The sequence below is a fragment of the Grampus griseus genome (genome assembly GCF_964374135.1).
Source record: "Grampus griseus genome assembly, chromosome: X".
NCBI lineage: Eukaryota > Metazoa > Chordata > Mammalia > Artiodactyla > Delphinidae > Grampus > Grampus griseus.
In genome coordinates, this window is record NC_138999.1 from 110,838,628 (window position 1) to 111,124,732 (window position 286,105).

Consider the following 286,105-nt stretch of genomic DNA (forward strand, 5'->3'; position numbering starts at 1 on the left):
ATAAAGGGGATTGAAGGTAATGTGTGTGTGCTAAATGTCTGGCATATAGGAGAAACACAATCAATGTTGTATGTTCTAATGACGTCTGTGGTAACTGTCGTTTCCCACCTCCCTCCTTGACCTGCACTGCTGACTTGGGGGAGAAAGGTAAGAAGAAGGAGACCCATTCTTCACTCTGTCGAACCCTTGTCATCCATGTGCCGCATGTTTACAGACCCTCTAAATCCGTCACTGAAATTAATCCTTATCTGACTGGCCACTTAGTTTCTCAATCCCCGGGGAACCCTACTGCTGCTTGGGAAAAGCTTGGGCTGTAATCTTGGTCTAGTAGAATGGCTGTTACGTAGCACCATCACCTCAAGTGAATCCTCAATACGGCCTCCACATTATTTGTTTCAACAGGTGAGAGATCAACGGCATCTCTTTCATTACACAACTTCTGTGTTCACATCACTGTGCTGGGATTGTTGGCTCCTGTCAGAGACTGAGAAGCACCTTAAAGGCGCCACCGTGTGAAAGCCAAACATACAAGAAGTCCAATAAAAACTGCCTGGGGTGACAGGGAAGGTGCTATCACAATGCAACTAAATTGCTCAAACCCAGCCTCTGCTTCTGCCTCTGATGCCTGTCTGCTCTCGCTGGTTCTGAATTTTATTTCATCTCTAGATTGTGGATTTCTGACTCCACCAGGAATGATTTTAGATGCTGTGTCAGACCCCTCAACACTAGTCCTAAGACTACCCTCTCACTAAACAGGAGTCATAATAACATCAATAGAGACCATTTATTAAGGACCTCCTCCGAGCCAGGGATCGTGCTAGGTGCTCAAAGCTTAGGTTCCTAGATTATGGTCTAAACTTGATGTCTAAGTGAGAGCATCTGATACTGACCCAGCACAGCCCTAGCCTCCCACTCTGCCCAGCCTTCTCATTCCAGGAGCTGACCTCAAGGGATTGTGTAGCCCAAAACTATAAGCTGGTTTATCGGTCAGTTAAGTATGTGTCAAGCACCCACAGTTTGCCCAGCCTGTACTAGGCACTATGGGAAATACCAAAGAAGTAAATGACATGATCCCAGGCTCTAAGGAACTTCAAATATTCTAAGCAGAAAAAGACCAGCTCATGTGACGTCATTAAAGATAAACATGAAACAGGGCAATTGAGTCCAATTCTCAACCATGCACAGCAGAGTCTCCAACCTTTTAAGGAGAGCTTGCCTCAGAAGGGTGTACCCTCTCAAATACTGTTGATAGAAGAGGAAATTGGAAAAATCTTTCAGTAAGGCTGTTCAGTAGTATCTCTTAATATTTTTACATTATATAACCATTGACCCAACAATCCTACTTCTGTTGAGAAACACTAGCACATATGTTCAAAGATATATGTACAAAGATGTTCACTATAACATTGTTTGTCATTGCAAAAGTTAGCAAACAAAAAGTTCTTTAACTGTATACACAGGAAAGGGTAGACTATCACCTTCCTGTATGTATGTGTATATATTTCAATAAAGATTTTACATTAAAAAATTAAGTATCTATCTGCTGACATGTAAGTATGCCCAATATATACTAAGTTTAAAAACCAAGTAACTAAACTTTTATAAAATCCAAACTTTATAAAATTTAAAAAAACATTTTGTGTGTGTAAGTGTATGATTTTATGTACGTATATTTTATTTTAAAAGTCTGGAAGGATATTTACTGAACAGTGGTTACCTCTGAGGAGTGAGAGTGATGAACAAACTTTTAAGTTTTACTTTGTACACTTCTTTCATGTCTGAATTAGTTGTAAGGAGTATTATTAATTTTAGGACTTAGAAAGATTTTAAAAATTATTATAAGGCTGTATACCTCTCTTTCAATATGGCAGAATGACCACATGCATTTATATCCACTCTCTCCTAAGACATCATTAGAATTATAGTAAAGGGATTAAAAAGGCATAAGCTCATAACAAAGAAGAGAAGAGGGGCATTAGATGACAGTATATTTCACAAATGTCTGGAAGACAGAAATTGGAGGAAACGGTATTGACTGAACACACAAAAACTAAGGCTGATTCTGGAAACAACCAGGCCAGAAAAACACCGTACAGAACATAAAAAGAGTCATCCAGGAAAAAGGGAAGTTGGCAAAAGAGATAGTATGCTTAAGAGCTAGGAAAACTGAGGATACAATAAAGGCACAGAATGCAAGAAATAATCCAAAAAGAGGCAATGAAGAAACGTCAAGAAAAACAAAATCTGTACAAGAAGTCCATGGATCAAATGTGAAAATGCAAAGAATTGGATAGAATTAACACAGGAAGTGGGCTTCTAGACAAATAGAATTTATTCTGAGCACTAGACAAAATGAGAAAGCTGGGAAATAGCAGAGATATGGTAAAGACAGCATATGTTTAATCGACCCACAGCAAAAAAAAAAAAAAAGGCAATCAAAAACTCAAGGAAAATACAAAGCCTGCTGCATATTCACCTGCCAGCAACTGACACAAGAGGCATTTCCTCCCTGCAGCTACACTTGCTGTTTGTTCGTCTGATGGTTAAGAAATTGTATCTCATTTTAATTGCTCCAGGTATTGGTGAGGTAGAGCATCTTTTCATGTGTCTTTTGACCATTTTTATTTCCTGTTTTAAAAATTTCTTATATATATCTGTTTCTCATTTAAAATTTTTTTTACCTTTTGGTGTCATTTTTGCTGACTTATTGGAGTTTGCTGTAAATTTTGAATCAGTTCTTTGACACATATTGCATTTTTTTCTCCTATTTTATCACTTATCTTTAAGATATCTTGTGTAAAATTTTTTAATTTTGTTTTAGTCAAGTTTGCTAAATTTTTTTTATATTTGCAATTTCTTACTTTATATTTGCAATCTTTATTTAAGAAGGCCTTTCCTACCCCAAATCAACAACATTTTTCTTCTATAGTTTTACCTAATGATTTGGAGGTACTTTATTTTCCATTTTTAGCTCAAAAAAGACATTCATACACAATTCATCATTAAGGTAGTTTTCGATGGGACTGAAAACAAACAGCTTCTATTTATTTGGGAAGTTCTATTCAGCATTTGAAAAATCTGAAGTCTGACATGTTAAAAAACATAATTTTACTCATTAAATTCTACTTATCACGAATCATAATTGTTAAGGAAGGACCTACATAGGAAGTCAAATTTTAAATAAAGTTTTGTTCTAGGCTAAAAAAATATTCAAGGAAAATACAAAACTGTTCAAAAATGCCACTTTCCAATAATGAAGACAACTAGAACATGGAGTGATATGGAATAATTGATGGAAGTTGTAACATGAAAATGTAATCAAGGCCCATTTCTTGGCTTTACACTGAAAACTCTACAACTGTAATAAGACAAACACTATCTTTTTTGGTTTTTAACCTTTGGAATCCAACCTAGAGACAATCACCGGAAACTTAATTATGATTACAAAGTATAAAGTAAATGTTAACAAACAATGAAGCAACATAGAGTACAGAAATTGAAAGGTAGATGAAGTTAGGGGAGGTGGAAGGATGTGTAGAGGCACTAATATTCTAATTTTAGAAAGTATAGACTCAAGAGATTCGATCTATAGATGATGGAACAAGAAATAGAGATTTATGTGTCTTATATAAAGGCACGAAGATAACCAAAAAAGACATGCAAACAAAACGATACACATTAAAATGGTTGTCTGTTGGGAAGGGAATTAAATAGAGGAACTAAAAGGAGTGATGTATTAGGAGGAAGAGAGAAGTGGTTGCTGCAGTGTAAGTAAGCTAAATCTCCATTTATTAGAGCAGGAAGTCACTAGATGGACGATGTCTAGACCTGGTCAACCAAGGAAGGACGTATCATTTAGAGAAAATGGATTATTACAACACTCCCCTCACTGGTCTCTCTGCTTCCACGCTTGCCCCCTTTTGATCTATTATTAACACAGCAACTAGAGAGATTCTTTTAAAAGTTAACTCAGACCTTGCCACCCAATGGCTTCCCATCTGTGAAATTATAGAAAAAATTTTTATTGGTCTCTGCCCCCCAGTTTCTGGCAAAGAGCTCCTAAAACCCTTGTCATTTCCTGGGTGATAGGAGTGTCTTTTGTTCTAATGAGGCAGTGCTGGGTGGGCTCCTGGCTGGCTCCTGGATGAAAGCTGGTCACCAGAAAGACAGAACCATGATTAGTAGCTTGGAGCTTTCGGTCCCACCCCCCATTCTCTTGAGAAAGGAGAAGGGCTGGAAATGGAGTTAATAATCAATCATGCCTACGTGATGAGGCCTCCATAAAGCTCCCAAAAGTCTGGGTTCAGAGCTTCCAGGTTGGTGAACACATCCATATACTGGGAGGGTGATGCACCCCAACTCCAAGGGGGCAGAAGCTCCTGTGCTCAGGACCCTCCCAGACCTCGTCCTATGTATCTCTTCATCTGGCTGTTCATCTGTATCCTTTTATAATAAACTGGTAAACATAAGTAAGTGTTTCCCTGAGTTCTGTGAGCTGCTCCAGCAAATTAATTGAACCCGAGGAGGGGGTCATGGGAACCTCAGATTTACAGCCCATCAGTCGGAAGTAGAGGTGACAACCTGAACTCACCATTGGCATCTGAAGTTGGGGGGGAGGCAGTAGTCTTGTGGGACTGAGCCCTTAACCTGTGCAATCTGATGCTCTCTCCAGGTAGAAAGTATCAGAATTGAGTTAAAGTGTAGGACTCCCAGCTGGTGGCACCGAGTATTGCCTGTTTTAGGGAAACCCACATACACAACTGGCGTCAGAAGTGCTGTGAGTATGGCAGTTGTGTGAGAGTAAAGGAGAAACACAGGAAGGAAAAACAAGATGTTTCTAATTCACCATCTCATTCAGAACAAAAGCCAAAGTCATTACAATGGCTTACTAGACCTCAGCCAGTCATCTGCCTCAGCATCTCCCAAGCCCTGCATCTCCTGCTACTCCCCCTTGCTCACTCTGCGTCAGCCCCAGTGGCCTCCTTGCTGTTCCTTGAGCAAACTGAACATGTTCTATCACAGGACCATTTTGCACCAGCTGTTCTGTCTGCCTAGAATTCTCTTTCCCCCAGGTATTTGCATGGATTGCTCTATCACCTCCTTCAGGTCCTTACTCAGAATCTCCCCTTCTCAGAGAGATTTTCCTTGGCTACACTATTTGAAATTGCAGGCCCCCGCCCCCAAGAACTCCCTATCTCCTTCTTCTGCTTTTTCTCCATAGCACTTACTGTCTTTTAACATACTATATATTTTAATTATTTATCTTACTTATTGTTGCTCTCCCCCACCGGGATGTAAACTCAATAAGAGCACGGATTTTTGTGTTTTGTTCACTGCTCTATCCCCAGTGCTGAGAACAGTGACTAGCACACAGTAGGTGCTTGTTATGGGCTGAATTGCATGCTCCCAAAATTTATATGTTGAAGTCTCAACCTCCAGTACTTCAGAATGTAACGGTATTTGGAAATAAGGTCTTTAAAGACGTGATTAAATTAAAATGAGGCCGTTGGGAAGGGGTCATAATCCAGGATGACTGGTATCCTTATAAGAAGAGGAAGAGACACCAGGGGTGCACATGCACAGAGGAACAATCACGCGAAGACGCAGCAAGAGGGTGGCCATTTTTAAGCCAAGGAGAGAGAACTGGAACGGATCCTTCCCAAATGGCCCTCAGAGGAAACCAAGCTTTCTGGAACCTTGATCCTGGACCTCCAGGCTCCACAACTGTGAGAGAATAAATTTCTGCTGTTTAAGCCTCCCAACCTGTGGTATTTTGTTATGCCAGCCCTAGCAAACTAACACAGTGCTCAATAAATATGTGGTTTGAGTGAATGGATAAACAGGTTGATAGATACTACAGGAACATTAGAAAAACCCAAACCAGAAATAGTTAAAAGTGGTAACCCTCAGGGAATGGGACCACAGGTGGGGAGGAGTGGGGCAGGAGATAGTTGCTTTTTATTGTAAGGAAGCCCTTTGGCACTATTTCATTTTTAATCACATGAATGTATCACTTTGATAAACATTTATAAGTGTTCATTTTTAAAAGGGGGTTTTACAGAACAACAACAAAAAACTACGTAAGTTCACCTGGGGACGATTTTGCACCAGAGGACATTGGCAACGTCTGGACGTTTTTTGGTTGTCACAACTGGGGGTGGAGTGCTACTGACATCAAGTGGGCCGAGGCCTGGGACGTTGCTAAATACCTTACAATGCACAAGACAGTGCCTCACAAAAGAATTATTCGACCCAGAATGTCAAGAGTGGTCAGACTGAGAAACTGTTTTACATAAATGTGTGGATGATAGCTCCATAACAAGTTACTAAGGAAAGTTATGGCTGTTGAGTAAATAGAATTAACCTCTGAGAAGAACATCATGGAGGAGAAGTACCATACTATCCTACAATCCATTCTTTGGTGCCTCTGTTAGAGAAAAATTCTGGACTGATGGAAGTACTAGGAACATGGAAGGCATAGAGGGACTGACTGACCTCTGTCCATAGATCCTTATACAAAACTTCACTACACACAAACGCAAATGGCCATTCATCCCATATTACCTCACTTTCACTGCACTGCCTGTTCCTGCCAGTCCAATTCATCCCCTTGGCTCTTCACAAATCAACATTCGACACTCCCTTCTTTCTTTTATCCCAAACTCCAAATTGAAGATTTCCCCCAGACCACAACGCATGCTGGAATGCCTCTTCCGCACCTTCGAGGCCAAGGTTTCTCCCTTCTGTTATTTACACAACACCTTTCTGATGAAACCTTCTCCAACTCCTTGGAAAAGAGTGAACAATTGCTCACTGAGTCCATACTGCGTAAAAACAGAACCCCTTCCTGCTCAACAACTAGAAAAAGAATCTACTTTTTCACATACACAACTAAGTAAATATTTAATGTATGGATCTGTTAGGTGTTTCTGTTGCTGTGTATTCCTGATAAATGAATCTGTGTTAGTGTTATGTCCAGTTAGAAGTGGTTTAGACAAATGTCTTGTGATCTGCTTTGGGTATATGGTTTCCAAGGAGGGATGTGAGAACGAGCAAGGGCAGTCACTGTTCCTTGCTACTGCTTATAGCATTAGTTTTCACCTCAAAGAGCAGCATTTTCATGCTGCCAGGTACTGAGTGCCAACAAGGGAAGGGAAAGATCTAGTTCCACCATCAACGCACTGTGGAAGATCTGTAGAAGGAAACACAAGAGACTGGTAATAGTGCTTGCCTTCAGAGGTGGAAACTGGAGAACTTGGATATAAGGGTGGGAGAGAAAGCTAATTTTCAGTGTACACTCTTTTATAGCTTTGGAATTTTGCTCCATGTGCATATATTAGCTATACAGAAATTTTAATTAATTTCTATATCAATGTACTGTACAAAACTACAGTATTTGGATCTCAAGCCAAACCTCTACCCAGCTACAAATGGATACAAAATTATCCCATTTCTTATATTCAGAACTAAAGTATTAAATATATATTCAGACAATCTGTTGGACTGAATCCCACACCGAGAAAAAACTAAAGAGAAATTAATGTTTGTGAAGATATGTTCCTTGTTGATGTGATTTTCTTTGAATTGTGCTGAAATAGACAGGAGAAACTTGTCTATAGTAAACTATACTGTCCATCTACCTCACTAAAGCACTAATTTTAAGGACAGTTAGAGGTCTGAGAAAACGCAGTGACAAAATTTTAATTACATTTTAATATGATATATAATTGATTGACCAGGAGCTTTCAGCACTCTGTGTTATAGGTGACAAAAGAAGACCATTCTATCCAGGAATAAATAGTCTCTGCCTTGTTTTAATTTGGATGTAATGATGATAGAGACCAAATCCCTTGGCATGAGAGAATGCTTTATTGAGACCTTCATTTCCTGAAAATTTCCACGTTACCCAGTGACTGTAAAACCGAATGTCACAAGTTAAAAACAAACAAAACAACATAGAAATGTCCCTTGTCCAAACTAAGCCTCTCTTATGAAGATATACTCCTTTTTTATATGAACTTGAGAATGTCTACCAGATCTCTGGCTATCCAAGGTAAACGGTCATTAGTCTGATGTATCTTTCCCTGGAAACTCCACGAAATTGACTTTAATTCCCATTAAGGAACCTCACCCTACTGGCACCTCTCATCACATCTTGCTTCTAATCTCTGAATTCATTTGCATAGAAGGTAAGCTGAAGACTAATTTTCAAAAGGTGATATGAATATGTTAAAACAAAAAGAATGTGCTTCTTAACTTCTCTTCTAAATGCGGAAGGAAGCTGGCTAAGCTGAATCAGCTAAACCGGGCTATCTAACTACCTGGAGCTATTCAGTATATCTTTGCCCTTCTACTCTCCGTGTTTCTGTTCCGGGTTAAATAATATCCCATTAGTTATTATATTTCTCTGTAGAAATTTGATCACTGTTATTCTAAAATAAAAAAGGTATCTCTTCGCTCTTACAAAGTCTGCTCCTATCTGATAACAGCTTAATTGGTTGTGCATGTAACTCTGATATGTTCGTCTGCTCGCTCTGCCATAACAAAATACATAGACTGGGTCGTTTAAACACAGAAATTTATTTTCTCACAATTCTAGAGTCTAGAAGTCCCAGATCAAGGTACCAGCTTGATTAGGTTCCTGGTGAGAGCTCTCTTCCTGACTTGCAGACGGCTGTCTTCTTGCTGTGTCCTTACGTGGCCTTTTCCTCTCTGGCATGCAGAAAGAGAAAAAAATGGAGGTGGGGGTGAGGGAGAGAGGTCTGGTCTTTCTTCCTCTTCTTATAAGGACACCAGTCTTATTAGATTAGGGCCCCACCCTTATGACCTCACTTAACCTTTATTGCTTCCTTATAAGCTCTATCTCCAAATACAGTCATGTTGGGGGTTAAGGCTTCAATATGTGAATTGAGGGGGAGGGACACAATTCAGTCCTTAACAACTGGTTTAACACTAAAACAGATTGTTTTATATTTTAGTAAATTATCAGTTTATCAGAGATATATACAGGGAGTATGTAGCTACCTACCTATATACAAACAGAGAACATTAGAACCAGCCAAGAGGCAAAGTGAACAAATTGTTTTGAAATTGGTAGAGATGGTGCATAGAATGCATTTGGGGAAGGAAGAATAAGGATGTTAGGGAGGAATGGGAAAAATCAGCTGGTGGAATAAGAAAGGAGGAGCAGCAGCAACCTATACTGGCAGTCTTTAACCAGGAGAGTGTTGAGTTGCTAGCAAAGTCTTGCATCAAAGCAAACAAATTCCACAGGATTGAATAAGCTGCTTTGATTCCTTACTCCTCCCAATATTCACTGGGGCACAGCTCTGTCTGGCAGGCTGGACTATGAACATTGGCCTAACCTGTCCCATCCTGATTGCAGGCTCACAGGAGAACAGCAACTATGTCCTTTTAACTCAGTTTCTACAGTATTATTGGGCAAAAAAACACATTTAAATGTTTTCAATGGTGATGATTATAAGAAAAATGGAATATAAATGGCTACTGACATGTTTCATTGTAACAACTTTTATAACCCCATTATTAAGGAGATGAATATCTTCATATTCCTAAATAAGAAGTAATCACATGTCTAAAGCCTCTTCGCCCCTCACTTATTTTGTTAAAACGCTATTCTCATTTATTTTCCATCTTTTCCCCCGGGTGTGCATTAGTTACTATGGAAACATTGGGATACCATAGTTTGAGCATATCAACATTCCCAAGTTCTATTAGAGTATGAAGCCAATTTATATCAAGGTTATCCTCAGGAGAGGAGTTGCTGCTGAGGGTTATAAATGAATGCAAGACAAGATGAAATGTATGGCACTGCCAGGCAAACACGGGCTTCACTTAGCATCACAGAAGGGATGAGGCTCATCTCATCTGCCCACTCTGTGTACAGAATTCCGACTGTAGTTAACAGTGAGGTCGTGTTGGTCCATTGGTATTGCTATAACAAAATACCATAAACTGAGGGGCTTATAAACAACAAACACTTATTTCTCACAGTTCTGGAGGCTGGGAAGTCCAAGATAGGGAGGCAGCATATCTGGTGTCTGGTGAGAAACTGCTTCCTAGACAGCTGACGTCTTTTCACTGTGTTCTCACATGGTGGAAGGGGCAAGGGAGCTTTCTGGGGTGTCTTTCATAAGGGCACTAATACTTCTGTGGTTTTTTTTGGTCTCACCGTGCGGCTTGCGGGATCTTAGCTCCCTGACCAGCAGTCAAACAGGGATGGAACCCAGGCCATGACAGCGAAAGCACAAAGTCCTAACCACTGGACCGCCAGGGAATTCCCTAGGGCACTAATCTTATTCATGAGGGCTCCACCCTGATGACCTAAGCACCTCCCAAAGGTCCCATCTCCTAATATCATCACCTTGGGGGTTTGGTTTCAACATATGCATTTTTGGCAGACACGAACATTCAGTCTACAGCAGAGGTCTACAAAGCAAAGATATTTATCTATAACAACAGTAGCATGGGTTCTTCTCTTTTTTGCTTTATCATGTATTTATAAACAATTTGTAATTTGTTTCTTTTCCACTTTAACCCAAGAGTTTTTAGACAAAGTCATTTAAAATTTCTAAGTGGCCAGATATTTTTTTGCTATGGTTTTATTGTTAATTTATCTTTTTAAATTTTATTGTGGTAAGAACTTTTGCCCACGTGTGTATGTTTACCTACTATACATTCTCAACCACAATGCACCACATACGACTAAAACTGAGTTTATCATTTTCTCTCTTGAACTAGATACTCCTCTATTTTCTTTATCTCCATTGTAATGCCACATGCATCCAACCACTCAAGCTAGAAATCTGTAAATTACCTTTGCCTTCCCCCTCTCCCTTACTCACTAAATTAAATCAGTCACCAAGCCCTGAAAATTTTACCTCCTAAAAATTCTTCAAATTTGTCCCCTCCTCTTTCTTCTTTGACATTACCTATTAAATAATGTGATGAGAGACGAGGATTAAGCTCACTTCGAGCACTCGCACCTCCCATCCATCCCTTCCAATATAATTTTCACATTAGCATTATTTCCTCTAATGGTTATCTTTTTTACTTTAAATAGTATGCTTAAACTTATGTTTCCTGTTCAACCCAACCAGAGGTATTTCCCCCCTCTTTGTAAGATGAAGAGATAAGTCTCCTATATTTCTCTCTACTTCTCGCCCCTATCTCTCAACCTATGTCCATTTCCATACGCCTCTATTTTCACACTTGTCCAAGCCATCATCTTATCAAGCCTCCTACCTGGTACCCTTATTTCCATTCTTGCCCCCTCTTAACTCTCCACACAATAGCCAGAGTTATCTTTCGTGAGTCTAAAGCAATTTCTGCTTCTGTCAGTGGTGGACTAACTTGTTTCAGACTAACCATCCCACTGAGAACAACTATAATCGCTGATCAACACATGAAAAGACATATTTTGGTCACGTTGAAGGGTCCTCAAGGCAGCAAGGACTTGAGAGGCCAAGATTCTAGAGAATCTAGAAAGAGAGAGAGAGAAATGAGCCAGACATCTGGCTGAATTTTTGCTTTTAAGGCATTTGCCAGTCTGAAAGCTGTGAATTGAGAAGCTAAGAACCCAAGGAGAAAACACTGCAGAAAATAGTGGCTGGGAGTCTGAGAAGCTGAGCAGAGATTTCAGAAGTCTCATGGAGCTGAAAGTGGTAAAATGGAGTTGAGTGCCCATGAAGGAGGAGGAGCCCTGATAAACACCACAGAATTTCAGCTGAATCCACCAAACAGCCATTACCTAGGGTAAAAGGGAATGGGAAACAGATCAGCACTCATAAAGACTGAAGCCCAGTCTTAATCTCTGATCAGATTAAGATGATCTATCCCTACCTTGAGTGCTTGCCAGAGTGAAAAAATAAATCCCCTGTGTACAACATCAAGAGTGAAGCCCAGGGTAAACTATGGACTAACAGTGATTATGATGTGTCAATGTAGGTTCATCAACTGTGACAAATGGACCACTCTGGTGTGAGAGGTTAATAATGCAGGAGGCAGTGCATGTGTGGGAGCAGGAGTATATGGGAAATCTCTGTATGTTCCCCTCAATATCGCTATGAACCTAAAAGTCCCCTTAAAAAATAGAGTCTTACCAACAACAAAATTTTTTTAATAAAACTAAATAAATCCCCTCTGGAGTAAGATAGCATCAGCCATCCATCACCTCAAATTATCTCTTCAACCTTTTATGTTGTGTCCAACATTTAATCACTAATAATGAAGCATGTTAAAAAATCAAGAGACTGAAAAATCAAGAGAAAATAGGCAATAGATACAGACCCACAGAAGATCCAGATATTAGAGTTCTCAGACACAGGCTTGAAAATAATTATAATTAATATACTCATGAAATTAAATGACATATGGAGAATTATAGCTGCAGAAGATTGATTACATATAGGAGGATTATAATAAGAAAATAGGTACCATATTTCTCACTATTAATCCACTGAGAGGGCCTGGGAGCAACAACACCCTTATCTTAGTCAGGTTGCTATAACAAAATGCCATAGACTGAGTGGCTTAAGCAACAGAAATTAATTTCTTATAGGTCTGAAGGCTGTGAATCTGAGATCAGGGGGCCAGCAGGGTTGGGTTCTAGTGATGGGCCTCTTCCTGGTTTGCAGACCTCTTCCTAGTTCCCACCTTCTCACTGTATCCTCACATGGTGGAGAGAGCTCTGGTATCTTCCTCTTCTTGTAAGGGAACCAATCTCACCATGGGGGCCCCATCCTCATGACCTCATCTAAACCTAATTATCTCTCAAAGGCCTCATCTCCAAATACTATCACATTGGGGATTAGGGCTTTAACATATGAATTTTGTAGGGACACATTCAGTCCATAACAACCCTAACAAGAATGAAAAGGCCTAGCTCCTAGACCTTGGTTTCTAAATACCATTCTCCGTTAAAAAGGAACCAGGCTTCTTGGAGAAAAAGCTAATTCTATAACTGGGGCACAGAAAGAATGAGCAGCTTGAAACTTATTTTTGTCCCTAAAAGTAAAGAAGTGCTCAGAGAATGATGGGGAAATGTCAAAAGGACACAGGAGACAGCCTAAAAGGGCTCCCACAGGCTAATCTGAAAATCACAGTAAATAATGATAGTATTAGATTAAAACCCATTGAATAAAGTAAGAAGTCATGAGTCCATACTGATATGAATGAATGAATGAATAAGTAGTTTGATTAGGAACTGGGGAGATATATACGTATATAGCCTGGAAGATACCACCTTAATGTAATAAAAGATCAAAGCATCACTTCAGTGATATTCCTGCCAAAAAATTATAAACTGAATATGATCATGAGGAAACATGAGATAAACCCAAGTTGTGGGACATTTTATGAAATAACTGGGACATTTACAAAATAATAATCCTCAAGTGTCAAGGTCATGGAAGTCAAGGAAAGAGAGAGGAACCGTTGCAGATTGAAGAACACTAAATAGACATGCCAACCAAATGCAATGCTTGGTTCTGAATTGGATTCTTTGGCTATAAAGGATATTATTGGCAAAATTGGCAAAACTTGAATGGGATTTGAGTACTGGATAATAGTGATGTATCAGTGTTAATTTTCTTATTTGATGGTTATATTTAGTTTTGTAAGAGAATGGTCTTTGCTTTCTAGGAAATACACATGGAAATTTTTTTTTTTTTTTTTTTTTCTGTACGCAAGCCTCTCACTGTTGTGGCCTCTCCCGTTGTGGAGCACAGGCTCCGGATGCACAGGCTCAGCGGCCATGGCTCACGGGCCCAGCCGCTCCACGGCATGTCGGATCTTCCCGGACCAGGGCACGAACCCGTGTCCCCTGAATCGGCAGCCAGACTCTCAACCACTGCGCCACCAGGGAAGCCCCACGTGGAAATATTTTGAAGTGATAGAGCATCATGTCAGTGACTTACACATAAAAGGTTCGGAGAAAAACCTTTTTTGTAGTGTACTTAAAATTTTCTGTAGGTTTGAGATTGTTTCAAAGTTTTTTTTAAAAAAATGTCTTGTGGGTTAAAAAAAACCACGATGAATTAAAATTCATGACGTTAACAGCACATGACAACAACTCAAAAGGGAATAAAGTGAGTTAAAGTGTTGAAAGGTCCTTACATTAAGCAGTATTACAAGTACTAATTGCAGGTAGGTTTTAGTCAAGAATGCAGAAGGATCTCATTCAAATTCGATGGAGAAATCAAAAGCTTTACAGACAAGCAAAAGCTAAGAGAATTCAGCACCACCAAACCAGCTCTACAACAAATGCTAAAGGAACTTCTCTAAGTGGGAAACACAAGAGAAGAAAAGGACCTACAAAAACAAACCCAAAACAATTAAGAAAATGGTAATAGGAACATACATATCGATAATTGTCTTAAACGTGAATGGATGAAATGCTCCAACCAAAAGACACAGGCTTTCTGGATGGATACAAAAACAAGACCCATATATATGCTGTCTACAAGAGACCCACTTCAGACCTAGGGACACATACAGACTGCAAGTGAGGGGATGCAAAAAGGTATTCCATGCAAATGGAAATCAAAAGAAAGCTGGAGTAGCAATACTCATATCAGATAAAATAGACTTTAAAATAAAAAATGTTACAAGAGACAAGGAAGGACACTACATAATGATCAAGGGATCAATCCAAGAAGAAGATATAACAATTATAAATACATATACACCCAAGATAGGAGCCCCTCAATACATAAGACAACTGCTAACAGCTCCAAAAGAGGAAATCGACAGTAACACAATAATAGCGGGGGACTTTAATACCTCACTTACACCAATGGACAGATCATCCAGACAGAAAATTAATAAGGAAACACAAGCTTTAAATGACACAATAGACCCGAGAGATTTAATTGATATTTATAGGACATTCCATCCAAAAACAGCAGATAATACTTTCTTCTCAAGTGTGCACGGAACATTCTCCAGGACAGATCATATCTTGGGTCACAAATCAAGCCTCGATAAATTAAGAAAATTGAAATAATATCAAACATCTTTTCTGATGACAATGCTATGAGACTAGAAATCAATTTCAGGGGAAAAAACGTAAAAAACACAAACACATGGAGGCTAAACAACATGTTACTAAATAACAAAGAGATCATTGAAGAAATCACAGAGGAAATCAAAAAATACCTAGAGACAAATGACAATGAAAACACGATGATCCAAAACCTATGGGATGCAGCAAAACAGTTCTAAGAAGGAAGTTTATAGCTATACAAGCCTACATCAAGAAACAAGAAAAATCTCAAATAAGCAATCTAACGTTACACCTAAAGGAACTAGAGAAAGAAGAACAAAGTTAGCAGAAGGAAAGAAATCATCAAGATCAGAGCAGAAATAAATGAAATAGAAACAAAGAAAACAATAGCAAAGATCAATAAAACTAAAAGCTGGTTCTCTGAGAAGATAAACAAAATTGATAAACCATTAGCCAGACTCATCAAGAAAAAGAGGGAGAGGACTCAAATCAATAAAATTAGAAATGAAAAAGGAGAAGTTACAACAGACACCGCAGAAATACAAAGCATCCTAAGAGACTACTACAAGCAACTCTATGCCAATAAAATGGACAACCTGGAAGAAATGGACAAATTCTTAGAAAGGTATAACCTTCCAAGACTGATCCAGGAAGAAATAGAAAATATGAACAGGCCAATCACAAGTAACGAAATTGAAACTGTGATTAAAAATCTTCCAGCAAACAAAAGTCCAGGACCAGATGGCTTCAAAGGTGAATTCTATCAAACATTTAGAGAAGAGCTAACACCCATCCTTCTCAAACTCTTACAAAAAATTGCAGAGGAAGGAACACTCCCAAACTCATTCTATGAGGCCACCATCACCGTGATACCAAAACCAGACAAAGATCCTACAAAAAAAGAAAATTACAGACCAATATCACTGATGAATATAGATGCAAAAATCCTCAACAAAATACTAGCAAACAGAATCCAACAACACACTAAAAGGATCATATACCATGATCAAGTGGGATTTATCCCAGAGATGCAAGGATTCTTCAATATACACAAATCAATCAATATGATACACCATATTAACAACTGAAGGATAAAAACTATATGATCATCTCAATAGTCATATAGAGGGCATAGAGGGAAACTACTTCAACATAATAAAAGCCTTATATGACAAACCCACAGCAAACATTATTCTCAATGGTGAAAAACTGAAAGCATTTCCTCTAAGATCAGGAACAAGACAAGGATGTCCACTCTCACGACTATTATTCAACATAGTTTTGGAAGTCCTAGCTATGGGAATCAGAGAAGAAAAAGAAATAAAAGGAATACAAATTGGAAAAGAAGAAGTAAAACTGTCACTGTTTGCAGATGACATGATACTATACATAGAGAATCCTAAAGATGCCACCAGAAAACTACTAGAGCTAATCAATGAATTTGGTAAAGTTGCAGGATACAAAATTAATGCACATTCCTATACACTAATACACTAACTTGCATTCCTATACACTAATGATGAAAAATCTGAAATAGAAATTAAGGAAACACTCCCATTTACCACTGCAACAAAAAGAATAAAATACCCAGGAATAAACCTACCTAGGGAGACAAAAGACCGGTATGCAGAAAACTATAAGACACTGATGAAAGAAATTAAAGATGATACCAACAGATGGAGAGATATACCATGTTCTTGGATTGGAAGAATCAATACTGTGAAAATGACTATACTACCCAAAGCAATCTACAGATTCAATGCAGTCCCTATCAAATTACCAATGACATTTTTTACAGAACTAGAACAAAAAATCTTAAAATTTGTATGGAGACACAAAAGACCCTGAATAGCCAAAGCAGTCTTGAGGGAAAAAAAAGGAGCTGGAGGAATCAGACTCCCTGACTTCAGGCTATACTACAAAGCTACAGTAATCAAGACAATATGGTACTGGCACAAAAACAGAAATATAGATCAATGGAACAGGATAGAAAGCCCAGAGATAAACCCACGCACCTATGGTCAACTAATCTATGACAAAGGAGGCAAGGATATACAATGGAGAAAAGACAGTCTCTTCTATAAGTGGTGCTGGGAAAACTGGACAGCTACATGTAAAAGAATGAAATTAGAACACTCCCTAACACCATACACAAAAATAAACTCAAAATGGATTAAAAACCTAAATGTAAGACCAGGCACTATAAAACTCTTAGAGGAAAACATAGGAAGAACACTCTTGACATAAATCACAGCAAGATATTTTTTGATCCACCTCCTAGAGTAATGGAAATAAAAACAAAAATAAACAAATGGGACCTAATGAAACTTAAAAGCTTTTGCACAGAAAAGGAAACCATAAACAAGACGAAAATACAACCCTCAGAATGGGAGAAATATTTGCAAACGAAGCATCGGACAAAGGATTAATCTTCAAAATATATAAACAGCTCATGCAGCTCAATATTAAAGAAACAAACAACCCAATCCAAAAATGGGCTGAAGACCTAAATAGACATTTCTCCAAAGAAATACAGATGACGAAGAAGCACATGAAAATCTGCTCAACATCACTAATTATTAGAGAAATGCAAATCAAGACTACAATGAGGTATCACCTCACACCAGTTTGAATGGGCATCATCAGAAAATCTACCAACAAAAAATGCTAGAAAGAGTGTGGAGAAAAGGGTACCTTCTTGCACTGTTGGTGGGAATATAAATTGATACAGCCATTATGGAGAACAGTATGGAGGTTCCTTAAAAAACTAAAAATAGAATTACCATATGACCCAGCAATCCCACTCCTGGGCATATACCCAGAGAAAACCATAATTCAAAAAGACACATGCACCCCAATGTTTATTGCAGCTCTATTTACAATAGCCAGGTCATGGAAGCAACCTGAATGCCTATCGAGAGACGAATGGATAAAGAAGATGTGGTACATATATATACAATGGAATATTACTCAGCCATAAAAAGGAATGAAATTGGGTCATTTGTAGAGACGTGGATGCATCTAGAGACTGTCATACAGAGTCAAGTAAGTCAGAAAGAGAAAAACAAATATTGTATATTAATGCATATATGTGGAACCTAGAAAACGGTACAGATGAACCAGTGTGCAAGGCAGAAATAGAGATACAGAAGTAGAGAAAAAACGTATGGACACCAAGTGGGGAAAGCGGTGGGTGGGGTGTGTGTGATGAATTGGAAGATTGGGATTGACGTGTATACACTGATGTGTATAAAATGGATGACTAATAAGAACCTGCTGTATAAAAAAATTAATTAAATTAAATTTAAAAAAAAGAAATAAAAGGCCTACATGTAGGGCAAAAAAAACAACAGTGTGGTTGGTGCTGGCACAAAAACAGACACATAGATCAATGGAACAGAATAGAGCACCCAGAAAAGAACCCACACTTATATGGGCAACTAATCTACAACATAGGAGGCAAGAATATACAATGGGGGGGCTCCCCTGGTGGCACAGTGGTTGAGAGTCTGCCTGCCGATGCAGGGGACACGGGTTCGTGCCCTGGTCCGGGAAGATCCCACATGCCGTGGAGCGGCTGGGCCCGTGAGCCATGGCCGCTGAGCCTGCGCGTCCGGAACCTGTGCTCCGCAACGGGAGAGGCCATAGCAGTGAGAGGCCCGCATACCGCAAAAAAAAAAAAAAAAAGAAGACATGACAAGTAGATGCAATGTGGTAGTGATGATTGGATCCTGAAGCAGGATCCTGAAGAACATCAAAAGAAAAACTAGTGAAATTCAAACAAAATCTGAAGTTTAGTTAATAATCTATATTTTTTTATTTCAACAAATGATAACATTAGGGGAATCTGAAACTGAGTGAGGAGTATATAGGAACTTTCTGTATTATCTTTGCCACTTTTCTGTAAATCTAAAATTATTCCAAAATTTAAAGTTTATTTAAAACAAACTTCATAAATCCAAAAGTAGACAAGAAAGGGAAAAGAGGAAACAACAGATATGACAGATAGGAAACAAACAGAAGGATGGCAGACATAAACTTAAATGTGTCAAAAATTACATTAAATATAGTAATTGGATTAATATTCCAATTAAAGATACGGTCCAATTCTATGAAAAAATCAACCACATGCTGCTTGCAAGAAACACATTTTATTTTATTTTTATTTTATTTGCAAGAAACACATTTTTTAATGTTTGGATGTTCACAGTTTACACTTTTTATTTTTTAGTTATATAAGTATTTTTGGCCACGTGGCATGCAGGATATTAGTTCCTCTACCAGGGATTGAATCCATGTCCCCTGCAGTGGAAGCACGGAGTCTTTTTCTTTTTTTTTTAATATTTATTTATTTGGCTGCATCAGGTTGTTTTTTTTTTTTAACATCTTTACTGGAGTATAATTGCTTTACATTGTTGTGTTAGTTGCTGCTGTATAACAAAGTGAATCAGCAATACATATACATATATCCCCATATCCCCTCCCTCTTGCGTCTCCCTCCCACCCTCCCTATCCCACTCCTCTAGGTGGTCACAAAGCACCGAGCTGATCTCCCTGGAAGCACGGAGTCTAACCACTGGACCACCAGGGAAGTCCCAGGAAACACATTTTAAATGTCAGGATACAAAATGGTCAAAAATAAACAAATAGCAAAACAACATATCATGCAAGCACTGAATCAGGATAACTATATGAAAATCAGACAGAATAGACTTTAAAGGAACTGGCATTATAGAGATACAGAGGGTCTTTTCATAATGACAAAAGATTTGATTCAACAGGAAATGATAACAATCTTAAACTTGTATATACCTAATAACACAGTCAGAAAATATATAAAAAGTGACAGAACTAAGAGAAGAAATTTTTTAAATTCACAATCACATTAGGAGATTCATACACATCTCCCCCAGTAATTGGCAAAAAATGCAGATAAAAAACCATTAAGCATATAGAAGAGTTGAACAACATGATCAACCAACTTGACCTGACAAATACAAAACACTATACCCAACAACTAAAGAATACGTATTCTATTCAAGTGTAAATGAAACATTCATCAAAATTGACCATACTATGGGCCATAAAGCAAGTCTTAACAAATTTCAGGGACTTCCCTGGTGGTCCAGTGGTAAAGAATTCGCCTTCCAATTTAGGGGACGTGGGTTCAATCCCTGGTCAGGGAACTAAGATCCCACATGCCATGGGGCAACTAAGCTTGAGCGCCTCAACGAGAGAGCGCGCATGCAGCAAACTACAGAGCCCACGCGCTCTGGAGCCCGCGCACCACAACTAAAGAGAGAAAACCCGCACGCCACCGCTAGAGAGAAGCCTGTGCGCCAAAACGAAGAGCCTGCGTGCCACAATGAAGAGCCTGCACCACAACGGAAGATCCCACACGCCTCGATGAAGACCCCACGTGCCACAACTAAGACCCGATGCAGCCAAAAAATAATAGAGAAAATAAATATATTTTTTTTAATTTCAAAGGACTGAAATCATATAGAGTATTTTGTCTGACCACAGTAGAATTAAGCTAGGAATCAATAACAAAAATATAGGAAAATCTTTATTTGAAGATTATATAATACATTTCCAAATAACTCAGGGATCAAAGGAGAAATAAACAATAATGAAAAGGTAAGTCATACAAAAATTTATGGGATCCTCTTAAAACAGTGAGGAAATTTAAAACATGAAAGGCAAATACTAGAAAAGCAGTGTTTTAGCCACAGTTCCCCATGAAAGAACCTCACTTAAGACTTTGAATGCAGATAGTTTATTTTGGAAAGTGATATCAAGGAATAGGAGTGGGGGACTTGGATGGGTGGAAAAGGGAAGAAGGGAAAGCTAACCCAAGGGTACGAGGTTACCAATCTGATCACCACCATGGCCAAGTGGGGTTTGATCTCACCAGGGAACCTGTGAGGAAACATGTGGAACATAACAGAATTGTCCATGGAAGGAACAGAAGAGAGAAGAATTTATCCACAGACTCACCTCCAAGGGAGAGAGTTGTCCTATGGGGAGTTAATACCCTTCCACTTCCAAATTACATATGCATCATAACAGCTAAGTGAATTCTAGCAAGCATCCCAAAATGTGGCCCCAGAGTAACCCTAGAACCAAAAGCAAAAAATAAGTACTCCAGATGAGGTGAACTACTGTCATTTTACACCTGTACACAGCTGGATGCCTCAGCAACAACTGGAATAAAAAAGTGGGCAGACATATATGAAGAGAGGTGCAAGATATGTCCAATAGAAGGAAAAGAAAGGTTAAAGACATTTTCAGATTAAAGATAGGTGAGAGAATTCACCAGAAAGAGACCCATACTGTGAGAAATGCTAAAGTGAGTTCTTCAGGTGGAAAAGAAATAATACCAGATAGAAATTTAGATATTCAGAAAGAAAGACTACTGAAAATGAAAATACGTAAAGTAAATATTTTAAAAATCTATTTTTCTTTCCTTAATTCTTTAAAAGCCAACTAATTGTTTAAAGCAAAAAAAACCCATGAATTGTGAGGTTTATAATACAGGAAGAAGTCAGATATATGACAACAGTAACACAAAGGACAAGAAGAAGTGAAAATAGACTTATGTAGTTGTAACATTGTTATATAATATGTGCAATTGTACAAGTTTAATTCAGGTAATCTGTGATAAATTAAGGATACCTATTATAATCCCTACAGGAACCACTAAAAAAATTATACAAAGAGTTATAGCTAGAGCCAAATATTTATATTATATGTATTATATTATATTACTAGTTACAGCTAAAGCCAAGTATAATGGAATACTAAAATATATTAATCAATCCAAAAGAAGATAAGAAAGGAGGAAAAAAGAAATAAAAACAGAGGGGATAAATAGAAAACAAAGAACAAGATGCTAGTCTAAAAGTCAACTGTATCAATAATTATATTAACTATAAATACCAATTAAAAGGCAAAGATTGTCAGACTGTATCTGAAAAAAGTATGACTCAACTATATGACGCTTACAAGAAATATACTTTAAATAGAAAGGAAGATAGGTTGAAAGTAAAATGATGGGAAAAAATACCCCATGCAAACACTATGTATAACAAAGATGGGGGACTTCCCTGGTGGTGCAGTGGTTAAGAATCCACCTGCCAATACAGGGGACACGGGTTCGAGTCCTGGTCCGGGAAGATCCCACATGCCATGGGGCAACTAAGCCCGTGCGCCACATCTACTGAGCCTGAGCTCTAGATCCCGCGTGCCACAGCTAGTGAGCCCACACACCACAACTACTGAAGCCCATGCGCCTAGAGCCCATGCTCTGCAACAAGAGAAGCCACTGCAATGAGAAGCTTGCGCACCGCAACGAAGAGTAGCCCTCACTCACCGCAACTAGAGAAAGCTGGAATGCAGCAACGAAGACCCAACGCAGCCAAAAATAAATAAATAAATAAATTTATTAAAAACAAAAAAACAAAGATGCTACACCTCCATTAATATAAGGCAAGGCGCAATGCACTTCGAGACAACGAGTATTACCAGAGATCAGAAATAATGAGTATCATTTCATAATAACAGAAGAGTCAATTCATCAAGAAGACATAACAATCCAAAATATGAATGAAGTTAATAACAGAGCTTTAAAATACATGAGCAAAAATGGACAGAATTATGAAGATAGACAAATCCATAATCACAGGCAAAGATTTTAATATCCCTCCATGGGTATTGATACAGGTATACAAAAAAATCAGTAAAGCTATGGAAGATTTGAACATTATCAACTAATTTGACCTAACTGATTTATATTTCTAGAATGCTATACCCAGCACCTGCAGAATGCATACTCTTCTCTAGAACACATGGAACATTAACCAAGATAGACTATATGCTGGGCCATAAAATGTGTCAATAAAGTTAAAAGACTTAAAATCTTACAGAGTGTATATTCTCTAACAACAAAGTAATTAAATTAGAAATCAGTAATAAGATACCTAGAAAATCTCCCAAATGATTGTTTCTGCTTCTAGACAGGAAAGATTAACAGATACCGGATTTACCCTCCCATCTGAAACAACCAAAGAAACTAGACAATATATATGAAATGGTTGTCAAGACACTGGACATCAGATAACAAAGTACAATGATCTCTGATAGGTGGGGAACAAATGAGGGTAGCCTTACAATTTGTCCATCTTACTGCCTGGAGAGAGATTCTAGGCTGTGGCACACGAAGGAGGAAGCCAGGTTGATGGCAGCAGACTCCCAAAGTTGAGATGGAGCTGAGAGTCTACAGACAATATGGTGGCTAAAGTTGTCAGAATAGAGGATCAGAGAGAAGAAAGCTGCATAGAAAGAGAATTTCAGAAATCTTCAGAGGGTCCTCCTCAAGGATCCATCTGAGTACTGACCAGATGGACCAGCACATGTGTATGAGGAAACTACCCAAGGCTGGGGAAAGAACCATCCAAAAGGATTAGAGGTAACAGTGGCTGGCACTCTAACAAGACCAGGAAAGTTGCCTGTTCTCACCAGCTAGATTGAAGAGCTCGAGATTCATGGATCATTGGGTAGAGTACACAGAAGGGTCTTGCCTCATAGTAGGGAATAATTAGCACTAGACTAAGCACTACTCTGGTCCCACATAACAAATCCTAAATGCAAGACCCAAAAGGATCAACCTGTGTCCAAGTAATTTAACTGCATCCCAAAACATAATTTAAGAATATTTATAAGAATACAAAAATATATAGCACTCAACAAGGTAAAATGCACAATGTTTGGTATCCAATCAAAAATTACTAGGTGTGTTCTAAAATTAGATTGTGGTGATGATGGAACAATCTTATGAATATACTAAAAATATTGAATTGTACAGTTTAAATGAGTGGAATGTATGGTTTATGAATTACACCTCCAAAAGTTGTTTTAAAAAATGACTAGACATCGTGGGACTTCCAGAATGGCCCAGTGAGGACCTTTCCAAATCCTCTCGCCCCAAAATAATGATAAAACTGGACAAATTGTCAAAATCAACCATTTCAGAACCCTGGAAATGAACGAAAAGCATACAACACATTGAAAAGTGTTTGTACAAGAAAAGCTGCTGAACGGCAGCAAGAACAGCAGGATCTGTAGTATTTTGACTTGGGGCTGCTCCCATGTCCCTACTTCCAAGGTGCAGTGACCTTGAGGACCAGAGAACTGGCAGTCTCATGGTAGCTGAAAGGGCTGACCCAATCTGAAGCTCTACAGAAAAGCCTCATGCCCAATAATGATCTTAGGAGAAAATAATCAGGGAAGGTCAGTGTCACAGCTGCCTAAGGCTATGATACTGGTTAGAGCAAGCAACAGACCAGTCCGAAATTTTAAAAGGAGATCTGGAAAATGAGACCAACCATAAGGTGCTTTGATAAGCCCTCATTTATTCCAGGGGATCTGGAAGGTTATGTATCAATACACACACAGGGCTGCACACATGCTCAGGGGAGACCAGAGATGGCCCCAGTTATCTACTCACTCATGGCTGACTTTGAGGCCGTGTATAAGCAGAAAGTGAAAATCAGAGATTTTTTTAACTGCCTGAACTTAGAATGAGTGTACCAACACATAAATAGATTCCCTAGGAAAAAGGATGGAAAGCCTTACTGGCTAAAGTGTTTAAGCAAAATCTTGGACCAATAACTGGCTGACCACTAAACTATGATGACCCAGGGGTTAATTATAGGTAGCTAGGCTTAAAAATGAGAATGAGGGAAAAAAGAAAGAAAAAATAAGGGCAAGATCATTCTTTAACACCATACACAAAAATAAGATCAAAATGGATTAAAGACCTAAATGTGAGACCCGACACTATAAAACTCCTAGAGGAAAACATAGGCAGAACACTCTCTGACATAAATCACAGCAATATCTTTTTTGATCCGTCTCCCAGAATAATGAAAATAAAAACAAAATTAAACAAATGGGACCTAATTAAACTCAAAAGCTTTTGCACAGCAAAGGAAACCATAAATAAAACAAAAAGACAACCCACAAATTGGGAGAAAATATTTGCAAATGATGTGACTGACAAGGGGTTAGTCTCCAAAACTTACAAACAGCTCATGAGGCTTAATATCATCAAAACAAACAACCCAATCAAAGAATGGGAAGAAGACCTAAATAGACATTTCTCCAAAGAAGACATACAGATGGCCAAAAGGCACATGAAAAGATGTTCAACAGTGCTAATTATTAGAGAAATGCAAATCAAAACTACAATGAGGTATCACCTCACACCGGTCAGAATGGCCATAATCAAAAAAATCCACAAACGATAAATGCTGGAGAGGGTGTGGAGAGAAGGGAACCCTTCTACACTGTTGGTGGGAATGTAAATTGGTACAGTAACTATGGAGAACAGTATGGAGGTTCCTTTAAAAACTAAAGATAGAGCTACTATATGACCCTACAATCCCACTCCTGGGCATATATCTGGAGAAAAACATAATTTGAAAAGATACATGCACCCCAATGTTCATTGCAGCACTGTTTACAATAGCCAAGACATGGAAGCAACCTAAATGTCCATTGACAGAAGAATGAATAAAGAAGATGTGGTACCTATATACAATGGAATATTACTCAGCCATAAAAAAAGAATGAAAAAATGCCATTTGCAGCAACATGGATGGACCTAGAGATTGTCATACTAAGTGAAGTAAGTCAGAGAAAGAGAAAGTTCGTTCTCTAAGTCTGTGAGTCTGTTTCTGTTTTGCAAATAAGTTCATATGTATCATTTCTTTTTAGATTCCGCATATAAGGGATATCATACAATATTTCTCAAAACTACCTGACCGTGCCTTCCAGGAACTGGGCGCATTGGCAGGGCCATCTCAATAATCAAGGGTATGTAACTCCCTGGCATCCTGGGATCTCATGAATCCAGTCAAAGTTCCTACTGGGTCCTGTCTTCAGGTTCTGGAAGCTACAAGGAGAAAGTTCCTCCATCAGATTTACCAGTTGCTGGTGCTCTAAGGCAGCCCCTGTTCTACTGAGTGGAGACGCAGGGGTGAGCACAAGGAAATGCTGGATCGGGAGTGGGCTCCTCCCCCTCCCCCCATGCCAGGTCCCTCTGGTTCAGCCCCAGTGCCCTCTGCTCTTGCCTCCTCATGTTTCTGCCTCAGAGGCTTTATTGGTCCCTTCCAGGAAGCCCTTTCCTCCTGTCTGAACTAGAACCTCATCCCTATGGCTGAGAAAATTCTAGGCCCTAACCTTCTGTGATAAGACTGGGACCAGAGTCAGAGCTGAAAGTTAAACTAGCTCAAAAAATGTTTGGAGACAGTGGTTTCTGTCCACCCTGTAAACCATGAAGTGGTCCCCTGAGCCCAACCTTACCCTGAATTGTATGGTGTATATAATTATTTTGTTATTTTGAACTTCTTTTTAAACATGGAGAGAATAAATGAGCAATATATCTGCCGATCATAGGTAATAAATGTATTATTTTGTCAAAAAAAAAATAAAATGGATAACCAACAAGGACCTACTGTTCCTTTTCCTACAGGGAACTCTGCTCAATGTTATGTGGCAGCCTGGATGGGAGGGGAGTTTGGGAGAGAATGGATACATGTATATGTATGGCTGAGTCCCTTTGCTGTGTTCCTAAAACTATCACAACATTGTTAATCAGCTATACTCCAATATAAAATTAAAAGTTTTTTAAAAAGAATTTTAAAAAAACAACTGAGCAGAGATTCCAGTTCTCACACTCTACAGGGGAAATAGACACTACATAATTAGTCCAAGCACATCACTAAACAAAAATAAAAAATTAAAATTAAAAAACAAAGAAACAACGTGCAGCCCATACACAGAAAAAAAAAGCAGCTTATATAAATTGTCTCTGGGAGGGTCTAGGTGATAGATTTAATACATAAAGACTTCAAATAAGCTATTATAAATATGTTCAAAGAACTAAAAGAAGCCACGTTTGAAGAATTAAAGGAATATATGATGACAATGACTCTTCACATAGAGAATATAAATAAAGACATACAAATTATAAAAAAGAAATGAATGAAAATTCTGGAAATAAAAGGTACAACAACTGAAATGAACAATTCACTCAAGGGGCTCAACAGCAGATTTGAGTTGATAATAGAAAGTAGATCATCTGAAACATTGTAAATCAACTATACTTCAATTAAAAATGAAAATTTAAAAAAAGGTAGATCAATAGAGATTATCTAGTCTAAGGAACAGAACGTAAAAAGAACGAAGAAAACTGAAGAACCTCACAGGCCAGTGAGACACCATCAAACACATCACGTATGCATAATGGGAGTTCCAGAAGAGAAGTGGAGAAAAAAGGGACATAAAAAGTATTTGAAGAAATAGTGGGTGAAAACTTCTCAAATTTCATTTAAAAAAAGATTAATCTACACATCCAAGAAGCTCAATGAATTCTAAATAGCACAAACTCAAAGATATTCACAGCTAGAGAGATCATAGTCAAACTGTTGAAAGCCAAAGCCAAAGAGAGAAACTTGAAAATAGTGAGAAGAAAATTATGTGTCATATACAAAGGAACCACAATAAAATTAACATCTGACTTCTCATCAGAAACAGTGGAGACAAGAAGTCAGTATTATGACATATTCAAAGTGCTGGGGAAAGAAGCTCAACCAGGAATTCTGAGTCAGTTCACCATACCAACAGCTCATGACAGCACTTTCTCACCCCCAGCTTCTGGATGTCCCTTCAGGTCTTCTGCTCTAAGCTGTGCTGAGGGGAAGGGTGTGGGAGATCTCTGACCTGACACTATGGGGGGTGAAAGAAGTGACACCTTCTAAGGCATGAGCACTGACCTCCTTAAACTGGAGTTATTGGAAGAAATCCATATGAAAGACTTAGTACAAATCTCAATACTTGAAATAAGACAAAAGGTAGTGGAACTGGAAGCCAAACTAAGTACTGACAACAAAAACAGTGAGTGGAAAACCTGTTATGAGACACAACTTGAACAGAATGATCAACTAGAAAAGCAAATTGTTAGTCTCAGAGAGAAAATGGAAAAAATTCCGTGGAAATCCTTCACATAGACTATCTTCTATTCGTGTCTATGAGCGGATGCCAGTGGAATCTTTAAGTACATTACTTAAACAGCTAGCAAAAGAAAAAAGGAGCCTTGAAAATCAAGTGAAAGACTATGTACTTAGACTGGAAGGAGACTCAAAGGCTTACCACAAGATCAATGATGAACGTCGTATATACCTAGCTAAAATGTCTCAGGTCTCTGGCTCACACCAAGTTTCTAAAAGACAACCAATGAATCAACTGCATAGAATGAAAGAGAATCCGGTGAAAACAGAAAGATATAATCCAGCTAATCAGAAAATGGTAAATGCCAAGAGAGGACCAGCAAAAAAAATTACAAGATCAAATCATCTTCCAAAACTCAATCCATAATTCCAGAACTGGGTGGATTTCTATTTCTTCTCCTTTTTCATTTGTAATATTCAAATTGTGAACTTACTGCTCAACACATTTTTCAGGTGATGAGATAGATAGGAAAGAGCTATTAAACCTCTTTAGCTCCTCTTCCAGAAGTGTGTTCCTTTGTCACCTGAAAGTAATTTTCTTAGTAATTTAGTCTAGTTTCAAAAATTATTTTAGAAAGTAATTTTAGTGACCCTAAAATATGTACTAGCAGAACTTAATGATTCTTTTTTTTAACATCTTTATTGGGGTATAATTGCTTTACAATGGTGTGTTAGTTTCTGCTTTATAACAAAGTGAATCAGTTATACATATACATATGTTCCCATATCTCTTCCCTCTTGCGTCTCCCTCCCTCCCACCCTCCCTATCCCACCCCTCCAGGCGGTCACAAAGCACCGAGCTGATCTCCCTGTGCTATGCGGCTGCTTCCCACTAGCTATCTACCTTACGTTTGGTAGTGTATATATGTCCATGCCTCTCTCTCGCTTTGTCACAGCTCACCCTTCCCCCTCCCCATATCCTCAAGTCCGTTCTCTAGTAGGTCTGTGTCTTTATTCCTGTCTTACCCCTAGGTTCTTCATGACATTTTTTTCCTTAAATTCCATATATATGTGTTAGCATACGGTATTTGTCTTTCTCTTTCTGACTTACTTCACTCTGTATGACAGACTCTAGGTCTATCCACCTCATTACAAATAGCTCAATTTCGTTTCTTTTTATGGCTGAGTAGTATTCCATTGTATATATGTGCCACATCTTCTTTATCCATTCATCCGATGATGGGCACTTAGAGAACTTATGATTCTTAAAATAGCCTAGGAAACAGGAAGGTTGTCATCATTACACTTGCTTTTAATAATATATCCATTATCTACTCTGATATTAACATTGCTATTATATTTGGTTTCTAGTTGGCTGATAGCTAAAAATGTGAGTTCATCAAAACTGCTTGCTATTTTAGGCTATATCATGCTCATTTTTTTTAAAGGTTTAAACAAAGGGGCAAATCAAATGCATTTTAAACTTTGACTTAAAGCATCATGGTATTGCAGAAATAGCCTCCAATCAGGAATCAGCTTGGTTATAGTCCCTCTCTGCTGTAAATTTATGAGAACTTGAGAAAGTCTCTTCACCTCATCTTTATTTTCCACACCTGTAAGATAAATGAGGCAAACTATGCAACTTCTCAGCCTTCTTACCATTCTAGAAAACCAATACTCATTCAACTACTACAAGGACCTGCCACTTAGTACATGGTGATTTAAGTCATTTTGTGATGTTTATTAATTCACAGTGATGGCCTAGTTTTTTGGAGCAAACTTTGTAAGTGTTCACAATACTCAAGTCAAGTCTAGAAATGGACATTGAATGAGGGTAGGAGAAAGGTTCTTTTAAGGCATTTAGAAAATGTATCAAATTCTCTTATTCATGTTTAGACTGTTTTTGCAACTGTCACATTGGTCTACAATATACATATAATTTATTTCCCCAACTTAATAAGTGAAACTGTTAGCCTTTAAATTTCCAGAAACCATCCATTGGTTAGTATAGTTTCTAGGTAATGTTGTTCTCACCTTATATCCCAAAACCTAAATTCTTTTTATTCAGAATCACCAGTAATGAATACCAAATGCACTTCTGTATCTCTATAGACGTTCCTTTCTTTAAGGAAGAATGCATAAATTTCATATAGCCAAATAATTCTTTTATATGACTTTAAAATGTAATGCAGTGAGGGACTTCCCTGGTGGCACATGGTTAAGAATCCTCCTGCCAATGCAAGGGACACCGGTTCAGTCCCTGATCCAGGAAGATCCCACATGCCACAGAGCAACTAAGCCCGTGCGCCACAACTGCTGAGCTTGCGATCTAGAGCCCATGAGCCACAACTACTGAAGCCTGCACGCCTAGAACCTGTGCTCCGCAACAAGAGAAGCCACTGCAATGAGAAGCCCACAAACCACAACAAAAAGTAACCCCTGCCCACCACAACTAGAGAAAAGCCCGCGCACAGCAATGAAGACCCAGCACAGCCAAAAATATAAATAAATAATAATAATCAGAGGAAAAAATGAAGATTTGGGGTCCTTTTTTTGTTTAATACTGAACTATGCATTAACATTAGTATTTAAGTTGAGAATTCATAAAGCAAAACAGCAGTAAACAATATTTAACATATTTCAAATTTTAAAATGTATAAATGTATTACAAAATATCAAGAAATACCATTTATAAAACAAATGCTGCTATAATCAGAAAGACAGATAATAGCGAGTGTTGGTGAGGATGTGGAGAAATGGGAGCCCTCATACATTGCTGGTGGGGATGGAAAATGGTACAGCCTTTTTGGAAAACAGTCTGTCAGTTCTTCAAAACTGACAGAGAAACATCATATGACCCAGAAATTCCACTACTATATATGTAGCCAAGAAAAAACCTGTGACCACATAAAAACTTGTCCACAAACGTTTATAGCAGCATAATAGCCAAAAAGTGGAAACAACCAAATGTCTACCGACTAATGAATGGATAAACAGAATGTAGTATAGTCAAACAATGGAATAGTATTCAGCAACAAAAGGAAATGAAGCACTGGTATATGCTATGACATGGACAAACCTTGACAGTAATACCCTAAGTGAAAGAAGCCAGTCACAAAATACCACACGTTGCATAATTCCATTTATATAAAATGTCCAGAAGAGGCAAATCTATACAGACACAAAGGAGATTAGTAGAGGCCTAGGGATGATGGAAAAAGGTAGAGGATGGGGAGTGACTGCAAAGGGTACAGGGCTTTTATTTGGATGATGAAAATTTCTAAAATTGATTGTAGTGATGATTGCACAACTCTGTGTATATACTACTAAAAACCATTGAACTATATACTTTAAATGGGTTAATCATGTTATATGATTTATATCTCTAATTCTTTTATTAAAAAACTAATTCTAAAAAAATAAATAATAATTCTATATATAGAAAAATAACCCTTAAAAAATGAAAGCCCCACAAAGACAGTCTCAGAAAAAATAGCCTAAGAAAACAAATTGCTATCAGACCTGCTTTATACGAAATTTTAAAAAGGAAGTTCATCAGGCTGAAGAGAAATTGTAACTCAGATCCACACAAAGAAATAGAGCACCAGTGGGACTTCCCTGGTGGTGCAGTGGATAAGACTCCATGCTCCCAATGCAGGGGGCCTGGGTTTGAACCCTGGTCAGGGAACTAGATTCCACATACATGTCACAACTAAGAGTTCACATGCCACAACTAAGGAGTCTGTGTGCTGCAACTAAGGAGCTGGCGAGCCGCAACTAAGGAACGCACAAGCCACAACTAAGGAGCTGGCAAGCCTTAACTAAGGAGCCTGCGAGCCACAACTAAGATCTGGTGAAAAGAAAGAAAGGAAGGAAGGAAGGAAGGAAGAGAGAGAGAGAAAGAAAGAAAGAAAGAAAGAAAGAAAGAAAGAAAGAAAGAAAGAAAGAAAGAAAGAAAGAAAGAAAGAAAGAAAGAAAAAGAAAAAGTAGGTAGGTATGGAGGGAGGGAGGGAGGGAGGGAGGGCGGAAGGAAGGGAGCACCAATAATGTTAATTACATAGGAAAACATAAAATACAATATAAGTATATTTTTCTATCCTCACAACTGATTTAAAGGACATCTGCATAAAACAATATTATTAAAATATTGTTAAGTTTAGAATATATAAGATGTAGTATATATGATAATAATAGCACAACGGAGGGAGGAGGAAAGGGAGCAATATGAGAGCAAAGTTTCAATACACTATCATAAATAAATTAGCATTAAGGTGAAGTATATTGTTTTAAGTTAAGATATATATTTTAATCCTCAGAGCAATGACTAAAAGAATAATTCAACAAATAGAGTAAATAATGGGAACTAAACTGGCACACTAGAAAATATCTAATGAAAAAGAAGACAGTAAAGGAGAAATAGAGGGAAAAAATACATGAGACATATAGAAAATAGGAAAATGGCAGTTATAAATAATTATATTTATATCATAATCAATAATTATATTAAATGTAAATGAAATAAGCACTACAATAAAAATACATTATCAGACTAGATTAAAGAACAGGATCCAACTGCATGCTGTCTGGAAGAGACACACTTTAGATTTACAACGCAAATAAGTTGAAAGGATAAAAAATGATATACTATGCAATCAGCAACCATAAGAGAGCTGGAGTGGCTGTACCAATGCATTAGTTTTCTACTGCTTTGTAACAAATGACCACAAATTTAGCACCTTAAAACAATACCATGCAAGAGGGAAGAGATATGGGGATATACGTATATGTATAGCTGATTCACTTTGTTATAAAGCAGAAACTAACACACCATTGTAAAGCAATTATACTCCAATAAAGATGTTAAAAAAAGGAAAAAAAATAAGTAAAATTACATTAAAAAAATTAAATGCAAATACTTTTGAAGTTTACTGTATAAATATCTTAAAGTCCCTGATATCAGGTTATGTTGTGGGTGGATCAATATAATACATTTTGTTTTTAGTCATCTCTAGTTGTTCCAATTTATTTATCACGTATCTTGAGTTTTAAAAACTTTTATTTTTGTCTTCCTCAAATTTTACAACCTTTCATTAAACACATGAAGTATACAGAGAGATGTTAACATCTGGGAATATGTAACCCGTTGTGGATTATTTTATCTACTTGTTATTAAGGAAATTTATACTATCTAATAAAAATGTAGATTATTTGTTATTTTTCTTTAACAAAAAAAAAACAGACAAAAAAACAATACCAATTTATTAGCCCACAGTTCAGTAGGTCGTAAGACAAGGCACGTTCTCTGCTTTGTCTCAAGAAGCCAAAATCAAGGTGTGGACAGGCTGGCCTCTTATATGGAAGCTCTAGGAAAAAGTCTGCTTCCAACAAAAAAAGCATCTGCTTCCACATTCAAAGAATCTACTTCCAAGTTTGGGTTGTTGGCAGCAATTCAACAGCTATTCCTTGTAGCTGTGAAACTGAGGTCCCCATTTCCTTGATACATGGTCCCAACTACCTTCAAGCAAACAATAGAGCATCAAATCCTTCTTGTGCTTTGAATTTCTGATCACCTCTTCTAGCACCAGCTGATGAAAACTCTCTGTATTTAAAGGGCTCACCTGATTGGGTCAGGCCTACCAGATAATCTTTGTATAGTAAGGTTAACTGTCTTGGGACTTCATATCTGGAAAATTAATCACTTTGTGTTAATCACATAGTATTTGATTGAATAAGAAGGAAACAAGAATCTTGTGGAGCCATCTTTAGAATTCTGCCTACCACAACTAATATCAGCTAAAACACACTTTAACACAAAAAAAGTGTTATTAGAGGGAAAAAAGACATTTTATAGTGATAAAGTTTCAATTCATCAGGAAGACATAACAACTGTAAAAACACACCTAACAAAGGGGCCCCAAAAAAGTGATACAAAAACTGACAGAAGTGAAGGGAAAATAGTCTCCAATATCTTACTCTCAACAATTAATCGAACAACTAGAGAAGAAAATCAGCAAGGATAAAGAAGACCTGGACAACACTATCATACAATTTGACCTAAATTATTTCTATAGGACATTCCATCCAATAACAGCAGAATACACAGTCTTTTCAAGTGCACATGGAACATTCTATATTGTTCATGGTTATGGTTTATGCTAGGTCATAAAACAAGCCACAGTAAATTTTAAAAGATAGAAATTATACAATGTATATATCTGACCACAATGGTATTGAATTAGAAATCAGCAACAGGAAGAAATTTAGAAAATCCAGAAATATTTGCAAATTAAACAATCTATTTCTAATAACCTATAGGTAAAAGAAATCACAAGGGGAGTTGGAAAGAAATTTGAACTGGATGAAAACTAAAACACAACATGTTAAAATGTATAGGATTCAGCTAAAGCAGTGCTTAAAGGAAAAAATTATAGCTTGTAATGACTATGTGAGAAGAGAAGAAAGATCACAAATAAATAATCTAATTTTTCACCTTAAGAATCTAGAGAAAGTAGAGCAAACTAAACACAAGGCAAGCATAAGATAGAAATAATAAAATTACAGCAGAAATTAATAAAATAGAAAACAGAAAAACAATAGAGAAAAATTAATGAAAACAAAAGTTAGTTCTTTGAAAAGATCAACAAAATTGACAAACCTTTATCTAGACTGACAATGAAAAAAAAAGACTTAAATTACTAAAATCAAGAGTGGAAAACGGAGGCTTCCCTGGTGGTGCAGTGGTTAAGAATCCGCCTGCCAATGCAGGGGACATGGGTTTCATCCCTGGCCCACGAAGATTCCCACATGCCACGGAGCAACTAAGCCCGTGTGCCACAGCTACTGAGTCTGCACTCTAGAGCCCGTGGGCCACAACTACTGAGCCCGCACGCCTAGAGCCCGTGCTCCGCAACAAGAGAAGCCACCGCGATGAGAAGCCCATGCACCGCAATGAAGAGTAGCCCCCACTCGCCGCAACTAGAGAAAGCCCGTGTGCAGCAACGAAGACCCAACACAGCCAAAAATTAATTAATTAATTAATTAATTTACCAAAAAGGGGACAACACAACTGACTCTACAGTAATTAAACTGTTTATAAGAGAATGTTATTAACTACTTTATACCTGCAAATTAGATAACTTAGATGAAATGGACAAATTTCTAGAAAGACATAATTGACCAAAACTGACTCTAGAAGAAATAGAAAATCTGAAAGATTATAAGAGGTAAAGGAATTCAATTCATAATTTAAATTCTTTCCACACACAAAAAAACCCAGACCCAGATGAGTTCACTAGTGAATTCTATCAAACATTTAAAGAATAAATGATAACAATGTTCCAGAAAGTAAAGAAGGAAAGAACACTTCCCAACTCTCTCTACAAGGCCAATATTATGTGACACCAAAGCCAGACAAAGACATCATCAGAAAAGAAAACTACACATCAATATCCCTCGTGAATAGAGATGAAAACTCCTTTTAAAATTAATCAAACCAAATCTAGCAACATATAAGGACTATTTTACACCATGACTAAATGGGATTTTTCCCAGGAATGCCCAGTTGGTTTAACATTCAAATATCTTAAGGGTGGTCTTTAGTTGCCTGGTACGTGGCCCAGGGATGACTAAGGCATAGGAATATTGCCTCTTGGGGTACACTGGCCAGATGGAGGAGGTATGGCTCTGGATTGGTTAGTTTGCATATCAAAGGCTGAGTCCTTTGCTACTCTAAGAATTGGTTAGCTCTGGGAGGGGTAGTCTCTCCCCAGCCAGGAAGATTTTTTTTAGAATGTCAAAGCATCATAATATACAAAAACAAATTGAAAGCATGATTAATACAATTACTCCTTTGATTTTTTGACATCATATTAGGAAACTTTGGGGTGGTGATAATAAAGACCTTCAGTATTAGGGCTTAAGTTAATCCAAACAGCATAGAAACCTTTTATTATGAGACTATGAAAGGTCTTAGCGTCTGGGAGAAAGTTGTTTCCAGCACGGGGAATGAAGTCATCTCCAATGGTGAGGTCTTGGGCTGGGGTGATGTCATCAGAGGCGATGCCATCTCCAGCGGTAAGCTTCTGAGTCAAGATGATGTAATCTAGGATGTGGGACTAGGAGTATCATTTCTAAGGGGATACCCACTCGAGTTGCTGTGGGTCTTAGCATTTGTCATGTTTGGTTGAAACAGTGGCTTACTTGAAGGGTTGGGCCTCCAGATTGTAAACAATGAAAGCATCCAGACCAGTGGTAGTAAGACCATGGTCACCAGAATAGTGTGCAGTTGCACTTGACAGGTTTTTGGTGGAAGTTTAGTTTCAAATGGGTCCTGTATCAGATGAGCAGCTGCCTGGCCTATGGGACAATCTACGGTTAAGAGGTCCCAGGAGAATATGCACCATCGATCTGGCCTCCAGCCCTTATGGAATGGGACAAGATCGAAAATGTATAAAGATAGGTTAACACCTGGGGCAAGATAGAGAGTCATTTAGGGATTTGTTTAGACTGGAACTTGAAAAGGAATTGTTTAAGGAGACCATTGTGTCTCTTAGTTAAAAGGGCTATTTGAGACCTATTAGTGACATGAAAGTTCTATTGAGTGTTTTTTCCAAGAGCCCAGCATTGTGTATTTTGAGTAATGAAATGTGTGCCTTGGTTACTATTAATAGTGTTTATAATGAGTAATGAACCCTTGGCAAGGCCTTATATTGTGACCCTAATGTATAGAAAGACGTGTAATTTTATATTTTGGGTATCTGTGAGGCAAGAGTTTCCAGAGTTCTTTAACCTGGCAGAGATGATTTTTAGGCAATGCCCACCAGTTTATAATAAACGTGAAGATGTGACCATTTGTTGGTCAGGGCATCCAGTGTTAAGATAACTGCCTGAAGTTTGGCCAAGTGTGTGGTTTTTGGTGTCCTGTCGTTTATATTAGGGACATCCTAGCTAAGGGATGCAAAACAGCAACATTCCACTGAGCTCCATCATGTATGATGTTTAGCAGGGCCATTTGCATAATCTACTGCTGTTAGCACAGTTAATCCCAGGGGGTTTCCCAGGTAGCCAAGGGTCTGGGGGAGCGGTAACTTCCTCCAGCACCCTGGAATCTGGCAAGGGACTAAGGACAGGGGAAGCCATCCCCTCCTGCAAGTAGAACATGTCAGAAGGCCCAGGTTTGGTTGCGTGCTGATTAAGAAGGCCTCAGTTGGGCTTCCCTGGTGGCGCACTGGTTGAGAGTCTGCCTGCCGATGAAGGGGATGCAGATTCGTGCCCCGGTCCGGGAGGATCCCACATGCGTGCGGAGCGGCTGGGCCGTCCGGAGCCTGTGCTCCGCAATGGGAGAGGCCACAACAGGGAGAGGCCTGCGTACCGCAAAAAAAAAAAAAAAAAAAAAAGAAGGCCTCAGTAGCTGTGCCAAGTTGGTGGGGTGCTGTTTCTATGACTCAAAGCATAATGGGCAGCTGGCTATGAAGGGTCACAGGCTCAAGATCTGTGAGAACCTCTATCTTTAGGAAGGTCAAGTAGGTAGCCAGGCATTTTTTGTAAGGGCAGTTTATTGCACCAGAAACCCTTGGGCAACCTACGGCCATCAGGAGTGGTCCAGAGACGCTGGGAGGTATGAGAAGAGGTTGCCAAAGTCTCTTTAGTGAAGGAGTTTGGAGCAGGTATTAACAAGAGTGCCTGTTGATTTTCATTTGGGAGTCAAATTGGTAAATGAGAAATATGTTGTCATTAGAACCCAAGAAGAGCTAAATTTGTGTTTGGATTTGTATGTCCTTAATGAGTGTGTCTAATGAATTTCCTTGGAGGAGGATGTTATCAATGGAATGTCATACGTGTGCTCCTGGAGGAAGGTGGATGTAGTTAAGATCTTGTCTGTAAGGACTGAGTGCGATGGCAAAGCTGCTGAGGTGCCCCATGGGTAGGCTGGAGAAGATGTATTGTGTCCCTTCAGGGGTAAAGGCAAATTGCAGCTGAGAGGCTGTTGAAATGGGCACTGGACAGAAAACAGTAGCCAGATCTATAAAAGAAAAATATTTCCCAGTTGTTGACTGAATAGAATCATTGATTTTGATAATATTGGATATCTGGTATGGGGGCCTTGGTGAATGGGACCACAGCATAAAGGTAGTAATAATCCATCATGAGGAGTACCCTCACACACACCATTTTTCTTTTCATCCTTTTTTTTTTTTTAGATTTAAGAACAGGCAACATTGGGCTATCAAATGGAGAAGAAATGCAGATAATCACTCCTTTATTAATTAGGTTTTCTGTAATAAGTTTTAATCCTTGAGCTCCATGTTTTAACTTATACTGAACCAGGTTATTTTAACTGCAGGTCCATGGGGTCCCATTTTATTAAGCCAATTTGTAAGTCTCAAAGACTTACTTTAGTCTTAATTTATTATATTGTGTCAGAGCATCTATGCCCAATATAGAATAGTTTAGGGCAATAGGTATTATGTCTTTGGATATTTAGGCAAGGCTACAATTAGAGTGAGGTATACCCATTTTTTCTTCATTTTATATTTAGTTACCTTCTTTAGATTTTAGGGGACATGATGTTTAAATTTACTGGGATCCCCAGACACAACTGCAATTTAAGCCCCATCTTGATTAAGTCCATAAAGTTCTTGTCAAGTGATGTATTTTAGCAAGTATTAAAGTTAATTTAGAACCAAGCCTGTAGAGGCACAAAAGCCAATCAGCATTTTTTTTATCATTTTGTTATATAAATTCTTTAATATATAAATTCCAAATTTCCAATTGGATCAAATTGGGGGATTTTGTTTTAATTTAGCTATATATTTTATATATACTCACAATTCACCTATTATATATTTATATGAAAATATTATACATGTTTACATAATTTAATTACCTTCTATTTTCTCCTCCTGTATCTAGCTAGGGTTTGTTTCAAAATCAATAAGTAATCTAGGGCTAGCATTATGCTTGTTAGAACTGGCATTTGCTCAGTACATATGGTTTAAAGTTCCTCTTTATTTTCCCTTGGGCTTGTAGCCACCAAAAGTGGCAGTCTTTTATCTTTATCTTTTTTTTCCTTTTTCTTCTGTTTTTGGCTTGTAGCTACCTAACTAAAGCCACAGTCTAGTTTTTGTGTCCAGATGAGAAGAGGGAAAGAGGGGAGAAAAAAGGGACCTCTTGCCTCTAAGCAACCTCTCCCTGGGACCAACGCTGTCCCTATTAAACACGTTTCTAGAATGGTCTGTAATATTTATAGGCGGCTAAACTTCTCCCCCTCATTTTTTTTCTTTTGGGTGTTTACCTGATAAGCTCCTGGTGATCCCCAGTAGCCTCTGCTCTGAGCAGTGGCCTCTATTTCTAGGGTACCCCAATCAACCTCAGAGGGGTGACATCTAGGAGAGCAATGGTGGCCTCAGCTTTATCTTTTACATTTTTTGTTTTGTGATAATTTTGTTTTAAACATGAGACTTTAGCATATGCATAGGCAGCAGCATTTGAGAGTGCCCAAGCACAGGGACCTGGAGATTTATAATCTCAAGTGAGCTGAGAGACCTACTCAGGTGTTTTAGGGGGAGTGGGATTAAAGTTCCCCTTCTTCTCCACATTCTTTTTTTTATTTAAACATTGAGCCACGGGTCTCCAAGGATGGATCCCTTACATCCCACTTGATCAAAGGAAAATGTGACAGCAGTAAAGCAAGCAACAAAAGGATTTGCCTTTGAAACAAACTTTAGTGTTTGGGTTTGCTGTGAAAAGGCACCCTGAGTTGCATCACCAGCAGATCTGTAGAGCTCACCAGGGACCAACGCCAAGACTCTTCCCCAGGGACTCCCTCTAGAAGAGCAGGCCATGTCTTAATTGCTTATTGGGAGGGGAAACTCCAGCAGGAGCCTGAGTGTCCACTGCTAACTTCAGCCCTGTTGGGTCGATGGATCAGACTCACATCCAACATGCTCTCATCAGAGGAAGCCTCTCTTCACTCCCTTGGGCAGGGAGCTTTATCTTGTGAATTAGCCAGTGATCCTAATCACCTCCAGTGTCACTGCCCAGGATCTAGAGGTCACTGCCCGGAACCTAGGTGCATCAAACCAGGAAAATCAGGTTTGGCCCAGTTGACCCAGCTGTCCAAGGTAAGATGCCAACTATGGAATTACAGCAACCATGAATGGAGACTTTAGCACCTGAAACTAAATGAGGAGTACCATAGACGCAAGTGCCTTTGAGGGCCTCTTAGATTTAATTGGAGGACCATGGCAGTGTATAGCAGATACAGCATGAAGCAGTGCAGCCAGAGTGCCAGTGTGCCAATGGTCAGTCATGTCTTCCTGGGCAGTACTCGCTGTTTGGTAAGTCCAGTTAGTAGGCCAAGAGCAGTCTAGAGGCAAGCTCCCTCCATCAAAAGCTGAGTCACCTTGCACACTGCGCCTATTGTTCTATGCCCAGGTCTTAATTTATAAAGGTGACTGAGTGATGAGTGAGGGATAGACTCAGGCCAGAGACTTTAGTGGGATTGCCAATGGAAAGGCAAGACAGGGCAGGGTAAACAGTTTCGGATTGGCTAGTTTGAATAATTTCGGCAGGTTCTAAACTATAGGGGTGGTCTCTAGTTGCCTGGTACCTGGCCCTGGCATGATTAAGGCCAAGGAATATTGCCTCTTGTTTCTAGGGGAACTGTAAGTAATATTAAACTTTTCCTTCAATGGTATTTTTCTCTCCGTGTTGCCATTCAGTCACCTTTATAAATTAAGACCCAGGCACAGAACAATGTGATATTGATTGGGATGGGAAGGAAAGAAAGGAAAGAAAGGAAAGAAAGGAAAGAAAGAAAGAAAGAAAGAAAGAAAGAAAGAAAGAAAGAAAGAAAGAAAGAAAGAAAGAAAGAAAGAGGAAGGAAGAAAGAGAAAGAAAGGAAGGAAGGAAGGAAGAAAAAAAGAAAAAGAAAGAAAGGAAGGAAGAAAGAAAGAAAGGAAGGAAGGAAGGAGAGAAGAAGGAGGAGGAGGAGAAGGAGAAGAAGAAGAAGAAGAAGAAGAAGAAGAAGAAGAGGAAGAAGAGGAAGAAGAAGAAGAAGAAGAAGAAGAGGAGGAGGAGGAGGAGGAGGAAGAAGAAGAAGAAGAAGAAGAAGAAGAGGGAGAAGAAGAAGAAGAAGAAGAAGAAGAAGGAGGAGGAGGAGGAGGAGGAGGAGGAGGAGGAGGAGGAGGAGGAGGAGGAGGAGGAGGAGGAGGAGGAGGAGGAGGAGGAGGAGGAGGAGGAGGAGGAGGAGGAGGAGGAGGAGGAGGAGGAGGAGGAGGAGGAGGAGGAGGAGGAGGAGGAGGAGGAGGAGGAGGAGGAGAAGAAGAAGAAGAAGAAGGGGAGGAGGAGGAAGAAGAGGAAGAAGAAGAAAAGAAGAAGGAGAAGGAGAAGGAGGAGAGGGAGAAGGAGAAGGAGAGGAAGAGGAAGAGGAGGGAGAAGGAGAAGGAGGAGAAGGGGAGGGAGAAGAAGGGAAGGAAGGAAGGGAGGGAGGGAGGGAGGAAAAGAAAATAGAGTGTTGGCAAGGATGTGGAGAAATTGGAACCTGTGTGCATTGCTGCTGGGAATGTAAACTGGTGCAGCTGCTGTGGAAAATGATGGCAGTTCCTCAAAAAATTAGACATAGAATTACCATAAAGTCCAGCAATTCCACCTCTGTGTATATACCCAAATGAAATGAAAGCAGGGACTCCAGCAGATATTTGTACACCCATGTTCATAACAGCATTATTCACAATAGCCAAAAGGTGGTGCTATGGTCTGAATGTCTGTGCCGTTCCCCCCCAGCCCCCACCAATCACATCCATATGTTGAAATCCTAATTCCCAAAGGTGATGGGTCCCACCAATTTATTAGTAGGTGGGTCTTTGGGAGCTGATTAGTTCATGAGGGTGGAGCCCTCATGAATGGCATCAGTGCTTTTATAAAAGAGATCCAACAGTGCCCCTTAGCCCCTTCCACCATGTGAGGACCCAGAGAAAAGGTGTCGGCTATCAACCAGGAAGAGGGTCTTCACCTGAACATACTGGCCCCTTGATCTTGGCCCTCTAGCCTCCAAGAGGCCAGAAATAATTTTAGAGAATTTATGAGAAATAAATTTCTGTCGTTTATAAGCTACCTAGTCTGTGGTATGTTCTTATAGCAGCCTGAACGGACTGGCAGGGGGCAAGCAACCAAGTGTACATCAACAGATGAATGGATAAACAAAATGTGGTATATACACACAATGGAATATGATTCAATCTTATAAAGGAAGGAAATCCTGACACATGCTACAATACGGAGTAACCTTGAAGACATTATGCTAAGTGAACTAAGCCAGTCACAAAAGGACAAATATATGATTCCACTTACATGAGGGACCTAGAATAGTCAAAGTCATAGAGACAGAAACTAGAATAGTGGTTGTCAGGGGCTGGGGGAGGGGAAGTGGGGAGTTATTGTTTAAGGGGTACAGAGTTTCAGTTTGGGGAGAGGAAAAAGTCCTAGAGTTAGGTGGTGGTGATGATTGTACAACAATGTGAAGGGACTTAATGCCAGTGAACTATACACTTAAAAATGGTTAAAATGGTAAATTCTATCTTATGTATATTTTACCACAATTCTTTAAAATTCTCAAAAAGTCAGAATAGAAGGTAAATTTCTCAAACTGATAAAAGGCGTAAGAAAAGTCTATAGCTCACATCATGACATCATCACAGCATCAATGGTGAAAGAGTGAATGCTCTCCCCCTAAGATTAGAAACAAGTCAAGGAATCCACTCTTGTCACTTGTATTAAACACTGTACTGGAGATTCTAAGCCAGTACAATCAATAAAGGAAAAAGAAATAAAAAGCATTTAGATTGGGAAGGAGGAAGTAAAAGTGGCTTTTTTGGCAGATGAGAATCATTAATATAAAAAGTCAAATGAAGGCTTCCCTAGTGGCGCAGTGGTTGAGAGTCCGCCTGCCGATGCAGGGGACACAGGTTCGTGCCCCGGTCCGGGAAGATCCCACATGCCGCGGAGCAGCTAGGCCCCATGCCTGCGCATCCAGAGCCTGTGCTCCGCAACGGGAGAGGCCACAACAGTGAGAGGCCCGCGTACCGCAAAAAAAAAGTCGTCAAATGGAAAATTACAAAGAATTTTGAACTGAAAAAATTTTAAGCAGTATATGAAAATTTGTGAAAGGTTGAGAAAGCAATACTTGAAGGGGGATATATAGTACTAAATGCCTATATTAGAAAAGAAGAAAATTTTCCAATCAATGACCTTAGCTTCAACTTAAAGAAACTAGAAAAGTAAGAGAAAATTAAACCCAAAATAAGCACAAGAAATGAAATAAATCAGAAATCAACAAAATTGATAAAACTCTAGCCAGTCTTATTAGGAAAAAAAGGAGAGAAGACACAAATAACAATATTACCAATGAGATAGTTTACATCATTTCAGATTTTACAGATATTAAAAGAATAATAAGTAACTTTTATGAATAACATCATGCCAATAAAAATGAAATTTTATATTAAATGGACAAATCCCTTAAAAGACACAAACTACCAAAGCTCACTCAAGAAAAACAAAATAACCTGAATAGCCCTCTATCTATTAAAGAAAATTGAATTTGTAGTTAAAAATCATCCCACAAAGAAAACTCAGATGGCTTCACTGATAAATTCTACTAAATATTTAATGAAGAACTAATTCCAATTCTGCACAATCTCTTCCAGAAAAACTGAAGAGGAAGGAATACTTCCCAACTCATTCTATGAGGCATTATCCTGATATCAAAACCAGACAAAGAAATTACAAGATAAGAAAACCACAGACCAATATCCCTCATGAGTAGATGAAAAAAGATAAACAATCGACAGATGGTGCTGAGACAACTGGATATTCACATGCAGAATGTATTTGGACCCCTTCTCATGCCTTATGCAAATTTAACTCAGAATGGATCATAGAACTAAATGCAAGCACTGTAAAACTCCTAGAATAAAACAGAGGGGTGATTTGTGGCCTTGGTTCAGCAAGGTTTCTTAAATACAACACCAAAAACACAAGTGCCAAAAAAAAGATAAATTAGATTACATTAAAATTTAAAACTTTTGTGCTTCAAAGGACACCACCAAATAAAATGAAAAGAGAACCCACAGAATGGGAGAAAATATTTGCAAATCATGTATCTGATAAGGAATTTGTATCCAGAATATATAAAGAAATTTACAACTTAATAATAAAAAGACAATTAACCCAACTGAAAATTAGACAAAGGATCTGAATAGACATTTCTCCAAAGAAGGTAGGCAAGCGACCAATAAGCATGTGAAAAGATGCTCAACATCATTATTCATTAGGGAAATGCAAATCAAAACTACATTGAGATACTACTACTCCACACTCACCAGAATAGCTATAATCAAAAAGACAAACAACAGGGCTTCCCTGGTGGTGCAGTGGTTGAGAGTCCGCCTGCTGATGCAGGGGACACGGGTTCGTGCCCCTGTCTGGGAGGATCCCACATGCCGCGGAGCGGCTGGGCCCGTGAGCCATGGCCGCTGAGCCTGCGCGTCCGGAGCCCGCGTAGCGCAAAAAAAAAAAAAAAAGACAAACAACAACAAAGTTTTGACAAGGATGTGGAAAATCTGGAAGACTCATACATTGCTGGTGGGAATGTAGAATTGTGCAGTCACATTGTAATACAAGTTGGCAGTTCATTACTGTATGACCTAGGAATCTTATTCCTAGGTATATATCCAAGAGAAACGAAAATACCACACAAAAACCTGTACACAAATGTTCACCATGTATATAATATAAAAAATAATACCATCATGATACATCATGATAGTCAAAAGTGGAAACAATCCAAATATCCATCAACTGATTAATAATAGATAAGTGAAAAAAGAAACAAATAAAAAGAAACAAAAAAAGAAGAAAGTAAAAGAAAAAGAAAAAAATAATAGATAAGTAAAATGTGGTATATCTATACAATGGAACATTATTCTAAAATTAAAAAGGAAACAGGTACTGAGACATGCCGTAACAGGGATGAGCATTGAAAAATTATTCTAAGAAGCCAGTCACAAAATACCACATGTTGTATAGTTCCATCCATATGAAATGTCCAGAATAGACAAATCTATAGAGACAGAAAATAGATTAAGTGGATGCCTACAGCTGAGAGGGATTGGGATGGGGCTCCAAAATGTGTGTTCTTTTCCACACCACCAAGCAATTTTCCACTTCTCAGTGGATACTGACAGGGTGTCCCGCAAATTTAGCTCCATTCTGACACTATCTACATGGAGAGGGCGTCAGATCCCACAGGTTAAGGGCTCAGTCCCACAGGACTGTTCCCACCCCACTTCAGATGCCAATCCCAAGTCCAGATTGTTACCTGTGCTTCTGACCACTGACTATAAAGCGAAGGTTCCCACAACCCCCTCCTCAGGTTCGATTCATTTGCTAGAGTGACTCACAGAACTAAGAAAACTGGCTTACTTACTAGATTACTGGTTTATTATAAAAGGATGTAACTCAGGAAGAGCCAGATTGGAAGAGATGCAAAGGGCCAGGTACGTGAGAAGATGCACAGAGCTTCCATGCTCTCTGGGTGTGCCTCTCTGCCCACATCTCCATGTGTTCACCAGCCCAGGAGCTCTCTGAAACCCGACCTTTTGGGGTTTTACGGAGACTTCATTACATAGGTATAATTGATTAAATCATTGGCAAAAGGCACTCCTATCACTCAGAAAATTCCAAGGACTTTGGGAGCTTTGTGCCAGGATCCAGGGACAAAGATCAAATATAGTTCCTATTATACAACCATGGGATGGTGGCTAAAGAGTACAAGGTTTGTTTTGGGGGTGATGAACATGTTCTAAAATGTATTGCCATGGTGGCTGCACAACTGTGTAAATATACTAAAAACCATTGAATTATACACTTAAAAAACAACAACAACAAAAAGAAATGAATTACTGATATACAGAATAATCTGAGTGAATAGGCAGCGAAAAAATATAAACCCAAGAAGTTGCATCCTGTATGATTCTATTTATATAACATCCTTGAAATGACAAAATTATACCAATGGGGAGATTAGTGATTGACAGGCATTAAGGAGGAGGCAGGGGTGGGAGGAAGGTGGGTACGCTGTAAAAGGTCAACATGACTGGTCCTTGTGGTGATGAAATTTTTCTGTACCTTGACTATCTCAATATCAATATCCTGGCTGTAATATTGTATTAGAGTTTTGCAAGATGTTACCATTAGGGTAAACTGGGTAAAGGATACACGGGATCTCTGTATTATTTCTTACAATTGTATGTGAATCTATAGTTATCTCAAAATTAAAAGTTTAATTAAAAAAAAGAACAAAATGGCATAATGGATATAAAAGCACCGTCTTAATTTGCTCAGGCTGCTATAACAAAAGATCACAGACTAGGTGGCTTATTAAAAACTGAAATCTATTTCTGGTGGTTCTGAAAGCTGGTAGTCCAAGGTCAAGGTACCATCATGGTTAGGTGAGAGCCCTCTTCCTGGTTCATGGCCAGCACCTTATTGCTATGTCTTCACATTGTGGAAGGGGGCAAGGGAGCTCTCTGGGGTGTCTTTTATAAGGGCATTAATCCCATTCATGAGGGCTCCACCCTCATGACCTAATCACCTCCCAAAGGTCCCATCTCCAAATACCATAATATCGGGGATTAGGATTTCAACATATGAATTTGGGGGGGACACAAGCATTCAGACCATAGCAAGCACTCTGTAAATTCTAAAGTTATGTAAAATAATTATAATTATGCAGTTTTATGATTATGAATAGCATGGACTATCATGACTTCATTCACTAATTCAAAAAACACTTATTGGGCCCCTACTATATTCAAGGAGTAGGTTAGATGCTGCAGGGCATACATCATGAATTTATCATAAAATCACAATTGTTGCCATGTTGCAAGTTTTGGCTTGAGCCTAGGTCCTTTTTGTGAAATGTAAGCCAGTTGAAATATAAACATACTTGTGTGTGGGGGGGATATATTTTTATTTTACTGATAATCACTAATAGCTCTAATCAAGATCAAGAGTTCTTATGGGAGTTCCCTGGTGGTCTGGTGGTTGGGGTTCAGTGTTTTCACTGCCATGGCCCGGGTTCAATCCCTGGTTGGGGAACTGAGATCCCGCAAGCTGCATGGTGGTCCTTTGCCCAGAACATTCATCCCCAGTTCCCCCCAGTGCTGGCTCCTTCTCCTCCTTTAGGTCTCAGCTGTTCCATAATTCTGCATAAGAGGGAAATGGGGCAGCAATCTGGTTAGAGCTAGGAAGGGGGAGTACCTAGGGGACTTGTCTTAAAGCTGCATTTTCATAGCATACACACTGTCTTTACTTAGATTAAGTATAAATCAATAAAACACGTCAATGTTTTCTTAAAATGCTTTTATTCATACTTTACATAAGATTAAGAGAGCATCATCTGCCCATTAAAATATAATTAGAATTGCCGTGGGGGAAGGGGCAAGCAATTCCAACAGGTTGAAGAAGTAGACAGGACAAAAGAGTTTTTTCATTTTTTCTTGAAAGTCATTAGGGTCTATTTGCTTCATTAAGTAGGGGAATGACATGGTCCAACTTATGTGATTGGATGAAGAAAGACTAAAGACTGAAAACCCTAAAAAATAATTAGTAGAGCTAATATCTATTGAGTGAGCATTTTAATGTGACAGGTATTATACTAAGGGCTTGTCCTTTATTCTAGTGCTTTATGTATAGTAATTCATTTAGCCCTCACAACTATCCAATGTATTATTATAATTCCCATTTTAAAGATGAGGAAACAAAGGCATAGAGAGGTTAAGTAAAGAATTACAAAGCTAGGAACTTCCCTGGTGGCGCAGTGGTTAAGAATCCACCTGCCAGTGCAGGGGACACGGGTTCGAGCCCTGGTACAGGCAGATCCCACATGCCACGGAGGAACTAAGCGTATGCACCACAACTACTGAGCCTGCGCTCTAGAGGCCGTAAACCACAACTACTGAGCCTGAGTGCCACAACTACTGAAGTCCGCGCACCTAGAGCCCGTGCTCTGCAGCAAGAGAAGCCACCCGATGAGAAGCTCTGGAACCACAACGAAGAGTAGCCCCCGCTCACCACAACTAGAGAAAAGCCTGCGGGCAGCAATAAAGACCCAAGACAGCCAAAAATAAAAATAAATAAATTTTTTTAAAAAAGAATTACAAAGCTAGTAAGCAGCAGAGGTAAGATTCAAACCCAGAGAGTCTAGTTCAAAACCCATGCTCTTCATCAATATGCTTTTTAAAAAAATTATTTATTTTATTTATGGTTGCATTGGGTCTTCATTGCTGCACGCAGGCTTTCTCCAGTTGCTACTCTTCATTGCAGTGCGTGGGCTTCTCATTGAGGTGGCTTCTCTTTGTTGCAGAGCACGGGCACTAGGCGCCTGGGCTTCAGTAGTTGTGGCACGAGGGCTCAGTAGTTGTGGCTCGTGGGCTCTAGAGCGCAGGCTCAGTAGTTGTGGCACACGGGCTTTGTTGCTCTGCGGCATGTGGGATCTTCCTGGACCAGGGCTCGAACCCATGTCCCCTGCATCGGCAGGCAGATTCTTAACCACTGCACCACCAGGGAAGCCCCATCAATATGCTTTAATGCTCCCCTTTTCTATAATAGATTACAGCAATGCCATGGGCTTGAAATTGTAAGGGTCTGATACCACAGCAATAATGACAGAAAGGTAGGGAGGTACGTGAGAGAGATTTAGGAAGTAGAACCGACAATGTGAGGGAATCACTGTAAAGCATAAAGGAGAGAGGAATCTAAGATGACTCAGACTTCTGACTTGACTAACTGGGTAGTTGATGGTGCCAGTCCCAGAAATGGGAAATACAGAATTCTGATAGAAAAGATAGGAATCACTGACCACTTCACAGTTGATGTGCCAGTGGGATAAAAAGGAACACCGGAAGGCAATCCGAGATACTAGTCTGGAGTTCAAGAAAGAGATCTGGGCTAGAGATATAGATTTTTGGAATTCTGATACAAGTGTTAAAGGCTTAGGAAGAGCACATGGGATAAACAAAGAGCACTGAGTACAGAACCTAAAGAACATCATCATTTAGGGAGTAAGCACAAAAGTCTCCAGCAGTGAAGACGTCGGAAGATGGTCATAAAGCTAAGATACCAGGAGAGTGGTGTCATGGAAGCCCAGGATGGAGTTTCAACCACGACAAAATTGTCTTTAATCGCACTAGAAAGTAGACTATATAAGGCCATGGAACATGTCTGTTTCATTCACCAATGTATCCCCACTGCCGAGAGGCCTGGCACATAGTAGATGGTCAAAGACATTCCCTGAATATGACTAAGAAGACAAACCAACAGTATCGAATACCACAGAGTTCTTAGAAGAAAAAGACTGAGAAGTGTCCGTTTTATTTAGCAACCTTGGGTGTCACTGATGATCTTGTCCAGAGTAGTTTCAGTGGAATGGTGGGGTGAAAGCAAAATGGGAGTGGCTTCGAAGAATAAATGCCAAGAATGTTTTCGTGTGTTACTTTTCTACATTTTTTTAATTAAAGGAAAATTCATCTTTTTAAGCAGGAAAATAAAACATGGTTTATTGTTGCAGAATTTGAAAAATCAATGCTATGACTTTTAGATTGTCCAGTAATTTCCTTTGCAACTAGTAATTTTTCAAATATAGCTATAAAATAGTTTTGCTATTACCACCAAATGTTTAAATGGAGGCTGGCAAATCATTATCTTACCTCAACAGTTAAAGGGCATTTGTGTAAAAAATTCTTAAAAGTTGATGGGAGATGAGGAAGTTGCAGCCACTGACACAGTCCATTCTTGGATGAAACTCTGTTACGTAGGGAAGTAGGAACCCAGAGCTGCAATTACAAAAGGGCGCGGGGTGAAAGGGGATTTTCTCCATGGGCGGATCGCAAGGACCTAGCACGATGCTGGCCACTTCCCGGGCGGTCAATAAAGCCTCGAGCTGGCTGGCAGCAGGCTCGCAGGACGCTGTCGATCACGGACAGACGCAGGAAGCTCTGCCCGGTTGCCAACAGCGCAGCACCCTCCCGCTAAGCTCACCCACCTGCGCCGCGAGGGAACCCGGAGGGCCGGGAGGACGGACGCTGGCGCGCCAGAGGGCTGAGGGGCGGGTGGGGTAAGCAAAGCGTCGTCCGCTGACAAGCTTTTATCTCCAGTCTCCCGCTTCCCAGCGGAACCCTCCCGAAGCGGCTCCAGTTTCTCGCACGCCTCGGGGCGGGCCGGAAGTGACGCACCTTGTCGCGCGTGATTGGCGGAAGCAGAAATTGCTTTGCGGCCGGCACGGAAACTGCTTTCCTTTCGGCTTCCGCTCCGGGCCCATGTGAGATCCAGGCTGGTGAGATGAGCTCGAGTCGGGCTGCGGAGAGGTGAGGCGTAGCGGAGGGGAAGAGGGGTCTGGGTTTCGTTGTGGGTCGGGTTCCCGGGCTTTTGAGAAATGGAGTCCGCCTTTTAGGGGGCGTCGGTTGTTCCCCTCCCAAGACTTCGCCATTCGTTACTATTTCCATTATCCATCCTTTAAAGCCCTTTTAATTTAATTTAATTCGCTCCCTCCACTCCCCGGCTTTTTAGTCTCATCCCTGTTGGTCCTGATGCGGCCTGTCCCTCTCCAGCTAAGTTAACGTGTTGCACTTTCCTCATCACGTGACTCCTTTTTCTGCAGCTGCTGGGGAGCATTTCAACCCTCTGCGCAGACAGTGACTGCGTTATAAAGTCCTCTTATCTTGGAAACCTTTGCTCATTGGAGTCATCCACAACATTTTCTGTGGCGTTTCATGCCTGCCGCCGGGGGAACTAAATATAATCTGTTTAGTAATGGGTACCTAGCAGAGTTTGACATATACCATTAGATAATGGTAGACTCTATAATTTGTTTCTGGGTACCAGTCTCCTAAATTAAGCACCTACTTTGCCAAGCAAGCTCCAGCTGCTTTCTTCCAATTCCCCGTTTCCCTATTCCTGAGAACAAATGATCAAGATGTCACTTTTAAGTAAGCTTGCACCTTTACAGGTATCTTCCACGTGGAGGATTTAGAAATGTTGATTGTGATATTGCCTTGCCTCAAGGGCTAGCAACAGCGTCTTCTGCCACCTTACCTAGGGTCTGACATTTTTACAGCCTACCAGAGGTCAGTGGGAAATGGAGTGCCAATCAGTCACTGAAGAGTGTTAGATCTTTTTCATTTTCATGCAGTTCTGTATGGGTATTACTAACCAGTGCTCACCTCTTGCAGGTGATGCCTGCCTTATGCAGTCTAAATTTTACGTCTTGACAAATTTCCAAAGATGCTCACACTGCTTGGTTTGCACCTCTTCCAGGGGATAGGACTGTTCTGTACTAAGAACTGCAGTTATGTTTTAGAGATCATTTCAACATAAGAAAAATTGTTTCAAGTGATAATATTTCTCTTTTATCTCCTTTAGCAGCCTTCTGGCTTTAAACCAACAGGAAGAACTAGAGGATTTGCCAAGAGAGTACCCCTTGAGCACCAGTGAAGATGAGGTGGGTGACACCCACTAAACCGCCTTCTCCAATTTCCCTTCTGCCTCAAAATTAGGGTAGATGCCACATTTCCTGGAAAGAAAAGGGGTGACAACATTGTTTATACTTGCTCAGGTCTCACAAATAAATTAGTTACAGGTTTCCACCACTACCCAAATTAGAGTGTTCCTACGAAACTTTTCATGAGCTAAAATGGCATAAAGCAAAGAAGCTATTACCTTAGGACACATCTTGCTAATGGAAACACAAAATAAATCAAGATAAAGCATAGATGCTCATAGACAGTTCAAAGCTATGGCAGCTTGATGCTGAGATGCTAAGTGTAGTTTCCAGGGAAGGGGCTTGGTGGTGCCACTCTGAGTATGTGCTGCCTCTATAACAACTCACTGCAAAACAAATGCTAGACGCTATTTTCATTTTAAGGCTTTTTGTTTGTTTTTGTAAAAGCAAAAATCCTCTTCAGATTTTGTTCAGTTAGCAAAAGCAGGTACTAATGTAGGTCTTTTGTGAAAGTGAAGCGGCGTAAAGCAAAGCAAACTTTCAAAAAGCAGAGAATACCTGTATTTAGTGTTTCATGTATATGATATTGTATTAAGTGCTATGGGAATTCCAAGATCGTATATAAGATACACTGTCCTCAGGTTGCTTAAGTTGAGTATATAAGACCAAAACACATGGTATTATATGATTTCCCTATTTCCCAAGTTTGGATTTCCATAGAGGGTTATTTGATTATCCGACTGAAATATACATATGCATAATTAAGCTGGGTCTCCAACAGCTGCTATAGGAATTCCAGCTCTTTATTCTCTTGACAAAACTACTTAAATTGGTTTTATTATGTCAGTTTCTGTGTCAGATTACACTATATATTCTATACAGAAACATTTTTCTCATGGCACTTTTCTTCTCAAAACAAGTTAAGACAGAGGCATGGCATTAGCTCCTGGTTACTAAGGCTCTATGTTCCTTACAGTGAGGGAGTTTGGCTTATTGAAGCATTTCTTTCCATTTGAGCTGGAATGCCTGCACGCCAGACCTCATCTGATTCACCAGTTCTCCACTGACCAAAAGAATGAGAGATTTTACATGGGCCTCAATTGCCATACTGTCTTTTCCCTCCCCTCATCATTCTGATGGTTTTTCCTTTTCTGTTTCCAGGGGGACAGTGATGGAGAAAGAAAGCATCAAAAGCTTCTGGAAGCAATCAGTTCACTTGATGGAAAGAATAGGTAACATTCCCTTCGATTTGGACAGGTTATAACTAGCTGATTCCATGAGACTTATCTGCAGCTAACATTTATTGAGTGCCTAAGACAATGAAGATACAATTGTCAGAGCATGTACTTTGGAGACTGTAGGCAAGTTTTTTATCCTCTCTGCATGTCAGTTTCTTCAACTAGAAAATAAGATTGACATGTCCCAAAGTCACTCAGCTCATAAGTGACAGATCTAGTATTCAAATCCAGATATGTTTGAATTCAAGTCCAATACCTTTTTCATTATGCCTACCTTGCATTGCCTTGTGTTTTTGAGGGGCTGAGCCTACATTAAGAGATGGTTAGACTACCATGTCCAGCTTAGGAACAGATTTCCTGGTTGCTTTATGACAAAACCTGATTCTAGAATAGAAATGAAACCAAAGCATTGTTTGAAGAGAGAAGTGTTTGTTCCCCAGAAAAATGTATCCATTCTTTCTGTATTCTGTTTTGCTTAATTTCAGGCGGAAATTGGCTGAGAGATCTGAGGCTAGTCTGAAGGTGTCAGAGTTCAGTGTCAGTTCTGAAGGTAAGTTAACCAAAGGAAACTATCTGCATGGAACTTGTGGAGTTCCAAAAGCATAATGGTCACTTCCCAGCATTTGTTTTTTTTGTGTGTGTGTGGTATGCGGGCCTCTCACTGTTGTGGACTCTCCCGTTGCGGAGCACAGGCTCAGCGGCCATGGCTCATGGGCCCAGCCGCTCCACAGCATGTGGGACCCTCCCAGACCGGGGGCACGAACCCGTGTCCCCTGCATCGGCAGGTGGACTCTCAGCCACTACGCCACCAGGGAAGCCCCCAGCTGTTTTTGATGTGGTTAATGAATCATACCATAAACACTACCGTGCGAGGGGGTGAAGAAGGGTAGTCAGATGCTCTTGAATTTCTTCCATTTCTAGAAGAAAGCCAAAAGGCCACAGTCAGGATCTCCCACTGAGCTTGATGAGCTACTTCTAGGATAGAGGGATGTGAATGAAGACAGCTGCCTCTCACGAGCTTAGTCATGTCCCTGATTTCATTTTTATTTGAGTTCTCACAGTGCATTGAGTTCGGACAGGCAGATAATCTCTCCTCTACTGCTGGAGCTCAGAGAAGTCAAGTTACCTACTCAAGGACCTTCACCCAGTACAGTGTTTCTCAAACTTTTTTCTTTATTGCTCCCCTGAGGAGCCTTTTTAGGCATTTCTTTTCCTCACTTCCTCCCTCCCTCCTCGCCTACTCTGCCACCAGGAATAAGATTTTCTTAGGTAAGGCTGAGCTTTGGAGGGACACAAAACTAATACAGTCAGCCCTCTGTAACTGTGGGTTCTACATCTGTGGGTTCAACCAATGTGGATTGAAACTTTAAATTTCAAAATATTCCAAAAAGCAAAACTTGAGTTTATCCCGCATACCAGCAACTATTTATATCGATTTTACTTTGTATTAGGTATGATAAGTAATCTAGAGATGATTTAAAATATACGGGAAGATGTGTATGGGTTATGTGCAGATATCAGTGCTGTGCCATTTTATACAAAGGACTTGAGCATCCTTGGATTTCTGTATTCTTGGTGGGTCCTGGAACCAGTCCCCTGTACATGGATGCCAAGGGATGGCTGTATCTAAGTGTTTTTTTTTTTTTTTTTTACCCCTGCCCACCGAAGAACCAGTTTTTACCCCTGGGTGGGGGAATGATATCACCCTGATTGAGAATATATGATCTAGTAAGTGGCAGTGTTTTAACTTGATTTTATCTTGATAACAAGTCTAGATGCCAAACCTTTTCCACTATATTCACAGCTTATGCAGCTTGAATGACTTATGTGCTTCTAGTAACCATTAACATAACCTCCCAGAACTGGTAACAATATATTCTTCCAAGCTTATCCATTCAGCAAATACTTACCGTGCCTCTACCATATATCAGTTTCTGGGACTACAGTTAGGAATAAGTCGCAACTTCGTGGAGCTTACATTCTAGTGCAGGGAGACAATAAGCGAATTACAACAGGATGATGCAGTCAAGTGACGTAAGTGGCTGCTTTCGGTTGGCTGGGCATGAAAAGCCTCTGAAGAGGCAAAATTTAAGCTGAGATCTGAATAACAAGAAAAGTCACCATGCAAAGATAGGGAGCAGTATTCCAGGCGAGGGGGCAGCTAGCGCAAATGCGCTAAGGAAGATGTACGTTCAGCATGTTTGAAGAAGAGGAAGAAGGCCAGTGCGGCTGGAGCATTCTCCATCTGTGGATGACATGAGGTTGGAGAGACAGACAGGGACCAAAGTATAATGGGGAGCCATTGGAGGATTTTCAGCAGGATCATGACGTGCTACGATTTACATTTTCAAAACACTCTGGCTGCTGTGTGAAGAATGAATTGAAGTGGGGCAAGACTGGAAGCAGAAAGACCAGGAGAAAAGCAAATGACTGTTTTAAATAGTTTTCTGTCTTCCACCTTCCAACACGTTTGGGAATGTAGGAAGGCAGTGGCGTCACTCTGGCTAGTGACTGAAGTAAGAGGACTATTCCTGCTTCCCTGCACACCTGCCTGTCCGCCAGCATTTTCTACTGAGGTCTCTCCCTATGTGATGTTGAGGTTTTGCCTCACTTCTCAGTCTGACCAGAAAGTTTGTCCTTTCTGCAGGATCAGGAGAAAAGCTGGTCCTTTCAGATCTGCTTGAGCCTGTTAAAACTTCATCCTCATTGGCTGCTGTGAAAAAGCAGCTGAATAGAGTCAAATCGAAGAAGACTGTGGAGTTACCCCTTCACAGAGAAGAGATTGAGCGGGTGAGTCAAAGAAAATGTGGTCCATTAAGGGGGAGAAATTGAACTGACAAGGAAAAATAGCGTAAGAAGAGAAGGGGGGATGGCCTGAAAAATGGGAGGAAGGAAAGTTGTGGTTGCCTCACCCTGGAAAAGATTAAAACTGATCTCAGGGGAAGCTTAGTCCTGAGAAGTAAGCAAGAGCTAATCTCTAGCATCCTGATTTCTTTCTTAAACTAAGAAACATGGCCTCTTAGTTTCCTGCTGGTCCTTTGAGTTTGATGCTTAATTTCATGGCTCTTTCTTTCTGTGTGCTTTGCCTGTTTCAGATCCACAGAGAAGTGGCATTCAATAAAACCTCACAAGTCCTCTCCAAATGGGATCCCGTCGTGCAGAAGAACCGGCAAGCAGAGCAGCTGGTTTTTCCCCTGAGCAAGCAGCAGTCCATCTTTGCTCCCATCGAACATGTGGTCAGTGGCTGGAAGGTAAGTGCAACACGAGGATAGCACACCTTGGAAGGTGAGATTGCACCGCGTGGACATTGCAGAGCCTGCAGTTGGTCTTGTCGGACACCTTAAGCCGAAATGGTAGCTGCAGTCATTTTAGTTGAGCGGTCAAAATGGGAGGGGGCGAGGGAGCAAGATTCGTAGCCAGTTGCCATAGCTCTGTCATCGCCCTTCCTCAGCTTCCTCAGCTTGGATTGTCCACTGCATGGTTATTTGCATGTGTTTGTGTGACCACATCTGATTGCCAATAGAGAAGGAACATAATGATGTTTTCTTTTTTGCACACTGGATTTTTTTAAAAAAGCTTTTAAAGCCAACATTCTGACCTTGGGACGATCAGGAACCTGGCAGCATTAATGATGCCTTAGGAGGAATATATGAGCAGCAGAACCAAAGTTTGCTTGAAAAGGAATACCATATTAAAATATAGCAGATTGCTGATAATGACTAGAAGTCTAGAAAGTAACTCATTATGACTGAGCTGCAGAAAATAAAAAAGGTATTTTAGCACTGGGTTTCCCAAACAATGATCTCTGGCAGATGCTTCATCCGTCTGAAGTAAAAGGACAACTGTGAGTATGCTGGTGTAAGGTTGCCAGCTCTTTTTTATTATGAGGTTATTCTTTCCACTTTAATGGTGTTGAAATAGCTTTTCCTTTACAAAATGATGGTGGTAGTAAATGATGGGGTTGGGGGTGGAACGGTAGTTATGCCATTGGCAAAATTAAAAGTTAGTAATCCTGTGTCAGTCCCTAAAGTTTCAATTTTTAGTCTGAACAACTTCAGAACAGCTAGCCTTTCTTTTCCAATACACCATGGGTTATGCAGTCTATAATGTGGTGTTCTGTCTTTAGTAGAAAAATAGTCCAAAACATCAGTGCCCAAACCATGGATAGATGGCTTCTCTGCTTTCTATAAATCCGAAAATGGTGTCCTATGTGTCAGGAAGTTGAGGTAATTAAAGATCATCAAAGTAAACATGGCTTGCCGCCATAGCTAGAAATTGAGCAAGTCATTGCTCATTACAGGGATAAGCTCTGTTTCGGATACTGTTGTTGAAGTCACCACCATTTGCTTTCTAGGATGCTTCCTTTTCCACATGAAAAAGAGACCAGGTTTAAAGTGTGGCTGCAGGATGGAAGGGAGACTTTAGGGGGAAAAAATTGAGGTAATACAATTTGCAGGATTCAAAAATAAGTATAGAAAATACATAGAGAAAAGTCTGACCCCACCCTTGTCCCCCCATCTGTTCATTTTTACCTCCATACTCACCCAGAGATCACCACTTTTTTATACGTTTTTTGTTGTTGTTAACTTAAGAGTTTTATGGATATATTTATGTTTACCTCATTTTTTTAATCAGAAAAGTAGTAGTACTGCTACACGCTGTTCTGCACCTTGCTTTTTCCAGATGCTGGTATGACCTTAGAGATGGCAGGTCAAAGCCGAGTTGGTCATTAAAGATGAGAAGCGGGGGGGGGCGGGTTGCACTGAGAATGGCGTAGCCTCTGATCTCCAGGAACTCCCTGTGCGAGACAGAGTGGGGCCCAGATGCTGTACACAAACCTGCTGTACCATTCATTCTAAGGTTCATCTTTTTTTTTTTTTTTTTTTTTTTGCGGTACGCGGGCCTCTCACTGTTGTGGCCTCTCCCGTTGCGGAGCAACGTCTCCGGACGCGCAGGCTCAGCGGCCATGGCTCAGTGGCCATGGCTCACGGGCCCAGCCGCTCCACGGCATGTGGGGTCTTCCCGGACCGGGGCACGAACCCGTGTCCCCTGCATCGGCAGGCGGGCTCTCAACCACTGCACCACCAGGGAAGCCCTAAGGTTCATCTTTGAGAAATTACACCAACATGGCACAGAGAAGTCAGGGGGTCCTTTGTGGCTGGCAGTGCCTTAGAGGGCAAAGCCCAAGGACTAGCAATATACTAGTATTTCTGGAAATTAAGAATCCAAAATGTCTGCACTTGTAGTTTTGGTCCAGTTTCCTAAAATTCCGTTTGACTCTAGCTGAGAAGAATTAAAGGGGATAATGTGTGAGAAAGCATTTGTAAACTGTAAAGTGCTAGAAATGATGTGAGGTAACTTCCCACCACTCCCTCCTTCCCTCCACTGGCAACCGACACTAGCATTTCCCAAAGTGTTCTCCTCAAAACCTTCTTTTCTCAGTATGCCCTGGGAGTGGGACTGGGTGGGGTGTTTGGTAGGGTTCCGTTGCTAGAAAATGCCATATGCCCCTACTGGAGATTGGCGGTCCACGGTGTATGCTAGACTTTTTTTTAAAATAAATTTATTTATTTATTTTTATTTTTGGCTGTTGTGTGTCTTCGTTGCTGCGCACGAGCTTTCTCTAGTTGTGGCAAGCAGGGGCTACTCTTCGTTGCAGTGCACGGGCTTCTCATTGTGGTGGCCTCTCGTTGTGGAGCACGGGCTCTAGGCGCGCAGGCTTCAGTAGTTGTGTCATGCGGGCTCAGTAGTTGTGGCTCACGGACTCTAGAGCACATGCTCAGTAGTTGTGGCACACGGGCTTAGTTGCTCCGCGGCATGTGGGATCTTCCTGGGCCAGGGCTCGAACCCATGTCCCCTGCACTGGCTGGTAGATTCATAACCACTGCACCACCAGGGAAGCCCCTACGCTAGCCTTTTAAAGGCTATGAAAAGATAGTAAAGAAACCCCTATGATTTACTCTAACCCAGGTAGGACAGGCTGATTTTATTAAAAATCGAACACATTGAATTTTAAACTTTTAAAAAATGAAGTAAATCTTGTCAGCTGCTGAGGAACATGCTTTGGGAAGAGCTGGTCTCCATTCTCTCACCTTCTTCCCCTACTGCCTTCCTGAAACTTCTCTCAGAAGGTGTTAGCAAGGGGCCTCCCAGTTGCCAGATCCCAAGTCCTCTGCGTCTTCAGCCTATTTGACGCTATTAACACATCATGTGGTTAAAACTTCTCCCTTGGCTTCTGTGACGTAGTCCTGCTGTTGTTTTCTTGTCTGTTTGTTTTGCTTTTTATCTGACTCTCCTTAGTCCTTTTTATTCTTGCTCTGTAAACATGGTACAGATCACTCTCAACTCCTTCTGAGTTCCAGACCCATGTTCCATATGACTAGCAGGCCTCACCTGGCTCTCCCCTGTGCACCTAAACTTCTCAACAACAAAGAAAGCCTGGCATTTTCCTTCCCCAGACCCTGAAGCTCTATACCACGACCTTCATGCTATAACTCAGTCAATGGCATAACTCCTTCTCCCCTCAACTGCCAGCACCCCCAGCCCATGCAGGGGGTCTAGTCCTGTAGTTCTGTCTCTGTAATAACTCTCACATCCCTGGTTCCTCCTCATTTTCATTTGACACCTTCCGTAGAACCCCTTACACAATCACCAGGATTTTGTCTCCAAAACACAAAACCGATTATCACTTTCCTGCTTAAAATCCTTCAAAAGGCTCTCCACTTACCGAATGAGACAGAAGTGCCGGCATCTTAGCTACACTGGACAGTGCATTGTTCCCTGACATACCTTTGCTTTCCCTAGGTCTGTGTTTTTGCTTATACTCATCTCTCCATTTGGCTTTTTCCACCTCCTTGTAGAATTGTGCTTATGCCTCAAAGCCTAATTCAAAAAGTCTCTTCCTGGGGCTTCCCTGGTGGCGCAGTGGTTGAGAGTCCACCTGCCGATGCAGGGGACACGGGTTTGTGCCCCGGTCCGGGAAGATCCCACATGCCGCGGAGCCTGCGCGTCCGGAGCCTGTGGCTCCGCAACCGGAGAGGCCGCAACAGTGAGAGGCCCGCCTACCGCAAAAAAAAAAGTCTCTTCATTCCCCGAGCTGCCCCACCTCCTAATCAGAATTAATTGTTCCTTCCTCTGTGATTACTCCTGTGGTCTAATATTTAACCCATTATGTTGTTAGTGGTGCATATGTCTCTTTCCTCTGAAAGGCTATGAGCTCTATGAGGACAGGAACTATCTTAATTGTGTATTCGTAGCACCCTGCACAAGTGCCTGGAATGTAGCTGCAATCAATAAATGTTTGTAAATTGAATTGAATTGGAGGGAGATTACAACATTGTAATATAAATCACTTTGTAGCCTGTGATTGATTACTACTGCAAATACTAAAAATGGAAGAACATGCACCTTTACTATTCAGTAGGTTTATGGTTAGATCAATAGTGCCGTGTAACGTGTGATGATGTGTGTTTATGCATTTGTCCAGATACTTGTAAGTTTTAACACTGACTGTGATGTATATGGTCGTTGAAGAAAACCACATAAAATACGTGCATGAGGTTTGAAACTGGCTCTTGCCCCAGGCTGTCTTTGTGCCTTGCCAAAGTGGACCATGACACGATCAGCCTGATTATTTTAGCCATCCTCACAATATCAGTCAAGCAGCAGATGGGGTCTTTTGTTGACATGTAAAGTCACTGGTTCACAGTCCATTCATTTCATCAGCGTAGACACCACCTAGTATGCAAAGTTAACTGGCAACTGAGGAGTTGGAGCCAAAGTTAGAAACTGATGAGAGTTAAATTTGAACTGTCAGGAAGCAGGCTAATTACCTGAAGGTCTTATTGTTAAAGGCAGTGTCTTTTTGTGCTCATCTTAAGACCTAACCTCCCCTTTTCTCTAGAAGTATTCTTAAAAGGAGGCTGATATGGATCTGAGGTCCCTAACTTTATGTTAAGAGTATTGTGCTTCAAATATACATAACAATACAGGGCCGTTTTGTTTTGCAACTCTTAAGACTGACAATTTGGTACTGCTGTTCCTCTCTCCTGCCAGCATTGACCTTAAGGGCATCCTGCTTTGATTCTTAAGAGGATGGTATTGTTTTACATACATTGGTAATCTGAACACAGAGTGATCTCCCCCCCCCCCCCGGTAATATTAGAGAGTAGCCTCGGAGTCCCCTTGCTGAAGTTGTCTTAAATCAGAATAAAAGTTAAGGCTTTATCTACACAGCTGAACAGCGAGCCTGGAACCCCCTTCTCTTGCTGTAACAGTCAGTCCTATCCAGTTCGTGATTCCAATTATAATGTCATAGAGTATATGGCCATAGGATTGTAAAGAGGGAGACTCTAGGAGCATGATTTAAGACTTAGAGTGTTCTGTTACCTCCTTAAGGCAAGAACTCCCCTGGAGCAGGAGATTTTTAATCTCCTCCATAAGAACAAGCAGCCAGTGACGGACCCTTTACTGACTCCCATGGAAAAGGCCTCTCTCAAAGCCATGAGCCTGGAAGAGGTAAGTGTGCTAGGCCCTTTAATCCACCCAGACATGCTCTCTTTCTCCCAGCATTTGCCGTCAAACCCAGGGGTCACTGTAAATGTCATTCATTATAGGTGAAGATGCGCCGAGCAGAGCTTCAAAGGGCCCGGGCCCTGCAGTCCTACTATGAGGCCAGGGCTCGAAGAGAGAAGAAAATCAAAAGCAAAAAGTAAGGAGGCCCCTGTGTACTGGCCTTGGGTTCCATGGAAGAAAGTGACGAGGAAGAATCACGAGTCCTTAGGAGAGAACCTTGCCCATGGCGGCTGGGGTCATGTAGGAGAGGTCCCAAAGAGTAGTGACTAGCCTCTTTCTTTTTCAAACCAACCTCAGAGAGTTTTGCCTCCTTCAGTAGTACCTGCTCCTGTGGCTTTGGCTTTCCGTCTTGGTTTTGCTAAAAAGAGGACTGTTCAATTACTTTCTCTCCCTTCCAGGGCATCACAGAGTGGTTCTGCCGAATGAGCTCTTGAGTTCTACAGCTGTGGAGGCCAGTAGGGCTTCCTTCCTGCCTTTTTGCCTCTTTGGATCCTATTCTGCTCTTCCCTTGCGTTCTAGAAGCAGAGGGGACTCTTTGCTCTGCAGAGGTCTGCCCTTGGGGGCTGCAGGGACTGAGAGTCCCGCGGGGCGTCGCATGTCTCGAGCCGGCTCTCTGCAGCCAGCTAGCTCTGTGATGTCCTTTCCATTCCCCCACATAGGGAAACCCCTTGTGTGGCGGGGCACTCGTGTGTGGCGCCAGTGGTTCAGCTAAATCTCTTCCCCCATACCCCTCTCTCATCCTATAGGTATCACAAACTTCTGAAGAAAGGAAAGGCCAAGCAAGCCCTAAAAGAGTTCGAGAAGCTGCGGAAGGTCAATCCTGCTGCAGCACTGGAAGAACTGGAAAAACTCGAAAAGGCCAGAATGATGGTGAGGCTGCCTCTGGCCTCCAACCCTTGAACCAGCTTTCCCCGGAAAGCAATAAGGATCTCACTCTGCCCTTTCTTTCCAGGAGCGAATGAGCCTTAAGCACCAGAACAGTGGGAAATGGGCAAAGTCAAAGGCAGTTATGGCCAAATACGACCTGGAGGTAAGAGACCATCAGGGTGAGAGACCATCCAGGCTCGCTGTTCAGCTGTGTAGGTAAAGCCTTAACTTTTATTCTGATTTAAGACAACTTCAGCAAGGGGACTCTGAGGCTACTCTCTAATATTACCGGGGGGATCACTCTGTTCACATTACTGATATATGTAAAACAATACCATTCTCTTAAGAATCAGAGATGGAATTGGAGGAAAGAAAGGAAAATCCATAAGGATGCTAGCAGAAGCAGAGTTGGGAAAGAGCCATGAGGTTGCTTGGAAAACCAGGACTCTAAAAAGGCATCAGAAAATCTCTAAGGCAGAGAGGAAAATGACCGGGAACAAGGTGGAAAGGGAGAGATGAAAGGGAAGCAGCATTGAAGGCAAGTCCAGTTAAAGGGGAGAGGAGTTGTGTGTTTTTTTTTTTAAAACCTTGTTTCACATGTTGATTCCTTGAGGACAAAGAATTTGTCTTCTGTTTTATTCCATAGCTGTTAACACAGTGGTGTATGTGCAGTTTGAACAGTAGGTACCAGTAAGAAATACTTAAGTCAGATTGAGAGGAGGCAGCTCTAAGAAATGGACCAAGAAAGGTGTTACTGTGGTCACTAATGACAAGGTGCTCGTGCCGTGACCCTTTCCTCCAGGCTCGCCAGGCTATGCAGGAACAATTGGCCAGGAACAAAGAGCTGATGCAGAAGATCCAGGTGGCCTCCGAGAGTGCGGAAGAGGAGGGAGGTGCGGAGGAAGAGGGTGAACCCTTTGTCCCTGACGTGGTGAATGAGGTGCAGGTGAAGGCAGACAGACCGAACCCCTGGATGTTCAGGAATCACTCAGGTGACACAAAAGAGGCTGAGGTCCAGGGGGACCCTGAAGAACTTGCAGAGCCTGCAGCCCAGGAGGCTCCTGAAAGTGAGGAAGAAGGACCAGTGGTGGCGGAAGAAATTCTGTTGAAAGAATTTGAGGAAAGGCGATCACTTAGACAAAAGTCTGGGCTCAACCAGATCGCCAAGCCGGTGGGCAGTCAAGAAGCAAAAGGTGAGCAGTGGTGGACCAGAGGGGAGGAGTGCCTAGTGCTGGTGCTCTTGGCAGACTGAGAGGGAAGCCGGGTCCACCCACCTGTGTCACAGAGTGATTAGGCTCTAGGTACTTTCAAGAGAGTGCCCTGGGTCCCTGAAGAGAAAACAGATTTGTCATGACCATTCTCCTTCAAAGGCATTTAATAAGCAGGCATCTGCATGGCTCTAGAGTGTGTGTCCAGTCTTCAGAAAGACAGAAGTACACCATCCTTGAAGGAAGGGCAGGAGTTAACATCACTGGTACCCACAAGCCAGTGAGAAGTACATGTGGTGGACTGGCAAATCTGAAAGTTGTTCACACCCACAGACACAGAGGCGTATTTTGAGACATTATGAAGTGTCTTCAAATCATCGCTGCAGTTGTCTGTCGATATGTTGATATGGGGTGTGATTTTCTTGATAGGAATGAATGACTTCACAAGGTACAGGGTAAATTAGAATTGTTACACCATGCTCAGACTCGATTTGCATGTTATATATTAATTAGCAGCCTTAGCACCCTTGAGGCAGGTCAGAGTTCCCATTCTGGGGACAAAGCCTTATAAGCCTGCTTAGGAAACTAACTGCCTTCAGAAATCACCTGAATCTGGACAGATTCTTGGGTCCGGTTATATTTCCTAGAGGAATAATGAATGCATTTACACGACAGCAAGTGGCAAAAAAAAAAAAGTTTGTTTTTAGAGCTGTCATTTAGAATGTATTGGAGGACCTTTACTTAGGGTTTTCAGCTAAAGACTTCTGGGATTAATAATTGGCAAGCAGTCGCTTCCAAGAGGATTGTAGAAAGCAGCACCGCAGGCCGAGATGGTTCCTCCCAAGCCCCCTCAAAAGCTGCCCATCTAGTGAAACGTGTAGAACAGTTGGTTGCGGAATGAAAGGTGGATTTGGACTTCCTTGGATGGTAAATAGAATGATCCCAAACCTTTGGGGAAATAGTATCCTAAAATAGTGGGAAGGCGTGGCCCCAAACAGAATGAGCAAGGAAAGTTAGTCCTTGAGAATAAACATGCATGTCCTCAGGCCAGATCTAAGTAGCTTCTTCCAGTGGCTTCAAGCCAGAGCTAGAGAGCAGGATGAACTTGGGAATGGAGGCAACTTGAGTCAACGCAAGGGACAGTTTAAAAGCATGTCACGGCTGTGTTTCCCTCGGGGCTCTCAGAGACTAGCAGTATTTGCTCAGATGATGCTCGTGGCTGGAAAGTGTGAGCTACTTGACTCTGCCACAGCAGATTGTGAAATGCTGCTTTAAGGTAAAACAGTGCTGGATACAGTTTTTACAAGTAGGAAATTACAGTGTAAATTACAAATTAGAAATCACAGTTTTTTAGCAATTACAAATAATAAATGACAATGAAGTTAAATTTAGAGGCCACTGGCTAAAACAGCTCTTTTAATACAAATTTGGAATTTGGGGTGATCTTCCCAAGCAGAGTTTACGGGGAAATAAGCCACAGCTCCAGTTATACAGTGAGTCATTGGCAAAGCTGGGAATAGGACCCGGACATCTGCTTCCCAACATGCTGCTTTTAACTCCTAAACTCCATTGTCCACGACTTGACAGGTAATGATTAGTGAACTTGCCAGGAGATCCAGCGAATGGCATCTTCTCTTACCCATTTGTCCCCGTTAGCATGTCTCCCATGGTGCCCAGCGCCCAGCGAGAGGTCAGTAGACGCTTGTTGACAAGGCAGCTCCCACCCTACTTTTCCGACAGCTTTCATTTCTTCCCCCAGATCTTAGCAGCCAGGAGGTGCTGTCTGAATTGAGGGCACTGTCTCAGAAACTCAACAGGGAGAGCCATCAGTCCAGGAAGCAAGAACTGAGTTCAACGAGGACAGTTCTGGCGGTCCAGAGAGAGGAACCTGCCGGGGAGGAAGAGGAGCCTCTGTTGCTGCAGAGGCCGGAGAGAGCACGAACTCTGGATGAACTGGAGGAGCTGGGCAAAGAAGGATGTTTTCAAAACAAGGAGCTTCCCAGAGTTGCGGTAGAAGGGCAGCAGTTGGAGAGGAACCCAAGTAATCATCTTGGTGTCCCCAAGGAGAAGAAAAGGAAGGAGCAAATGATTGATCTCCAGAACCTCCTGACCACAAAATCTCCTTCCATGAAGTCCTTGGCAGTTCCCACGACAGTAGAGGAGTTGGTGAGCAGAGCCAGGGTCGTGGGCCATTGGGGGGTATCAGAGCTGGTGTGGAAAGTGTCCTTCCTCCGCGAGGAATAGAATCAGTGAAGTTCTGTGCTGGGGGCACATGGCGGCAGTTAAGAGGTCTGGAGTAGTATGGGCCCGGCTTGTCCCAGTGACAGTTTCGTAGATGCAAATTTGTGAGTGCCGCTGAGACTCCCTCGCCTTAAATTCTGAGCCACCGAATCCTCCCTGGGGTGACTCTAAAGCCCTCAGAGGAAAGAGGGAGTCACTCAGAGCTCTGACCAGATGCCAGGCAGGACAACTCAAAGGTGAGTCGGTGAGCTGTTGACAATATTTTGCTCTACTCGGTGGGATCTCGAATGATCCGGGGCGGGGGGGCTCCCCGATTAAGTCACTGAAACTGCTCAAGTGAGGAGCCGTGGTGCCTGTCTTTTCAGAGATATAAGCTGGAGGACCCCCACATTCTGGCCAGGCCCACTTGGAGCTCCCCCTCCTAACACAGGCCGTTCCTTCCTCTACCCTGCAGTGTCCTTATTGAAAGTTGAAAATTGTGTCATATGATAATGAGCTAGGGATATTTACCCTAGAGAGAAGATTGGAGCTTGATTGGCTGCCGATGGGTTTGTAGTGCAAGACCATCATTGTTCCGCACTTCCCCCTAGGGGGCGCTAAAATGTCACGACCCAGCAGTTGAGCGGTCTTGCCACGAACCTCGGCTCAGGAGACAAGCTGTAGCTGTTGTTCATTTCTTCCCAGGAAGATGAAGAGAGAGATCAAAGGCAGATGATAAAGGAAGCTTTTGCTGGGGATGATGTCATCAGAGACTTCTTGAAAGAGAAGAGGGAAGCCGTGGAGGCGAGTAAGCCGAAGGATGTGGACCTGACTCTGCCTGGCTGGGGCGAGTGGGGTGGTGTGGGCCTGAAGCCCAGTGCCAAGAAGAGACGCCGGTAAGAACAAGGAAGAAAGCCTGTTAGAAGGGCACCAGGTTCTCCCACTTGACCCTCATGTGTCCTCTCTGCCCTTTTGACTAAGTCCTTAATGCTCTTAGTCAGACGTCCTGCCGTTCTGCTTTCCAGGTTTCTCGTTAAAGCCCCTGAGGGTCCTCCAAGGAAAGACAAGAATTTGCCAAATGTGATTCTCAATGAGAAGCGGAACATCCGTGCAGTGGCTCATCAGGTGAGGGATAGAGAGCCCTTTGGCAACCTCCTCTTTGCTGCCTGGCTCTCCTGCTTGGGAGGAGCGTTCTGGTGCTCTGTGGTCAAGAGGGATGTGTGATCTTGGCCACAGAATCGGATCTATTTTTCTTTTCACTGGCTCTGAGATGAATAATTCCAAACTGACTCTGCTGTTTTAATTACTGGCTGGGAAAGTTAAAACTTAAAGGATAATCTTTGCAGCAATGGTGAGGCCCCCAAATCTGCATTTTCAGCTAGTACCCCCAGATAATGCTGATGCAAATGGGTCTCAGCAAACTAAGAATTGCCATTCTGCAGGCTTTTGTTTATAGTCCAGGTAATGTTCAGAGGCTATAGGTTTAAGCTGCATCTTAAGAAAAATGAAGATCAACCAGTACTTGTTCAGGTTAAAATTGTGTCATGTGATAATGAGCTAGGGATGTTTACCCAAGACAGGAGCAGATTTGAGCATGATCATGGTCTTCCAGTATAATGAAGGCTGTCGTGTGGAAGTCACATAAAGCAGAAGTTAGAGGAAAGGCAGAGTTCAAGGAAAAACTTTCTGCCGGTCAGAAGAGAGAAGGGGTTGCTCTGGGGTTGTGAGCATGTGTAAAAGGGACTTGGGAATGAGACTGGACTCGGTGACCTTTATGTTCCCTTCAGTTCTGAAAGTCTGTGGCCCTGTGATCTGTCCCCAGCCGGTTTAATATTGAAATGAGTTGTATTTTTCCTTCTGAAGTGGGGGAGGTCTATTTAATAGGTACAGAAGAGAGGAGAAAATATCATTTCAGTAATACTCTGTTGATCTTATTTTGCTGCATAAATTGAATTGTAATCCCAATTGAGGATATATAACCAGAAAATAGGCAATGAACAAGCAGTTATGGGATAAGAGGGAGAGAAAAGGGGTGCTTCACCGGGCCCGGATTCTAGGCGAAGGGCAGAGTACAGACCTCAATAAAGATCACTTTCCCTTCCAGGAATCTTAACTATTTGTTTTTTAATACAGTCACAGTAAATTGACAAATAACTTTCCAAGAATCTCCCTTGATTTTCTTCATCTTTTTAATAAGCTATATATACTTCAGGTCCCAGCATGCAATAGAATAAAGCACTTTGAGCCAAAGGGGGAAAAACCTCCCAAGACTGCATATTTTGTGCAGGTGTTTTTTTCTATTCTTTTGCTCTGGGTGACATGCACAGATCTAGCTGTCAACCCCACTAAGACCCTCCCTTAACCTAAAGAATCTGTGTCCTTCACCACCACCAGGACTGCCCGGCAGTACTCAGCTTCTCTTGAGTCTTCCATTGAGTATCTCTAGAGACTACTGATTGTAACTTACCCGTTTTTCTGCTTACATCTTTTTGCTCCTCTTTGGCCATTGGGGAGGTGTTTAAAGATTATTTATATGTCTGAAGGTAGCGCTTTGGTGGAGTGAAGAAGAATCCTGGGCAAGGAAATGAGACTTGGGAAGAGCATGAAGCTAAGTGTAATAGCCTGGTAGAGTTCAGGATTCAGGAGTAAATCTTTGGGTTCCGTAAAACATCAATCCTGTGAATCAAGGGGAGGAAAGGAAGGGATTAAGAGCATGAAGAGGGTAGGAGAGTCACAGAGATACACCAATACTCAGATGTGTCTTGCAGTCACAATGTTGTATAGGGAGACCCACTAGGGGCCAGCAACCTGCAGCTCCTGTAGTGTTCCTATAGCTGCAGGGGCCTTGTTGGGATGGTTTTTCAATCCCTAGATTGTTGTGTAAGCCTGGGGGAAGGGAGGTTCTAATCCAAATTAGGCCCCTCTACTCCCATATGCCATCAAGCAGATTGGCACTCCTAAGGTTGGATGGGGGCATGGGGATACCTTAGCCTCTCAGAAGCTTCACTCACTGCAACCATTGTGTAGAACTATGGCCTATGTGCTAAAACTACCTGACCAGGTGCCATTAGAGTTTACAGGCCTGGCTCATGCCACATCACTCTGCCTTCCTTTCTAGGTGCGGATGCTTCCATATCCATTCACACACCATCAGCAATTTGAAAGGACCATTCAGACCCCTATAGGATCTACATGGAACACCCAGAGGTCCTTCCAAAAGCTGACTATGCCCAAGGTTGTCACCAAGCCAGGCCATATCATTAAGCCTATAAAAGCAGAGGATGTGGGCTACCGGTCTTCCTCAAGGTCGGACCTCTCTGTCGTACAGAGAAATCCAAAACGACTCTCCATACGTCACAAAAAACAGCTGAAGAAAAACTCTGTAGATTGAGTTGCTGGAGTAGTGACACCTTGGTGCCTGTAACTGGGAGCCCTGACTGCTCCTCCATTGGTCCGGTTTTACTCCGAGCTGCAGGATCAGTTCCAAAACTGGCTTAGCACACCGTGGGTGTAGTTAAGCCACATTTTAGAAATAAAGGCGTTCTTTTAATCTATTTAACTGGAGTGTGTTCTGTGTTGTTTCCCATTTCCTTCAAGTTAGACAAGACACCTTTGGATGCTCCTCATTGCATTTCTCCAGTCGCACTTGTCAGGGGACCTTATTTTCTTACCAAGGACTGTGTTGTCCTAAATTGGACTGGAGGGAAGTTACCCTAGCCTACAACCTTAAATCCATCACGTCGGATATAACCATAAACAACCAGTTTAAAGAGTCAGGGATAGTAATTAAATACTGTATATTCTTAACCTCTGAACCTAGCAGCATTATGCACAAATCATTCAATTGGATTCTGCTCGAGGCTGGTCCTAGGATGGTGCTGAAGCTGGGTTCAGCTTTAAGTCTAACCACTATGGTTTTCTTTTCATGTGTGAGCCTCCCGGCTTACACAGGTTGCTATCTAGAGTAGTTAGCACTTTTACCCTTACTTTACAGATGAGGTAGATGAGCTTTCAGAAGTAAAGCTCTATTCCCTTTACTTCCTAAGCAGGGCCAACTCCTCACCATTGTTTATACTTTATTCAAGCATTACTTTGCTGCATGGCAGTTTACGTCAGCTTCTCGGCTCTGAGGAACCTGCCTTTCTCTGGATGACAATACGTATCGAGAGGGCCCCTGCAGCCAAGAGTCCTCACAAGGAATTGGAGAAACCCCTCCATTGATTCCGAAAGGACATAGCCACTACTGCACTTCACCTCCTGCCTTGGAGATGGGTCCCCCTACTCTTTTTAGACCAAGATGGGGGTTAATTTTTGTGTGTCACAGAACCCTCTGAGAATTTGAAGTTATGAACCCTCCCCAGAAAAATGCACAAACACCTACACCATTTTACATACAGTTTCAGGAGCTTTGCAGACATTTGGAATCCCTGGGCCAAAAGTTCTGCCACTCCACGAATATTCTTTTGCAATGGCCCCCACCAATATGGCCCTCTTTTCTGAGCCCATCACTCTCCAGTTCCCAAGTGCTTCCACCTCAAAGGTAACTAGTCCCAATGCCTTTATTTTAGAGGCTTAAGATTGCAGTTAGTGACTAAGCAGTGGGACCCTAGACTAACTCCGAAGCCGAAAGCCACGCCATAAATGTCTATAAAATTCCCAGTGGCAGCTGTGGGCCCGGACTACCACTGCTCATCCTCTCAAGAACCTGCCCGGTGCTGGGAAGGGAACTGAATATGTTGATAGTGTTCAGAGCTCAAGAGGTATTTTTAAGTTATCCATTGGTTTGAGATTATCCGCGATCCACTTGCTGGTTGTCACTTTAAGTCAGTAGCCAGTGAGGGGGAATGGTGGACCTCTGCCCACTCCTGCCTCCCTCGAAGAGACCATAACCTTCTATTTCACTCTTTTGAGCACAAAGCTGCCACCTCCGTCCCACCCACCCCACCCCCCCAAATCGAAGCACCCAATCAAGTGCCCCCTGTAAACGGCCAATCCCCGTCTACTTTCTCGGGACCCTCTTCAGCTCCGTGTGCTCCCCGCGGCCCAGGAGTGATGCAAACGACCCCATCCTTCAAAGGGGAGGGCAGGCGCTGGAACGTGCTGTAAACGACGCCCACTCCCAGCCTTCCAAGCCCCCAAACGGATTCGATTGTTGTTTCGTGGGGCTTTTTTTTTTTTCTTTTCTTCCTCCGAACCTCCGAAGTGTTCTCCCTTCCCATTGGCCGGAGCTGCCCCTTGACGCCACCCTGGCCTTGCTCGCTGATTGGTCCATTCTGGATGTGCCCAAGCCTTTTTCCCAGGGTGTGGCCCCCCCGCCCCCAACAGGGTTCTGACCCCTGGCTCCTCCCTTCCCCCCCAGCCCCCCTCTCTGTTCCGAATGGTACCGCCCTGGCTCGGCTCCCCCTCGGCCCAGGCCCCTGCCCTTAGGGCCCCCGGACGGGGCGGGGCACGCTGGGGACGGGCAGAGGGCGGTGGTGGCGCCTTCCTGCCGAGCCCGAGGCCGCCCCCGCCACCCTTCTGCAGCCCTCGTAGGTCCCACTTTCCCCTGGGCAGTTTTCGTCCTGCCTTGGTAGCCCCGTCCCGTCTGTGCGGCCCCCACCGTGGTCTTTCGGTCATCCGGATCGGCAGCGTTAAATCCCTGCCCTCAGCGCTCCACACACGCCCATCCGCCTCCACCCTCGGGTTCTTGCAGCACTCCCTCTCCCCGCGTCTGCTCACCCTTCCCCTCCCGAGCCCGCCGAAGCCCCGGCCCGCCTTCCTCGCGGACTGTCCATCCCCAGGATCCCCCTCCCTGTGTGTGGCCCTTCCTCCCAGCGGCCTCCCCTTCGCGGCTTCCCCTCCCCTTCGTGGCCAGCGTGGTGGAGCACTCCCGGCCCACCCCCCTTTCTCCGTACCCCCGCGCTCCCTTCTTATGTTGTCCCTTCACGTCCCTCTCTAAGTCCCTCCCACACCAGCCCCCCCACACCGTACACACATACCCTCCCTCCGAGGCGTCCCCCGGCGCCCCTCCCCTACCCCCGCTTGTCTACGCCCCTCCCACCCACCCCGTCCTTTTGTCTCCTCTTTGGTCTCTAAGTCCCCCGCCCCTCCCTCACTCCCGCCCTCGCTCCCCGCGAGCACGCTCTTATCTTCCCCAGGTCCCGGCGCCCCGCCCCCTGGCCGCGCCCCGCCGGCCCCCTCCCTCCCGCGGCCCCATCTCCGCCCTCGGCGCTCCGCCCTCCCTCCCCGCGGCTCCGGGCCCGCCAGCCCGGCCGACCTCCCTGGTTCCCGGCTCGCTCCTCCCGCCGCCGCCGCCGCCGCCGCCGCCGCCGCCGCCGCCGCCGCCGCCGCCGCCGCCGCCGCTCCCCGACCCACCCCTTCCTGGGTCGGCGGCTCGCTCTCCCGCGCAGTCCCGCCGCACAGACACAAACGCACACACACATGCCTCGCCCGCTCGCCCGCTCAGGCCCTGCGGCGGCCCGGCCCCGCGAGGCGCGCAGCCTGCCCTCGGGGGAGCCCCGGCGTCCCCCGGCCACCAGCACCTCGTGGGCGGGCGCACGGCCCGGGAGCGCGAACCTGGGCCGGGTCGCCCCCTCCCCCGCCTGGCCCTCGACGGCCGCCCGGGACGCAGGCGCCCGTCGGAAGTGTTTGGGGGACGGGCGGGCCACGGCGCCTCCCGCAACCCGGGCCTGGCCGGCGCGCCCTGGGGACACGCTGCGACCCTACCGCATGGGATGACTGTACCCAGAGCTTCCTCCCGGCTCCCGCCCCAAACCTGTGCCACCAGCGCGCAGTGCACAGCAGGGACTAGCGACTAGCGGGATGGGGTGGGAGGGGGACTGTCCCGAAAATACCCTGAGGAAACTTAGCTGCGGACCGTGAGGCCCAGAGAGGTGAGGGCCACTGACACGCCCCGACCACCCAAGGAGAAGGGGCGATCCCACGCGGATCGCCTCGGCCCCCGCCTCCCAGTCCCGGGCTGCCCACCTCCCGGGCGCAGAGCTACGTTGCCTCTAGCCCTTTGTATCCACCCCACGCGCGTGGAGGACTGGAATTAAACCTCAGTCCGGGGTGGCAGGCGCGGCTCAAGTGAACAGAAAACCCAGCCACAGGTCAATGGGCACTTTTTTCTAAAACAGTCTGTTCGGTGATGCCCAAATTGACCGCGTTTCCTCGCCTGAACCTCTTCCCCCAAGCCCTCACTCAGTCTTACCTATTTACCCACCAGATTGGAAGCTCTTTGAAGGGGGCCCTGTTTGTCTCTGTGGCTCCCTCAATGGATCCCTTGTGATTGGCGGACAAGTGGATTTATTTGTTAACTGCCCGCCTTTGGGATCTGTGTCATTATCGTGTGACTTAAGGTTGTAAACTCGGGAGGGCCAGGACCGGGTCGGGATTACTAGCTCGTGCCAGGCACAGCATGATGCCCAAAGGGATGGGCCGTCAATGTTTTTTGAGTCTGATGTAGCTAATTATGCAGGAGGCAGATGCCTACCTCCTCCTGGTCCTCAGAACTCCCAGTTCCAGAGCTGGATGTCCTGAGTAAGGAAGAAAATAAGGAGCTGCCTTAGTTCATTCCCAGTCCCAGGCCGACTTCATAGGGCCAGAACCGGCTGCACTCATCAGAACACACTGGGTGGTGTGACTTTCCAGTACTGGGAATGGGTTTGCAGGGAGCCGTAAACTCCCCACTTTAACTCCCATCAGTTTGCAACTGGAGCTGGGAGGAAGGAAGTAGCCAGTTTTTTTCTCCCTGTAAAGCAAACTGTCCCATATAAGGATCAAACCTGAAGCTCCTCATCCATTTACCCCAAGGTCAAGCTGAACCCCACTGTGTCAGAGTAAGGAGGCTACAAACAAACTGGACCCGATCAACAGCAATCAACCCCAGGGAAAGAGGGACAGTGGAAGTGCTCCTTCCTCCCATTTATGGATGCAAGATTGATCCCGTACTTTGCAGCGGTTTATTTGTAACCTGGTCACTTTAGGGTCAGTCCAGCTCCCTGCCCAACTCACACCCCCACCCCCAGTCGGACAGGTCCTCTCTGTCCTTCCTCAGCCCTACACTGTCTTTACCCAAGCCAGCCTGCTCTAAATGGACACGGTCAGTGATCCAAGCAGAAACTGAAACAGTAACAATCGGACAGTGTCAAGAGACTCGGGCAGAGATGCCTCGGAGCGCCCGGCCTCCTCCTCTGCCTTGGCACAGATGTTCTTATTGTCCTGGAAAGAAATACGAAATTCCCTCCCCAAGTGTGGAGGGGGGATGCTCCAGGGCTTAGCCTCCAAGGACAGAGTTGCTAGCCCAGCCCCAGTCTCTCTGCCCCCTAATTATTCAGAATGGGACAGTCACCATCCCTCTTCCCCATCCTAGCCAAGGCTGGTCCCCAAGCCATTTGTCCCCCTCACTAAGGAGATTAAGGGGAGTGGGACTGGAGCTACATGAGGAGATTACTAAACTGTTCCGATGTTCTCTTTAGGGACCGTTAGCACATCAAAATACATATTTGGAAAATACAATTAACACTGGGAGAAAAACAGTAAACACAGTGTCACTATGCCAGCCTCAACAGTTTTGTTTTGTTTTGTTTTGTTTAAATGCTAATGGCCTCAAATGGGGAGCAGCATCCATCAGTTAAATAAACAAGCCATTAGACTGAGACTAGAAGTGTCAACACATGACTAATCTACTAATTGGGAGAAGGCATCGCTAGTTAGGAGCAGGGCAGCAAAGCACGCTGGAGACTGTGGAGCGGGCTGCTGAAGCACATAGTATGTGGGTTTTGGAGACCCACATACTGAGTTTGAATCCTGCCTCTACCAGTTGTTCGCTATGTGGCCTTCAATGAGTCAAGTTGTTTCATTTCTCTGAACTTCTGTTTTCATTCTGTAACATGGGGACCAGCACAGTACCTCCATCACGGGGCTGTTGTGGGGATGAACTGAGATAATACAAGTCAAGTTCTGAGCCTGCCACGCTGTAAGTGTTCCACGCCTTTTAGCAATTATGGATGATAATAAAGTACCTAGCACATGGTATACACTCCAAAAATGGCAGCAATGAAGATGAAAAATAAATGACCTTTGGTTGCTAGATATTAGCCATAAAAGGTGAACATGGACCCCTGGTGTCCCCAGAACCTCCCAAATATAGCTGGCAAAGGGATGCTGTTGGTTGGTTAATTCCAACTTCTCAAGGCCATCCCTTTAACCTGGGATTAGCTCTAGCCCATAAGGATCACTGTCCTGTTCCAGGGTTGCTGGATTCTAGGGCCTTCTGTCCTGGCACCTGCCTAAGAAGCTTGAGTTAAGCTGGCTCTCCCAGGTGGAGACCAGCCTGGTAGTGGCCTGGGCATCCTTCCCCAGCTAACCAGACCCATCCTATAGAGAGTATTCTGGGTTGTTCTCAGTTGCCTTCTTCCTGTTGTGTGTGAAGACGGGTGGGGACCACAGTACTGAGAGGGGCCAAAGTGAGGAGGAAGGGGGCAGGGAGGGGCCCACAGGACGCTCAGGAGAAATAACTGTGACCTAGACAACGTTGTTGGCCTTTGCTTCTTGACCCATCCTCTCCTTTTGAAGCCCGCTCTCCTCCCTGTCACCTGCCAAGGAGGTCTGTCCTCAGCCAAATGGAGTGTCCCTCTTCACTCGCCAGCTCCACTGATGCCCCCTCTCCCTTTGTCCCTTCCTGTTTCAAGAGAGTGTTGCTCTCAGTCTGGAAGGTTGGTAAGTACTGGTTTAGAAAATTCTCTCTGCACAGGTAAGGAGTTAAGCTAGTACTGGCTTAACATGCCACCCCCTCCCCAGGTCTTGTGGTTGCATAGGAGCCTCTTTAACTTGGAAAAAAAATCCTCAAGGTGCCTAGGAAAGAATGCAAACAGATGGCAGGGGATTTCTGGGCCTTCAACAGGCTGAGGTGGCACGGGCAGGAGAGAACTTTCACCCTTCGTTGTCCGTGATGCTGCTCTGTTTTGCCTCCTTGAAAATTCTGCCTTGTACTCTGGGCCCTGAGCAGGCCCAGCCAACACCCCGCCCCCAGGCACTCACCCTCTCCCCTCCAGTTCTACACCCGGAGTAACCCCACACCCCAGGAACCAGTTCAGTGCTCAAGCTCCATGCTCCTTCATCCACACGTCCCAGCTGAGCTCTGAAATAGGCCCCCTCCTGGCTCTGCCCTTCACTAGCAAAGAACAGATTAACCTGATCAATTCAGCCTTCTCCACAACTGTTTATTGAGCACTCAGGGGTTAATGTGTTCTCCCTCCGGCCACACCCAACTGGACTGCAGTTCTCAAAGCACACCAGTCAGGTCTGTGCCAGAGTCTATGCAGTTGGCAACTGTTCTCTGAGCCTGGACCACTGTAACCAGGCCCCCAACCCTGTTCTCTGCAAATCAAAGTCTCTTGTTCAAAGGACCAGCTGAACTGCCCCTGCCTCTGGGAAGCTGCCCACAGTGCCCCAGGTGAAGTCATCTTCCCGCCCACCCGCCTGGGTTTGCAGCACTCAGTAGTCCCTCTTTGAGGGCCTCCTTGCACATTCTGCCTGGCATAAAAATTAGTTGCTGGCTTGCTGCTCTCCTGTGGGATAGATGTAACCTTTTTTGCAGCTGAGGAGGGCTTCTGCTTCACTTTATACTTTGGGTTTCAAACCCACACAAAGGACTAGATAACACAATGCACACCCATCACCTAGATTCCACAAATATCAAGATTTTGCCACATTTGTTTCTGCTTCATGTTTGTGTCCTGCATCCCACACAAACAGTGCCTAGCACTGCCTGGAACAGCTCTTTCAACAAAGGAGCTGAGGCTTGGTGGGAAACGGTGGGAATTCAGGCTTGCACAGCAGGTTCCCGGGGTGGGGGGGTGATGTGGGCCTGGGGGAGTTGGGTAATTAATATAAAAAGTTGTCCATGCTTGAGTATCTATTATGAGCCAGGTGGTTTCCTGTTGATCTCATTTCACCTTCACCTTATTGGGGGAGGTACTGTTATCCTGATTTTGCAGATGAGAAAACGAGACTCAGAGAGGTGAAGGGACTTACCTAGGTCCCCCAGATGGACAGTGGCAGAGCTGAGATTCAAATCTAAGTCCTGTGCTCTTCTGCTATGCTGTGCAGCCTGCCTCAAAGAGTGCCAAGCAGGTTGCCACCTGCTCTGCTTCAGTTTGACAAAATGCAAGACATGCTTTGTGTGTGTCCTTGCACTGTAGCGTGCATACACACGTGCACGCACACACGCATGCACACCCATGCAGCAACCTGCATGTTCACAGTAGGATTGTAAAATAATTACACTGATCTTTGTGGGGTCAGTATTCTTATTTTATAAATCACCCTTTAGCCCTGTAAGCATGGAAGGAAGATGGGGTGCAAGGGGTCAGAGGGCTGAGCGCTGTGTGTGTCCCAAGGGCTGGGGAAATTGTGGAAGCCTCTCCCACATCGCCTGGGACCAGTGTTCCCAAAAGGGAGACAAAGTCTCTCCCTGCTCCCAGTGTTCTCAAAAGGAAACAACATGTCTTTCCTTGACCCCCCGCAGTACAGTACATTCTCTTCAGATCTGCACAATGACCTTGCAACACAGCACCCTCCTCTTCAGCCATGCTGCCTCCCTGAACAAACCTTGCTCTCTGCAGCCTTTGTTCTTTGGCACCACCCCCCACCGCACATGGATTCAGATTCGTGGTGTCCCTCTAGTCTGATACCCTCTCTACCTCTTTCCATACCTGAATTTTCCAAGTCAAGGTTCAAGATTCACCTCCTCCCAGAAACCTTCCCTGATTCTGACCACCTCTCAACTTTTTCATCCTGTCTGATTTTTTTTTAACCTGAATCTTGATGCTCTGCTCTCTTGCCTTGTTCTCTAGTTTCTTATAATCTGTTTCCTTGCCCACACTGTAAGCCCCTTGAGCTCACAGTTTGGGCTATAGAGAAATAAAGGAAAGTTTTTCAAGAAAGACACGTGGTCAGCTTCCTTTTTCTTCCCATGGTCCTTGCTTCCTCCATGTTGTCACCTGGGTTTGTAGCTTTGCTGCCACTGGCATCTTTTCTATGAAGATCATGATGTAGGTAAAAAGGAGAGTCACATGTTTACCTTGGTCTCTTCTTTTTACTTTTTCATCCTTATCTTTAATTTGCTCAGGTGGGCAGAGGGCTAACTGGGGTCTGAAAAGCCTTAAACCACAGAAGATTCACCCTGAAGCTCCTCTCTGGCTTTGCGGATCTTTTTTTTTTTTCTAAGCATTTGTGGGAGGGGAAACAAAATCTATTGGGCAGGTTAATACCTGCAATACTACCTGTCATTTCCCTCCCCTTTACCTACTTCACCTCCCTCTCCCCCACAAACCGCCCCAACACACACACACACACACACACACACACACACACACACACACACAATTACAGCTAGAAAGAGACAGCTCATTTTCCAGATTTCAGGAACTCCAAACAGCGAAGTTTTGGACGACAGTGTTCCACAGACTCAGAGATGGGGCCACCTTATGCCCCCAAAGGAATTCTTTCCACTTGGCAAGATGCTGAACGTTGAGGGGTCGCCTTAATCTTTGAGCAGTGATGTTGGAATAGGTTTCCCCTGCTGGGCCAGGGAGGATGGAGAGGCAAGGGTTGAGTCCCCTCCCTTCCTCCCAATACCACCCCTGGAAATTTAAGGAGGGGGGGGCGAGGAGCTGTGGCGTAGCCCTTAAAAAGGCCTAAGCTAAATGCCCAGCCTTCCAGTGCCTGTCAATAAAGGCACCAAAATGGATTATAACTCTCTTAGTGTGCCGTGTACCTCCCTCCCAGCTGAGCCTGAAACCAGAGATGCTTCAACAACGTTGTACCCGATTCTTATGCATTTTCACTTATCTCCCCAAGGAAGAAGGGCCAGGAAGGCTATTGCTGCCCCATTGTACAGATAGGGGGAACTGAGGCACTGGTGCAATTATCTCGCAGGAAGAGAAATTCCTTTTCAACTTTGGCGAACTCCTTATCCCTGAGGGAGTCCCAGTCACCTCCGCTGGGGTTCCCAACACGACGGAGTTCTGACAGAGTTTCCGGGAATGAAGGTGAAGAGAGGATGGTCCATTCCTTCCTGTAGCTCCAATTCCTTTAACCAGGCGTCACGTGTCGCATCTTTTCCCTCGATCTTTTCTGGCGCCCCTCCAGCAGCTCTCAACTCTCCCCACCCCTGCGCCCCGCCCCTGTTTCCCAAAGGCCTTTCAAGAACCGCCCTACGCTGGGCCGCTCCCTTCCCTCAGCTAACTCGGGGACCCCGGGAAAGGCCTCCGGGCCTGATCTTTCTGATCCAGCAGGCTGAGGGCCCCAGAGAGCCACATGGACGGATAGGAGAGATGTTCTCAAGAGGAGCCAGACTCTCCCCAAGTTAGAACGCTGGCTCTTAGTATCCTCCGTTGGAGCCCTGGACTTGCCTTTGTCTTTCTAGTTAAGAGGTGCCTGCCTGCCTGCCTGCCTGCCTATGGGAAAGTGCTGCCCTTGACCCTTGAAGGGAGGAGGTTGTATCGATTCACCTATATTCTGCCCCTGTCAGCCTTTCCATCATACAGATTTGTATGATGGAGGGTGAGGGTGGAGAAAAGGCTCCCTGTGCAACACAGATCTGAATTCAGCCTCTGGCCAGGGCTGGGGAGATTGGTCTGCGTGTGGAGTTGAGGGGTCCATTGAGGCCTGGATTAATGGGGTTGGGTTCAGTCTGCAGCCAGGGTTAGGACCAGGATTAGAAGTCAGGGCAGGTGTCTTATCTTTGGGGCCTCCTATTCAAGAATGTCCAGTCACGCTCCCTGTCAGGAGCTGGGTTACCTGGGATCCCTTCCAGAAGGCAGTGAAACATCCCTAGAGTTGGCCTCAGGGGGCTTGACTTCTAGTCTTGACTCTGACACCCATTTTCTGTGTGGCTGGCCTTAAATAAGTCACTTCCCTTCTTTGATCTTCAGTTTCTTCATCTGAAAAATGGGATCAGTCTTAGTCTCTAAGGTTCCATCTAGTTTTGAGAATGTATTACTTTGGGTCTGTGGGAATGTAAAAAAAGCTGTTCTACTGATCTTGTAGAGTTAAAAATAAGACACTGTAAGGGAAGAGAGTTCAAAAGAATGCAAAAGACCAGAGGAAAAAGAAATACTATTTTTCTTTCATTAAAAACATTATAAAAGTATCACATGCTCGTTGTAGAAATTTTGAAAATACAGGAAACTGTGAAGATCATAAAAAACATTTGTAATCCTACCACATAGCTTACCATCATTAACATTCCAGTCTTTGTATTTTACTATATATTTTAAATAAAGTGGAATCATGCTGTATATAACTGGTCTGTAACCTACATTTCTTATATAAAATGTATATTGTAATTTTCAAGGTCATTAAATATTTTTTGAAAACATGATTTTTAAAGACTTCATAGTATTCTGTTCAATGAATGTGCTGTAATTTATTTACCCACTCTTTTGTTGGGTATTTAGATCGTTTAGCTTTTTCCATTATTATAAATATAATTTCTTATGGACGTCTTTTGTGCATATGTGATTTTACGAAAAACTGGATCAAGAGGTATGAGTATTAAAATGTTATGATTGGAACATACGCAAAGGTAAAATAGTTTAACAGACCCCCATGTACCCATCTCCTAGTTTCAATAATTATCAACTGATGGCTGATCTTTTTTCACCTACACCTTCACCTGTTTCTTCCTGCCAATGGATTATTTTGAAGCAAACCTTGTACATCATGTAATTTTGATAGGTGTACATCATGTAATTTTGATAGGTGTATTTTTAATATTTTGACACACAGAACCAAATTGACCTATTCAAATATTTTACTAGTTTACACTCTTACCAGAATGTTCATACCAGCTTTATTCACAATAACCCAGTCAGTGCAACCTGGAAACAACCCAAATAACTATCACCGGTTAAATAATTTTTTAATAGTATATTTATTACAATGAAATACCACTCAGAAATACAAAGGAATAAACTCCAATACAGGTAACAACGTGGATGAACCTCAAAAACATTTATGCTGAGTGAGAGAAACTAGACCAAAATACTATATACTGTATAATCTCATTATATGAAATTCTAGAAAATACAAACAAAACTATAGTGACAGAAAGCAGGTCCATGGTTACCTGGGGAGAGACATGGGGGAAGATATGGACTATTAAAAGCAAAGTTTTGGGGATGATGGATATGTTCTGTATCTTGATTGTGGCCGTGGTTTTACGGGTAGATATATATACCAAAACTCATTAAATTGCACCATTTAAATGGACATTAATTGTAGCTAAAGTATCCATCAATCAAGCTGATTTTTTAAACATGCTTCCCTAAACTCTTACCAACAGAGTATTATTTAAATAACTATTATTAAAATAAATTAAAATGTATACATATATGTTTGTGAACTTGATGGGTAAAAAATTGTATGTCAATATCTCAGTATTTGCACTTCTTTAGCAATATTGAATATTTTTCCTACTTTAATGGCCATTAGTGTTTCTTGTTTTGCAAATTGCCAATTCATGTCCTTTGCCTAGTTTTCTAATGAGATGTTTGTCTTTTTCATGTGGATTTGTAAGACTTCTTTATATATCAAAGATACTTAAACTTTGTCAAATATTGTAAATACTCCTTGCCATCTTATTTTGCTTGTGGTGCTATTATTTTTTAAATACAGAAGTTTTACATAGCCAAATCTGTATTTTCATGTCCTTTACTGTTTCTTTGTTTACCTTTATGTCTAGAAAGACTTCCCCTATTCTCAGGACCAGAGGAATATTCCCCTATTTTCTTCTAGGTTGCTTATGGTCTTATTGCTCGCTGTTCTTTTCCACTCTGGAGCAGAGTGTATAAGTGCAAGCATTAGCTCTGGAGTCAGATGGAGCTGGGACCAAAATCAGCTCCACCCCTTACTTACTAGCCCTGTGACCAAGGGCATATTCATCTTTCTCCACTATAAAGTGGGGATAATAATAGTTTCCAACTTACAGGGTGGTTTTCAGGATTAAATGAAATAATATATGTAAAGAATTTGTAGAGCAATGAGGATGCCATCTCTGGCTGGAAGGGTGGAAACGGGACTGGCATCCAGAGAGTCCTTAAGGAGCCCCCATCCCAGGCTTAGGGGGCAGGGTAGGGAGTGGGGCAAGGGGAATATGTATAGCGAATTGATAGTGCTCAGGAAGCATCAGCAACTGTATTTGGACATTTTTTATTTTGAGTTGCTCAGTATTCAAGCACTCTGATGATTTAAAGCAAATCCCAAGACACACGAAGGCAGATATTCCCTTTCTCTATCCACCAGCAGCTTGGTAGCAGGGATATGGCCCAGGGTGTGCCAGTCAGATGCCCTCTCTCCCTCTGGACTTTGGAACTTGAGTGGTACAGCACTGCAGGGGAGAAAAGCAATTATTCCTGGAGATCTCAGCAGCCAGACATGCAGAAGAGCAGCAGTTAAGTCTCTGGAGGGGACCATGCAGTCACAGCATCCCGGGCAAGCCCATCCTTGGCATGATCCTGACTGTGCCTGCCTCCCCTGCTTCCTACCCTTTTCCTGAGGCTGGTTCTTTAACATAGTCACGGTCACAGTGAGATCCCCAATAGCCTCCCAACAAACTCCTTTCCTGCTTCAGTTAGTTCGAATTAGATTCTGTGGTCTGCAACCAAGAACCTGACTCATCAGGCTACTAGGATTTAACTATGGAATTTACATTGGCAGATGGCATGAGGTGCTAACTTTTTTCCCAAAATAATCAGATATCCACAAACCATTTGTTAAATAATCCATTCTCTTCCCACCGACTTGAAATGCGTGACATTGTCCACCGAATGAGCTTTTGCTCTTGGGACTGTCCCATTGACTAGAATTCCTTGTCTCTCCTAGAACACCAGAGGGTTTTTCATTCTCCTCTCCCCAAGGGAAGTCTCCTGTTCTAGAACCCCAGACTACCTGCTTCACACTGAACACTCTGGGTATCTAAGGACTTCTCTCTCTTTAAGCTGGAGGACTGCATTAAGAAACATGTCTGCTGACTTTAGGTCTCCCCATAGCAAGACATCTATTTGACGATTCCAGCCCCCATTTGGAGAAACTCAGAGGGGTTAGAAGTGCTTACCTAATGAAAAAAGAAATGCCCCAAGACAAGCACCCACTCCCACTCCACCCACCTCACTGGTTCCTTATTCTGTGTAATTCTCACTGTCATCTGTGGCAACGCCCAGGAGAGAGGAGGACCTACTAAGCTTCCTCCAGACACAGAAGCTTGATCTATAGCCCTCCTGAGACCTGCCAGAGGCTACAGTGCTTGCCTCCTAGTCTATTTTCTTGGTGACATCAGAACAGGTTGTTGGGAGTTCCCTGGTGGCCTAGTGGTTGGGATTCTGGGCTTTCACTGCTGTGGCCCGGGTTCGATCCCTGGTCAGGGAACTGAGGTCCTGCAAGCCGTGAGGTGTGGCCACAAAAAACATAAACGAAAACAAAAAAACTGAAACTGAGGTTGTAGAGCAGTGGAGGTGCCATCTCTGGCTGGAAGGGTGGAAGTGGAGTTGGCATCCAGAGAGTCCTTAAGGAACTCGCAGCCCAAGCTTAAGGGGCAGGCTAGGGAGTGGGGAGAGGCAAAGGTGGTGAGGGGGAGGAGGAGAGGGTCCTCTGAGGCAGGCACTGTGTTGAGTTACAACATGGTACCACACGGCCTGAGAATGTCTGGCTGCCAATGAGTGTATGGAAGGGCAGACACTTGTGGAAACGCCCAGGTGAAAGGACCAATCCATGTCACAGAAAATAACTAGATCTGAACGTGGCGGGTGGGAAACAGGTGCTTCCATAATTGTCTTCAGCAAAGACATGGTATTGCCGGGCTGGTCATGGGTAAAGGATAAAGGAGACAGTAGGACTGGGAGCTTTCATTTATTTTATTTGTTTATTTTCTATTTCCCAGCTTTATTGAGAAATAATTGACATATAACCTGGGAGCTTTTAAAAAGCAACAGGAATCGACACAAGGGGCTATTACATGGTCACTAAAATGATGTTTACAAGGATCTTTTTAATAACATGAGGAAATTCTTATTATAATTTTAAGTAAAAATAAAAAAGGCAAGCTATAAAATGGTACATTGATGGTATATCACAAATTGTATGGAAAAACTATGCATTTTTGAAAAGACTGGAAGGAAATGCACCAAAATATTGACCGCAGTTGATTGTCTTTGGATGGTAGTTATTTAACAATACTAGGTACAGGCAAACTATCAAAGACCTATTAAGTATCAGGTCTGTGCTTGGCATTTTACTTAGATAAATTATCACATGTCTTTGCACAACAACCCTGTGAGGCAATTACTCCCACTTTACAGGTGAGAAAATTGAGTGTCCCAGAGGCTAACTAGCTAAAATCCACACAGCTCAGAAGTGACATAATTAAAAATTATTGATTAAAAATTATGTTTCTACTTTTTTCTATTTTCCAAATTTTTGACAATGAACATGTGCTTTCTACCTTTTCCCAACTGTCCCTTTCTTCAACTAATTAATCCTTCTTGGATTAGGAACAAAGGGAAGCATTCTCTCCCATTCCTCAGAATTTATGATCTCTTTCTCAGTAGAGCAGTAGTTCCTGGTGGGGAGGGACTCAGTCCCCAGTCCTGAACACAGACGGGCACACAGTGATGCTGAATAAATGTTTGTGGAATAACGGAAAGAATGAAGGAATAAATGAGTAACGGTCGTAAAAAGTTCATTGTGGTGATGTTGATACCGTGTGTCTACAAGGTGTTTGGGGAAGAGACGGCCCTTTCACCAGAATGTTGAGAAGGGTACCTTTAGGGCTATACACCTTCCTATGAGACTTGGGTCCCCTTGCCCTGAGCAACCCAGCTAGTCATATCTCAAGTGATATCCCTAATCTTGGGGACTCCATGTACTGGGCCTGCCACCCAAGGCTTGTAGCTACCATGTCCTTCCTTCCACTAAAATACCCCTGTGTTTGTCAGGCCCCAGCTCCTCGCGGGCTGGAGCTGGGAGGGGGTCTAACTAAGGTCAGGGAGACGCTGGAATTTCAGAGCATCCTGGAAGGCCCTGAGGATAACAGGGAGTTGACGGGTATCTTGCAAACTAAAAAAGATGAAAGATAAAGGAATTCACACGATTAATATGCCAATATGAAAGGCCTGGGATAGCCAAGGAACACCTGACCTGCTCACAGGGACCTGGAATCTGGATTCGGAATCCCTGCGCAGTGACCCCAATGGTGAGGCCAAGCAGGCAGTGAGAGGGGAGGGCAGGACCAAGGCAAACCTCTCTGTGCCCCTGGCCCAGACTCATCAGTGGGTGGTCACCTCCTAGCCCTGTGGGGCAGGGGGGACAGGGGACAGGATACTGACTTCATTTCCTTCTAGCCCGTGCTTCCCCAATGGAAAAAGTGGAAAAAGTGGGCTGAGGAAAGTTTTCATTGAACTGGTAGCACTTTGTAAAATTATAGCCAATTCCCAGTAATCAGCATGAACAAGGGGCCAGCAGTAGGGCCTGCAATTAGATCAAGAAAAATATCAATGTTTACAATCCAATTTGTTTTAAAACAGCAAATTTATCTTTATAATTATGAACCAGTGCAGGTTCCTGCTAGAAGGAGCTAGCCTGTGCTCCAGACCTTCTGCTCAGATTAATCCCTCCACCTGCACCTACATCCCCCAGACTCCAGAGCTCTCCTCAACCTTCAAGGCCATGCTCCTCCAAGAAGCCTTGCAGTTAGTTCCTCGGTCATTTCTCCTTCTTCCATACTCCCTCTAGCTCTTTCCGAGTGCTGGGTAGAGCCCTTTCACAGTCAACTCTGACTGTCCGACTGTGACCACCTCTCCTAGGGCGGAAGCTCCCAGAAGGGAGGTCACAGCCTTTCAGCTGTGCTGTCCATCTCAGCAGCCCCCGGACTCAGCACAGTGCCTGGCACAGTGGACTCCTCACCCAAACCTCATTTCTTGTTGCGCAATGGACAACAGTGTCTACCCCGCGGGGTCCCAATTCCCAGTGGACTTGCAGGGACGGGGGTAGCTCTAAGGTCTGGAAGATTCCGGATTCCCAGGGCCCTGGGGAAGCCCCCCTGCGGATAACAGGGAGTTGCCCTTATTCTGCAAGCTAGAAAGGAGTATTTACCAGGCCCAATTACAGCTGATTTTGTCGTTCCAGGAATGGGGAAGCGTCAAGCCTAGCTGCATGGGCAGAGTGAGACAGTGAGGGGAATAAAGGGCTCCTTCTGCGGGAGGACCGGGTCTCCGGCCCTCATTGGATCACTGGTCTCCCCAAGTGGGAGACCTGAGAGTTGAGGCTGGGGAGGAGAGGGAAAGGGAGGGGGAGGCCCGGGGCCGCGCTGCCCTCCCTCCGGCTCCTCCTTCTCTCGCGGGCCCCGCCGGCCTCCCTCTTGGGCTCTTTGTCTGTCGGTCGGTCTGTCTGTCGGCTCTCTCTCGCACTGGCTCTCTTGCTCTCGCTCTCTCTCGCTCTCTCTCCGCCCCCCCTCGGTTCACGTGACCGACTGCTCTCAACGGCTCCGATCACCTCTTCCTGAGGCAGCACCTTTCGGTTGGTAACAGGAGACACTCGGGTGTTGGGGGCAGGATGGGTTTCCTTCCTCCGTTTTTTCCTCCTCGCCTTCTCGGGCAGCTCCGGCCGCTCCTCTCGGCTCGGCCTCCGGCCCCTCCACCCCTCCAGCCTCTCCCAGCCCCCATAGTGCTCGCTCCCTCTCCTCTCCCTCCCTCCCCTCTCCCCCCCACCCCTTGCCCGGACCTCCCTCCTTCCCCGATGCCAGCCCTCTTTGGGGAGGGGGCTTCTGCGCGGGGGACAGACAAAAGGGCTCGGACGGACTCCGGGGGCACCCCTCTGCAGCTCCCCACCACGTGGCCCCTCCCTCCGCGGACGGCTTGCAGCTCCCCCGTCCCCTCCCCAGCCAGAGGTCTGGGGAGTTAGGGCCCCCGAGGCATCATCCTTTCCCCGTTCGCGCCAATCGCTCTGCCGCGGGTGCTGAGCCTCCGGGCGCCTCGAACATCAAGGAATGCACCGGGCGCCGGTGGGGGGAGACGCTCCGAGGACCGAGGCAACGCTCTCGGTTCCCAGGCTGGGGAACCGCCAGCCTAACTGGGGAGACTAGGACCCCGCCGTCGGAAGGCTCCTGGTCCTGTGAGGGTGGATGACAAGGACTCCAACCTCAGGGAGCCAGAGTCTGATGAGAGACACTCAGTCTCCCTCTCTTTTGCAGTACAAACTCAATGAAAAAAAGGATGAATCCGAAAGTGCCCTGCAAAAGCAGAGCTGGACCTACATATTCGTGAACTTCTGGCAGAACCAGATTGTGTTTCCCTGCCCATCTTGGCCAGCACTTAGCGAACTGCCACTCCCTGGCCTACCAACCCCCGCCTCCAAAATTTGGAATTAAAAGTGAACTCTCTCTCATTCCATACCAGGGTAAATTTTTAAACAAAGGCCATTTAGAGATGGAAGTTATCAAGTAAATCAGGCAAACCATTTTCAAAGCTGCCTCACTGTAAATGCACGCTTAGCTGGTGCCTAGAGCCATGGCACTAGCCTGGCCCCAGATACCATGGGCATGTGTTTTAGAGCTTACGGAGGGACAGTTTCCCTGAGCCCCGCCCCCGCCCCCCCCCCCCCGCGCTGACCACAACTTAAAACCATTTTAGTCAATAAAGCTAAATTCCCTCAAGGGATACTGCCTGTGGCCAAAGCCACCCTTGCCGCACCTTAGGCATATCCCGAGCCAATCCTGATAACAATTACCCAAATGCTGGGAGGGGAGGGGTGCCGGAAGGAATTCCATCTCTCCAGGATCTTAGGGAGGGACTTGAGCTGAGAAATGCCCCAGGTTTGATAGGTAACAGGTAACACAATACTTAACTTGCAGTTGTGAAGCAATTATACTCCAATAAAGATGTATAAAAATAAAACTTATTAAGAATGGTCACCACAGCTACAACTTATTGAGCACGTAAGCAAGTGCCAAGTGCATAGTACACATCATATTTAATCCAATAACAGTCTCATGTGGTAGGTACTATTATTATTCCCGGTTTAACAGATAAGGAAACTATGGCTCAGAGAAGGTAACTTGAAGAGGTCACACAGCTGGTTAGTGGCAGAGCTGGGTTTGGAATCCAGGTCTGGCCAACACCCAAGTCCAGGCCCTCAACCACTCACTATACTATCTCGCCTCTTTCCCACAGCGAGTGATTCTAAAACTCTCCCAGAAGGAATAGGGACAATCATGGGCCAGGGCACAATCTTGCTGGAAATTGGCTGGCTACCAAAATGTGGGGGGTCAACAGTGGCCCTGGCTTACCCCACTGGCATTGTAAATGCCACAGACTCCCAAATGAAAGTCCAGACTCCTAGATTCCGAACCTAGAATCCAAAGAACGCGTCCTGTCTGCCCATCCCCACAGAAATCATCCCACTTCCGGTTTCTGCTTTTCTGGTAGTGGGGAGATTTGCAGGCTACCAGGCCTTCAGTGAGCTTTTTGGAGGCAGTGTTATGGGGGGTGGGGGTGGGCATGATAATGGACCCCCACTGCCCTACCCCCAGTCCTCCCTGGAGGGAGGACAAATAGGCCCATTGATTTGAAACTCTCCCAGAGGGCATTAGAGTAATGACTCTGGACTGTGTGATGCCTACACCCCCTTTGACCTCCCTACTGACCCCTGCCCTGGGAGGTTCCAAAGGCCACAAATCTCGGTTGCTTGTGGGCCATGTGGTTTGTGGCTGTTTGTAGTTTTGGAAGGGAGGGGGAAACTACGGGGGTAGGGGACACTGCTTCTCACTGTGCCTGGCTTCCCGAGAGAACTAGCAAGGGGCGGGCAGGGCCCCTTCCAAACCCTGCCAAGACACACTGCAACTACTGATACGGGCTCCATCATTTATTTTTGAAAGCAGCAGGGCTCTTGACTCATTTGCATAAATGTTTGCACTGCCTGCTATATTTTGGTTCGGGAGAAGGGCACCAGAGTACAGAACATACATAACAGATTTGTAACTGGGCAGCTTGAGCCTGCCCCTGGCTAGGTGAGCTAGCCAGCCAGCCCAAGACGGCCCCTCCCCCCCCGTGTCTACTTTTGAAAGCCCCTCTAACTGCAGAGTCCAGCACCAGGGATATGTGGCAATAGAAAGATCTTGCGCCTAAAGGGGTACTTCTAAGCCGGGTGTGTAGGTGGATGGGTAGATAAGAGAGCATTTAAAAGAAAAATATTTATTTATTTATTTGGTTGTGCCGGGTCTTAGTTATGGGATAAGAGAGCATTTTGACTTGAAAAGGGCTGGGAGTCTGGACTCCTGATTTCCATTGTTCAAAAAAGAAACATTTATTGAATGACTTCTATGTGCCAGGCATTTTATTAGGTACTGAGATCACATAATAAATATCAAGACCCTGTCTCCATCATTGAGGCACTCACAGTCCAGCAGCGCATGGGTGACAGAAACGTGATTTAAAAAAAAACAAAACAAACCCTAAGTGCGTTGTGCCATCAGAGAGAGGATAAGAGAGGATTGCTAAGGTAGCACCCAGCTAGTGGGAGGCATGGAGTCTGGAGAGACTTGGTGGGGGGATGTGATTGCTTAATCTGAGTCTTAAACATCAACCCCTACCCCATCTCCAAGGTGTGTTTTAACCTCTATTACTAATTCCCTGTGTGAGCTCAGCAAACGTCCAAGCTCTCTGGGCTGCCTCAGTTTCTTCATCTTCAAAATAGGAGCAATAATCTGTGAAGTGGGCCCCTGTGTGCCGTACCTCCCACCCTGCTTGGTCCTATATCCAACCTCGACCCCAGGTCGAGAGCATAACTACCAGTTTCATCGAGATGCCACGCAAACACGTGGCGAAGCCAGAGAGTGGGGACTACTGAGAGGTGATGGGAGTGGGAGACGCGGTGGCGTTCAGGGGGTGTGGCCCCAAAGGAAGGTGCGGGTCGGGGGGTGGTTAATCTCGTTACGCAGTTAACTATCTTTCCCCGGCGACTTCTCTCCCCCGGCGTCTTGAAGCGGGAACTAAGTAGCAGCATCGGGGAGGAGAGTGGGGCTGCTGGGGAGAAGGCACCTCAGGATAGCAGTCGAGCGTCGTCTGCTTCAGGCCCCCCACACCATGCCGTCTATCTTGAGGACGGAAGCACTGAGGGAAGGGCTGTCCTTTCCTACCTTCACCCCCTCCGCGATTGGGATCACCTTAGTTTTTCTCTGGAGTCGGGTATTTGCCCACACTTTTTTTTTTTAATCCTAAATCTGGCCCATCTTTGGGGAGGGAGGGGGTCACCCGTTCCGTTAAGTTTCCTCCTCGCAGAGTAAAGAAGGGCTTCCTTTTACTCGCCCTAAACGACCCCCCTAGGGCTTCAGGGGGGCGCGAGAGCCGGGGGCCGGGCCGGGGCCGATCCGGCTGCGCTGCCCCTCCAGGATTTCCTGCACTTGGCGCGGCGAGGTCGGCTCGAACTTCGGCCTCCGAAGCAGACGACTCGGCTTCCCTTTAAAATGCAGAAACTCCCGGCCCACACCCCCGCCCCTTCGGCCACCTCCTCCCCTTCCCCCTCCGCCCCCGCCCCGGCTTAAGCTCCTCCCAGAGCCCTGGGCGCGGGGGCCTCCCTGCCACCTGCCCGCTGCCCATCCCACATGCAAAGCGTGACCGCCGGGGAAGGAAGGCGAGCGCGCGCCCACACCGGCCCTGCGCCGCGGCGACAGCGACAGCGAGCAGCTCGCCTACTCTGTCCGTCTGCGCTTACCCAGCATGCACTTCCAGGCCCCGAGCTATCTCGGAGCTGCAGCCCCAGGGTCAGAGCGGCCGGAAGAAACAGGAAGTTTGGGACGGTCCTAGTCGTGGGGCCGGGAGTCCTAAACGGCAGGCCCTTCGCTCGGCTCTGCCGCTCCCTTCCCCCGCCCCCTCCCTCTGGCGGACTTCCCTGGGGTCCGTTTCGGGGGCTGGCCCGAACTCCAAAAATCCAGATGTGTTTGGGGGGTCATTCAAGGCGCACTCCCAGGGTTCCCTTCGCCGTAGCATCTCCTGGCTTTAGGGATCGAGGGGTGGGAGGGGGAGGGAGTGCTCCCGCCCTGCGGGTGGGTGGGTGGTGGTAGGCCCCGAGGGTGGTTTGTCTTTTGCCCGCGGAGAGGGAGAAGGACGCTAGGTGGGGTGGAGGTTGAGGGCTGGAAGTTAGCCTCCCACAGCTATCTCTTGGGCAGGTAGGACAGAGGTTGGAACCTCTGGTGTCGAGTCCAGAGTTACTGTGTCCCCTCCCCTCCGCCAGTTAGCTTCGCTCTAATCTGCCCTCCGCACCGACTACGGCTACCCCATCAGCAACCATCGCAGTAACGTGCACTGCTGTTAACCAGGGCCGCCGGGGCAAGGGAGACAGGATGCCTAACGCAGCCACGTTCCTCGGGCAGAAAACTCAAAGGGCACGCCCTGTTGAAGGCGCTCTCCATCCACACACCCCTTTGGCCAGGCAAGAAGGACTGGAGTCTCAGTTCCCTTGGCCTCCCTCTCAGTCTCCATCCCTCCAACACCAGGCAACCTCACTCAACTATCTGCAACTATGGCTCTCCCTGGCCTAGAGCTGAGAGGGGTGGGGGTCACGGTGGATCCCAGTGGGTGGTGCTGATCCTAGCATGCCACTTGGCCAATCCTTTTACGGTTGTGCAGACAGGCCCTTTGTGTAGAGGTGCTGGTTCTCTTCTCATAGCCTTATACTCCCAGCCGGGAACTTCTCACTCCCAGCTCACTAGGAGTTTCTAGGTTCTCCTGGTTACCTAGACCTAGTGTGCATCTTCCTAGATTTCCTGAGAAGAAGGCTGGTTAGGAGAACAAGGATGAATATTTTGGAAGTAGGAAAGTGAAGGTGAAAGCTCATTGGCTGTAGAATGATTGTGAGACTGTCACTGTAGTTTCTGTCCCAGACACCTCCAGGCGGAATTAATTGGCCTTTCCTCTGGGCTCCCATAGCATAGGATTTATACCTCTATTATCACATTGTATTGTAATTGTTTGTTTACATGTTTCTCCCCCCTGCTAGAGGTGAGTTCCTGGAGGGCAGAAACTATGTCTTATTTATCTCTGCAGCTCCCCCGCACAGATCCGGGCTCACAAAAGGGCTGTTGAATAAATGAATCAGAAATGGAAGGGATTCAGTTAGATGACCTCCAGGATCTCGTTCAGCTCTAATATTCTGTGATGCAATTTAAACACGCACCCATAGTTGCACTTACATACATGTAAACACACAGCAAATAGACAAACACCATCATGCCACAGTCCGGGTGGAAAGCGAACAGATGTTACATGATGCCAAGTAACTGGCCTTTTGAAAGTTGAATCTTCAAACCTAAACATCTGAAGTGTCGACAACCAACGTCACAACTGGTTTGGCTCATTTTTTAAAAAAATAAATTTATTTATTTGATTTATTCATTTTTGGCTGCGTTGGGTCTTCATTGCTGCACGTGGGTTTTCTCTAGTTGCGGTGAGCGGGGGCTACTCTTCGTTGCAGCGTGCAGGCTTCTCATTGCGGTGGCTTCTCTTGTTGCAGAGCACGGGCTCTAGGCGTGCAGGCTTCAGTAGTTGTGGCTCACGGGCTCTAGAGCGCAGGCTCAGTGGTTGTGGTGCACGGGCTTAGTTGCTCCGCGGTATGTGGGATCTTCCTGGACCAGGACTCGAACCCGTGTCCCCTGCATTGGCAGGCGGATTCTTAACCACCGCACCACCAGGGAAGCCCTGGCTGATTTTTTTTTCCACTGCTCTGACTTTTTAAGTAGCCATAGCCCTACATGTGGAAACAGTGAACATTTGAGCTGAAAGGGCCCTCTGAGATGCTCTGGTACAAGTCTCTTCATTTTACAGAGGAGAAGGTCCAAAGTCAGACAGGAGCAGAAATGTCAATCCCGCATTCGTGCCACTTGGAGCGTGAACATGTATGACACGCTAGTATGCAGACACAGCTGCTGACATGCACAGACGTGGGTGCATCCCTGAAACATGTGCCACCACTACACCTGGGTACACCCTCCCCCCAACACCCACCTAGCAAACAAGGACGCCCCCACCCCCGTGTGGCTGCTGAGCAAGGAAGGGAGGGCAGGGGTCAGCCGGGCCTAGGCAGCCCTTGCCAGAGTTCGAAGGGGACCGATAAGCCTACAGGTTTGCAGCTGCCATTAACGTGCTTGGCTCGCCCAGCTCCCCTCGGCTCTCCTCGGTCTGCAGAGGGCGAGGAGAGGAGACATTCCGGGCTCATTCCAGCGAGCCGTGTGCACGCTGCAGGCGTGGTATGTGAGCAAGCGGCGGGCTTCCAGCTGCTGCCTTCGAGGGCTGACAGGCAACCCCCTCCCCCCAGACAAAACTCCTTACCCACCGCTGGCCTCTCTTCACATGGGCATGATTAAGGCAACCAGGACCATTGCAAGCCCTTCTCAAAAGGAGAGAAATTACGGCTTTTTCTCCACCTCGCCTGCCCACCTTTTCCTAGGGGAATCTCCTCTCTCAGACCCACCTCCAAGTGGAAGTCCAGGCAGACTTAAACGCCCCGACCCCCGCCAGCCCCGCTAGCCCTCTTACAGCATGCTCCTTTAACACTCCCGTGGATAGCTTGCACTCTAATCATTGGTGCCCATTCATTTCCCGCCATCAGGGTCCTCTCTCCCACCTCTACCCCACTTAACGTGAGCATCCCTTCCTTGCCTTTGTAGGGTGCTCTATAGCTTTCAAAGCGTGTTTTATTTTACCTTTACCACAACCCTATAAGGCAAGTATTAGCAGCTTCATCCTACACACCAGGAGACTGAAGCTGAGAAGATAAGCAAGCTGCCCAAAGTCACACAGCTAATACGTGAGGATGGGGCAGGGCCACAACCTCCATTTTTGACTATCAAGGGCATGTTTTGCCCACTCTGCCACCCTAATGCCCAGTTGATGTCCAGCTCCCCAAAGCGAGGGAGACGCCTTTCTGCTTCTTTTGTACCTCCAGGGTACCTGATGTAGCACGGGCTCTGCACACAATGGGCATTCCGAGGCCTGGGTAGACAACAGACCGATGATGCCACCAGCCAGAGAATCCTGGAAGCTCCAGGAAGGGAGAGGCACTTGCAGACCAAGGGTGTTGTGTACCACCAGAGTCTTTTCAGCAGCACCCCCCCCCCCCGCTTGTCTCAGTCCTAACTTGCTCAGGGAGAGCAGTGCCAAGGCCAGAGAGGGGAGCATCTCTAGGGTCTCCCCTCCCCCTCTCTACTGGGGCTTCGGAGTGCTCAGAGCTCATGAATAAAGCTAATATTGGAACTAGTCGTCTACTAGTTCGAGAGGGACTGTTGTCTGGATCGTTCTTTGCAGGGACAGATTGTGCCAATAGAATGCCCCAGGCCCCAGCTCTTTCTTGCGGCTGGCTCAAACCGAGGGCGTGCCCCCCGCCCGCCGCTCCACACCGCCTTTTTATGAGTCTCAGCTGATTTCCCTTGAGGGCCGCCCTCCTCGGCAGCCCCGCCCCTCACCAATCGGACTCCCTCACTGTACCTGGGCCCCGCCCCGACTGTCCTCAGGGGCGGGGCCAGCCCTAGGGCAAGCTGGGGCAGGAAGTGGTTGCAATTACACACTCCCGCTCCGCACAGGCTGCCACTGCTGGAGCGACAGTGCTAACTCGGCCGGCCCCAAACGTCAGGGTAGGAGCTGGAAGAGGGCTCGGCCGGGGGCTCCTGCGCTGGAGCGAAGCTCGTTTCCTGAAGGAAGGGAGCTTCCAAGGCTGGGCAACGCTGGAAGCCTCAGTTGGCTGCTGCTCACATCCAAGGATGAAGGGAGGAGATCGTGGGTCTCCGTCCCCATCCCAGCATGGCAGCCACTAGGCACAATCGTCCCTTTTAAACCTGGCCACTAGCTAAAAGCAGCTTTTCCCTGCTGTTTGGGCCCCCTGCTTGCGACTGCCAGGACTGACGGCCCTGACCCCTCCTACCAGGGGAGGACAAGCTTTGATCCTCTACTGCTGCAAATCACCAGAGCACAGTGGCTTTATACCCCCTACTCCTCTTTAGTTGCTTGGGCATTCCCATCTGGGGCCAGCTCTGGGCCAGGTGGAGGGTGTGGCTGGTATGGCCCAAGCCATGTGCTAAATACCACGTAGAGAGAGGGATGGGGGAGTTTGAGAACGTTTGGCTGTGATGGCTTCAGAACAATCTGGGGTGGACTTTCACTGAGAGCATTTTTAGCTCAGGAAATTGGGGCTGCATTAGAGGAACGGCGGGAGAAGAGGGCTCAGTGAAGAGACTGGAGAAATGAAGGGGATATGGGAGTACGGGAGGGAATGGGGATGAGTGAACTAGTTAGGGTTTTAAAAAAACGGCCTAAAAACCCGGTGGATGCAATGGGGGCTCCTCTTTGCCCTTCACTAACATCTTTTCCTGCAAGACCCAGGCTCCTTCAGTATGTCTGCACCCTGCAAAGCCCGCACTCAGCCGTTGCCTTCCCAGCTTCAAAGCCTCATTTCACATCCTACTAAAAGCTTCATCACACCCTCCTTTCCTTGTTCAACTGAAAGTGCTCCTCTTCTCCCAGGCCAGGCCTGCCCAATCCGCTGAGGTGGTTGAGGGCTCATTTGGGGGCTACCCAAAGAGGAGGGTCTCCCCTGCTCACCCCACCCATCCATCCTGGCAGGAGCCAAAGGCTTTGTGGCCCCGTTTGAGGGGCTACTGATCAACAGCCTTTTCCCATGGGCTTCCAGGCTCCCAAGAGACTGGGAAGCTGAGTCATAGGCAACTCCAGGCTCCACAGACAGCACAGCAAGAGGAAGAGGGAAGACAAAAAAGAAAAAGGTACAAAAAGACAAACGGGGGGGCAGGTTCATTACCTGGGGAGCGGACTCTTAGCCCTGGCTTAGTCTTGCTTCACTCATACGTGGAGATCACAATCAGAAGATTGCCTCTGAATATGAAAGATGATGACAGGACACAGGATCAAATAAAGAAATAAGGATGGAGGTGTTTTGTAAACTAGTAAGTTCTATACAGATGTGAGGGATTACTATTATTATTGCTATGCATTATGAATTTTCATTTTGCTCCCATGGGTCTGGTTTATTCAATACTCTCCTTAATAGAGGAGCATGACACAGCCAGGTTAGCCTTGAGGCTTTTGAGGCCCTGAGTGAAGCAGTGTGTGTGTGTGTGTGTGTGTGTGTGTGTGTCTGTGTGTGTATGTGTGTGTATGTGAGTGTGTGAGAGAGAAAGAGATCCAGAGACACAGAGGGAGGGAAATGGGAGGGAGCGACTGGGTGGAACCCCTTCCCTCAACATTTGCCCCTGGAAAGATAGGGTTATAATGAACAAGGAGCCATTTGAAGGGGAGAAGACCTCACAGATTACATGGCCAGGGAGAACTAGGAGACAAGTCTTGTTCGTCTCTGCACCCTCAACACCCAGAACAAGCTCCTTCTGAGCTCAAGTGCTCAATGTCTGCCCGTTGAATGACTGATGGAAAGGCTGCTGGAAGGAAAGAGCGATGGGTGTGCCCACGCTTCTGTCTCCTCTGCTGCCCTAGTGCTGACTGTGTGCAGATGACTCTCAGCTCCTCCCTTCAGCTGTAGGAGCCATGTGCACCAGCCCAGTCCCCCGAGAGCTGATATGTCCCTGCAAGTCTGTGACAGTCACTGTACACCTGATGTCTCTGCCACAACTAAGTGCCTGGTGTTCGGAGGCCCTGCACACAGCCAAGGCCACTTGCACCACACGTCATTGCTCTTTGAAGCTTCACAAGACCCTCCAGTCTCTTGCAAAGCCTCGGGACCATTCTGAACATCAATCAAAAAACAAATGGGGTCATGGATGGGGAAGCACTTTGTGACCAGCAAAGCCCCATACAAATGTAAGGGATTATTGCATTGCATCTCAAAAAGAGCATTCCGACTCTTTGAGGGTTGTAGTTATTTGGATTTTGGCAAACAGGAGTTTACCACATTATAAAATGTGTGTGTGTGTGTGTGTGTGTGTGTGTGTGTGTGTGTGTGTGTTGGGGGGGCGTCTGCACAAGTGCATGTTCAGTGATAAGACCCACAGATAGAAACCTACTTGGCCAAGTAACACAAAGAGTCATTTAGACCATGCAGAGCCATACTGGTAAGTTAACAAGAATTCGAATTCCCTGGCCTTCTATCTTTTTCAATATGCTTCTATATAGGTGCTCTCATCAGATTCTCCCCACAACACTATGCCACTGTTAAGTCTCTGTGACTTGAGTTCAGTAGAATAAAGCACACAGTGAGCTCCGAGGAATCTACTTTTGAGACTTGCAGGCTCTGAGAACTTTGCCTGGGAGAAATTTTCAGGCAGAGAAAAACATGGTCTGTGTAGGTCCTGGCAGGGCGCTCCAGACCCATGCCAACTTCCCTCCATTCTCTGTCCCCACAGAGCAGCTCTACAATGCCTCCATAACGACCTCCACACCAAGAAGAAGGCTCTCTTTCAGTCAGTCATTCAATCAACAAACATGTTTTGAGTGCTTTCCCATCAGTTCCAGGCCTTCTGCTAGACCCTGGGGCTACAAAAATGAAGAAGCTTCATTGCTCACCATTCACCTCTCGCCTCTCAAGCGACATGTTTTGTAGCATCTTTTCCCCTTCAAGGCTCTCCTTGATGTTCATTTTATTCTGCTGAGTGAAGCCAGGGCTAATGGTTTTGAATCCAGCCCTGGTTGTTCAGTCTCTGATTGGGCAACAAGGGGCCCCTTTGGAGAGGGCGGTGCTCAGAACATCAAATGGGGCTCTCAGACATGGGGCGCAAGTATCACAAACCTCCAGAGGAGATGCAAGCCTGACTCTTTTTTCTTTTTTTTGTCCACACCCTTGAAGAACCAGGAGAAAAATCATGCGATTAGCATTGTGTTGGAATAGCATTCTCACCTTGGGTTTTGTCAGAGCAGATGCTCTGCTCTGGGTCTGGAAATCCTCTCTGGTAAGTACAGCTTAGGCTGTCGCCTTTTGGTGGGGGTAGTTAAAGGGCTGTCTTATTGGTCCTCAGTACATGGCCATGTGCATCCTTGGTGGGGAAACTCTAATTAGTTAACTAGAACATTCAAACAGAATGCCTTCCTGGATTTTGGAATTTTCCAATTTAGTAACGGTTAACTTCCACCTCCTTTCTTGTTTAGCTTCTTGGTGTGGAAAACCTTTCTCACGTGCATGAGACCACTTTCTAGATTGTCAGTAGACTTTAATGAGCAACTCAATAGAACCTCTCTGTTGACTGGGTGTCTTGCAGGGATTTGCAACCAGTGGATCCCAAACTGGGGTCCCTGAACCCATAAAAGCCTGGGAGATAATCAACGAATTGCGCTGGTATTTCATAAAGTCTAGTGAAACGTACCAGCATGAGGTTGCAGAGGTTAACTACAAGGGCAAGTGTTTTTGGCTTTGGCTGGAATTAAATGACCTCAGTGTGACTATCTTGGGCTGATCTGAAGTTCTGGCCCAATTTTGTATGTATCTGATACATTATTCAATGGAAAATTATTACTTTAAAATATATCCTGTTTAAGTAGATAAATATTTTGAGTACAGAGGGTTAAGAACACAGACTCTGGAACCAGACTGCCTGGATTCAGATACCGAGTTCAAAACTTAGTAGCTGGGGGACTTCCTTGGTGGTGGAGTGGTTGGGAATCCGCCTGCCAATGCAGGGGACATGGGCTCGAGCCCTGGTCCGGGAAGATCCCACATGCCGCGGAGCAACTAAGCCCCTGAGCCACAACTACTGAGCCTGCGTTCTAGAGCCCACGTGCTGCAACTACTGAATCCCATGCGCCTAGAGCCTGTGCTCTGCAACAAGAGAAGCCACTGCAATGAGAAGCCCACGCACCGCAAAGAAGAGTAGCCCCTGCTCGCCATAACTAGAGAAAGCTCGCGCGCAGCAATGAAGACCCAATGCAGACCCCTCCCAAAAAAACCAAAACAAAAACAAAACTTAGTAGCTGGGAATGGATAAACAAATTACGGCACATCCATATAACGGAGTATTATTCGGCCATAAAAAGGAATGAAGATACGTGCTACAATGCAGAGGAACCTTGAAAACTTGATACTGACCAGAAACTAAAAGCCACATATTATATGGTTTCACTTAAATGAAATATTCAGAATAGTTAAATCTGTAGAAACAGAAAGCAGATAGGAGGTTGCCAGAGTCTGGAGAGTGAAAGGGGAGCAACTGTTTAACAGGTACAGAGTTTCATTTTGGGGTGATGAAAACATTTTGGAACTAGTTAGAGGTGGTGGTTGCACAATGTTGTGAATGTACTAAATGCCAGTGAATTGCACACTTTATTTTTTTTCAGTGTTGAATTTATTTTTAATGAAAACATTGATAAATATTTTCTAGATTTCTAATTTTTGAAATGGAATGTTTTTATAGAATATTTTGTTAGTTCAAAACACTTTAAAAATTTTTTAATTGAAGTATAGTCGATGTAGAATATTATATAAGTTACAGGTGTGCAATATAGTGATTCACAACTTTTAAAGGTTATACTACATTTATAGTTATAATAAAATATTGGCTATATTCTCTGTATTGTATAATATATCCTTGTAGCTTATTTTATACATAATAGTTTGTACATAATAGTTTTATAGAGCACTTGCTTATTCTTTTTACTGAAGTATAGTTAATTTACAATGTTTTGACAGTTTCAAGTGTACAGCAAGTGTATCTTCTATACACACACATATATATATTCTTTTCCATTATAGGTTATTACAAGATATTGAGTATATAGTTCCCTGTGCTATACAGTAGGTCCTTGCTGTTTACCTATTTTACATATAGTAGTGTGTATGTGTTAATCCCAAACTCTTATCTCTCCCCCCACCCAAAATTGCACTCTTTAAAATTGTTAATTTAGGGACTTCCCTGGTGGTCCAGTGGTTAAGACTCCGTGCTCCCACTGCAGAGGGTGTGGGTTCCATCCCTGGTTGGGGAACTAAGATCCCGCATGCTGTGTGGTGCGGCCAAAAAGTGAAATAAAATAAAATTATTACTTTATTTTATGTGAATTTGACCTCAGTTAAAAAAACCTACTAGCTGGGCGACTTTGGGCAAGTCACCGAACCTTTGTGGGCTTCAATTTCTTCATCTGTAAAAGGGGAAAAGAATAGTATTTACCTTATGGAGTTGTTAGGAGTATTTAAAGAGTAACTATTTGTAAAATCCTTTTTAAAAATATTTATTTATTTATTTTTATTTATTTGGCTGCATTTGGTCTTGGTTGTGGCACGCGGGATCTTCCATTGCAGCGCGTGGGCTTCTTTCTAGCTGTGGCGCACAGCTCAGTAGTTGTGGCACGCAGGCTTAGCTGTCCCACAGCATGTGGGATCTTAGTTCCCCGACCAGGGATCAAACCCGCATCCCCTGCATTGGAAGGCGGATTCTTAACCACTGGACCACCAGGGAAGTCCCTGTAAAATCCTAAAACAGTGTTTAGCACACACTAAGTGACATATAACTGTGTGTTTAAAATGGGGTCTATGAGGGGGAAAATAATGAAACCTTTGGTAGTGAAAAGTTTGGGGGTCCCTGGTGAAGATAAAAATAGAAAAAGTGCTCAATGTCTTTCAAAGGGTCATCTAAAAATCCTCTGGTTCCAACTTCCCGGTAGCGCTTGTTAGAAATTCAGAGTATGAGGCACCACCCCAGACCTATTCAATAAGACCCTGGGTTGGGAGGGTGTCTTGGAATCTGAATTCTGACAAGCTCCCCACTCCCCCCAAGTGATTATTGTGTATATTAAATTTGAGAAATTTTGGTGTGAGCAATTTTTTTTTTTCACGGTACGCGGGCCTCTCACTGTTGTGGCCTCTCCCGCTGCGGAGCACAGGCTCCAGAAGCACAGGCTCAGCGGCCATGGCTCACGGGTGCAGCCGCTCCACGGCATGTGGGATCTTCCCGGACCGGGGCACGACCCCGTGTCCCCTGCATCGGCAGGCGGACTCTCAACCACTGCGCCACCAGGGAAGCCCTGGTGTGAGCATTTAAAGTGAGTATGTACTGACGGCAGAATGCTGGCTTCCTGGATTTTAAAAAAAAGTCTAAATCCCAGGTCTCAACTTGTTTTTTTAATCATCTTGTGACGACTGTCTTCCCAAAATGGACAGTTCTTCCTCTGGAGCCCCTTGAAGTTTAATGAGCAAGAACAGACACACAAGAACACATATAAACACACAGGCCCAGAATAAGCACGGTATCTTTACCAAGTTATCTACAGCAGCAAAACCATGTGCTCACTCTAGGCTGTTAATGTTGGAAGTACTATGCTGGGCTGTGTGGAGGACACAGTAAAACATGGCCCTTGCCCTCCAGATACTTGCAAATTCTAAGAGAGAAGATGGCTACTGAAGAGGCTGGGTGGGGTGTCCTGGGAGTGGTTGATTTGAGGAGTGGCGGGGGGGGGGGTCGGGGGGTTGGGAGACAATAGTGTGGCCCGGACTTGAAGGGTCCCATGCCCCCACTGAACACCTACTGTCAAACAATCCCAAAGTATTCCTGGAGTTCTGCCTCCTTGAATGCTCCCAGAAACTGTGGGCGATACACCTTCTATGACTATGACAAGTCCCTCAGATGGGGAGGTAGAACTAAGGCACAGAGCACAGAAAAGAACTAAGTGCTAAGTAGTACGTGCCATGGGGCCAAGAGTTCAGAGGCAGAAGCATTCAGAGAAAGCTTCATGGCAGCGGGGCTTGAAGGATTTGGCCAGGTGAAGGGGCGCTCAAGTATAGGCACACAGATAGGGGTGAGAATAGTACGTGTAGCTTCAGCAGGGCACGTCAATCCTGTGCCAGCATCCTGAATCACCACCACAGCCAGAGGAATGCACCGCTCCAGGAACTGGAATTTGGTGAGCTCCCACTGAATGTGGGCCACTGGACTGAGTGCTATTCTCAATCTTCTTTAGCCTCTTTGGAGGAAGAGGGAATAGTTCGACTGACTCAAAGGTCTTTCTAAATTTTATTCCATTCTCCTCTTCAAAAATACACCTCTCTTTTTCTTTATGTTCAGGTTGTAGCTTTTATTCCCAGGCTTGAATTAAGCAGGTGCTCCGAAGTTCTGAACTCTTTAAAAACTCCTCACGTTTAAAAAAAAACAAACTACTATGGGGTGTCTACTAGGGGCCAGGCCCTTTTCTAAGCACTTAACATACAAGAACTCATCTGATCCTTAGAACATTTTCAGGAGGTATTTATTAGGTCTCATTTTATAAATGAGGAAACTGAAGCTCAGAAGGAAGTCGAGTGTCCAAGGTAATGTTGCTACGAAGTGGCGGAGCCAGGATTCAAATCATATCTGTCTAACTTCAGAGACTGCATGAATTAAATGGGAAGAGAAAGACTAAAAAGGACCAAGATTTAAAACTGAGTCTTTGGGAATTCCCTGGTGGCACAGCAGTTAAGAATCTGCCTGCCAATGCAGGGGACACAGGTTCAAGCCCTGGTCCAGGAAGATCCCACATGCCACGGAGCAACTAAGCCCGTGCGCCACAACTACTGAGCCTGCGCTCTAGAGCCCACGAGCCACAACTACTGAAGCCTGTGCGCCTAGACCCAGTGCTCCGTAACAAGAGAAGCCACCGCAATGAGAAGCCCGCGCACCGCAAAGAAGAGTAGCCCCTGCTTGCCGCAAGCCACAACTAGAGAAAGTGCGCGTGCAGCAACAAAGGCCCAACGCAACCAAAAATAAATTTAAAATAATAATAATAATAAATTTTAAAAAAACCCTGAGTCTTTAATAACTGGCTAGAAGGGAAGCCAGGTCTGGGCCTCAGTTTCCCCACTATAAAATAAGAGGGTTGGATTAGATGATCCATTCATTCATTCACTTAACAAACACTCATAGAGCGCCTACTCCGTGCCAGGGTGGGGGATGTTTGGAGGAGAGGACGGAGCTGTGACACACCGATGAGAAATACTGGGTTCCTTCATCCAAGAAAGGGAAAATCTGGTTGGAGAGCTAAATAGGCAGAGCATAGAAGTGCTAACTAAAGGGACAAGCTCAGTACTGTGGGGTACCACTAAGGAGGGAGTAGGGAGGTAGTGGGGGTCAGGGAGTGGGGAATCAGGGAAGGTGGCAGGAAAGAGCTGGCTTAAGTAATGGTTGAGTGGCATTTCAACATTGCTGAGAAGGGCATAAGACAAAGCTGAGGGAGCAGTCAAGGAAGCGCTCCTCTTGTCCAAGGAATGGCAAGAGGGCCAGTTTGGTGAGAACAGAAGCCCTGTGAGCGACATGGGAGGAAAGGAGGCTGGAATCGGATCGGGGAAGGCCCTGAAAGCTAGGTGAAGGCTCATGGACTTGATTTTGTTGGCAGCGTGCAGCCACAGCCAGTTTTTCAGGAGGGCAGATGATTTCTTAGAGTTCCTTCCACCTCTAACACTGTCTGTTTGATTAAGAACCTTGTTAAGTGCCTAGGAGTCTTAGGGAAGGGGGGAGGCTTGACCCGGAGAGACCTCTGGGGTGATTTTAGTCCCCTTCCTCATTTCCCCCCCTTTGGCTATAAAATCCAGAAAGGTTGTTGGTTGTTTACAGAGTTAAGTTTAACCAGACATACTGTCTCCCCATCTAGACCCCGGGCTCTGAGAGGGCAGAGACCAGGCCTTCCTTAGCTGCAGTGAGCCGCTGGCATGCTTCTCCAGCAACAACCTGCTGCAATAGGGTTTGTGCATTTGAGATTTACGTGAATAGGGGGCAATGAATTTTCCCCTGTGGCCCCTCCTAGAGCATAAAGTGAAACACTTGAGAGCACATAGTGTTTGTAACTCGTGGTCAGTCTTGCTGACCTAGTACCAGCCCCACTCTTTTCCCACGTTTGCAAGGTTCTTTCTGTACCCCGATCTCCCCTGGTCTGCTTTCAACTGGGGTGACTTAGAATGAGCCCTTCAGCAGTCTTGAGATCCTGGGTTCCAAACGTGACTTCACCTTCAACTGACTGGGGTGCAGGGGATGAAGGGATGACCAGAAGCTTCAAACGTGCTTCATTCTGACACTCTAAAGATCTAAACCACCGGGATTTTACTGTTGTTATTGTTGTCATAGGGCTGGGCTGCTTTACCAGAGAGACAAGGCCTGTGATTGCAGAACAAAGCAGAGAATTAAAGCAATTATCCTATGAATTTAGCCAGAGGTTGGTTTGGAGCTTAAATTATCCTGGGACCCCCCCCCCCAAATGCCCTGTTTTGTCTGGTAAGCTTCAGGAAGGTAGGCCCCAGGCCAGTGTCACCCCTAGGTCTCTGAGCTACACCTAGGGAGGCTGGTGGTGCCAACGCTGATAATAATAAGTCTTGCATGAGCCCAGTGGTTTACAGTGTACAAAATTCTTTCCCATCCATTATCTCATCTGATGCTCAGGGGTGTCCCTGTAAGGGAGTTATGACAGGTGCATTGATTTCCATATTTTAGAGCAGGGGGAAGACCCAAAATACAGTACCGGGCATCAGGCTGGCACTACTTAAATGTTAGGGCTTGCTTGAGGTCACACTGCTAGCTATCGACAAGACAGGACTGGGATCTGATTCTTAGAACTCTCCAAACAATCCTCTTTCCATTACACCAAGCTGCCTCTCTGAGTCCAGCTGTTAGCGATGGGAGAAACAATTAGAAAAACAACCCTGCCTGAAAATGAATATTTTGACATGAAATGGAGGTGCTATTCCATATTAAAAAGAGCTCCGGATGTGGAAACAGGACTACTGGGGTTGAATCCTGGCTCAGGCACTCACTAGCCATATGACCTTGAGCAAGCCACTCATAGCTGCTCATGGACTCAGTTTCCTCAATTACAACATCAAGAGTTGTAGTGAGAAACAAATGAAATAACACAAGCGAAAGGGCTTTGTAAACACTCTGATGTTGTACAAAGGTAAGGTATTATTATGATGATGTTGTGGTTCTAGCCTCAAATAAAAGAATCATTAAACTCTACATTCTTTACAAGGTTTCCCACAGCTCTCCCCACCCTGCTCCTTGGTTTCCCATCATCTCCTGTAGGGCAGGAAGTGTGGCCCCCCAACAGGAAAAGGCTCAGAAATGCTAGGGCTTCAGCCAGGAAATAGCCATCTTGCCCCTACCTTTATTTCGCCAGATAAATGATGCAGCCAAATGGTGAGACACAGACGAGTGGGAACGGAGGTGTCCAGAATCTGTTTCAGCCTCAAACCAAGGAGCAAAGTAGCCCTAAGGCCCTAAGGGCCTTAAGAGACGTGGAGATTTAGTAATTACCAGATTAATTAAAATCAGTGAAGACAGCCAATTTAAATCAAAGCAGAAGTGGTGGGGCCTGCATTATCAGGCCCGATAGAGGCAATTTCCCCCCTTAATAATGCATTTCGAGTTCATATGTTGATTAGCTTAAACAAATCATTTCCCAATCTCCACTTTCCCTTGGTGCAACTTAGGCCAAACACTTTTTAAGGTGTGTGTGGGGTGCATGGCAGGGCAGGAGTGGTCAAGTAAAACAGCTAGTGAAGAGGTTCCCAAAGCAAAGTAAAATGGCAAGCGGTATGTCCACACTGCTGGCAATAGATTTTGACGCTGGTGAGGACAAGCAAGAGGGGTCATAGAACACCAGGCCTCATCCAGCAGCAAAGCCACTGCAGCCTTAGAGGCTTGCCCTCCTCCGCAATACTCACACACATCCTTCAAACCAGGTGAGGGAGACATACCAGGCAAGTCTCAACTGCCATCTCTAAAGTCCTTCCAAAGGAGAGGAGAGAAGACACCCCACAGCTTAGAGATGGAACCTCTGGGCCTAGGACAAAGGAGGGGGGCGGGGAGGAGGGGGAGGAGGAAGACATTAATCCTGCAGGGCTTCCTTCCAGTCCACATCACCCTCTGGCTTCCTTAGTATAGATAAATATATAATAAATAATATCAATATATCTGCACATTAAAGATTTTTTTTCAAATTCCTGCTATTCATTTCACATTCCGTTTACAAAGCCCTGAACCCTCCAGGAACTGCAGGGCACCTCCCCTAATACCCTGTAGGTTGAGGCGATGCCTTTGAAGTCCCCACCACCAAGTCAGGGTTGGAGCTGCTAAGAAACACCCTAAGACTGAAAGTAAGTCCGCCCGGCAGCTTCAGCTCCATCGCAAGCTGCTCTCCTCAGAGTTAATGTAAAGTCATCAGAGTTCCAATGTGGACCGCAGGCTTCTCAGCCCTTCAGTGCCGGGGATAGCCTGGGATGTAAACACATACGAGGATTTATTCCTTTGGCCAGGAGAGGAGTCGTTAGGGTAAAGGGTAAGGGTCAAGGGGTTCAGTTTGGTGACTGAGGAGCCTTGCAAAGAGAGCCAGGTTTTCGGCCCGAGTCGTGCAGGCTCCCCCCTTTGCAGACCTTTCGTCCCCCTCCTCCTTCCTCCCTCGGGCCTCTCACTCCTACCCGCCCCCCCCAGATGCCTCCACGCCCAGGCCGGGGGCTGCCCTTTGAGTTCTGCCCACGGGGGCTGCAGACCCGGCCGTTGCCACGAAGGGTGGGCCGCCCCGGAGACGCGAGGCGAGACAGCGAGCCCCGGCATTTTCCCTTCCCCAGCACCTGTCCCACTTCGGCGCCGGGGCTGGGGCTGCACCCGCGGGCGGCCTCGGTGCCCGTGCCGGAGCCACGCACCGAGGTCGCCCGGGTTAGGGAAGTGGGGGGCCGGGGGAGGGGAGGGGCGGGGCGTCCGGTGGGGGCACCCCCCCGCAGGCAAGACCCCACCCCCCCGCATACACAGAGGCTAAACGGAGAAAGAGAGAGCCACACATAAAGCTCGAGCGAAAACGCTTGCTCTCCGACCCCAAGCGGCGTTGCTCGCCCCCCCTCCTTCCTGGAGCCACGGGCTGGCCGGGGAAGGTGGCTCCGTTCTTCCCCCGTGGCCAGTGCGGGGTCTGCGGCTGCCCGGCGAGGTTCCGGCTTCCCCGGGGCTGGCAGGGGGAGCCCCGAGAACTGCAGGCCTGCCCCCCCTTCCTCCTCCTCCTTCCCCTCCTCCCCCACGTGTCCTCCCGGAGCCCAGCGGCCTGATCCCAGCACCCCCCTCCACCTCCCTCCTCCTCCCGCTTCGCCCGCTTCCCCGGCAGCGTGGAGAAGAGCAAAGTTGCGACAGCGGCCGAGGGGCTCTGCCCAGGTGAAGGGGGCTCCGTGGGAGCGGGGAAGGGGGGGACGGCGCGGCCCTGCGGCGGGGGCGGAGAGAAGATAAAGAAACTTGCTTTCCTCGGCCCCCACCCCGCGCGGGTTCGGATCTTGCGTGGACCCAGCCCTCGTGGCGAGACGCGGCAACGCCGCCGGGACCGAGGCCGGCACCGGGACCGGGACCAGGACCGCGCGCCTGAGTCGGCTCGGCGGGCGCAGGCAGCGGGCCAGGCCGGCACCCAGGCAAGGGCGGGGTGGGTGGCCGTACACCGGACCGAACCGGGGACTCCGATGGCCTGGGCGCGGGCCGAACCCGGATCGGGCCGAGTTGGGTGGCGAAGTAGGACGTGGATTCGGGGGCGGGGCGCGGCGGGAGGGGGAAACCAGGCCCGGCCGGACTGGCCTGGGCGTGGGGGCGGGGGGCGAGTTCGGGGCACTTGCTGGGCTCGGGACCGAGCAGTAGGGCGGGGCGGCGCGGCGCTAGGGGCTGGGCCGGACCAGCGGGGAGAGGGCGAGGGGAGGGGGAGCCGGGGGTGGAGTAGGGGCGTGGAGTTGCGAGCGGGGTCTGGCCTCGGCCGGGGGCGAAGGTAGATCGGCGGGGCCGCCAGCGGAGAGAGGGAGGCCCGCGGCAGCGCGGCGGCGGCGAAGGCCAGCTTCCGCGGAGTTTGTGCCCGGGCTTCCCGGGCTCTGGCAGCCTCAAGCGCACAAATGGGGCTAGGGGATTGACTGGTAAGCAACTACGAGTGTTAGACGGTGTTCGGTGGCGATTCCGGGAAAAGCTAGGAGAGACACTGTCTGCAATTATGCCGCACCCCCCCCACCCACCTCTTTAGCATCTGGATTCTGCTCTCAGGGGGCCGCGGACCCTCCCCGCCGCAACCCTTTCACTCTCCAGCACTCCCACCGCCTCCCCCCGCCCCTTGCTCGGCCATCTGACTCTCCTAGGGTTGTGTGTTTGGGGGTGGACGACGGCAGGGGGGGTAATACTTTTCCTCTCGCGGCGGCAGCCTAGTTCCTATCTTATTCCTACATGTAGCGTTGCTTCGAGTAGCATGGACATTGGGGGTTAGATAATCTACCCCCAACTAACGCCCCCCCCCCAAGCGATTTGATGGCTTTTAAGAAAGGGGACGAATCCCTGGATTTCCACGCCTGGGATGAGGTTTGAGGATTGGGATTCACCCCCAGCTCACTTCCACTACCAACCCCTCTTTCCTTGTGAGCCATTTCCACGGGGATCCGAACTTGAGGGGGGGGGAACGGGAGAATTAATGTGCTTCTCTATCTCTACACAGGGTCGGCGTGGCCAAGGACGGCTAGTCTCGGAGGGAAAGTAGCCACCAGTCCAACTCGGGTCGCTCCCACTATTACTTCGGTGAGGGGGGCAACGCTAAGAAGGGGATACTGGTGGGTAAGGGCCCAGTATAAGGGAGGGGGCTGGGTAGTCGCCCCCGAGGGAGTCCCTTTCTTGGCTGGGAGGGAGACGCGAGCCCCGGCTTCAAGGGAGGGGTTCCGGGGAGGGAGATGGGGGGTGGCGATGAGGGGGGCGGGATGAAGGGGGGAGTCACGCCCTGCCAGCAAGGGGAGCCTCCCTCAGGCCCCTGGGAGAAGGGGACTGAATGTGTCTGCTCTGTGCTGCCGGGCAGGGGAGATCTGGGGTCTCCGGATTTGCACACTGGATCCAGCACCAGTGGCCTGAGAAAGTCAGGTCGGGGCATAAGGTGGAGAGCGTTGGAAGAAAGAGAGAAACCCCTGGCCGTGGTGCACTGATCATTTCCCTTCCTCAACCTCCCCCTTCGTGGGGCGTACGGGGGGGGGCGTGGAGCTCCTGCAGCCTCTCGAATTGAGCGCCTCCGCCTCTCCTGGGAGTCTAGCTTTTTGCCCGGCTTGCTGCAGCTACCGCTGCCTCCCTCTCCGGAATCCGCTCGGTCCTCGCAGCGATCCCCTCCTCCTCCCCTCCCCTCCCAGTGTCACCGGGGCTGCTTGGCTCTGCCCCCTTCGCCGCCGCTTGCTCCCTGCTTTCGTCCCTCCCTCTCTTGCTCTCTCCCTCCCTTCGCCTCCTCCTCCCCATTCCTCCCCCCGGACAGGCGGCATTCTGGGAGTTGTAGTCCCGCGGAGCGGTGGCTGGCGCCGCCCGCGAATCCGACCGGACTCCACTTCCCGTCGAGCCCTGCGACCGGCACCCACTCCACCAGGCTTCGCTCGCACACACAGACACACACACACACACACCGCTCTCCCCCTCACTCTTTCGCTCGCCGCGGCTGCTGCCAGTGTGTGGCTCTGTCTCTCCTCCGCTTTGCTGAGCCCTCCCTTCTTCCTCTCAGTTCCTAGAGTCCGACCGCCGCCGCCGCCGAGAGAGAGGAGAAGGAGGTCGGTGGCAATAAGGGGCGGAGGGGGCATCAGATCGGGGCAGTATTAGGCGGGTGGTGGCTCAGAGGGGGTAAGAGGGAGTCCGGGTGGCGGCCTGAGCCTCCCCGCGGAGCCGACTCGGGAACAGGTGCGTCTTTTTTTTCTCTCCTCCAACCCCTCCACCCCTTTTGACTCCCCGGCTTTCTCGTATCCTCCACCCGCTCCTTTCTACCTCAAGCCTTTCCCCAACCCTGTCCCTTCTTCGCCCCGCGGCCGCTCTGCTTGCCCCCCGGGGGCGCCGTCCTCTTCGTGTCCCCGGACGTAGCGCTCCCTGGAGCTCGCTCTGTCCTCGCCCCTCCCTTCGGGACAGCTCCCCTCCACTTCCACCTTCGTACCCCATTCTTGCCCTACCCTACCCCCTCCTCACCCCTTCTCCCTTAGCCAGGTGAGACTTGTTCGCCACGATCCGAGAGTCTTCATCCCGGCTGGGCGGGGGTCTCCATGGAAACGGGGGTCGGGTTGATCCTGGGGGGGAACCATTGGAATTACCCCACTCCTCGGAAAGGGAGGTGGAGGCTACGGTCTTGTTAACTACCTGGCCCCAACCCCCTGATCCAAGGATCCGACGATCCGAAGGGAGGCTGGCCAGCAGGGCAGGGCGAGAAAGGGCTTGTTTTTTGGGGGGGGGGGCTGTCCGTGATGAAGTCCTGAAGAGACCAGGAGAAAATACCCTCCAACCTCAGAGGGGAGGTGCGACGGGTGCTCTTAAGGGCTGCTTTCTCCCTGGTGTCGGGGTGCAGGAACCGTAGGGTAAGGGGTACCCCTAGGTGGCGGCGGGGCCTGGGTTCGGGAGTGGGAGTGCTATGATGGGGGCAGGGGCAATTATCCGAGTCCCTGGAAAAAAGGCGGGGGATGACTTCGGAGCGCCCTGGCTCCGCTGCCCTCGCTCTAGGGGCGGGGGCGCCGGGCCGGGCGCGGCGGGGAGGGGGCTTAAATTGAAGGAGGATGAGATCGGGGGCAATTCATACTAGCCCCGGCAAGCCAGGGGGGAGATCCGGCGTGCAAGCTCTCCACCCGCTTCGCGCCAGGCCTGGAGGCAAGGGGTCTGAGAGCGAAGCCGAGGGCTGCAAGGAGGGAGGCTCCGGTTACTGGGCCGGGTTTCGGGATCGGGGGCAATCCCCCAGCCCTTGGAGAAGGAGGGAGAGGGATGGCCGCGAACCCCAGGGCTCCCCCACCCCGGGTCCTAAGGGGCGTGAGGAACGGACAGCAGGCCTGGCGGAGCTGGATTCGAACGGATCGCGGCTGGGGACTGGGGGTGGGGGGGGGCTTAGTGGTGGGCTTTGGGGGGAGCAGTCCCGCGGCGGGGCGGGCGGGCGGGGCGTGGGGCTCCGGCGGGCGGCGGGGCGGGGCCGGGGCGGCGCTGCTGCCGCTGCCGCCGCCGCCGCTGCTGCTCCTGCTGGGGCCGCCGCAGCCGTTGCCGTCGCCGCCGCCGCCGCTTCTGGGTGGGGAACGGAGGCCAAAGGGAGTCCCGTGCCGGGGCAGAGGGCGCCGGCGGCGCGCGGTGGGGAGGGGGCCGTCCTGGGGGCGGGTGCAGGCGGGGGGTGGAGCCCCCGACGGGGGGCGGTACGAGCCGGGACGACGACGACGAAGAGCCCCGGGGGCCGGGTGCATGGAGGACGAGGTGCTGGGAGAAGGAAGCGGGGGGTGGGTCCCGCGACGGGCCTCGTGGGCTTGGCTCCTCGAGGTTCTGCTTCGGGACAGAGCCCTGCGGGGGTGCCCAGAGGCCCGGGAAGGGACCGGGAGGTGAGCTGGACGATGGAGGGGGCCCTCCTTGCTGGGGTCCCGCCGAGAGGGAGGCTGGGCCAGGGGGACGTCCGGGGCAAGGCTGGGAGGAGCCGGCCGCACCTCGGCTGGGGATTTCGAGTTATGGAGGTGCGGGAGATTGTTGTAGGCAAAGACGTGGTCGAGGGGAAAGGCGGGAGGGAACCACACTGCAAACCTGGGAGGCCGGTGGGGGTGCCCTTCTATTCCGCCCCCCCCCCCAGTGGAAGCACTCTGGTTTTGTTTTATTGTTTTGAAAAATTTCAGTGTTGGCTGTACGAAGCTGTCGATGCGGTGATACTTATTTATTCTTGGTGTCTTCTAGAGTAGACAGTAAGGACAGGCGTACCTTGGTGAGGACGCGTCTAGCCCACGGTTTAGGGGCTCTTTATGCGAGTGTGGGAAGGGGACCCTGTAACTTCTGCGGCAGCGGAATACTCTCAAGGCAGTTTGGAGACAGTCCCCGTGGCACAGAGGTGGAGTACAATTGCAGAAATGTTTGGTGAGACTTCTGGGGGTGCAACTGTAGGTTTGCATTGCCCTGGTTAGTCCGTGGTTCTTTCAACTTAGGCTATTTCTCAAAGTCACACTGCTGAAACGTTTTTCGGGGGAAATGAATGGGGTATGTATTCGGGGTTGGGATTAGATTAGGTCGATAATAAAATTACCAGGTTGGAAGGGACTTTAAAGGTCATCTAATTTTCTGTTTACCTGTCCTGTCCTTGAATGTTGGGAGAGAGGAAGCTTTATTTGGGGAGAGATGGTAGGCAGCACAGTGGAGCAGAGTTTAGGGGTACTTAGATTGGATGGGGATGTCACCACGTAGTACTGAAGAGGACAGTATGTAGGAAAGAAATTTGGAGGATTCCACCGGGGGATTAAATGGGGTAACCTAATCCCAAGAATCATCCAGAGGCTCCAAATAGAAGCAAAATGCAGAGGCAGGAACCTGTAAAATTTTGATGGAGAAGCAAAGTTAGTAGGAAAGACTGGGGGAGCTAGGAGGAGCAGGAGGCTTGGTGATGCAAGTTAAGAGAATCTGAAGGCTGATGGAGTTGAGGAGGGACATGGCCATCTGACCAAGCTATGTGGATATTGCTAGGCAGTCTCATCTTTTGATACGGCAACTGAGGCAGCTGCTCTTGGGGTGGATGTAGGGGACAAGAGGCACAGGCCATGGGGCACAGAGCCTTACTCAAATTGATGTTACGAGGGTTGACCCCGTTGCTAGCTTTGCAGCAAAGGTAGGTAGGTTTCTTTTTGTTATGGCCCTGAGAAGTTGCTGATGAAGGAAGGGGAGAGGACTCTGACGTCTCGGTTAAGGAGGACTAGTTCTTGAGGCCACAAGGAAGAGATGGCAAATTGTTGGGACAGGGCAGAGGAAAGCTAAGTCCCTGGGAAACTCTGCAGTTGGAGTCTGGATTGGGCAGAGTGGAGGGGGAGGGGATTTCCACAAGCAATGGTGGCTGTACCAAGGGCACTTGTAGAGTTGGTTGTTTTGATTTACCAGGAGAGGATAGGGAGGCAAGGAGGATCCCTTTCTTTCTCAGTGATGTAAACTTTCTTGGGAAGCAAAGGGGGTTCCTCCAGATGTCTCTTTGCTTTACTCATGCTACAATTCACTACATAGGAAAAAAAAGGTTAGTACAGGGGGCAGAGGATCTCAACATGATGAGTCTGGATTATGGGTTTTAGAGGGTATTCTTTTAGGGGAACAGAATTATGGGAGAAAAGGACTTGAATACTAGAAAGAAGGAAGGCAGAAAGAGAAGTCAGAAGTGGGTTGGTTGGACAGTGAAGAGGGAAGAAAGGTGATCACACTGGTTCCATGTTAGGGCTAAGTAGGAAAAAGTGGAACCTTGAAATCTCCAGGATAATGTTTTCCAAAGTAAAGTTTGAAGAATCTTTAAGGCTCTTTACACTTCCATGCTAGAATCAGTAAGGTTTGGGCAAGAGAGAAGGATGATCTTGGGTAAAAATAGGGCTACAGAGAAACTGATATGTAGGAAGAAATAGAAATATATTTACACATAAGGAAATAGGGAGTTTAGGGATACTGTACAGGCTGAAAAATGCAGAATAGAGAAAGAGGGTGGGATAACAAGCCAAAGAAGGAAGGTGTTTATTCAGATGTCATTGGGAGCTGGTGTGGGGAAGGTAAAAACTTGCCTTTGATAGCCGCTGCCCTGGGAGGGCCCAGGAAGCAGAAGTTAGCTGGGATCCAGGGCTTATAAGTCTAAGCATTAATTAGAAAATCTAGACTAAAGTAAGGATATTGAATGGGGGAAGGAATTAACCGTCCTAAATAGAATGGCCTTGAAAGAAGGAGAAAGTGGGAATACACCAGTTTTTCCAGTCTGCAAGTGGGAGGAATCCTAGATATATGGAGATGGATGATGGAAATTCCAGAAAGAAACAGGATAAAGAACAGTGGCCTGAGAGCCTTGGGCCAGAATTGGAGGGTGGGGTGGGGGCATAGAGGAGAGGCGCTAATCCGGGGTTGGACAGCTGGAGTGGTTCATTGCTTCTAGGCTGAGCTAAGTTTGAGATGGACTAGAATGGCCTCAGAGGGTAGAGAGCTGTTTTCCAGTGTCAACCAGCATCTGGGATTGAGAGAGGAGGAGTTCATGGTTGAGTTGGGTGGGAAAGTGAACACTAGAGTGGAAAGGAGAGAGCGCTGGGGAAAGTGGAAATTGTTGGGATAAAATAGACAGGGAAAAGGAGAAGCCACTGATGATTACATGAGGGAGGAAGGAAGGCCCTAGACCTTTGAGTTTTCCAAAAGAAAGGAAATTTCTTAATGCTGGAGTTCCAGTTGGGTGTGAGTCTCTGCTTGCCAGAAGGTTTAGCATCTGACCGGCCAAAGAGGGAGGTAATAAGAAGTAATCTACCTTTCGGCCACTAGGATGCTATACAGTATTTTATATAATTTCACATACAAACTAGGCTTTATTAACGCCAGTTTTTGAATGGTCATCCTTAAAATAACGTAGAAACTGTTCTCCTTCTAAATCATATGCTTTCCTACTGTTCATAACTTAAAAGCACTCTTTTATGATGAAAACTTTCTTTGGTGAACTAAAGTTGAATTCTGGTCAAGAGTAAAATTTAACTCTTTTTCTATCCCCATCATTCCAATATGCTGTTCTGGTTCCCTCTTTTTTTTTTTTTTTTTTAAAGCAGAAGCCACCCTTTCCCCATAAAACATTAAAAAGTGAATCATTGTTTAAAAAGTGGCTGCAGGCTGCATGTCAAGGTCATATTCTCCCTGCCCAATGGATTGTGATGAATTTGAAGAGAGATGATTTATTATTTGTAAAACGGGGTAATTTTTAGCTTATTCATGAGAGTACGTGACGCAGGATACATCTTCATTTGGATTTTAAGAAGACCTTAAGCTAAGTATCCGTGAAGAATCGAGAGTACTGAGGGGCAGGCAAAGTTTTGTGTTTTAGGCTTCTTTGACTGTCTGCTAAGAAACAAAATTTGGTTACCTCATTGCTAAGGTATGCCTAGAAATCTTAGTGTTAGTGCCATTTAAGGGTACAGTCGAGTTTTGTTATAATGCTGGTGTCCGGGGACAAGGAGAGCAAGCAGGTTTTCATTTTTCCAAGTTCTATAGAGAAGTGCACTACATGTGGCTCTGAGCCCCGGAGTGAGGGGAGGCACTCTATACCTAGACCTGAGAGGTGATTAGGTGTCTTACTATGACGAGGCTTTACTCAGCGTGACTTGGTGGTACCACGCACGGGGTAGTGTGGTCCAGTGGTTCTCAGACTTTAGCCTGCATCAGAATTATCTGGAGGCCTTTGGAGACATAACAGCCCTCGGTTGCAGTCCTCATTCTTCTACTTCCTAGTCGTGTGGAACTTTCTTGAGCCTCAGTTTTCTCATCTATAAAATGGAGATGATAATCCCAGTCTCACAGGGCTGTGAGGATTACACAAGATGATGCATCTATAGTGCCAGGTCCATAGCAGGTGCCCAATAAATGGCATCTATTATTATAGTATAATCTAGTTTTTCTTATTCAACTGTGTCCTATGACATTACCTTTTTATATTACACTATGGTAAACATGGTGGCAGAAAGAAAACTATCAATAGCTCCTGAGTGCTCCCCTTATATCTTGATTCTCTGTGCTCTTTCTCCATATTCCTGTTGTATTAGTACATATTTAGCATTTACGACGTGGTAGGAAGAAAGAGCTTGGCTCATCACTGCATTATTGCATCCACCTTTGAGGTGGAAGTGGCAGCTTCTTTAACAGCTGTGCTGTAACCGTGCTTAGTATTTCAGAACAGGAACTGAAGGGTGTATATCCAGTCGAAACTTCAGGGCACATTTTGGTCCGTCCTTTAGAAATGACCCAAACGTAGTTTACCAGGGTGACATTTTAAAAAGCCATTGCTTTCTGAAAAGGGCTGCTGTGTTTAATTATGACTGGTTGGGCTTTCCAGCTGTCTCTGACATCTGGAAGTTCTACAAGAGCTGGTAGATAGAGCCCAGGTCTGGTATGGCTCTATGACAAGGATGTTCTTCAGTGATTGGATGAGAGAGATTAACGTCTCAAATAGCTCGGGTATCCCCAAACCAAACTTTTGGGCAGAGAAAAACGATGGGCTGTAAAATATAGTCCCTCTCTGCAGCCAAAGTGAACTTTGATGCCAACAATCAGCTATGCCAATATAGGGAGAGTGTGATACCAGGCCAATTTAAAACTAGATCAGTGAACAAATTAATAATTTCTGTTTGACTTCAGAAATGCATTATTATTCTCTACCTGTCCCCCTCCCCAGCAGATCTACCTTCCTATTTATATTATGCTTAGGCAAATATTAAAGTGAGTTGTTCCCTGAGCACACATCTACTATAAGTGGCAGAAGGCAGTCCATAAGTCGGCTGGGTTTAAAAATTAGCTGCGGCTAAGCTACAGATAATTGGAAGTTGACTTTATTGTTTTGCCCCAGCCCAATTTTATTTTATTTCTGTGGTTTCTTTATCATGGAAGTAAGGAGAAGAAAGAAAGTTTATGAGAGATCATGGGAAGTAAAAGGAATTCAAAGACCCAATGCCTTTTTTAAAAAGTTAACTAATTATTTATTTTTGGTTGCGTTGGGTCTTCATTGCTGCACACGGGCTTTCTCTAGTTGCGGCGAGCAGGGGCTACTCTTCCTTGCAGTGCACGGGCTTCTCGTGGTGGCTTCTCGTTGTGGAGCACAGGCCCTAGGTGCGGGTGCTCAGTAGTTGTGGCTTGCAGGCTCTAGAGTACAGCCTCAGTAGTTGCGGTGCACGGGCTTAGTTGCTCCATGGCATGTGGGATCTTCCCAGACCAGGGCTTGAATCCGTGTCCCCTGCACTGGCAGGTGGATTCTTAAACACTGCGCCACCAGGGAAGCCCGACACAATGCTTTTTACTTGGGGTTGTTCTTGGTTTCTGTATTGGGTAGAGGGAATTTTAGTTTTTCCCTGTAGTTTAGCAAGTAATTATCTAGCGCATATTGTGTACTTTGTGTCATGCTAGACACTATTGGGAGGAACTATTAAAAGAAGTAGAAAATATTTTTTCTGGCCTTGAGAAACCTATAGACTGGTAGCAGGTTGAGCCAATGTTGAGAGTTTGAAATTCTGTGAGCTAATTTGTGTGTGTGTGTGTGTGTGTGTGTGTGTGTGTGTGTGTGTGTACCTTTGAATGAGTAAATGTACAAAATGAGTTAAGCCCATATTCTGGGGTGAGAGAATAGAAAAAAAATAGGCTGATAATGGCCTCTCCAAGTATTTGTGTAAGAGGTCCAGGAGAGTTTTTTTTTAAAAAGGCCAGGGCTTCCCTGGTGGCGCAGTGGTTGAGAGTCCGCCTGCCGTTGCAGGGGACACGGGGTCGTGCCCCGGTCCGGGAAGATCCCACATGCCACGTAGTGGCTGGGCCAGTGAGCCATGGCCGCTGAGCCTGCGTGTCCGGAGCCAGTGCTCCGCAACGGGAGAGGCCACAACAGTGAGAGGCCCGCGTACCGCAAAAAAAAAAAAAAAAAAAAAAAAAGGGCCAAAGTTTGGTGAGGAGGAATTCTCTTTAGGTGAAAAATTCCATATCATGCATGCTGTATACTGAAATGGAGGACCTGAGAGCCACTGTCACAGTTTATGGCAGGGAGGACACAGAAGCATCACAAAAGGGATTGAAGTCTCAGATTACAATGATTCAACTTTGGAGTGTGAAAGACACACCAAATATTCACATGGTCCTGCTGAAGACCAAATTGAGGAAAGCCAACTCATTTTTTTGATCTAGTAGAAATGAGAAGTGTTCAAAGGATGACCCTAGTTACTTAGGGTGACATTTTGAGGTGGCTTTGCATTTGGAAAAGGACTGATTAATTTCATGATGTTTAGGTTTTCTAGATATCTGTGACATCTAGAAGTTGCACAAAATCTTGTTCCTAGAGCCTAGGTCCAGTTTAAAGCTATGATGAGGTATTTTCCTTAGATGGAGTAAAATAATTTCCTTGCAGCAGGAAATGGAAGTGAGTACTATTTGAATAATAGGAAAAAAGTATCTTGGCAGTGGGTGGAAAAGCTAAAATGATCTGGTGGTATGAAAATATACGTGAGAGATTAAAACTTTTGTTTTTGCCTACTAAACTGCTGAAATCGATTACCTTTGGTCTGTTCAAGTGCTTTTGTGTTATTCTCAATTTTTGCAGATGACATAGTAACTGCATATAGTGAGATGTCTCAGATGGTTGAGAAGTGGGGGCTGAAAATGCCCTCCAAGTTTTGCCCCCCACAGTTTAGGCTTTGGGTACTATCGTACAGCCGTCCCTTGGTATCTGCGGGGTATTGGTTACAGGAACCCCCGTGGATATCAAAATGGATACGAAAATCCGTGGACGCTCAAGTCCCTGACAAAAAATAGCGGAGTAGAAGGAACACAGTCGGCCTTCCGCATTCGCGCGCGAGGTTTGCATCCCCGATTCAGCCAACCGCGGATGTGAAACCCACGGTTACCGCCGGTAAACTTTATATCATTCTTCAAGGGTATTGCCAGTTTTGTGATTAGATGATTCTGAATGGGTGTTGGCAGTTTTAAAACATCAAAATGACTCTGGATGGATTCAGCGCTTGTGAGGAGACTGAAAAGGCTGTGAGTTGGCTTGAGAAAGGTTTGGATGGTAATGCTCACCGGGAGAGCTCCAAAGAGATCACAAGCCTTGGTCACTGCTTTGAGATGAATGTCTAGCTTCCCAAAGTGACTACTTTGGAGGTAACGACATTTATTCATTTGAATGAATAAGCTCTCATGCGTTTAGCAGATAGTTAACATTCCTTTGTATCCAAGTCTCATAAATGTTTATAAGGCAGGGTTTTCAAACATGGAGGTACCCATGGAGTCTGTGAAGGTGTCTTTGCTAGAGCCGTGTGCAGACAGCTCCTTAGCCTTCTCGGTAAATACAGGAATGAATGCATCTGGGAACAGGATGCAGTGTGCCTTATAAGACTTATCCCTTGGAGTAGAACTCGTGGAACTATTTGGATGAAAAAAAAAAAAAAACTCAGGGTAACCAGGAAGTGCTAGAATAGAAGGTGGGGATGAACAGTGCAAAGGGCCCCTTCCTCCTTTCAATTGCCCAGCAGATTATTTTCAGTTGATTTTGTGTGTTTGTATGTTTGTGTGTGGTGGTGTATGGTGGTAGAGGAACCTGTTTTGCATAAAGGGAAGCAGAGTGATTGGGGCATGTATACAGGACTCTTGAGTTTCAAGGAATGGTATTTGGTTAATGGTAGGGAAAGAAGAGGGCATATTGATATTGAGGGGAGAGCCAGAGGAGAATATTAGAATATCCTTATATGGGAAATCATTAAATTAGACAATTTAAGTTGGAAGAACTTCCTCATTGGGGGGTGAGGTTTCGGATATGTAATTAAGTAGGAAAAATAGGAATGCTAGTCCTACACGTGGAAGAAGGCAGAGGGACAAGGAGGGTAAGACCTGTGGTGAGGGTTCTATATCTAAAGTCAGGTAAAGTTATCCTTGTTGGGTATGTGTAAACTTTCCTATTGAAAACAATGATTTTGAGACATTTTGACATCTCTCTAAAGGCACTCCAGTGACTGGGTGGAAGCCGTGGCCTTTTCATGTTCCCTAGGATCTCAATGCCAGTGATCACTTGGATCTCCTTGGGGGTGTCTTAGATGCTGCTTCTCCCAAAGTGGGGTAGTAGGGTGGCCTTTCCTTTGCTTCTGTGAAATCAGAATGTGAATACCTCTGTCTTACGGGAGCTTTCCCCAGGGCTCTGGACTTCTCTTGGAGCAGTAGGTCCCAAAGTTGGTTTTCTTTACTTATTAGTCATCACTGACCCAGCCCTCCTTCTTTAACTGTCTACTGGCCACGCCTATCCTCTTGAGGACAGACTCAGGGCCAGGCTTCAAGAGGAATATTTTCCAGCTCTTTCATTTTTTTAGAGTCATAATTGCTTCCAGGTCACAAGACAGTGTGAACCAAAAGAGCCCTGGGGGAGTACTACCAGATTTAGTTTAACTGAGGCCTTCTTAATCTTGAGTTTCTAATTTACTGTCTGGATGGCAGAGTCCAAGCTGGAGTAAATGGGCAGGTTTCATGCTATGTGTAGGGGTCCTAGTTGTATCCCATGCGTTGCCAGCACCAGTTGTTCTGCACGTAAGGGGTCTTTGGCCACAAAAGGAGCTACGTGATTCTGGGGAACTGGTCCACTAGACTAACAAACACCCTGTCTGGTCATTTTCTTTTCTTTCCTTTTATTTTTTAATAAATTTATTTATTTATTTTTGGCTGCATTGGGTCTTCGTTCCTGCATGTGAGCTTTCTCTAGCCCCACGGCGAGCGGGGGCCACTCTGTTGCAGTGCGCGGGCTTCTCATTGAGGTGGCTTCTCTTGTTGCGAGCACGGGCTCTAGGCACGCGGGCTTCGTAGTTGTGGCTCACGGACTCTGGAGTGCAGGCTCAGTAGTTGTTGCGCACGGGCTTAGTTGCTCCGCGGCATGTGGGATCTTCCCAGGCCAGGGATCGAACCTGTGTCCCCTGCATTGGCAGGTGGATTCTTTTTTTTTAAAATAAATTTATTAATTTTATTATTTTATTTTATTTATTTATCGTTTCTGGCTGCATTGGGTCTTCGTTGCTGCGCGTGGGCTTTTCTTTGGTTGCAGCGAGTGGGGGCTCCTGTTCGTTGTGGTTCACGGGCTTCTCATTGTGGTGGCTTCTCTTGTTGCGGAGCACAGGCTCTAGGTGTGTGGGCTTCAGTAGTTGCGGCACGCGGGCTTAATAGTTGTGGCTAATGGGCTCTAGAGCGGAGGCTCAGTAGTTGTGGCCCGTGGGCTTAGCTGCTCCGCGGCATGCGGGATCTTCCCAGACCAGGGATCGAACCCATGTCCCCTGCACTGGCAGGTGGATTCTCAACCACTGCGTGGCAGGCGGATTCTCAGCCACCGTACCACCAGGGAAATCCCCTGTCTGGTCATTTTCAAGGGTAAAAACTAAAAGTTTTTAACAATGTCTACTTTCGTAAAAAAAAAAAAAAAGTCAGATAGATACTCTGTTACCTCCTGTCATGCCCTCCTCTTCCTCACATGCTTTTGCTTGTCGTTGTTGTGAAATCTGCTTGTTTGGGCATCTTCCTTTCAAAACAGAACCAAAAAAGTCTACCCAATCTGTACAATCTCCTTTGAGATTTTAGTGCTGACTGTCCCTTACTACCAGCTCTCTCAACCCTAACTTGGGCTACAATTCGATGTTCTTCCCCTTTTGAGAACATATTCTCTCTAAACTTTTCTAAAATGTCTGTCTTCAGTGCTTCCCCCCAGTGTTTCAGTTTGGCCCACTATGGTGAAATATTTCAGGTTCCCCTATTTCATTTTTTTCTTTTTTGGTTGTTATATGCTATGGGCTTCTCTTTTATGCCTTTCACACCTGCACTTGTCTTCGAGCATTTTTTTTTTTCCGTTTGGATTTTTTGGGGAAAGAGTTCTACCTCATCATGGTTTTTCGTCTGCTACCTGCTCGCCCTCAGCTTAGCGGCGCTTTTCACCATTTTAAGGTTATTGCTCTCCTATTAGTCCATTTCTCTTTGGTCTCCCCCGTTTCATAGTGCGGTGATTGTGCCTGGCTACCTGCTTCTTGCCGCCCGCTTCTTGGATTCATTCCCTTGTGTCTTGGTCAGTCCTTCTACTTATGTGTACACGTGCCTTCTAAATCAAAAAGTTTTCTTTCTTTATATTTTCAGCCACACTTATCACTTTGGATTGGTGGAGCATGTGTTCTCCTTTGTTCTCACCACGAGTTGGATGTGTCTTTTGAGTTTTTCCCCCCAAAGTGGGGACAGCTCACAGTGGTCCTGCTGCCTTCCAGGCAGTGACCAGCATTCGATTCTGGGGCCGTGCAGCTGTTCATTTCTTAGCAATTACATGGTTGTGACATCTGGGAAAATCCTTTGCGGTATTTCGTATCCCTGTGCTTCCTGGGTCACTTGAGATTACCAGGTTTCTTCCAAGTTCCTTTTAGGAACTTCGCCTTTTGCCTTTGATGTGATGGTTCCCATCAGAGAGGGAGTGAGAGAGAGATGGAGAGTTGTACACCACACATGAGTGCAGGCACTACGAGCAAAAGCAAGCTGGGCCCCAAGTGTGTACACCAGTGAAACCTACCAAGTGTGGCGTGTCTGTAGGATTTTTCCTTTCTGCTCACCTCTCCTGAGGCGTAGTGTACAGCTGAGTGGTTATTAATTTGATTGGATATGATAATAACAAAACAAAACCCTGGGCCTACTGGATTAGAATCTCCAGGGCTGGGACCTATGAATCTGTATTTTGAACCAGCACCTCGGTGATTCTGACTCTTGGGAAATGTTGGTGTGCATTGTCCTTGACTCCTCCTGCCCTATGTGGGCATTGACGCCACCAGTGCCTCTTTAGAAGTTCCCTTTGCCTACTTTCTGGCTCAGGAGAACCGATCTTTGCTTCTTGTGTAGACCACTTAGCTCTGTGCTCTCCTGACTGTGCTTTCTACCCCTCTCCTCCCCTCCCTGCCTCCGCAAAGGCTACTATTAATTAGCAGCAGAGGACTTCACGTAAGAAGAGGTGTTGGTCTGACAAAATCATAGTGGAAGAGTGGGAGGTTGAGATTTAAGCAGATGCTCTATCTTCAGGATCTTGTGAAAGTGGGGCTGCCTAGGGTCAGGTTTGCTCTCTAGGTGGTCATAAAATGCACATTGTATGGTAATTATTTTGGTTTTTACTTGCTTTTCTTGTTGTTGTTATTGTTATTTGGGGATTTGGGGGGTCTAAAAACTCCCTTATCTAGGTAATGATGTTTTATACATTATTCTGTTTGCAAATGCCAGGATTCCCCCCTCTGATTTCTGTCCCAGGCTGGTCAGCCAACAGGCTGAGCTGTTGTTTCCTAAACTGGGATATTCCAAGATACTCTAAGAAACAGTCAAAACTTGATCAACCGGGATGTTTAGGGAGTGGGATCCTGGTGACCTGATGTGACGCAGACAGTCAACCCATTTGTCTTACCCCTTGTGGAAATCTCTCTAAAATTATGTGTGAGCCCACATAACTGTTTTAGGAATGTTAAAGATAACTTTCAGAAAAAGATAAAATCATGAGTCTCTTACAGATATAAAAATGAACACGTATTAAAGATTTTATTTTACTCGTTAATCAGCAAGAGAACCAGACAGATGTTATAGCCGGTTCAAAGAAAAAGTCCAAAAAGCACAAATTTATATGGAGTAAAGGAATTGAATTGCAAATGGAGGCAAAACTGGTTTTTCCACAGTGGGGAGGAAAGTCAATCCAAACTGCATGGGACAAGACAGAGTTTGCATATCCATCAGTTACCTGCAATTTACAAAGGTGCAAAATAACTCAAAGACAATGAACTGGGCTAGAATCAGGCAGCTTGGAAGGGTGTGCTATAGATAGTGCATAGCGTTTTCATTGCAATACATTTTTTTTTTAAACAGTAAGCATGGTGAATACTTTTTAGGGAGGTTTCTTTTGCTTCATGTAATTTCTCAGGGTCACCACCTCAATTCTCATCCAGGTTTCACTTCCATATAACACGTATATACTGAGTACTTACTACACGTAAGATATCGCAGAAGAACCAGAGACAGAAAAGACAGTATTTCTTACCGTAAGTAGCTGATTGTCTGGGGGTGGGGGCAAGACAGATGTGCCACATCCCCAACTAACCACACAGCAGAGGGACTAAGAATCTGTGCTGTGGTAGGGGTGGGAATGAAATGTTTGAGGAGAACCAGAGAGGGAGGAGTTAACCGACCAGGGGCTGGGGCTGGGGAGATGACATGATGACATTTAAGCTAGGCTTTGAGAGAGGACAGAAAGGAAGAGGGGACACAAGAGAGGCCACTTCAGGGACGGGTCAGGAGTTGGGGTGGCAAGGTTGCAGGGAAATAGGATGTGGCTGAAGAGGAGGCTAGACAGGAGGTTTGAGACCAGGTTGTGGAAGGCCCTGAATGCTGTGCTAAGAAATGTGGGCTTGATTCTGAAGACAGAGGAAAGCTATTGAAAGCTTTGGAGGAGGGAGGGGGTGATGTGATCGAACTGGTTCTTTAGAAGATGAATTGATTGTAGAATTAAGAGATTGGAGGCAGAGGGACCAGTTAAGAGGCTAGTGTAATATTCTGGTCGAGAGATGATGAGGGTCTGCATCAGGGCAGTCGTGAGAGGGGTAGAAGGAGAGGATGGAGATGGCATTATTAAGGCTTGACTCCTGATGGCATGTGGGTGGTGGGGGAGAGAAGGAGTTGAATGCTGAAATTTCCAGGCTAGGGGATAGTGGCGCTATTACCTAAGGTAGGAAACACGCTGGGTATGGGGGTGGGGAGCAGGTTTATGGTAACAGATAATGAGTTCGGTTTGAGACACTGAGTTTGAGGGGCTCGGTGGACATCCAATTAACAGCAAGTTGCTGCCAGCTGGAAATTCTGGTCTGGGCCTAAGGAGAGAGGTCAGGGCTAGAGATGCAGATTTGGGAGTCATCAGCGCACAAAGGGGTGAGTTGAAACTGTGGGAGCTCTTGAGCTAAGCGAAAAGGAGGGGCAGGACACACACACACACACACACACACACACACACACACAGAGGGTGGGGGTTTAGGGCAGAGGGAGGGGAGCGGAGGGGTTGGGGAGAGCCGGACTTGAGCTAGAGAGACAGGAAGAGGAGAGACAGAGGAAGACAGGACAAGAGAGGGAGACTGAAGGCTGAGGCCCGAGGACTAAGAGTGGGGGGGGCAGCGGGGAGGGAGGAAGGGAAGGAGGAGGAAAGGGAGGAGAGAGTGGAGCCTGAGGGGAAATAAGAAAGGTGAGATAAAGGAGGGAGAGGACAGGGGCAGGAGGGGTGGGAACGGGAAGAACATTGGAGGAGAGGGGACCATGGCAGGGGAGGAGAGAGAAGAGAAGCAGAGGAGAGGGGAAGACAGAGAAATCTGGGAGAATAATAGGGGGAAGGGGAATGATGAGGAGAAATAGAGAGAAATGGGAGAGAGAGATTGAGAGAGGAGGGGGAAGGGAAAGAGACAGAGAGATGGGTGGGGTAGGAAGAGAAAGAGGGAGGGAAGGGGAAGGGGGATAGGAGAGGGTGGCAGAGGTAAGGAGAGACCGAGGGCCAGGTTTCTGGGGTGGCAGGAGAGAAGGGCCCCAGATAGGCCAGCAGGCACTGGGTCTGAAAAGCCAGGAAAGGGGCAAGTACAAAGGAAGGGGCAAAGGCAGCGGTATCCTATGCGACAGGGACAGGAGTAGGATGAGGACCAAGGAGAGAATGGGGGATGTGGCCCTGCTGTCCTCTCACTGACTCTCTCCCTTGTCTGCTCCCTCTGTGCCAGCCACGCTGGCCTCCTGGCTCTTTTCTGATCTTAGCAGGCACCTCGTGCCTTAAGGACCTTTACAAGGTTGTTCCTTCTGCCTGGAATGCTCTTCCCCAGATATCCACATGGCTCGCCTCTTTGCTTCCTTCAGGATGTTTAAATGTCTCCTTCTCAGCAAAGCCTACTCGGTTCACGCACTTACACGTTGCAGCCCGTTCCACTCCCCACCCCCAACCATCACCCTTGCCCCTTCGCCTGTGTTATACCACCTTCTAACATACTGTAACACAGACTCATTTAACGTGTTTATTGTCCATCTCGTCCCACTAGAATATAAGCTCCATGAAGGCAGAGATTTCTGGTCTTTTTTGTTAATTGTTAAATCCCCAGTACCTAGGACAGTGCCAGCACATAGTAGGTGGTCAATACGTATTTGTTGAATGAGTAAGTGATATTGTGTTGAATATGGACAATCTCTGAAAATTGTATAAAGGATAAATGAAACAAATTCCTGAGGTGACTGTATTTTACTGTGGTTTACTTCTTTGGAAAGTGGAGAACAGCATAAAATTCTGATCACTGTAGGGTTTTGTTCAGTTGAGCTTTGATGAATAAGGCTTTTAGCTAATAAGTTAATTCGAGTTTGAGGGTCTCAAGACAACCTCATTGGATAAACCTCTTTCTCTTGATGCCTCATTTTCTCTGGAAGGTGAATTGGCTGTGCAGTGGTTGTCAACAGCGAGAACCCGACATTGGCTGGTGAAGGGGGCGGTAGGTCGTGGGGATGACAGACGGATAGGAAGGGCCAAGGGCAGACATGTGCGGTTCTTGATGGAGCATTGTTTTCTGTTTGTTTGTGGTCAGAGCACAAGGAGTATGGCATCTGATCTGAAGGGCACTTTAAACCAGGTTAGGTATATGCATTATATCTATATAACTCTTAACTTGAAATTAGAATGAGTATTTTTGAAGGGCTTATAAAGAAAGCATGTGCTTCCTCTGGAGAGCTTAAATTGGTTATGTCACTCAAATACTTCAGTACTCATGGATTGGAGAGTTGACGAGAAAAAGATTCCCCAGTAGTCTTTCGATGCCCTGTTCATATATGGGAATGACCCCCTAATTGTAGTTGGTTAGGCTAAAAGTGTGTAGAACAATATACTGGCATCTCACTTGTCTGAAATAGATTGAATTTCCTCGAATACTCATGCATATCTGTCTTTCAGATAATTTAATCACTCTAGGTGATTAACAGCATCCTCGTCTCCATCCTGAAACCTATGGATTCCTGGAAAGCTGGTGCCCCCTCATCCCCATTTGGACCTTAATTTTCCATAGCAGGCTGGCTTGTGAGAGACTGCTTTAACATTTTGGTGCTCTAATTACCTTTATTTATTTAAATGTTTCCGCATAAAAGGTGGTTAAAGCAGCTGTCCGTGTTACAAGTTTTGATTTTTGGGAGTTCTTTTTCCCCAGGGGGAGTGGCCACAGCAGGTCCTAGCTGGTGGTGAGTGGCTGTCATGATCTCTACAGCACCGCTCTACAGCGGCGTGCACAACTGGACCAGTTCTGACCGGATTCGCATGTGTGGCATCAACGAGGAGAGGTGAGAAGGCTGGGAAGGTGGCTGTTGCCGGCTTCCAGTGAGCGGTGCCTGCTCCCTAGCGAGGTAGCTGCAGCAGCGCCTGAGGGGGGACCCTGGGGAGGAGGCTGCTGGTTGTTTCTAATTTTCCTGAGATGGGCTGGGGCTGGGGCTGTGTGAGTGGCCTGCTCTGCCATGCCATCCCTGTTCAGATGAAAGTGAGGAGGCCAACAGATGACCTTTTGCCGACTAGTATTTGTCTGCTCATTAAGAACTGTCAGATTGTGGATTAAAGGGAAGCTTGGGCAATTGCAAGTTTTATTTGCTGCATCCATGTTCTGTGCTCAAGGATACGTGTAAGATATTTTTGGTCCTTGATCTAAGCCTGGAAGAAAGGCGATTTTGTCATTCAGCTTTATACTGGAAACTGTTAGTGGGTATTCTGGTGATCAGCACTTTCCTGCCTCACGAGGCTAATGATGATTCGCAGTGAGATCCTTATGAAGTATCAAAGGAGGATCAAACTGCTTAACGTAGTTTTCGTATGAAATTGAGAGTTGGTGATGCTTGCCTGATCTGCGTGTGTTTTCAGTTTTCTGTTCACCAAAATACTGGGTTGACCAGGCCTTTCCATTTCCTGATCATGCCCCATGTGAAGAGCACTCAAAATGGCCTTCAGATTCTACATTTGATTTTCATAACCCTTGGCCAAAGAGCTGTGTGTGATGGTTGCATTGCCTCTCCCATTTTTAGAGAAGGTATGACTCCCCCATGCTTGCTGGTTTCAATATATCGACTGTTGAAATCCAAATACATCAAGTCAGTCACCTAGAATACAGAACGATATGGCTTTTCCTGGGACTCAAGATCTGACATTTCCTTGGGGAAATCTTGGAAGTGTGTGCATGGGTGTGTGTGCATGTGGGAGAGTGTTGGTATTATTGAAGGGAAAAGGAATGGGCATCTTTGTGTGTATCTACTTTCTTCTGTTCTTAACTGGAGAAGTATGTACTTGTGTGAGGTTCAGGTTAGGAGAATAGACCTTTTTATTATTTTTTTAAAGCCATTAGCTCCTGATGGTTTAACGCTGTCTATACTGAGGAACAAGTTAGAGATGGACTTAAAAGGAATTTAATTTTAGAATATAAAAATCAAGATCAAGGAAAATAAGACAAAATTCTCAGATCTGCACGAGAAAGATATTTTCCTTTGCATATGACGTATGTCCTTAGATAATAACTAAGAGATGATCTGGGGAAGGCAGAGTGCTGGTATTGATTTGCGGGAGTATTCATTGACAGCTAGTTATAAGTAGTTGAGACTTTGATGTAGAGATCTGGACTAGAGCCTTCAAAAAATCAATGAACAAGTTACCTTAGTTTACTGTCTATTCTAAATCCCCTCTGAAAAAGGACCAGGAAGTGGGCCCGAACCTGATTTTCCCTCCTTATGGACCTTTCTTGGGACGTTAGATTACCAAATATGCCAAGTGGTTAAGATGACCTTTTTTAAGTGTTGTCACTCCTGATCTCATCTACCCGTTGCTGTCACCTTCCCGCTACAGCCCAGGCCATGCTATAGCTGATTTCTAAAATGTGATCTCACCTTATTTAAAAACCATCTTCCTTAGCCCTTGACCACCTGTAGAACTTCGACATTTTGGGTGTAAAGCTGCATCTGGGGGTTAACTCTTAAAGTTACGTTTGAGAAGCCTGCCTAGCACCATCAGATGTAGCTGAGGGCTGTAGAAACTGGGGACAGGGGCTTTATGCTGGCCTCAGGTGGCCGACTCTAGACAAGCCTCCAGCTAAATCCCTCTGCTTGCTTGCTGCTTCCTTTCTTGTACCCATTCATGCCTTCATTCACCAAACATTTATTAAACTCAATCAGAGCAAACCAGTAGTCATGGGATATTGGTGGTAAGTGCTGTTGAGTGGCGTGTACAGGTCCCGTGGGAGTCTAGAGGCCAGAATGAAAAACTTCTTGGGGGAATACAGGAGGGCTTCCCAGAGGCAGTGGCCTTTGCGCCGGGGCTTGGGGGATGAGTAGGTGTTTCAGGTGAGGGCTGGTATTTCTCACACGGTGTGTTTGGGGGAGACCTTGGCTGGAATGAAGGCAGTCTTGGGGTGCTATGGGAAGTCTGCAGGGACTGCGATCTAAGCGAGATGTGTGCCATGTAGTTAGGACCCAACAGGAAATGAAAAAGGTCTGGTTTGACAGTGGTGCTAGCCCTTAATAATTAGGAAAACAGCCCTGAAAGGTTATGGCTGTTTCTGGTTTAAGTTCAACAAAGCCTTGAGCATAACGGCCCAGGGTCATCTCTGTTGGGAAGAAAAGGTGGGATTGATTTTCAGACCTGACTGAAGACTGCTTTGACCCCTGCTCCCTTTTCCCCGCCACCCATGCCCTCCTAATCTTGCCCGGTTGACCCTCCTCTCCCCAGGCACCCCTGCCCTGCAAGCTGTCTCTGTCCCAGGCTCTTCTCTCAATGGAGCAATTTAACGTTTGCTTGGCTTTACACACCTCTCTCCTCAGAGGGTTTGAAACGTGGCCACAGGGCATTTTCTCAGAGCCTTGGGGGCTGGCACTCAGGTGTGGGTATGGCTGGAGTAGCCAGGACTGCTGTTGTCGCTGCCACCTCCAGAGTCTCTGGGCCGGTGGCTCTGCCGTTCTCTGGTGGCTGCCTTCGAAGGCAGGGTGTCTACTTTCAAGGTGACTTTATGCAGGGTGGGAGCCGAGCAAGGAGGGCCGAATATGCAGCTGAACTCCCCTTTGTATGGTCAGGACGGGGGAAATGGAAATAGTGTCTCCCCTCTGCGGTCCCTCATGTGGGGCTGGTGAAGGGGGTGGTTCCCTGCCGCTCCTTTTGCCTCGTCACCATCCTCCCCGCAAAACCATCCCTGGCCTGGCCTAAGGCTGGGTATTGGTCTTGCTTTTCTGGGCTCTCAGGGGTTGATGTCGAAGTGTGTTTGCCCTTTCCCTCAGGCTCCCCTTCCTCGGGACCCCTGACTGCATCTCCAGCCCTGCTCTCTTCTTATGATCATTTCTGTTTGTCACCAGCAGTCACTGCCAGCAGTGGAACCCTCCCACTTCTGCCAGCCTAGATGCCTTTTAAAGGGAACAAGCCTTTCCCCCCCGGTTAGTCCCTTCTGGAGCCCTGAAAAGATGGGGAGAGGCCCGCGGTGATCCCCTTGCCTTTTTTGCTTCTCTTGCCCCAGGTACAATTTTGGGGTCCATCAACAGTGCCCTGTTCCAGTGGGAGGGAAGGAGTTAGTTCTTGTGGGGGTTGGTTGTGGGCGCCCTGACTGCCCTTTGGTTAGGATGGCTGGTGAGGCAGCTGCTGGCTTCTTCCCTGGCTGTTGCAGAGCTCAGGGCGAGGCTCTGAAGAAGGGGGGCAAACCCCAAGGCAGTCTAGCTCCCCAGAGGTGCACAGAGCATTCCTGTGCTTTGCACCCTAGGAACCACATCTCAGGGTTTCTTCTGGAGCTTTATTCTTGCACCTCAGCTTTCCACTTGGCCACTCACACCATGGCTCCTGCCCCACTGGTGTCTTCCCTAGGGCAGCAGTGGCACGTTCTTGCTATAACTCAAAATACCAAACTTCCAGGGGGTGTTTGTCTTCTCTTCAACTTCACCCTCCCAGTCTGACCTTTTTTTTTTTTTTTTGGTCAGGATATACCATTTTCTAAGATTCTTGCCCAAATTTTAGAGAAGACATTTTGAGGAGGTGAGGGTACAGTTGAGTTTTCCTCCTTTGGGAACCAGCTCTCTGGCCTTGAGCATTTCCCTCTGCAATATACCAACTTGAATTCGGGGTCTGTAGCCTTGAAGGCTTCCTTCCCTTTGCGATGGGAGAAAATGCAGTGGTGCTGGGAGGCCAAGCAGGGAGTGGGGGAGCTGGCAGGGGATAGGATGCAAGCAAGAGCAGAAAGGTAGGGAGGAGGGTGCTGGCTTGAGCTCTCTGGTGCCCTAGAGAAGGGGAAGAGATACCCTAGAGGGAAAGAAGTTGTGCCCTTGAAATGCCCCTTGATGCTCAGTGACCTGCCTCAAATGAGTATCATTATGTGCGCTAGTAAACGTGTACCTGCTCTAGGCAAGCTCGTCGGGTGACTAGGTGATGATTTGGATTTGGAACATGAAACACAATGGGGGTGGTTATTTGTTTTAGGAAAGGGTTACCCTTATGGTACCTGCAGCCAGCTTTCCTTGTAGACTTAAAATAAGATCATATTTACAAGAAAAGCAGTTTGCATGCCTTTTGGGATCTTCTGTGAATGACCTCTCCCCTTCTGGCAATGCTCAGTACCTCCTGGGCGGTCACCTTGATGGATAAGCTCTAGGGACAAGGCAAAGGTGCTGGGGTCCTCCACACTCCTGGTGAGAGCCTAGGACACACAGCCCAAAGAGGGGAGTCTAGTCAGATCAGGCTCCTTTGCAGGAACTTGAAAAGCTGGGCACAGAGGCTCCGGTTTTCAGCCTGGACCTCCCCCACCCCTAGTTCCTTGTGATTTCCCCCAAGCCACCAAGGGAAGCGAGACAGGAGGATTTTATGGGAACCCAGGCAGGCAGGGAGCGTTCTGGGGAAGGTGGTGGTGGCCTGAAGACTAGGTCTCATGTCCCTTTTCTGGTTGTGTCTCCCATGCTAGAAGAGCACCTCTTTCTGATGAGGAGTCCACGACAGGTGACTGCCAGCACTTTGGATCTCAGGAGTTTTGTGTCAGCAGTTTTTCCAAGGTAAGGGGCCATGCAGAACCACATGCCACCTGCCAACGGGTGGAGCTGAACTGCTCAGGCAACGTGCCCAGCCTGCCATCCCAAGAAGGGGGCCAGGAAAGGACAGGGTGTTTCCCAGGAGTTGCTGTATGTGAGACAGAAATTGGCCAGCTTCTCTTTGCTTCTGCCTGGTTGGTCGAGTTGCAAAGAGGACCAGCAGTCACCTCTCCCGGGCCTCGGGACACTTGCACGATCTACAGAGAGCTCGCTAAGATGGGCACGCTGCTCTGTCGTTGCAGGTGGAGCTCACGGCAGTTGGAAGTGGCAGTAATGCCCGGGGGGCAGACCCAGATGGCAGTGCAACAGAAAAACTTGGGCACAAGTCAGAAGACAGGCCTGACGACGCCCAGCCGAAAATGGACTATGCTGGGAATGTGGCAGAGGCAGGGGGCCCCTTGGTGCCACTGAGCAGCCCGGGAGACGGGCTCAAGCTTCCCACTTCTGACGGCCCAGAGGCCAGCAACGGCACGGCAGACTGCTCCTGGACTCCCCTCAGCACCCAAATGAGCAAACAGGTGGACTGCTCGCCAGCTGGGGCGAAGGCTTTGGACTCTCGGCAGGGTGTCGGGGAGAAGAATACTTTCATTTTGGCAACTCTAGGAACTGGCGTCCCCGTGGAGGGCACCCTGCCTCTGGTTACCACTAACTTCAGTCCGCTGCCAGCCCCCATCTGCCCCCCGGCTCCCAGTTCAGCCTCTGTCCCCCCATCTGTTCCAGATCCATTCCAGGTCCCCCTCTCTGTCCCCGCCCCGGTGCCCCATTCTGGGCTCGTTCCCGTCCAGGTTGCCACTTCGGTTCCGGCCCCTTCCCCTCCCTTAGCACCAGTCCCGGCTCTGGCTCCGGCGCCACCGTCAGTGCCCACACTCATCTCCGATTCGAACCCTCTTTCGGTTTCGGCCTCAGTCTTGGTGCCCGTGCCAGCTTCTGCTCCCCCGTCGGGCCCCGTCCCCCTGTCGGCTCCAGCCCCTACCCCTATCTCAGTCCCAGTTTCAGCTCCTCCCTTGGCTCTGATCCAGGCTCCTGTGCCCCCTTCGGCTCCAACCCTGGTCCTCGCACCTGTCCCCACTCCAGTTCTGGCTCCGATGCCGTCGTCCACGCCTCCGGCAGCTCCCGCCCCTCCATCGGTGCCGATGCCCACCCCGACCCCGTCCTCTGGCCCGCCTTCTACCCCCACCCTCATCCCTGCCTTTGCTCCCACGCCGGTGCCTGCACCCACCCCAGCCCCAATCTTCACTCCAGCCCCCACGCCCATGCCGGCTGCCACGCCCACTGCCATTCCCACCTCTGCACCCATCCCGGCGTCCTTTAGTTTGAGTCGAGTGTGTTTTCCTGCAGCTCAGGCACCAGCTATGCAAAAAGTACCCCTGTCCTTTCAGCCAGGGACAGTGCTGACCCCGAGCCAGCCGCTGGTCTATATCCCGCCTCCAAGTTGTGGGCAGCCACTCAGCGTGGCCACACTGCCAACCACCCTGGGAGTCTCCTCCACCCTTACACTCCCTGTCCTGCCATCCTACCTGCAGGACAGGTGTCTCCCTGGGGTGCTGGCCTCCCCAGAGCTGCGGTCTTACCCATATGCATTTTCTGTGGCCCGGCCTCTGACTTCGGAGTCCAAGCTGGTCTCTCTGGAGGTGAACAGGCTCCCTTGTGCTTCCCCATCCAGCAGCACCAGCACCCAGCCTGCACCCGATGGGGTCCCCGGGCCTTTGGCAGATACTTCCCTCTCCACTGCTTCTGCCAAGGTGCTTCCACCACCACAGCCTCTGCTGCCAGCCCCCAGCGTGAGCTCAGCCCCACCGCATCCTGCCAAGATGCCAGGTGGCAACGAGCAACAAACAGAAGGGACTTCCGTCACTTTCTCTCCCCTCAAGTCACCTCCACAGCTGGAGCGAGAGATGGCCTCTCCGCCTGAGTGCAGCGAGATGCCCCTGGACCTCTCCTCCAAGTCCAACCGGCAGAAGCTCCCGTTGCCGAACCAGCGCAAGACGCCTCCCATGCCCGTGTTGACCCCCGTGCACACCAGCAGCAAGGCCCTCCTCTCCACGGTCCTGTCTAGGTCCCAGCGCACGACCCAGGCTGCCGGCAGCAATGTCACCTCATGCCTGGGCTCCACTTCCTCGCCCTTCGTCATCTTTCCTGAGATCGTGAGGAACGGGGACCCAAGCACCTGGGTGAAGAACTCCACTGCGCTGATCAGCACCATTCCCGGCACCTACGTGGGAGTGGCCAACCCAGTGCCTGCATCCCTCCTGCTGAACAAAGACCCCAACCTGGGCCTCAACCGAGACCCCCGTCATCTCCCCAAGCAGGAGCCCATCTCCATCATCGATCAAGGAGAGCCCAAGAGCACTGGTGCCCCCTGTGGCAAGAAGGGCAGCCAGGCTGGGACTGAGGGACAGCCAAGCACAGTGAAGCGTTACACCCCAGCCCGCATCGCCCCTGGGCTGCCGGGCTGCCAAACCAAGGAGCTCTCCCTCTGGAAGCCCACAGGGCCAGCAAATATTTACCCACGGTGTTCAGTCAACGGGAAACCCACCAGCACCCAGGTCCTGCCTGTTGGCTGGTCACCATACCACCAGGCGTCTCTGCTTTCTATCGGCATTTCCAGTGCCGGGCAGCTGACCCCCAGCCAGGGGGTGCCCATCAGGCCCACCAGCGTCGTTTCTGAGTTTTCTGGTGTGCCATCCCTTGGCCCTAGTGAGGCTGTGCATGGACTTCCCGAGGGGCAGCCACGGCCCGGGGGCCCCTTTGCTCCAGAGCAGGACACGGGCACCAAGAACAAAACTTGCCGGATTGCTGCCAAGCCTTACGAGGAACAAGTGAACCCTGTCCTCCTGACGCTCAGCCCTCAGACAGGGACCCTGGCACTGTCTGTGCAGCCTAGCAGTGGGGACCTGAGAGTGAATCAGGGGCCTGAGGAATCAGAGAGCCACCTCTGCCCCGACAGCACTCCTAAGCTGGAAGGTCCCCAGGGGGCTTGCGGCCTGAAGCTGGCAGGAGACACGAAGCCTAAGAACCAAGTGCTGGCCACCTATATGTCCCATGAGCTGGTCCTGGCCACCCCCCAGAACCTGCACAAGATGCCCGAGCTGCCTTTGCTACCTCATGACAGCCGCCCCAAGGAAATCATCTTGGACGTGGTCCCAAGCGGCAAGAGGGCCTCCAGCACAGACCTTGCACAGCTCGGAAGCCAGGTGGACCTGGGGCGGGTGAAAATGGAGAAGGTGGATGGTGATGTGGTCTTCAATTTAGCCACCTGCTTCCGGGCCGATGGCCTCCCAGCAGCTACCCAGAGGGGCCAAGCTGAAGTGCGGAGTAAGGCTGGGCAGGCTCGAGTGAAACAGGAAAGTGTAGGTGTCTTTCCTTGCAAGAACAAGTGGCAGCCAGACTCGGTGGTGACCGATGGGGTGACCGAACCTCTGCCGCCCAAGAAAATGAAGTGCGGCAAAGAGAAGGATGGAGAGGAGCAGCAGCCGCAAGCCAAGGTTGTGGTCCGCAGTTCCCTTGGACCCAAGGTGAGTGCTGGGCTGAGGTTGAGGGCCGGGCCGAGACCCCAGCGGTCTGCTTTGTCCTGCAGACGTCAACCTCGTGCAGCGTTCTTTAATTTTAATCTATCTATCTATCTATTTATTTATGGCTCCGTTGGGTCTTTGTTGCTGCGCATGGGCTTTCTCTAGTTGCGGTGAGCGAGGGCTACTCTTCGTTGCGTTGCGCAGGCTTCTCATTGCGTTGGCTTCTCTTGTTGCGGAGCATGGGCTCTAGGTGCGTGGGCTTCAGTAGTTGTGGCACGTGGGCTCAGTAGTTGTGGCTTGCGAGCTCTAGAGCGCAGGCTCAGTAGTTGTGGCACACGGGCTTAGTTGCTCCGCGGCATGTGGGATCTTCCCGGGCCAGGGATCGAACCCGTGTCCCCTGCACTGGCAGGCGGATTCTTAACCACTGTGCCATCAGGGAAGCCCTCGTGCAGTGTTCTTGAGTAGCTCTGTGAACTGAACTGATTGGAAGGCTTGTGTAAAGTGAATCATGACCCTTACCAAGTAACATTCTCCATATATGGTGTTTTAGCGTGGGGAGAGGTGGGCTTCTATTTTGTAGATGTGGGAAATGATTCGGTCCCTGAGGCTAGGAAAGCCATTGTCCCAGATGAGGTTGGAAAGTGGAAGAATACCATACGATATGGGGAGGGAAATCAATTAATAACAGGCCCTTCCTTGCATGGCCATTCTTCCTTTTCCTCTTCTAAGATAACTGCTGGCCTTGAGAGCTTAGGGTCCAGGGAGGCAAGGGGCCTTTGACAAGGTTGTTCTCTGCACCACCGGGGTAAGCCTGCTTAGGATTTGCTTGGAGTTTTGTGGGGCTCGAGCCAATTCAGCTTCTGGGCTTATCCACCAGTTTCCTTTCCCCCTAATGCTTGGGGTGGCAGCTGTGGGTTTCAGCCCATTGGGAATTTGATGTCCAAGGCAGATGGGCATCTAGGTCTGGGTTCTTAATAGGCTAAGGATGATGGCAGGGTTCTAGGCAAAAAGGTGGGCTAAGAGGACTTGGCCTGAATCCAGTGTTCCTCCAAAGAGGATCTGAAGGACACTAGTGATCAAGGAGATTCTTGAAGCAGTTGAGGATAGGTAGGGCTTATTCAAAATATGGAGCAATTTGAGGTTATGTTAATAGCCTTCAGATTGGATGTTGAATAGATTTCTAGCCAGAGCACTGTGAATTTGTTTGTGGCAGAAGCTCTTAGTCTTTTTTGGACCATAGAGCACTTTGGGAAGCTGATGAGAGCTGTGAACACTGTCCCCTGAAACATGACCTCAGAACTTTGCCCATAATTTCAAGGGGCTCACGGACCCAACCCACTCCCCAAAGCCCACCCATGGACTCCAGGTTAAGAACCCTGGGAGTAGAGTTTGGGTGGGTTTTTCTCAGTGACCCCATGACCACCTCAGTACGGCAGAGACATGCCAAGTAGGAACATAGGTCATTAAACAGTACAGCGTATGTCTAGCGTTTGCTCAGGTGACTGCAATCTGCTCTTGGTGGTAATAATAATAGTTCATGTCGTTATAGTTGTTACTGTTTGTTGAATTCCTACTACATACCAAGTGCTTTCTACGTATGTTATCTAACTTAATCCTTCAAATAACCCTATGAGGTGAACACTACACCCAATTCACAGATAAGAAAATGAGTAAGTTACCCAAAGTTACACCGCTACTAAATGACAGAAGTGGAACTCAAGCTCCAGTCTTATTGGCTCTGAAGTTCACGTTCTAAAACAACTATACCCCAATTTAAAAAAATTAAAAGAAAAAGAGAAAAATAAAGTTCATGTTCATCTTGAGCTATGCCACACTATCTTCCACTCTGCTTATGTATAGCTGTTTCACTGACCATTTAGCAAGTGTTTGTTGAGCGGCTACTGTGTGCCAGTCCTTCCCAGGCAGTGGGAATACATCTTCAGGAGGACAGTACAGCATTTTGGTGAGGAGTATGCTTTCTGGAGCCAGGCACAGTGCCTGAGTTTGAATCCTGGTTCTACTTCTTCCTAGCTATGTGATATCAGTCAAGTTACTTCATCTGTCTCGCCCTCAGTTTCCTCATCTATACAATGAGACAGTGATAGTACCTACTCATAGGGCTGTGTAAAGACTAAATGAAATGATGATGTGAAATGTCCAGAATGGGCAAATTGACAGAGACAGAAAGTAGATTAGTAGTTGCCTAAGGCTGGCGGGGATGAGGAATTGGAGAGTGACGGCTTAATGGGTACAGGGTTTCTATTTGGGGTGATGAAAAAGTTCTAGAACTAGATAGTGATGATCCTTACACATTTCTGTGATTGTATTAAAAACAGTTGAATAATAAACGTAAATAAGTGTATGATATATCTCAGTAAGTTATATGTCAACAAAGCTATTGTTAAAAAAAGATAAAATGAAGTGATATGTGTAAATGCTTAGAACAGTGCCTGGCACATAGTAAGTGCTCGGGAAGTGTTAGTGGCTGCTGTTGATATCATTAGTATTACAAATAGGATAGACCCTCATGGAGCTTATGTCTTGCAGGCGACTCGCTGACAGGCAGGCACTGCCCCTTCCTATATTAGATGAACAGTTCACTGGGCCCACTGACAGATGCAGAGGGCAGAGAATAAAGTCACAGCGTCAGGAGCCTTGAAGCAGCCCTTGGCAGCCGCCTGTAATGATTTAGTAAATGTCCATTTTTCCAGAAAGCAAATAACTTAGATCTTTCTTTTCTTATGTTCCATTTTCCTGAGAAAGAAACCATTGATAAGCAAAACTAAAATCAGGGGTCACCTCTCCACAGTGCCGGAAGCCCAGTCTCCAGGGTATGGCCCCTTTCAGGGTATGGCCAAGAATCAGAATACTCTCCGTAGTGTATACAGCAGTAGGAGTATAATGTTATGTACATGAAACTTATATAATGTTATAAACCAATGTTACTGCAATAAAAAAATTAAATAAAAAAAATTTTTAAAAAGAATCAGTCTCCTGTCTCCTACACCACCTGCCCCAAGGCCGTGCGGAATCCTGAAGGACCTTCTGAGTCATCAGCAAAGAAAGTTCTGCTTCATCTGGTGCTGGTTGTCTTCTCATCTTTTGGAAAGTTCTTTGGAAAACCCTTCAAAACTCTGTTAACCAGAACATTCATCTTACATGGTCTCTTCATCACCGCAACTTTTTGCCTAAGTTGGAGTGTGCGATATATTTTTACTCTGAGTGTTGCCCTTGCAGAACATACAGACACAGATCCCTTCTAGATGTTCTGTTTTACTTGTTTTTGTCTCTCTTAGGAAGTAAAAGTTAATGATCTGTACTTGAAAGAGCCAGCTAAAAATGATATTCAGAAATAAATACGACATGTTCAAATTGACATGCACTGAACTTTATTCCGCCTGACTTGAGGTAGTTGTTCTGTGGCCATACCTGAAGGTCACACTTTAAGCAGCAGTTGCCCATCTTCCTCTTTCCTTCCCATTTCTTTCTTTCTCCTAACACTTTGGTTTATAGGAGCTGGCAGCAAGTAAAGGGAGAAACTGAATTTTCAGCTCAGCCCTCTGCTGAATAAGAAGCAGGAGTTCATGGGATAGCAGGAGTCCCTGGAATTTGATGGGGAATGGTGGCTCTATGGAGACATATTCCCCCCGCCCCCACGCCGGAAAAATGTTGCGTCAGTAAGACATCTGCCATCCCCTTAGCTGGAGCTGGACCGTGATAACCTTTTAGAATGTGGCGTGCGGGTCTGCTTAGGGGGAAAACAACTCTTCCTTTCTTCCTAGGGCCCGCTGTCATTGTTAAAATGTGTTGCTTACTCTGCACTCCTTGGATACTACAATACTAGAAATCCCTACCTTGCCCTATTTCTTGTTGGGTGGCGTGGAGAGATCTCAAAGCTTGTGAGGATGTGTGACTGCTAGGCTCAAGAGTGTCCTTGCAATGTGTAAGCACAACCATTGTGCCTACCGCATGCGCTGGGCAGTAGGTATGAGTGGGGATGACCAAAACCAGTGGAGGACACAAGTGAGGGAGAAGAGGAGTGAGAGCTGAGGTGAAGAGGCCCGGGATGGGCGCCAGGAGCCCTGGGTCTTAGTCCTAGCTCAGCCATTTTCTCACTGCAGGCACAGAGCAGCTAACTTGCAGGTTTGCCTGGTCCCGGACGGCCCCTGAGCAAGTGGACGCCTTGGGCTGTGTTGCCCTGGACAAATCATTTAACCTCTTATCTTGGAGGCTCAGTTTCCTCGTCTGTTCAAGGGTGTGATATTAGGTTTTCCTCTCTGGGTTGTTGGGAAGAACAAACCGAATATTAGAGAGAGTGTTTGGAAAAGGTGAAAGGGCCTCAGAGTGTAAAGGGTCATTATTGAAAATGCCTGGGCCTTTTCGGTGTCTTTCCTAAGTACGGGGAGATTGGAATTGCTGCCGTGGTAGACTTTTCTTCTTGCCTTAGTTGAATCTTTTTTCTGGTATTAATCTACATGTGCAAATAGATAATTTTTCTTGAGTTGGCCCATATGAGAATTAGTTTCAGTTGTTGGTGTCAGTACTATTCACAGTGAAGTTATTTGAACAATGTAGTCATCCAACTTGCAGAAGAGGCATTTTTGTTTTCTGTCCATCTCTCTATTGCTGTTCGGATATAGAGAGTATGGGGCCTGACTTTGCACCTTTTCAAATGACTTTGGGTGTTTATTCGGCTTGTGAATGCAGACTCTGTGGACGTGTTTCAAATGATGGGGTATGGATGTCTGTGGGGATTAGCTAGGGCACTGGATTCAGTCCAAAAAGCCTCTGTAGCCCACTGTGGAAGGCAGCGGGCGGCCCCTTCCCCCAGCCTCCACGTGGGAAGCTCGTGTCCGTGTGTCAGTATCAGGGCACAGGGCTCAACATTAAGAGAGCTTTCTTAAGAGGTGAAACTGACCTCAGACCTGACTCTCTCCACCTCTCCACAGTGCCGGAAGCCACCTAGTGACCCCCAGGAACCCACCAAGAAAAGCCCCAGGGGGGCTTCAGATTCAGGAAAAGAGCACAATGGAGTCAGGGTAAAGCACAAGCACCGGAAGCCAACAAAGCCGGAGTCCCAGTCTCCAGGAAAACGAGCCGATGGCCACGAGGAAGGTAGGCCCCGCGGGTCCTGGCCCTCTTGATGGGCTGCAGAGGGATCCCTATGGCGGGTGGGGGGGGAGGGGCTCTGCAACTGACCAGGAAAGTGAGACTTCCTCACTGTGGGAGAAAGATATAATTTGAAAAAAATATTTATTTATTTATTTGTTTGGCTGTGCCGGGTCTTAGTTGCGGCACACGGGATCTTCGTGCGGCGCGCGGGATCTAGTTCCCTGACCAGGGATTGAACCCGGGCCCCCTGCATTGGAAGCATGGAGTCTTAGCCACTGCACCAGCAGGGAAGTCCCAGGAGGAAGATATAATTGACACCTCTGAAATCTAAGCGGAGGGAGAAGGGAGACAGGAGTGGGGGCTTAATGCTGCTCACCCTGGTTGCTAGAATAAGGCACACTCTGAAGTGGTGCTTTTCAGATAGACAAGAGTCAGTCCTACAGCAGAGTAGCCAACCTATTACCCTGAAGTGGGTCTAGGCTCAGGGACGAAATGGGTTTAATGAGGATTAAGACCAAATGGGGGTTATTTACACTGTTTTGTCTACCTTTGGTATATTTGGAAACTCCCATTATAAAAGTTAAAAATTAATAGCTAGCTAGCTAGAAGGGTTGGAGGAGTCCTAAACCCTTATTATTTAGGGACACACAGGATGTTTGGGTTGGGGAGGTGTGTACGTAACCCGTATGCTCTGCCACTAATAGTTCCTTGGCGCCCTCAGCAGAGAGAAGCCCGCGTATTCCTGCCCATAGTAGCCGGTGTTCGTAGCCTTGCCTGTCTGATGTGACCTGCCTCTCTCTAGTCTGTTCCTATATAGCAGTTTTCCGCCGTCCGCCGTTCCCTGCTCCCATCTTCCTGCCTTGCTCAATCCTCTGCGATTCATGGAGGTTACCCTTCTCTGGGACCTGCTCCAGCTCAGTTATAACGCTGTGGAGGCGCAGCAGCCTCACAGTCGTCCAGACAACCGGGCCTTCCACTTTGTGGCGTGCCGGCGAATCGATGCCGTGCACTACCTTTTTTGGTGTCAGCAAAAATGACCCAACTCCAGTTTTCAAAAACCACCGGGAAAAGCTCCTTCTCTAAAAGAGATACGTAGGTGATAGCAGCATAAGGGAAATTAATAAATGTAATGCAGGGAGAACACAAACCCTCCCTTGAGTTCTCCATTTGAGCCTCTCGGGTTGGGAGGGTGGGGGAGGCTTTCCCGTCCTGAGACTCTGATTGTGATATCTCTGCCTTCTACTCTCAAACCACACACCACTCCAGGTTCCTTGGAGAAGAAGGCAAAGAGCAGTTTCCGCGACTTCATCCCCGTGGTCCTGAGCACCCGGACGCGCAGTCAGTCTGGTGAGTGAGTCTGAGGCTGAGGCCCACCTTGGCACTCCTCTGCAGAGAGGTAGAAGTCTGGTCGAGCGACCTTGCCATTGGCCCAGGTGGAGAGTTGGGAATTTGATTCACCGTGCCAAGATGCCCAGCTCCTTGCAGAGACGAGAGAGCCCAGGGTAGGAGCTGGGTCGTTGCCCACGATTTTAGGATGATTTACTTAGCATTTTGTAACAGGGATTTGACATCTCTTGTTGGCAGCCAGTGGTGGAAAGAGGAAAGGCCTGTGCCACTCAGGAAAACTGATTCTACTCCAGGCTTTGGCATCTCGTGATTTTGGGGGCCAGTCTCTGGCACAAACATTTAACCTTTGGGCCTCTGTCCTCTTGCCCTGTGTGCCAGGTATCCAAATTGGAAATGGTCACTGAGTCGTCAGGGCCAGCAGAATCACCTCTGGTCCCCTGAACTTGTATTGGTCAACCCCCAGGGTCTAAAAAAGGATAGCCCTTTCTAGCTACTACTGTTGCCTGCTAGCCTCCAAGTTGGTACTTAGTGCTAGAAATGGTTGCCCCGGTTCACCCAGATTTCCATGCAACGTGGGTGGAATGGGGAAGCAGGGCACAGTGTAAACTCAGTTATCTGACATTCTATTAACGGGCACCTCAGCACGTGGAGAGCGCGGTGGTAATTGGGGCTCGTAATGACAGCCTGGAGGCCTCGAAAAATCCTGAAGTGTCCTCTGAATCATCAAAGAGCGATTACATTACAGCCGTTCCCATTTCAGTGTTAAACACATTGTAGTGTATTTGATTCTTTGGAAATTGGTGATCCCTGTGTGATCTCTATGGTGATTCGTGTTAACCAGAATATTAGATTAACTAGAACACTTCGTTCCCTGCCTAGTCTGTATAATGGAAAGTTTCCTGGATATTTGCTGTCTTTAAGCAGTCTGACTGACTGACTTGAAGCTTTGGTCAAGAGCCACTGCCACCCTGTTAGCCTCGAACCTTTTCTTTGTTTTTTGGCTGCACCGCTAGGCTTGTGGAATCTTAGTTCCCCAACCAGGGGTTGAACCTGCGCCCTTGGCGGTGAAAGCGCGGAGTCCTAACCACTGGACCACCAGGGAATTCCCTCGAACCATTTCTTTCTTCTGCTGACCTCGCTTGGGTTTGGGGATTGTCGAGTTAATAGCCGGGCCTCGGGAGAAAGATGGTGGTATCTCAGAGCTGCTTCTGAGAAAGATGTCAGATCTCCTGGATCACTAAACCGGGCCAATTTAGGACTGTGTTTGTTGTTAGCAGAATTGAAGGCAGGCGTGGGGAGGAAAATGGCCTCTTGGCCGGGTGGCAGAGGAGGGTAGGAAAGGTCCCCTCATCCTGGGGTGGTGAGGAGAGGAGGGGGAAGTGCCTGCCCAACGGTGAGGAACAGCTGCAGTGGGGCAGGGGGTGGAGCTGGGGAGAAAGCTCCACCCCTGGACTCTTGGCTGCTCAGTAGGAGGTGGGGTCAATGACGGGAAGAGGGCGTGGCTGAGGAGCATTTGGGCGGGACTAACGCAGGCTGTGTCACAGGAAAGGGGCTCCTTCTTGCTTCACTCTTCCTGAGACTCTTTGGTGACAACTCTGCTTGCCCAGGGTGGCTCTGTCAGCAAGATTGGGGGGTCACATAGTGAGCACGGGCGGGAGCGCCATGTCAGTCTGCCCTCCCCCACCCTCTACTAAACCCTGTGGCCCTTTCCTGCCCGTCAGACAAGTCTTGGCACCTTATAAGCACTAAGTAAGAGTTTGTGGAATGAATGAAAGTGGCAGGGCAGCGTGGATGAGGAAGGGTGTGTGGTTTGGATACTTGATAGCTGTGTAATATATTGGACTCTGTAAAGCGCTTAAGGGTGAATTATCTCATTTGAGCCTCAGAACAGTCCTGTGAGGTCAGTAAGGCAGAGAACAGTATTCTCATTTTATAGACGAGGAGACAGAAGTGAAGGAACTTTCTGAGAGCATACAGCCAATAACTGGCAGAGCCTGAACTCGAACCCAGACCTTCAAACTCCTAATCCAGGGCACTTGCTTCGACACCGTACTCTTGGTCCTTTGAAGAGGTACCTGACCGTCCTCTGTACATCCCGTCCACAGGAAGCATCTGTAGCTCCTTTGCTGGCATGGCAGACAGTGACATGGGAAGCCAGGAAGTCTTCCCCACCGAGGAGGAAGAGGAGGTGACCCCCACCCCGGCCAAGCGTCGAAAGGTGAGAAAGACCCAACGGGACACCCAGTACCGCAGCCACCATGCCCAGGACAAGACCCTGCTGAGCCAGGGCCGCAGGCACCTGTGGCGAGCCCGAGAGATGCCCTGGAGGACAGAGGCTGCCCGGCAGATGTGGGACACCAACGAGGAGGAGGAGGAAGACGAGGAGGAGGGCCTGGTGAAGAGGAAGAAACGGAGACGGCAGAAGAGCCGAAAATACCAGACTGGGGAGTACCTGACTGAACAAGAAGAAGAGCAGCGGCGGAAAGGGAGAGCAGGTAAGGCCGGCCGGGGGCTGCTGCCCCCCGTCCCCAAACCACAGTGACTCTGGCTTCTGGGGACCCTCGGGCATCTTGGGTGTTCCCACCTCTGCCTCCTCTACGCCAGCCAAAGGCCTCTGCACCCAGAGAAACATGGTGCTATGAGCTCCAGCTGCCAGAGGGGGTCACTCAACTCCAGTCCCGAGGTCTTGGCTTGGGGTTGAGATTGAATGACATTGGACTGACCTACAGGTGAGCTGAGGACATGTAGCCCCGAGCTCTCCAATTTTTTATAAAAGTCTGGACCTGTGGGCAAGGCCACAGTGACGTCCTTGGTGTGGGACAACTCAATACCAGGGAGTTCTCTGGTTGGCTTGAGGGAGTCGGGTCTTTTGGGAGGTTGGGTTTTCTCTCCTAGAATCCTGGCTTCAAGAAGAAAGAGGGTATTGGCTGCCTTTCCTGGGATACCTCCAGCCCCTAAACTAAAAAGAAGCACAATGGTTTCCTCAACCCAACAGAAGAACTTCAAGTAGAAGCGGGCACAACTTGGCTTTCTTAGTTAAAGCCACAAAGGTCATTAGGAGGCAGAGTGAAGCTTTCAGATGACATCATTTTTGTTGGACCTGCAGGCATCATTTTTGTTGGAAAAGCAGGCAGCCCAAGGAGAAAACACCAGGCTTTGTTTGGCCACGTTAGACGCTATAATATGTAATCATGGAGGCACAGACCGTCACCAAGGCTAATATCAGTTTGTTGGGCTAAGCGCTCTTCGGGCCCATTCCTATAGTGGATTTCTAGATGAGCAAAAAGCACGTCTCTGGGTTCAATGAGAACACCTCTGTCTCTCACTCTCTTTCTCTGACCTCTGCCCCTGAAACAACAATTGATTGGCTCCTATAATGTATTCATCCTGAGCTGCCGGTAAATATCTGCGGTCTCCATATTAGTGAAAACTGAATAACCACATGTGAGTGGGTAGTAGATTCTGGGTTTGCTATAATGCAAAGAAGGCGAAGCCTCATTTCCAGCTGTGTTTAAGTAGAGATATACACAATACCTATTCCCGCACTTAAGAGAGTGATCGAGCCAATTTTCATCAACCGTGTGAGAGCGTGGAGATGATTTTCCCAGTTCTCTGCCACAGCCATATGGATTGGTCAGGAGTGAGTTGTCAAGCAGTTGGCCTCAGCCACTTGTGTTAGGATGAAGAGGAGCTTTTGTACCACCCAGTCTTCTCTAATGAGATCTGGTTTCCTAGAAGCTTGGAAGCTTCTTATGGAACTTATCGGCTTTTGGAACCAGAAGGACCTTCGAGATTACCTGGCCCAGTTTTCCACTCAATGCGGAGATCTCCACAGCACTCTTGACAGGTAGCCTCAACCACCTCCAGGAGTATGGGAACGCCACTCAGCAAGGCATCCTGCTTGTCGTGGAGGCAGCTCCGGCTGTTGGAAAGTAGATCGTTCTCCCTCCATGTGTGTCTACGGGTTTTGAGTTGAGTTTGTTGGCTTTGGCCTGTGGTCTGGTCACCTTCCTCTAGATCTGATGGTGACTCTTCATGAAGGAATTGCCTGGCAAACATCTCTTTTCTCCGAAAGCTCTGATCCCTCCTATTGCTACCCTCTTTCAGGTTGACATCAGAGAGTCAGGCAGAGACCAAACTAAACAGGTCACTTTACTCCTGTCTGGGCCTCATGATCTTTCCTTTCGTCCTTGGCTTGGGTCTCTCTCTTCTTGATTTGTGGAGGGGATAGGAAGAGCAATACACCTGCTACCTTCACCCTCTGTTCCTTTCTGTGCTACTGTGAGGCTGCTCCACCACAGTTGAATAAACTCCACAGCCTGCCCTGCCCTGAGTACACAGGGAAGGGGCTGCTGCTTTTCCTGTGGCGTTGAATGCTGTAATATGGCTTCCCTGTGTTTCCTGAGGTCCTCACAAGGCACGGTTCTGTTCCTTCCTCTTTTGCCTCAGCCCAAACTTGTTGCATCAAAAGGCCTGGTTGAGAACGTGCTGGCTGGAAGTGCCATTAGAAGCCATCCAACACAGCAGTTCTTAGACAGACGTGGGGACCCACTAGTGGGTTGGAGCTAGTTGGGAGGAAGGGGTGGTACGGCAGCTGGCCTTCTAAGAGCTGTGCATATCCTGCAGACAGTTCCTCATGCTGTAATGATGGTTCCTACATCCGGATCTGCCCTTGGCAATTTCACACGTAAGAGCGCGTGCAAAGGTCGGGGGAGGCGAGTTGAGAACGCTTGGATCTTGCTCAACCCCTTCGTTTCACAACCTGGAGAAACTGAGGCTGAAGTCACTCACTTCACAGACATACTGATCTTTTGCCGTGTACTAGGCATGGTGGCCAGGCCTGTGGGGGAGATAAAGAACACACGGGCATGGCCCTACCTAAAGAGCTTACACTTAAATAATACGATAATGATACCTTACTCTTTATAACACTTTATAAGGGGTTATGTGGGTTTTATGCTCCCCATTTTCCAGACATGGAAACTGAGGCTCAGGGAGATTATGACCTGCCCTCAGCAGTCACACAGCTAGTGGCCAAGTCATGTAACAGTAATGCTAAGAGATAAGGATAAACTCAATCTGTCCCCCTACCTCTGGAGTTCAGGACTGACCCTGTGGGATGAGGCTCTTGGTAATGGAGTTCCCAGCAGGCCTTTTTGAAGCTGGAATGTGCTCTGTTCAGTGAGCTATGGCTAGAATTAGAGATGTTGCCCAGTGTGTCCCAGTGACTTGATTTCCAGCCATGGAGGGCAGCAGGTTTCTGTGATTGCCCACCAGTTAAGTCGGCCCATGGCAGCCTCTGGTTTCAGGGAGTTTCTGTGGCTTTGATCTTTGTGTGCTTGGAGAGAGACCAACAGGGCAGTCAGGCGGGTAGAGCTGAGGCTACGAAGGAAGCCTTCTACCATTTACTCCCCACCCCAGTATACTTCACTTTTCACTTCAGCAGAGCTGCTAAATTTGTTTTCGTATTAGAGTGGAAAAAAAGACAAAGTGGGGAAAAGCTGAAAAGAAAGTTCTGATTTGCTCTGGGCTATGGGGAAATCCTTTTAAAATTACCCTCATCTTAGGGACAGCCAGATGGGCCACCCGCTGCTAGCAGGGCTGGGAGTTGTCTCCTGCGTGTAGAAGAGGGACTTTGATGCGGAAGCACAGTGTCCATTCGAGAAGCCTTTAGTGGAATAGTCAGCACCGTGCCAGATATGGGTAGCGAATAGTTACACAACTTTGTACTGAGGTTCTAATCCCCAAAGTCCTCTGATTCAGCTTAGAGGAAGGCGTTGCTTTTCTGTGTTCCATTTCCCTGACATCCATTCTTTCCTGTTTCTTGCCTTTAGATTTAAAGGCCCGTAAGCAGAAGACTTCCTCCCAAAGTTCGGAGCACCGCCTCAGGAACAGGAACCTTCTCTTGCCCAACAAAGCCCAGGGGATTTCGGATTCACCAAATGGTTTCCTCCCAAATAACCTAGAGGAGCCAGCCTGCCTTGAAAATTCAGAAAAGCCATCAGGAAAACGAAAGTGCAAGACCAAGCACATGACGACGGTCTCAGAAGAGGCAAAGGTACATTACCAGCCAGGGGAGCTGTAGAGGAGGGGCATTGTGGCGGCCGGGGCCGGGCTAGGGTGGCACATTTTCCAGGCAGGCTCCTCAGTCAACAGTCTTCCGAGTGAGTGAGTACACCGTGGGGAGGGGGGGGATCAAATTAACCCATATTTATTAAAATATTTTAAACTAGTTCTAGAAGGGTTGGGGTATGGATTTGAAGAATGGGAACTAAAGTTAGAGCTGACAAGAAGCATCTGCAAACTATGGGGTTTGGCCCATGATGGCTTTTCCTTGACAATCCTTGAATCTCCTTTGAGTTAGGGAAGAGCTAAAGAATATGGCAGGATGTTACCCTGAATAGCTTGTTAACATCCAATCAAGAAGCTTTTGTATGGGCTTAACTCACTGGAAACCGATCAGGGAGCTTTCTGAGTCAATCAAGGTAGAAAACAACTTACAGAAGCAAGGATGTTGATGTCCAGACAAAGGTTGCCTAAGGGTGGGGCTGAAGGAATTCTTCCACTTGGGCCGGTCATAGCTGTACTTCCCCAACCCCACTCCTCAGTTCCTTTGCTTCTCATGGAAGCAGAGGAGCAGGTAAGTGGGCGCTCACCGATCAATAGCTAGGCAAGCGTTCTAGAACCCCTGTGCAAAATTGACGTCTCTTTTGGGTCTGATGTTCATGGCACTGGTGTTGAGTTCCGCATTGCACTGTTCAAAAAAAAATGACACCGTCCTTATCCTGGGTGAGCTGTACATTTGAGAGGAGTGAGGTTCAGGTTCAAATGTTTACCTGTAATATGTGTTTGTCATGACAACTAAAAAAAAGGTCATATTGGGCTTGTTTTGGTGGTTGTGATCCTTATGGTTCTCTCCAGCTCCAGAGCAGGGATCCCTGTGTGGCACTGGCAAAAGGTAGGAGACCCAAGTGCTTGAGTCTCCCCTCCTTTCCCCTTCCTTCTTCTGGAATCTGGTTCCAGCGCAAACAAAGTACTCAAGCCTATTTCTTCATCTTTAAAAATGGAGATGATACTTCATGTCCTTTCCATCTCAAGAGGGTGCTTGGGGGAAGAAAGGAGGCAACGGATGTGAAGGGCTTTGAGAACAGTAAAGTGCTCTCTCTGAGGCTGGTGTACATCCTCGAGCTTCAGGCCGAGGTAAGAATGAGGGGACAGAGGCTCGGAGAGGCAAGGTAGCAGTGCCAGTTCCCTGGGACCTAGGGGAAGGAGAAGGGGAAGGAAGGAGGGGGCCTAGGAAGGAGAGGGGAAGTCTGGTCTGTGCCGGGTGCTCTGCTTGCATGATTGCTCTTAATTCCCACAGTAGCTGTCCTCATTCTATGGTGAGGAAACTGAGGCTTGGGGAGGTTAGGGGACTTGTTCGAGGTTACTCGGTGACCCGAGTGAGAGACTTGGGGTGTGAGGCCGGCCTGGCTGCCCCTGGCGCACGCCCCCCACTCTTTGCCTATGTCTCCACCCTGTGGATGGGTGGCTTCTGTCTATCCGGGGGACACTGGGGGAGGGGGCAGCTGGGCAGGGAGACACTGCAACCCTGAGCAGCTCTGGCGAAAGCTGGGCGTCCCCCTCCCCTGCTCTTCCCCACACGCTCAGATGACCCCGTCCCACGCAAAGGTGACCAGCCGCCTCGCGTTCAGCAGCACGCGCTGATGCCTCTGTCTGGTTATTCTGCCTGGCGGTGTGCCCACCGAAGTGTTCTCCCAGAGAGGTTTTCTCCCTTCACAGGGCCTCCCTTTCTCCCTCCCACCTTTCTTTCTCTCCTAGTCACCACCACCTGCTCCAGTTGTCCCCATGGCACAGTGCTTTGTAGTGGGAAGCAAGGTGGTGGGAGGGCGGGGGACGCACCTGCAACACTAAAGCTGGGGCATCGGCCAAAGGCTTCTTCCCGCAGGGGCTCCGAGCCAGGGAGGAAGGGGGGAGGGGGAGGTGGTCCCCATTTGCTGTTGCTCCTCCCTCAGGCAGCCTCCCTTGTCTCTGGCAGCCTCCCTTGTCTCTGGCAGCTCTGGCGCCTAGAAGGAGAGTCACCCTTTGGCTCCTGGCTTGGCTTAGCAAAAACCTGGGTACTTTACCCAGCATCCTCCAGTATCACCATAATGCACCTCTATCCTCCCGGCAATAAAGCAGCATTCTACACTCATAGCCGGTGCCTTCCTGCCAGCTGTCGTACCTCTCTGCCCTTCTGGGATGTGGACGTATAGCAGCTCTTGTCTTGGGATTTACCAGAGGAAACAAATGCCCTGGGACCTTGTCTTTTCCCTGCTGCCATTCCTTTCCTGGCTTCGTGTCTTTCTAGGCAACTCTTCTGGCTGCCCAGGGCTCTATATATAGCTGCCTTGGATCAAGTCAACAAATGCTTGTTGCAGCGATGTGCCCAACCCCGAGTTAAGTGCTGTAAGGAACAAAAGGGAAGATGAAAATGTGAACCCTGACCCCGGGGAGCTTCAAACGTAGCAGGGGAGGCCAGACTTGTCTGTGAGACAACCAGAGGAAATTGACAGTCAGACATAAGGCATTGGATTATGTGATTCAGACTAGGTGTTCTGGGTGTTGCAGAGAAAGAGGGCAGTGGGGACCAGAGTGTTGTAGAAGACACAGGATTTAAGTGAGACTTTGATGCTCTGAGGGACTTGGGGAAGTGTGATGTATTAGTTATCTGTTGCAGTGCAACAAACTACCCTAAGATTTAGCAGCTTAGCCCAACAATAAACATGTATTGTCTCGTACACTTTCTGGGGGTCAGGAATTCAGGAGCAGCTTCGCTGTGTCTGGTTTGGGGTCTCCCATGCCTGAAGTTGCAGTCATGGTGTCAGCCAGGGCTCCATTCATCTGAAGGCTTGACTGGGGCTGGAGGATCTGCTTCTAGAGTGGCTCCCTCACATGGTGGCAAGTTGATGCTTGTTGTTGGCAGGAGGCCTCCTTTGCTTGCCCCGTGGGCCTCTCTAAAGGGATGCTTGAGTGTCCTCATGACTTGGCAGCTGGCTTCCTCCAGAACGAGTGATCCAAAAGAGAGCAAAGCAGAAGCAACATTGTCTTTTAGGACCTAGCCTTGGAAGTCACACACCGTCCTCTCTGCCTTCTCCTGTTGGCTACACAGATCAGTCCTCTCCAGTGCAGAAGGGGGCTACACAAGAGCATGAATTTCAGGAGGTGGGGATCATCAGGGACCATCTTAAAGTCTGATGAGGGTACATTCTTGTCCTCGGACCCCCCAATGATTCATACCCTTCCACATGCAAGTCATACCCTCCTCTCCCAAGGCCCCCCCAAAGTCTTGTCCACTTATGGTATCAACTCCAGGTTTCGAATCTCATCATCTAACTTAGGTCCAGGTGCAGATGAGGCGCCTTGGGTCTGGTTCCTCTAGTACAGCTCCTCGAACACAGTTCCTCCCCATCTGAAGTCCCCTCCCTTCATCTGAAAGAGACAAGTTACCTGCCCCTATAGACTCACTAAACAGTGCTGGGCCAGGCATGGGAACTTTCTCTAGACATTCCAGTTCAAGATGGGAGGATAAAGGAGACATGCAGGGGTCATTCATGAGGAAAGGACACTAACGTTTTGTGAGCACCCACCTTGGGCATTGTTCTGGAGCTGCTCTAGTTCATTATCTCAAAGACCCCGCAAGGGAAAAAGTGAGGCTCCGAGAGGTTGGGTCTTGCCCCAGGTCTTGTATCTAGTGGCTGGCAGAGGCAGGATTCAAAAGCCGGTCTGTCTGCTTCGTGGGCTTGATCGCTTTCCACCAGCCCAGCGGGGCGTGAGTGTGATCGGGGACACAGTGTGATGAGAGGTGGGAAAAGCCTGGTGAGGGCTGGATGTGGGGGAAAGGTTTTTGCAACACGAGTGAAGGCTTCCACAGCCGTGCCTCTTTAGTCAAAGCTAGCTGTCTCCACTTCTCTTTACTCTGAGAGTTTGCTCCCACTTATTTATCGAGATGACTTGTAAAAACCGCAATAAACGGGGACCGAGGCAGGTAAAGACGGCATGCAGAGTGCTTGAGAGAGGCTGGGATGTCTCCTCAACCTGTGCTTTCCAATCCCATCATTATTCCTTGGTTTCTGGGGTTGAGGACTTGAGCCCCTTAGCATCTGCTCACCAGGTAGAAATGAGTGAGGACCTGTGCTGATCTAGGACTGCGTCTCTGCTTTCCAGGGCAAAGGGCGTTGGAGCCAGCAGAAGACACGATCTCCCAAATCTCCCACCCTAGCGAAACCCACAGAGCCATGCACGCCCTCCAAGTCCCGAAGTGCTGGCCCAGAGGAGGCCTCCGAGTCACCCGCAGCCCGGCAGATCCCCCCAGAGGCTCGTCGGCTCATAGTGAACAAAAATGCTGGCGAGACCCTCCTGCAGCGGGCGGCCCGTCTTGGCTATAAGGTAAGGAGCACCCCCCCAGCCACAGGATGCCATTGCCCGAGCATCTGTGGAGAAGCTTCTCCCCATTGGCTCTTCTGTGGCCTGGGCAAGGCTTGGTTTGGGGCTTGAGCCCAGGCTGGCCTCCTCCTACTGCGCAGACGGCCTCTGGGGCCGCCTTGACCCTGGCGTGGTGTGTGGGAACGCAAACCCTTTTGAAAGGCAATTTAGGATGAACAGAATTGAAATGGTAACACAGTATCATCCAGTACATTCCTAGGCCAGAAATGGGATTTGGGGGTTTTTATGTCGTCTTGGATTTCCCTGTGCCGTGGCTCCCCCACTCAGAGAGGGACAGGGGTGATCATCGCTCACTCTTTACGTCCCTCTCCAGCTTCCCCTCGTTTTGGCTTCTGGTAGTGGGGGAGTCAGGAGTACATTGGAGGGGCAGAGATGAGCTCACCCCACCTCATGCTACTTCCCTATGGATCGAAAAGAAATTAGGAAAGGAAGCTGGTGTTTATTTTGTCGTGTTGAGTTCTCATTACATCGTGTCCTTTCATCTTCACCGTAAGCCTATGGCAGTAGGTTTTATTAACCCCATTTTATAGGTGAGAAAATCAGGGGTTAGCACTGTTAAGTGATACATCCACAATCACTCAGCTACTACGTACATGTGAGTCTGAATTCACACCAAAGTCTTTTTGATTCCCAAATGCCAGGGTAGGGGTAGAAGCCTGACTCATTTGCCATCATGCAGTTACCTGGTTGGACATTTTTGTTGATATGAGCTCCTTGACCATGTGCCTTTGCCCGCCACGCCAATTATTTCCCCAGGATTTGCTCTGAAGGGTGGAGCTGCTGGGCTTCAGAGTAGGCCCTCTTTTCTTTTAAGGCTTCCGACACCCATAACTGACTCATTTAAAGACAGCTGCACTCCCAGCCAGCCTGGTTGGCATGGGAGAGCCGCTTTGACAGTGTCTTACTGGCAAACCACGTATCTGTCTCGAGCACCTCGTGTGGGGGCCTGGGTAGCTGCCAAGGGAGATCGAAAGAAAAAATGATGACCAACGCTTGCCCTTTAAGTGAACTTCTTTTACCTGGGGCCAAACCAGCCAACAGGAAACCACAGGCCAACCAATCAGGATGGGGCAAGAGCAAGTTGGACAGCCTGTCATGGGAGGGAGGGAGGGAGGAGTAGTTTGAGGCCTGGAGGAAGAGGCAACATCTGCACTGATGAGGAGGGTAGGGGGCCTTGTGGTCCCCTGGGTAGAGGCAGCGGGCACATGCAGGCTTGCGCGCTCGCTAGCTCTAGCCAGCCAGCCAGCCAGTGAGCTAGCTGTCAGTCAGGACGGCTGAGTCCCATCTCACCAGGCCCTGGGCGAGCTGATGAGAGGCCCCTGGTAGCTGCTGTCAGCCTCTTTCCCTCAGAAGAGGGGCTGCCTCTCCCCTCCCCGTCAGCGTATTCACCAGCTTCATCCTAGACTAGCTAGGCAGCTTCTAGGCCTGGAGTCCCGCTTCTGGTCCTGTCGTCTCAGCCCAGGGAAGCTAATCACTACTATGGATGAGTGACCTTACTGGCTTATCCTTGGAACAGTCTTGATTTGAGGGGAGGCCTGGAATTGACTGCCCAGGGATAAACATCCAGCGATAGTACTTAAAACAATTAAAACCAGCATCCAGGGATAGTACTTAAACCAATTCTTTCTTCCTTGTTCTCAAATTACTGCCAGGGGCTGTGCTTGCCAGCACATGTCTCATTTCTTTGGTCTGGGGCTGTCTCAAAAAGCCCCAGACTACAGAAAGAGTGCTCAGACACTTGAGGCCTGAGGGTTTAAGCTCTGGGTGGGCAGGTGAGCCTCTCTGAGGGCCTCAGCCAGCAAACCACACCCAGACGAGTGTTCTCGGTCATTAGAACTGCCTCCCCGTGGCTGAGGACACGGCCGGAAGTTGAGCCGCTGGCGATGGCACCTCAGGACTGATTTTGTTGGCAAAAGATTTTGAGATTTGCCTGTCAGTCTCTGGACTAAAGAGCAGGTTCTGAGACTCTTTGGACAGTTGGAGAGCTTCAGACCTAACTAGGGTGATTTCCAGAGTTTGGCCTCTGTTTGCTCACAGCGCTCTCCCTGTTCCCACAGGACGTTGTTCTCTACTGCCTCCAGAAAGACAGTGAAGATGTGAATCACCGTGACAACGCTGGCTACACGGCCCTGCACGAGGCCTGCTCCCGGGGCTGGACTGACATCCTGAACATCCTGCTGGAGCACGGTGCCAACGTAAACTGCAGCGCGCAGGACGGCACGAGGCAAGAAGGCTGCTCCCCTTACCCCCCGCCGCCTCCCAACTCCCCGCTCAGCCCCTCCCTCAAGAGAACCTGCCCCAGTTCGGACCGGTTTAGGGCAAGGCTGGATGAGTTCCTGCTGGCCAGTCCACGTTGGTCACTGAGGGGAGGCTGGTGTTGTCTAGGGATCATCCTGTGCACCTGTCTCAGGCAGAATCTCGGGCTTTAGGAATGGGAGGTTGACCTTAGGGTAACATCCCAGATTTGATTCTTGAGTTGATCTCTGTATACTTAAAAAAAAAAAAAAAGACACCTGCCATTGTCTTAAAGAAATTGCACCCATTCTCCTGTGCTCTATTCGAGGGCCTACTTCCTGAGTGAAACTGACACAAGTTGCATACCGAGTGGGGGGACTTGGGTCAGAGGGTGTAGGCTCCGCTTGGCCACCGGCCTGGTGTGTGGAGCAGCCCTGCTCATCCCTGCTCTGGGGCAATCATCTGGGTTTTTCCATTCATATCCCCCAGCATCTGCTCTAAGTTTATCCTCAGTCAGGGACCTGTTCTCTCCTGAGCTCCAGAGCTAACAGCGGAGCTCCGTTGTGCCACGGGGACTGTCCCGTCATGGTGGGGGAAAGATAAGAGAGAGAAATGGGAGGGAGGAGAAAGGTAGGGATAGAGGACAGTGCAGGCCAGCAAGTGGTTCCCCTGCCCTAAGTCTTACCCACGTTACACTGGGGTCAGCTCAGTTTGCTTTCCCTGATGAGGTGGCCTGAGGCCTAGACACCCAGGTTCCCACTTGGGCCCTGCTGTTCTCACCCTGTATCACCTCGCAGGCCAGTTCATGATGCGGTGGTCAACGACAACCTGGAAACCATCTGGCTCTTGCTGTCCTACGGGGCTGACCCCACGCTGGCCACCTACTCGGGACAGACGGCCATGAAGCTGGCCAGTAGCGACACCATGAAGCGCTTTCTGAGTGGTGAGTACGGCCCAGACTCAAAACCTCGTTCCTGGGGCTGGCCTCTGATCCCTGAGCTCCCGAGATGCCCTTCATCTTCCTCCATCTCAAGCACCTCCTGTGAGGGGTGTCAGCCCTCTTCACGGGCTTTCCTTCTGGTGGCTCAGAAATCTCTGTGAACTTCAAAAAGTCAGAAGGTTGCTTCCTCTTGTCCCTGTGCTTTGAGCGTCCACGTCACACGCATCCTCTTCAGGGCCCTGGTAGCCCGCGGGGACCCATTTCCCCGTTTGGTATGTGGGGAGGCCTCCCTGTGGACAGCAGCCCCACTAGTAGATTTAGTTGGGGGCAAAATGTGTGGACTTGTGCTTTGAATGGTATGTCGGTTGCAAAGAAGTGACACTTAACATTTTGCTTTTGTTTTTGCACTTTGTATTTTCTCCCTGTTGGTGGTCAAAGTCCAACCCTTGGGACCCCTCCGATACTTTATTCCTGACACTCTGTGGTAACTCTGATGTTCCCTCTGCATCCTCCTGTTCCTTTCTCTTCCTCCCTCACCTGCCCCCTCTGGAAAAGTAGTGTTAAGGCCCATGGCAAGGGCCACAAGCCAACTTGCCTTTATTTTCTTATTAGCGGATGACAGCTGTTTGTCTGCAGTTAGATAGCTCTGGCGAGTTGGGCAGCAGGGAGGAGGGAAGGAGGGAAGTCTAGCTTGGGCATGCTCAGTGGGAATCTCCTCAGACTTGACCTCCGAATGAAGGAACCCCGCCTCCTTCGTGACATCACAGCTTGGCCCTTGCGCTAGCAGTGACTTCTTCAGGCTGCCTGAGCGGCACTTGGTCAGATGGAGCAGCTGGGAGTTGTGTCGCTGATCCTTCTCGGAGGCTTCAGTATTTGTGGTTCAGCGCCTCTCGCCTGGAAGCCCACAGGGTCAAGGATTTGCCCGAGGCTGCTCCCTCTCTCCTGGGCTGTGGCCTCAGCCCCGAACTCTCCCCCCATGCCCCCACGCCCCCCCCACGCCCCCCCCAATACAGTCCTGGGCTCCCAATCAGGGGCTCATTTGTTTATTGAACAGAGGTTAACTAGGTGGCTGATGATGGAGGAAGAAACAAAGGAACCTAAGCTAAAGGTCCCCATGGAAGGAGGACTAGGTGGGAATTGCCTTCTAGGTACTAATGAAAGCTGGAGGGGGAGCGATAGGAGGCCGCTGAGGGAGCCCTTGACTCCTGCTCAGCCAGCCCCCAGCCAGTCCGCAGCCAGACCAACTCATCCCTGTGGGCCCCCCACTGTGTGCAGGCCTCCCGCCCCCAGCAGGACCCAGCCTCTCTGGCTGGAGCAGGACTGCCTCTTCCCTCTGCCGGCTCTGGGGTCCCAGGCCCCTGTCTGTGAGGGGTGGAGCCCCTTGGGGATGCTCCTTCAGGCATTTGTTCTGGGCCACTGAGGACTCTTGTTCACTTTAGCTGGACCATCACCGGGGCTCGGGGCAAGCCACCCTCTGTGGCCTCTTCCTGCATCCCACGCACCGCACGCACTCTCCTCCACGCGCACGCATGTTGTCTGCACTCCACACAATTCCCAGGAAAAGCTGCCACACGGGACCATCCAGAGCATCTCAACATGATAAAAGCACTGCACGAAGCTCTCCTTTGATCAGCAGGTCTCATCTAGGGGTGTCTTTGGGCTAGAGACTGCCCTCCTGAGGGCTTGGGGCCCTCTGGGTCCAAATAAAGCTGTCTCTGACCACAGTTGTAAGCAAAGTCTTTTCTTCCCGGACCCCTTCTCCAAAATCCCCAAGGAGTTTGAATGTTGAAACCATTTTAAGTAGTTACAAAATTAGAAATAAACACGTTTTTCTCTCTTCTTCTCATGTCTGTTAACTAATCCCAACTACTAGAAAGCCTTTTGATGCCTCCTTAAACTAACTTGGATGCTAGTCTGTGTTGCAGACGCAAGAAAAGACTTTTCTTAATTGTGGCACTTCCTAGCCTGTCCAGGCTGAGCACCTTCATTCAAATCTTGACATTGTTTCTCAACTTTATGGGCATGGAGCTATAACTTCATAGTGGGAGCCAGGAGCTGAAAGGAGTGTTAAAACTGGGCCACCTCTTTTCCATGCAAATACTGAGTGCCGATTGAAGACAGAGCTCTGATTGGCTGTTAGGGAAAGTGCTCAATCTGGCTAGGACCTTGGCAGCCGGGGGAGGCAGGCACCGGGAGGAGGGACTTGAGGCCAAAGGCTGTTTTGGGGGGGATGAGAAGTATTACTCAGGGCCTTTTTTAAAAAAGAATAAATAAATTTATTTCTTTATTTCTGGCTGCGTTGGGTCTTCGTTGCTGCGCGCGGGCTTTCTCTAGTTGCGGCGAGCAGGGGCTACTCTTTGCTGTGGTGCGCGGGCTTCTCATTGCGGTGGCTTCTCTTGTTGCAGAGCACGGGCTCTAGGCGCATGGGCTTAGCTGCTCCGCGGCATGTGGGATCTTCCAGAACCAGGGCTCGAACTCGTGTCCCCTGCATTGGCAGGCGGATTCTTAACCAGTGCGCAACCAGGGAAGTCCCCCCCCCACCGCCTTTTTTTTTTAATTGAGAAACTCACCTAACAGGACCATTTTGAAGTGAACAATTCAGTGGCATTTTGTACATTCACGATGTTGTGCAACCATCACCAGGAGCTTTTTGATTCCTTGAACCGGGTGTTTCTCTTTTTTCATCTCCATAGCTCTCCCCTGCCCCAAATCTCAAGGAACCACTGGGTAGAGTGGCTGCAGGAAGCACCACGAGGTTGAGGGTTAGGGAGGCCCCTACACCTAGATGCCTCCGTGTGGACTTCCGGGTTTCTTTTTACCTTGCCTGTCTGGCCGACGTAGTTAAGAAGCTTTTTGCTTTTCATCCCCAAGCATTTGCCTGACCAAATTCTCCATAGATTAATTGTCTTCTTCCTCCCCTAGTGGAGATCCCACTGGGCAGCAAATGAAGGCGAGTCCCTGTAGGGTGTAAAGGGCGGAAACGGCGAGCCAGAGAGATTCTCAGGGTTGTGCCCCATGTAGAGCATCCTCATTTTGTACAAGTCCCCTGTTCTGGAAAAGTCTGGGAATCAAATCCTCTTTTAAATATAAAGGGATGGTATCCTGTAGTGAATTCTTCTGTAAAGCAGAAGACGCTGGTAATTCGTGTGGGTTGAAAATGTGGACTTTCCTACATTGGCTTGGCCTAACACTGTCTGGAGGTCAGACAGTGAACCTTTTCTCTCTCATCCTTGGGCTCGGAACACCAAGCCATCCAAACCTTCTGAGAGGCCTTTGGAAGACCTCCTCCTTGGGCCAGATTACAGGCAGGCATGTGACTGATTTCCCTTTGACCCTTTGAAGAAAAGAATAATATCCAACCTACCCAAGGGAAAACAGACTCGTTTTTCGTCCTCTGTCAGAAAGAATGTGGGAGCTGGGGGGAATTGTTGCAGTTTGGGTTGGGGCATTGGAGGAAGTATCAGGACTGCTTTTCCTTCCACTGATGAAAGGGTTAGCCATTTACCACTTGAGGTCACTGAATCACAGGTTTTTGTTTTTCCTGCCAGAGACCTCAGCCATATGACCCCATGTCGAAGACTGCTTGTTTTTTGTTTTTCTCTCCTTTCATGTCCCTCAGCTGGTGACTTGGTTGGAGGAGATGGGGAGGGGTACGATGGGACCCTGGGACATAGAGAAACTCTGATTGCCAGGGTCACGGCTCACATTGAGTACTTTAAAAAAATTTTTTTTTATCAAGGCAAAATTCACATAACATAAAAATAATCATTTAAAAGTGAACAATTCAGTGGCGTTTAGTGTGTTCACAGTGTTGTACAACCACTACCTCTATCGAGCTCCAAAACATTTTCATCTCCCCAAAATGAAGCCCCATACCCATTAAGCAGTTGCTCTCTACTCCCACGCCACCCCCCAGCCCCCTGGCAACCACCTGTCTACTTTGTCTCTGTGGATTTGCCCATTCTGGACATTTCATAGAAATGGGATCATACAGTATGGGGCCTTTTGAGTCTTACTTCTTTCACGTAGCGTCATGTTTTCAAGGTCTGTCCACGTAGTGGCATGTTTTTAAGGCTGAATGATATCCACTCGTATGGATAGATCACATTTTCTCTTATCCATTCATCAGCTGACGGACATTTGGGTTGTGGCCACCTTTCGGCAATTGTGCCTAGTGCTGCTGTGAACACGCGTGAACAAGTATTTGTTTGATTCAGTATTTGTTTGTTTTCAATTATTTGGGGTATATACCTAGGAGCGGGATTGCTGGGCTGAGGGTTCTTTTTGAAGGCAAGGAAAGCGGAAAGAACTGAAAGTTAAGGGGAAGGCAAGGGAGAATCAGGGAAAAGGAGTCACTCCTCATCCTGATTGTACGAGAAGACGTGTGAGGAAACGTGCCTCAAAGCTGCCCCGTCAAGCAGACCTTGATGGTTCCTCTTGTATGCCACTCGTGGGCCTGTTCCGACTTTGGCATCTTTGCCTGTGCCAGTTAACTTTGGGCTGTCTCAAAAAGGCAAATTCACCTGCAAATGACAAAGATCTGTCGCCAGCGAGGAAAATTAGAGGAGTGTGCCGGGGTCTCTGAAGGCAGCTCCAAGAGAAGAGCCCCAGGAATGTGGTGAGCGAGGGCTGCTCTGATGGAGTCCTCGTGTGACCTGTGTGGGGGACAGCAGTCACTTGAATGCATATGTTCCGGACCCAGGCTGAGTAAGCACGTGACTTTAGAGTCTCGCCTTATAGTAATTTCTGCCCCGCTGCCCACTTTTTTCCCCATGTGTTTATTATGCTCTTACTGTGTGCCAGGCACCTGGGCTTTGGTACCAGGGAGACAGTGATGAACAGGACAGACGTGGGCCCTGCCTTTAGGGAACTTACGATCTCATTCCTTTATCTTCCGGGACACCTAGCACAGGGCTAGGCACAGAATAGACACCTACCTGACAGAGGCCTTTGGAAGGAATTACTTCTAACTCCCAAATGGCACACGGTACAGAAGAGGAAATAAGCTGGCAGCCGTGACCTCAGAGTTTTTTCATAGAATGCACAAAAGATCTAATGTACATGACGATAGGTTTTCCCCTCCGGCTGCTCAGCCATTACTTGAATGCTTCTCTCTGACTGCCTTTTCCTCTCGGAAGAAACCCTTCATCTCCTAGAAGGTTGCTAAAAAACGATTTCTTTCAGTAGCTCACAACAACTGATGGGCATTTTTGCTGATAGAATGTGTGACCCAAAGGGAAGGTATATTGGACCGTGGCGGTGCCTTCCATCCGGGAAGCTTAGCTCTGCTCCTTTAAGAGTGGCTGCCAGCTTCCTCCTGGGATTTGGTTTTCAGGGGGCACCCTCACCTCACCTGTGCCCTTTGGACTCTCTCCTGTCCTGTTGCCCAGGTGTCACAGCTAAATCAGCTTGTCAACTGTACTACATGGCATATTGGCAACCACTGGGCCATGTGCCCACAGATGACACAGTTGAATTTGTCATGGAAACCTGCTTTTTGTCCACGTGGGGCTGAGAGGTGAAACAATTCACCTAGATGATGCTTATCTAGGGAACAGGGAGGCTAAGGGGTGACCTGATGTCTGTTCTCAGATCAAGTAAGCAAAGGCTTTAAAATGGGGTTTTTTTGGAGAATTTGGTGGTCCAGTGTTTAGGACTTGGTGCTTTCACTGCCAGGACCTGAGTTCAATCCCTGGTCGGGAACTAAGATCCCGCAAGCCATGTGGTGCAGCCAAAAAAAAAAAAAAAAAACACTGAGTCCTAACCCCTTAGCCTCCTTTTTTCCTAGTTTCATCCATGTCATAGTGTGTAACAGCACTTCATTCCTCCTAATGGAGGATTGGATAATATTCCATAGTGTTCATCCACATTTTTTTTTATCCCTTCATCAGCTGAATGACATTTGGGTTGTTTCCACTTTTTGGAGATTGTGAATAGAGCTGCTGTGGGACATTCACGTATGAGTTTTTATTTGAATACCTGTTTTTTTAATTCTTTTGGGTATATACCTAGGAGTGGAAGCAATAGGTTTTCATGAGGATAAACTTGGCCATTCCCCTCCCTACCATGTTTTCAAAGACGAAACAGAAGGAATTATGCTTCCTTATCTTACTTTGAATTGGCAAGATCGCGATTGGATATATGAACATTGTGACCAACAGGGAATTGAAATCCTGGGATAGGTCTAGGATTCTGCTTGCAGAGTAATTCCCTACATCATTTGAAGCAGGGGTCGCAGGCCTAAATGCCTTTAGGCTGATCGTGTTAGAGAGCAGAGCAGGCTGGGTGGGGCCTGCTGAATTGGAGAACGCACATGTCGCCTCTCCCTCCAGCCAACTGTTGACATGTAGGAATGTGGATGCAGTGTTGCCAGATCTCCTGATTTTTTTTTTTCAAGAAAAGTTGGAAATCCGAATTTTTAAGTGAAATTTCCCAATTTTAAAATGTTAGAAGTTAATTAAATTATAGGGGTTTAAAACACTGGGCCAAAACCTAGACAGTAAGCGGGCTAGAGCTGGTTGTTGGCTGCTGGTTTGTAACCTCTGATGGATAGCAGGAAGCGGATTTCTCTTGGGTCGCTCCCAGCCCCTCTTATGGTCCTTCCTTTCCATCTCCCATTCTCCTAACCCCATATGGATATACTTTGCTTCTAGGTTCCTTCTCTAGCCTACCTCCTTTTCTCACTTCCCTCTCTTCTTTCATCAGATCACCTCTCGGATCTTCAGGGCCGGGCAGAGGGTGATCCTGGCGTTTCCTGGGACTTTTACAGCAGTTCTGTGTTGGGTAAGCCTTAAGTGGGATTCTTCCCACCCTTGTCTATGGCTCAGAGGTTTGGGATCTGCTTTGGGTTTCACTGATTCTTCTCAAAGCCAGGAGTGACCTAATGGAGGTAGCCCTTCTTCACTCGTTAGTAGCTTACAGGCCCTTTCAGCCCACACTCTAGCCCATGCCTCCCCCAGACTCAGAACTTGTTGGCCAAAACCAGGAGATGCCATTGATTTGGAGAAAGCCATCCGTCATTAGCCCTCTACCACTCCCCACCCTGGGTACTTGAAAAATTCTCTCTTTTCCAAGTCCCTTTCTCCTCCGTTGCTTTGTCCTAACCCTGCCAGAAGCGCCTATGTGCGTCGTCACCTCTTCTGGTATTGCTCACACTCCAGAGGGACCCAGCCCCTCATCTGGCAGCTACCATTCCCTCCCTACCCTGCCCCCAAGATGCACACAGGGTTTCTGAGATGATAGCTGCTGTCTCCCAAGCCCTTAGCCGTCTGGCCCGAGCTTTCCTTTGTTGGAAGAGCAGTGAGCCTTTATCTGTGGCCGTCATCCGGCATTCACCCATTGGACCAGGGGCTGCAGATCGAGGGAGGCGCCCGCTACTAAGCTTGGGGGAAGTTGGACCAGGAGAGGCAGGCCACACCCGAACACACGGCTGGGGAAGGGAACAGGCTGAGCCCCCTCCGGGCTTCTGGGGACGCCAGCAGGCTTTCTGGTGGCTTGGGAAAGCTGCAGTTTGAAGGGCAGGTGTTTTCCCTTGCCTTCAACTGCCGATGACATCTTCAGGCTTCTGTCTCCAACAGTTGGGCAGTGTATCCTTCACACCACCTTGCTTTTTTCCGGTTGAAAGGTGGAGGAGTATAAGGAATCGCTGGCCACAAAGTACTACCTCCCGGGGCTAGAACTTTCACATGCCCTCCCAAGGCTGTGAGCCATGACATCAGAGACACTTGGCCCTGACTGGGGATCTGGTTCGTCTGATCACCCACCGCCACACCTCTTTATCTTGTTGGGGCATTTCTTTTCTTTGGTCTTAATGCATGTAGCTAAGTCCTAATTCCCTGTATGATGTCTTTACAGAGGAAAAAGATGGGTTTGCCTGTGACCTCCTCCATAATCCTCCTGGGAGCTCCGATCAAGAAGGAGATGATGTGGATGGGGATGATTTTATGTTTGAGCTCTCAGACAAGCCTCTTCTCCCTTGCTACAACCTCCAGGTGTCAGTGTCCCGCGGGTGAGTGTGTGAGAGATCTATGAGGACCAAGTACTAGCACCCCGGGCCAGGGCCCACCTCCCTGAGAATGCTGGAGTTCTCCAGGAGGAAGCTGAGACCTGGAGAACAAGTGCTAGAGCATAGGAAAGATAATATATGACCAAGTCCAGCCTGACTTTCCAGCCCAGATTAGATATGTTCAGAATAGCTCTAGGTACATTGACTATGTGTGTTTTGCAAAACCAAAATCTCGATTCACTCTCTGAAGGATTTTTGCCCTGTTCCTGGGTGTAAGAGATGATCTGGGAGATATTTGGGCTGGTGAACTATTAGAATCTCTGGAACATTTTTGTGGTTTCTGGGGACAGCCAGACAGAATATTTGAAATTGAGATTCTTGGAAAAGCCGGGACATATGGTTGCCATAGCTATGGGGCCACCGGGGTCCTTAAGTAATCCACAGGCTGGTTTCTCATTGCCTTAATGTTGGCGAGATGATGGCGTGGCTGCTGTCCTCTCAGATTACCGTGCATATTATAACGAGGATCACCCGTTTTCAGAGACTAGGATATACTTGATACTTAGCGTTAGACTGAACCCAGTTTAACCTTTATTTGATGATTCAGAAGGGAGTTCAGCAGCCTGCAGGGCCGTGGCTGAACCAGTTAGGAGGATGCAGGATACACTGTCCTTTCGTTCTTGGCCTCCATCATTAAGTGTCCTCTTCTTGGTGTCTTCACGTATTTCAAGTACCTTTGCAGACACTTTTAAGGATACTTTTTCTTTGATACCTATTTTTAAAATATCAGACCCTATGTTTTTTTAAATGAAAGCACATGAAGTGCACATGATAGATGGGGAGGAGGGGGCAATGGATTAGGAACCCTCTGAGGGAGCCCCTCAGTTGACGACTCTAACCACTAGACCACAGTTTCTTTGCATCCCTTCCCCCCTGGCCTGATAAGAATAAAAATAGCCTCTATGATGACACTAGTAGGGATCAAGTTTCACGGGCTTTTGGTCCTTATTCTTCTGGGCATAAGCTGATCCCCGAGGGCGGGGCTGGGCCTCTGGGATATAGTATTGCACAGTTAATTAATTCCTCCAAAGTATTCAGCACCTCCTTCTCTGAAACAGGATCTTGGGCCCCAGGCAGTAAAAGGACCGGGGTAGTGTGCTTTAGGTGCGGACAGAACACGGGGCAACCGAGGGCCGCGCACCACTCAGCAAGCTGGGCGGCAGGCAGGTTTTCCGTTGAGAGCTTGGTACCAGCAGAGCTGGTTTTCCTGATGTTACATCCTCCAGCGCCACTTCTGAATCTGCCCTTCCACACGGCTACAGCGCGATGTGAATGAACATTTATGTTCTTAAAGAAATGTGTGTGTGTGTGTGTGTGTGTGTGTGTGTGTGTGTGTGTGTGTGTGTGTAGAATGATGACTCCGAGGCCCTGTGGCTTTCAGAAGTGCCTTCTGACTCATCAAAGCAAGACTGAATTGTGATCACCAATGTTAATGTTCTGAGGGGGTTTTTCCTCCATTCTTGGAAAGCGATGTCCAAGTGTCTGGCATCTGTAGTCCCTTTCCCTTAACCCAGAACACCCCATTCCCTGATTGTGTGAGATGACAGAGGTTATTGTCATTTGTAAGAAATGCTGCATTTCAGGGATGAGGACTGTGGGTCTGGGTAGAAGTTTTAGGTGCTGTACAGAACATTCAATTCCAGAAACATGTCTTAAGCAGTTGTACCAGGTCAAACCCTGAGGGCTAGAATATAGCTCTGGCCTTCAAAGAATCTCCAGTCTGATAGAGGACACAGACAAGTATACCATTAACTCTAATAAAAGACCGAGTTCCTAAGCAGATTTACTATTGTAAAAAACTCAAACAGTTCAGAAGGGTGTCCAGTGAAAAATAAAAGTTCCAGTCCACCCCAAGTCCCCATTTCTGTGCCACAGAGAGAACCACAGTTTACATTTCTTGTATATTCTTTCTGAAATGGGCTCTGTTACAGGTATTATAATAAGGGTACAAGCCAAGTGCCATGAGACTGTGGAAGATGGGATGAGCAACCGGTTACATCGGGGGAAGGCTTCACGGGTGACAGGGAGTCTGCACTGGGCCAGGGAGGAGAGGAGGATGGAGGGTGTGGCACGAGCAAAGGCACTGAGACATTCAAGTTCAGAAAACAGGGCTAGTCCTTCCTCAAGTGGCTGGTATTTGGTGGGATGAGGATACAGTGTGCAGTGTGTGTGTGTGTGTGTGTGTGTGTGTGTGTGTGTGTGTGTGTGTGAGAGAGAGAGAGAGAGAGAGAGAGAAAGGGAGAGAGAGAGAGAGGGAGATTGGGTGGAGACAGGGCTGAAGGGGTCGAATGGGGTCGTGTTTGAATGAGGTCTTGCATGATAATCATGCTAAAGAGTTTGAAGGGTTTTTTGCTGGAGATACTGGGGATCCATTGAAAGTGGTTTAGGGAGCGAGTGAAAAGGTCCGATATTCTTTTTAGGAAACGAAGAATAACAGAGGACCCAGTGAGGGTGGGTGGGGGGTGGCTCTTGGCAGAGCGAAACCAGTTAGGAGGCTGATGCAATATAGTCCAGGCTAAAAGTGGTAAAGGCTGGAAGTGGGACAGTGGAATGGCGAATGGCGAGGAGGGACAGCCCTGGAAACAGGGACCACTGACATGGGGATGCAGCGTTTCCTCGTGGTTTAGTCAAAGCAAGCGTTTGGCCCGGGCCAGCCTAGCAGCCCCCCTCCTGACTGCCCCCAGGCTGTCGCCCAGTCGGGTGTGCTCAGCAAAGTCAGACTGGCTGTAGCTGTAACGTGAGCTCCGGCCCTGCAGAAATGATGGTGCTCCGCTGGAGAAAAAACTTGTCTAATGCATTCCAGAGCCAAAGAGAAATGCCTTTTGGATTACCCGCAGTTTAGGCCTTTCTCCACGGCTCCCCCTCTGCCGGGGAAGATCTTGGAGAACAAGGAGGCAGGGGAAGCAGGAGTGAGAACAGGAAAGGGAAACCAGACAGGCTGGCAGGGATCGCTGGGGGCAGAACTGGTCCCAGCAGATGGTAAATTCCAGGTCACGGTGCGGGTAAGGCCTGGGGAAGCCTGCTCAGAGTTTTAGGTTCTGGAAGGCCCATTTCCCTCCCGCTCCCCGTTTTTGGAAGAGGTCACCACTCATGGGTTGAGTGCTCGCCATTTAGCTGAAAGCTGGGCCTGCCAATGTAGGGGACAGGAGAAAATATTCACCTCCGCTACACTCATGGGGTCTGTGGCTTAGTGGAGGGTGGCCAGACCGGCAGCCCTCCCACCTGCTCCCAGCACCCCACCCCCGCCGCCCCGTCCCCTTGGCCCCCTCCCCTAACTCCCATTCTTGCCTTTTCTAGGCCCTGCAACTGGTTTCTCTTTACCGACGTCCTGAAGAGGCTGAAGCTTTCCTCGAGGATCTTTCAGGCTCGGTTCCCGCACTTTGAAATCGCCACCTTGCCCAAGGCCGAGTTCTACCGGCAGGTGGCCTCCAGTCAGCTGCTGACCCCCGCCGAGTGGCCTGGAGGCATGGACGCCACCTCCGCCCCAGGCTCCTCTGAGACTGTGGAGCTGGTGCGGTACGAGGCGGAGCTGCTTCGGCTCCTAGGGTCCGAGGTGGAGTTCCAGCCTTGGAACAGTTGACCGGGAAAACAGCCCCTCCCTTTTCTTCTTTCTCCTCCCAAGTTCACCCTTCCCCCACCTCCCATGTCTTTCCCCCACCGAGCACCAGACTGCAGAAAGAGGCAATAATACGGACCAACAAGAAGCCGCCTTATCAATGCCAGCATTAGTGACTGGATTGTTTTTTTGTTTTTTTTAATTTGGTTACAGTTAGTTCTCATCTCCCTGTCATCGTCATTGTTGTCGTGGTTGGTGACGGGGGTGGAAAGTTGAACTCCACGTCTGAGGACAAGAGGTCCCAGGGGTGGTGGGAGGTGGCGCCAGGGTCCCTTGGACTGGCCTCCTTGTGTGTGACCAAGACCAAACCTGGGCCCTGGGTGGCCACGGCCTGTCCGGAGGAGAAAAGAGAAAAGCCCAAATCTCTGAGCGCCCCCTCTGTTCCCCTGTGTTCTTTTGTCTTCCATAGTATTTATTTTATTAGTATTTAATTTGTATTGTTTCATTGGTTTCTGATAAGTCTGTATCACTGTGACGATTTGAGACAACTTGTTGTATTGAGGGACTTTCTTCACCTCCTTTCTTTGTCTTTCTCGATTAAGCTCTGAAGCTGTTCCCTCCCTCCGAAAAAGTTACTCCCAGGGTTTTTTCCACCACTGGGGAGGGGGCGGGGAGGGGTGGGGGGGCCACTGGCCTGTGACTAATGATGGTGGCTGGTGCTGGCCCAGGTCTGGGGGGTGGGGGGTGAATCCTGAGTCTTTGGTGCTCACCCCTCCCCCAGTTTTTCCCATTTCACCCTCCTGCCCTTTGCAGCAGCCCTGCTGTCTCGAGATTAGTGTTTACTGGGGAGGGGAGGATTATGGGAGTAAGGGGTTAATGAGTGACTCTTATGGAGGAGAGTTGAGAATGGGTCTGAAGGATAAGGTAGCCCCCTCCTTGCTGTCCTCACTGCCCTCCTCAGAGTGCACAGTATGGGTTTGTTCCTGCAGCTTTCCCCCCTGCGCCCCCGGCCTCCCTGGATACTGAGCCTCTCGGCTCCCCACCCTTGTCCCCATCTCTCCCCCTTGCCTGACTCAGAGCACCACTTTCCTCTCTCTTCTCTCTCTCCTCCCTCATTCTCCCTCTGCCCCCAACCTGTTCTCCTTTGGAATCTGCAGAGGGCTCTGGGATTGCCTGCCAGATGTTGAACCCAGGCCTCAGCTATTTCCTAAGATGAGGGCAGGAGACTGGTCTCCTGCCGGCCTCCACTCCTGCCTGGGGACCTGGGGCTGAGTGTGCGGCCCTAGCAGGCTTCCCTTCCAGCGCTGGGTTTGTTCGTGGAGAGAGGGGGAGGTGCTTGGGCTGCTTCTCTGTCCCAGCCCCCTCTGTGGCGTTGTCTTTCCCACTCTTGTTCTTATTTTTCTATCGATTGCTATTTTTCCGAACAATCCTTGTAGAGAGTGTGTGCCATCCAAAGGCGGGAGGGCCTCCCTACGGCCAGCTCTGGTTGGAGATGGTACAGTTTTATTGTACAGGTGCTAAAACAACAACAACAAAAGAAGAAAATGGAAAAAAAAAGGACAAAAAAAAAGGCAAAAAAAAAAAAGCCAGTTTGAGGATGGGACAATCTGTTCTCTGGAGACTCCTGACCCTTGCAGGAGCATTGGTGGTTATTTTCTTTGTATTGTGTTTGTTCTTTGTCCCCAGGGGGAAGTTCTAGGCCCCCTTCTGTAGGACTGCTCCCCACCCCCACCATACTGCCCAGTTGGTTTTGAACAGTTGTTCTCCCTTTCTAAAAAAAAAAATATATATATATATATATGTGTATATATATATATATATATATATATATATATATATATATAAAGATGAGGGGTTTTTTGGGGTTTTAACTTTTTGGTTCTGTTGGGGGTCATGGTATTGTGTGGTTTATTTTATGTTTGCCTTTACTTTTTTGCATTTGGGTGTGTATTCTGGCTGCCCTTTATGTTTAATTTTAAGCAACTGGCTGTGGAGTCAAAAACACTTGCATACTGAAAAACCTGTGTCAGGGCTTCTGTCTCCTGTCTTCTCTCCTCCCCGTATTGGCTCTTCCGTGGTTACAGAAGGTGGGCGTCCCCATGAAGTCAGTGGGGAAAGCCCTGATCCTGCTTTGCAGTTTTGGGTCCTTATGGGCACAGCAAATGAGGACAAGGTGGAGTGGCCAGTGAGCATTTGGGTCACTGGGGCAAGATCTGGAGAGGAAAGGAAAGGCCGGGGCAAATCCCGGGGGTGGCCAGTGGGGAGAATTGAGCACCTGCGTTGGTCTGGCGCGGGGCGGCGGGGGTTGGTGGGCCCTCCCCCCCCGGGCGTGCGCTGCACAGGAGGAGCATGATGTGGGGAGGGACCACCTTTTAGGTGGCTGTGAGGGATGCCACTCTTTAACTCAAGGAAATCACCTGCCTGCCAGCTCTCTTTCCTGCCCTGGGCCACCGGTGTCAGCAGCTGACTTCATGGTCTTGTCACTGCCCTCACTGTCATGCCGGTGTGCCCCCTGCCCCCGTACCCAGTGCAGTTTTTCTGTGGTTCTGCTTTCCTAAGACCCCGCTACTATGGAAGCAAGATGCCCATCCTGGATTTTACAACTTTTCTCCCTACTTCTGAAAAACAGTGGTAGAAGCTATAATTCCTTCTGACTGCTGGCTCCAGAATGAGCCTGTTATTGTTTGAGGGGAACGGGATGCCTGCAGGCCTGGGATGAGGCCCTTTTAAGCTATGTTCTTAGGACCTCTCACTGTGGCTGCAGTCTCTGGAGAGTCGTATCAGCGTACAGGCCAGGGGTCTGTGTGTCTGGCCGACAGGAGCCCAGCCAGCCCCAGGAGTGATCTGTGAGCCTGCACTTACCCACTTTCTGATCCTGAGGCCTCGGGTTCCCAAACAACACCTGAGGCCATGTGGCGAGTGCAAGGATCCAGCTAAGCCAGGGATGCTATGGGAGCTCAGAGGGATGGGCAGGGGCACAGGGTTGTTCAGAAGTGATGCCTAGTTGACAAGTAGGAAAATGGGAATTAGGGGTGGTAGGGAAGAATCTTTGAACTAAGGAGACATCTGAGCACAGGCTTGGAGACAAAGAAGGGTACTATGTGCAGGAAACTACAACCCACTTCAGTGTCACCGGAGCTAGAAGGTACAGGTGGGGGAGGAGGGTGTAGGAGCCCTGCCAGCCATGCCACGGAGTATGGCTTTGACTTTTGCCTGAGGTGATGGGGAACCATGGGAACTCTTTAAACCAGGTATGACAGAGTATTTTTTTGGTTTTCTTTTAATACATTGGTAAAATGTGCTGGAGGTAGGACAGGCAGAGGGAGGGGAAAAGGTGATCCCTTGAGATTCAGAAGAAAGGATGAAGGGAGAGTCGTGGGGATGCTGTAAGGATTTCCATTTAGGGCAGGAGGGACATGCTGTGGGCAAAGTCCGAATGACTCCAAAGGAATAGGTGATGGTCCTTTGGGGACCCGTGGACAGCCATGGGTGTTTGGGGTGTGTGGGTGTGCACACCCCTTTATTTCTCTGGAGAAAGGGGATGAGTTAAAAGCGGGACCAAACAGCAGTTTCTTTTCTTGCTTTTGGGTTCCCTTCCCCACACCTTTTCTGGAGTCCTCTCACTGCCCTTCTGCCAGAGTGGGAAGAGCAAAGCAGGAGGTACGGACTGTGAATCCCATAAAGCAGGAGGTAAATCTGCATCCCTGGTCCGGACTGGGGTGAGGACGATGGCCTCTTATTAAGTGATCTAATCCTTTCAGTGCGGCCTAGGGGAAAGAGCCAGCCCACCACTTACCATCTAGGCTGACTTCGGGTGAGAGAGAACCTAATCTTTCGAGCCTTCATTACTCCATCTGCCAAATGGGGCTCAATTTACTGCCGACGGAAGAGAATCACACTGAGTAAACATGGCTGTTTAGCTGAAGTTAGTTCCTCCTACGTGCTGAGGTCACGAGCTTACAGTTAATGATGGTCTTACCAGAATGTTCATTTTTGGGGTGCAGGGTTGAGAGGGAGGCACTGTTCAAGTCTCCGTACTCTGAGAAAGGACGACCCGCGATCTATTTGGGTTGGGGGGGGGGGGAATTGGGCGGTAAGCTCCTGCCCCTTCCATATTTTACCCTGTGCCGGGGAAGCTTGTTGGGTGCTTTACGGTGTCCCGTCCCTGCTAAGACAAGTGCGTGTGTGGTTTGCGGAGGATGAGGTCCGCCCCAAGGGCGACCTGCTTAGCTCCCAGGGGGAGGGGCCAAGTGCTGGAGCCTTCTGGACCCCGCAACAGGGCGGGCCAGGCTCCACGTGTTCCCCGAGACCACGGGTTTCCATGGCGAGGCGGGCTGCTAAGCTGCAGCGTTGGGCAAACGGACTCGGACGCCTCCCAGGAACTCGGGCTCACGCCGCGGGCGGTCGGGGCCCTCCGCGCGCAGACGGCTGTCGCGAGTGCCTCGATCACTCTCCGATTTCAAGGTTGAAAGCGGCGGTGCGCGCAAGTGTAGCTAAACGCAGGCCGCGGTGGGGAGGTGGCCAGGCCGGGCGCCCCGCGACTGGGGGCGGCGGCCCGGTCTCACTCCCGCCGCCCGTGCGAGCGTGGCGGCCGGCGCAGGAGGCCAGGCCCGCCGCGTGCTCACCTGCTAGTCCCGGAGGCTGGGGGTGGGTGGCTGCGGGGCGGGGCCAGGGCGCGACCGGCCAATGGGGAGAGGGCATTCATTCGACTGCTGAATTCCCCCTAGAAAGGGGAAGGGGAGGGGGAGGGGGCCGGGGCGAAAGTTCCAAGGTAGTGAGCGATGGAAGGCCTTGGTGGGGGCCGGAGCCGCCCAGGGACAGTTTGGGGCGCAGGGTCAGGACAGAGGCAGAGGAAGATGCCGGCCGCGGCCGCCTCCGCCAAGAGCGGCACGCCCCGCCCTGGCCGCCTCTCCCTTCCCGGGCTCCGCTGGGTCACCCGCCCGCCTGCGCCGGCTCCATAGCGCCACCTGCTGGACGCAGGCCGCACGCCTGGCGTGCCAAGGCCGAGGCTCTCACAGGCTGCGACCGCCTTGGCCTCCCAGGCCTGGGAGCAGCCGGAGGGGAATGAGCGCACTCACCTCGGATCCAGCGGCTTTGGAGCCGGAGGCAACCGCCTCTTTAAAAATACATGATGGGGTCAGAAAGACTACGATCGTGAGAATACCTTCTTGTTCCGCCCCTCCCACAGGGCCTGACGCTTCTACCACTCAGTCCCACCCAGGGATGAGGAAATAGTGATGAGTCTGTCCCAGGAAGGGGGCAGCAGAAAAGGGCAGGAGTTGAGAGTCTTCGGGGCACCTGGTGGCAGCAAGGCATTGCTGGAAGCAGCCTTGGTCTCCTTGTGGACCCTGCTGTCGCTGTCCTGGGGTGGCTGCAGACGTGGGCAAGGGAGGCAGGTGCCTGCAGTGCTATATGAGGGGAAAAGAGCCGTGGTAGCCCCCAAGTATGGGTTGTCCTTTTCTCGCCCCTCTTGCCTGCCTTAGTATAGGGCTGAAATCCCCATGGTTAGAAACAGGACTCATTCATTCGTTCAATAAACATTTATTGAGCACCTACTGTGTGCCAGGCACTGTGCTAGGCGCTGGGGATACATCAGTGACTAACACACAGTCCCTGTCCTTGAGGAGCTCACAGTCTATCGGAGGGGAAACATACATAAACACATAGCTAAGGAGCTACCATGTGCTAAGTGCTACAATAAGAGGTATATACAAAGTGCTGTGGGAGCTCAGAGGAGGGAGTAATGCATCAGCTGCTGGGGGTGAGGAGCAAGTCTCTTGACTCTATTAACCATTGCAAAGGCAGGGATGTTGTTGCCACGTGACCCTGGTTGAAATGAACCTGTCTCCTGAGGCTCTCCTCTAGCCCTCTCCCATAACTATATCAGCACAGGTTAGTTTATCAGATTAGCTAATTTAACACTTCGAGTAGGAAAGAAACTGGACAGGGAAGTTTCTTTAGGGGCAGGGGATGTTCAAAGTAGTAACAACTCTTGGATGCTAAGGCTGGGGGGTGGGGTGGGGGTACCATGAGGGCACTGAGCCAGGGAGGGCAGGCCCTGGGCAGTGGAGCACCTGGGGTGAGTGCCTGTGCAGAGGGGAGGTTGGAGGTCACCTACCTCAAACTTTGGTCCCCCATCTCTCACCAGCTCAATCAGTAACCGTCCGCTGATGCTCACTAGTTTCTTCGTAGTGTGCCCTGCTCTTTGGGTGATACAGTCCCCTGCCCCTCAGAAGGTAATTGGGGAGACTAAATAGGTTCAGGTCATTGAGGATGTAAGTAACAGTTTGTGATTATTATAGAGATGTCACAGGCTGCTCACAATCGGTTGCCAAAACTGCCAAAACTGGTCTGGGGAGGCAGCTTCCATGAACCAAGACTTGAAGGATGGATACAACTTAATTGGTACTAGCGGGGTGGGAAGACCATTCCGGTTGAGCAGAAGCAAGTAAAGCAAAAGCACAGAGGTGGGAAACTCCAACAGAGGCACATTCAAAGGCCAGCCAATCCACCCCTTTGACTGGAGCAGTACACAGGTCAGGGAAGCAATGCTGAGCCGACTGGGGAAGTCAGGCCCTGATGGTGAAGGGCCTTGCCAGAAGGTCGAAGACTTGGGAACTTGTCTGAAGACAGAGCTGATGCTAAGCGCAAAATACTTCTGGAACGGCTGACCTGAGCCCTCAAGTGCTCCCCCACACCTCCTCCAGGACCCCTGGACTGCCTCACGATTCAGAAAATAAAGGGTTAATGCCCAGCTGCTCAGAACAGATTGGAGGTTAATTTTTTTTTTTTTTTGGCCGTATGCGGGCCTCTCACTGTTGCGGCCTCTCCCGTTGTGGCACAGGCTCCGGACGCGCAGGCTCAGCGGCCATGGCTCACGGGCCCAGCCGCTCCGCGGCGTGTGGGATCCTCCCGGACTGGGATCCCCTGCATCGGCAGGCGGACTCTCAACCACTGCGCCACCAGGGAAACCCGGAGGTTAAGTATTTTGAGTGTCACCCCGACCTGGAGGCATCCTGGCAGAGGAAGAACAGAGGTGGTGCCCTGGCAGATTGGAGGGGCTGAGTCGGATCACCCTGGGGGGCTGCCAATATGTCTGGGGACGGGGTTAAGCTCTGAGTGAGTTTGAGCTAGGCTGGGAATGTGGAAGAACGGCCAGATTTGAGAGACAATGGCAAACTGCGCTGGAGTTCAGGAAATGGGGCGGGGACAGGGTCAAGTGAACACAGCCATCAGCTGGCTCTCAAATGTCAAGCTTAGAAGGTCAGGAAGATGGTGGCAGCATTAAGAGAAACAGGCAAGTCATGATGGCCTTTTTGTTTCGAAAGGTTTTGTGTGTGTGGAGGACTTTCAAATAGCCATTTTTGATAGAGGGGCACTCTTTGAGGGACTGACAGGCACCCGGGTAGAACTGTCCAGCAGACCGCTAGGAATGTGAGCCACAAGCTGAGGAGAAGAGTGAGGGCTGGAGCTCTAGATTCCAGACCCAACCCAAAGAGCCCTCCTGGAGCCAGGAGGGTGGATAAGGCCCTTGGGGGCACCCACATGTAAAGTGGTGGATGTGGAGCCCGACGGGCACAGAGAGAGAGGGTGACGGAGGACTCGGATGAGCCCAGCTAGTGCCCAAGGGGATGGGAAGTAGTGTCATGTGCCGTGAGGGCTCACAGGGGCCAAGAAGTGTGAAGAAGACCTTCGTATGATGAGTTCTATGGGGTTGGGGTGAGGGGGGCAGGGCCAGTCTCAACCCACGTGGCACCTTTGTGCCAAAATTACTTTTAAAGGTGACCCCCTTCAAGATGCTTTACTTTCTGCCACCAGGAAATGGTCATAATAAACTGATTTTATTAGAAAAAAATCACGTTAACGCCAAGCGCTGGAGACGTGTGAGAAATACACCTGCACAACCATGTATGCTTCCCTCCTGGGGGGAGAAGAGGGAGAACAAGAGGACAATAACGGGCTTGGCAGTGACCAGAAGGAGAGAGAAGGGCAACCAGGGGAGGTAGTTAGGTCACGTGGCTGGTTTTGTGCCAGGGACATAGCAAAGGTCCTGAGGCACTGATTCACATTAACCAAATTCACCAGATAATATCACTGTTTCCAAGGCTGACATATTAGAGCTCTTAGGCTGGCTCTGAAACGTGGCGGAGAGAGGAAAGCGAATTCACAGAAGAGACAGGGGACAGGATGGAGGCCCCAGGCCGAGGGGTTGACTTCAAGAGAAAATTGGCTGACCCCTTCTCAGAAAGAGGAAAGATGGAAGGAAGGCACATGGAGAGACAGGAGGAACAGGGAGCTCACAGCTGCTGGCTCCCGTCTTCGTGGAGGAGGAATCAGGGTGAGGTGAGAAAGCTGGAGGTCAGGGGCCGCGGCCCACTGGAGGTGGTCTGCTGCAGCGGTCGCGGAAGTGGCTGGGTGGACCGACCTGTGAGGGGAGTAGAAAGTAGGCTGAGCAGCAAGTAGGCACGAGCGGGGACAGAGGTGGGCCCGAAGCACACCGCTACTGGATTATCCGACTGTCCCCGGCCCCGCCTGCCAGCAGGGAAGCGGCAGGGGCAAAATTAATCAAGAGGGAAGCCAGGATTCGGGGTGCAGGGCAGGGCGCCCGTGAACGCTGGTATTACAGCCCGAGCCCTTGGCGCAAACATCCAGCTAATTTAGCCCCCCTCCCCCCGGGGACGTTGTGGCTGGGTCTGCCCCTGGAGGGGCGCTTCAGCGAAGCGCTCTGGGGAGCTGATGTTTCCGGCCTGCTGGCTAATGACTGGTGGGCAAAGAGGCTGACCCCAGGAAGAAAGCGTCTTCCCCAACACACATGCTCATCGAAGGTCTCTTCCCCTGGACCTGCTCCAGCTCTGTGACATCTCTCCAGATGTGGCGGCTCCAACCTGTACCCCATAGGCTCAGAACAACCGAATCTTGGTTTGTACAAAGGGAACCGGAGAAGGCTTTCCCTTAAAACAGAAAACTCCCCATCTCTGTGGCTGACCCACAGAGAGACACACACCCTTGAAGACCTCACAGCTACACCCCCGTCCTCACCAAAGAAATGGAGATACAGACCCACGAGTACACACAAATACATACAGAGATATTCACGTACGGGATAGTAAGTACTCTGTGGAGGGAAAGAAGATGGTGAAATACAGTCAGGCAAAAAGACTCTTCTCACGAAGCCCCTACCCCAGCCCTGGCTACAGACGTCTCAGGAGGTCTGCCCTCCGTCACCAAGTCAGCCTATTACCCCGACAAGAACATAGCCCCTAGTGCTCTTGAAAGCTGTGGTCTGACACCAGGGATGCTCCGACTGGGCCTGTCTTGGCCATGGTGACGCCGGGCAGGGGTGGGGCACGGGGGTGTGGTGTACTGACCCCCCACTGAAATATAAGGGCAGGTGCACTCCTTCCGTCAGGCTCTTAGAGGAAGTCCATATACAAATGCTGCTCCACTTTGCCTGGTGGGTCACACTTCCCCCCAAGCCCTCCGTTTATATGTCATGGGGCTCCATCTTAATGAGGGAAGTGGGGTTGAATGGGGAGAAGGGGGCTGGGGTTGGGGATCTGGTCAGTAGGCTCCCAGATGTGGTCACACTAGGCTCAGCCGTAAACAGGGACCCTGAGCCCGAGGAGAGCTCAAGTTCAGCCACCGGGGTCAGCCCAACAGTGGGGCGGCTGGGAGGAGAGAAAGTCTGGTTTCCCAGAAGGCTCGGATTGTGGGAACCCCTTGCAACTACCTGGGTTGGAAGTGGCTGAAGGTGAGCCTGATCCCTCAGGAGCTCCCTCAGGGTCTCTTCAGGAACCAGCAGCCCCTCCATGGGGGCCCCAGTCATCATGCCCTGTACATAGGAGGAGGGCCTCAGAGGCCCCTCCTTGACCCCAGGGGCTGCTGTGGCACCGGAAGTCCTGATGAAGGCCGCAATCACAGTCCCGGGGGGCTGAGAGCTGGGCCCTGCTGGGCCAGCCCCTGTGACCGAGGGTGGTGCTGGATTGGTCGGACAGTTGCCCCCAGCCAGAATTTGGGGGAGGCTACTGAGAATCAGCGGAGCCCCTGGTGCTGCCACCTGGTTCTCTTGGAAACTGGTGTTCAGGGGGAAGGAGGCCTGCAAAGTGAAGGTGTCCTTGAAGGTCGAAGCAGGCGGAACACTCTGGAGAACGAGCTGGGTTGAAGCAGTAGTACTGGCAGGAGGCCCGTTGGTCAGCACTGTGGTCAGCGGGATGGTCTGCAGGGTCAAGGCCGAGCCTGACCCGACAGGGGCCACTCCTAGGTGGATGTTGCTGGGCACTGAAGAAGTACTGAGGAGAAACAGAAAACAGATTTGGTTCAGGTAGGAGGCTCAGAAGGAGGGCACAGGAGGAACGGAGCTGAAGGCGTTTTCTTTGTCGTCACTTTGGCTACCGTTTGTTGAGCACTTAGTAAAGGTCAGGGATCATTCTAACTGGCTGGCATGCAGGATTTCACTCAATCTTCCGATCAGCCATGAGTCGAATAAGATTAACAATCTGATTTTACTGTGTGAGGAAACAGGAACAGAGAGGTTAGGTAACTTGCCCTAGACCACACAGCTAGTAACAGGGACACAAGGCTTTCTGACTCCAGAGCTCGTGTTTGTCACCGCTCCACTCTACTGCCGTCCCTCTTCAGAAGAGCATCCCTGTGGCCCACACCAGCGTAGTGACAGGTACATACATATAAACCAGACGAAGGCCAAAGTTTCCACGGAAAATTGGAGGCACCTTAGTGTGGACACCTCCTGGTGGGCTTGGAGGGCCTGAGGAAGGCAGGATGTTGCCTCTTTTCTGGAGTGGAGGAGGCTTGGGGGGACGAGCCCAGGAGTAGAGGCTCCCGGTGGCTGCTTGGGGAGCACTCTGGGGTAACAGAAACAGCCCCAGCTGGCAAGAGAAGCACCCCAGGTCAACAGCTGGCTTGGCCGTTACATTGGCGTGTGACCTCAGGCAAGTCACTTTTCCTCTTTTAACCAACAAGTGTCCCACTGGCTTCCCAGGGATGCCACAAGGGTCCCAGGAGACCCGAGAGAGAGCGGAGCTTTGCAAGAAGCTGAAAACGCTCCCCATCACGAGGTACTATGGGAAGACTTGGAACGGCCTGGGCGCACTTACCTCACAGCTTTGGTGCGTTTGGCCTGGCTCTCTGGTGGAGAGACAAGCACCGTGGAGGTAGTGGGGATCTCCTCGTCTAGAGACAGTCCCGATTCCAGACTCGCAGATGGCTGTAGACCAACGTGCTGAAACTTTGGCTTTTCCCAGGAAGTGGCGCCCTTGCCATGCGGGGCAGCTCTGGATGATACCCTGGAGCTGGCTCGCCGGGTGGTGCTGCTGGACGAGGTGGAGGGAGTGGAGGCCTGAGGGGATGTGGCTGGGACTTCACTTCTCTCGTCCTCATCTTCAATCACCACCAGGTCCTTGGGCATCTCCTTAAACTGGTACACCAGCCTCTGCCCTTCCACTTTGGCAAGGATGCCTCTTTGGTAGTAATATCTGTGGGACACGGGACAGAAAGTGGGGGGTGAGCCAGGGACACACCACCCTCCCGGGCAGGGTGCGCACGAGGTGGAGGCTGGTCGGGGAGCCAGACGGGAGCCCAAGGGCAAGGGAAGGGGTAGGGCCAACTCTCGGACTTGGAAGGCTTTTATGAAATTTCTGATATCTCCCCCCTGATGACTCAAAGGGTCCACAAGCAGGGATTTCAAATGCTGACCCCCATCCTGCTTTGGGGCAGAGGACGGGAGTGAGTGAAGGATGGGAGGGGTGGACGATGGGGGTTCAGCAGTCCCCCAACCTGAGAGACCGACCGTGGGTAAGTCAGGCCCATCTTCCTGGACCCCTAGCTTGCAGAATATGAAGGAAGCCCTTCTTGGGGATGGGGGGCCCTAAAGTTCTCTTTCTGCTCTAAAAAGAAAAAAAGGCTAGGACAGAAATGCAAGAGGAAGGGGACTGTCCCTCCCAGGCGGGACCTGGGAAATGGGCTGGGGGGCAAGCAAACGGGAGAGTCACAGGAATTCCCTCCTCGGAAGAGCGTCCCGGTGACTCAGGCCACAGGAGCGAGGCACTTACACATCACCCAGAGCCCAGTCTTTTCAGGGAAAATTGGAGGCCCCTTAGCGACGGGACTCCCTGGACAGAAGGAAGAGCTTGGTGACTCCTCAGGGCAGTGGCTCCTACCTTAGTGCCCGTCCCATCGTCTCATAGTTCATGTCAGGCTTGTTCTTCTGCTTCCCCCACAGCTTGGACACCGCTTTGGAATCCACCAGCTTGAAGATACCTTTCTCTCGCTGGGTCCACTTGATGTACTTGGGGCAGGTGTTCCGGTCTTGCAGAAGTGCGAGGAGGAACTCCCACAGGTAGATGGTGCTGCCTGCAGAGTGGCAGGCGGTGAGGGGGCGCCCAGGCCCCCCGGCTCCCTACCCGCCTCACCTGCCTCCCCGCCGTACCTTTGCCATCCTTCGATTTCTTCCGAATGGGGATGCTGGGGTCAGTGACGGGTGAGGTACTGCGGTTGCCCTTGGTCTTCCGGACTGTGGGGGGATGGTGGGAGCAGGGTGAGGCTGAGCCCAGCCAGGGTGAGCGCTGAAGGGCGGCTCCTGGGAGGGAGGGCCCAAGCGCTCACCAAGTTAGGTGATGAGGCAGACAAGGCAGAGGCCCCGGGAGGCCCGGGGTCACTCTCCACAGGCACAGCCTTCAGGTGCCCGCACCTGCCCAATGGCCAGCCCTCATTTTCAGGCCCCAAAGGTAGAGCAGAACACTGCTCCTGTGTGGGCAATGGAGTGCTTACCGATGCGCCACCTTTAGAAGATCAGAATCTGCCTCGCCTAATTTTTGAAACAAAAAGGCAGCCTAAAGGCGTGACTGTGGTGTGGATAAGTGTGGCACCAGGGTTTGGTTGCCGCACGGACACGGCAGTATCGACCAGCCATCGCCTGAGTAAATCAATAACACTGGGGCTTGGGAAAGCCCAAAGTCCTCTCCCATACATGGTCTCAGCTCCGTAAGCTCCGAGAGGGAAGATAAGAGCATGGGTTGAGGCAGAGGCCCCCAGAGGGCCAGGGACTGGCCAGGGGGCCAAGCCTGGTGTCTGAACACTCAGTACAGGATTCAACCCACGGGGATCATTGGGTTTTTAAGAGTTTACATATCTGTTGGGCAGATGGGGGTGGCCTGGGAAATGTCAGGCTTTGGGCAGGCCACCTGATGGGGCCCGTCTTTCCAGAAGGGAGGACTTTCTGTCCATCCCACCACACCGGAGAGCTGTTCTCTTAAATGTGTCTGTGAACCTAACCCCGACACTCACCCCTACTTATGGTATCCCTGAGCCCCTCCTACTGCCCACCCCCCTAAAGGAACACTCTCCCCTCTCCCCCCCCTTCTCTCTCTTACGTCTCTTCTTCGATTTTCCAGTCTTCTTGGTACTTTCTTCTCTGGGGACCTTCTCCTCCAGACAGCACTCCTCCTGGCCACCAGTGTCACCAGCCCTGTTCAGGGCGTCGGGCTCAGAGACAGGAAACAGGTAGCTGGGCAGAGTGACGGCTGGAGCAGGGTCCGGGTCTGGAAGCATTTCGGAGGTGCTGACTGCAAGAAGAAAGGCCTGAGGTGGGTGCGGCCCAGGGCATGGTCTCCCAGTGCTCAAGAGAACAGTGGGCTCCTGGCGGGGCGGGGCGAGGCGCCATTCCCCACGGCCCCAGACACAGGATACACCTGAAAACGCCTCCCGTGTCTCACAACACTAGGAGAGGAAACATCTGCAGAGCTGTGGGCACGAGCTGGCCCCAATCACGGCGGCCACGTTTATAGCGCACTGCTGGTGGTGGGGAAGTTCCAGGTGACACCCAAGGAAAAGGGCCACCTTGATTTAGTCATCTACTCATTTCACAACCGGAAGGAGCCTTAGACATCATTTAGCCCAATTCCTCTGCTTTTCTGGTGAGGAAACTGAGACCCAGAGATGGCAGAGCATGTGCCCAAGGTCACACAGCAAGCTGGTCACACATGCCTGGTACATGCAGGCACTCAGAAAATATTTGTTGCATCCTGAATGAATATTAGTGACAGAGTCGGGATTAGGAATGCTAGGATTCAGAATTTGCAGCTTCAGGGCTTCCTTGGGAAGGGGCAGTTGGGGCCAGGAATCCTCCTGTGGAGTCACGGCAAGTGCGTGGGGGGTGCTGAGGGAGAAGCCTGCCTCGGGGGCCATCGGAGGAGGTAGGGGCCAACCTCCCAGAACAGTGAAGGGATGAGGAGGCCACACCCTGCACGGTCTTCCTGGGAGCTCAGCAAGACAGCAGAGGGGCCTGAAGTTACCCTAACCAATAGTATTCAGCCTTAAAAAGGAAGGAAATTCTGACACATGCTATACATGGACGGACCTTGAGGACATTACGTAAGTGAAATGAGCCAGTCCCTCCAAAACAAGTACTGTAAGCTTCTACTTATCTGAGGTCCCTAGAGGAGTCGAATTCATTGACACAGAAAGTAGAATGGTGGTGGCCAGGGGCTGAGGGGAAGGGGAAATGGGGAGTTAGTGTTTCATGGGGACAGACTTTCAGTTTTACAAGGTGGCGGCTGCACAACATAACAAATGTACTTAATACCACGGACCTGCACACTGAAAAATGGTTCAGGTGGTCCATGCTATGTTATGTGTATTTTACCATAATTGAAAAACTAGAAGAAAAAAAAACCCAAACAGTCACCCTGGCCATCTTTGCTTGTCTCCAGTGCCGTCCTGCCCTTCCCATTCCAGTCACAGCCAAAGAGCACGTGCACGTGTATATGGGTGGGTGTGGGTGCGCGCACATGTCCCTGAGAATCTAATACACGGATGTGATATTTTTAAGGGAATCTTGTGTTGCTTCAACTTAAGGCGCTAGGGTTCAAACTTACAGATCTGCTTCTCATCCAGGATGTCATTGGGAGACTCGACGTTCAGCAAGACTTCAGTGGTTGACATGGTTTGCGAGGTTGCTTCATTGTCATCTGGTGCCGGGTTCCATGATGTGGGGGAGAAGAAAAGTTCCCTCAGGGCATAGGGCAGTGGATGCAGCTACAACCAGGGCCAGCTCAGAGAATGGAGCTAAGGAGCCCGGGGGCAGCCGGGAGGGGACCAGCGCGCCTCCCACCCTGATTCTCCACCTTTCTCTACACCCATCCCAGCTGGTCTCCCCTCACTGTCCCGCTCCATCTCAGGAGATCATGAATCCATTTAGGTGGTTTCCTCCTCTCTGAAGTGGTACTACCTCCTGCTTATCCTAATCACCCCATCTAACTTCCAACTGTTGGGGGCCTTGACCTTGGCTGCGTGGGGTCACTAGAAGCCATTGTGGACTACTGTTCCCTGAAGACAGAACCCTTTTTTCCTCCACACCTTCTCTGCCCAGGAAGGAAACAGACCTGCTAGCAAAAAACTACCCTCCAGGATCTGATCCTGAGTCATGCACAAGGTCCCGTCTGTTATGATGCCATTGTGAACGTCGTCCAGCTCCAGGCCTGAGTACAGATGCAGTAATTCGGGGTAGGGGACCTGCTCCACGATCACAGCTGGGAACACTGAAGGGTCTTCCAGCTATGGAAAAGAGAGGGATCTGGTTCAGGGCTCACCCGCCTCTCCCAGGAAGCCCTCTGTACTGACCCTTCTTGCAATTCCTAATTCTTGGATCCTTCAGGGGCTGTCCTTTGTAGGGCATGACATTGCTCTGGGTCCAACCTCACTAGGTGATGCTTTGAGTGGGTTCTTAATGAATAGAGATGGGTTAACTCTGTACCAGCTGCACTCAACCAGGGGCAGACAGTTCTAACTGGTCGTAGTTATGGGTTAATCGGTGAACAGGGTTAGTGCTCAGTCTATGAGAAGGATAAAGCTCATTCTGAAGCCAGTGGGAAAGGATTCGTCAATGGCAAAAAGGGCGAGGGACTCAGCCTATGCTCAGGGTTGGGTACCAGGGTTAGGGGCTCAGATTGTGAACATCTTAGGGCTCAGTCTGTGGTGATGAGAGTAGGAATGAAGACAGAAGAACAGAGGCATTATAGAGGTAGGAAGGTAAGGGCCTAGTCCCTGCCTGGATGGGGGAGAGGGTTCTGATTTCCAGCTTGATTCAGTGGGTGCATGGGGATACTGTTCTTGTTAAGGGGGAACCCAGAATGACGAGGAGTAGGTTTTTGGAGAAAGATAAGGGAGAAAGTGTCTGAATATGGTGAGTTGGAGGCACCACTGAGATACTTAAAATGGAGACACCTCAGGGAGTCAAAAATATGTATCCAAGAGCTCATCCCTGGGAGTGGAGAAAATTATTGGGATGAGAATTTGACCCCCAGAGGACATAGTTGTTCTAAAATCAAACAAAGCTAAATTGAAAAAATGAGTGCGATCACAACTGTTTTTTAAAAATGACGAATAGAAAGAAATATACCAGGATGTTCATAATAATTATATATTTTGGTTGTGAGACTTTGGGTGATTTTTTTCTTTTCTACTTGTCTGTATTTTCCAAATTTTCTTTCATGAGTCTGTTAATTCTTTCTTCATGAAAAAAAGAACGAGAATGCTCAGTTCTGCCTAATGTTCCTGAAGGATCCAGAAGAATAAAAGCGATGAAACTGGCTTTGGGTTTGGCCGCTGGGCAGTCACCTGGCTAGAGCAGTTTCAGGGGAGTGCTGGGGTCTCAAAACACATTACAACAGATCTCAGGGAGGACGGACAGAGGGAGGCAGGCAGGTGGGCGTAGTGATTAAGGCCAGAGTCTAGAGCTACCGGTCCAGTACCGTAGCCACTAGCCACCGGTGACTGTGTACCTTTTTTCAAGATTAAAATTTCAGTTGCACCAGCCATAGTTCAAGTGCTCCATAGCCACATGGCCCCACATTGGACAGCGCAAATCTAGAGCATTTCTAGCATCTCAGAAAATTCTATTGGACTGTGCTGATCTAGAGCCAGACTACCTGGGTTTGAAACCAAACTCTGCTATTTACGAGCAGTGTGATCTTGCGCAAGTTACCTAACCTTTCTGTGCATCGGTTTCCTCCTTTATAAAACTGGGGCGGTCATATTATTGACCCCATAGGGTTTTTTAAACAGATCAATGTAGATAAAGCGCTTAGAACAGGGTCTGGCATACAGTAGGTTCTCATTAGGTGCTTTAGGCATCAGGGGCTTCTAGGAGACAAGTAACGTTTTATTTCTTAACCTGGGTGGTGACTTAATGCGTGTTCACTTTATAGTTATTCTTTAAATATATATATATATATATATATATATATATAATTTATGCACTCTTTTGTATTCATTTTTTAAATTGAAGTATAGTTAATTTACAATGTTGTGTTAGTTTCAAGTGTACAGCCAAGTGATGCAGTTATACATACATACACACACATATACACACACATATATATGTCCTTTTTCAGATTCTTTTCCATTATACGTTACCTCTTTTGTATTCACAGTATATTTTGCAACAAAAATTGTTTCCTAAAAAGAGTGAGAGAAGGGAGGTGAAAAAGTAAACCCAGAGGGTGGAGGCTACACTGGGGAGAAGAACAGACCTAAGAAGGTGGTATGTTGGAGGAGGTGGGCAGAAGGGAGGAAAGGGTTTCTTTTAGGGTTGGGGAGACATGAAAATGTTCTAGGTTGAGGAGACAGGTGTGGGAGGTCTGAAAGGTACGAGAGAGAGGAGGTGATGGATGGTGTGAGGTCTTGAAGGCGGCAGGAGAGAAGAGATTAAGCACTGGGGTAGGTGTTACCCTTGGAAGGAAGAGGGTCACTTCTTTGTCCCAGGCCGGAGGAAAGGAAATAGGAACAGGTGATGTTATTGCTAAGAGGGAGAAGGCAGGGAAAGTGAGGGCGTCCCTGGGTTTGAGCTTCTCTGTGGATTGGAGGAGAGGCTGTCTGCTGAGGGTGGAGGGGCAGGCGTGGGGTCGGGAGGGAAGAACAGCTTCGGTGAAGAGCAGCCTTTATGAAGAACAGAAATAATTGCTGAGTGGACTAGAAACAAGTTAAAAAGTGACTAGCGGAGTTGAGAACCCAGGTAGAGTTAGATTTTTCTTCCCTTCGTCCAGGAGGTTAGGCACGCCAGAGATGCTGGATAAAACTGAGCAACTTTAGGTTAAGACCTAGCTGGACAGAAAGTACCATGTACTCCAAGCCCACTAGGGGGCAGCCTTTGGTAGGTCACTAGAGATTGGACAAAGTTTCCCATCCTCACAGGGATCTGGGATAGACAGCATCAGAATTAGGCTGGGGTGCCCTTGGAGATAATCCAGCTGGACCTCCTCTTGGTGAAGATGGGGAGATGGCAGCCAGATAGGGTCGCGGACAGGACTTGCCCAGGTGACACTGTGGCCACACTGGGATCAGAACACAGGGCTTTGGACTTCTAATCTTCCATTCCTTCTGCCGGACCTGGCTGCCTCTTCTTCTCCAGTGTGTGGAAGGAGGGTAGTGGAGGGTAGGGATGAGTGTGCCAGGACACCATCCAACGGGTACATATAAGTACCCTAGTGCCAGGCAAGGTATGGAGCAGTGGGGGCCTGAGTGCCAGAATCCTGTCCTGTTTTCCAATTTCCTCCCACCAGAGGAACCTATCTCCAGTTTATCCTGAATCCTTAGATCGAGGCTGAAAAGACAGTTATGGAAGGGCTCATCCACCGGCTAGAGACATGAGTCTGAAGGTGCTGGGGGTTGGACTGTACCCTGCGGTGCCAGCTGGCAGTTCTCAGTCCCGCTATGTGGTTGTCCCAGCACCTTTCTCACTGTGACACTGGAGGTGAAGCAAAGTGGCCAAAAATGCACATGGAGGTCAGTGTACACGTGTGCATTCAGCCCGTTGCTGACTGACAGCTCAGCTAGTGTACTTAGCAGCTGCTTGGCTGGCCTGGGAACTTTACGTGCCCTGTAACTGCACGTGGGCAAAACCAGCTCACTAAACGACCACGCGATGACTACTGCCTGGCCGCATGGGGCGCGTTGGTGCACAGTCTGGCTGGCAAGCAGCCCCTATGTCCTAAACCTAGTAGGTGCTTGATCAATATTTGCTGACTGGGACTCTCCTGGTGGTCCAGTTGTAAAGAATCTGCCTTCCAATGCAGGGGATGCCGGTTTGATCCCTGGTCAGGGAACTAAGATCCCACGTGCTGCGGGGCAACTAAGACCGCGTGCCACAACTACTGAGCCCGCATGCCTCATCTAGAGAGAGAAAACCCGCATGCCACAACTAGAGAGAAGTCCAAGCGCTGCAACGAAGAACCCGCGCACCACAACAAAAGATCCTGCATGCTGCAACGAATATCCCGTGTGCCGCAACTAAGACCCGACGCAGCCAAAAATAAACATACATAAATGAATAAATAAAATATACATTAAAACAACAACAACAACAATATTTGCTTTCTGGCTAGCTGGCTGGTTGGCCAGCTCACTGGCTGTCTGCCTGCCTCTCTGTGTCTATCTGATTGTCTGCGCTGGCTGACCAGGTTCTGTTCTCTGGGGCCATACCTGGTGGATGTCATCCATTCCGTTGCTTGCAAACTCAAAGATCAGGTCACTGGGCTGCAGAGTAATAGCCATGCTGTCTTCTCAGAGAGCTGACTGCAGGATCCGCAGGGCCCTCTGGAGGCGTGGGGTTTCCTAAATGAAGAGATGCTGTACCTTGGAGCCTAGAGCCCACACCACGAGCCACGGTAAAATAGGGGTTGTAGAGAGCTGGAGTAGGTGGTGGCCTAAGCCAGGTTCAAGGCTGCATGCTGAGCTGGGCCAAGCGCAGGAGCGACCTACAGAGAAGGGAGAGACGGGGCAGTGAGTAAGTCACCTTCCTTGAGCTCTGTTCCTAGGACAGACTGCCAGAAGAGGGATAGCCAAAAGTGGAGGACAGTGGGAGCAGAAGGGGGAGGGAAAAGAAAAGGAGGCAGGTAAGGAAAGAAGGAAGAAGAGAAAATTGAGTCGCCTTGAGAGGGAAGAGGCTGAGCCTCGATGCCAGTCTGGGTCACCAGCATCTGCACCTGAGCTGGCCTCCCTCCCTTCCCACGCCCTCTGGAGAAGGTGAGAGATAGCGGGAGTTCGGGCTCTCTCCACTCTGAAGATTAATCCCCAGGATGCGGCCACAGGGGAAGCCAGGGGCAGCCCATCTGGCCTCATGGATGGAGCATGAAGAATCCCTACAGTACCCTTGGCTGGGGAAAGAATCTGCGTGCGAGACTTGGGGTGGGGACATTTGGGCGCACAGGATGGTCTTCTAGGCTCTGCCTGGCTTGGTTTGCCTTGGGAGTAGAGGCCACTGAGTTCTGAAGGGCAGAGTCCACAGTGGAAGTCATGTCTCACTGTAGGGGTTGTGTTGTCAGGGCCAGTGACAGCCTGACCCTGCTTGAGGGGATGGGACTCTCAGACTCAACCACGCCTCCAGAGAGCCTGGAGACAGAGGGACAGGTGGGCCGCATGTCCTGCGCTCTCGTCACCACCCAGCCACCGCCGCCGCCCGCCAGAGATGATGGCCTCTGTGCCATATGTGGCTTGCGCTCTTGGTTTAGCTTTGCTTTCAGTTTCAATACTGAACTGTCACCCTGGGAACCGGCGAGGAGAGCCGCAGCTGGGGGAAGGGCGCAGGGGACCTTCCCCATCGTCCAGGGCCAGCTCAGGGCCCCCCTCTTCCAGGAGATCTGTCTGCTGCAGTCCACACGTCTGTCCTCTGTGGCACTCACAGTCTGTACCTCGGGTGCTCACATGGCACCCGGGCCTCTGATTGTTTCCTGTGCTCGCTGCCCTTCTCGAGGCGTCTGAGCAGCACCCAGGCCTGCCTCCCAGAGCCCTGGCTCCCCTCCCACGCCCCTCCCTCCCCTCCCACGCCCCTCCCTCCAGCGCGGTCAGCATCTCCAGCCCCAACACTCAGGTAGCACGGCTTTGGCCCCGAGGGTTCTGCTCTGCGTGGTACCCGCGTGTGTGTAGGTGTGGCAGGTCTACGAACAGCCTGGTTCAACCATAAGCGTCTGAAGAACTGGCTCCACGCACCGTAGGAGGAGCGACACACTTGACCCCCAGCTCCTCGACACTCCTTTGGCTGTGTCAGGGTGGCAAAACCTTCTCGTGGCCCATAAAGAAAGGAGGAACTTCAGAGAGGGACAAAGGGGAGGAAAGGGAGGGGGATATCACGGGTGACCTCCCTGATGAGCACTCTCCCCCACAGGAGACACCCAGGCCTCTCCCACTTCCTTTCCGTTAGCCCACAGGGCTGGCTCCGCCCCCCCCACACCTTTCCACCCACCCCCAAGCAAAAACTTTGAGAAGTCTCTCAAGTCAACGTGGCAGGTCTTATTAGTTTCCCTTTGGGTGAATGAGAGGCTGAGCCCTGCTAGCACGGCTTTCCACCACCACCACCACCACCACCCCGCCCCCCCCCACCTGCACGTGACCCGGGAGCCTGTGGCCTCCTGGAGAAGCCTCCCAGGGCCATTTATGCTTGGAAGGTCTGTCTCCCCCAGCCAAAGTGCCCCAAGGCCCGCATTCCGCAGCTCCCGCCCTCCCACAGGCCAGCCGTCTGCCCCCAGGAAGCATTCTCATACTAATCAAATGAAAGGCGATCACTTTCACCTAATCCCACTTTGTCTAAACATGAAACTCCTGTGTCTGCCCCTCTCTCCTCCGAGGTCATTCCGCCATGGCCTTTCCCTCCAGGTTTGCTCATCAGTTTGGCTTCTCTTCACAGTTCTGTGCACCTCCCTTACCTCCCCCATTAGAACGTGGCTTCACTGAGGGCATGGATGAAACTTTAGCACCTTGCACGGTGCTGGGCATGTAGCAGGCGCTCAATGTATGTTTGTGGAACGAACACATGAATGAATGGTACTGGTCAGCTAGTACCAGTGAGGTGTGTTTTCTGGGCAATAAGTATACCCATGCATACACTGGGTGTGGGGTGGGTGTCACGTGCTCTAGCTTACAGGGGAGAGAGAAACGTGTGCGCTCTGTGTGTGTTACATCTGTGTATTTCTGCACTGTAATTTACAATGGGGGAGCTCGGGAGGGGGTTTGCTGTGGGTATGCAAACACACTGTAGATATACATATGTGCAGGGTGTGGGGATATGTGCGTGAGAGCCTCTGTGTGTCAAAGGGCTCTGGTCCTGTCTGGGCCAGCACAGCCACAAGCTCAGTCAGTCGTCGGTTCCTCCTCCGCCAGGCCTGCCTTTGTGAGAATGACAAGCCCGAGCTAATACTGGCTGCACACCAAGCTGATGCCGGCTGGCAGAAGCTGGCTGTGGTGGAGTGGGCCGGGGCGGGGCCCAGGGTTCTGCTGGCGAGAGGGCCGCCACGGCCACCTGGCCCCACACACGGAAAACTGAAAGTCCTCTTGCTTCCCAGGAGAAGAATGCCAGTAGCAGAATGTGTACGCGGCCCATGGGTCCTTGGGGTGAGCCCCCACCAGGCCCGCTCTCCTAGGGGGGTGGTGGGAGAGGGAAGGCAGCTCCCACTGGATTGGATGGAACCCTTGGCCATCAAGGCAAAAAGGAGAGGTTTGAAATACAAGATAGAGACAAATCCAATTGCCGTCTTTAGGTATCAGCGTGTCTAAATATCCAAATTCAGGACTTGGTTGGTGCAGGTCCCAACGGCCCAGAATTGTGGCTACTGTGGGGCTGCAGCCAGCACCCAAGGCTGATCCTGGTCTCTTGTTCTGCCCAAGAGCTCTAGCCTGAAGTTAAGGTGAAGAGGTGTGTGGGGTGGGGGTGGGAAGCTAAGAAAAGTCTCCCCTCACCCCCATGGAACCTTCCAGTCCAGAAGGTTTCACCCTTCCCCCTTCAGATGTTTGAGGATTTGAAAGTGAGAGGTGGGGAGAGGCGCATTTGCATGTTCACTCACTCTCCCCCAAGTCCCTCAAAATAACCTCCCTCTCCCAGGAACCTGAAACCAAAGAAGCCACCAGCACAAGAAGGCCCGCCCTGCTGGAGGCCGGGGAGGCCCGCACAGGGGCTCCCCTCCCTGGCGTCCTTACAGACGCCCTGGGACACACATTCACTGGCCTAGAGCCCTGGACACCGCCTCATGGGTGAGTGGGGGGCTAGGAAGGTCCACAAGGACACTTGGCTCAAGGAATCGGGCACCTGGTTACCCTTAGTAACCGGTGCTGAGTTCCTCCCACCCCGCCCCATCATTGCAAAGCTCACAGCTGGCTCCAGTCAAAGTCCACTCCCAGGGTGGCAAGAGCTCCACTCCCTTTGAGGCCACTGCAGTATCCCTGGCTCCCATGGCCTGTCCTACTTGGGCTGAAAGCAAAGCCTTTGTGAGAGCATATGGCCCCCGGCCTGTGTGTGTGCACACGCACGCCACAGGAGGGAGCAAGAAAGCGAGGGTGCCCACACCCCCCGCCTGCAAACACACACCTCTGGTTCTCTGTGGTTGTGATTGCATTTCAAAACCAAAATAGCAAAACAGAAGTGGTTTGGGCTGTTCCTGCGTCATCACAGCTGGGCCCCCTTCAGACGTACAGACCCTTTCTGGGGCTGTCACTGGAACATGTCAAGCGGTGTCCAGCACCCACCCATCTGGGCCTCCCCTACAGGAAACAGCCCCTATGTGAAAGCCACGTCCACAGTCTCCATGGAGCAAGTTTAAATCTACACCCGTTCGGCTGAGCCAATGGCTCTCACAGAATCACTAATAACACCCGTGGCATTTTCACACACGCCGGCAAACATGGGGGCCAGATGGTCAGCTGGGCCCACAGAGCAGAGTTCTCCAGTTCCTCGCCCTCTCGCAGCCAGCTCTCACTCCTGAAATACCCCGTCCTCCCTGAAACCTTTCTGGAATTCTCTGGAAAGGAAGTGACAATTTCCTTCATGCCATTTCCCACTCCCTCAACACCCCGCCCCCACAACCACAAACAAAATGGAAACTACCCCAGGAACAGCTGTACCCTCTACTTAAAAACAGCCCCTCCTCCAATAGTCATCACGCTGCACGTTTGCACACTGCACCACATGACCAATGGCGTGTATTTAAGAGGCAGAGGGCCAGACTCGGGGGTCCAGTCTGTAGCCATGGACGTAGCAGAAGTAAGCCAAGTGTGGGACTCCTGCACAACCTTGGTCCAACTAGAGCTGGACTCCAAGCAGCCAGCTAGACCCCCCTCCTCGAACAGATGCCCAGCGAAGGGGCCCCGGCCACAGCTATTTTGTCAGCTTCTTCTCCTCTATTCCTGCCTTCTTACCACTCCCTCCATTTGAGATGAAATCAGGAAGAGGGAGGGAAAAAAATAAAGGTTTTGCAAGCTCTGTTGGTTGGGGTTTCTCTGCGCTTATTTACAAGAAACCCAGTTTCCTTCCTTGGCCCTCGGTCACTGCCTGATTCCCGTGTATGGTTTGTCACAGCTCTGATGGTAAGGCAGGCCCAGAGCTCCTCTCCAACTGCCCCTGCCCTTTCTCAGCTCTAGGCCTGCCCCTACTTTCCCGCCAGAGCTGGCGCACTGGAGGAGGGGTCAGGGCTGCAGGTCGCAGGCACAGAGACGTCTGCTCCTCTTTCTCCAGGAGACCCAACAAGAGGTGTGACCCCGGAAAAGTCAGCCATCTTTCTGGGCTGTGGTCTCTGTCATCCTTAAGATGGGTGAGGGCTGAGGGGAATCCAGGCCTAGCAGCTGCTCACCAGGGAGTCTCGGGTGAATGAAGATGGTGGTGGAAAAGTGCTTTGAAAATTAAAACACACTCATTCAGATGATGAGTTCCAGGTGACCTCCCAGAGAGCAAGGGGGCTGGGGACCCCATTAAGCTCCTGGATGCCCCCCATGGCTCTAGAACATAGATAGGGTGGGCTGCAGGCTTCCAGTTGTTGGCTTGGAAGGGGCTGGCTCCTCTCCTGGGATGGGGGCCCTGTAGGGAGGGACAGGCTGCTGTGGTTGAAGGAGTGCTCCCAGTCCCCTGTCCTCACCACCTCCAACCAGCCCTAGCCCTCTGGGTTGTGGTTATGTGGCAAGAGCACTGAAGAAGCCCCAGTGGGATGGGGGGAGGGCTATGACAAAGGGAACCTATTTCCCCAGCTGTCCTGACTCCCAGGGGCCTGGCCTGAGAAAGCCAAAAGAGCGCTCCCTGGAGGTGCCTGCAGCCACCACACCCTCATCTCCGGAGCTCCAGGGACCAGCAGGAGGCAGAGGGGCACCAAGCGCTCCTGGGAAGCGAAGAACAAGTCAGTGATGGGGAGAACATGCTGCGGGAAAGCGGGCAAAGCCAAATCCAGGCCAGCTACTGAACCCCAGCGGGGTGCGCTGCCAGCCACAGCCTAGAAGACCCCAGAAGTCCCTGCAGACTGTAAGGGCACGGGCTTCCCAGCGAGAGGACCCAGCTTTGCCTTGGGGCTTAGGCAGGTCACCCTCTTCCTCCGGGAAACGAGGCCATCCTCCCTAGCTCACGGGATTGTTGTGGAAGGCCAGCAGGTCAATGTAGGTGAGAGCCCTGTGTTACCCCCTAAGTGTGTTTTTAGATTTCCTGGTCAGATCCGTGTCTCTTTGGCTGAGGTCATGCATTAAGCATTCAGGATATCTTTACCTAGATGGACAGGAAGAAAGGGAAATGGAGTGGTGGGATGAAATGGAGGCTGAGGGGGGGACATAACCAACAATCATCAAACATGGTGGAGAGCGGAAACCAGTTTGACTATGGGGAGGAGGTGGGACTGGCTGGGGGGGCAGGGAAATCAGGGGGATAAGTGCATAGGCCTCGATTCACCAGGTGGTGGAATTTGAACTTGATCTGGAAGGCAACTGGGAGTTACTGTTGATTCTTGAGCAAGGGAGGGGCATAAAGCAAGCAGTTCCCAAGGAAGATCAGTTTGTTCTGAGTGCATGAGTGGAGGAGATGGAAGGGGACCAGGTGGGGCACCTGGAGCCAAGGAGGTGAATCCCAGGGCCACCCTGAAGGAATAAAATGACAGAGTACAGGGCCATACAGTAATTGCAGAGACCTCAAGATTGCAACCTGTTCTTGCTGTGAGAATTGTAAAAGATAGAGTGACTGGGGCAGGAAATATGGCAAGAACATGAGCTCAGTTTGGACATTTTGAAGTTGGGATTATCTTGAAAAATCCAGGATTAATGGTGGAAAAAAGAGGGCCCAGACAGTCATTTTGCTAAACACACACACACACACACACACACACACACACACACACACACACACACGAACACGCACACGCACACGCACACACACACCCTGGCGGGTGGGGCCTCGACAGGCCTTCAGTGGCCAGAGGAGCAGGCCTGGCCTGGCGAGGCTGGCATTCTGGACACTGTAGCAGAAAGCTGCATGTGCTGAATGAAAATGCTTCGAATGGCACACACTCCACCCCCACCCCTGCCCCCAGTAAGGCCTGCCTGCTTCCACGGGGGGTGGGGGGGGATGGGCGGGGGACAGACACACTGACCAGAGACTAATTAAATTTATTAGTGGGTTTTTTAGAAGCTGGGGCAATCTGTGGCTGGGCACCAAAAGGATATTAAGTCAGATAACTTTTATTGAAGGGACAGTGTTCTTTGTCTAGGCCCCTGCCAGCATGTGTCCTAGAAACGAATGCAGAGGCTCCCTGCTGGGATCTGGGGCTCCCCCAGGTGGGAGGGGTGGCGCGGGGTTTGAGACCTGCTTGGCTCTTGGTGCCCCTTCCAAACGCCCCCTTCCCCTACTGGCTACTTTCCAGGCAAGAAAAAGCAAGGGGCAGTCCAGCGTCCCCTGCACAGAGAGGCGGGCTCGAGAAAGCATGAGGTGGAAAGAGCCTACAGGCTGGGCTGGGCAGACAGGGAGGGCACCTTCAGCCCCGATGTAACTGGGAGCTCGCGGGGGCTCCTCCCTCCCCCTCCCCCACATGGCTGAAAGCCTCTCCTTGACTCAGTCTCAGGATGTCAAAGTTAAAAGGGACCTGAAAGATCATGGCATCCATCCTTCCTGTCATCCAACTGCAGACACCGAGTTCTCGAGGAAAGAGAAGTGACTTGCTCAAGGTCACACAGCTAGTTGCCGTGACTCCCAGGTGACCTTTCTTTCTCCCCTCCTCATTGTCTCTCCGGCATCCTCAAAAAAGCCAACCCTTTCCTTTGGTGATAACAGACAGCAGCCAAAGACCCAGGGCTGGCAAATAACAATGAGGCCACACATGTGCAGAACACATTTAACATTCGCAATGACTTCCCCACCTCTGCGTCTTTGTTCACACTGTCCCCTAGGCCTGATATGCCCTTCCCCAATTTCTGCAGCGCCAATTCCCACACGGTGTTCAAGATCTGAAGCAAATGTCACCTCCTTTACAAAGCTTTACCTGCTTCTTCCTCACCTGATATATCTCCTCCTCCTTCTCCTCTTCTTAACACCTTAGCTTGACTTACATTAAAGCAGGGGGTCTGCAAACTATGGCCCATGTGCCAAATCCAGCCCACCATCTTCTTGTGTGGCCAGTGAGCTAAGGACGGTTTTTGTATTTTTTTAAGGATTGGGGAAAAAAATCAAAAGAACAATATTTCCTGCCACAGAAGAATTATATGAAGTCCAAATTTCAGTGTCCACAAAGAAAGTTTTATTGGAATGCAGCTACATGCATTCGTTTACGTATTGTCTGTGGTGGTTCTGCATCGTAAGTTGAGTTGCTGTGACAAGAGTTCACATGGGCCGCAAAGGCTAAACTACTTACTATGTGGTCCTTTGCAGGAAAAGTTTGCTGACTCCTGGACCAAAGGCTTCACTCCCCTTCAGAGTGAATAAATTCAAGCTCCTTTCGTAGAAGATGTCACGGAGACTCCCAGGTGCCTGGAGGGAGGCATGGAACATCAAGTACAAACTGCCAATTTTCATCAGAAAGTTCTAGCCCTGGCTCTGCCCACGGTGTGACCTTGAGCAAGTCACTTTTGCTTTGTTGGCCTCAGTTTCCTCAGCTGCACAGCGAGGGGGGTTGGACTGGATGGCCTCAGGCCCTTTCTAGCCCTACAATTTAGAGACTCAGCAATCTGCTGCATTTGCAACTCACAGTTTTGAGCAGGCACCATTCTGATCATTTTCTCTCAGAACAAGACCTTACAGAAGGTTCCCCTGCCCAGCTGTGGCTTTCCCTACCATTGTGGGCCCCCTCACTTATACTCACTTGCCCCGCCCGACCCTTCCCTTCTGCTGACCTGTCTGCCCTTCTCTCCGAACTCCTCTTCCGGCAAAATGAACATGGCCTCCTCTGAGGAAGCACCGCCCCCCCTCACCCGGTGGTCCAGGAGCCTCCATTTTGCGGGGTGGGGTGGAGGCAGGGAAAGAAGGGCTCTCGGCTCTCCTCGGCCTCGCAGGGCCCACAGCAGACAGGCAGTGGAGCAGGAGATAGGGCCAGCCCTCCCCGCACCCCTGCTCTGCCAGAGGAAACAGCCCCTCTCTGCCACTTCCTGTCCCAGGGGTTTCAGCAGTTTCCCCTTCAGGGCCTGCGGGCCCTCCCAGCCCCGCCCCTGCCCCACACAGGTCAGAGAGTGCAGAGAGGGGAGGGGCCCTGTGGGTGAGTGGGGAGGATCCCTCACAGGAAGGCTGAGGAGACAGCTGTCTACACAAGGGGACGCCCCAGCAGCTCCTCTGCCAGCCTGCTTGGGCTGGGGGAGCCGGGACCTGGGAGGGAGATGGGACTGTCTCCACAAACCCTCTCCTGTTAGCAGATGAGTACACATGAGCTCATCACCTCACCTAGCGATCACCTTGGAGAGCACAGTGAGCCTGCTGGGTGAAAGAGTGGGCTGTAAATGCTGAGGTCAGTTCTGCCTGGGCTGAGGACCAGCCCTGGGTGGCTTCAGATGGAGAGACGGGTTGAAGCGAGAGAGCCTGGGGAAACCAGGCCAACCATGGTGGTTAATTCGGAGCAGCAGGTGACACTGAAATCAATGGCACGTCAAAACTTTGCATGATTTTGTCCCTAGCGCCGATGGACAGAGGCAACAATGGAGAGCAAAGTATTCTATTACATGCGGGTCAAGGGTAGTGGCATTTTCTGGGTGATGGAACAGGAAGCTATCACGTTCCACAGCCGCTGCTGATTTGGTGTGGTGACTTCTACTTGTAAATACCTCCCAGTTGCCTTTGCAAGGTGGGGCTCCTAGCAGTGGGGCTGTGAGCCCGTGAGGGATCCGGGCAGGTGACCGGAAGCTCTGCCAGGCCTTCCCAAGGCAATAGGTCAGAGGAGCAGTAGTAGCCTGAGGCTCTGCACCTCTGCCCAGTTGTCAGTCCCCCCGAAGACAAGTTAGAAGTACATGATGATGGTTCTAGAAGCCTTGGTGCCTGGGATGGGGTCCTAATAGTGGATAGACACAACCACCTTGGCCCCCTGTGGTAATAGTGTTCCATGAGGTTCAAGTAGCAGTGAGCGAAGCTAAGGGTAAGGGGACCCCTAGAAATGATGGTCTGAATGGGCCAACGAAAAGGGATGGGAAGATGGTCTCCCGGCTCTGAGAGGTCATCTTCTTGTGCTTTTGGCTAAGAGCCCTGACCAGCCAGGCCTCCTGTCAATAGAACAGTCTGGCTTCGCCCCCTCTCCCCTCCCTCCATGCCTCCAGAGCCAAAAAGACCCAGCGCCCCTGCGATAGAGCCCCATCGCCCCTGAGGGGCGTGCCCGCTCCACCCCGCAAGTTGGAGTAAATACTGCTTCACAGCTGATATGGAGGATGCCAAGGAAGCCTCAGAGACAACATCTGGATGTGCACCCGGGCTCCTGCCAGCCCCTCCCTACATCTGCAGTGCAAACCCAGGGACAGGGTTTGGTTACAAGCCCAACTCAAAGCTGGTGGCATGTGTTTGGAAAGCACACCTGACTGGGCGGAGCGGGTGGAAGCACTTGAGACCGGTGCCAGCTCAGGGCAAGCGCTTGCGGGGTTGGCACTGATCTGAGCTAGTGTTGGACCCGGGATGGCGGGTGTAGCCACTGTGGCCTCAACCGTGGGCATGTTGCAGGAGGGGCAGAGTGGCGTGGGTACTCATTTAAAGTGGGCAAGATTTTCTTTTGTGCCCTCTGATATCACGCCAGCCTGTTTCCTCTGCTTCTGGGGAAGGGGACCGAACAGTAAAAATTACAGGGTGACAGGGTGGAGCATAGGGAAGATGGCACGGATTTACATTTATTGGGTACAAGCCGCGGGGCTGGTGTCGCGCCAGTCACTTGCCGTAGGGCTATCTCCTTTCATTCTTACAGCATCGCAAAGTAGCTAGTCAGTGGCAGAGCCCGGGTTTGAACCCAGGTTTATTTCCAACTAGTACGCTCTTTGAACTTTGTTTCCAGTTACATCTCTTTTGGTAATAATCCTGTTTTAATAGTTCCATTTTACAAGCAGGAGAAGTGAGGCTTAGAAAAGATGAGGTAACAGGACCAAGGTCACACTGCCTGTCAAGAATGGAGGCAGAACTCAAACCCAGGCCTGTGTGACCTCAGAGTCTGTGCTTTTTCCCACTGCTCCATGCTGGCGACCACCTGCTCAGATTCCTAGCTCCGAGCTTGCTCACAACACCCAACGTTGAAGGCTCGGAGCCCCTACGATGTCCTTCAACAAAAGCTTCCCAGGCCTGTGTCCCAGATGCCTCAAAGCTCCATCTGATAGGTGAAACGTAACTTTCTGGGCAAAATGGTGACGAGTTGAGCCCCTGTGGCCAGCTGTGGAGGAGAGGTATTGTGGAGTACAAGGCTTCCGGCTCTGTTGATGAAGGAGGCTGACTCTATTCCTGTACCTCAGGAGACTACTGCTTCCAGAGTGTTGCTGGCTTCAGACCTGGAGTGGCTTAGGCATGGTCCCTGCCCCATAAATATACACCTGCTCTCGCCTTACACATAATTTAAGTCTGGGTTCTTATCTCAGGGTGTTGGTTCACATGTTTTTTCAAATATTTATGGAAAGTCAGCCCTGAACACCTCATAGGTGCCAGGTCTGTGGCCAGGGGCCTATCGCTGGGCCCACCCCATTCTTCTCTGTGGTAGGGTCTATTTGTATCTAAGTTCCCCGTAAGCTGGGTTAGCCCATCTGCCTAAACAACATTGCTGGGTTTTTTTCCCCTTAAAACACTCCTATAGCCAGTGTCTCTTCAAAATTGAGGCTCGGAGGTTGGGGGAAAATGGGGAGTGACTGCTAATGCGTATAGAGTTTCTTTATGGGGCAATAAAAATATTCTAAAATGGGTTGTGGTGAAGGACATACAACTCTGTGAGTATACAAAAAGGCATTGAATTATATACTTTAATTGGGTGAATTGTATGGTATTGAATTATAATTATATCTAATAAAGCTGTTATTAAAAAAAAAAAAGTGGCCCAGAGAGGGCTCACTCAAGGCCACACGCAAGTTCATAGAACAGCTCAGGCCAGACTCCAGGTCTTCGGAGTTCTGATTCTGAAGCTCCCTCCTCCCATCAGCCTCCCCATAACCCTGAACAAGCATAACTGCTGAGGTTCAGCGAGTGTGCAAGGCAGCCCTATGCATGAGGGTTGGCGGCTGGATCTAGAGCAACAGGGTAGGAGTAGAAAATGCTCTAGAGCTGGGGCTTCAACTTAGGTCTCCATGAGCGTGGCCAAGTCCCTGCCCATCTCTGAGACCCAGCGGCCCCATCTGTTAAGTGAAGTGGATGAGTCTGGTGATCCTTTGCAAAAGGCTCCACCAGCTCTGACCGTCTGCAGTTCTAATTATAAAGCCCTGCAGGATGGAAGAGACTGGCATGTTGGATACAGGGCTCTTCTTGGAGTGCTGCAGGGGGCCTGGACACGATTAGGTGTTCCAGCTGATGTTCCTCATGCAGAGTGACGACCAGGACTTTCCCATGAGAGTCAGATGCTTTCAGAGGATTCCACTGCTGAGTTTCTCTATGGGGGGGGTAGCTGGTCCTGATTTCACTCCCCCCCACCGCCCCTGCCCACCAGCAGTGCTAGGTGGTAGAATAACCCATAATAGAGACCCATTGATCATGTCCTTTGGAGATGTCAGGAATCAGGTTCTTGGCCTGGCCCCTAGGCAGCCCCACCGCGTGCTAAGCTTGCCTCCGTGGTGGAGGGAATGACTGCTGATGGCCACCAGTCTAGTCCCCACTGGACAGGATGTTTCCACATCAAGCCCCACTTCCTGCAGCTAGGCCTGGGCTCCGGTTTCCCCCTTCTCTTGCCATGTGGTTGCCTGCCCTCTGCCCCCTCCCCTTGCTGGGTGTTTACAGGCTGCCTTATCAGCCTGGGGAATCTGGGCCTCACCCAGTCGGCTGCCCTGCCCCGCCCGGCACAGCCAGCCTGCCCAGGGCCCTACCTGCTGTGGTTTCGTCACTCCAGGAAGGCACCCCTACACCCCTCGCAGGCAGGGGCTGTGGATGAGAGCTTGCTGCCTGCCGGAGTGAGAGCTGAATATTCATAGCGCGTCGTCCACATTGTACAAGCTGGGGGAGGGTATGCCCTCTTTCTACATTGTCACTGTCTCTATCTGCAGGCTCTCGGGACAGAAATGAGGCGCTCGGGCTGCTGAGGAGGCTAACTTTGGCCTGGAGAGCCTCGACGGCTCTTCTGTTCTCAGCCACAAAGAGGTGAGCAGGGGGCTGGGGGCGCAGCAGTAGGCTGGAAGGCTCTGAGTGTACAGACAGTTGGTTGTTTTTTTTTTTAACTGCAGAGTACTGTAAACACCTCACGCTACAGGTGGGGCGGAATGAGGGGCTGCAGACTGAGTGTGGTGGAGGAGGGAAGGCTGGGGAATCCGTGGGCACAGCCTTCAGAGCCCAGACCTCAGAGCTTCCTGGGTCCCACGCTGTCTCCATCTCACCTTGGGATCTGGTCACCCACCCAAAGGCTACGATGAGGCCAGGGCCAACCACTGAGCAAGTCCGATGACTTCCCCTCAGAGCACAACAGCTTAGATTTTTCCATCAAATGAGTTTGAACTAAGGAAGGGGACAGGAATGGGGACAGTGGGCAAATAAACATGCAGGAGGTGATGGATTTCCCTTCCAGCACTTTGGGCTAATACCTCGAAAGTTCACGTTCTGACCTGTTCCTAGACGGGTCCCACAGGGACAGGGCTTGCTTGCCAAAGCTGACCAATCCCCAGAGCAGGAATCAAAGCCACAGTCCAAACCTGCTCATCTTCCAGGGGCTTCCATTTTGTTCACTGAGAAATCAATTAAAATATGCTCAGGCAGTAGACCGCGGCATCACACTACAGATAAAATGCCATACTTCAAAGAAATTTTATACAGCTGTGTCTTTCTAGGTCTCTAAGATACAATTCAATAGTTTGGGGCGCTTGGGTGGGAAAGTTTGGAAAAACTCTGCTCAGGCAATTTTGCCATTAATGGGCTATGTAACCACAGGCATGCCATGTCACATGGCTCTCACAGCCTCGGGCTTCCCCCGCCCCCCTCCGCCAGAGATTTCATGCTGCTCAGAGCTTCTCACAAGCTTACTGACCCTAGTAGCAGTCAGGGCTCCGCAGGCCACCCCACCTCCCCAGAAGTAACTTCCCACCACTCAGAAAAATCATAAACCATTTAGTGTTAATGTGTTAATGGGTGATACTGGGTTAATGTGTCACCTCTCTCCTCAGCACATTTTCATTTTAAAAGGCCATCCGGAGCTACCCTGCTTTAACCTAAGGAGTGGCTCCGGGGTTAATAGGGGTGCCAGTGAGCAAGGGAGGGTTTCTTGCTGACACCATTAGCCCTGGAGCGAGCCGGCCTTCCCCATCTACTCCCCATGCCTGTGGTCTCTGTTGGGAAGCTGTATAGAGCGGATGTGAAAGTCTTTGAAAAGCTAGCCAGGCCTGGTGCAGCAGAAAGCCCACTTGACTGGGCATGAGGAAGAGTAAGTTCCAGTCATGGCCCTGCCTCTGCCTAGCTCCTCCCCTAGCCTCTGAGCTGGCGCCTGCCCCTACTCCAGGGCACACATGTACATCTATGGCTGTGGCCACACCAGCCGTACTCGGCAGAGCTTTACAGTCCAAACTCATCTGCTTGCTTTCCAAAGGTCTTTCACAGTCTGACCCCACCCTACCTACTCAGCCTCGTTTCCCATGATTTCCCAACTCAAGCCTGGGCTTCAAGCCCAGTGGTCTCCTCATGGTCCCCTGAGGGAACATTCCAGGCTCATTCACGGAGTTTCTCAGGCCTGCCAGGCCCTTGCTGCTCTGTTTTGGTTAATCAAATAGTGCCCATCTAGCAAGGTCCCAACCAAGTTCCCCAGATCCATGGAGCTGGTTGTGCCCTGATAACGAGAGTCCACACCAATGGAGGAGCCCCCTTCTAAACTCCCATAGCCCTTAAATTTGACCACAAGATCTCTTAATCCCACGCAATCTTGAATTGCTCTTTATTTCATGTGTATGTCTTATTTCCCCATCAGGTGGTAAAATCCATGGGATCAAGGTCTATTTAATCTTCTCCTGACTCTAACAAACACAGGTCTGGGCATTCATGAACTAAGTCTGTGTAAATTCTCAGCCCAAGTGAGATCTCTAGAAAAGAGACCCCGAATCCTGATAGATCTGAGGGCTACAGTCTAGGGGTGGGGATAGGGATAGAATTAGGGGGCAAAGGTCTCCAGGCTCAAACATTACTAGTCTTCTCTTGCTCCAGGCCTCTACTAAGGAAAACACCTACCAGCTAGAGTCATTTATTCCAAACAGCATCAAGAAGGCGGTTGATGATCAATCAGGTCATCATCAAAGCATTCTCTCTTTGTACAAAACCACAGTGTTTCTACCTGGTGAATATTGGGTGCTGCTCTGATCACTGGACCCTTGGGAAAGACTTCATGATGCTGGATCAGTTATAAGAGCTAAAGTGGTTCAAGAGAATGCGGTGTGAGGATAACTTTTTTTTTTTAAGAGGTCTTTTGTTGGCTAGATAGACAAGGTTGAAAAGGGATATGACTGTCATCTAGAAAATGATGTATGGAGCAGATAATGATGGAACCCTGCACCAAAAATAGGTTATAGGGCTTCTCTGGTGGCGCAGTGGTTGAGAGTCCGCCTGCCGATGCAGGGGACACAGGTTCGTGCCCCGGTCTGCGAAGATCCCACATGCCATGGAGCGGCTGGGCCCATGAGCCGTGGCCGCTGAGCCTGAGCGTCCAGAGCCTGTGCTCTGCAACGGGAGAGGCCACAGCAGTGAGAGGCCCGCATATCAAAAAAAAAAAAAGGTTATAAACGAAGGGCAAATAATAAATAGTTCTATTTTGCAAACGCATAGTAAAGTTAAGAAACTCTTTACTGAAGAATATCAATGAGGGACTCCCCTGGTGGTCCAGTGGTTAAGAATCCGCCTTCCAATGCAGGGGATGTGGGTTTGATTCCTGGTCGGGGAACTACGATCCCCCATGTCGCGGGACAACTAAGCCCACGTGCCGAAACTACTGAGCCCTCGTGCCTCAACTAGAGGGCCGGTATGCCACAAACTATGGAGCCCACGTGCTCTGGAGCCCGTGAGCCACAGCTACAGAGAAGCCAGCGTGCCACAACTAAGATCCCGCATGCTGCAACTAAGACCTGACATGGCCAAAAATAAATAAATATATTTTTAAAAGAACGAGTTAAAAAAAAAGAATATCGGGGCTTCCCTGGGGGCACAGTGGTTGAGAGTCCACCTGCCGACGCAGGGGACACGGGTTCGTGCCCCGGTCCGGGAAGATCCCACATGCCGCGGAGCGGCTGGGCCCGTGAGCCATGGCTGCTGAGCCTGCGCGTCTGGAGCCTGTGCTCCGCAATGGGAGAGGCCACAACAGTGAGAGGCCCACGTACCGCTAAAAAATATATATATATATATTGGACTTCCCTGGTGCCACAGTGGGTTAAGAATCCGTCTGCCAATGCAGGGAACAGGGGTTCAACCCTTGGTCCGGGAAGATCCCACATGCCGCGGAGCAACTAAGTCCATGGGCCACAACTACTGAGCCCGCGCGCCTAGAGCCTGTGCTCCACAATAAGAGAAGCCACTGCAATGATAAGCCTGCATACTGCAATGAAGCCCCCGCTCGCTGCAACTAGAGAAAGCCCATGCACAGCAGCGAAGACCCAACACGGCCAAAAATAAATTAAAAAAGAAAAAGAATATCAGTGAAGAGATTAAGCATCTTCTAAAATGACAGTAACATTAGGGTCATCCATGATTATAAAATAAGATCACAAAAGCACAGCCAAACATATCTGCTATAACAGTTAATGTAAATAGAATAAATGCAAGTATTAAAAAAAGATATTATAAATAAGCCATAAGGATATATTGTAAAGCACAGGGAATATAGCCAACATTTTATAATAACTCTAAATAGAGTATAACCTTTAAAAATTGTGAATCACTGTGTTGTACACCTGAAACTTATATGATATTGGAAATCAACTATATGTCAATTAAAAAATGATACTGACAATCTGATTCTAAAATTTACATGGAGTTGCAAACGACTTAAAATAGGCAAGAACAACTTTGATAAAGAACAAAGTTGGAGGGCTAATACTACCTGATTTTAAGAATGATTATAAAGCTACAGTAATCAAAACAATTGGTATTAGCATAAGGATAAACAAATAGATCAATCAACAGAACAGAATATAGAGTCCAGAAATAAACCTATATATAAGGACAACTGTAACAGACTAACAATAACTTTTTCAACAAGTGGTGCTGGAATAACTGGATATCCATATGTAAAAAGAAGAAAATGAATTTGGATTTGTACCACTCAGCATAGAGAAAAATTAACTCGAAATTGATCGAAGACCAAATGTAAAACCTAAAACTACAAAACTTCTAAAAGAAACCATAAGACAAAAATATCTATGGCCTGAGGCTAGGTGAAGCATTCCAAGATACAACACCAAAAGCATGATCCATAAAAGTAAAAACTGATTGGTTAGACTTGAAAACTTCTGCTCTTCAAAAGACACTATGGGACTTCCCTGGTGGCGCAGTGGTTAAGAATCCACCTGCCAATGCAGGGGACACGGGTTTGAGCCCTGGTTTGGGAAGATCCCACATGCCGCAGAGCAGCTAAGCCCGTGTGCCACAACTCCTGAGCCTGTGCTCTAGAGCCCATGTGCCACAGCTACTGAGCCCATGTGCCACAACTACTGTAGCCTGTGCGCCTAGAGCCCGTGCTCCGCAACAAGAGAAGCTACCACAATGAGAAGCCCATGCACCACAACGGAGAGTAGCCCCCGCTCACTGCAACTAGAGAAAGCCCACAGCAATGAACACCCAATGCAGCCAAAAATAAACAAACAAACAAGTAAATAAATGTAGTAGTAATATTCTAAAAAAAAAGACACTATGACTCTGAAGGCATGTCTACATTAATAATAACTTAAAAAAATTCTTCTAGCTCATTCTAATCACTAAATGGCAAGGATTTTATGTGGCTATTTTTTGTCTTCAATAAAAAATTTAACCCCCCCCCAAAAAAAGACACTATGAAGAGAATGAAAAGACAAGGCACATACTCAGACAAAATCTTTGTAAAGCATGTATCTGATAAAGGTCTTATATCTAGAATATATAAAGATTTCTCAAAACTCAACTACAAGAAAACAAACAAGTCAATTTAAAAATGGGCCAAAGTTTTGAACAGACACCTCACCAAAGTAGATATATTGGTGACAAATAAGTACATGAAAAGATGTTCAATTCATCAGTCATTAGGGCAATACAAATTAAAACTACAGTGAGATACAACTGCACACCCATTAGAATGGGTAAAATTTTAAGACTGCCCACACCAAGTGTTGACAAGGATGTGGAGCAACTGAAACTCTAATACACAGCTGGTGGGAATGTAAAATGGTACAATGACTTTGGAAAACAGATTGATAGTTTCTTAAAAAGTTGAACCTACAACTACTGAATGATCCAGTCATTCCACTCCTAGGTATTTGACCAATAGAAAAAGACACATATAGCTATAGAAAGATTTGTACAAAGATGCTCACTGCAGCGTTTTTTGTAATAGCCAAAAAGTAGAAAAAATCAAAACCACCAGATGTCCACCAAGCGATGAATAGATCAACAATATATGGTATATCCATTCAACAGAATTCTACTTAGCAGTAAAAGGGAGTGAAATACTGATATAGACAACAACATGGATGGATCTTAAAATAAATATGCTGAATGAAAGAAGCCATACAAGGAGAGAGTACATCCTATATGATTCCACGTATATAAAACTCTAGAAAATGCAAACTATTACACTGAGTAGTGAATAAGCCCTAGAACTCTAATGCACAGTGTAGGGAATGTAGACAGCAATATTGTATTAACAACCATCAAACTTGCTAAGAGACTAGAACTTAATTATTCCAATCACTAAATAGAAAGGATAATTATGCAACATGATAGAGGTGCTAATTATCACTACAATGGCAACCGCATTACAACATAAAAACATATCAAATTACCATGGTGTACACCTTAACTTTACACAATGTTATATGTCAAATACAGACGGTCCCCAACTTAATGATGGTTCAACTTATGATTTTTCAACTTTACGACGGTGCGAAAACGATACATATTCAGTTGAAACTGTACTTCAAATTCTGAACTTTGATCTTTTCCCGGGCTAGTGATATGTGATGCTGGGCAGTGGCAGTGGCAGCCACCACATCGCCCAGTCAGCCACGCATTCACGAGGGTAAACAACCAACAGACTTACAACCATTCTGTACGCAGACAACCATTCTGTTTTTCACTTTCAGTACATTATTCAATAAATTACATGAGATATTCAACACTTTATCATGAAATAAGCTTTGCGTTAGATGATTTTGCCCAACTGTATGCTAATAAGTGTTCTGAGCATGTTTAAGACGGTAGGCTAGGCTAAGCTATGGTGCTCAGTAGGTTAGGGGTAATTGATGTATTTTCAGCGTAAGATAGTTTCAACTTCCGACGGGTTTATCAGGATGTAACCTCATCATAAGTCAATGAAGGTTTGTACATTTCAATTAAAAAATGAATACTAACTGATAGTCACAGAAAGCAGGTAAGTGGTTGCTCAGGATGAGAAGGAGGGATTGCCAAGGGGCACAAGGAAACTTTTGGGGGTGACTAGTTTCACGAGTATATACATATGTCAAATATTATCAAATCGTATGCTTTAAATATGTGCAGTTTATTGTATGTCAATATTGCCTCAATAAAACTGTTCAATAAAAAGAAAGAAAAAGGTCCCCAGGTTGGGTAAAATGACAACAGCAGCATTTACTCTGTAATTTTAGCAGAAGTAATATTACTGCGTAATTTAACTATGCAATAGTATCAACATACGAGAGCAGTGAAGACAAGAGGCAAGAACACGCATGCTCTCCTAGAAAACACATTCCTTGATGCCACCAGTGGAGACAAATTCTGAACCCTGGAACGTACTGATTTGTTGTTTTATCTTTTGCTCCTGCTCCTGCCGTTGTTATTGTCCCACTGAGCCTGGAAGGCCCCTAGAGCACAGCCAATGCGCTCTCTTTCCTCTTTTGAAAGGCCATCTGCCCTCTCACTTCCAGGAGACCTTCCCCAATTAAGTTAAGGAGGGAGAAGAATGATCTTCCTCTAGGCAAGCCCTCCTCGAACCCACCATCACCTAATCTACAAACCTTAAGTGCCACAGGCTGGCTGGTACTTCAGCTCCCGCCCGCTGTGAGGCTAAGTGCATGTGTGTTACTAGAGCTCCAGAATTGGGTTTAGATTCTTCAGAGCAGGGGCCTGGGCCTGCTGTGTGTTTTTTTTTTTTTTTTTTTTTTTTAGGATCAGGGTGGCGCCAAGAAAGTGGTCACCTAATGAGACAGGTGTTTTCTGTGCATGGATTCTCACAGAATCAGCAGAGCTGAACTAGCCTCTCTTATCCTCTGGGGGCATTATGGGAAAAAGACAGATTATCTCCTAAATCTATGTCTTAAGTACCTCCTTGTTATCAGGTCATCAGGAATTTGGGGAGGTTAAGACTAATTGCCCACTCTCCCATCCCCCATCCCATCACATCCCCCAAGGCCTACGGGTGGGGACCAAGGGACTGAGTGAAGTGGCTCAGGGGTGGTCCAAGGGTGGTCCAGGGCCTCCTGCCCTTGTGGGTGGTCACAGGCTTCTCAAGCAAACAAAATCCACTTGCTAGCAGATGGAACCTCCAAGTTACTTTCTGGGAGGCCTTTGGAATGGGAGTGGCCCCCAGCCCCCCAGGAACTCTTCTGGGCAAAGGCAGTGTCCCAGCTCCAACCCAACGCCTCTGGGCATGAGTGAAAGGAGGCAGAAAGTGAGTAGTGGTTGGCCGGTCGGCTCCCAGAATCCTACATTCAGTAGGGTAATAACAACAAACTGATGACTGCTAAATACTTGCCAGGGATGGAACATGAGGTCTTCTCTCAAAGGAACTAACTCACTCATATTCCTACAGAGAACGAACCTTGAGATGAAGTGGTGAAGAGATAAAGATGGCAATGTTAATAAAAATGTTAAAGACTTGATTTTTACTCTTCACTACAGCACTGCCTGCCACTCAGATTTTAACACACACACACACACACACACACACACACACACACAATCTTCTTCCACATCCCTTCCTTACTCTGTGTGACAGCAGAGTTAACAAAAAGTTAGCAGAAAGATGTGGAAAATCTCCCTGTTGGTTTTATGAATGGGCATTGTGTGCCCTGCCAGCACTGCCAGAGAAGCAGTTGATCCCTGGAGCCTGGCAAAGTCAAAGGTGTGGGAGGAGGAAATGATAAGAACAACATCAACAATAATAGTAAGAGCCACAGAATAATAGCAGCTAACACTTACTGGGTGGTTACCATGTGCCAGGCACCATGCTGAGTGCTTTACAGGCATTATCTCATTTAATCCTCACTCAAACCCTGGGAAGTGGGTTCTGAGACTCAGAGTGGTTATGTGACTAGTCCATAGTCACACAGCCAGTAAGTGATAGGTCTGGGATATGAACGCAGAGAGCCTGTGCTCTTCCTCCTCCGGATAATACCGGGCTCGAGAAGAATACTGAGTTAGACTGGAAGAGGAAGGGAGCTTCGGGAAGGGCAGGTGGAGTGAGAAGTGGAAAGTACCAGCACTGGGACAAGAAGGGGGTCCCTCGAGAAGATGGGAACCTAGGGCAAAGTTTCCTCAATCTGGGCAAGCTGTTTAACCTCTTGCTTCTTGTTGGTCTGGCTGAGAAATGTTCTGGCACTTTCCCTCGCAGATCCTCCTGCATGAAACACCCCTCCCTGCTCTGCCTGACCCTCCTCACCACCCTGGGAGAAGGCTGGGTGGGGTCTCTTTGCCAAGTAACTCACGTTAGGACACAATTTCCCGGGCCAAAAAGTCAGGGCACTCTGGTGTGTCTGTGGTTTTGCAATGTGCTGGGGAGGGTGCAGGGCAAGAGGGCAGTGAGAGAGGAAAACTGATGCATGGCGGGGGCGGTATGTGTGTGTCCAGGTGTTTTTATCCAATTAAATCCCACAAGGACCAAGTCCCCCTCCACATCCAGGCATGGGAGATGCAGAAGTCCCAGAACAAATACATGGCTAGTCCTCGCCCTTCCCCAGGGGGTCTGGACAGAAACATGTGGGACATTTTAGTTCTCGGCTGGCTGAGAAAATGAAAATCTCTATCCTCTACCTGAACCTCTGGGCTTCCAGAGCAATCCCAGGACCCTGGGGAAAGATGGGACTCAACCAGCCCGTGCCTGCAGTAACACCTGTGGTGGGGCAGTTTTCCTGTCCCTTTGGTGCCCTCTGCCTCTCTTTTTCCCCTCTCCCCTCCAGGGCCTCTGCATGGGCGGTGGAGGGGATGGGGGAGGCGGGAGATCAACATGAAATCCCCTCAGCTTGTGGGGCGGGAAAGCCTGGCCAACCTTTGTGTTTTATCAATCCGTCCTGGGGGCGCTGGGCTCCCCACCTGGGCCATCCACTTTGCATCTCCCAGGATGCAGACTGGGGTTTGCACCGAGCCACCCACACTGGCTGACCTGGTCTTTTATGTGACATGCATTCGCCAAACAATTATAGAGGCTTTGAAGGTCAACCTGTGGCCAGGAAAGAGAGAGAAAGGCGTCTTCTCTCCCTTTTCTGCCTAGCCCAATCTCCCCCGCACCACCCTGCCCCCTTCAAGGTCTAGCTCAGAGCCGAGGCCCTCACAAAGCCTTCCCTCCCTCCTCCAACTGCTGCTGACCTCAGAGCCCCGGCCGCCTCTGGCCCCTGCTCCAAGGAGCACAATTAGCACCTGACCAGCCGCTGGCCTCGCCTCTGCTTGTATCAGTGTCTTAGTCATCTCTCCCACCCCACCCCCTTCGCTCGTCTCCCCTACAGCACCTAGCACAGGTTGGGCACACAGTAGGTGTTAATAAATATCCTTTGAATTGAAACTCAGCGGCCCCTATGAGGTCAGAACCGTCATAAGCACCCCGACCAGCAGTTCCTTGGCAACCAGCGCTGGGGTCCGAGCTATAGGGCATTAGCGGTGCGGCTGCTATTACAGGCCATGCAAGACTCAGCGGCCAGAGATTTGCAGGTAGGTTGGTGTTGATGAGAAAAGCCCCTGACCCCTAGGAAAGCGCCCATGGGATTCTGGGTACCTCGGATGAGTTTCCTCTCTCCCCTGCAGAACTAGTTTTCAGTCTGAGAACCACAAAGGGAATAAATTGGCAGTGAATCCAGAAACCTCTTTGCAGCTTAGAAATCCTGGAGAGAGAAGCAAGCCTGCGTTGGGGTCAGGCCCAAGCTTGAGGGGAGAAGGCTGCCCAAGGCCCTTCCAAGCTTGGTGGGGGACCTCCGGGAGGTGCTGGGGGCATGGCAGGCAGAGGGGCTAGAGGGGAGTCTGGGGGTGGCCCTAAGTAACGCCGTCCTGTCCTGCAAACCAACAAATCACACCACTGAATGCTTGCCACCTGCAGCCCACACAGGAATTGGGTCTCCCCCTCCCTCTCATTCACCCAAATCCCAGGGCAGGCCTCTGTCCAGGGATGGCGTCCTGACCAGAGCCCAGCCAGTGTCCCCAGACAAGGAGAAGCCTCCAAGTCTGAGGTACCTGGCTCCCCACACTGGCTTTGAATTAGGGATTCGAGCCCGGCTTCAAATTTTGGTTATTTATATAGATGACCTAGCCACCCTCTCTGGCCCCCTCCCACACTCCCCACCCTGACTCTGGCCCATGCCAGAAGGTACACACAGTCCCGGAAGACAGGCGGTGCCTTCTTCACCTCTGTATTTCCCTCACTGCCCCTTCGCTGATGCCTAGTACTGGGACTGGTTCTCAGCAAATGTGCGCTGAGTTGAATCTGAGTTTTAGGCACCGTGTAAGACAATACCATAAGGCTCGCTTGCGCTTACCATGTGCCGTGCACTGTTCTAATAATAAGCAGCTTATGTGTATTGATGTATTTCACCCTTAGCAAAACTTTATGAGGTAGGTCTGATTTGACAAATGAGGAAACTGAGGCACACAATTGACTGGGATCACACAGTTAGTAAATAACAGAGCTGGGATATAAACCCAGACAGTCTGGCTCTAGGGATGGGAGGGAAAATGAAAAAGTTGAGGGGTGAGGGGTGAGGCTCGCAAGGACCAAGGCCAAACTTCGGTGCAGAGCTTTCCCTGGGAAAGCAACCCCCTCAGCCTGAGTCTGGCTGGGCCTCTCAGGGAGGCCCTGAATTTTGCAGGCTAGGGATATTTTGGACATCCTATTAATCAGGCCCCTGAATGACGGACCACAGCACCCTCGTTTTTAGATTCCCATGTAGGACAGAGGAGACAGAAGCTGCTGTCCCACCACTTAGCTCAAGGCAGGGGGAGGGCTGCTTTCAGGCCTCCAGTTTGTCCAGGGGTGGGCGCCAGTTCCTGAGCAACCACCGAGCAAACAGTGCAGCAGTGGGAGGAATGCCAGACATAGTTGCAAACAAGCCACTCCTTCGGCTCACAGCTAGAGGCTGGGTGAGGGTGGCAACGTGGAGCCTGCTCAACGACCCCCACCCCTGCAACTCACACCTCCCAGGCTTTGAACCCAGAGACAACCACTTGCAAGGCAGCCTCTTCCCCACACTGGCCAGGATAGGAAGTCCTCCAGGATAGTTAATTCCTCCACTTAACTCAAGATAGCTCCCCGTTATCTGTTACTGCTGTGGGTCTACTGAATTAATGGCTGAGAAAGTGCCTTATAATCGGTAAAACCCTACATAACTAACCGCGAGGAGGAATCTGCATTCTTGCCGTGCAAACGTGACCCTGAGCATTTTCAGTGCCAAAGTGTCCTGTCTCCCCAGAGGAGAGAGTTAGATCTGATCCCTTCACCTCCCCCCCTCCAACCTGGCACTCAGGCCAGGGGTCAGCTCGCAGTGGGTGAGTCCCTGATGGGTGTGCCCACCAGCTGTTGGGGCCAAGCAGTGGTGGCTCTGGCCCTGGGGTGGTGACCTCACTTCCGCTCCTACCTCCCCAGCACTCCTCCCATATGAGGCCCCACCAGGCCAAAATCGAGAAGTTCAAGGTTAACTGATCCTCCCCACTTTAAGAGCTAATTAAAATGATTAGCCACAATGAACCGCCAAACATTAACCATAAGAAGCTGCAGGACCAGACAGGCCTCTATCTCGGGCAGAAGGATGAGGGGCAGGAATCAAACGGCCATCAAATCCCATGGCTGGCGTGTGGGGGGTGGGCAGCCGGGGAGAACCTGGCCGAGGCGCGGAGCCAATGGGGTCAGGAGGTGACTTTGGTCAGGAAGGCCGTGTAGTGAGGGAAGGGCGGCAGACTTCGGGTGCGACGGAGGGACCGGGAATCCATAAAGCCGCCGCCTCAGCAGTCTCCAAAAGCAAGGCGCTGTCGGCAGGGGACCCCGCGCTGCGCGGCTGCTGAGTCCCCGTGCCGGCAGCAGAGGAGGGAACAGAGAGGCGGGAGAGCCCGGGAGAGCGGGAACACGGGAGCGGGAAGGCTGGCGGCCGGCTCACACCGAAACTCCGGCCCCTGACGAGAGAGGTCTCTATTTTGGCGACCCAGTTATCCAAGTCATAGGTTCATAGGTGTGTGTGTGTGTGTGTGTGTGTGTGCGCGCGTGTGCGTGTGTGTGTGTGTGTGTGGAGAGAGAGAGAGAAAGAGAGTGTGTGTGTGTGTTACCCTAAGGCGCCTGGTCCCAGAAGCCCTAAAGGCCGCCAGATCAATCTAGCAGCCCCGCCAGTGAGGCCCAACCTCCTGCCCTCGGGCACCGAGCTGTTGGGGCGGGCTGTCACGATAGGCCCAGTCACGGACCCCGGGCTGCCTGGGGAGAAGGCAAACCGGCCCCCACCCCGACTCAGGAAATCGACTCAGCTTCTAACCCAGGATCCGTGGTCCGGGTTCCACAACGCACACGCGGTGGGGCGAGGCAAGGGCGGGACTCAACACGCCGCCGCTCTCCCACCCTTCCCTGGGCCCCAAGCCCCTACGCTCCGGGGCCCAGGCGTCCCCTATCCCGCCCTCAGGCAAACTTTCTGAGGTCCCCGAAGGCTCAGAAAACCGGCGCCATCGACGTACCTGCCGCCGAAGGAGCTCGGTAGCGGGGCCGGGGTCGATCGCCGCGGTCCCCTCCCCGCTCTGAGGGCCGAGACGCGGGTCCCCAGCCCGGCCAGCCCGCTTTCTCCCCTCGGAAGCCGGGCCGGGCGAGTGGCGCCGATACCTCGGCGCCGGCGAAAGGAGAAGTGGAAGTTGAGCGCGGCGCCCGGTCGGTCCCCGCGCCCGCCGGGGCCACCGTCCCCCTCCCTCCCTCCCTCCCTCCCTCCTCTCCTCCCTGCCCGCCTGCCCCCGCGGCCCCGCGCCCGTGACTCACCTCGGCGCCGGGGCAGGCTGGTCCGGGCGGGCGAGGCGCAGGGCTCTCCCACACGTCGCGCCGCCAATGGCAAGTTGGAGGGCGAGATGCAAATACCAGGTGAGACGGCGGCGCCCCTGATAAAACGACTCCGGGGAGTGGGGTGGAGTGCGGGGGGAGCCGGGTGGACGCCGGGGAGGGTCAGGCCGAGGGAGGGGGCGGCGGGGGCGCCCGGGGAGGGGGCGCGAGCCAGCGGAGACCTGCAATCAGACAACCGAGCGAAAGGGGAAATTGCACTAGAGACACACACGTCCCCGCAGGCGGCGGCTGGGGCGGGCGCGAAGGAGGCAGGGCGGGAGGGAGGGAAGAGCCGGAGGGAGGGACCGACGGGAGGGACCACGGGCGGGCGGGGGGGGAGGGCGCGAGGGAGGGACGAGGCGTCTTGGTGGAAACAGCGCCCCTCCACCCCCGGCCCGCCGCGGTCGCCAGCACGGCAGGGGGAGCCGTGCCAGGGGCCCGCGCGGCCTCTCCTTCCCCTCCCGGCTCGCTCGCCCCCGGGGAACCGCGAGAGCAGGACTCCCGCGGAGCCCACTTCGCGCTCCCAGCGCCCCACCCCCCACCTGGCGCGTTCCGGGGCCCGCAGCTCCGTCCGGGAAGCCCCTACACAATGCCTCGTAGAGAAAGCCGCTCCATTCCCGGGGGACTCTGGATGGCTATGTCCGGCCCCCTTGGCCTGCGCGCTCCACTCGCTTGACGCCTTTGGCCCCAGCCCTGCGCTCCAGATTATTACTGAGCGCCTGCTGTGTGGAGGACCTGGCGTGAGGGCGGGCCGAGCGGGTGGGTGAGGCCAGGAGATGCCCAGAGGATACAATTCGGGAACGATATGCCAGATGCCGCGGAATCCCTGGCCAAATGCTCGTGCACTTGGCGCGACTGGAGAGTTTTGGGGATTTCTTAGGGAAGTCGAGCTTAGGGCTCCAGGTGGGGGAGACCAGGAGGATATGAATCCGGGGAAGGATTGGGGGGAGAGGGGCTGGTGCAGCAGGTGCAAAGGTAGCCAGAGTTGGGGTGCTGGGAAAAAGCTCATGCCCCTTTCTGTCCAGAGCCAGGCTGCTCTGCTTGAGGCATCTACTTGAACCCCAGTCTCCCATTCTGCCTCCCCCTTACCCTCTACTCTGACCTGCCCCAGCATCCTACCAGCCCGAACCCTCCTCCGTCCCACAGCTAGGAGGTTCTAGGAGGGAGTTGGCTGGGAATTCTCACTTCTTATGGCTCTGTATGGTCTGGAGGAGGGGCCCAGCCAGGCCTCAGCCCTGCATCTACCACCCGGGCAGAAAGCAGCAAAGCGGAAAGGGCCCCATGGGAGGAGGGCTCTCTGGGGGGTGGGGGTGGACCAAGGGCCTGAGGTTCAGGGACCTGCTCAGCCACCAGCATCTGTCTGCTTCCCCAGCCTTGGTAAAGGAGAGGCCCTGGCACAGGACTGGGGAGCAGAAGTGGTGGTGGATGATGGTGGTGAAGGTAGCTGCAGATTACAGGTTTCTGGGGGAAGACCTAGGGGCTGGACTGGGGCACGGGGGCACCTTGAGACCTCTTGGCCACCTAAAGTTAAGTCCCTGAAATAAGTGCCGAGGGCAAATTTCCAGTTTTTTTCTCTTGTAAATGGGCACACTTTCCCCAGGGGATTCTGGATCAGGAGACACAACAATTTTTTGTTGTTCTCTTGCCAGGGAGGCTCCCCTCTCAAAATTGTGGTAGGTTCCAGTCATCCCTAAGCCCCCTTTACTTGACCTTCACACACACACACACAAACTCACACACACACACACACAAACACACACACACACACTTTCCCATTTTGCTGAGAGTTCAGTGGTCTCTAACATCAGACAGACCTGGGTTCCTATTCCAGCTGCACCATTTAGCGGCTGTGTGTCTTTGGGCAAGTCGCTTAAACTCTCGGAGCCTCACTATCCTTATTTTTAAATTGAGGATAATAAGAATCTGCCTCCCAAGGCTGTGGTGAGGCTTGCATGAGATAGCCTGTGTCTGTGGCAGTGCCTGGCGCTTAGTAAGCCCTCAATAAACGTTAGCCTTCTTCAGCACCATCTCTGTCTCATCTCGTTTTCCCTCAACCCAGCTATCAGGAGAAAGTCTGCCAGGGCCGGAAGCTGCTGAGGACGAATGGTGGATGCCTCCTATGAATGTTTGTGGTTTAAACCAAGGTTGAAACCTCAAGGCATGGAAGTGCCAGAGGAGAGGCCTTCCTCTTGGGACGGGCAGGGAGAGAGGACAGCACTGGGCCCACCAGCTTACGGTGACAGGCCCTGATGCCTGCCAGTGACCTGGAGCCCACGGCTGTGGGAATCCCATAAGTTCCCACCTTCCGCAGCCACTCAGAACTAACCGCAGCCCCATGATCTGGGAGTTGCAGCCAAAGCAAACCCCACCCCCTTGATGAAAACCTGGTATTGCCCTCGCCTTAGGGAGCCATAGGCCACCTGAATGACCTTCCTGACTCCACGGCTCCAGGTCAGCCGGGCTGCCCTTCCCGATGACCTTGCTGCTGCCCAGCCCTTCCCCACCTGGCTCCCCGCTCTTCCACTTACCCGTTGGGTGAGCCCCAGCCAGGTGGGGCCAGCCGGCTGAGATCACCACTCCTGACGACAGGCATGATGTCTCTGCCAATGGCTCATTCCCTGACTTGGCAGGAATTCCCCTTCTCGAGTTGCTCGTGAATGCCCAGGCTGCGCCATCCAGCTCTCAGCCTCTCTCCTTCCAGCCCTGTTTCCCCCCCACACTCTCCAACCCCAACTCTGTCCTCTCGGGCCTCAGAACTGGGGTCCTCCTGGAAGAGGAGGGGCCTCCTGGCTGCCCAGAGCCTGTGTAGGGCCACCTCCCCACTTCTGCACTCAACTTGCCTTTCCACCTTGGCCACTTTCTCAGCTCCTCTTTGTCCCCTCTTTTCAGCAGTGCCTGCTAGCCTATGTTCTCCTGCAAATTACCCCAGGTTCTCTGGAAACAAGGTGGCTGGTTGCTTCCTCCCTCCCTTAACCCCTGAGCCTCAACAAATTCTATTCAAACCTGTGGCCAGAACAAAATACCACAGTGCCACAGCCTCTGTGGCCATGGCCTTTACTTTCCACCACAGACACATGCTAGAAAAGTTGCCTATCAATCAGACTTTCAGAATGAGAAGCATATTCAAAAGTCAGGAGAGAAGTTATGGTTTAAAAGGAATCCTCCCACCTGTAAAGCTGAGATGTCCCCTCTAATCCTTTCTCTACAGCCCGCAATCAATTCCTCTGTTGATATGTTCGACAACTCCAGATTTGCCTCTATTGGGTTGACATGACGAGGCCCTAGATAGATGCAAATGACGGACGGAAATCTCTAAGTCCCAGGCTGTGGCTGGGCATCAGAAGGAGCGTTTGTTCTGAAAAGATTGTTGAGTAGCTGCAAGATAGAAGAATTCCTTGGGATAGGTTATACCAGTGTGCTCCTTCCCGGGAGACGAGCAGATCTACTGTCTGGCACATACTGGGGGGTGACGGAGGTGGGGTGCCCAGGCCAAAGCACAGGCATGCTGGTGGGAGAATGTAGTTGGGAGCAACTTCCCAGATTATGACTTTCATCTGGCCAGCCACCTTCCTTGGCTGGGGCTCTTGGAAAGCCGCTTGGGCCCCACCCCTCAGCCACCCCTGCTCTCATGCAAATGGGGAGCTTTACATTTCTCCTCCAGGCCTCTACTGGGACACGACCTGGCATCCTCAGAGCCCCTACAAAATTTCAGAGGAGCGCTGGGTTTCACTTTTTGGAGGGGCCAGACAGCAGCTCAGGGGCCTGCCTGGAGGGAGATGCCAGCCAGATATAGAAGGTGCCACGGGCCCTGAGTGAGTGCCCTGTGTCCACCCTGGGCTCAGCGGCTGCAGGGAGGCGCTGTCTCCACTGCACGCACTGCCAGGGGAGCCGGCCTAATACTGTATTTGGGAAACAGATTCAGTGCCTCTGGGTTGGCGGGAGATTTGGAGGGTGGGTGTAGGGGGAGGGACCCAATCCTGTGGTTCATTTGCAAAAAATAAGGAAGAATTGGCTCAGGCAGAGTTCAGTAAATGAGGGCAAGCCCTCTGGAGGCTCTAATCCCACTGGTCCCTAGCCCCGATCTTGGGGCCTAGGCTCAGCCTGGAAAAGTCCCTTAGAGAAGAGCCGAGAGCAGGCGACTGCTCTGGGGCACCTATCAGAGGCAGCACAGCATCCAGAGTTTTTGGGCCACTGTCCAGTGGAACTAGAGTTAACCCCTCAACCCCCGACATCTGCTGGCCCGGCACCCATCTGGTGTGGTGGGCAGCCTCGCTGTGCCCCTCAGCCCTGCGGGGATTCCAAATGACACTCCAGAGGTGCCTCCCCTCAAGGCTGCAGGAAACACGAGTGGGCCTAGGGAGGCCTTGGCCCAAGGAGCTGCTGCTAGGGGGCAGGGCTCAAGTGGGGGTGCAGAGGGATGCCAGCACATGGAGGCCCTGCCGGAGGACAGCAGCGAGTGATTTCCCTGGCACTTGAGTGTGCTGGGGGACAGGGACACAAGTAGCCACTGAGCTGGGCGGTACCTCCTCAGATGGAGAAGAGGCTCAGGAGAGAGAAGGGGGCTCCAGTCACGTTGTATGGGGTGCTCGTGTTCTATACGGCGAATGGCGCCTCCTGGAGTTGTGCGGGAGAGGGCAGTAAGGACAAACCCAGGAGAGCTGGGGAAGGGCGCTTGAATGGATGGAGAGAAGACGAAGGGCTCATTTTGGAACACCAAGTGGGGGCACTGGGCCTGACTGCAGGTCCTCGGGACTGGGGATGCGGTGGGATAATGGGGAGGGGCTGTGAGGGAGACTTGGCTCCCGACTTCACCCACTTCACATCCTGCCAAGGGGCGGGTCCAGGCTGAGCTTTGTACCAGGAGGTAAAGGACTCTGCCCTTTCAGGATTGCCCCATCCCACAGGGAGGCAAGGACAAGCCTGAGGCGGGCGCTAGACAGAGGCCCGTGAGGCAGCACGCCTCACTTCCCCTACCGTGCCCCCATGACGGGGGGTGGGGAGAGGGTGGTTGTTGTTGTTGTTGTTGTTGTTGAATCCAGAAAAATACAACATTTAATGTCTATAAAGGTGCAGTATGAGTCATTTCACGGAATGTCTAGGCCCCTTCGCTGGCAGCAAACAAACTTTCCAGCCCTCTTTTGAGGAAGCCATCCAACTGGGCTGCCGCTGCTCGTGTGTGTGTGACAGTGTGTGAGTGTGTGTGTGGGTCTGTGTGTGGGATGGGTCTCTGGAGGGCCTAGCCTGCCTATGTGTGACTCTGTGTGTGTCCCTCAGATGTGAGCGAGGGTGTAACCATGGCCAGTGTGTGCATACACACACACACACACACACACACACACACACACACGGGCTCGACTCTTGGATGTGAGTGTCAAGTCCCCTCGTGCATGCATGTGTGTTTGTGGAGGGCGTGTGCATGTGTGTGTCTGCAAGGCAGTGTGGTATGTGAGCCTGTGCGTCTGAAGGTGTCTACGTGTACATTTTTTCCTCATCGCTGCCAAATTATCTTCCCATCTCTCCCCTCACGAAGTGAAGGGCTGGCTGAGGGAAGCTAGCAGTCTAAGTGGGGGGGGGACAGCCGCGGAGGGGAGAGGGGTTGGAGGAAAACCAAAGCAATTCCACTCGTCAGAGGAAAGTGTCAGCCAAGGATGAAACTGAAACCGAGGCAGCAGCTCGAAGGCACCAGCACCCTGGGATTGTCCCCAGGCTTGGGTTCCTCCCACTCCCCGCCCCCCAAGCCGGCTGTGGAGATTAGTCAGCCTGCAACCTCGACTTGGGGTTGAGGCAGTGAGGCCGTGGTTAGCACGTGACCCCATTAGTGCCCATTATCACATTAACACAAATTAGTATATCAGATCCTCTCCCAGTCACCTAGTGGGGCGCAGGGCCAGGCTGGAGGGAGAGGCCACAGCTCAGGCCCTGCTCCGGGAGGAGAAGCCAGCATGTGGGCATCAAGGGAGGGGGCAGGCTGAGGACTGTGGCAGGTCAGGTTGGGGACAGAAAAAGGGGACGGGGGACATCAAACTTTGACAATACGATCCTTTTCCTAGGTCGTGCTCTGGGAGGAGACACTTTGGGGAAGGGGTTGGTAGAAAGGAGGGGGTTTCCAGGAATAGCTGGGCACCGCCCTGTAGGAAGGAGGCCCGGGCTCTGAGGTCTGGGCGGGAGACAGACGGTATTTCTCCTGGCACACAGTGAAACCTGGGAACGTTTAGGATCCTTTGGGTTTTTTTCCCCCCTTTCCTCTCCTTTATGGAAAATCCTTAGATAACTTTCTCAGATGGCTTTGGACATCCTGAAAGCAGAGGAGCTGGACTGATTGACGGAGGAGAAGAGGCACCCAGAACCCTAGTACAGGGCATAGCTTTTATATCTTGGCACCGATAAGGGAGACACACTCTATCCATATAGTTATATGTAAAGTTGTATCATGGAAAGAGCCAGCCACTGGAGCTTCTGGAAAGGGTGAGGGTGGAGCCCCCAACAACTTTTTTCTTTCAGCTTAAAGGTGTCTGGCCACAGGTTATTTTTGTGCCCTGATACTCTCAATATGTTAACTAACCAGCCACCACATAACCATGAACCAACATGGGAAGGTCAGCTGCATCATGACTACTAGAGCTCAGGGCCTGCACGGAGGTAGGGCACAAAGCTCTATCAACCGAGGCCAAGGTTGCAAGTTTGAGCCCCAGATGGGCCTCTTCGCTTTTTGTTTTTTACATAGTTGCTGAAGACCGGGTTGACAAGCATGGAATCCCTAACCATCGCCCTACACCTAGCCCAAAGCTGAGCCCCTACCCCTCATCTAGCACAAGCCCTGGTCCCAGACTGCACCCCAACGCCGGCCACAGCCTGTCCCTTTGTAAGAGATGCATCCTTGGTCTCAAGGGAGCCAGGCTGGAGAGTAGCTGCTCAGGGAAACCCACCCCTAACGCTGGAGAAGCGATTCAAACTTTCCATTCTACTGCCCGCGGGTCAAGAGCGCCATCCCCGGAGAGGAAACGCTGCCCATAAACCGCGATCCCTTAGCTGGAGGCGAGCCTCCCCGAGCTCTGCGGGACCCGATAGGTGCCCCGAGGGACCCTGAAGAAGCGCGCACCAGGCGGCCCCACGCCTGGACGCTAGCGTAGCAGGTCGGCTCTCCGAACTCTGCCGCCACTCGGGTGGGAGCGCCGGGCCCGAAGGACAGTGGGGGTTGTGGCGGCCCCTTGCGCCTTCCCCTCGCCATCCGTTTGCATGGGCCGCCCACCCTGCACCCCCGGGATTCCCCGCGGGGGCAGAGCTCCCCACCCAGACCCCCAGCAGCGCGCCCACGGCGCCTCAGCAGCGCCACCTACAGGCGGAACGCGCGCCACGTCTCGGGCCGAGGCGGGAACTGGCTGCGGCGGAGGAGGAGAGGGGGAGAGGTCGGCGCCGCTGCCCCGAGCGGTCCCCGCTCGCCAGCGGCCTCCTCGCGCCGCCCCGGCCCCGAGCGACCAGGCCAGCCCCGAACCCCGTCCCGTAGCCCCGCCCAGCGCTCCGACCTTCCACTCCAGCGGCTGCACTCCGAGCGGCCTCTTGCCCCGGGCGCCTCTTCTCGGGAAGCAGTGAAGTCACACTGAGCCCGATCCGCTGACTCATGAGAATCCTCCCCCCTCCCCGGCACACCCCTTGAAACTTCCCCTCAATCCCTTCTTTCCTGCCCACCCCCCTTCCTCGCTCCCCGTCGGGCGAGAAGGGGCGGGTTCGGACTCCCGGAGAAGGACTCGGTGGGGCAGCTGGGAGAGGAGCGGCGGGAGGGCGGGAGTCCTTGTGGAGACCACCAAACTCGGTCTCTGCCCCCCACGCCGCTCTGTTCTGGGGAACAACAGGTGGTGACCGGGAGGGCAGTGTACGTTTGCAGCTTTAGGCAAAACTCCCATCAAGGTATCCTTCTGCAATTATCCATCTCACGCAGTGAGCCTTGCTGCTTCAGGACTGGCTGGGGAGTTCACTTGGAAGCTGAGGTCTCTTTGGAACCTCCTGTTCTAGTGAACAGGCCAGCACAAGGGCTGGCGCCACCAAGGGGACAAAGGCGGAGTGCTCCGAGCTTTGAGCTGCCCTCCACCCCCTGCATTAAGTCAAGCTGACCAATTGCTGAGAGGTCGATGTGGCCTTTCTCCTAGAACTTGGTATTGGCCCAGGCCAGGTTGAGGTGGGGGTGACTTTGAGGTCAAGGATTCCCTGTTTTCACCACCAGTCTCTGCCCCCCACACTGTGCCACTAGTTTGAGGACTCCCACTGTAGTGGGAGACCAGAATCTCACTCAGGCTGCTTGGGATATTAGCCTCAATAAAGGTGGCCGAGGACCTCAGGCCTGGGCCAAGGAAGGCTTCACGCTGGCGGGGCTCTGCAGGCCTGCTCTGAAACACCTAAAGCTCCCCTTTCCCTCTGGACGGACAGAGATCCTTAAGCATCCTTTTCCACCTAGCAAATCACAGTGCTGGATTTTCGTTCTTTCCCTGTATGCAGTTTCCTTTTGTCTCTATGGTAAGAATCGGGTGGTGAAGCTTGCCAGCTTCCTGGCTCACTTGTCTCTGCACTTTGGGGCAGGGCTCTGCCAGGACCATGGCTAACGTGGAAATGACCATGGACTTAAGAGCAAAGGGGGCGTACAAGCTAGTTTCAGGACTTGGGGCTTATGTGGTATGAGGGGGGTTTTCTGAGCTAATTGTCTCAGTGTCAGGTTGAAAGCTGCCTGGGTTAAGGTGGCTGGTCACCGGCCAGCTCTGCAGGGTGTGTTTGTTGGGGACTGGGAGCCACTGAATGGTTGTGTAGGAATGTATGTGCTAGGATCATGGCTGAGCATTGTCTCACCATAAAGCCTTCCTGGGGAAATTCTGGGCTTTCATGGAGCGTAGTTTTAAGGCTGTTAAACTCTCCATGGAGAGCAAATCCGGCAAGGAGCGATTTCTAGGGGCCTAGGTCTAAATGTTACTTGCTGAGTCAAAGAAGAATCATAAGCCTCAAACTAAAACAAACAAATAAACAAAAAATCTGTTGAGCCAAAGGGACAGCAGAGGCAATGTGGGGAGACATTTGCCAAAGGCTTTAGGTCCCATTAGCATCTGCTATAGACTTAGAGATGAAAGGCAACTGAGTCCACGGAGAGATGAAGAAGCACCTGAGAGACTTTTCCATACACAGGATGTTAGAGCTGAGGGTGGAGGGATGATCTAGTCTGTTCTCTTCATTTCACAGATGAGGCCGCCGAGACCTAGGAAATTAGCTGCTCTGGGTCATCCAGGAGTGAGTGGCAAAGCTGAGACACAGATCCCAAAGAGCGCTCCTTCCACTGTGCTCCCCAGCTTCGGGAGGAAGAAACATGGGCAGGGAGCACTTACTGGAACCTGAAGAAGAAACACAGGGAGAAGGAAAACAAGTGGGCGAGGAAGGAGGGAAAAGGAAGGGGCTGAGGAAAAGTGAAGAGGAAGAGGGGTGATCTCTTTGGGCAAGGAGGCTGGCAGCTCCATCCTCTGTATTCAGGATATTATACATATTTATTTAAGAAAACATATTCATGTTCTGCTCCTAGAGATGAGAGAAGTTACAAGCAGGGAATGGAGGAAGAAACACAATTTGGTCAGTGGAAGAAAAGCCTGGACTAGATGGAAGCAGAACAGTAAAGCCATCTGAGGAGTAACGAAGTTCCGACGTGAACTCACACATCATACTCCCAGCACTTCTGTTGCACTGATGGTTCCTGTTGACCCGTCTGTGTCCGCCACTAGGTTCTAAAGCCATTGAGGGCAGGGGCTGTATGTTACTCATCTTCTTATCTCTGGGGCCTATTGGCCCACGGCATGCAGCAAGTTACGCAGTTATGTTTGCTAGCTGACCAATAAATCCATTTACGAACGTATGTGTGTATTCATAAATGCAACACCCATGTTGGGTGTTCCTCCAGAAGCATCTCCGTGTTGTGCTGCAAATGCCAAGAGAGCAGAGGCGGGAACCTGCTTGGGAAGCCAGACACCTCTGTCCAGGCACCAGATGAGACTCCTGGCCTTCTCCAACTGAGACACAGACCTTGGAGGCTCCACTGGGACCAGGTAAGGTCTTCAAGAAGGTACGAGACTAGGCAAAACTCACAGGTGGGCCTCCCGAAGGTATTTTGGCTCTTTGTCTCCAAATTTTCAATGCCCACCAGCCAAAGACCACCAGGGCACTCTTGTAGTCGAACAAGTTGAGTTCATTGCTCACTGCAGCGAGGGAGGATGCATGCCCTGGGGAACCATGGGGTGTCTCAGGAAGAGGGTGCTGGGAAGGACTTATTATAGGATTCAGGCCAGGTTGGGTGATTTGCGGGAGGGTTTAAGGAAGCCGGGCATTGCTCTGGATTGGATGCTGTCAGGGAGTGTCTTACTGAATCAATCATATCCAATAGGAGGGCAGACTGGAGCGAGGCTCAATATGTAATTGGTAAGGAAGCAGCAGTCACTTAGATTAGCCAGGATGGAGGGCGGTATTTGGTCATTTCTGTGGCTTGGGCAGTGTTCATATTTTTGCCTGCGTTCACACATGATTCTGGAGTAGTCTTGCTTTTGTTTCCATCCACCATGATCAGGGTGGCCTTGTACGATTCTAATGTCCCGTGAACCTGTTTACGTTCAACAGAACACCCAGGCCTAGTGGGGCGTGTTAAGCCAGTTTTTAGTGACACCAAGGCCTTGCTGACAGTCCCAGGCCAGCTTCCAGATGTCAGGGGCTGCGTTTCTCTTTCTCAAAATGTTCATTTTGAGACGATCCCTGTCTTCCAACCAGGGCTTGGCAGTCCAGAATTAAAATATTCAGACCCTCCCTATACTCTGACCCAGTTCACACCCATCTGTAGAACCAGCCAGGCAGGGGAACGTCATCACTGGCCTGAGCTGTGTGTCTCTGTGTGTGGTTCTGTGTACATTCGTCTGTGCCCGCCAGAAATTCTCTGATAAGATGGGAAAGAGGCCAGAGGCGGTCTTACTTCACCTCTGGGCCCTGCAGGACTTTCCCTCTGCCCAGAGAGCAAGGCACTGGAATTGAGTCCCAATGGTCTCTAGGGCAGCAAGGGTGCCCAGCTTTAGGTGGAGTCAGGGAAGGACGGAAGGGATATTGCAGCAGCCAAACTTGAGAGGAGCGGGAAAGGGAAGGGGTAGTGGTGGAAGGGAGGGGAGAGTTCCTTTGTATAAATGGGTCTCTAGAGGGGCTGCTGATTTTCCTTCAAGGAAGCAGCCTGCAGTAGGTCACTGTGGATTCCCCACCCCCCCTCCCTTTCGCTTGCTTTAAGCCTCTTGTCTCCAAAACAGGCCCTGTTGATTAGAACAACAAAAAAGTCACACACGTTGACCTCATCCTCCACTAAGAGGCTTACTCTGACCCCTTTCCAATCAAACACACTTCCTTCCCTCAGGTCCATTTCTCCAGCTAAAGTACGAGGACATCCCTCACCGTGCCTTACAGGTGGCCAGGCAAATGTTAGTACCATTGTGAAGCGGTGCCGAGGTACCACCAGATGTCAGTTGTAAAATGGCAAAGAAAAGCGAGGTTGAAGTCAAGTGGGTGATCCCTGAAAGCTTGATACTTTGGCAGATCCCCAACTTTGCAGGGTGTGGCTAGCCCTGTACTGTGCTGCGCTGTGGCCCAGCTAATCACAGGCCAGCTATTGAGGGCCAAACCTCAGCTGGCACTGGTCGTCTGTACAGTCAGAAATTGGTCCTTGCGATACTTGGGGGCCTAAACAGGTTAAATGCATCCTGGGTAAAGTGGCAAGTCGTGGCAGTGGGTGAAGTAATGGGGGTCTGATAACCTGGATTACAGAGAACTGAGGCTACAAGGCAGAGGCTCACTCTTACAATAAGCCCTGTTATCTAGCATCATCCAACCAAGCAACCAAGGGCTTGGTCAGCACTTTGCCAGGGTTTTGGGGGATGGCGCATGTTGTCCCCATCCTGAGAAAAAAGTCTCTGCTCTGGGATAGCTTACAAACAATTTAGGGAGTGAACACTAATAATGCAGAGAACGACTTAAAGAACAATCAAGTTCAAAGGCAGTAAGTGCAATCGAAGTTCAGAGATGAAATCATGGGCGGGCACTAGTCCAACTGGTACTACATCACCATGGTGGGATTTCATCTGGGCCTTGAAAGATGAGCAGGATTTGGATACGTAGAAGGGAATAGGGACGGTTTCCAGATGTGAAGAGCACAAACAAAAGTTTAAAGGTGGCAATAAACCAGATGTATATGTGCGTATGCACATGCACATGAAGTTGTGGCAGAGGAGGCCCGCAGGGCAGAGTGGGCTGAGGTCAAGAGCGCTATGGAAGGCTTCGGACCTGATGTGATTGGTAACAGGGAGTCAATGTACATTGGTCACCAGGAGGTAGGGTGGGGGGATATGGACCAAGTGATGCTTTAGGAAGTGATCTAGCAGCAGTAGTTGACAAAGGACGGATGCTCTGGCTGATGTCCATTCTTGGTGTGTATCTTCCTGTGGACACAACTGAGTACATTATACTTCTGCGTTCACATGTCTGCTTTCCTCACTAACACCAGGAGCTCCTTAAGAGAAGTGGCCATGTTTTCTCCACCTTCCTCTTCTGCCATCTACCTGGCTCGTTAGTAGGCACTCAGTGAACACTGAATAGAAGAATACATCCTTTCATTTTAATTAACCGAATTATTATGACATTCCATACAAGGATGACAACTGTCAAAGAATTAGACTAAATTGTACCTGATACTAAAACAAGGCAAATCACAATTCGATCTTTTTAAAAAATTATTTGTGAAACACTTTAGGATCTTACAGCTGTAAGATCTTTGTAAGCAGCAATTACTGTATAATAAGTCCCGTTTCACAGGATACTAGATGAGTTTTCTACTTACATTATGGACTTAAATATGTCATGCCTCAGATTATATTTCACTAAACCTGTATACATCTAGTAAGAACCTGTTCTAGTACAGCTTTTTTTTTTTTTTTTTTTTTTTTTTTTTTTTGCGGTACGCGGGCCTCTCACTGTTGTGGCCTCTCCCGCTGCGGAGCACAGGCTCCGGACGCGCAGGCTCAGCGGCCGTGGCTCACCGGCCCAGCCGCTCTGCGGCATGTGGGATCCTCCCAGACCGGGGCACAAACCCGCGTCCCCTGCATCGGCAGGCGGACTCTCAACCACCGCGCCACCAGGGAAGCCCTAGTACAGCTAATTCTTAAAGTGGACATTTGTCCTGTCCTAGTGTTCAGAAGGAATTTCATTGTAGCTGCAACTCCCTTTAAACAAACCCAATATCGAAAAAATCCGGCCTGGTAGTAATTTTCTCTTTAGAAGAAGATTCACAATAGGACTCTTGAAAGTAGTAAAAATTTCCTCTTAATTGAAATAAGATTTGATTTTTAAAAGTTAAGTAATTTGAAATGCAAAAAATGAGTTGATTTATGAAACTGACTTCTCTTCCCAGGAAATCATTTGTAAAGTGAGTCATGCCTATAAGCCTATTTGAGATAAAAGGGGTTAGGAGAGGGCAGATTTCTAGTTTGGGGGACAGCGGGCGGAGGAGTTGAGAGACCACAATCCCTCAGAGTCAGGCTCCAGGCTTAGCCATGAAGCAGGTCTCCGAACCTTCGTTTCCGTCTTCAATAAATGTCTTTTCTGCCCTCCCCTCCCAAGACCAGTTCAGTTCTGGGCTGTGGGGGTACACAGGGGAGCTGTCCCAGGTAGAGCAGAGTCTAGTCCACATGTTTATGTGTACACTCATTCAACGATTCACTAAGCACCTACTGTGAGCCAGAGCCTGTGCTCAGCTCTGGAGAGAGAACCATGAGCAAGACAGGAAAGCCATGGTTCTGGCTTCCAGGAAGCTGCAGAGCAGCAGGGAGACATGTAAACAAGGAACAGGCTTGGAAGGATCAGGAAAGTCTTCAGAGACCGGAACGTTCCCCAGAGGAGGGGAGAGGGGTCAAGTGCTGTGGGCAGAGGTCACAGCAGGTCTGTACAGGAGGTCTGGAGGGGTGAGGGAGAAGTTCAGTGAACTGAAAGAAGCTGAGAGTGTGGGGCAGGGAGTACAAGGCCGAGGAAGATGATGCACTTGGGAGTGGCTCCAACCGACTTGCTCTCTAATATGCACACTTTCCTCCCTTCACCCACTTGCTCCCTTTCAAAGAGAAGAGAATTTAATTTAGAAGAATCAGGTTTTATTTAATGATGTGAACATTAAGAATTTGCCTACATGGATGAAATATTCACAAAGGACTTGATTATTCACACTCATACATACAGAGGAAGTCTGCTGAATAAAAAACGCTCCTTTACCCATCCAAGCTGCTGTCGGGGACAGCAAAGGGCCTGCCTGTTCCACAGCAGTCTTCAGTCTTCATGAATGTTGAAAAGCTTTGCTACTTCGTTGAGATCTTCATGTTCCTCACCGTCCTTAATGATCTGAGGGGCAGAGGAACAAGGAGCGTGTGGGCTGGGCCGCACACCAGGGCAGCCCGGGCCAGTCGCCACTTCACACTGGGAGGGAGTTGTGGGAATGGCTTTCTACGAAGCCCAAGTGAGCATATGCCAATGCCCATGCTACCCAGCCATGTCCCAAGTGAAAAAGAAACATACCCGAGCCAAGGCGATACCTTTGTTCTGCTCAGGCACAGTCTGACCTGGGTGGACAGTGCGTGGCAGGACGTCTGACGAAGTCGCAGGGACGGTTTCCGCCCACACCTCCCATCTTTCTCTCAGAGCTCTGACGGGCACCTACCTTCCTTGCTATTGGCATTCGGTTGAAGATGTTCCACAGCACGATTCCCACCACCACTTTGTCCCTGAGGTAGAAGATGACGCCTTTGCCGTAGTCCTCCCCTTGGGCAGGGGCCTGGGGGACTACAGGGTTGCTGGGAGGAAGAGTGATTTCTGAGGCCTCAGACTCTGTCTCACTCTCTGATCGGATACCAGTCCCTGTAGCCAATCCCCAAAACAAACAAGCAAAGTCAAAACAAAACAAAGTCAGTTCTTATGAGCTTGGAAATTCTAGAAGGCAAGTATCTTTCAACACCTGCTTCAAGCTGCTTCTAAATGATTTGTTTTTCTATGCCACCTCAGTAAACACTGGCCTATTCCAGCCCCTCTCCACTGACAAAGCCAACAAAAGCTCTTCCTTGCCAGCTCCTGGGCACTGGGTCAGTCAGTCTGACCCCAAACTTCCTATCTCATTTTCAATTTACACTATGGATATTTCCTGGGATCTTTTTTCAAACTACAGAAGACTTGCTCTTGTCCTCTGAGAAACATTCTAGTGCTACATGGTCAGTACAACAGCCACTAGTCACATATAGCTATTCTAATTAAAATTAATTCAAAATTGAAGTTTATTTTAGTTAAAATTAAATAAAATGTAAAATTCAGTTCCTGATTTGCACTACCCACATTTCAAATACTGAAGAGCCACATGCGGCTAGTGGCTAATGTACTGGACAGAGTAGAGGCAGAACACTGCCATCATAGCAGAAAGTTCACTTGGATGGCACTGCCAGAGACACTCTGGCCAAAGCAGAAGGCACTTCCATATGGAAGAACCATATGGAAGTGTTTCCTCCTGTGCAGGGTGGTGGCAACAGCCTGGGGAGAGGGCATTTTGTCTTCTGGGAACAACCAGGCTTCAAGTAATACTGCCCAGTGGAGAGAGTAGTGACCTGTAGTTTATAAACACCTACTGTATAAGTCCCTGGGTCCCCCTCCTGGATCCACTTCCCAGGAGAGGTCTGAATTAAGGAGTGGGTATATGTAATCCACTTAGATTACACAGGAAAAGGACCTCATATCCATATAATGTCTTGCTTTCTCCTTCTTAAAGAACAGCTTGTCCTTGAAATGCCTCTAACAAGAGGACACAGAGGTTAAATAACTTCAGCCAAGGTCACGAAGGGAGAGAGAAGAGACCTAGGAGTTAATGAAAGAGATGTGTGTCGGAGAGAAGTTCATTCCGAGAGGTGCCTCCCGTCTAGAGAAAACCCGCTATTAAGATCTGACAGATGGAATTAGAGGCAGCTCAAGGACTACTCAGCCCAGTTCTTCACTGTTCAGGGCCCAAGGAGGGGAGCAGGTCCCAAACTAAGGTTCTCAGACCTAGTTCTTGGGATCAGCAAAAAAAAAAAAAAAAGAAGGCCATTGAAAAAGTTCAGGTTTTCTTCATCACGCAGGTCTTCCTAGTCCCTCGGGACAAACTAGACTTACAGAGTCGTCGAGTTAGCCACCGTCCAAGAGTCTAGGACGACACCCACAATCCACAATATCTATGCTTTGACCAGGATACCTGATTTTGCCAGCTCTCAGACCACTAAAGAGTGAGGACTTCGGGTTTGGTTTATTTTAAAGCACAACATGAAGAGAGGCTTTCACTGACAGTTCCCTCTGGCCAACACAGATACCCCTTGTTCAGGAGGATTTGGACCATGGTTTCTCAACACTCTTCCAAGAGAAGTGGTTGGGCTTCCTTACCTGACTGCTCTGTGGCAGATTTGGGGTTGTCTTGTGCGGTTGCTTTTGCAAAAACGCCGACTGTGGGCAAACTACTGTCCACAAGACCAATAGCTTCATAGCCAACATCGGGGCCCAAATCACTCCTAAGGAAGGAGAGAGAAGAGGGTGTTCTGTCAAAGGACTGTAAAGGATGGTGCGGTAGAGCGTTTCCGCTAAGGCACCGCACTTTCATGCCAACCAAAGAAACTGGTATGTGCCACAGCAAGAGAAACGCCAAACTGATCTGTCGCCTGCTAGGACATCTGGGGACAATTGTGAGAAAGCACAATTATTCCAAACAGGTTTTATTTTCCTAACAAGCCACTATGCATATCACAGATCCATACAATGATCTATACTTTCTTAAATTTAATCATTAATTTTTACCATATCACATTTGGGGGGGTGGGTTCCCCACATTTACTATTCACTACCTTCCTTTACTCTTTTTAAAACTGCCTTTTTGAAACTTTGAAGAGTGCTCCATATTTATGGAATCCAGAATCTGGGGTATTTTGTGGTTTTATTAACTGACAATATTTCCTCTTAGCCTTCAATTTTCAAGGTGAAAGTGCTTTCTATAAAGTGGCACCTTCACTCACTTGGTCATTTTATTTTCATTGTTCTTCTTGGAAACTTTTCCTATCATCATCATGCTGTTTTTAATATGCTAGGAACTTCACAGAATACTTGTGGCACAGACACACTATGGTTTTGTAATCATCCAAGCTACTTGAGATATTTTGTTTCTTGTGCTCTACATTTTGTTATCTTCTTGGCCACAGAAGCTCACTGGACTGGTGTCTTCAGGGAACAGTCTACAATGACTTCTTGGATTCTGTCCCTGGAACCTAACTGATAATTGTACAGCTATGAACTACTTTTTTTCCTAACTGCATTATCTTACACGTGTTGACCCTGAAAGCCATCTGTTATGTTTTTTGCTGCCCACTCATGAAACTGTGTGTGAACGTCTTAAAATGTACTCCCATCAGCTGAGAATTTCCCCAACAGAAACTGCTTAGAGGCTTCTGAAACCCTGAAGTTTTATGTACCCCATCTTTCACATCAACAAGATGAGAGTGGGCCAAACAGGGCCAGCTCCAGTATTCAAGAATGTCCATTGAGAACTTTCTACTACCCAGAGAGCTGCCTATATACGTCTGACTCTGAGTTGCTGATCTTAAGGGTTACATATGAGTGAGCTGCCTTTTTTGTCAGTAGGTTGGGCTCAGCAGAATTAGCAGCAAAGAGCAAATAAAATATACTGCTGTCTGTATCTAAGAGCACACTTTTGTACTACCTACTGTAGCTCGAACTCTGAGCTATTTTAGCAGAAGTGCTGATGCCATTTCCATTCATTCACCTAGTCTAACTTATGTCAGATGGAACCCTTTTGCCAGAAGATGGCTCGGGGGTAGGATGCGTGGACACGAGATGGAATTTTTTCACCCTCTGTATGAAGCTAACTGGCCCACCAGGAAACCAAAGCATATAACTCTGGTTCCATTAATTCTGTGTTCTAACCAATTGAGTCCTCAAGGCACAAAACTATTACCAGAACATTGACTGATGCCAGTACGGCTTAGCAGCTCCAGTCATATTTTCTCCAGCCAATCTTCCGCTCACAACAGCGTGATCGTGGTGCTCCACCCGCCTCCTACCCAACTTTATATCGTAGAAACATGCAGCATCTCCTGCCTTTGGAGACAAATACATTACATGAGCACATGATAAAAAAGCAAGTTAAGGACAGAACATACACTTTGGGGGCTCAAAAAATGCTTGTGATGTTAACTAATGATTTCCAACCACAGGCCAGAATCATACCTACACTATCAAAAACAGTTGCGCTTCCATTTTTACAAAAACCATTCTATGCTTCCACAAAGCTACCCTGAATCGTCCATGCTCCAGCTTACACCTATTTCTTCTCATTCTGCCCTCAGCAGAAACAGGATATTTAATAACCATGATCTGCAGAATATTCTTTCCTGTGTGGAATCCAGTTTTTAGATGTGACTGCCTCTTACGTAGACATCTTTTCCAAGATAAAATTTTTTTGGTCATTCACTATTCATTCATTAATTCAACAAGTATTTACAGAATACTTACTCTGTACAAAGCATTATACTGTCTGGGCTGCAGAGACACGCCTGACATAGACCTTGCCCATGAGGAGTGTATAAGTGAGTTGAGGAAGGCGTGGCACTCTTCCTCACTATGGTGTACCCTGCCAGAGGTACGCAGTGAGTGAGCTCAGTGTTTCAAGCAGAGAGAGAACCCCCGGCTGGAGGTGAACAAGGCCAGCTTCACAACGGATGTGGTATGGGAGCTCTCTCACCCTTTGTTCATCTTTGTGGCTATTCAGACACCCCCAAAGCAACCTAAAAATCCAACATGTGAGCAATGGCGAGATAAACTCTGAAATCCACCTAATGGAATATTATACAATCGTTACACTGCTTATGGAATCTGAAGCAATGTGGAAAAAAACTTACATTCGAATGTTAAGTGAAAAAGAAAATACAAATGTTTATACGTAGTATGCTCGCCATGACTGTCTACAACAAAGAAAAAAACTATGCGCGAGAAAGTGAAGGGAAGAAACTACACCTAAACATCAGTGGTTGCTGCAGGGGAATGTCCCTTTCTCCTTTTTGCCTGTGTTTTTCATACTGAGCATGTATTGCTTTTATAACAATTTTTTAAAATCCAGTACACTGTAACTTTAAAAAAAAAAATCTTTACGGGAAAAACACCCTGCAAAGTTCCTATGTCCTCAGTTGCAGAGTCCATAATCAAACACAATACACTTGTAATGATCTAACAATAGGGAAATTACCTCATGGTTCCTACATACTATAGTCTTGTTTGTGTCATAACAGATTTTTAAAAACAGCTAAAAATAGTACTCAAGGAAAATGAAAATGGAGTAATTTTCCTTTCCAGAGAATGTTATAAAACTGCCTCATCCTCCATTCCCTGGACTCGTGTTCAGGCAAGGGAATAGCAAATCAGTCTGAAAGCTGCGCACACGCCCGCCAGGGTCATGTTGATGGCTGCTGCCAACAGTGGAACCAGGAGAGACCTACTCCTGTGGGCACGAACACTGTTCATTTCCTTTTCCATGAGCCTGCGGCATGAGGCCAGACCTGATCTCGTAAACCAAGCAGTTCATGAGTTTCTGCTCTCCACCCTCAGCTTCCAAACACGCTGACCCTATTTGGGTGAGCTGCTGCCGAGCCTTCGCACACCACCGGGCAGACCTGCTCCCAGGCCGGGACCAAGGCACCGTGCCTGGTCAGGCTGTCATTGCACACTTACCACCCAGATGTTAGAGCGGGCCTGGAGCTCTGCATTTACACGGAAGCCACCAAAATCAGAGTCTATCTCCAGTCCGCCAGTCTTGGCCAACTCAACATTGGGCTCCAGGCCCACGGCTGCCACTATGTGGTCAGTTTCTACCTGAGGACAAAAAGAATTCAGTCAATTATTACAGTTTCCTCATATGCCTATGAACCCAGTGACTGTAAATCACAGTCACAAAAAAAAATCACAAAAAATCGGGGCTTTACAAAAAAAATCATCGGGTAACTCTGGTCAAAAGATTTTAAGTTCCATTTCATAAAGTGCCACCCCTCCACACACACATACCCGCTACCATCTGAACAGAAATCTGCCACCCGAGGAAGGCCTCAAAAATCTGTGACACACATAGGAAGAGGCTATGGGAAATGGTTCCCAGGCGGCTACTCTGGCTCTCATCATTCTTCTTTTAGCAAAAGACAGTTCATTAAGAAAATTATGACAGGTTAATGGTGACTGCCAAGACAACTAATCTACTGGTATCAAATGAAGGAGTGAGAATGAGGAAAGGGCAGAGCAGGCTTGGAAGGTGTTCTGGCAGCCTGTCTTCCCCTCCTTACCTTCCGGCCATCTTTCAGCTTGATGAGTAACCTGCCACCGCCAACTCCAACTGATTGCACAATAGCACTGGGTAGCACCTTAACCCCCTCTGTAAAGGCAAACGAGACCTGAGGCTGAGCCAGTGAGCCTACCACCTTCGTGACAACCAGAGAAGCTGATGAGAGTAATCATTAGTACGTAGGCAGCCTTGGAGAGCCACAGGCACCCACGCCCACAGTTCACTTCCAGCACTTCCAGGAATCTGGTGTGTCAGATTCAGAACACCTACATGAAGCTGGCTGACATGAGAATGGTGGAAATTTTCATCGGGCAGTTGGTAAGGCTTATGGACAGGGGGTTCCCAAAGAAGCAAATTTTGCCTTAGTCTTCACTCAAGGCAAGAGTGGGAGCATATGGAAAGAGTGTCTCTACCTTGCCTGACTTTTTCCATGGTCCAGTTGCTGAGGTATTCGGGGAGGATCTTTCCCATATTTCCTTTCTCAGGGAAGAGCTGAATCACTTCTGTGCCCGAGGCTCGAGCTGGGAAGAAGAAACAGAGTAGGTATAGTGGAGGCAAAAGTCAATCCTAGAAGACAGGAAGAGAAGTAAAGGAGCCGCAGGCAGCCGTCTACTAAACACAGGGCAATGCCGCGACCCAGGCCAGAGCGCACATTTGTGGGGCACTAGGGCACAAGGGCATCCACAAGGCAAATACAACAGATGCCAGAACTTGTCCCTGGATTCAACTACATACTGTGAACTCAGTGCACTTACACTTAGGCTTACACAAGTGCCTTGCAAGCTCTGAATAGTAAGCACCCTCCCGAGAAGATGCCCTGATTTCACACAGCTGAAAAATAACATTAAGAAAAAAATGGTTGCCATGAAACATTCAAACTGGAACTAACAGATCTGTCAAGCTGGGAACCATCATGTATCTGAAAGAAGTCTTTGACTTTTACAGGGAGCAGCAGTTCAAAGATACATACAGTTCTGTAGTCTACATTGCCCCTACCATCTTAATAACTCACTTTCCTTAATATTTTATTTCTAAGGAATCCTGGTCTAGAGGAGAGAGGAAAGGAAAAAGGAAAGAAAGCGGCACTGCTCAGCTGCTCAGATGACAGCTTTTCGATCACTAAGGCATCCCTCATCAGACCTAAGCTCAGTGATTAGTTTTTCACCATGTAAACCTTAATCAAACTCTTTCTACTGATCCTGGTAAATGCATCTCTGAAAAGCATATGATATAAGACCAGAGAAAGAAAATCAAGGTCACTCCCCAATACTCACCCTTTCGGCCAAGAGCACAGGCCAGTTCGCTACCAAGGAAGCCCCCACCGATAATTGTAATCGACTTGACTTCCCGGGAAATCTTCTCTAAGGTTCTAAAGTCTTCAATCTGCAGGATCACACAAGTTTAGTCCATTGATTTCCCAAAGGGGCATAGGATGATAATACCAGGAAATATTTTTGCTAAATCCTTGACAACAATAATTTGCACACAAAATCTTCTCCTTGTATAAAGTGGCTCAATTACAGCCTCTATTTTATTGATGTAAATTTCTTTCTCCAATGTAACACTCTTTCTAATAACAGTGGTTCTCAACTGGGGGCAGATATACTCCCCCTCCCCCAGGGGACATCTGGCAATGTCTGGAGACATTTTTGGCTGTCACAACTAGAGTGGGGAGATACTAGCTGAAGCTAGTAGGTAGAGTCCAGGGACACTGCTGAACACCCTACAATGCACAGGACAGCCCCTCACAACAAATGGTTATACGGCCCAAAATGCCAATAGTGCCAAGGCTGACAAACCTTGTTGTATCAAGAACTTAAAGGACAGTACAAACCTTTTCCGACACCCATAGCAGTGGCTGAAAATTTTCAGCAGTTTTCATAAGTAAAGCATGGTGTTAAGAAGCAATCCCCCGCTTCCTTTTTCGCTTAGGTACTCTTAACTTTTCCCCCTAAAGTCTCCACAATAGCACTTGCAGTGAAAAATGCCAAGAGGCTATAAGGAGTTCCAATGACTCAAATGCATCAGGAGAAAACAACTATGGAAGGGCAATCGAAGGAACTACAGCAAGCAATAAAAAACACTAAATCTGTTTTTCTCCTAGGAGCTCAAAACCCTTGAGTGAGGTATCTGAGGTGCAGAGAGAGGAAGTGACTTGCTCAAGGCCAGATAACAAGCCTGTAGAAGAGCCATAGTTAGAACTTCAATCTCCCAATTCCCGGGTGGGTACTTGGGGACCACAAGATTATGCTACCTCTTCAAAACCGCCACAACGAAAGCACTAAAGCTGACAATTACCTTTCTGAAAAGTGTTGTTCTACTCTTCACCTCTGCTCCAGCCCTGTCAATGGCAGACAGACTTCTTGGCGTGCCTCCTGGAAATAAGAGGAGAAAAATCCTTTAGCCCAACGAGCAGGAGCTAGCCCAAACAATCCCCCCACAAAGGTGGTGCTGTGGTGTGTGCTGCTGGTGTCACAGTGGCATCAACAGGATACAAGGCTTTGTTTTCCCTCCACTCGCCCCACAGTGGGCTTTAATCAATTTCCTTTGAAAAGCAGATTTGAGAGTATCTCTTCAAAGGGCCCACCATTCCCACATATGGCCAGAAGCCCTCACTTTTTGCTCCTGTTCTCTTCTACTTTTTCATGAGGATTCACCAGAAAGCATGGCTATGTTTGTTTAAGCAACTGCATCCTTCTCCTCTCTTGATTTCTGATTGGAACTGGCAATGAAGCCATGAGGTTATATCACTTTCAGGACACAGGGCAGAGGGCAGAAGGCAAAGGCTAATAAGCAGGGAGAGAAAAAAGAAAGGCAGTCCTTTTCAGTACCCATCCGTCATGCCTTTACCAGAAGAAACAATACGCATAATCCAGACAGGCAACTGATCAGATGCTTGTAGTTAGCCAAGCTTTGCACCAAGAGAAGACACCCACTTCAGAGTCTGGGTTTCAGTTTTCTTAAGATTAAGTAATGCCTTTATACTAAAACTTGAATGAGCTGTATCAGGGAATAAAGCCATCTCCAGAAATACTCACCTGTTGCAATCAAGCACTTTTCATAGGTTATTTGAGAGCCATCATTAAGTTTTGCCACATTGCCTCTCACATCCAGCTGTACTACCTGGTACAGTCAAACACATACACACACAGAAAGATAGAAATTGGCTTTAAAATTTTTTACTGAGATATACAACATAAAATTCACCATTTTAAAGTGTACAGTTCAGTGGGTTTTAGTATATTCATAAGGTTGTGCAACCATCACCACTATATAATTCTGGAACATTTCCATCACCTCCCAAAGGAACCCTGTACCCATCAGCCCAATGAGAAGAGTTAGTTCTTGACCTAAGGTGATCCGTAAGAAACCATTTCTAGGTAATCACTGGCACTACAGTTTCTGGTACCCAGTTTCTTCAAGTAGTCATAATTTCCTAAGCAGCCAACATTAGAGTTAAGTCCCTACTGTCCCAAAGTTCCTGCCCAATTTGTGGAAATGGAGAACAGGGACAGACTTTTCTGCCTGGCTCTTTGGGACCCTTACATCTTTAACAACTCTCCTACATCCTCAACAGCTTTGCAGGATGCTTTCTCCAACTTCTAGCTTTCACTAAAACTGAGCCCGTTCCCCCCGCCCCCAGGAAAGCTCATACACAGAGACTGCTTGCTCACCCAAACTCCTCCCCATCACAAGGAGAGGGTGTTGGCTGCTGGTGGTTCCAAGTTATTCTTGTACTATCATCCCCTCTGAAGGACACCGACATATATCCCTACAAACCAGTGTTATCCAGCCTCCTCCTGGTCACTCCTCATTCACTGAAGTCCTTGGCAGCTGGCTTATACTTCTCCTCTGAGCCACATCTAGAATCCTATCTCTTAAACTTCTACTTCAAACATCTCACTCTTTGGTCACAATTTTCCATCCTTCCAGCTTTCTCTCGGTTCCACCGTCACCTATCCTTGCTTTTGATTTTCTCCATTTACCCAGTGGGCTGTTCCATTCCAACTAATCTGGGCCAGTAGTAGATCATCCAAACTGTGCTCTTGCCAGCATCCCTAATTTCCTTGCACCCTGCTCCTTAGGGTGAAAAGCTTGAGCTTTGCAGTCAGAGAGACTGGGGTTCCTGGCTCTGCTCTACTCCTTATGAGCAGTGAGACCATTCATTCAAGACATATTTATTAAGCACCTAGTATGTGTCGGGCACTGTGGTAAGTGCTGGGGACACAATGTTGAGAAAAACAGACACCTTCCTGCCTTCAGAGTGTAGTAGCCAAGACAGACAATTTAACATGTACTACAATCAAGAGTGAAAAATCAAGTGAGAAATGCTCTAAGAAGGACAGTACAGGTAGCGCTAGAAACATATGCCAGGTGCACTCAATCGAGTTTTCCAGGGTGGAGGGGTGGGGGTGGGCAACAACATAAACTGAGATTGGATGGGTGTGCAGCTTCCCTAGCCACCTTTGATTTGTCCTGGGTAAGATCCCTCTTCAATCCAACCCCTGTACTCAACCCTCAAACTGCTCACTCTCAGATGACCACCTGGTGTCCTAGTTTATTGCAAAAACAAGTAAAGCCATCAGATGTGATCTTCCTCAGCTTCTCGTACGGATTCCCACCTCCCAACGCCCAAATAAAAACTTTACTTCCTTTCTTCCAGCTTCTGGGATGAGGTGGCCTTTCTGTTCTGTTTCTATGCCTGACCCCCATCCCTTTCTTTCTCTCCCAGAACATTCCCCTATTAGTCACCTGCTCATTCCCCCATCTCTCTCCTGACATCCTACCCCTCAGCCCATTGACATGTTTAAGTCTGTCCCATCCTAAATGTCCCACCTTTGATTCTATGTCCTCCTCAAGCTTTTGTCCAATGTCATCTCCGTTTTGTCATTTAAACTTTCTGAAAGAGAAGTTTATCTTCTTTTCTAACTTCACAATGATATCTGAACACCTAAATGTAATGGGTCATTTTATGATTCTTTTTTTAGCAGATTCTTTTGCTGCGGTAATACTATGGATCACATCCTGCTTCTTGAAACTCCAACCTTGGCCCCTGCCCTGGGTTTTCCTCATCCTATGCTTTTAGTACTTCTTTCCTAGTCTCCTTTTTGGACATTTTTTCTTAAGCCCGTTTCCTGAAATTTGGGTTCCTCAGGGTTCCATCTTTGCCTCACTCTTTTTCTGACTACCTCAGTTCTCCACGGGAGGCCTCACCTACTCTCATCGTTTCAAACCCTACTCACATGTGGATGATTCCCAAATCTGTATCTGAGCCCAGAACCCTCCTATGAACATTACAGTCATGTATCCAACTGCCCTTAGGACATATCCACACAGATATTCCATTTAATACTTAACAGTCCAAAATGAAATTTTATGTCCCCCTTAAACTAGGTCTTCCTCTTGCAATGTCTCTCTCAGCTGGGGGTGTACCACCATCTACCACACAAGCTGGAAATCAGAAAGTCATCTTTGCCTCCCCCTCTCCCTCACGTTCTGCCTCCAATCAGTTGCCACCACGCCCTACCAAGTTTGCCTTTTTGCCGTCAGTCTGTTCCCTGCTCTTCACCACCCTTCTGTTAGGAAGCTATACAATGATATAATTAAGAGCTTGGGCTCTGGAATCAGAATTCTCCATTCAGAGAGATCTGGGCTCAAATTCTGTCTCCACCACTTATTAACTATGTGATCTTGAGCAAGTTACTTAACCTCTTTTTCATCTCAATTTCTTTCTCTATAAAATGAAAATAATAATAGTACCTACTTCGTAAGATTATTGTGAGGGTAAAATGATGTAATACACGTAAAGCACTTAAAAAAACTATGCTTACTTCATCTTCTTCATCATCATCATCATCACCACCACCACCACCACCACGACTACTGCCCTAATTTGGGCTCCCATCATCTCTCACCTGGATTATTATAATCGTCTTCAAAATGGTTTATCTCTAATCTTGTTCCCCTGAAGACCATCTTCCTCACAGCCAACCGAGTGATTACTTAAAATTCAATCCAACTGTTTTATATCCTTGTTTAAAACTCAACAGCTCCTCAGTGCCAATGCGATAAAACTCAAGCTCTTTCACACGACAGAGCTCTCGACGATCAGACCCCGCACGACTTCTCAGTTTCATCTCCTGCCACTCCTTAACTTTCTGCTCTATCGGCACCTAGCTGCTTGTGTTCCCCTGCACCAAACATGCTTTTTCATACCCTTGTGCCTTTGCTTATGCTATTCTTTTTTACTTGAATGCTTTTCACTTTTCTCTAATCTGGTGAATGCCTCTTCGTTCCATAAGATTTCCCATTCTGTAAGACTGCCTTCTCCAGCAAGCCTTTCCTGAAACCATCATTATACTGGGCACACTTCCCAATAATTCCCACAGTATACTGAGTTTCTTTCTTACTTCAAATCTGTGTTATGATTATCTGTTCATGTTTCTGCCTAATACCGCTAGGCCCTGTCCTCAGGGCCTGTGTGCTATTTACCCATAGGTGATACTTAATACATAAGGTCTTCTTACCAGCTTATCCACAAACCCATATCCACCTTCTCTGCCTAACATCCCCTTATAGGAGAAGTGGGCCTATCCCTATCAAAGGTCAATGCCTCCACTTGTGCTCTGGATCCCATCTACTCTGGGCTTTGCTCCTTCTGATAACCCTTCCCTCTCTACTGGAACATTGCCATTAGTTTACAAACACACTCTAGACCTCCCTCTTGTTAACAAAAACAAAACATAACACAACAAAACAAAACCCTCCCTGGACCCTAAATGCCCTCCAGTAACTGCCCCCAGTATTCAGGCACTCAACTTTGTAAAGTCTAACAATATTTTCCATGCTGATGCCATGCCTGAATTATTTTACTATCCTGAATAATATACATTTGTCAATGTCTTGCCATCGATAATCCCGAAGAAATGTTAGTGTGGAAAAACAGGAAGAAGAAGGAAAGGCAGAGGAGCAAATCAGAAAAAGGAACAGCTTCAGAGTCATGGTCCCCAATGATTTGACCTCCCCGGGAAAGTTTAGCTAGCCTGCTACTCTAGGCTTGAGACTAGTGCTTTCCCCAGGAAGACACACTAATTAGTGTAGACTGGCAATATTAAACTTAAAATGACTTGATCTTTCTTTGATGAACTACAATGGCAGGACAGACATAAATGGGAGTGGGAATACAAGTCACCATGTTTGCTGCCCACATGGGCAGATAGGTGGAGCCTGACAAAGGAAGCAGCCGACTAGCTCACCTTCTTCCCAGTGAGGACGGCCACACCACCATTCTCAATGTGAGGCAGCTCCTGAGCAGAGACATAGAAAGAAGGTGGCTGGAAATATATGCTGTACGGAGAAAAGGGAAAAAATGTTATAAGTACCTGGAACTGCTATCAACTTCCCCCAGAGCTTTAGTAAAATTGCTTCCACCATGGAAAACTTTTAGGAACATTTTCTAAAGTAAGTCTCCAAGGCCACTAGATCTTGATCGCGACTTACTTATACAGAAGTGTTTTACACTAGTGAGTCTCAACTGGGAGCAGTTTTGCCTACCAGGGACATTTGACAATGTCTGGATACATTTTTGGCTATAATAGCTTTGGGGGAGGATGCTTCTGGTATCTAGTGGGTAGAGGCCAGGGATGCTGTTAAACATCCTACGATGCACAGACAAGGCCCCCAAAACAAAGAATTATCCAACCCTAAAGGTGAGTAGTGCTGAGGTTGAGAAACCCTGCTCTGGATTTAGGTTCCTTTCAAAGTTAGAACACGAGGAGTGTCCAAGGAGCTGGTATGCACATCCACCCAAACGAGCTGTCCAGAATGGCACTGGTCAATGGACAACTAGGTCTAGCTCTTGAGATGATTTTGCCTCAAACAGTAGACAGTAACCATGAAATATTAATTAAGGGATGGATAACATAACTGGAAGTATGCATCCTGCCTGAGAATAGGACATGATAATATGAGTGAGGGAGGCAGGTAGATTTATAAAATTTAGTCCAGTGTCAAAGGGATCCACTAATGAGAAAAAAAATTGATACCCAAAGAACATGGTACTGGACTCAGGAGATCCAAGGAGTCTTTTAAAAGGAAAGGGCTTCTTGACTTGTATTTCCAAGTCTCTCATGCAAACATTTAAATAGAGGTTCTTCCTTACAGTGTTCCCACTACATACCCTCAATTCTGAGTGCCTCCTAGGGCATCCAAGGAAGTGCCCCCGAACAGTTTCTTTCTTTTTGTTTTTTTGCTTTTATGGGACACGCCTAGGCAGGTGTGAAGAAGTGACAACACAGGCTGAGCTGCTCTTCACTAGAGAAGTCTAACACGAAGGTCCTGGAAACAGGAGCATTAGTGCTTCAGAGGCCAACATTACATCTTCAGTTGTTGGTAGATCTGGTTAACAGAATCCAGGACTCTTGCCACTAGAGCCTGTTGTTGCCTCTAAGCTATACCAAGTGTGTACCACAGCGGACTCCAGTGTGCAGCCAAGTCAGCTGTCCTACTCACTACATGCGGTTCATGCAAAATCCTGACCTACTCTTTGTGCTTAGCTGAAGTTGCTGGTCGGACCCATTTTACATAAGTGAACAGACCTCCTCTCTTTCCCATTCCACTGTTTGAATCGCAGTGTCTTTGTGACATTTGGATCATCTGAAAACCACAGTTCTTTTGAAAGAGGAGGTCTCATGTATGGCAGCTCAGGATCTTCAGATACGATTAGTACCTTTAGACACAAAACAATGATACTTATCAGAGCCAAGTCATTTAAGAGGCAAATAAAGTGTTCACATTGGCTAAGTGCTTGCAGACCGCGCCCTCCATGCCAAGCAAGACAGTATGTGCCTTACCCTGGCCCCAGGATCCCGAGCCCGGATGGATCTGGCTGCAGCAAAAGCAGCAGTGCCTCCACCGATGAGCAGGAATGGAATGTGACTTGGTACCCTGAATTCAGGAACTGGCTCTCCTTCCGCAGCTGTAAGCAAAAGACCAGACAGGGTGAATTTTTTTTTAAGTCTCAGACAACTCCTTGCCACTATTTAAAAAAAAAAAAAAAAACCTTTCACTTGACTTAATCGTTTACATAAAAAGCTAGCAAAACACTGCAGCTACATTAATCTTATGAAATTTCATTGCATTCTGATAGTATAGGAGAAGGAAGCATCCCTTTCATTTCATAAGTGAAAAATACCCAAAAAAGAGGTGAATAATTTGGCCAATGTCATTCACTCACTAAGTCTCTCAGAACTAGAACCTAGCTTAGTGTTTAGCTATTTCTAAAATATATTAGAAAGTATATATTAGAAAGCTTCTGCCCTTCCCATTAATTTCTTTTTTTTTTTTTTTGGTACGCGGGCCTCTCACTGCTGTGGCCTCTCCCGTGGTGGAGCACAGGCTCCGGACGCGCAGGCTCAGCGGCCATGGCTCACGGGCCCAGCCGCTCCGCGGCATGTGGGATCTTCCCAGACTGGGGCACGAACCCGTGTCCCCTGCATCGGCAGGCGGACTCTCAACCACTGCGCCACCAGCGAAGCCCTCCCATTAATTTCTTAATGACCAACAGGAACATATCAAGTTCAGTTTCACCTTTTGTTAGCAATAAAGGGGGAAAACCCAGCAGATCAATTGTGGATTATTAAACAATGTTCAAAACTAAGGAGGTGGTATGAAGGAAAGCAATGGAAATCGCCTACTCAGAGTCGTGGGGCTTATTAAAGGATTAAAACATTCCTCTCTGAAAAATCAAGCCAGATGTGTGGGATGGAAGTGATGGCTAGACCTATATGCTTTAGGGAAACAAATATATCTTTAACAAATTGAAACTCCAAAGACTCAAAAGGGGAACAAAACAGACCAAAAGAATGTCCTCATGGAAAAAAAAGGGCCTTCATCTCTTTTCCAATAATTTTCCTTGCCAAGCTTGCATTTTTTATTTAAAGCTTGCCCTTAAGAGTCTAATATAAAGAAAAACAACCAATCATAATTATCACTAATTTTATTCTCAAACCCAAATTACAGTCAAACACTGTAACAAATTGCTCCCCGGTCTGGGGTAATACCATAGTTTCTGGAAGCTTACAATCTCACAGCATCATCGTGTCTAAACAGTATATCCGCAAAGCATAGCACCCAAATTGTTTATAACTTTCCCTTTATATATTGAGTCTCAAATCATACTCACCAGATGATGTGGCCCTTTTCTGTTTCTCTTCTGGTGTCAGCCCTAATCCTGAAATTCTTTCATTGTATCTTTTTTGGTCATCTTTTATTGTCTTGTAGACCTGAAGACCCAAACATGGAGAAAATTTATTTCATCATACAGCTAGCTAGCTCATACCATAAGTAACATTCATTATCTTTCAATTAAATGAGAAGCTTTTGTCTACATGAGGTAAGTTCTTCTATGTTAGAATCACTAAGGCAAAAATTATTTTCTTAAGAAATTAAAAATACCGAGTGTGTACACACTTGGTATGGAAAGAATACAGGTAAGCAGATGGAAATGTTGCAGTTTCAGATTTCCTTAGGCTATATGTGAAGAATTTTCCTCATATTTAATTCTGAAGGTACAGCTAAAGAAAAAAGAAAAACATTTTATACTGGAAGAATAAAGTGCTAGGAAGAGCTAAACTTTATAAAAGGGGTTTTGGACTATGCTGGATACTACCTGTGAAACCAATCTATATGGTCCTGAGTAGGAAGCTGGGACATAGGTTTTCTTGGTAGATGTCCCAAGTTTCGCTAAGTACTTAGATAATGCCCTGAAGCATGTCCGCCAGTATGCCTAGTCTTATAGAGTAACCCATCTTTCCCTCAATGGCCTATCCTTTTATGACACTCAGATACTTAATGGGCAAACATCTCGCTTAAACACCTACTGTATTTCAAATATACTATCTTCTCTATCCTTTCAAATTGAAGAAGGGTACCTTAGCACTGACTAGTTTTTTTTTTTTTTAAATACAGCATCAGAATTTATTGAAGATTTTTTAAAAAGCAGTAGGCAAGAATGACTTGTTTTAATTACAACACTTTTGCTCTTTTGTACCCCACAGGGTCAATAAGATAGGAATTTAAGTGACCATATGTCAGTTGAAATCCCAGATTGTTAATTAATTGGAGGAGAAAGTAAGGACAATCAGAGGAAGTATCATAAAACATGTTCTAAGAATACTTCTATGAGCCCCTTACAAAGCAGCCCACTAGGCAATGTGCTGCAGTAAGGAACCTAGACTCTCAGACCTGGACTTGACACTTATGAGCCTGGAAACATCTAACATATGATATGAATGAACTAGAAAATTAAGTACTGTATGTTAAAAGATAATGGTTATTCCTTGAATGCACCACTAAATTCATCAAATTCATAAACTGAATTCAACTAACATTAATTTCAGGAAGAAAGTTTTTTTTTTCTTGGCATCAGATATCATACACAAGTCCAGCATTTATTCATTCCTTAAAAAAATATTTATTTTAAGAAAGGGACGTTTACCTAAAGAGACGGCTTAAGCTGGTCAGTGTGAATGAACCGAGAAATAAACTAGGGTCATGGTCACATTGAGAGGGATATCCAAAAATAGCCTAGGGCCTCTCATACCTCCTAATGGCTTCGCACACGAAGGGAAGAGCAGACCAAGAAATATCTTGAGGTTTAGTGGGGAAAGGACAAGAAAGAGGTTTGTCACATATTTATATACATATATATTTATATATTTAGCTTTTAAGTAAATGTTCCGATATAAAAATAAGTTTACAGACATACTAAATAAAAATTTACCTTTTCCCCCCGAGTGTTTCTGTCTCCCCAGATTGCACAGATTTTCAGTTAGTAACATGAATACATGTCAGGTTAAGAAAAACTACAAACTTATAAAATATGTTAGCAGACAACTTTCCTAAACAGATGAATATAACGCCATATATTCATCTTAAAGGAATATGAAAGGAAACAGTTCATTTTCTGAGTCAGGCAATGTGGTCCTATCAGTTGAACAATGGCAAAGGGCCCAAATACTAAATCTCATTAAATATTCTAAAGGCTACCTTGACTCTGCTCACTGACAAATCTAAGCCACCTCATTATTTAAAATGTAATATAAAACTATACAAAATACTTTGGTAGACAAAAGCTTATCATTTAACCTGAAATCACTATAACATAGCAGCTTTATTATTACCAGTGTTGGATAAACCCAGAGGGCAATGAGGCATTTAACTGAATGGCTTGAGAGGAACTTGTGCTTCACAGACATTTCTAGGCAGGAGAAAGCAACAGTGAGTGGCCCTATCTTGTGGCCTGGCATTAAGAGATTCGCCTGGCCAGCTCTGTGGAGGCCATCCAACTCTGGTACAGCAACATAAACCAGAGGTTTAACAGGTTTCAACTGTTACAAACATATCAGATGCAAACAATTTAAATCTATTTCTGAATGAATGGGGTGGAACTGATGGGAAAAGTTGAGAGAGCTATAAAATGGAAAAGTTAAGGTTTAGAGGGTAGTATCTGAATTATGAAAGAGAGGCATTTAAGAAAGCAATCCACACGAATGCATTAGCTTGTACCACTTCAGCCACTAGTTTGACCAAATTACAGATTACAAAAGGGACACTGCCAAATGAATTTACTTGAAATAGAGGCTGGGGGTGAGCGGGAAGAACACTGCAATTTCTATGGCTTTTGGGACCTCCTCCGAAGCATTCAATAAAATGCCTTTTCACAATAAAAGTAGGGTTAATTTATTGTTTCCCACAAAACACAAAAATTACATTTTACCTAAAATGATTCAAAATGGATGGTGTTCAAGTTACCTTTACTTGCATTCAATGTTTACTCTTTGAGACTGTCTTGTTAGGTATGCAGCACTAAAGCACAATATAATTTAGCATCATAAAAAAAAGAATTATGAAATTGGCAAAAGTTTCAAAGAAAGGGTTGATGATGAGGATATATAATAATCATTAAATGTATGGCTTTAGATATATCTGGTAAGACTTCCACAGTCTGAAGAATGAGACTGGAGGACTCCCTAGTAACTGACAATGTCCCTTTAATAAATACCTAGAAAGCACATGCTGTGAATATTTCATCGTATTCTAACGGATCAAGTTTTCATTAGTGCCATGGTCTCACCCACCCTACCCCAAAATATATTTTACTGTAAGTATCTTACATAATAAACTCCTGCCCCAGTGACTGTTGCTCCTACAATTAAGAAGTATACTAGGCTGCTGCCATCTTTCCCAGAAGCACCTGTAGACGCTAGTGATCTAGAAGGGGATCCTAGGTGATGACACTGCACAACTGTAGGTAAAGATAAGGCCAAGAAAGAAACAAAAGGAAATAGAAAAAGCACTAAGTATTAATGAAGAAACATTCAACACAAAGGCAGGGAAGCATTTTTGGTTACCCTGTGCTAAAAAAGAAAAAAATGCTGCTCCAGGAATGGAGGAGAATGTATATTTCCTCAAAGTCTGTTATCAGACACAGCTCACCTATTTCTTACTCTGATTTGACCCACAACTGGCAAGAGCTGTCTACTTTTCTTGTGCACTTGGGAGTTAGGTCAGGGAATGATAATCTAAGTAGCTTCAAATAATTTTCATGTCCCCCCTTTTTTTAACCTAGATCAAGTAACAAAGATAAGTTCACCGTCTTACCAGGGTAGAAAGAACTAAAACTGTAATGTCATCCAACCATTTGCTCTCAATAAGTAAAACAAACAGCTTCCTTCAATCAAGGGTGTTACTAGGTGTTATCTAAGTTGGTTCACTCAGCCTTACATGACAACTTTAGACTGATCTGCTTAGTCACAGTAAACCCTGCCAAGTTAAAGAAAAATGCCCACAGAATAACTCCTCTGTGACCAGCTAAGCTGATCAGAGTTCATTTAAGGAAATATTATTGTGGTACTATTACATAGCAGTTAAAACCATATTTCTCACCTCACACAAACTCCATCCTAAAACTGGAGATACTAGGCCTACTTCTATAATTTAGTATTCGGGTGAGATTCAGGGGTAGTTTTCCTTTCAGGAATGCCAGATTGAAGGTCGTTGTTTTTAAATGTTTATTATCCCAAACTAAGGAAAAACAAAATATTTGACAAATGGGTCAAAATCAAATATTGTGCTAAGGAGCTGCAATGAATTTTGACCATATTCACAGGTTAGTGTGTCACATCCAAGAGAAAAGGTACAATTTTATGGATTAGTCAAATCTAAGAAAACGCAGAGGCTTCCAAGTAAAGAGTAAAAAGACAAGTGAAAAAAGCAAAGATAATCAATGTGAGATTAAATTTCAGTCATTCCCAAATTGGCTCTCATAGGATATTAGACAGTAGGCACTTTAAAGAAGGCTTTTTGGAAATTTTTCCAAAAGGAGAAAGGAGAATTAGTTGTAAAAGTCTTAAAGCAGAGTAGTACTGAGTCTATTAATGGGAGCTGTCTGGCAGCTTCTTTACACAAGCTGCTTTTCTACTTACATATGCACCAGCTCCTATTGTTGATAAGCCCACAATAAGGACTAATACAGAATTATCGATTTTGCCCCCTGATGCACCAGAGCTAGTCATTTGTCTTGTCATCTGGAGTTCTAGAGGAACATGCCATCGCTGGAACAAGTTGCCTAAGGAACACAATTTATTAAGACACACACACATACAAAAATAAAATAGTTAATACATGTTTATGACTAAACATCAATGCACTGTACAAGTAAAGACTTAACTGCCCATTGGGCTGTGTGATATTCACTGTCAAATGACCAAGGGAAAAAAATCTTCAAAACTGTACACACAAATACAACAGATATCAGAATGCACACTCTTAAGTTGTTGGAGTTTTAACAGTACAAGTTAATGCTGTCCAGGGAGGAATTTATAGCTTCCAGAAAAGGTAATGAAAAACACACGGGCAGTTCATCAAATACCTCTCTCTTCACATCTTCACCGTAAATGAAACATGGAGAGATGACTGAATAGATAGATATAACAAGTTAACTACAGGCTACCTGGGACACACTAACAACTACTTAAGGAGTAGTCTAAATGGCTGGCTCAAACCTTGCACAAAATAATAAACTCCTGCAACACAATCTAACCAGAATACAGTTCAGTCTTGTGTGAAAGGTAATGTGTCCTGGAAGACAGAAATGGTAACGCTTAGAAGAAAACCAGAAAAAAAAATTTAGGTGAATTTATCTCCCCCAAAGAACTGAAGAATTTTGGACTATGAAATATTTTTTACAATGACAAAATTTAAAATATCTACCAACTATCAATACTTGGCTCTCAGTCCTCCAAAATAATACAAAGATTATGTTGATGTAAAAACTCGGTACAGCTATGTAAGAATCTGAGGATCATAACAACGCTCACAAATGGAAATGTAAGAGTTTCATAGACTTCTTTCTCCAGGAGGATGCTGGCATTTTCAGATGAAGGAAGAAGGTCTCAGCACCTTCTCTGCTTGTGATATTCCTCGTGTTGACTATTAACCTAGAACAGGGGTTTGCAAAACTTTTTCTGTAAAGAACCAGATAGAAAATATTCTCAGGTTTGCGGGCCACATGGTGTCTGCTGCAACTACTCAATTCTGCTGATGTTGCACAAAAGCCATAACATATAAATGAATGGGCGTGACTGTGTCCCAATAAAACTTTGTTAATGGACACTGAAATATGAATTTTAAATAATTTTCAAAGAATAGTCTATTAACAGTTTTTTTCAGCCATCTGAAAAATGTAAAAACCAATTTTAGCTCAAGGGGCATACAAAAGCATGTGGGTTTGGCCTGTGGGCTGTAGTTTGCCAATCCTGATCTAGAACAATGGTTCTAAAACTTGAGTGTGCATCAGAATCCCCTGGAGGGTTTATTAAAACATGGATGGCCAGACCTACCACCCAGAGTTTCTGAGTTGGAGGATCTGGGATAGGGCTCAAGAATGTGCATTTCTAACAAGTTCCCAGGTGATGCTGATGCTGCCAGTCTACACTTTGAGAATCACTGGTCTAGAGGCAAGTAGATATGTTCTGGTCTGATCAAGCTTTAAAAGAGAAACAGAACGGCGCCGGTAGCTATTCCCTATGTACTTGCAGAGATGTGAAATAGGGAGCTTTCCCCCTTGCTTTCACAATTACAGGGCTCAGAGGGGTAAAAACACGTCCAAAACAGGGCTGCAGTCTCTTACCTGAAATCCTTGGGAACATGTGCATTCCAGAACTTGGAATTGTTAGGTTTGAAGTATATAATGCATACACCATATAGTAACACCCAACACAGTAAGGGGCAGCAACCCAGTCACACACATTAATGCTTCTATGACCAAGCACACTGAGTGGAATAAACAAAAGACTCTAAGTAGCTTCTCTCCAGTTCAGGTCAGGTTTTACTGACAAATGAATTACAAAAACTTGATTTTTAGTCCTATTTTGATTTCTAGATTATAGATAAGAGACTATGGACCTATATTCTTAGAACTGGAAATGTATTTTTCTCTACTGTTTTTATTTCTTACCTGTTTTAGAATCCTTCATCACCACATGAAATAAAACGGCTTATATTTGGAAATAACAACAAATCACTAAAATAAAAACATGTGCAAGAGTGGAGAAGCTTATCTTGATCTGGGCAAGCTTTTGATTTTCCGAAGTCCATAAAAACGATGAAGCATCAGAAATAGAAACTGACAACTCTCAGAGCTTAGAAAATGAAACTGGGTAGAAAAAGTTCCACATGACTTAGCACAAAGAATTTAGTTTTGTCCTTTACCTTCACTCCAAGTTTTTCTTTACTGAAAATAAATGCTTTTAAAATTCTGTTTATCCCTCTAGAAGATCCTAAATACAGAAATAATAACTTTGCTTTAATATAATAATTTAATATAATATTCTGATTTTGCTTGCTTTTCACAAACATAAAACTAAAGGTGTAGATTTGGGTAAGTTCAGCAGTTCTTGTCTCAATTTGCACACAAAAAAAAGACATTTAAAAGTAAATTGGTTTTCTCAGGGTATATGCCCAGTAGTGGGATTGCTGGGTCATATGGTAGTTCTATTTGTAGTTTTTTAAGGAACCTCCCTACTGTTCTCCATAGTGGCTGTATCAATTCACATTCCCACCAACAGTGCAAGAGGGTTCCCTTTTCTCCACACCCTCTCCAGCATTGACTGTTTGCAGATTTTTTTTTTTTGGATGATGGCCATTCTGACCGTCATACCTCATTGTAGTTTTGACTTGCATTTCTCTAAAAAAAAGGTTCTAAATAACCTAGGGGCAGGACAGGAATAAAGATGCAGACGTAGAGAATGGACTTGAGGACACGGGGAAGGGGAAGGGGAAGCTGGGACGAAATGAGAGAGTGGCATGGACATATATACACTACCAAATGTAAACTAGAGAGCTAGTGGGAAGCAGCCGCAAAGCACAGGGAGATCAGCTCAGGTGCTTTGTGTCCACCTAGAGGGGTGGGGTAGGGAGGGTGGGAGGGAGGGAGATGCAAGAGGGAGGGGATACGGGGATATATGTATACATATAGCTGATTCACTTTGTTATACGGCAGAAACTAACACACCATTGTAAAGCAATTATACTCCAATAAAGATGTTTAAAAAAAGTAAATTGATTTTTTACAAAGTAAATGCGTTTACATTTAAACTATTGCTTGAAAAGAAATATAATACAATACTGTCATTAACAAACCAACTTTTTACATACATAGTGACTTTAATTTTGTAAAAGGTGATAATATTGTATGGATGTTCATATTTTCCCTCCAATTTTCTTTTACCTATAAAATTATTCCCACACCTTTCCCCCCATAGCCTCAAAGTTTTAGGAGATTTTACATTATGACTGAAACATGCCTTTTCACTTGTCTTATTAATGTGGGAAAGCCACCTTACTCCTTGACTTTTCATTGCCCCAATCTACTTGTTTTAGATTTTCTGCAGTCAGACCACATGTACAGAGGCAGAGGTTCCTTCCTCACACTTAGGATTCAATTCTTTTTTTTAAAAATTTGATCATTTATATGTAATAATATGATTGCCATTTTAGCGATAATTAGAACCTCTACTGTGTCATATAATTATCATTTCTTTTTAGTGGTTGGAATAATTAAGATCTAGTCTCTTAGCAAGTCTGATAATATAATACAACATCATTGTCTATATTCATTATGTCGTGCAAAGATTCAATTCCTGTAGGTGTTTGCTCAACAAATATTTCTTGAATTAATGAATAAAATAAGGAAATAGAAATTCTCCCCAGTTCTACTGATAAGGACTGAACACTTTGAAGAATTCTTTGCAAAGAAGTTTTGGCCATATCCCATTGTACAGGCTGCTTAATAATAAATTAGTAACTTCAAATACCACAGGCTAGCATTAGAATAGTACCTAAATTAGCAAATTCATTTCTTTAGATTTCATAATCTCCTGTTTTTCCATACTCCCAGAAGGCCTTTTCCAGAAATACATTCACACAATTGAGGCACCTAGGAATCTCAAGTGGTTAAGAGGTCTATATGCTCTTGAATCTTGTTTTCTGAATGTCAAACTTATTTTTCTGACATGGATAAAACACAGGATAGGACAAGCCTAGATGATCTGTCCATTGTAGTTAGATGCCTCTTGTGTGAAACACTCTGAAGGCACCAGAAGAAAAATGATTTAGATGACAGAAAAAAAAAATCTAACTCTATTCTGCAAAGTTACGTCCTTCACATTACTAGGGTTTAGTCACTGAGAATTCACCACGTACCAGAGACTGTACAAAATGCTGAGGACACAAAAATAAATATGACATAACTCCTGTCTCAGATAGTGTAGAGCTTAGGAGGGGAGAATGGCTGCTACTCTTCTGAATATCAGAAAATGAACTTGACACAAATCACAAGAGACTCAAGGCTGCTCAGTTTGGTTTTTAATCCTTAGGTCAGAAGAATGGAAGGGAAAGAGTCATTATTCATCAGAACAGTAGTTTCCAAACTTGCCTGATCATATGAATTACATCAAGGGGCTTGTTAAATATAAATATAAATTCCCAAGGCTCTCTCCTACAGATTCTCATTCAGTACTTTCAGGGTTGGCCCTCCATTCAATTTATATGACCAGGAAAGTTTTGGAAACATAAAACTTACAATATGCAACAACTCCCTTAAAATATGTCTAGAGAATACAACATATTAATTGGTTGCAGAAAATGCTGACTTGCTAAAATTTTCTTTGGGAAAGTTTTGCCTCAGCAGAAGGAGTAGGTAAAGGCTCATCTTCTAGGCTTCAAAGCAAGTGTCATGTGGCAGTGCCCAGGAAGCCTGGATCCTTGCCCTCAAGATGTCCAGTTTCCTTTTTAAAGAGGTGAGAAGGATTCTGAACAGAGAAAAATGTTCAAACATTTGACCCTCACCTCAGGGGTCAGTGATCAGTCTGATCACATCGGTGGCACAATGTTTGATAACCAAATAAAATACTACAGAACAGAAAATATCTACTACCTAACCAATCTGCTCAGTGCTGAATGCAGATATAAAGTGATGACTATTAACTACCTTTAATCATTTCTGGAAAGAGGCAGAGCATCCAAATAAAGTAAATAAACAAATAGTAGCAATTATGGTTTTAAGGTAAAAGGCAACATATAATGGAAACGAACCTGACAATGGTGACAGATGTGGATGAGATGTTTCAAGGGAGGTTTAAAGTTTGCTATAATCCTGGCAAAGAACTAGTGGGGAGGAAGGGATAAAAGGAGGGGAAATGGCATATCAACAAACAATGCCTCTTCCTGATCTATGCAAAAACATATGGTAAATGCTGCTATGTGCAAAAGAAACCAGATTAAAAGCAATCAGTAATCAAGCCAGAAAACAAGGTTGATGCCTTAAATGACAGAAGCATTTCTTTTTGAAATTGTAACCACCCCCACCCACTGCTAAAGGTAATGATGTTATACTCTGGTGCTTGGCCAAAGGACAAAGAGTAAGTGTATACAAAGAAATGATGAATATGTCAAGAAGTCAGAATATATTCTACAGCAGACTGCCTTAAAATAAAGTCATGCAATGGAAAAGAACGTTTTCAGTGAGTATTTTTCAGTAGTTCTAATATCACCAACCACCTCAAATGTCTCATAAATCAATTTACCTTTGCAAATCCATACTTAATTGATGAGAACTTTTGGTCAGACTTCAGAACGCTGGCAAAAGTTGTGAGTTTTAAGCAAAATAAGTACACAAAGTTTGAAAGCCCAGTGTGGATGAAAATCTTCAGCTTACCTAAATTTCTGTCCAACTTACATAGAGCATTCTCATTTCAATGCACAAAACCCATACAGATGACATCATAGACAGGATGTTAGTTTTTAAAATCTAATCTGGTCTTTAAGTTCCCAAAGCAACATGTCTTAGAACATACCTCAGGTACACCCATCAGGAAACATTTTCTTGAGGCATAGCAACTGGAAAAACTTTTCAAATGCACATTTCCGAAGACTCTCACAATCTAAGGGAAATATTTTCCACTTTTTTTTTTAAAGCACCCAGAAGGCAGTTCCAAATTGAAAAGGCCTCAAGGCAGTTCCACACTGACATAGCAAATGTGAATATCCTCGGGTGGCCATTCAAAGATGATTGATAAAAAAAAAAAAAAAAAGAACAACAAAACAGCACCTCCTACAGGTGGATAACTCTTTACCCCCCTGAAATTGTGCAGGTTGGAAATCAGCAGGCTCAAGACATGCTTAGATAAATTCAAGGAATCTGATGCCCAATGGGCTAAAGGGGAACCGGATTCATCCTTAACCTTTTGAGGTCAAACTTTAGGAAGCAGTGTGGAGTTGGGGCAAGAGGATTAGGGACCTAGAGACTGGCAAACTAACCTTTGCTCTGCCTGTTACTTAGGTATGTGACCTTGAGCAAGCAATTTCACCTCTCTGTGCCTCGGTTTATTATCTATAAAATTAGTGGGTTGAACTTTACTACGAAATCCCTTCTAGCTCTAAAATTTGCTGAAACAACTTCATGGAGGGCAAATACAATGCTTTCTGCAAACTGTTTCTTCGAAGCGTTGAGACTACCAAGAATTACACTGACCAGGCATCTCAGACTAATTCTGGGCCAACTCTTCCCGGTGGCTGGCGCACGGCGGACTGACTCCTTACTTGCACTGATTGCACTGTTTCTGTTTCACAGGGCACTCAAATCTATGAATCCGATCTGGGGTTTGGAAGGTAGGCAGGTAATATGCTCATTTACAGAAGGAACTGAGGCGTAGGGCTTAAGTGTCCTGCTTAAAGTCTCTCAATCGATAAATGACAAAGTCTACTTCACCTCATTGCTCTAAAAAGGCTGACTGGGGGTGGCCGGGAGGTGGCATTGGACAATACGAGACAGCCAGCTGTTCTGTTATCCCTGAACAGCAAACCCTCCCAGAAAAAGGCCTCAAGCCGACTGCTGGGCTCAAATCCCTTGAAGGTCAGGCCGGCACGGCTTGCGAAACTTACGGTTTGAATCCCGCCAATTCGGAATTCACGCGACTGTTGAGTGTGTTTATAGTTTTTCCCCAGGGGCGGGGGTGGGGTGGGGTGGGGAAGGCCTGAGAGGCATAGGGAGCCTGTAGAACCCAGGTACTTGGTCTTCAAGGTGGGGTTTGCCCGGGATGGGTCAGTCACCTGGGAGCCGGTTCCTCTGCCTCGGGCCTCGGACGCACACTGTCCGCACCAAGGGCGCCAGCTTATGCTTCAAAGCACCCGCCGCCAGGCCTCCACACCGGTACATTTCCGCAACCGCTACTCTGGACCTCCTCCTCCTTTCCTTTCTTCTTAAGCACGGACGGACCGACAGGTCAAACACCGTGGGCCTTGGCCAGTTCCCCCGGCTCCCTTCACACGCACTCTACGTAGGCTCCTCCTCCCAGCTCCGGGTGGGCATTGGACAGCTAGGCCGGCCTTCTAGAGCAGGGGAAGGGGAAGCGCGACTGGAGGCCTACTGCGCAGGCGTAACGCTCAGCGCCGCATTGCGATTGGTCCGCACGGGGAGAAGCTGTGCGCGTGCGCCTAGCTGTCCGAACACTTGGAAAGACCGCAGGCTGAGTTGCTTGCAAGTTTCTGCGGGTTGATGGTAACGCGTTCCGCTAAGCGAGCTCAAAAGCTGTCCAAGGAGGGACCGGTGGGGCCGCTTTGCCTGGCGGTTGTGGCCGGTGCTGCCGCTCTGTCGATGGCGGGAACCTGTAACGACACCTCACAAAGCGTGGCCCCAGCACCGCAGTTTGTTCTTCTGTTTTAGGACACTATTTACTAGGTACTAAGCTTTCCGGGTTCTCTGGCTGTAGTCCACTTCCAGTATTTCCGTAGGTCCAGCCGGAGCATCTGGCTTCCCAGATTCGGAGTGGACTTCCGTCTTTACAAATCGCTGGCGCTTTCCCACCCAGCCCCTGTTTGCAGGACTAGTAGTCATTCCGCGCTCTCTTTCCCAAATCGCTTTTATATTGTGCAGTTCTGTGTCCTAGATGCTGTACGAGGGCTGCGGACAGTCTCCTGCTATTATGGCTTCCGTGCTTGAGAGCAGGATGCTGGCAAAAAGAGTTCGTGCTTCACAGACTTTCTGTGAGAGTATTCCTAAGCAGGATTTTAAGAGTTGTGGGAGGAGTACGGTGAGGGGCTGAGTGTAACTAGGTGTTTTGACTCTACCAAATGTAAGCTAAATTGGAAATAAATTATTGGCTGTATGCAAAACATAACATATGCCTATTTCAAAGTTTTGAGTTACATGTTCATTTAACAGGTATTTATTGAGCACTTGCCACTTGGACTGTGCTATTAAAGGAGCTCTGGGGGATATGAAAAGTATAGGAAGTGGTCACTGTCTAGTTGGGGAGATGACATATTACTGGTCATTTAAATAATAAATAATATCTGATGTAATGCAAGAGCAAGAGAAAATATGGGATGGAATAGCTAAGGAAGGACTTCATGTAAGAAGTGTTACTTGAGCTGTGTCTTGAAGGATGAGTAGTAAAATTCAAATAGTGGAGGAGAAGGAATGATATTTCAGATGGTGAATACTTTGGGACCAAAGGTAATATTTTCAGTGGTTAAGCACCATTGACTTTGCATCTGGTCTGCCCCAGGTTGAATCCTGGCTCTGCCACTTGGGCAAGTCACTTAACTTGTGCCTCACTTTCCTCTTTTACCAATCTCATAGGGTTGTTATGAAGGTTAAATGACCTAATATTTGTAAAGTATCTTAGAGGAAGCACCATGCTGCTTGTAGGTATAAAACAAAACCCAGCACGTTTTCAGGGGACAATGGTAGAGAGTACATACTAGGAAGTAAGTAAGGACGGGTGAATATGGTGGGGCCAGATTTGAACAAGCAAAAGGGTTTGGCCCTAATATTGTAGGCGATGAAGATATTATCTTTAGTGGAATAGGGATAAAGAATGAAATTACAAAGTTGTTTTAGGAAGTTTAACCCAGGAAGCAGTATTTATTGGGTGAACATGATCCAGGGTTCCCTTACTCATTAAGAATAGGTTAGGGCTTCCCTGGTGGCGCAGTGGTTGAGAGTCCGCCTGCCGATGCAGGGGACACGGGTTCGTGCCCTGGTCCGGGAAGATCCCACATGCCATGGAGCGGCTGGGCCCGTGAGCCATGGCCGCTGAGCCTGCGCGTCTGGAGCCTGTGCTCCGCAACGGGAGAGGCCACGGCAGTGAGAGGCCCGCGTACCGCAAAAAAAAAAAAAAAAAAAAAAAAAAAAAAAAAAAAAAAAGAATAGGTTAGTGTTCAGAAGTGCAGGTAGTAGTTGCCTTTTTAAAAAAAAAACATTTTTTTATTTATTTTTATTTTTGGCTGCATTGGGTCTTCATTGTTGCGCGTGGGCTTTCTCTGGTTGCGGCTAGCAGGGGCTACTCTTTGTTGCAGTGTGCGGGCTTCTCATTTTGGTGGCCTCTCTTGTTGCAGAGCATGGGCTCTAGGTGTGCGGGCTTCAGTAGTTGTGGCACGTGGGCTCAGTAATTGTGGCTTGCAGGCTGTAGAGCGCAGGCTCAGTAGTTGTGGCACACGGGCTTAGTTGCTTTGCGGCCTGTGGGATCTTCCTGGACCAGGGCTCAAACCTGTGTCCCTTGCATTGGCAGGTGGATTCTTAACCACTGCGCCACCAGGGAGGTCCCAGTAGTTGCCTTTTAAGCTAGGACTCTTTGGGGGGATAAATATTGAAAATATCAATTCCACAATAAGGTAAAAAATGATTTCTACTTATTTCATATTTTAAAGGTCTTGAAGACATTGAAATTTATTGCTATTTCTAAAAGCCAATAATAAACATGGATTGATTAAATACAAAGTTAATCATATCTGTTGGTGAAAGAAGCTTTGGAAAACACTATCAAAATCATGACGATCAGATACCTATGAAAACAACTGGGTGTATTTGAAAGACAGTCATTTAATGATGCACAATTAACATACAAAAAAGACATTGTACAGCACATTTATTTTTGCAATAGGTACAATGAAGTTTTCTTGTCCTCTTAATAAAAAATTATATTTTATCATTTTGGGTGGCAAAAGCAACTTACACATATTGAATAACTCCAAAAATATAAGTGAAATTTCCCCCAAATCTCACTCCACAGAGTATTTTATTAGGGCATGGGGCCCATTTTGATATACCACATTTCCAGAAATCAGTGTTTCTACCTTACAAATATAATGTGAACTCTCAGACTCAGTGACAAGTTTTTGCTGGGAGCATATGTCTAAATAATCTTATGTGGATGTAATATCTTTTTATATCTCCCAGAAAGTTAGCATTAATTATGGCTATGAATTAGCAAAGCTTCTTTTCACTCTTTTTTTTTTTTTTTGGCTGTATTGGGTCTTTGTTGCTGCACACGGGCTTTCTCTAGTTGCAGCGAGCAGGGGCTATTCTTCATTGCTGTGCGTGGGCTTCTCATTGCGGTGGCTTCTCTTGTTGTGGAGCACGGGCTCTAGGCGCGCGGGCTTCAGTAGTTGTACCACGCGGGCTCAGTAGTTGTGGCTTGTGGGCTCTAGAGCACAGGCTCGGTAGTTGTGGCGCACAGGCTTAGTTGCTCTGCGGCATGTGGGATCTTCCCGGCCTAGGGCTCGAACCTGTGTCCCCTGCATTGGCAGGCGGATTCTTAACCACTGCACCACCAGGGAAGCCCTTCTTTTCACTCTTACCTACTGGATATGCCTAATTAATAGTTACCTTTTTTAAAAAATAGCTACTCTTCTCTAGATAATGATCACCAGGAGCATTAGCTTCCAATTCAGAGGAGAATGATTTGGCAAACTATTATCTAGACATCAACCAATCAGAAACAAAATACTGTACAATGAGGATTACTATTCACACTGGACAATGATAATTGGTATTCATAATGATGACCTTCGATTAGCCAACTAAGATTAAATCCTTCTCGAGTTTTAATACTGAATCGTATAATCTAGGGTTTTAGAAATGGGTGACCCACATATATGCTAAAAGAGTTAGCTGTATATATATCTGCTAACTCAGCTTAAAAAGCTTCCTAACTAGAAGACCCCATTTTCCCAGCCATTTTGAGTAACTTGGACTTGGCTGAGCAGTCACATTCCGATTTGCTTACAGATCTATCACCGATGCACTGAATTGTTTTCCTCATAGTGGGAATGGATTTCGTCATACTTGTCTCTTCTGCAGCTCAGCCTCACACACAAATAAGATGGTAACTCACGTGTGCTGCTGGAATCCCTGACCTTGATGGCGTTAGCAAATAACGCATACGTCGGTGCTATTGGTATGTGTCAATATTACCTTAACTTATGAAATATGTGGGAGGAGGGATAAAGTCTTAAAAGTAAACATAAACGGGCAAATTTTATTATATGTAAATTGTACCTCAGCAGAGTTGATTTCAAACAGATTCTGAACCTGCAAATCACTTTCGGCAGAGGGAATACTGGTCTTGACCAAGATGTGTGATGCTTATTAAGCCTTGGGAAGCTGCACCCAACACTGTAAGAAAGTTCTGTTCATTTATCATCTTCCAAGCATAACCTAGGCTTCTGGCAAATTAGACCCAACCACTTTGTTCTGCATTCAGTTGCAGAGGGGTGAACGCTCCTAGGGGTTTATAATTCCTTTTGAAACTCCACCACTCTGGAAGGATTTATGATTATATGGAGGGCTCAGGAATGCAACACACTGTGAGGTTTATGCTATGTCCCACGATCCCTCCACCTGGACCTGTAATGGTTAGCCCCGGAAACAAAGTCTCCTTTTGCTGAAGCTGCCACCACCAGCTTCCCCCTTCTTCTACCCCGTGTTCGGCCCTCTCCCGTGGCGGGCCTTCCCCATTGGCTAGACAAACACAACCGACTGCAGCAGCCAATGGGAGCCACTCTCCTGAACATTCAGAGGATGGGTGCTCGTGGTGTGATAAGGGAAGGTTGGCGCCTGGCACGCGCCCCCCTACATCTGACAAGTCTGTGACAGAAACACTAACTCCCCCTACACACGGACACCCGTGCCCCTGCCTACCTCTCGCAGCTGCGCGGTCCCCCATAACCCACAGCGTGTCTTGGCAGCGCCCTCCCCGGCTCCTTGGGGCGCGCGAGCGCACCTGCTTTCTCAATAAGACAGAGCATCGCTTTATCCTAAGGCTTGGGAGGGGGCTGCGGAGGCGCGGCGCAGCTGCCGGCCGCTTGGTGAAGGAGGTATCTCCGCCCCACCCCCCACCCCCGCCGAGTAGTGTCGCTCCGAGGCCGAGGTGCTCCAGAGATGCCTGAGGGTGCAGCTCTCTTTGTCCTCCCCAGCTGTGCCCGCTGACCTCGTGCGCTCCGAGAAAGTGGGGGTGGGGAGCCCGAAACCTATAAACCTATAAAATAAATGGGGGCAAGGAGAAAGGAAGACCATCCTGGGGTGGTGTGTGCGGCTCTCCCCACCCACCCTTTCCTCCCTAGGCTTCCTCCCTCCGGTGTGTCCCTGGAGTCCAGGCAGGGGAGGGTCTAGGCAAAGGTGCGGTGGCGGCCGCAGCGGCCTGGGGAGCGCGGTAGGATCGCACGCCCGAGCGTCCCGTCCCAGCGCACAGGCGCAAGGAGAACGCTTGCCCACTCTCCTCCATCTCTCCTCCCCTCCCTGGCTTTTGTGTCGCTGTCTCAGAGCTGCTAGGAGGGTGCGCTGGAGGAGGGGGGGCCTGGGGTGAGAGGCACCCCCTTCACGCGCGCGCGCGCACACGTTGCTGGCGCACGCACACACGCGCGGATACAGACACGCACACACACACACACACATATACACACGCACAAAGCTCGCTCGCCTCGAGCGCACTAACGTGGCCGTTTTCTTTGTGTGTAGCCCTCGAGGGGGGTTGGGGCCCGGGTCCGGTCCGGGGGAGATGGCGCAGCCCATCCTGGGCCATGGGAACTTGCAGCCCGCCTCGGCCGCTGGCCTGGCGTCCCTGGAGCTGGACTCGTCGCTGGACCAGTACGTGCAGATTCGCATCTTCAAAATCATCGTGATTGGGGACTCCAATGTGGGCAAGACCTGCCTGACCTTCCGCTTCTGCGGGGGGACCTTCCCGGACAAGACTGAGGCCACCATCGGCGTGGACTTCAGGGAGAAGACCGTGGAAATCGAGGGCGAGAAGATCAAGGTGATCCAGACGGTCAGGTCCGGGAAGGGAGGGATCTGGGAGGGGGCCTTGCCAGAGGCGTTGCTCTAGTGGTTGTAAATGTCCAGCGCGTGGCTGTGTCGCCGCTTGCTGAGCCCAAGACCCTCGGCACGTCCTTATCCCCTTCGCCTCTCTCAGTGGCCCAGTACCCACCTCACCCGTTTTCTGAGGGCAGGCGGGAGTGGCTGCATTCATGCCCTTTGCCCCTGCCTGACAGCTCCCACTAGGAAAAGCCTGTTTGATCCTATCCTTGACCCTGAGCCGGGAGCAGCGGCACCTGTGGGCAGAGGGCGGTATGAGGGATCTCCGTCCTGGTCTGTGGGATGGATCCCAAAGCGCTTTACACATCTTGAGGTCCCTTCTACCTCGTGGGTGCCAGTAGGTTGCAAAAACCTGCTTTGGCTAAGCCCCCAGGCCTTGCTGGGGTGGGGGGAGATGGAACCCCATAGAGAATGAAAGCTGCTTTATTTTAAATTACAAGTTATAATTAAGTTTAAGGCTGATTTGGAATAGGAGTGGTGTGGGGTGCTTCTGGCACAAAGCCATGAGCCCTTTTAAAGAAATTGAGACAGGGTTACCTGCCAACACTTCATAATAGATTAAACTAGTTCTTTTGGAAAGTACCCCTTAAATGATATCTTCTTTAATTGTCTGGGTACCTAATGCCCATTACTCATTCTGTGGGTATTGTCTTCAGCAGGCCTTTGTAAAAATGCAGAGCAACTTATCTGAGGGCTAAGGGAAGTGTCTTGGTGCCCCCCTCTCTTTAGTTTGTCAAGTAGGCTAAGTACAGATATTCTTGTCTGACCATTTGTGCTCACTTTTGGTTCAGAAAAGGTAGAAACTCGATAGGACAGTAATATTTCAATGTGCCGAGGATGGAGGGAGGGAGGACATGGCAAGGGCAGCTTCATGTGTCAGAGGAGCAGAGGGGGCAGGGTTATGGGCAGGAAAGCCACCTCAGAAGGCACTGGGCACTAAAGACCAACTTCTTTAGACCCACAGCTGGCCTTTTCTTAATTCTTTTTGTCTTTTAATTAATTAATTTTTGGCTGAGTTGAGGCTTCGTTGCTGCGTGCGGGCTTTCTCTAGTTGTGGCGAGCGGGGGCTACTCTTCCTTCAGTGCACAGGCTTCTCGTTGTGGTGGCCTCTCTTGTTGTGGAGCACCAGCTCTAGGTGCGTGGGCTTCAGTAGTTGTGGCACGTGGGCTCAGTAGTTGTGGCTCGCGGCCTCTAGAGCACAGGCTCAGCAGTTGTGGCGCATTTGGCTTAGTTGCTCTGCAGCACGTGGGATCCTCCCAGACCAGGGCTCGAACTCATGTACCCTGCATTGGCAGGCGAACTCTTAACCACTGTGCCACCAGGGAAGTCCCACAGCTGGCCTTTTCTTGAGCCTATGGTCGGACACTGTCGGGTGAAGGCAACCCTCCCTCCTGCTGGGTAAACAGCCCCAGTGACCACAGGGCCTCTCTTCTGAGTGATGTGGAGAGAAGGACTGAGTAACTGAGGAGAATGATGAAATGCTCTAAACTGTACAAGGTTCCTGACTCCTTCATTATTAAAATGAATGTGTTTTAAAATGGCTTCAGAGACCAGGCCAAGGCACTAGATGTCAGGAAGATGGGCAGCTCAGTATTGGTAAGGGAGGCTCTTGAAAACAACTGAGACCCAGGATCAGGAAGACAGGGCACTGTTTGGAAATAATGATCTTTTTTGCCCCTCGCATTTTGGAGGGAATTGCTACATTTGCTTTTAAAAGTCAAAGTAGGTCTCTGTCTCCATCCTTTCCTAGGGCTCTTATGTCAATATCTGCTTGGCTAGGACTTCTTTAATGTAACATTGTAAGACTCTGGCATTTCTAAAACATGCCTTTTAAAATCCCAACTAGAAATGTACTTATGGATGTGCTCTTAAACCCTCAAAACCTTTTGAATTTAATGCTATCGCTTGTTTAAAATCGTGTCACATTGAGCCAACGAGTCCTCTGGATTTAAGAGAGGGGGAAATAAGTCCCCTTGAAATTTAGATGGAGGAAAAGGAAGCGTTTGGGAGTCTAGGGAAGGAGAACAGGGGGAGAGGAGAGGAGGAAGCCAGAAAGTGGGAGGTGAAAACGAGTGGAAGAGGGTCACTACCCAATGGCCTTGGGGAAATTTTGCAAAGATTCCTCCCCTTCTAACACCCAGTACTTGATCAAACTGGATTTTACAGTCTCTGCCAAAGATTCCGGACTTTTTCCCAGAGGGCAGAGCCTGTGACAATGTGACTCACTAGAAACAGAGCCCAGCACAGCACCACGTGCAGATAAGTGCTTAACACAGGCTTTTTTGGGAAGATGATATTTTCAAGAGGGCAAAACCTTGTGACACTGCTCGTGGAGGAGCCCTCTGAGTGCAGATTCTGAAGGAGCTCAGGGTGGGGTGTGGGAGCAGCGGGATGGGGACCCTGCCTCTGGCAAAGCTGCTGCAAGCTCAGGGCCCAAGCCAGCAGGCGAGACCAGCATGTCCTTGGGGAGATGGCAGAGAATGGCAGCTAGCAAATGAGCTCCATAGGAGATGATTTTGCCCCATACTCCGGCTGGCCTGAAGTTTCTCAAGGAACAGGTACCAAAATCACACTAGGAGGTGACTGCCTTTGGGGAAGAGAGAAAAGTCCCCAGGCTGAGGTGGCCCTAGACCACAGCCAGCAAGAGAAGGCTGTCAGGCTCTAAAATGCCAGTGCTCACAGGAGAGTGGCAGAGAGGTCTCAGCAAGCTCTTCTCTCAGTTCAAGAGTAGGGTGTGGCCTCTCCGGGGCTGCCCTCCTGTGTCCCAGGGTAGCACATACTGTCAACCCCTGCAGGGGGACGACTAATTTAGCGTATTTGGGGCTACTGTCTTAATTACCAGGGCCATCCCTAGGGCCTTGAAGCCCCATTTGGTGTCTCCAATCAATGTGTCCCCCATGCCCTCACAAGATTTATAATCCAGTATTTCCTGGTTCACAAGAACATCAAGAAAAGCCTACAATAATCATAATAACAACAACAAGTTCTATTTATTGAAGAAACAAAGAGCACAGGCTAGGCGCTTCCCATGCACTATCTTATTTGGTCTTCTCAGCAACCCTATGAAATTAGGACTATTATTACCATTCTTGTTTTAGAGATAAGGAGACCAAAGTTAGAGAGATTAAATAATTTGCCCCAAGGCACGTGGATCTGAGCTTCAGTCTTTGACTCTTGAGCCCAAGCACTTTGCCATCTCACTATCCTGCCTTCCCCGTGACAGGGCCAGGATTTCAACCTAGATTCCGAGCTCATGCTCTTTCCTACTGCTCTCTCCTCTAGCGGGGCAGTATCTGGCTGGGGGGCATTGTGTTCAGGGGGAGGTGGCATGCCGGGCAACCAGCCTTATGGTCTCTTCTAGGCCAGGGGTCCAGGGTTTCAGCCCCAGAACCCAGGAGCCTTCAAGATGTCACCTTTGGCTGCACCCCAGACGTCGAGCCGAGTACCTGGGTTTTACTTTTTGCACCTTGACTGTCTCACCTTGGGTATGAGAATCAGAGGATGTTCAGAGATGGAAGAGACCTTAGGGCATCTCTAATCCGACTTCCTTGTCTTACAGAGAGGAAACTGAGGCTCAGAGAGGGAACGTGTTTGCTTAAGATCACCCAGGGCCCGGCCTACAACTCAGGTCTCCTAATTCCCTTTTTGCTGCTCTTTCCACACACCATGCTGCCTGGCTTAGAAGAGCATGTAAATCCCCACTCTGGGCCAGCCCCATCGTCCATCCAACCCACAAAGTTACCTGTGACAGGGACACGGTGAGACATCATATGGGAAAGCTGACAGTCCTCCCTGACATCAGCCTAGGAAGGATGGAGGCCTCCCCCAATCCCCAAAGGCAGGGTGGAGCTTCCCTTAATGACCATTAAGTGTCTGTCACCTTACAGGTTTAGCTAAATCATATTGCACCTGTCTCAGTCTAAAAGCATTGGAAAATGCCGACTGGGGCGTGTGTTTGTGGGTGGGCAGGTAGTAGAGGGGAGGCTTAGTTCTAATTTTTGAGCCATTCCTTGTAAATTTTCATGCAAGCACCCCCTGCTATCCAGTTGGGTTCCTCCTATAGCCTGGGCAACCCTCTGCCCCAGCACTCCAGAACAGGCACGCTCGCTGCAGGACGGCCGAGGCTGTGGGCAGGTGCTGTTCAGGATCGTGGATTTCTCTTCCTCCACTGATCACTTGGAAAAACACCTTCGTGTGCTACATTACCGAGTGGCTGAGCTAAGCGTTCCCTCGGAAGCTGCCCGCAGTCAGAATGACGTCATGTCTTCCTTAGGGCTTTTGAGCTTCCATCTTCTGCCAGTTAGCTGAATGGTTAATTATCCAGCAGTTTTGTCGTTTCTCTGTCTCCCTTGCTGCCTCTCTTGCTGTGGGTGAGTTTCTCTTTGTTGTCATCCTTTGCCATTCTCTGTGTCAGCCTGGTGTGTGAACGTGGTGTATCTTAGACGCAGATGGGGCAGCCAGCTAGCTGAAGAAAGATTTATCTTAAACTTTTCCCGTCATCCACTCGGGCATCCTCCAAAGGTTACAGATGTATTTTCTCTCTCTTTCCACTTCTACCCCCCCTCTACCAGCCTCCAACAAAAGGACATTCATGCCTCATCTGTAGAAAGACGCCAGATATGTTCCCTAGGGATAAGAAATACCCATGTCAGCTAAGAGCACGTGCAGGGGTGAGGAACTTGCCGAAGCTTGCTCAGGCAGCGGTAGCCCCAGGAAAATGGTTTACAAGGCTAGATTTATCTTTGGCAGCTCCCCACCCTGTGCCCCTTGACTCTCCAGAGTCCCTGTCACTTTGGGCCTGCCCCCAGCCACCCATGGCTTGTTGCTGGCCTTCCTCTCTCTTCCCCCTCCCCACTGACTGCGTTTGCCTTGGCTCGATCTCATCCTCAAGAAGCCAAGCTTGGACTTCCCTGGCGGGCCAGTGGTTGAGACTCCGCGCTTCCAATGCAGGGGACACAGGTTCAATCCCTGGTCGGGGCAGTAGGATCCCATATGCTGTGTGGCGCAGCCAAGAAAAGAAGCCAAGCTTTCTGCGCTTTCCAGGACGAGAACCAACGGATCCAAGGAGCAGTGCTACCAGGACACGGCTCATGGGCCCTCTGAGACAATGGCAACAGCTAATATTTGCAGAGCACTTTATATTGTGCAAAAGCTCTTCCTCGCATGTTATTTCATTTGGCTGGTCATTGACTCAGCTAGAAAGCTGAGGGGCTAGAACCCGGCTTTCCCAATTCCACATCTACTGCTGCGTTTCCAACAGCGCCAGCCCAATTAGCTGTCTGGCCAGACCTGATGGTGGCAGTCTCAGGCCAGGGGCGAAGGGGGAGTGTATTAGGCACTGTGTCCTGTACTTACAAGGAATGCTAATCCTCACAGCATCCCTACCAGATTGCTGTGTTTATCCTTAGTTTCCAGAGGAGGACACTGAAGATAAAGTAACTTGACTGAGGACACCTAACTAGTGGGACATGATTGGGTTGAGATTTGCACCCTAGTTGGTTTGACTCCACTATACCCCACTGGCCCTTGGAGAGAAAAGAGGATCCTGGGGGCATGTGTGTGGCTAAGGGGCAGGCGTCAGGTGCAGTGCCCACAGGAAGGGAGGACTGGGTGAGGGAGTGCCAGCTGCCAAAGGGAGAGGAGATGCTTTCATTGTCCGACAGAGGCCAGGGGCTTATGAGGATGCTGAGAAGGACAGGGACACTAAACCCAGAAACAAAATGAAGTCAGTCATGTTCCAGCGAGCCTGACTGCCGTGCTGTCCCTTTTTGATGGCTCTTGAGGCCACAGCATTGGCTCTTCTGATTCTCTGCTGTGAGCAGCCTGCTTCCTGGCTCCCCTCTCACCACAGACAGGGGTGCAAAGAACTTGGGGTGGGGTTTCTAAAGAACTGGAATGAGAGCAGTAGTTGAAATTCCGAGCCTCTGAATAAAAGCTCCAAGGCTCCCCAGGCACTGGAAAGGCAAAGGAGGTCTCCAGCAGAGAGGGCCCTCCCTGCAGTTCTGGCAGCTGGGGTGGCGTGCACAATTCTGAAGCCATAGAAAAGCCAAACAGCCAAACTACTCAGCCCCAAACACCTCATACACTCCCACCCACGTTCCTGCTAGTGGCAGGTATTTTTAGAGCCCTGAGCTCATGGTGTTAAAGCATCTGCCGCATGCCTGAGGGCTGGTAGGCATTCAGCCTTACTCAGAGGCAAGAGTTACGACTAGACTACCGGAGGGTGGGGGTGGGAGCCAAGTGGTAATGATATTCTCGCAGTATACCTGCCCTCTTCCCACTGACCTCCATTCCTTTCCTGGCCTGCTCTCCTCTTTCTTCCTGCTCAGAGCACCAGAGAGGTGGAAGAAATGAAAATCTCTTCTGTCTCTGCTTGCCGAAGCAAATCAGCCTTTGAGGACTTATATTTTTCTGGGTAACCAAAGTCGAATGTTGTCTCCGAAATCACCTTGGCAGATACCTAGGATGCCAGACAGTAGTTTTGCTGGCTCAGGCCAATACTGCTTTTTGATCACAACGACGATATTGATGACAAGCATGATGACGAGTGATCTGATGCAGAAAAAGACTGCTTACAGTCTAGCTGGAGGGATGCCAAGAACACTGATGAAACGACTAGAGAACAAATAAATATATTCTAAATGGTGTGGTGCAGACTCAAAGTGCGATAGGAATGCCTAAGGAAAGAGAATTGAAGAAAAGTTGGAGAAGGTTTTAGGAAGAAGGTGCAGTGTGAGCCGAGCCTGGAAGAATGGGTGAGATTTGGATAGAGCAATGAGGGGGCAACCACTTCTGCAGGGGAAGCTGGACTAGCAGGACCAAAGGGACAGAGGAGAGAATGAAGCAGGTGCAGCTGAGTAGTTGGAAACCAGGTTGGGTGGGGTCCGATTATGGCAGACAAATGTTTCCATTTTGATGCCACATGCAGTAGAGGGCTATCGGAATTGGCTGAAGCGGAGAATAACGTGCTGATACAAGCAGGGATTTAGGAAGGCTAGTTTGAAAGCAGTATGCAAGAGGCACTGGAGTGGAGACATCTAGAGTCCAAAAGACTTTGCTGTAATCCGGGAGTGAGGAGAGGAGAGTCTGACCAAGAGACATGGAAATCTAAATAGGAGAAGGAGATGAATTCGAATGTCGTGCCAAAGGAACATGGCGGCCATCTCCATTGAGGAGATGAAGGGAAGCCTGGACAATGAAAACTGATGTTCACAATGATGACTCTGGGGCCCTGTAAGATCTTCATTCGGCAAAGAGATTCAATTATATTTACTAGATTATACTTACTGACTGCTAACTCCAAATAAAGGCTATACTTCGCTTTAAGAACCATAGTAGTCAATTAGTGACCATAATCGCATTTTCTTTCATAACTGAGAATTGTATAAGGCCTTGGGGCCGTCGTTCTCAGCATGATTTCTCTTGTCCAAGACTTTGGATGTATAACAGGAAATAGATTGGGCTGAATGTGTTTAGACTCCAGAGTATCCCCTGGGAGTTGTATCTTTACATATGTTATTCATTATCCCAAAAGCTGAGATGCAGAAGAAAAATCCAGTGAGCTAAATTACCTTTTACATAACAAAGAAGTGAACTTAAAATCAATTGAGCCACATGGTGAGATTTTTTTTTTTTTTTTTTTTTTTTTTTTTTTGGTACGCGGGCCTCTCACTGCTGTGGCCTCTCCCGTCGCGGAGCACAGGCTCCGGACGCGCAGGCTCAGCGGCCATGGCTCACGGGCCCAGCCGCTCCGCGGCATGTGGGATCCTCCCGGACCAGGGCACGAACCCATGTCCCCTGCATCGGCAGGCGGACTCTCAATCACTGCGCCACCAGGGAAGCCCCATGGTGAGATTTTAACACTACCTTTGTTTGCTTTAAAAAGTCATGAAAAAAAAAAACCAAAAAAACCAAAAAAAAAACAAAGTGATGTATGCATGAAGTAGAAAATTTGGAAAATACAAAAAAAAAAAAGAAGAAAGTAAATATCACCTAAGTTCCACTGTTCATAAATAACCATTAATGTCCTCGCATATACACTTCCAGTCTTTCCTATGCATTTGTCTATGTTTAATTTTTAAAAAAAAAATTGGGACCATAGCATATGAAAAATTTTGTTTCCTACTTTTTTCACTTACTTATATTTTATGAGCATTTTCTACACCATTTATTCTATGAAGAGGTTATTTTAATGGCTGCATAATAGCCCATTGTATAGATATATATTGGGTTGGCCAAAAAGTTCATTCAGGTTTTTCATAACATCGTATGGAAAACCCCAAACGAAATTTTTTGCCAACCCAATACATACATTTTAGCTGCTCCTCTCCTAGGAGGTTGTTTCCTGTTTTTTTTGCGGTATCCGGGGCTCTCATTGTTGTGGCCTCTCCCGTTGCGGAACACAGGCTCCGGATGCGCAGGCTCAGCGGCCATGGCTCACGGGCCCAGCCGCTCCACGGCATGTGGGATCTTCCCGGACCGGGGCACGAACCCGTGTCCCCTGCACCAGCAGGTGGACTCTCAACCACTGCGCCACCAGGGAAGTCCTGTTTTTTTTTTTTTAAGTGATTAAGATCTTTGCGCAGAATTTTGACCACATATCTCTTTCTTTTCTTTTTTTGCTCCCCCCCGTTTTATTGAGATATAATTGACGCACATCACTGTATAAGGTTAAGGTGTGCAGCATAATGGTTTGAGTTACCTATATTGTGAAATAATTACCACAGTAAGTTTAGTGAGCACGCATCATATCATACAGATACAATAAAAAGAAAAAGCAAAAAAAAGAAAAAGTTTTTCCTTGTGATGAGAATTCTTACGATTTATTCTCTTAACAACTTTCATATATATTATACAGCAGTGGTAACTATGGTCATCATGCTGTATATTATATCTCAAGTACTTATTTACGTTATCTGCTATTTCTTTTGTATAGATTTCTGGAAGTGGGATTCTAGGCTCTAAGAGTTTTGTACATTTTTAAGGTTTTTGACAATATTGCCACATTGCCCTCCAGGAAAGTTGACCAATTTACATTCCAGTTTTTCAACTAAAAACCTTAAGAAAGACTTAATAAACCCTGAAAGAAACTTCCCTCTATATGTTGATAAGTCCATTCTGCCAATTTGTCAAAGAACCACTTCCTGTGTCAGGGCTTGTCACCTCATTTTTATAATGTCACAGAACCATGTTTTCTCCTATCTGTTCATGTTTCGCTTTCTGACTCCAAATACGGGTCTTTGTATCTTCCAGGTTCAGGTGTGGGACACCGCCGGTCAGGAACGCTTCCGAAAAAGCATGGTCGAGCATTACTACCGCAATGTGCATGCCGTGGTCTTTGTCTATGACGTCACCAAGATGACATCCTTCACCAACCTCAAAATGTGGATCCAAGAATGCAATGGGCATGCCGTGCCTCCACTAGTCCCGAAAGTGCTTGTGGGCAACAAGTGTGACTTGAGGGAACAGATCCAGGTGCCCTCCAACTTAGCCCTGAAATTTGCCGATGCCCATAACATGCTCTTATTTGAGACATCAGCCAAGGACCCCAAAGAGAGCCAGAACGTGGAGTCAATTTTCATGTGCCTGGCTTGCCGATTGAAGGCTCAGAAATCCCTGCTCTATCGTGATGCTGAGAGGCAGCAGGGGAAGGTGCAGAAACTGGAGTTCCCACAGGAAGCTAACAGTAAAACTTCCTGTCCCTGTTGAAACCAAATGGTGTAAATACAAGAGCAATTATCACTGGAGGTTTTTTTCTTTCCCTTTTTTCCGTGCCTGTGTAACACTGACACCTGCTTGTTTCCATACAAATTGATATTAAAATAAAATTTGTATAGATTATCATATGCCTTCATGTCTTGCTTTCCTCCAAGAAGACATTTCTGATTGTGATGAGTAGAAGAGGCAGCTCGCCCTGCTAGAGAGGCACACTCCCTACCAGCCTTCTACGCTGCCTGAAATGCTCATCCTTTGAGTCACTTCTTCAGGACTAATTCATTCTCTCACATGATGTCATCAGTGGGCAGAAACACCTGGAGGGGGTGGAATACAGGACAGATATGTGGTTCTAGAGAGCCAGTGCAGGCAGAGGGATAGAGAAGTTTTGAAAGGAGACATTGACTCATCATTATTTCCTAGGGTCCTTGGATGTCGAGAGTAGGCTGCTCTCTTCTTATTTCCCAAAATTTAAACATAAAAATATAGGTTGCCCAACAGGCCCAGTTCCTTCCAATGCTGTTAGCTCCTGCTTCCCCATTTTTCACCAAGCAGCCCTTGATACCAGAAGTATTTCTTTCCCCCTGCCCTTTCTTGAAGAGGGCAGGGTTCAAGCTAACATAGGTGTATGATGCCCCCAGATCTTTGTTGGAAGAAATGTAACAGGAGGATTCATCCCCTACGTTCCAAGACCCTCTGATTTAGTTGTGAGAACAATGTACACACTGAAACTACTTGGGAACAAAAATTAGACAAGAATATTACCAAGTGCAAGACTGTGCTATGGAAATTGAGAGCATCATATACTCAACATCAGGGAGGAGTCACCAAAAACGTCATTGAACTTATTTTGGTTGTTGAATAAAGTGTAATATTTGGATTGGTAAAGAGGAGGGGAGTGGGCAAAAGTAGGGAGGCAGGAATGACCCTGGGGCTTGAGCAAGAGCACAGCTAGGAGTCTGGCCCACTGACAGCTGAGCAGCCCACACCTCAGGCAGGACAGTTTATTGCTTTCTGAGCCAGTGGGAACTTCTGGTGGCTCTCCCGCAGAAGTCCTGTAGGTATTTCTTGTACATCTGGCCCTATGGATGTGAAGGCTCCTTGTCCAATGGTTAAAGAAATTAAAAGTGGCTCTGAAGGCGTATCTATCGTACAACAGCCCCAGGTAGATTTCTTTGCTTGGGGGTGCTCCTAAAGGCAGCCCTCTTGTTGGAAGCCCAAGAGGAGGGGAGGGGGTCCCAGACAGATAGCCCCTGAGCACTGTCCTCTGATAGGCAAACGCAGCTCTGGCCCTGCCCCTGACAGCAAAGGGTAACAGATGTGCTTCCCACCCAAACAGCCTGTCTGCTTCTGCATCCCTCACTGACTACTTCCCCACCCAACCCCACTCCCGTCTGGTCTCAGCCTCGGCCCAGCCGCCAGTCTGGTTCTCATCACTTTGTTTCTGCCTGGATCCTGGCTTTTGGAGTCTTCCTAGTACCCCCATTAAGGCTGTGTTTGCTGACCGGTTGTCCCCACCCAACGTCCTGCCCCCGACTCTCACCCGAGGGGCTGGGGTCCTGTTGTCTATTGGTGAACTGCCCGCTGAAGCCCCTGTTGCTGTGCTTCTCCCCGATGGAATACCCCAGGACCTTGTCTCAGACTTCAGATGCCGACTTCTTGCCCAGGATACGGATTACTGTTGTGGCATCTTTTGGCTCTTGTGACCTGGCTGCAGGGCCGGGCCACCTCTCAGTGGCTGCGGGGGCACTTGTCCATCCTAATGGATGCATTTTAGTCCGGGTCCCGGCCCGTCTTGGTCACGCTCCTTTCTGCTTTAACAGGATCAAGATGACAACATTCCAAGTCCACTGACCAGGATTGCCTCTGACACCTTTCAGGCATTCAACAAACGTTTACTGAGCACCTACTGTGTGCCATTGTTTTAGGCCCCGGGGATACATAGGTGAACAAAATAAAATCCTACTCTCATAAAGGAGACAGACACTAAACAAGAAATGAGATATATAAATGAGATCGTTTGAGAGAGTGATAAGGACTCTAAGGGCCATAAAATGGGGTAAATGGACAGAAAGTGAGGGAGGTGGGGGGAGGGCAACATATTAGATAGAGTGGTCACAAGAGGCATCTTTGAAGAGAGAACATCTGAGCTGAAACCTAAATGAAAGACAGCAACCAGCTGTGAGGGAAAAGAACCCCAAGCAGAGGAAACAGCAGATACCAAGGCCCTGAGGCAGGGGTAAGGTTGGTGCATTTGAGGAACAGAAAGGGGGCTGGTGGGGCTGAGCAAGCAGGGAGGAGAATGTCGGTTTATTTAAGTGCAGTGGGAAGCCAGTGGAAGGTCTTAGCATCATCTAGATTCAGTAACCTTTGGGAAGATTCAGCAGGTTTACTGACTGGCAAGAGGGAAAAGCCTCCAGTTTTCTTAGCTCCTCTGAGAGGAATAGGCAGCCTTCCTGGGTGTGTGGGCCTCAGGGCTGTCCCTTCCACGCTGGCTGGTCCCCACCTTAAAATCCAGACTTGAAAACTGCCCCCAGACAATTATCTTGTGGTAATTAGTACCGCCAAGGCTCTGGTAGTTTTGCTGCTCAAAGCAGGCACTCACCAATCCTACCTGCCTGTATCTTCTGCAGCTCACCTGCCCAATCCCGTCCCTTCCTGTAGGATGACATTGCTCTCGCTCAGGCACCTGGGGACAGCCAAGAAGTCAGGGGGTTCCCCACTGTGGCCCCAGGAATCCTGAGAAGCTCTGGGCTCCATCCAGTCTCCCAGCCCCAGAACTTCCTGCTGGCAGCAGCAGGGTGGCGTGGTGGCGCCCAGGCCTCCCACAGACTGAGCAAGAGGACCTGGGAATGGGCTGTTCCCAGAGTGCACACTGAGGAAGGGGACTCAGGAGGCCAGAGAATGGTGACACTCTTGTTGCTGTGAGGGTGGTGAGGAGCGGGGGGCTTCAAGAGATGCAGGCTCCTCATTCAGCCTCAGTAAAGCTCTGCAACGATCCATGATGGCCAGTATCTCCCCTCTACAGCCCCCTTTTACTTTCCAGACCTGTACCCTTGAGTGTTCAACAGAGACAGGACCTGGAGAAATAACTACGTACATTTCAATGCCTAGTGGACACCAGACCCTGTGCTAAAACACTTTATATTTTTTCACTAGCTCATTTAATTTTCCTTCAACCCTGTGAGGTAGGGATAATACCTTCCATTTTACTGATAAGAATATGGGTGCTGACCTGTCCAAGGTAGTAAGTGGTGAAGGGAAATTTGTCTTACTTCAAGTCTAGGCTCTTTCTATGATACTATACTGTCTTTCCAGCTGGTTCCAAGCTCCAGGATTTCTCCCCTTGCAGGGATTGTGGGTTTACTCCAACCAGTCCCCCTGATCCACAGAGGCTTGACCAGGAGGCCACTCAATATCTGAGAGGCCAGACGGGGACATTCATCCCTGGATGGGACACCCCTAACCACATCCTCCAGGAAACCCAAGTGGCTGACAGAAGAAGTGTCAGCTCCGGGCCAAAGGAGTCCCCGAGATGTCCTTGGCTTGGACGATAGCTAGGAACCACACAGCCGGCCGGACTCCGCAGCTCAGCCTTTGGGGCCTGCAGGATCCTGTTACTGGGACCCCCAGCACCACCCTTCCCCCAATATCGGAGCATTTGCTCAGGCCCCCGATTCAGCCTGAGGACTGGCTCTGGCTGAGTTCAGTGTGGCTGAGAACTGTCTCCGCAGGGTCCTTCAGTCAGAGAGACCAAGACCAAATGCTTCTCTGAGCACCGCCACCTGGAGCGGTGCTGGGGAGGGAGACCCAGGCCGGAATAGCTGGAGAAGCCCACCCCCCAAGTGTAGCTGACTGCAGCCCACCCTGTGTGCATGCGGGGCGGGGATGGAGGGCTTGGAGACGTGCTGAGAGCTCCCTGGAAAGCAAGGCTTAGCTTCTCCTGCAACTTTGAGTGGCAGATGCAGAGAGGGGTCAGTGATTATTCTGTTATAGCATCTGAGGGGACAGAGTTGCTGCCTTAACTTATAGAGACCTCCCTCCACCCACCATCCCTCATCCCCTCACTGGGAGGGGCCTTGCTCCCTCTGGAAGGGCTGGCCTAGGCCCCACTGGTTTCACACCTAGTTCTGACTCCATGACTGTCCATGTCCCTAAGGGCTGGAGCTGCAGCAGCAAGACTGAGATAGGAATGCCAGAGATTGCCCTAGATTAGCAGTTCCGAAACGCTGGTTCACATCTGACTGAATGAAATCCGTTGGCACCGTGTTAAAGTATAGATTCCTGGGGCACCACCCTGGACATTCTGATCTACTAGATCTGGGGGCAAGGCCCAGGAATTTATTTTTTTTAAATATCCATAGTTGATTCTGACGTGCCTCCAGGTCTTTCTCTCTCCCCCGCCACCCCCAGGCTTCTTGATAAACCCTAAGATCTGCAACTACCTTTCCTGAGCCACGCCTTCAAAATTAGTGGTCTAGTTAACATGGAATCCAGCCTGGTGAGGTGGATCCTTTCCTAGGATAAATGAAACTGTTCCAGTCATACCAAACGTCTTTGGGCTGGGCGTCTGAAACTAGTAGGCAAGAGCCTCTTACCCATGAGAGGCCAATGAAGAACTAATTCGGAGCATAAATAGCTCTGCACTATGAGGACCACTCTGGACGCAAGGTTGATAATTCAATAGAAATTGCATGTCTGTTGTGCGCCCTCTGCTGGTAAAATTAGTGAAGGCTGGAAAGTGTTTACCGGTAGTTTGTTTTTTCTTTTTTTTTTTTTAAACATCTTTATTGGAGTATAATTGCTTTACAATGGTGTGTTAGTTTCTGCTTTATAACAAAGTGAGTCAGGGAAGCAGCTGCATAGCACAGGGAGATCAGCTCAGTGCTTTGTGACCACCTGGGGGGGGGGAGGAGATATGGAGGGTGGGAGGGAGGGAGACGCAAGAGGGAAGAGATATGGGGATATATGTATATGTATACCGGTAGTTTTTCTAATGGGTGCTGACCATGTCCTGGCAAGGAAGCCCATACAGAAGGAGCTAATCCTGGTCCCAGTTTGGGCACTTAAGACACTGGGAACTAGAAAGGTTACTAATTAAAAAAATATTGAGGTGGACTTCCCTGGTGGCACAGTGGTTAAGAATCCGCCTGCCAATGCAGGGGACACAGGTTCGAGCCCTGGTCTGGGAAGATCCCACATGCCGCGGAGCAACTAAGCCTGTGTGCAACAACTACTGAGCCTGCGCTCTAGAGCCCGCGAGCCACAACTACTGAAGCCCATGCGCCTAGAGCCCGTGCTCTGCAACAAGAGAAGCCACCGCAATGAGAAGCCCACACACCGCAACAAAGCCTGCTCGCCGCAACTAGAGAGAGCCTGCGTGCAGCAACGAAGACTCAACGTAGCCAAATAAATAAATAAATAATTTTAAAAAAATATTGAAGTGTAATTGATATATAAAAACAACATATTGACTTTATACAATTTGATGAGTTTGGACATATGCACACACCCCGTGAAATCATCATCACAGTCAAGGTAATAAACATATCCATCACCTCCAAAAGTTTCTTTGTGCTTCACGCTTTTGTGTCAAGAACACTTAAAATTTGTTAAGAGGGTGGATGTCATGTTAATGGTTACTCTTATAAGTAAGCTACCTTCACTAAATCACTGGGGCTTAACTCTCCTAAGGGAAATCTGTGACCCCTGGTGAGAACTATGAGCCTGGCAGCAGAGAGGGAGGGGAGACATTGAGAAGCACCTCACCTGTCCAGGAAGATAGATTTTGAATCTATCCAAGGGAAGTAACCCTGGGAGCCTTAAGAGAGACCCCTGGGGTCACAGGGCGAGTCCCCTAAACCATGACACAGTTGAAGTAGACAGAAATGGATTTCATGACCTGAGCTGACTCTGTGGTTGGTCCTTAGTCTCTTCTCCAGTATTGTGACTGGCCGCGTTTAACCTTTTTTTTTTTTTAACATCTTTATTGGAGTATAATTGCTTTACAATGGTGTGTTAGTTTCTGCTTTATCGCGTTTAATCTTAAAGTATTGGAGGAAGCGTCAGGTAAAAGCACGGATAGGAAACCTGGCTTATCTGATCCTTACTCACCAATTCCAGGTGGAAACCTCGATGCTTCAGATAAAGGGGAAGTACACAGGTATAGTGGTCCTGCCTATCCTTCCAGGGGGATCATTCCATGGGAAGGATGATATCAGATCTAGCCTAATTTTCAATCTCTATACCTCCAACTCAAATAATGACAATTATTAATGGCAGCTAATCTTTATTGTTTACTCTGCACTGCTAAATACTCGGTTATGTGCTTAACATGGACTATCATGCTTGATCTTCACAGTAAACTCTGAGGCACAGAATGATCAAAGCAACTTGCCCAAACTCACACTGTTGCCCAGGGTCAGAGCAGGGGCTAACCCAGGTCTGTCTAACTGCGGAGCCAGAACCACAACGCTAACTTCTCTTATCTCTAGTTCTTTTTTTTTTTTTTTTTTTTTTTTTTGCGGTAGGCGGGCCTCTCACTGATGTGGCCTCTCCTGTTGCGGAGCACAGGCTCCGGACGCGCAGGCCTAGCGGCCATGGCTCACGGCCCCAGCCACTCCGCGGCATGTGGGATCTTCCCGGACCGGGGCACGAACCCGTGTCCCCTGCATCGGCAGGCGGACTCTCAACCACTGAGCCACCAGGGAAGCCCTCTTATCTCTATTTCTTTCAAGCCTGGAAGGAAGCTGTGCTCCTGGGCCTGAGACTAATGGCTCTACTCCTGCTGCATTCAGGACTAAGTAGTAGATTAGTTGGGAGTTGATCCTAGATGCCAGGGCTTGATCTGGTGAAATCCCTCTTAGCCCAGGGGTAGGTCCAGAACCTGGGAGTAGGGGCTGAGTAGGTACCTGAGGATTGAACTGTCCTCCTAGGAAGAGAGGGCAGGGCAGGGGGATGGAAAGGTTAGGAATGGGCTGGCTCTAACAGTTGGAACTTTAAAAAAGAGATACTTTAGGAGAGCTTCTTGCACCATTTGAGAGATGGGAAGAAATTACTTTCATGAACCTTTCCAGTTCTCCATTCATATGGACAACATCAAGAATAGTGTGATTGTGTGCTAGCTTTTTTCGATGGCCGTACGCATTTTAAGCCAGCTATGAAGATAATGACGTTTTAGGCCTTTGGATAAGGGTTGCTTCCTTGTCTGCAGATCAGAAGTCTGCTTTGAAATTGTGCAGATCTTCCACTAGAGAAAATGTTCAGATTTGACCAAAGCTGGGGCAGGGAGGATGGTGCTTCCGAGTCAGTACTTCCTGATACCATTTTATTTTCAGAATAAGTAACCTGTTTGTTCCTCTGTAAAATGGGATTGAAAATCATCTTTACAGGGATTTTTGAAGATTTAAATAAGATAGCATGCGAAATGTAGTGTACGGGTAAACATTTGTATATTATACTTTATTCAATTCCCCTAATATAAAGGGCATTAGGAAGAAACAAAAATGGAAGACTATTCAGGTTTTTCCAGATCATTCAGTTTTTAAAATAAAGCAGTATTGAATAAATTCTTCTCTTAAATTATTCAGAACTGAGGTAATTTGACCACAAAGCCACTTGAAAGTTACTGAGATAACTAAATCAAGTTTTTAAATTAATTAATTAATGTTTGGCTGTGTTGGGTCTTCGTTGCTGCACATGGGCTTTCTCTAGTTGTGGTGAGCGGGGGTTACTCTTCCTTACAGTGCGTGGGCTTCTCACTGTGGTGGCTTCTCTTGTTGTGGAGCATAGGCTCTAGGCGTGCAGGCTTCACTAGTTATGGCACCCAGGCTCAGCAGTTGTGGTTCACGGGCTCTAGAGCGCAGGCTCAGTAGCTGTGCTGCACGGGCTTAGTTGCTCTAAGGCATGTGGGATCTTCCTGGACCACAGCTCGAACCCGTGTCTCCTGCACTGGCAGGCGGATTCTTAACCACTGTGCCACCAGGAAAGTCCCTTAATCAACTTTTAAAGTCACTTCAAATTGTGGTCTTTAGGACATTCGAGTCAATCAGTAAATAGACATCTGGTTAAATAGCCTAATTTTCTAAGCTTGAGATATTTATTGATTTACCCAAGGATTCTTATGCTTTGAGGCTCTGAAGATTTGCTAGATAGAAATGCCCCATTCTGTTCTCAACATTTTATCAAGAAAGAGAAACTTGTACAACTTCAAATGTTCCTTCTGTTCTATGTTATAATTAATCTATTCAGGTAGATATACTGGAGAAAATGGAGGACAGGAAAGGAGATAAGGGGCAAACAGATGGAGCAATTCCCAGGTTGAATGAAAATATCCCTAACTTCTGAGAAAAGCAGGTACTCTTGAATCATTTCAAAGTCCTACTAAAGGAAAGGCCACTTTACTGCTGGTATTTACAATTATACTTTTTCATAAAATTACTGGTATTAGATAATAAGCTGAGATTACTGGAAATGAATTCCTGGTAATAATCATTTAAAAAATTCCTGTAAAGATGGGATTCTCTCAGCACAAAAGGAATGTTTTCCCCCAAAGCAAATTAGATTCTGTACTCATTTTTAACAAGGCGGTGTCTTTTCATTGTCTTGACAGGAAAAGCCAGAACTACCCTCATTTCCGACATTAGACAATTATACCACATGTAATTGAAGCATTGTGATAAGATGTCATCCACCCTGCAGTCTGGAGGAATGTACTGCAGGACATCTGGACTACAAGCCAAAGTTACGGATAACCACAGTGCTGACGGATTGCCTCTAAAGCTGTCAATGAGAAGATTCCACTGATGTGTAGTTCCCAGGGTCTCCTTCCAGCGGTAGCAATAGTAGTAACAGTAGTAGTAATAGTAGTAACAGCAATGAAAGCAATCACGGCAGGAGCAGCAGCAGGAATGGCCCTAATGTTAGTAGTACTAGGGTAAGCAATGGCATTTATCGAGGGCTTACTTTTTGTCAGGCCAGTGCCAAGTTATTTATATATATATATTATATAATACACACACACACACACACACACACACACACACACACACACACACACTTTTCACTGATGAGGAACCTGAGGCGTGACAAGTTTAGGTAATTCACCCAAGGCTACACAGCTGGCTAGGTTCAAACCCAGGATTTAAACTTAGGACTGTCTTATTTCAAGCCTGAATTCCCTTCATACCACCATATATCCCAGTGGTATCGATAAATAGATATTTTTCAGTATGAAGGATTAAAAACAGTAGAAGAGGGGCACAGTAGCCTCTCCAAGCTGCTTGATGACAACAAGATTTTCCACGTGGTCGAACATCAAAGTGACAGGAGTGAGGCTATGGAAGGATCTCAAAATCAGAGAATCAAGGTCTGTGAATATGAGTATGAGGTGAACCATGGTGTGATCAAGTACAAGGCAGTGTAATTTAGGAGAAATACCCTAATACTATTTATCAAAGACAGTTATGACTCAAATGAACCTAGGAGCGTTCATACACGTTCCCTAAAAATAGAAGTCTGGTGAGCTTGAGACACCAAAAGCTAATGGTATGCCTACCTTTAGTACTCTGTGCTTCAGCCATGATTCTCAAGAGAGACATACTGGGTTAGGAAAAGAAAGTTAACAGAAATGATTGTGAAAGTGGTATTGGAAGGTGGGAATGAAAAATAGGGAGGAGGTTGGTGGGAATGTAAATTGATACAGCCACTATGGAGAACAGTATGGAGGTTCCTTGAAAAACTAAAAACAGAACTACCATATGACCCAGCAATCCCACTACTGGGCATATACCCTGAGAAAACCATAATTCAAAAAGAGTCATATACCAAAATGTTCATTGCAGCTCTATTTACAATAGCCAGGAGATGGAAACAACCTAAGTGTCCATCATCGGATGAGTGGATAAAGAAGATGGGGCACATATATACAATGGAGTATGACTCAGCCATAAAAAGAAACGAAACTGAGATATTTGTAGTGAGGTGGATGGACCTACAGTCTGTCATTACAGAGTGAAGTAAGTCAGAAAGAGCAAAACAAATACCGTATGCTAACACATATATATGGAATCTAAAAAAAAAATGGTTCTGATGAACCTAGGGGCAGGACAGGAATAAAGACGCAGACGTAGAGAATGGACTTTAGGACGTGGGGAGGGGGAAGGGTAAGCTGGGAGGAAGTGAGAGAGTAGCATGGACATATATACACTACCAAATGTAAAATAGATAGCTAGTGGGAAGCAGCCGCATAGCACAGAGAGATCAGTTTGGTGCTTTGTAACCACCTAGAGGGGTGGGATAGGGAGGGTGGGAGGGAGATGCAAGAGGGGAGAGATATGGGGATATACGTATACGTATAGCTGATTCACTTTGTTGTACAGCAGAAACTAACACAACATTGTAAAGCAATTATATTCCAATAAAGATGTTAAAAGAAAAAAAAATAGGGGGGAGATTAGGGTCATTCTATCTGAATAAAATGAAGGTAGAAATAAAATCAGGAAGTTTAGTAATAGACTAACAATAATAGTAACAAAGATGACTTACACTCCTGGGTGCCAGTCACTGTTCTAAGTGCTATATACATGTATTAACTCATTTAATTCCCTCAACCCTATGAGTAGGTGATGTTATTTGCATTTTACAAATGAGGAAACTGAAGCACAGAGCCCAGAGTAAAATATCTAGTTGCTGGCGGGACAGGAACTCCAACCTAGGTAGTCTGCTGCAGGCCCTGGGCTCTTAGCCACCCCACCGAACTGCCCCTTCAAGGTACAGGGAGGCTTTACTATGCAGTTTGGGATCGAAGCTCGTAATCTTAGTATCAAGGAAAATCTCTTGAAGCTGTTTAAGTAGGAAATAAACTTTACAGCGTAAGAAACTCCTTAATAGATAAAAATTGGCTGAAAATAGTAATAGTTTCAAGAAAAGTAGGCAAATGTATAGATTTGATAAGCATGAGTTACAGAGAGAAGTTAGACATAATTTCAATAAGAGTCTGAAGCCTCTTGAGTTTGAAACAATGTAAAGTGACCATATACTCCAACACAAATTACTAGTCTCTTCCAGTTATGTATTTCTTATACTTTACGACCACAATCATGAGCACACAAGTTTCTCCTGATATAATTTCCAAAACTATGAAAATGGATATTGCTAGCCTCCAGTTTCATACTCCATCTTACAAATGATTCATGAACGTGAATGAAATGTCTAGAAGTTCATCTTAGTAAACACTCTCACCCAACTATTTTTTATTTCCCAGTTCAGAAAATCTAATGATTATTCTACGTCAGCATTCTCCATACTGTATCTTATGGAGATTAATGTTTAAAAGTTATTAAGTATTGGGGGTGAAATTCCAGAGTCAAATAAATGTCTGCTAATTTTTTTCTTAGAGAACCATAAACCACATGTAGCATGAAAAATCCCACAATAAAGAATGTATTTAACTGTAACCCAGCATTTCCTAAAATTATTTGACCATGGCACTTTTATTATGCAGATCATTTACAAATTACGGACAACTCTAGACCTAGATCCCTTCTTTTGCAGAAATGGACGAGTATTACTTTTACAAGAGTACATGTAGAGAGTTAACCATGACTAGGAATAATTGGGGTATTTCATTCTCTCAATGTATAAAAACTGTTTCTGCTATTGGGGAGAGTGGATGTGACATTCTGAATTCACTTTCTTCTAAGAACAAATTATAAGTGATGTTTAGGTATAACAAAAATACAATAATAAAATCCAAGAACTCCAGAACAAGTTAGTACCCACATTTTAGAAATAGGGCATCTGAGGTCAAGGATACTGCCACTTCCCTGGTGTTCTTCTCGCATCACTAGCCACGCCTCAGTCTCCTCTGCTGATTCCTTCTCATCTCTCTAACTGCTTATTGTTGGAATGCCCCAGGGCTTTATCTGTGGACCTTGTCCGTTCTCTATCTCTACTCTTTCCCTCGGAGATCTCATACCATCTTGTGACTTAAAAAAAAATTTAAATGTTGACAGCCTGGACCTCTCCCCTAAACTCCAAGCTCACACATGAGAATGTCCATGACATCCCCACTTGGATATCTAATAGGCATCTCAAATTCAAACATGTCCCAAATCAAAGTCCTCATCTTCCCTCCCAAATCTACTCCTCTTTTAGTCTTCTCCACCTCAGTTAATATCAACATTATCTTCCCAGGTGCTTAGGTTAATGACTGTGGTGTCCCCTACAACACTTTTTCTTTCACACCTCACATCCAACAAATTCTGTTGGCTCAACTTTCACGATATAGCCCCAGTTGAACCACTTATAAACGTACACTCTTACCATCCTACTCCAAATCCCTGTTATCTTCCACCTGGATTATTACAATAGCTTCGAGCTGATCTCCCTGATTCTGCCCTTGGTCCCCTGCATCTTATTCTCAAGTCAGCAGCTAGAGTGATCCTGTTCACTGTACTTAAGAATTTTTGTTTTTCACTGAGGTATAAAACACTCCTGCATTCATCTGGAGAGGGTGTGGAGAAAAGGGAACCCTCCTACACTGTTGGTGCGAATGTAAATTGGTGCAGCCAGTATGGAGATTCCTTAAAAAACTAAAAATAGAGTTACCATACAATCCAGCAATCCCAGCCCTGGGCATATATCTGGAGAAAACTCTAACTCAAAAAGATACATGCACCCCAATGTTCACTGCAGCACTATTTACAATAGCCAAGACATGGAAGCAACCTAAATGTTTACTGACAGATGAATGGATAAAGAAGATGTGGGACACACACACACACACACACACACACACACACACACACAAATGGGATACTACTCAGCCATAAAAAAAAGAATGAAATAATGCCATCTGAAGCAACATGGATGGACCTAGAGATTATCATACTAACAGAAGTAAGTCAGAGAAAGACAAATATCATACTATATCACTTATATGTGGAATCTAAAAAAATGATACAAATGAACTTATTTACAAAACACAAATAGGACAGCCCTGGTGGTGCAGTGGTTAAGAATCCGCCTGCCAATGCAGGGGACACGGGTTCGAGCCCTGGTCCGGGAAGATCCCACATGCCGCGGAGCAACTAAGCCCCGTGCATCACAACTACTGAGCCTGCGCTCTAGAGCCCGTGTGCCACAACTACTGAAGCCCGCGTGCCTAGAGCCCATGCTCCGCAACAAGAGAAGCCACCGCAATGAGAAGTCCGCACGCCGCAATGAAGAGTAGCCCCTGCTCGCCGCAACTAGAAAAAGCCTGCACGAAGACCGAACGAAGACCCAAGACAGCCAAAAATAAAATAAATAAAACTTTAAAAAATTAAATTAAATTAAATTAAAAAACAAAACAAAAACAGACTCACAGACATAGAAAACAAACTTCTGGCTACCAAAAGGGAAAGGGGGGAGGAGTGAATTTGGAATTTGAGATTAACAGATACACACTACTATATATAAAATAGACAAACAACAAGGATTTACTGTATAGCACAGGGAACTATATTCAATATCTTGTAATAACTTAGAGAATAAGTATATATGTATGCATAACTGAATCACCTTGCTGTACACCTGAAACACTGTAAATCAACTACACTTCAATAAAAAATAATAATTAAAAAATAAAAACCACAACACTCCTTTGTTCAAAATCCACTAATGGCCTCCTCTCCCAGAATAAACGCCAAATCTTCACAATTGCCTGTAAGGCTCTATACTACATGGTCCACATTACCTCTCAGGCTCCATCTCCTACTGTCCCCCCTTCTCCCCAACTTTACTGCAGACCCATCAGTCTTGTTGCTATTCCTTGAGCCAGGCATGATCCTACTTCAGGGCCCTTCTTTTTCTTCCTCTCATTATGCTAGCTGTAGATTTTTATTAGGTTTAGGTTAGGTTAAGGAGGTTTCCTTCATATTCCTAGTTTGCTAAGGTTTTTTTTGTAGAAAATTCACATGCCATAGAATTAACCATTCTAAAGTGAACAATTCAGTTGCATTTAGTACATTCACAATGTTGTGCAACCATCTTCTGTCTAGTTCCTCAACACTGTCGTCACCCTGAAAAGAAAACTCTACTTATTAAGCAGTCGCTCCCCATTCCCCCGGCAAACACCAATCTGCTTTCTTTCTGTCTCTATAGATTTGCCTATTCTGTATATTCCATATGTCTAATTATACAATGTGACCTGTGATTTTTTTTTCACTTAGCATCGTGTTTTTGAGGTTCATCCACATTGTAGCATGTATCATTACTTCATTCCTTTTCATGCCTAGATAATAGTCCATTTTATGAATATACTACAATTTATTTATCCCTTCATCTGTTTATGACATTTAGCCTGTTTCCCTCTTTTGACTATTGTGAATAGTGCTATGAACATGCATGTACAGGTATCTGAGTCCCTGCTTTCGAGGCTTTTGGATACATACCTTGGAGTGGAACTGCTGGGTCATGTGGTAATTCTGTTTAACTTTTTGAGCAACCACCGAACTGTTTTTCACAGTGGCTGAACCATTTTGCATTACCATCAGCAACGAATGAGGATTCTAACTCCCCCTTCACGGCTTTTGCCTTTGCTGTTGTCTCTTTGGAATGCTCTTCTGAGATACCCAAGTGGCTCACTTCCTTATCTCCAGGTCTTTAACTCAGTTGTCATCCTGTCATGGAGGCCTATTCGGATCACCAAATTTAAAACTGCAACCTCCCAACTACCAACCCGTACTCACTATCCTCCTTCCATACTTAATTTTTCTCAAGAGTATTGATCATCATCTAACATACTATACACTTTTCTTATTTTCTATTGTCTATGTTCCAACACTGAAAAATAACCTCCACAGGGGCAGAGATTTCAGTCTGTTTTGCCAGCACCTAGAAGAGCGTCAGGCACATAGTAAGTGCCCAATAAATATTTACTAAACAAATAAATGAGGTCCAAAGAGGTGTTTTGGCAAAGTTTGACAAAACAGAGTAAGAAACAGTCTTTGTAGTTCAGAGGTTATTTTTCTAATAATGGTGATGGATTGAAACTGAGCCAATCCCACTTTTTATTCAGCTGTAACCAAGAAGCATGCGTGTGTAAGATGGCTATTTCTAAATCAGGTGAAAGGACTATTTAGAATAGCCTGAAAGTAAAGAGATCAGACTGTCAAGCTAAAACTCATTAGCACCAATTAAAACTCAACTAACTGCCTATAATAAGTAAGCTTAGTACTCACTGAGATGTTTTATTTAAATGAAGTAAAAAAATGATGCTACGGGATACAGAATTTTAAGAGCATTATACTTTAAGAAAATGAACCTAATATATACTGTAAGTAATAGAATCCTATGGAAGAACACAAAGGTGCAACCCTGCCTAAAATATTCCTATAGCAAGAATGTGGTTTATCGTATTTGTGAACTATGACAGAGGCAGAGAAAATATCTGTACATAAAAAGAGACCCTATGTTAAAACCACAAAGAAGTTATTTCTGGGCAAAAGTTTAAAGCTTGGTGCAATTAATACTGATGAATTATTCACCTGAAAATGGTTAAAATGGTAAATTTTATGTTATATATTTTTACCACAATTTTTGAAAAGTAAAAAAAATGGATAGAAAGATGGTGAATGAAAAAACATCTCAGAGACAGATATGGAAATAAAGACTAGAAATATCGCCAAGTCCACTACTAAGAAACAAGCAACTTTTGGAAATTTTGGAAAATCATTTACAGCAGAAATGAGTCTGGAAAATTGAAACTAATAAATTCAACTCTTTTGACTATGAGTTACAAATAGACTACATAACAAGTGAGCCTTGAAATTGTCTTTCAATATGTTTCTGCTATAGGCTGAATGTTTCCCCCTCCCCCCAGCCAAATTCAAATGTTGAAACCTAATCCCCAATGTGATGGTATTTGGAGGTGAGGCATCATTAGGTGATTACGTCATGAGGGTGGAGCCCT

The 286,105-nt window shown here is 47.5% G+C and overlaps 6 protein-coding genes across 9 annotated transcripts; 4 read left to right on the forward strand and 2 right to left on the reverse strand.

Moving 5' to 3' along the window:
• Window positions 1-27,819: 27,819 nt before the first annotated feature.
• Window positions 27,820-28,465, forward strand: LOC309839895 (coiled-coil domain-containing protein 169-like; the record flags this gene model as incomplete). Its single annotated transcript, XM_082681870.1, is given in 3 exon segments — window positions 27,820-27,846; window positions 27,850-28,077; window positions 28,079-28,465. Coding segments are annotated over 3 exon segments (642 nt in total).
• A 21,893-nt stretch (window positions 28,466-50,358) lies between these two features.
• UTP14A (UTP14A small subunit processome component) lies at window positions 50,359-69,253 on the forward strand. The gene is made up of 15 exons (XM_082681517.1): window positions 50,359-50,465; window positions 51,520-51,598; window positions 52,760-52,830; window positions 53,322-53,386; window positions 55,484-55,626; window positions 55,932-56,087; window positions 61,234-61,353; window positions 61,452-61,546; window positions 62,157-62,280; window positions 62,363-62,440; window positions 63,080-63,470; window positions 65,245-65,651; window positions 66,411-66,601; window positions 66,731-66,830; window positions 68,824-69,253. Exons 1-15 carry the CDS (start codon window positions 50,440-50,442, stop codon window positions 69,094-69,096), a joined length of 2,319 nt encoding a protein of 772 aa, XP_082537643.1. The 5' UTR covers window positions 50,359-50,439; the 3' UTR covers window positions 69,097-69,253.
• A 39,923-nt stretch (window positions 69,254-109,176) lies between these two features.
• Window positions 109,177-167,108, forward strand: BCORL1 (BCL6 corepressor like 1). The gene is made up of 14 exons (XM_082681472.1): window positions 109,177-109,211; window positions 126,351-126,480; window positions 131,103-131,190; window positions 131,469-134,741; window positions 139,688-139,853; window positions 141,117-141,197; window positions 143,303-143,692; window positions 147,032-147,255; window positions 151,404-151,625; window positions 153,740-153,906; window positions 154,715-154,860; window positions 161,563-161,640; window positions 162,712-162,865; window positions 166,220-167,108. Exons 2-14 carry the CDS (start codon window positions 126,395-126,397, stop codon window positions 166,500-166,502), a joined length of 5,358 nt encoding a protein of 1,785 aa, XP_082537598.1. The 5' UTR covers window positions 109,177-109,211; window positions 126,351-126,394; the 3' UTR covers window positions 166,503-167,108.
• Window positions 167,109-174,298: 7,190 nt separating this feature from the next.
• ELF4 (E74 like ETS transcription factor 4) lies at window positions 174,299-212,337 on the reverse strand. Of its 2 annotated transcripts, XM_082681828.1 has the most exons (10): window positions 212,231-212,337; window positions 185,973-186,247; window positions 181,877-182,048; window positions 181,370-181,462; window positions 179,867-180,058; window positions 178,924-179,007; window positions 178,655-178,847; window positions 177,593-177,970; window positions 176,209-176,767; window positions 174,299-174,903 (listed from the first exon to the last, which is right to left on the reverse strand). In XM_082681828.1, the coding sequence occupies exons 2-10, from the start codon at window positions 186,042-186,044 to the stop codon at window positions 174,838-174,840; spliced, it is 1,809 nt and encodes a 602-aa protein (XP_082537954.1). In that variant the 5' UTR covers window positions 186,045-186,247; window positions 212,231-212,337; the 3' UTR covers window positions 174,299-174,837. The 2 variants fall into 2 exon arrangements, with proteins under 2 accessions (XP_082537954.1, XP_082537953.1); XM_082681827.1 differs by lacking the exon at window positions 174,299-174,903 and having other exon boundaries at window positions 175,544-176,767.
• A 14,114-nt stretch (window positions 212,338-226,451) lies between these two features.
• AIFM1 (apoptosis inducing factor mitochondria associated 1) lies at window positions 226,452-254,648 on the reverse strand. The gene is made up of 16 exons (XM_082681713.1): window positions 254,391-254,648; window positions 247,205-247,347; window positions 242,902-243,001; window positions 241,571-241,695; window positions 241,316-241,446; window positions 239,975-240,065; window positions 235,757-235,841; window positions 235,017-235,093; window positions 233,993-234,101; window positions 233,132-233,239; window positions 232,720-232,808; window positions 232,118-232,258; window positions 230,349-230,491; window positions 228,770-228,894; window positions 227,034-227,230; window positions 226,452-226,717 (listed from the first exon to the last, which is right to left on the reverse strand). The coding sequence occupies exons 1-16, from the start codon at window positions 254,494-254,496 to the stop codon at window positions 226,646-226,648; spliced, it is 1,842 nt and encodes a 613-aa protein (XP_082537839.1). The 5' UTR covers window positions 254,497-254,648; the 3' UTR covers window positions 226,452-226,645.
• Window positions 254,649-259,996: 5,348 nt separating this feature from the next.
• RAB33A (RAB33A, member RAS oncogene family) lies at window positions 259,997-270,177 on the forward strand. Of its 3 annotated transcripts, none has more exons than XM_082681848.1 (2): window positions 259,997-260,377; window positions 269,689-270,177. In XM_082681848.1, exons 1-2 carry the CDS (start codon window positions 260,120-260,122, stop codon window positions 270,142-270,144), a joined length of 714 nt encoding a protein of 237 aa, XP_082537974.1. In that variant the 5' UTR covers window positions 259,997-260,119; the 3' UTR covers window positions 270,145-270,177. The 3 variants fall into 3 exon arrangements, with proteins under 3 accessions (XP_082537974.1, XP_082537975.1, XP_082537976.1); XM_082681849.1 differs by having other exon boundaries at window positions 269,695-270,177; XM_082681850.1 differs by having other exon boundaries at window positions 259,997-260,394; window positions 269,689-269,922.
• The last annotated feature ends 15,928 nt before the right edge of the window (window positions 270,178-286,105 follow it).

Coding starts and splice junctions, on each gene's coding strand:
- UTP14A (XM_082681517.1), top strand. CDS start 50,440: ATGAGCTCGAGTCGGGCTGCGGAGAG. Junction 53,387..55,483: donor GTTCAGTGTCAGTTCTGAAG/GTAAGTTAACCA, acceptor TCCTTTCTGCAG/GATCAGGAGAAAAGCTGGTC. Junction 55,627..55,931: donor ACAGAGAAGAGATTGAGCGG/GTGAGTCAAAGA, acceptor TGCCTGTTTCAG/ATCCACAGAGAAGTGGCATT.
- BCORL1 (XM_082681472.1), top strand. CDS start 126,395: ATGATCTCTACAGCACCGCTCTACAGCGGCGTGCACAACTGGACCAGT. Junction 134,742..139,687: donor GCAGTTCCCTTGGACCCAAG/GTGAGTGCTGGG, acceptor ACCTCTCCACAG/TGCCGGAAGCCACCTAGTGA. Junction 153,907..154,714: donor AGCGCGCAGGACGGCACGAG/GCAAGAAGGCTG, acceptor ATCACCTCGCAG/GCCAGTTCATGATGCGGTGG.
- ELF4 (XM_082681827.1), bottom strand. CDS start 186,044: ATGGCTATTACTCTGCAGCCCAGTGACCTGATCTTTGAGTTTGCAAGC. Junction 178,848..178,923: donor GAAATCGAAGGATGGCAAAG/GTACGGCGGGGA, acceptor GCCACTCTGCAG/GCAGCACCATCTACCTGTGG. Junction 176,768..177,592: donor AAACGCACCAAAGCTGTGAG/GTAAGTGCGCCC, acceptor GTTTCTCCTCAG/TACTTCTTCAGTGCCCAGCA.
- AIFM1 (XM_082681713.1), bottom strand. CDS start 254,496: ATGTACCGGTGTGGAGGCCTGGCGGCGGGTGCTTTGAAGCATAAGCTG. Junction 241,447..241,570: donor CTCGGGATCCTGGGGCCAGG/GTAAGGCACATA, acceptor TTGTGTCTAAAG/GTACTAATCGTATCTGAAGA. Junction 226,718..227,033: donor GAATGCCAATAGCAAGGAAG/GTAGGTGCCCGT, acceptor TCTGCCCCTCAG/ATCATTAAGGACGGTGAGGA.
- RAB33A (XM_082681848.1), top strand. CDS start 260,120: ATGGCGCAGCCCATCCTGGGCCATGGGAACTTGCAGCCCGCCTCGGCC. Junction 260,378..269,688: donor TCGAGGGCGAGAAGATCAAG/GTGATCCAGACG, acceptor TGTATCTTCCAG/GTTCAGGTGTGGGACACCGC.